General features: G+C 41.8%; 3 protein-coding genes and 2 long non-coding RNA genes across 12 annotated transcripts; 1 reads left to right on the forward strand and 4 right to left on the reverse strand.

The window, feature by feature from the left end:
* Positions 1–6,365: 6,365 nt before the first annotated feature.
* LOC140727738 (T-cell surface antigen CD2-like) lies at positions 6,366–35,189 on the reverse strand. The gene is made up of 5 exons (XM_073045442.1): positions 34,981–35,189; positions 33,873–34,190; positions 24,249–24,494; positions 15,073–15,198; positions 6,366–9,379 (listed from the first exon to the last, which is right to left on the reverse strand). Exons 1-5 carry the CDS (start codon positions 35,039–35,041, stop codon positions 9,024–9,026), a joined length of 1,107 nt encoding a protein of 368 aa, XP_072901543.1. The 5' UTR covers positions 35,042–35,189; the 3' UTR covers positions 6,366–9,023.
* A 26,001-nt stretch (positions 35,190–61,190) lies between these two features.
* LOC140727740 (T-cell surface antigen CD2-like) lies at positions 61,191–92,414 on the reverse strand. 5 transcript variants are annotated; one of them, XM_073045450.1, is made up of 8 exons: positions 92,260–92,414; positions 90,515–90,631; positions 87,707–87,858; positions 85,592–85,697; positions 85,168–85,485; positions 81,907–82,170; positions 71,802–71,926; positions 61,191–64,421 (listed from the first exon to the last, which is right to left on the reverse strand). In XM_073045450.1, the coding sequence occupies exons 4-8, from the start codon at positions 85,647–85,649 to the stop codon at positions 64,410–64,412; spliced, it is 777 nt and encodes a 258-aa protein (XP_072901551.1). In that variant the 5' UTR covers positions 85,650–85,697; positions 87,707–87,858; positions 90,515–90,631; positions 92,260–92,414; the 3' UTR covers positions 61,191–64,409. The 5 variants fall into 5 exon arrangements, with proteins under 5 accessions (XP_072901551.1, XP_072901550.1, XP_072901549.1 ...); XM_073045449.1 differs by having other exon boundaries at positions 87,707–88,027; positions 90,515–92,414; XM_073045448.1 differs by having other exon boundaries at positions 87,707–88,031; positions 90,515–92,414.
* A 239-nt stretch (positions 92,415–92,653) lies between these two features.
* Positions 92,654–128,491, forward strand: LOC140727739 (cell adhesion molecule CEACAM20-like). Of its 4 annotated transcripts, none has more exons than XM_073045445.1 (7): positions 92,654–92,790; positions 106,998–107,303; positions 109,788–110,060; positions 114,093–114,191; positions 120,798–120,860; positions 124,118–124,154; positions 126,321–128,491. In XM_073045445.1, exons 1-7 carry the CDS (start codon positions 92,751–92,753, stop codon positions 126,322–126,324), a joined length of 822 nt encoding a protein of 273 aa, XP_072901546.1. In that variant the 5' UTR covers positions 92,654–92,750; the 3' UTR covers positions 126,325–128,491. The 4 variants fall into 4 exon arrangements, with proteins under 4 accessions (XP_072901546.1, XP_072901545.1, XP_072901548.1 ...); XM_073045444.1 differs by having other exon boundaries at positions 124,118–124,150; XM_073045447.1 differs by lacking the exon at positions 114,093–114,191.
* Positions 128,492–133,208: 4,717 nt separating this feature from the next.
* Positions 133,209–183,926, reverse strand: LOC140727743 (uncharacterized). The gene is made up of 2 exons (XR_012098908.1): positions 179,763–183,926; positions 133,209–134,100 (listed from the first exon to the last, which is right to left on the reverse strand). It is a non-coding gene; the product is annotated as an uncharacterized lncRNA (long non-coding RNA).
* Positions 183,927–205,919: 21,993 nt separating this feature from the next.
* LOC140727742 (uncharacterized) lies at positions 205,920–208,438 on the reverse strand. Its single transcript, XR_012098907.1, has 3 exons — positions 208,190–208,438; positions 206,802–207,162; positions 205,920–206,627 (listed from the first exon to the last, which is right to left on the reverse strand). It is a non-coding gene; the product is annotated as an uncharacterized lncRNA (long non-coding RNA).
* Positions 208,439–246,502: the final 38,064 nt, after the last annotated feature.

Raw genomic sequence — 246,502 nt, forward strand, 5'->3', positions numbered from 1 at the left:
CCTTCTTCAGGACCTCATCTCTACTCCTATCTACGTCATTGGTCTCCATGTGGACCACGACATCTGGCTGCTCACCCTCTCTCCTGAGAACTCGATCTGAGATATCGCGGACCCTGGCACCAGGGAGGCAACAGACCATCCAGGATTCTCGATCTCTCCCACAGGACCTCTTATCTGTCCTCCTAACTATCGAATCCCCTTTCACTACTGCTCTCCTCTTTTCTCTCCTTCCCTTCTGAGCTGAGGGTCTAGTCTCGGTGCCAGAGACACGACCACTACAACTTGTCCCTGGTAGGTTGTTCCCACCAACGGTATGCAAAACGGTATACTTATTGTTGATGGGAACGGCTACGGGGTGCTCTGCTCTTTCTGTCTATTCCCCTTCCCTCTCCTGACAGTCACTCAGTTACCTATCTCCTGACTTTTAGGGATGACTGTCTCCCTGAAACTCCGATCTATTACTGCCTCTGCCTCCTGAATGATCCGATGTTCATCCAGCTCCAGCTCCAGTTCCCTAACTCAGTTTGTCAGAAGCTGCAGCTGGATGCACCTTTTGCAGGTGTAGTCATCAGAGACAATTGTGCCGTCCCTGACTTCCCACATCCTACAATCGGAGCACTGGACTGTCCTATCTACTGCCTCCATTACTGACTCCTAAGTTAAATAAATTAATTAAAGAAACTTACCCGGCCTTACCCCACTGGGAGCAAGCTCATCCTCTGCCTCTTCTCACCGAAGCCTCTCGAGCCAAAGCCTCAATACTCCACTCCTTCATTGGCTCACTACAACCCTAAGAGTAATTTTCAATATATCTATAGAATAATAACCATTACAGAATCAATGTAAAACTGCCCAACTTGGGCATTCAACCAGAGTGCTGAGAACAACAAACTATAAAAAGTAAGAAATAACAAGAATAAATAAATAAACAATAATTATCGAGAACATGAGTTGAAGAGTCCATGAAAGTGAGTCGTTTGGTTGTGAGAACATTTCAATGATGGGGCAAGTGAAGTTGAGTGAGGTTAAATCACAAACAAGAGAGAATCTGCAGATACTGGAAATCCAAGCAACATACACAAAATGCTGGAGGAACTCAGCAGGCCAGGCAGCATCCATGGAGAAGAGTATAGTTGACATTTCCAGCAGAGACCCTCATCAGGACTGGAGAAAAAAGATGTCAGAGTAAGAAAGTGGGGGGAGGAGAGGATGAACAACAAGGTGATAGGTGAAACCAGGAGGGGCAGAGGGGGGAGGAGCAAAGTAAAGAGCTGCAAAGTTGATTGGTGAAAGAGATGCAGGGCTGGAAAAGGGGCAATCTGATAGGAGAGGACAGAAGGCCATGGAAGAAAGAAAAGGAGGAAGAGCACCAGAGGGAGGGAGGTGATAGACTGGTAAGGAGATATGGTGAGAGGGAAATGGGTATGGAGAATGGGGAAGGGGGTGGGGGGCATTACCGGAAGTTCAAGAAATCGATGTTCATGCCACCAGGTTGGAGGCTACCCATACAGAATACAAGGTGTTGCTCCTCCAACCTGAGTGTGGCCTCATCGTGACAGTAGAGGAGGCCATGGACTGACATGTCGGAATGTGAATGGGAAGTAAAATAGGAGTTGGTGACTGCTGGGAGATCCCGATTTTTCTGGCGGACAGAGCGTAGGTGCTCGTCGAAGCAGTCTCCCAGATGCCATCGGGTCTCACCGATATACAAGAGGCCATACCAGGAGCACAGAGTAGATGACCCCAACAGACTCACAAGTGGAATGTCACCTCACCTGGAAGGACTGTTTAGGGTCCTGAATGGTAAGTGAGGGAGGAGGTGTTAGGGGCAGGTGTAGCACTTGTCCCAGCTATACTTGCCTGTTTATCAGCTATGTGGAACAGTTTATGCTCCAAGTCTACACTGGTATCACTCCCCAACTTTTCCAATGCTACATCAACAGTTGCATTGCTGCTGATTCCTGCACCCATGCAGAGCTCGTTGACTTCACCAACTTGCCTCCAACTTCCACCCTGCCCCCAAATTTACCTGGTCCATTTCTGACGCATCCCTCCTCTTTCTCGATCTCTCTGTCTCTACCTCTAGACACAGCTTATCTACTAATGTCTATTCTAAATCTACTGACTCTCACTACTACCCAGACTACACCTCTTCCTACCCTATTACTTCTAAAAACGCCATCACCTTCTCTCAATTTCTCCAACTCCGCTGCATCTGCTCTCAGGATGAGGCTTTTCATTCCAGAATGAAGGATATATCCTACTTTTTCAAAGAAAGGGGCTTCCCTTCCTCCGCCATCAAAGCTGCCCTCAACCGCATCTCTTCCATTTTGTGCTAATCTGCCCTCACCCCATCCACCCGCCACTCCCCCAGGAGCAGGGTTCTTCTTGTTCTCATTTACCACTCCACCAGCATCTACTTCCAGCACATAACTCTCCATAACTTCCGCCACCTCCAGTGAGATCCCGCTACCAAGCACATCTTCCCCTCCCCCTCCCCCACTTCCTGCTTTCCACAGGGATTGCTTCCTATGCAACTTCCTTGTCCATTCATCCCTCCCCATTGATCTCCCTCCTGGCACTTACTCTTGCAATTGGAAAGGTGCTCCAAAATATCCGAGGAATTTAAATTTGATGACCCTCTCCACTTCTGATCCTCCAATCAGGACTATGGCTTCCTTCTCCTGTAGTCAATAATCAGCTCCTTGGTCTGGCTGACATTGAGTGAGAGGTTGTTACTGTGGCACCACTCAGCCAGACTTTCAATCTCACTCCTATATGCAGATTCATCACCACCTTTGATTTGGCCTATGACAGCAAACGAATATGGCTTTGGAGCTCTGCTTAACCACACAGTCAAAACTGTAAAGCTTGTAGAACAGCACACAGCCTTGTGATGCACCTGTGCTGATGGAAATCGTGGAGGAGATGTTGCTACCAATCCGAACTGACTATGGTCTGTAAGTGAGGAAATCGGGGATATTGCACAAGGAGATACTGAGGCCAAGGTCTTGAGGCTTACTGATTAATTTTGAGGGGACGATGGTACTGAATGCTGAGCTGTAATCGATAAAGAGCATCCTGATGTATGTATCTTTGCTGTCCAGATGTTCCAGGGTTGAATGAACAGCCAATGAGATGGCATCTGCTATTTAAAGTGAGAGGAGAAAAATTGAAAGGAGGTGCAAAAGATAAGAATTTTTACATAGACAGTTCAGGGTGTCTGAAACTTCCTGCCACGTGAAATGATAGAAGCAGGGAACAGAAATGTTTAAATAGCATTTGGACTCACACATATTATTTCTGCAGCAGTTTGAACAGGGCATGTCTGCACAAGCACGTGGAGGTCGGCCAGTGAGAACAGCAGGGAGAGTTCAAAAGGAGACGGCTTTACAGAGCGGGTGTAAGAGTAGGAAGGCTTTGGCTCAATGGGGCTTCGGTGATAACAGGTCGAGGCGAGGTAAGTTAACTGTTTAGAATACAGACAGAAAGAATGTGTGTGAGGCCAGTTTTCTGTGCTCAGCGTCAGATGTGGGAGGTCCCGGAGACACCCAGCCTCCCGGACGGCTGCATCTACAACAGGTGTGTCGAGCTGCAGCTCCTTAGGGACCAAGTTAGGGAAGTGGAGATGCAACTCGATGGCCTTTGTCTGGTCAGGGAAAGTGAGGAGGTGATAGAGAGGAGCTATAGGCAGGTAGTCACACCGGGGCCTTGGGAGACATAAGTGGGTAACAGTCAGGAGAGGGAAAGGCAAGAAGCAGATGCTACAGAGTACCCCTGTGGCTGTCCCCCTTAACAATAAGTACTCCTGTTTGAGTACTGTTGGGGGAGATGGCCTACCTGGGGCAAGCAATGGTGGTTACGCCTCTGGCACAGAGTCTGGCCCTGTGGCTCAGAAGGGTAGGGAAAGGAAGAGGATGGCAGTAGTGATCGGGGACTCTATAGTTAGGGGGTCAGACAGGTGATTCTGTGGATGCAGGAAAGAAACACAGATGGTAGTTTGCCTCCCAGGTGCCAGGGTCCGGGATGTTTCTAATCGTGTCCCCAATACCCTGAAGTGGGAAGGAGAACAACTAGAGGTCGTGCTACATATTGGTACCAATGACATAGGTAGGAAAAGGGAGGAGCTCCTGAAAGCAGACTACAGGGAGTTAGGAAGGAAGTTGAGAAGCAGGGCCTCGAAGGTAGTAATCTCAGGATTACTGCCTGTGCCATGTGACAGTGAGTAAAGGAATAGATTGAGGTGGAGGATAAATGCGAGACTGAGGGATTGGAGCAGGGGGCAGGGATTTAGATTTCTGGATCATTGGGACCTCTTTTGGGGTAAGTGTGACCTGTACAAAAAGGATGGGTTGCATTTGAATCTGAGGGGGGCCAATATCCTGGTGGGGAGATTTGCTAAGGCTATTGGGGAGAGTTTAAACTAGAAATGCTGGGGGTGGGAACAGAACTGAAGTGATGGAGGAGAGGGAGGTTGGCTCACAAATAGAGAAAGCTTGGAGACAGTGTGAAAGGGAGGATAGGCAGGTGATAGAGAAGGGACACAGTCAGACTGATGGTTTGAGATGTGTCTATTTTAATGCGAGGAGTATTATGAATAAAGCTGATGAGCTTAGAGCGTGGATCAGCTCTCGGAGCTATGATGCTGTGGCCATTACAGAGACTTGGGTGGTGCAGAAACAGGAATGGCTACTTCAAGTGCCGGTTCAGAAAGGACAGGGAGGGAGGCAGAAGAGGTGGGGGCGTGGCACTGTTGATCAGGGATAGTGTCACGGCTGCAGAAAAGGAGGAAGTCATGGAGAGATTGTCTACGGAGTCCCTGTGGGTGGAGGTTAGGAATAGGAAGGGGTCAATAACTCTACTGGGTATTTTTATAGACCATTCAGTAGTAACAGGGACATTGAGGAGCAGATAGGGAGAGAGATTCTGGAAAGGAGTAATAATAACAGGGTTGTTGTGGTGGGAGATTTTAATTTCCCAAATATTGACTGGCATCTCCCTAGTGTGAGGGGTTTAGATGGGGTGGAGTTCGTTAGGTAGGTTCAGGAAGGTTTCTTGACACAATATTTAGATAAGCCGACAAGAGGAGAGGCTGCACTTGATCTGGTATTGGGAAATGAACCTGGTCAGGTGTCAGGTCTCTCAGTGGGAGAGCATTTTGGAGATAGTGATCACAATTTTATCTCCTTTACCATAGCATTAGAGAGGGATAGGAACAGACAAACTAGGGAAACGTTTAATAGGAGTAAGGGGAAATATGAGGCTATCAGGCAGGAACTTGGAAACATAAACTGGAAACAGATGTTTTCAGGGAAACGTACAGAAGAAGTGTGTAATGTTCAGGGGATATTTGCGTGAGGTTCTGTGTAGATACGTTACAAAGAGTCAGGGAAAGGATGGTAGGGTACAGGAACCGTGGTGTACAAAGGCTGTTGTAAATCTATTCAATAAGAAAAGAAGAGCTTATGAAAGGTTCAAAGAACTAGGTAATGATAGAGATCTAGAAGATTATAAGGCTAGCAGGAATGAGCTCAAGAATGAAATTAGGAGAGCCAGAAGGGGCCATGAGAAGGCCTTGGCAGACAGGATTAAAGAAAACCCCAAGGCATTCCACAAGTACGTGAAGATCAAGAGGATAAGACATGAAAGAATAGGACCAATCGAGTGTGACAGTGGAAAAGTGTGTATGGAACCGAAGGAGATGGCAGAGGTATTTAATGAATACTTTGCTTCAATGTTCACCATGAAAAAGGATCTTGGCGATTGTAGGGATGACTTGCAGTGGACTGAAAAGCTTGAGCATGTAGATATTAAGAAAGAGGATGTGCTGGAGCTTTTGGAAAGCATCAAGTTGGATAAGTCACCGGGACCAGACAGGATGTACCCCAGGCTACTGTGGGAAACGAGGGAGAAGGTTGCTGAGCCTCTGGCAATGATCTTTGCATCATTAATGAGGATGGGGAGGTTCTGGAGGATTGGAGGGTTGCGAATGTTGTTCTCTTATTCAAGAAAGGGAGTAGGGATATCCCAGGAAATTACAAATTACAGGGTGTCTCAAAAGTGCTTTATAAATCCTTTTGATGCTTTATCATTGTATAGAAATATGATCACTAGTTTGTTAACAGCAAGGTCCCTCAAAATGAAAGGAAATAGATGATAACTTCTTTCCTTCATTAAAGTGATTATAGCAGTCAATTCTAACCAAAACAATTGCTGCTCTGACAACCCCCATGGATTTGTTATACTTGTATGACGTGCCCTCCAATCACTCTAATGATGATTGTTCCAAAGTCGAAGATATGTATTTGATCCTTTATTAGCAATTAACAAACATATAATCTTAAAGCAATAAAATTTAACCATAGTTGAGTTTAAATAAGTATAACTAAGCATAAACTAAGCTGTAACTAAGCATTCAACAAAAAAAAATGGCATCCATCAGCCCTCAGCTCCAAACTGTCTCAAACAAACGACAAATATGTAACTTAATCACTTTGCTTTAATTATGCCCCCACTCATGTGACTAATTACCAGAAATAAACACGCAACACTGAATACAATGCAGATGGAGAACAGATGCATGGCTCCAACAGTGGTAATTATTTGTCAGAATATTTTTGTGCTATTTAGCACCAGTAGAATTAAAAATCACTATTAATGTTCAAGAGCTGAATTAGTATGGCTCATAATACAACAATATTAAAAGCTGAAGATCTAGAATTTTAACGTATCTTTCTTAATATGGAGAAAGTGGTGCCTGTTGTCACATTGCATGAAGCAACACCCCCACCCCACCACCCACCCCTGTTGCTAAATTCTGTTGGCAAAAACCTGAAGGCACTATGCACTATGGGGAAGGTCTTGCAGGTCTATATCTGCACAAGACTTTCCTCTCCTAAGTATACAACTACTTGGCAAGTGCAAGAAGTTGCATTGATCCAGGATAACTGGAGCAGTGAGATGGTGGACGTGGGGTGTGCATTGTGTAGTGCAAAGGATCAGGTCTTCATTGTGGTTGGAGGCATCAGGACATTGAGGGGTATCAGGGTGGGGAGTGGAGGTGGCAATGGGTGGTGGGGGGGGAGTATTAATGAAGGAAAAGAAGATTTAGGATTACAACTTCTACTCTCATCTCTGGTTCACTCCTGACACTTCCCTTTTCCGTCGTGATATAATTATTCATGTCTTAGGTTGTAGGGTTAATAACCAATATCCACAACAAGCTGCAGAAACCCGCATCCATCTCAACTAAATTTCTTCCCTGTTTATGAAAGTCTTCCATTTCACTCTTCCAGTTTCTCCATCACTGTCCTCCCTGTTCTGATTATAACACAACAGTGGTTCTGGGATACCTTTCTCCTTGACTGGTTTTTCTCTCAGGACTCTCAACTCCCCTGATCAATTACTTACACTTTTTGTTTAATCTCCTAACCTCCCTTACTGAGCAAGGATAGTGTCCTCCTTCTCCTTCCAACTCAGCAGCCTCCACATTCAACAGATCACCCTCCATAATTTCCAAATACTTAGCCAGTGATTCATCCTCTCCTCCACTCTCAGCATACCAAATGCACTGTCCCCATAGTTACTCCATGGTTCACTCTTCACCTTCTTTATCAACAGCAGAAAATAGGAAAACCAGCTTTTTACCTCTTCTTACCATCCAGCGACCAGCATTTCTTCCAGGTTAAGCAGAGGTTTACTTGAATTTATGGTATTGCACAATGTAATCTTCTCATTGGAAAATCCAGACACAGATTGAATGACGTTTTGTCAAAACACCTCAAGCATTTTCTGAGTTTATTGAAAATATTTTAATCTGTTTTTAGTTACTAATAAAAAATACAGTGGATTCTGGTTAATTGGGACTCAATGGGACCAGTATGTTTTGACCCAATTAAGTGGCTGGCTAATTAGCTGAAGTTTCATGGAAATAGTTAAAAATGTATCAAAAAGACAAACTGCCATTTAACTGAGTAATAAATTATGTATTTAAATAAAATACAGAACAATTCAGAACACTAACAATACTACTACAGTACTAGAAAACTGTAGCTTATAATAGTTATTGATGGAGGAATTCATCCATTGTGTACGCTGCCATGTTCTTCTTATTCACTGTAAATGAACAAAATCAGTACGGACACCTCGTGGAGATAATGGACTGCCTTCATACAATGTTTTCAAAATTTGCATCCTACAAATCTTCACTTTCATTATAACATTCAAGATGATTGTCGATATCTTCTAATTTTTCATAGTTCCTAATTTGTTGAAGTTGTAAAATCATTTCATTTTCACTCCTGGCTGTTTCTGGCATCTCCAAGCCTGAATGTTTGAAACCTCAGTGAGCAGAACAGTTCTGAATTGTCTTGCTGCTTATCTCTCACCAACTATCGGTGACAAAAACCACTGCCTTTTGACATAAACACAAGCAACTGATGCTATTTAAAAACTGTTCACTCTAAGCATGGTGTAGTGTTTAATGGTCACACAAGTGCAATGTGGCTGGCAATAGTTAAAAACTTCAGCAGCAGTCTTCCGTCCCAATTAATTGACATAATGATCCAAATAAACAAAGGGAATCCTGGCTATTTCTCGATTTGATTTTATAATTTAAGTGTTGGCCAATATAAGTGGCTGTCCCCATTGACCAATAGCACAATTAACCAGAATCTATATAAAATATAAAAATGTATAAAAGTATAAATGTATACAAAATGAACTTAATAACAAATTTCCAAATTATAACAATTATTACAACAAAATCTCAGCAAGAACAAACCCCTTATCATTTATATTTCTGTAAACTGAGTAAAAAATGTCTTAAAGTTTGAAAGCCAGATATAAAATTACTATTGAAAATTTAGATCTTTCACATTTGTAATCTACATAAATTTTCAATCATTGTAGAAGTAAACCCAAAGACCATGTGTTGAATTTTAAGAGACAATAATTTTACTTGTGTAAATGTTCAATAGAAAAAAATATTTTTGAAGCAACTATTTTTAGCCAAAATTGATGGCTCATTCAGGTGGTATAGGCAGTGGCCCTCTCCTTCCTCTTCGTTCAAGAGTTTCGTTTATAGGTGCTCTTCCTCCTCTCTGTGCTGTCTCTCCCTGATATGCCTTTTCTCTTGGTGCTATCCCTGCCCTTGGGCTCCTATCTTCTCTCAGGACCCTCCTGCCTCCATCTGTTCTTTCTGCTTTACGTGCTCTCTGTTTTTCACCCATTCTTTGTCCAAATTCCTGGGTTGGTCGGGTTTTTGTTTGTGGGTATGGTCTGCTAAATTCTCTTGCAGCTGTTGCTGGCGGCATTGATTGAGTCACAAAATTTAAATCAGTAATTTCTTTCTGTTCTCCTTGGGATGGACGTGGCTTTGCTAGATGGGGAAAATAGGTCATTAATTCACATTTATATGTAAAAATATATTTTAAAAAATGAATCTAGGTTAGTCACCAGCTCATGTATTAAGTTATACAGTACAGGAACAGGCCCTTCAGCCCAAAATACCCATGCCAAACTTCTTGAGCTAGTCCCATTTCCTTCCATTTGGCACATGTCCCTCAAAACCTTATGTCCATGTACCAGTCTCATTGTCTTTCAGATGTTACAACTGTACCTGCCTCTACCACGTCCTGTGGCAGCTCATTCCATATACACACCACCCTTTGTGAGAAAGATTGCTCATCATGTCCTCTTTAAATCTTTCCTCTCCTACCTTAAATCCAAGCACTCTAGTTTTAGACTCAACTACCCTGGGGAAAAAGACTAAGTATTCACTTTATCTATGCACTTCATGATTTTATAAACCGCTGTAGGGTTACCTCCTGTACACTAGGGAAAAAATGTCCCAACCTATGCACTTTCACTTTGTCACTCAAACCCGCCAGTGCAGTAACATCACAAGAGTATTGAACAGTACAGCATGGAAACAGGCTCTTCAGTCTATACAGTCTGTCCCAAGCATGATACCAAGTGAAACAAACCCATCGCCTGCACAGGATCCATAACCCCCCATGCCCATCTATTTACCCAAATGCCTCTTAAAGATGCAACTTATCACATCTGCTTCCAGCACCACACTTACCAATTTCTTAGTAACAACTTTCCCCTTCTCACTTTAAAGCTATTCACCCCAGTATCTGACATCTCTACCCTGAGAAAGATGCGCCATCTTCCCTATATATGTAATTCACAATCTCATTCACATTCATAATTCATTATCAGATGTCCCCTCAGAGCTGAAACTCCTGAGAAAACCTCTCCTTACAGCTAATGCTCTCAATCCAGGTAGCATCCTGGTGAGCATACTTGGCAGTCTCTATGAAGCCTCCGTAGCCTTCATGTAATGGGTAGACCAGACCTAAACACAACGCTCCAAATGTGGCCTAAACGATGTTTTATACGCTGCAATGTGATTTCCTGACTCTTGTGTTCAATGCCTCAACCAAGCGCTTTTTACCACTCTGCATACCTGTGTTGCTATTTTTTATGGAGCAATGGACTTGGATCCCAAAATCCCTCTGTACATCAGTGCTGCTAAGGTCCTGCCATTTACTGTTTAAAGTTCCCCTTACATTTGACATCCCAAATTGCAACATTTCACCTGTATTCACCGCTTACACAATGCCTCCAGCATTGTCAAAGACCCCTCTCATCCTTCCCACAGTCTTTTTGATCTCCTGCCATCATGCAGAAGGTACCACAGCATTTGAACCAGAACCGTCAGACCAACAGCTTCTTCCTCCAGACTGTTAGACTAACACCCTGCAGCCACCCTACACACATGTACACCCTGTTTGAATGCGCTAACACCCTTTCTCCCCCCCCCACTCCACAACTTGCAGACACACTCTCACCCTGCATTTGTCACTTTTCATCTTTTATTGCTGCTACTTCTTGTATTTATTGGGTGGTGGGGTGGACATACGCCTCTACCAAAGGAGATGCAAGGCGCTCCTTCCCTCTGCTAGCCTGCAGGTCACCTTTGGGCAAAGTGTAGCACCTGCTTATCCCCAAATCAGGGTCACATAAAGCCATGTGAGTAGGTGGTGGGTAATTGTATGTGCAGCTGTTTATTTGACCACTGACACCAGGCATGCAGTCTCTGAAGAATATTGATCACGGCTAGGGTCACCCGTCCCGCAAAGACACTGTCCAGGAAAAGGCAATGGCAATCCACTTCTATAGAAACATTTGTCAAGAACAATCATGGTCAGCGACCATGACCACCCACATCATGAGACACAGCTCATGATGATGATGATTCATATATTTATAGTACTGCTTGTTTTGTTATAGTAATGCTGGTAACTTTACACTGTCTTACTGAAATATGCACCTTGCACTTCACCTCAACCTGTCAATCTTTAGGCCATGCCAATCAGGACATGTGTTAATATTATCTTGTGACAGTATATGCTGGATTGTAACTATATGTGCTGTGAATGACTACATGTACTATGTTTTGCAACTTGGCCCAGGAGGAATGATATTTCGTTTAGCTGTAAACACGTGTATGGTTGAAAGACAATGAACTTGAATTTGGTTGGATTAAGCCACTTGCCACTTCTCCACCTATATCTGCTAAAGATCTATATTCTGCTACATCCTTTAACAACCTTCACTATCCACAAATTTTGTCTCATTGGAAAAATTACTAATCAGCCCACCTACATCTTTTGTCCATGTCACTTACATATAACATAAATGGGGGTCCCACTACTTATATCTGTGGAGCATCACTGATTACAGACCTCCAATCAGAATAACAACTTTCCATCACTACATTCTGTCTTCTAGCCAGTTTTGAATCCAATCAACTGAGTCACTGTGGATCCCACGCACTCTTTATTCTCTTAGATCACCCTATCATGAGGGTCCTTATCAAAATGTCTTACTAAAATCCAGGTACACAATATGCTCTGCCCTACCTCATCAATCATCTTCGTCATCTCTTCAAACATTCCTTCACATTTGTGAAATATGATTGTCCATATACAAAGCCACACTGGTTTTCCCCAATCAGTCTCCGCCTTTCCAAAAGCTGGTAGATGCTCACCCTCAGAGTCCCCACCTGTAATGTTCTCACTACCATTAGGCTCACCAGCTTGTAGTTCCCTAGTTGGTCCTTTCAGTCTTTCTTGAATAAAGGCACAAGGTTAGCTTTCCTTCCATCTTACGGTGCCTCACCCATGGCTAAGGAATATGCAAGCATCTCTACTAGGGCCGCTGCAATTTCTTCCCTAATTTCCTACAAGGTCTGAAGATATACTTGGACAGGACCTGGAGCCTTGTCCACCTCAATATGTTTTAAGACCCTCAGTACTTCCCCTTTTGTTATGCTGATATGTTTCAATACATGACCATTCATATCTGTCAATTCCTTAACATGCATGACCTTCCTCATAATAAGTATGGAAGGGTTAATTTAAGATCCCACACATTGCATTGATTTCATTCTCTTTCTAGCTACTCTTTTGCTCATAATACCTTTCTAAAATCATTTAGGACGTCCCTCTACTTTATCTGCCAGACCTGTCACATGTACTGTACTTACAAGAATGATGGTGATATTTTAAGAGGTTATATTTACTGGAAGAACCTCCAAAAAACATCATTATCATTTTCTATCAGCCGCCTCCATTTCTCACAAAGTTATTGGTATGCTGAAGGATGAAAGTGTGTTTCAGCTTTTTATTCCGCAAAAAAAAAACAGCCACTTGAGAACCCACAGAAGTGAAGCGGGATCAGGTCCTCCTCACCTCTGAAATAAGCAGAGCTTTTGTTAGTGGGGTGAACCGAATCATCTGAAGCAGGAATTGCCCACTGCCTTCACACCAATGGTACGAGAGTTTCTCCATTCTATTAGTTTGCCTCTACTATATATTCCATTGCCTCCTATTTCTATTTCTAGCCAGTAATAACTATCTTTAGGTTTTGTCAAAGCCTCTGTGACTTTGATCATAGAACTACTGTTAATGTGTGAGCTTAAAGAACGAATATTCTTAAACTACCTGGTCACACAGCCAGGCATAATTTGTTCACATAATCACAAAATGACACCAGATAAACTGGCATAACTGCATCAACAGTAAATATGTGGTGTCTCACTCCCTCACCCCTACTCACAACTCTGCAATTTACTTAGCCAGCTCCACTTTGAAGTTACATTTCAATCTGTCTCAACTACAAACTCTGGGAGTGCAATACATGCTGCAAAGAAGCTCTGTGTTCAACCCTTTTCCTTCACTTTAAATTCTTCTGCTACTTACCTTCATTCCATGCACCACAGATTCTCACACCATCCAACAATAGCAGTTCTTCTCTGCTTTGTTCAATCCCTTCATGATCTTAAAGTCTCCATCAAATCTCCTTGCAACCTCCTCTGCGCCAACCAGATTCTCAAAACTATTTTGACAAGATAAATTCCTCATCCCTGAAATAATTTTGGGTCCTTAAAACACCCTCACCAAAGTCTTGACATCTTTATTTAAATGTGGCGTGCACAAATGGATGCAATACTCTAGTCATGGCCAAGCCAAACTTTGCCAAAGTTTCAACACAAAACATACTGGAGGAACTCAACAGGTCAGGCAGAATCTATGGAGAGAAACTGAATTTCTCTAGCACTGTGTGTGTTGCTCCTGATTCCAGCGCCTTTAGTCTCTCTCGTCTTCATTTTATAAAAGTGGACTTCAAATTTCTTCTTCTGATACTATATGCCTCCATTGCTAACCACATTCTCAAACTATTCTTCCACATTCAATGAACTACACACTCAGCTCTCTGCTGCACTACTTTCAGAATGTGTCTCTAGTTTGCATTGTCTCTTTCTCATTCTTTCAACTTGTATATAACACCTCATATTTCTTAACAGTAGATTTAATCTGTCACCCCTCTACCAGCCTGCCCACGTTTTCAAGCTTATTACTGTCCTCCTCACTGTTCCTCCTAAGTTTATATTTACCTAGAGTCACCAGAACACACAATCGGTGATAATCAGAAACAGAAACACTAGTTAATTTTCCAGGTGGAAACCCAGAAATGCTAATTGTTAAACTCAGCAGATTGTATAACTAATCAAGTATCTTTCTCAGATTTTATAATAACTTTGGTTAATTACCAGTGCCATGTTGGACCTTTATAAAAGAAATTCATGTAGTATTACAGTAAATCTAAGTAACAAGTTCATCAAAAGCTTTTGTGAATTAAGAAGGTCATTAAAGCTCACAGATTGATATTCATTGTTTTATTCAATAATCAATTTTTTAATGTTTTAGTACTGAGCTAGTGGTCACTCTAAGTACACCAGCAACAAACGTTCCCAAAACCTGTTTCAGGCTCAAAAAGCCATTCAGTTTCAGCACTGAATTTGCAGAATTATATATTAACACAAACGTTATGGATAGATTAATCAGCATTACATTAAAGTTTGTGAGACATTCTGAGGCTGTGAAGTATGTTATTTAAGTATTTCTTTATTAAAACTAAAATATACAGTTATTGATGTCAATTAGAAACAGTAGTAATTCTTTCATTGAATTCTAATATAACACTACAACTCAGTTTTCTCAAGTTAACCGAGAGAACTGATCAGCCAGGATCTTCCATACTGTCTCCAGGTAATACAATCCATTTTACATGGAACTGAAATAGGTCTAATTTTTGCCTTTAGGACTGCATTTATTCTGCTTGGGTAGAATTAAGTTGTGTAACTTCTCATATGTTATAGACTAACCAACCGTTACATAAATCGTACACGACAAAACAGAAAGCAGTTGGGAGTGTTGGAAGTCAATCGTTACAGACCTTCGGTGTTGGTGTAAAGTTTGTCAGGGCAGAGGCTGCAAGTTGTGAGCTGTGTGCTCTTAGGAGTTCTCCATAGAATACTTAGTCAAGAAGGCAACTGAATAACTAATAGTTTATTAATGCATAGACTCAAATCTCACAACTCATACACTACATTTATATTGCCAATTTTGATCAGTTGCACCATTTTAATTACTGATGTTGCTAGTTTCCTAGATATTATGTATATGCTTGGTATCTACCAGAAGCTAGATTACTTACCTTTTCGTCTTTGTCTTCGACAAATTTTCCGAATTAAACAAAGCAGGATAAATGATATGATCATTGCCCCTGCTATTATTCCTGCTATTAACAGAATTTTAATATAACTATTTGGTGTTTCATTATCTGTAAAACAGAAATAAATGAAAATATGAATAAAACCAACAAAACAGCACAGTATGAATTTGCCAGTGTGTATTCAAATAGAAAATATTAAGATCTGAAATAATTTGCATGTCAGACCATAAGACATAGGAGCAGAATTAGGCCATTTGCCCCACTGAGTCTGCTCCAGCATTCAGTCAGGGCTGATCCTTTTTTCTATCTCATCCTCAACCCCACTCCCTGGCTTTCTCCCTGTAACCTTTGATGCCATGTCAGATCAAGAACCTATCAATCTCTTCCTTAAATACACCCAATGACCTGGCCTCCACAGCGGCTACAAATTCACCGCCCTTTGGTTAAAGAAATTTCTCCACATATCTATTTTGAAAGGTCACGCTTCTTTCCTGAGGCTGTGCCCTCTTGTCCTAGACTCTCCCACCATGGGAAACATCCTTACCACATCTACTCTGTCTAGGCCTTTCAACATTCAAAAGGTTTCAATTAGATCCCCCCTCATCCTTCTAAATTCCAATGAGTAGATAACCGTTTCATTCCTAGACAATAGTGTATCATCACAATTTATGTTCCTATTAAATCATTTATCTGTTCTGTTCATTACAAATGGGACTAAGCAGCATCCATCAGGGACCCCCACCACCCAGGGCATGATCTTTTCTTGCTACTGCGATCAGGAAGAAGATAAAGGAGCCTCCAGACTCACACCACCAAGCTCAGAAGTAGTTATTACCCCTCAACCATTATTGGAGAATAAAGTTGCATCGTTTGCTGTGTGGCCAGAACTATGTGGTCAGCCTTGTGTTTGCTATTTGCTATGTATCCAACCTATTGGCCAGAATGTAATCTGTGTATTGTCTCTGTACTATTGAATGCATCAGTGCCTTAAGAATGTAGCTAACAGTGAAAGTAAGCATGTAGAGATAACGGTGGTAGTCAGGATCGTGGAGTGGTGTGATGGTATGAAAACCAGTCAAGGCCGGGAAGGGGGACACGTGTTCCAAGGAGTAGACTAGAACAAGTATAAGCTACTGAACAAAAATACTGGTGGCGAATCGAGAAGTTAATGTGATGGTAATTAGAGGATATGCTAATGTACTGAGATAAGAAAGTACTATAAAGAATACTGTGTACTAGGCTCAGCGTTCATTAATTGAGACACGTTCATTAATTGTCTCAGCTTTTGTTTGCAAATAAAGGCTTAAACTTCTCGAAGAATCTTCTGCGCCTCCTGGTTATTTCAAGAAACCACGACAAAATTGATGACCGCAGCAGGACCGGAAAGAGACCCGCAGAAAGGAAACGGCAGATTGGGGATGCTTCGCGGTCCTCTAGGGACCCCCACAGGGCTAACAGAATTAAGGGTGCACCCAAACAAAAGGTAAGCGCTTTTTGCAACAATTTGGACTAAGAATTCTGTTGGTTTTGTGGAGGTCTTGGAGACTCAGAAGTGTGGAACCACTGCCAAAGGGTCTCCCTGGTCCAAAGAATCTGGCAGAATTGGGGGTTAACAGGAGGCTCAGAGGATTGATTGAGAACACTGCAGTGGGGGTAAGTACAAATAAGCTAATAAGTTAAGTGAAGAAAAATTCCACGTGGTTTTGGTAAATCCCTGTGGATACTGCTTTGTACGAAACGAAGGTCTGAACGGGTAGGGAAAGAAAAAATAGAAAAATCCTCATGGATACCGCCTTAAGAGATAAGGATCTGAATAGACGAGGTGCAAAGAGAAAGTTCTGCGGATATCGCTCTAGGTAGAGGTCTGTACGGGCAGAACGGAATAGGAAACAAGGACAGTCCGATATATAGTTTAAAGCGCTGGTAGATAGATGATAGACTAGGCATAGAATTAGAGTAAATAGTATTATCCAGTAAACGAACTGTGAATCTCTGAAATACCTTAAAAAGAGAGAACAACATGACAGGTAAAGGAACGGCAGTAGAGATTCTGAGCAAAAAATTCCCGGTAAGTAAAAGTGAGATCACAAAAACTTCAGAAAAATGGGAAAAAAGAACCAAGAACCTGGTCACAAAATGGCCAAGAGAAGGAATGTTTGATGTAAGCTTGTGCGAAGAAATGGAGGCACTAATTAAAAATTACAAACCAAAAGATAAAACTAAGAAAAGAGAGCAAAGAAGGGAACGAGAAATGGAAGTGCTAAAACTCTTCAGAACAGAGGGAGAGAGGCTGAGGAGGACAGGTAGAATATTGATTACAAGTGAGGAAGACACTAAGGAGAAGGAGAAAACAGCCTGTTAGAGAGAGGGGAAGGTACAGTGAGAAGCTGGCTTCAGCTCCAAACCCGGATGTGAAAGAAGCAGAAAGACCCCCTCCCTATTATGAGGAAGGAACCCCTAAGCAGTGCCCCATGCTGACGGGTACAGTAAACATGCAGGGAGAAGTACAAGTTTGGGATAATGAGGAAAAAAGACAATACAAGAAGGAAAAAGCGGTGATATGGAAGGAGATACAGGCAGAAAGGATAAAGGTGGAACAGGCAAAGAGAGAAATGAGAGAAGAGATTAAACGGATGAAATACTTGAGAGAGGAAAAGGAGTATGAGGAGTACCGGTTATACCGTAGAAATGAACAGACTGGAAAGGAAAGTGGCTCATCGGGGCAGGAAGAGATGAGGGATTCAAGAGGAAGTGGAAAGAGGTAGGAGGCAGAAGCCTAGAAGAGCAGAAGGAGGCGGTAGGGAAGCAACTAGCAGAAGTAGATAGAGAGCTAGAGAAGTTACTGAGAGGGAATTGTTAGAGGAGATGTGAAAAATACTCCAGGAGCTGACTAAGTATTGAATCAGGAAAAAAAGGAAGGACTCCACAGGGAGACCGATGGAAGAGGAGGACCCCAGAGAAATTTGTGTGGGAGGCAGTAAAGACATACCCTGAGACAGATGGGGAGTCAGGCGAGGAGGAGAGCCAGGGCAGGTGGGAAGAAGGAGGAAGAATGATGCCGTTGTTAGTTAAAGGATCAGGACAAGTGCAGTATATCCCTTGGGGATCCCAGCTCCTAGAAGGACTGAAAAACACTCTGCCCAATCTACATGAAGGAGCAGGGAAATGGATTAGAGCCTTTGAAGAAGAAACGGCGGGACGATTATTGGCTATGGGAGATTTGAAGGCACTATTGGTAAGGTTGATGAGAACCTCCAAATTTAACGAACTAATGGAAATGGGTGGCATAATAAACCCGAACGATCCGAGAACTGATGGAGACGGGTTTGACAGAGTGAGGCAGAGGGTATGGCAGGCTCTCAGGAAGCTTTATCCACCCAAAGTGGACCCCAAAGTCTTAAAGGGGGATCCACTGGGAGACACTGAAAACCCAGCAGCCTATGTAGAAAACCAGTTGAAAAGGTGGAGACTGGAGACTGAGCAAGAGGTGGAAAATAGCTTATTTATGACCTCACTGTTCCGACATAGCATTTTGGATGCAATGCCTCCGCAAGTAAAATCCAAACTGGAGGAAGTGGTTGGGCTGACGTCAATGACCCCACAAGAATTTAGAGACCACGTAGCCCATGCGGTTGAGAAATACCGGAAAGACAAACGAAGGTTGGCTGAGCAGCAGGAAAAGGTGCAAAGAAAGTTAATACAAATGCAGCTCGAAGAACTCAAAAAGGAAAAAAGAGAAAAGCAAACAGATGCTGCCAGCAACCACCGGTCCGAGTACAGCCATCAAACTGGATGAAGCACCGCTATATGGAGGAACCGATCATACTGTAAGACAAGGGCCGGAAAACCTCATGCCAATAATCAACGTCTTTGGAGGAGTATTCCCACAAATGCCCTATCAGGAACAGACCAAATTCAAACAGCCCAGACAGGACTGGAAGTCCCAAGGAGGGGGACAGAGGAGCTATGGGCAGAGGGGACCAGTGAGGAAACAGGGGGAAAGAGAGGTAGAGAGATTGTGCTGGGGATGTAATCAGCCAGATCACATGAGAAGAGATTGTCCATTTACACCATGGCCTGTCACACACCAGCAGGAACCAATAAGAAGGGAACTAAAGTTTAGTCAAGGACCAGCCCCCACAGGCCCAAGCGGACCTGTGAACCCCTATGCGATGTATTAGGGATGCCCCGAGAACTCGAGTGGGAAGGGACATTACCCAATGATAACAAGGGAGGCAGAAGAGGAACCCATTGTTCAGGTTATGTTAGAAGGACAACTGACACCAATGATGATAGATACTGGAGCCACGTACACTTGTGTACAGCCACAGTATACCCTTCACCTTCCCATGTCAGGAAAGTTTATTAAGACGGTAGGGTTCTCGGGGAAAACACAGTTGACACAGTGCACGGTTCCAGTGCAGTTGAGAATGGGAAATAAAGGAATTGTTTTGCCAGTGCTAGTATCTAAAGGAACTCCGATTAATTTGTTAGGCAGATATGCCTTATTGAAACTGGAATTAAAATTAGAATGCACCAGAAATGGGCTGAGCGTGGAAAGAGCAGGGGCTCAATTGATAGTGCAAGAAGACAAGAAGGCTAATGTCTTTTGGATAGGAGACATAGCAGATCAGATTCAGGAAACCTGGGAAAATGGAAAAAGGGCGTGCAGGCTATATTACCCAGGGCTGTAATGCCCAAATCTGAGCTACATTGTACAGTGATTTTTGACGAGACTCAGAACAGGGAGTTAGAGGAGAGATGGCGCCTGGAGGTATGTACCCAACAGCACCTGGAAGGGGAGGCTGTGATAATCGGAAAGCAAGGGGCAGCTTTACAAGTTAAATGGAACACCTTTTTAGAAAAATGGTACAGGATACTGGAGGCTGCGCCCCACATATCGTTGTTGGTAAACAAGGGATATCAGTCTAAAGACTTAGGACCTTTAGTTAAGAGTGCTGAAACCGTAACAGTGTGGAGGAATATCACGCCAGAGGTGTGGATATCAGAAGACAACAATTGCATTAAAATAATAGTAAGTGTAGATATGGTAGGAACGATGAAAGAGGTTGAAATAACTCCCCAACCACATGCCATTGCTGGAAAGAGGGAAATTTGCGCTGACACCAGCCAGGATAGCAGTGTATCAGATGCTATTGACATTTCCAGACATAATCATACAGAGATGCACTACCAGTAATATAGCCGATTTTGTCCCTTTGGGCTATGAAGGAGAACCCCACGATTGTGTAGGGAAGACGATGGCATTTGCCAAATTGAGAGCAGATTTACAGTCGGAACCACTAGAGGATGCAGATAAAAAGGTTCTGTTCGTAGATGGCTCTTGTTATAGGGATTATGATGGATATCATGCAGGGTTCTCAGTAGTGATGCAGTATCAGTTGAGCTATGAATGTTTTACGCGGACAGGTGCTCGTCCAGTGGGTCATTTCAGAGGTAGCTGCACTCAGATGTGGGATGTAACCCCAGGCGAAAGACACATAGTAGGTTCCCCTCCACCCGAAGGTACATTGGACGCCCAGACCATCCCCTTAGCAGACACCTGGTGGCTGTGTGGTGAGGAAGGGGGTCTGAGATCCACACTTCCCCTCAATTGGGCAGGTACGTGTACACGTGTTATGCTACTTCAAGAAGTTATAGTATCCCCTGAAGTACACTTCAACACTGATATCTCTGAACAGCAGACACTATTGCGGAAAAGGAGAAAATATGAACCCGACTCGATGATTTGGATAGATAGTATAGGGCAGCCGAGAGGTATACCTAACGAATTTAATGCGAGGAATGAAATTGCTGCAGGCTTCGAAGCATTTCTACCCTTGATGGGAACTATTAAGAATGTTGAATGGATAAATTATATATATTACAATCAGCAAAGATTCATCAACTACACCGATGATGCATTGGAGGCCTTGGGACAACAGTTAGATGCAACTAGCAAAATGACATGGCAGAATAGACAAGCATTGGACTGGCTGTTGGCAGAAAAAGGAGGAGTTTGTGTGATGTTTGGAGAGCAGTGCTGTACTTTTATACCAAATAACACTAGTCCAGAAGGATTGTTTACTAAGGCAATGTATAAGTTGAAAAGTCTCAGAAAGGAAGTTAAACAGAATGCAGGGTTCGGTCATCAGTTATTTGACTGGTTAGAAAGTAGACTCGGAGGATGGGGAGCATGGCTGACTAAGATGGCAATAACTGTCGGTATTGTATTGCTGAGCTCTGCGCTTGTTCTGTGCTGTTTTCTTCCTTGTCTCAAGTCTCTTGTAGTGCGTGCTGCAACCAAACAATTTCCGATGCTCGTGGCGATTACTGAACCAAGCTTAGTGGCGAAAGAAGCACCGAAGAAGTATTGTTACAGCCCACAACGCCTGCAGGATGAACAAGAGCAAAACAACAGTGTGGGAGTAGATTGTAAGGATGTCTGAGTTTTTTTCCCTGTCTCAGATACAAAGGGACAGGTTTTTGACTCAGCCGCCTAGGGTAACAGGGAGAGAATACTTTGAGGTCTTGACGCAGAGAATTATAGTTTAACCCGAGATTTGGGAATAAGTGCTGGACTTTATTGGGGCTTTTGTGTGCGGACTCTTAGTCTTTCTCTGTGTGAGACCCTATGGGTCTCAAAGTGGGGGATTATATTGGAGAATAAAGTTGCATTGTTTGCTGTGTGGCCAGAACTATGTGGTCAGCCTTGTGTTTGCTATTTGCTATGTATCCAATTTATTGGCCAGAATGTAATCTGTGTATTGCCTCTGTACTATTGAATGCATCAGTGCCTTAAGAATGTAGCTAACAGTGAAAGTAAGCATGTAGAGATAACGGTGGTAGACGGGATCGTGGAGTGGTGTGATGGTATGAAAACCAGTCAAGGCCGGGAAGGGGGACACGTGTTCCAAGGAGTAGACTAGAACAAGTATAAGCTACTGAACAAAAATACTGGTGGTGAATCGAGAAGTTAATGTGATGGTAATAAGAGGATATGCTAATGTACTGAGATAAGAAAGTACTATAAAGAATACTGTGTACTAGGCTCAGCGGGCAATTAGTGACATGTTCATTAATTGTCTCAGCTTTTGTTTGCAAACAAAGGCTTAAACTTCTTGAAGAAGCTTCTGCGTCTCCTGGTTATTTCAAGAAACCACGACACCATCAGGCTCTTAAATCAAAGGAGATAACTTCACTCACCCCATCATTGAAATATTCCCACAACCCACGGCATTTCTTTCAAGGACTTTATTACATATTCTGAATATTTATGGCTGATCTAGTCATTATTATTTCTTTCGTTTTGTATATGCACAGTTTGTTGACACTACCCTGAACTGATTCTATGACTTACAGACTGACTTTCAAGGCTCAAACACAAGAGATTTTGCAGATGTTGGAAACCCAGAGTAAGACATACAAAATGCTGGAGGAACTCAGCGGGTCAGGCTGCATCTATACAGAGGAATGAACAGGCAAAATTTCAGGCCAAGGCCCTGATGCTTTGAACATTGAGTCAATAATTCAACTTCCATTGAAGCAGAAACTAATGCTAGTCTGGCTACTGTACCTAAAAGCTCAGCCTTCTATCACTATCAACGGAGCTGTACTCTGAATATTCAAAGGAGATACCAGAGTATCCTCCATTAGTTGCTCCAGATTGCGGAGGAATCTCCTAAAGAGAGCAGCAGTATTTCCATGGAGCATAAAACAGCTCTCTTCTCTTTACCCTTCATGGTCCACTGATCAGGATGTACCCTGTTTCTGGTCTGCCAGACATCTCACACTGACATAGGCCACACTAAAATGGCCAGTCCAAACCTTAAACTTCCAGGCTCAAAGCTGGCCAAGGCTAACCCACAAGCATCGTAGATAAGTCAGCTGGACCAGATGGACTACAAACCAGGGTCTGAAAGAGGAGGCTGAAGAGGATGTATTAGTAATGATCTTTCAAGAATCACTAGATTCTGGAATGGTTCCAGAGGACTGGAAAATTGCAAATGTCACTTCACTCTTCAAGAAGGGGAGGGGGCAGAAAGAATAGAAATTATAGGCCAGTTAGCCTGACTTCAGTGACTGTGAACAAGTAGGAGTTGATTGTTAAGGATGTGGCTTCTGGGTACTTGGAGACACACGATAAAATAAGCCAAAGTCAGCATAGCTTCCTTAAGGGAAACTTCCTTTTATGTTATATGTCAATGATTCACATGGTGAAAATGATGACTCGGGGCCAAGTTTGCGGGCGATACAAAGATAGGTGGAGAGAATTATAGTGTTGAGGAAGCAGGGAAACTGCAGAAAGAGAGGTTAGGAGGATGGGCAAATAAGTGCCAGGTGGAATACAGTGTCAGGAAGTTTATGGTCATGCACTTTGGGATAAGGATTAAAAGTATAGTCTACTTTCTAAAAGAGGAGAAAATTCAAAAATCCAAGGTACAAAGGGAATTGGGAGTCCTCCTGTAGGATTCTCTAAGGTTAACTTGCAGGTTGAGTCAGTGGTGAGGTAGGCAAATGTAATGTTCACATTAATTTCAAGAGGACTAGAACATAAAGGCAAGATTATAAAGTTGAGTCTTTATAACATACTGCTGGGGCCTCACTGGAGTACTGTGAGCAGTCTTTGAGCCACTTATCTAAGAAAGGATGTACTGGCATTGGAGTGAGTTCAGAGGAGTTTCACAAAAATAATTCCCAGAATGACAATGTTATCGTACGAGGAGTGTTTGATCGCTCTGAGCCTTTACTCGCTGCAATTTAGAAGAATGAGAGGGGGTATCATTGAAACCTACCAAATGTTAAAAGGCCTTGATAGAACGGATGTGGAGAGATGTTTCCTATAGTCTGGGAGTCTAGGACCAGATGGCACAGGTTCAGAATAGGAGGAGGAATTTCCTTAGCCACAGGGTGGTGAATCTGTGGAATTTGTTGCTACAATTGGCTTTGGAGGCTAAGTCATTGGGTGTATTTAAGGCAGAGGTTAAGAGCTCTTAATTAGTCAGGACATGAAAGGTTACGGGGAAAAGGCAGGAGAATGGGATTAAGAGGGAAATGGATCAGCATGATGAAATGGCATAACATTCTCAATAGGCTGAATGACCTAATTCTGCTCCTGTGTCTTATGCTCTTAGTATATCAGCAAACACATCACTTACCTGCACAATGATTCAATTTTACAGTCGCAGCTTCACTAATTTTATTTTTAGCTGTGCAGATATAGGTCTTGTTTCCTGTCTTTTTAAAGGAAAATGTCTTCTTTAAATGATGGCTTTGAGTTTTTTCAGTCAGTGAGTCACCTTGTAATATTATATTGATGTTTGTTCCGTTCTCCACACTGCAGGTTATATTGATTTCTTCTGGAGAACTACAGTCAATGTTCAAGACAGGTTTTGAGACTTTCACTGAAAAAAAAGAATTACATTTTATGAATGCTTTTGACAATGGGAACAGCATTCATTTTCATTTGAAATTTATGCATATGATGACACATATGTACTTTGATAATACATTCACTTTGAACACTATTTTTCTTTCCATTTATTTTCAACAGTAGATGATGAGAATATTCAGAAGACCATTTGACATCATTGGAAGCTGAAACACACCAACGTTTCTCGTTAATGCCCTTTCATCAGAGCAAATCTGAGTTTGAGAGCAGAACCTCACTGTCCTGTAGAGAGTTCAAAGGATTCAAGGCCTTTTAAGGGAGAAAACAAACTGCCTGGTTTATTTGAAATGAGTGACTTTATAATTTTAAACAGTAGCTCTTGTTCTGAATTCTCCCAAAAGAGGAAATTTCTTCTCTATATCCACCCTGTCAAAATTCCTCAGGAGTGCATATCTTGCATTAAAGTCCCTTTTACAGTTCTAAACTCCTACAGAGGCAGGAAATTATTGGAGAAATTCTGAGAGAGAGGATAAAGATCACTTAGAAAGGTGGGGACTGATCAGAAATGGCCAACACAGCTTTATCAAGAACAGACCTTATCCGATTAAATATTCTGGGGAGGGAACAAAGTTTATTGGTGAGGATAGTGCAGTGGTTACATTCACGTGGACTTCAGAAATGCCTTTGACAAAGAACGAATGGTCCAAAAGATTAGGGTCTATAGTATTTAAGACAAGTTGGAAAATTGGATCCAAAGTTGGCTGGGCAGTAGGAGACAGAAGCTGATATCAGAGGTTTTTTTTTAAGAATTGCCTGTGACCTGTGGTGCTCCCCAGGAATCATCCCTTGTTGTCTCTACATTTGGACGTGGATGGAGGAGGCATGAGCAGTCAATTTGCTGATGGTATGAAGACTGGCTTAGTTGCTGACAGTGTGAAGGGAAGGTAATATGCTAATATTGATTATGTTATCGTCATGGCAGGTAGAATTTAATCCTGATAAATACAAGACATGAAGCCAGAAAGTATGTCATGAATGGTAAGGCCCCAGGGAGTACTGAGTAATAGTAATTGTACAAATCCAACATATCCTTGAAAATGGCAGCACAGGTGGACATCATGGCTTAGAAGGCATACGGAATACTGGCCTTCATTATTTGGGACTTTAAATACAAAAGCTGGAAGATTATGTTCCAACTTCATTAAACATTGGTCAAACCTCAGCTGGAATGCTGTTCTACAGGAAGGATATTGGCAAGAGATTCATCCGGATATCCGCTGTAGTGGAACATTTCAATTAGAAGATGAGAATAGAGAGGTGAGGATAATACTCTCCTTTGAGCACAGATTGAGAGGGGTCATGGCTGAAGTACATAAAATAGTGAGAGATATAGATAGATCATGTTTTCCCTTATCAGAGGTGAATAAAACCAGAGGACATAGATAATAAGTAAGGGATAAGTGATTTCAAAGAAATGTGAAGGGAATCTTTATCACCAAAACAGTAGCCTGCACTTGGAATGCACCATTTGAGAAAGAGGCAGAGGCTGACAAAATGTCAGTGTCTAGATAAGCACTTAAACATAGAAAGTTGGAGACCTAGTGCTGAAAGGTAGGATTAATACAGATGGCTGGTTACTGGTTGGTGTGAACACGATGGCAAATAGTCTATTTTCATTGCATACAGCTCTATAAGGAGATGCACGTGCACTATTAAACTCGCCAAGCGTCTCCAGCTCTAGCATCTGCAGTCTCTTCGGTTTCAATTCTAGGAGCAAGGTATTGTACTGCTTGCTGTTGTGCTAGTCTTGGTGAGACCACATCTTGCCTGCTTACCCAAGAAAGCCTGTGTTTGCCATGGAGAGAAAGAAAGCAGCAAGGATTCACCAGGAGTCATTTCATGCCTGCTGTATTTGACATGAGATGAGATTGAACAGATTGGAACTGTAATCTCCAAAGTTTAACTGAAAGAATGAAGATCTAATTGAAACATAGTAGATTCTGAGAGGGTTTAACATGTTTCCCTACCTGAGACATCTAGGACCAGGAGACATAGATTCAGAGTAGGGGATAAGGTGTTTAAAACTTAGATAGGGAGACATCTCTTCACTAAGATAGTTGTGGGACTTCAATCATTGTGTTATCATGGACTCCTGGATAACAAGGCAATCAGGTTATGTGGGGATAGTACTGAGACAGGAGTTCAGCCATGATCTTAATGAATGGCACAGGAGTTTCAAAAGGTTTTGATGACCTGCTGCTGTTCTTGTCTGCTAATGAAAACTCAAATAAAAAATGAAAATAAAAGTGATTTTTTAAAAAACTTCCTCTTTTATTATTTACTCTGCTGGTATAACAATTCTTTCCCCTCCTTGTATTTCTCTATCTATACCTGATAACAAATAAAATATATACTTTCAGCTCAATCCTCAAGCTGAATTTTATAATCATTTAATGTATATGGTTATATATCTGTGTGGTTATGTGGCATCCGATGAACAGCTATCTGGCAGTCCAGGTACACCACATTCCCTCAAGCTTCCCTCAATGCATATTTTCCATAATTTGGGGTGTAGAATATGCTTTAGTTAAATTCACAAAAGCAAAAACAGAACTAACAGACTCATAAGACTCACTTACTAATTAGTGTAAGTATGCAAGAATTAACAAAACAAGTCTGTTAAACATAGTAATCATTGTGTTGATTCCATTGTTTTTACCACAATGGAAAGAGTTATTGAATCTTGCACTCAAGTCTTTGTCAAACACCTTACACCAGATGTTTTTTAAAAATGCTTGTTATTCAGGGTGATGAAAACATGTCTAAGTTTCATTGTACTTCATAATCAGCAGCTTTGCACAGTTCAAAATGGAGTTACAGATATGGTGTAATATAGCAAAGATGAACTTCATTCACCCCATTGTGTCGAACTTGGGGAAGTAGAAATTCAGGTCAGAGATCAGAGGAAGAGTTTTTTAAGCAGAATCCTCTGAAAATGCACAGATACTGATGGAAGGAAAAATAATGTTATAATTTAAGAAAATGTTAAGTAGGTGGTGTAAAGGAAAAGTGAGAGAAAGAAACTGCTGCTCATTTGAAGGATAAGTTTCAGTATAGGATTGGTTGTATTGAATGTTATGTTTTCAATGGCATGTAACTCTAAATATTGTCCCTTTCTTCTACAGAATATTATTAATTGTTTAGTATGTAGATTAGTTTTATGAGTTAGCTTATTTTGCAACTAATGCTTATCACTAGAAGTTTATACCTGCAATAGTAATCTGTATAATAAGTCTTTCCAGAAACTTTTAATTGAATGAGCTGGCAATGGAAAAGATTTAGCTCATTTATTTACATCCTACTAAGCTGATTTGGATAACTAACCCAACTGCAATTAAAATAAAATAGATTAACAAATTAATATATCTTCCAATATCCGACTGGTAATGCATATGATTCAACATAAAATTAAGCTGCTAAAATGTAATGCCATCTGAAAAGCTCCACAATAAAAGGTGTCACAAAATGAAAACTTTACAAAATGGAAAGACACCATCAGATGCAGTTAGAATGAAGTTAAAGGAATCATACACTTTACACCATATCAAAATCACCACTAATACAATTCCAAATCTTTTAATTCTTAAATATGTTAAAGAGAGATAGCTTTTAGCATTTATCATAACAGTTAGAAGGCAAGGGAACAAGGATTCAATAAAGGGAAATCATGTTTAACCAGTTTGATAGAATATTTTTTTTATGAGCTAACAGACAGAACTGATGAGAGCAATGTGGTGTACCTGGACTGCCAGATAGCTGTTCATCGGATGCCACATAACCACACAGTTAAGGTGCATGGCATAAATAGAACATTGACACAAAGATGTTGAAACAATAAAAAAGTGTTATGGTGAATGATTGTCCACCAGTTTTGAGAAGGGTGAATAGTGGAATTCACCAAGGTCAATGTTTGCTTTGGCCACTTTTAATGATCTACACTTGTTGTGCTAGTCACAATTTCTACATTTCTGGGTGACTCAAACTTGACCAGTATTGTGAATTGTGAGGAGGATAGTGATAAATCACAGCAGGATATAAGCAGGCTGACAGAATGAGCAGACATGTTGTTTAATGCTGAGATACGTGAGAAGGTACATTCTTTTAGGAAAAATTAGTAGAGGCAACACATACAAAATCCTAGATGAACTCAGCAGATCAGACAGCCTCTATGGAAATCAATAAACAATTAACACTTTGGGCCGAGACCCTTCTTCAGGGCCGGAAAGGAAGGGTGAAGATGCCAGAATAAAAATATGGGGGGAGGGGAAGAAAGACTAGCTAAAAGATGATAGGTGAAGCCAAGTAGGTAGGAAAGGTAAAGAGCTGGAGAAGAAGGAAGGAGAATGGACCATGGGAGAAAGGGAAGAAGGAGGGCCCTGAGAGGGAGGTGATAGGCAGGAGAGAACAGGTAAGAGGCCAGAGTGGGAAATAAGGGAAGGGGAGGAAAGGAAGTAATCAATGTTCATGCTATCAGGTAGCAGGCTACCCAGACAGAATATGTGTTGTTGCTCCTCTATCCTGAGAATGGCCTCATTGGGATAGAAGAGGAGACCATAGTCCAATTATGTTGGGATGGGGATAGGAGACAGGGTATAGGATTTTAAATGGGGATATGAATTTAAATGGTTGGTCATTGGAAAATACTGCTCTTGGCAGATGGAGCAGATGTGCGCAGTGAAAGCAGTCCCCCAATATACATTAGGTTTCACCAACGCACAAGAGTCTATGTCAGTAGCACCAGATACAGCGGACAACCCCAAAAAGATTTGCAGATGAAGTGTTGCCTCACCTGAAAGGGCTGTTTGAGGCTGAGTGGAGGTAATGGAGGAGGTTACCGGGCAGGTGTAACACTTCAGCCACTTGCAGGGGTATGTGCCACGAGGGAGATTAGTGGAGAGGGACAAGTAGACAAGGGAATCACACAGGGAGCAATCCAAATGGAAAGCATATAGTGGATGGGAAGTAAAGATGTTTTGATGGTAGGATCCCATTGAAGATGGCAGCAGTTGCGGAGAATGATGTGTTCAATACGAAGGCTCATTGGGGTGGTAGGTGAGGACGAGAGGAATTGAGGAATTCTACCCCTGTTGAGGCAGCGGGAAGATGGGGAGAGACTTTTTTTTTTACCAACTTCCACCTGGCCCTTAAATTCACTTGGTCTATTTCCAAGACCACCCTCCACTTGTTCAATCCCTCTGTCTCCATCTTTGGAAACAATCTGTCTAGTGACATCTTATATAAACCTACTGATTCCCATGGCTATCTTGTCTACACCTCTTCTTACCCTGTCTCCTGTAAAAATACTATTGACTTTACTTGAGTCCTTCGTCTCCTCTGCATCTGATCCCAGGTTGAGACTCTCCTTTCCAGGGCACCAGAGATGTCCTTTTCCTTCAAAGAAATGGGATCCCTTCCTCTGCCATTGATGCTGCCCTCACCCGCATTGCCTCCATTTCCCAGACATCCGTGCTCACTGCCTGCAAGATGGCTTTTTAGAATAGCTTGTGGTTGAGCCCAATAGAGAAAAGGCAATTCTGGAACCCAGTATAACCTAGATATAATTGTTTCATGCATTTCAGACTTCATTTTAGCATTTTGTAATTTTGTTTCCATCACAACATCTTTGCAGTTGTGCTAGGCTCACCCACACAATTGACATCAGGAGTCTGTACTGTATGCACCTGTGAACCACTTATGACCTAGATGCGCCATTTGAGACTGGGTCATGGAAAATTACTCTAAAATTACTCATCATCGCTGCCAAATCTGCACTATGAAATCAAATGCCATTATTTGCCCAAGAGAAGCTGGTACCAGTTCACAGAATAAATGAAAGAGGACAGAAGAACTCCATCAAGATGAATTTAGATTTAATAGAGCCAAAAATATGAATCCTATGGAAATATTACAAATATATGTTTTCTTGGCTGTTCTTCATTTTTTTTGTAGGTTAGCTGAGACAATTGATTAAGGCAATGTTACAAACATGTTTACTTAAAAATTGTACTGTTCAGACACAAAATTTACCGAAACAAAATATTTGGTACAATACACTAGTTTATTCCAGTAAGAAATAGAACGATATTCCCTAATGAATTAATACCGATGGGGTACTGTTATCAGTTATAGATGAGTATTGATCTGGGAGATAATGCTTCAGCTTTCATTGTAAATGATGGGTCAGAGCAGCTTGGTATTGGCTCTTGCTGTTGTTGACGGTGCAGCTCAAACACCATCTATAAATTTGCCCATGACATCACTATCATTCGCAGAAACTCCAATTATAACAAGGAGTCATACAGTGGTGAGATAGACCAGCCGGTTGAGTGGTGTTGCAACAACAATCTTGCAGTCAATGTCAGCAAGACCAGGCCATTTACTGTGGACTTCAGGAAGGATCAGTCAGGAGAATACACAGCAGTGCTGGAAAGAGTGAGCAGCTTCAATTGCTGGGCCTGACACATTGATGGAATCAAGAAGGAGGCATGCTAGTGGCAATATTTTATTAAGAGTTCGATGAAATTTGATACGTCATCGAAGACTAGCAAATTTCTACAGATGTACGATGGATAGCATCCTGAGTGGTTGCATCACTGCCTGTATGGGAAGTTCCAATGCACAGAATCACAAAATGCTGCAGAGGGTGTAGACTTAGTGAACTCCATCAGGGGCACATTCTACCCACCATTGAAGACATCTTCAAGGGTGATGCCTCAAGAAGGAGCTTCCATCATTAAGAATCCTCACCATTCAGAACATGCCCTCTTCTCATTACTACCATCACGGAGGAGGTATAGGAACCTGAAGACCCACAGCTTCCTCCCCTCTGCAATCAGATTTCTGAATGGTCCATAAACACAATCTCACTATTCCTCTTTTACACTACATCAATGTTTCCTCTTATTTATTATTTTTTTTTTACAGCTGCACAGACCAACCATTGCTCTGAGAAGGAAACTTTTACATGGCCTGAAGACTGTGTGGCATATTACATGAAAGAAAATTTCAGCTACACAGCAACAAAGGCTATGTGAACAGGAGCATTTTAGCTACTGTGTGGCCAAGCATGCATGCACTTTGGAAGGAACAGTGGCCTATATATTAATTTGTAACTTATTAGTGTTATGCCGTTGGCCCCCTCCTTTGTGAAAATCGCAAGAACTCTAGTTAAGGGGGGTCAACTGACCCAAGCTACTGTGGCCAAGCATGCATGCACTTTGGAAGGAACAGTGGCCTATATATTAATTTGTAACTTATTAGTCTTGCACCGTACTGCTGCAAAAGAACAAATACTTGACATACTGCATGTCAGTGATAATAAATTGGGCTCTGATTCTGATTTTGATTCTGATTAACACTGCCTAAATTGCTAGCTATTCACTGGGTATGATTCATCACTAAATTTTTGTTCTTGTTTGCCTCGAAACCTGTTAATGTCAGCAGATTTTGGGTCTGATATCCTATAACTTGCAGCATAGGATACAATGAATAGTGCACTAGTGTGCACTTTAGTTTTTAAGGTACACTAAAATGGGTAGTGTGGTAGTGTAATGGTTAGCATTATACTGTCACAGCATCAGTGGCCTGGGTTCAGTTCTGCCACTACCCGTACAGAGTTTGTACATTCTCGCTGTGTCTGTATGGATTTCTTCCGGCTGCTCCAGTTTCCTCCCACATTCCAAAGACAAGGTTAGAGGGTTAATTGGTCAGATTGTAACTGGGCGGCATGGATTCAGGATTGGAAGGGCCTGTTACTGTACTGTCTCTCTAAGTAAATAGCAGTGTTAATTAATTTAAAACCACTTGTTACAAATGCTCAAGCATTCATACAGCATCACACAAATATATAAGCACCAGACAATAACTGATCTATGCCAGGACACTGAGAATTCCAACCAATCATAATGCAAACAATAACAATGCTGAAAATACTCAACAGGTCGGGCAACATCTGTGGCAGGAAAACCAGAATTAACATTTCTGGTTGAAGATCCTTCATTCGAACATGAGTTTTTGACCTTTATTGTTAATCTTATTCACTGAGGGGCAATGAATATAAATAAATCCACTCACTGTGGTATTATGAAAGATAAATCATGCTTTATAAACTTGTCTGAATTCTCTAATCATGAGTCAGTGAGAACCGATCAAGGGAAACCTGTAGATATATTTAGATTCCGAGGAAGGCATTTGATAAGGTGCCACATAAGAGGTTGGTGCATAAATTAAGGTTCTAAGATATTGGAGGATGTGTGTGAGTATGGATTCAAAGTTTGTCATCACATAGAATACAACAAATTGGAATAAATGGATCATTTTCAGGAAGGGCAATACCAGTGGGGCTTTGTTATAGCTGTACAAGTAATGAGTGACACCATGGTTGAACAACTGTGCACAGTTCAATCACCTTACTTGAAAAAGGATATAGTAACATTGGAACCAGTCCAAATGAGATTCACCAGGTTAACTCCCCCATCAAGAGATTAGATAGATTGGGTCGGTATTCCTTGGAATTTAGAAAAATGACGGATGATCTTAATTCATACACATAAGAAGCTCCTGTATAGGTACATGGAGCTTGGAAAAATAGAGGGCTATGGGTAACCCAAGGTAATTTCTGAAGTAAGTACATGTTCAGCACAACATTATGGGCTGAAGGGCCTGTATTGTGTTGTAGGTTTTCTATGCTTCTGAGATCCTCAGTGGGTTTGACAAGGCAGATGCTGAGATGTTTCCACCAGTAGGAAAGGTATGAACAAGGGCATGGAGCTACAGAGTAAAGGGTCAATCATTTAAAACTAAACTGCTATTCCCTTAGTCCTATGTTATTGTGTGTTTGTGATCTACATTTTCCAGCATTTTCTGTTTTTGTTTCAGATTACCAGTATCCATAGTGTTGGTTTTTAACCAATAAAATTAACCTGCAGTGGTACTCCTGTGAATTTTGGATGATTTTAGAGCAGGGCCAATATCAAATGTTTATAGCAGTGCAGCAACAGACTTTTGCAATGCTAGATCAGTATTACATTAACACCAAAATCTGCATCGGTGTCATAGCCAGAGTGTTGTACAGATTTAAGCAAATCAGTTCGTCTACTAATTTGGCTTAGATAGACCCAGGTCATTATACACTCCCTTCAAGTCTTGAGACACCAAACATGTCCCCCTTAGGTATGAGCATAGAGTCGTTAATGAAAAAAATAGCTTAATATGCTAATGTTACAAATCATGTAGTTACAACATAGTGTTACAACTATGCTACAAATAATGCTTTGGGACTCCAAGAAACTCTGATCATGTCTTAAAAGAAATTGTAAGACTATAAACTTACCAAGCAAAAACAATTTCAATGTGTGCTCATACTGTTTGACTCCCGACTGATCAAACATTTCGTATCTGTATGTTGCTTCATCACTTTCTGTTGTGGTGTTAAGTTTCAGGGTGCCGTTTGGGAAGACTTCTACCTTTCCCTGAAAACTTGTATACACCTTGGGGTCGCCTTTGTACCGTGCAACATTTATGTTTCCTTTCTCCCATCGGATCTCAGTTGCTTTGAGGGAAGTTAGATCTCGAGATTTTAAAAATGCTGATTTCCCAAGTTCACTGTAAACAGTCTCCACATTTTCGTTACTTGCTGTAGGAAATCCTCCTGCGGGTTTTGTTTTTAAAAAAAAAAAGAGTAAATGTTTTGAGTGTATTTGATAAACCAGATCTCTGAAATATACATAAGTAAGTTTTTGATGAACTGTTATATAAAGAGCAGTTCCACTCTGCGGGATGAATTGCCGATCCGCTGTGATAATGTGGCTAATATTCAAGCCTGGCACAACCTATCACACTGCTTCTAAATTTTCGGCATTATTTGAGAAAGGTTTACTTTACTTCCCTCAGAGAATGTATCATAATTCATAACGAAAAATATAATGACATTTTTTTCAAACTAGAAATGAGAGGTCTGCAAGACCAAAGAGTATTATAAATAGACATTTTCTAATTATTCACGCTGACAAGCACAAATTGCAATCACAAGGAATCGCCTGTTCGGAGTAGTTTTTTGTAGAGCTTATTCATACGCGCAAGTGTTCAAACTCGGTATTTTATGTAAATAGTGTACAGCGTTTGATACCGTAAACGGTTAAATCCTAACTATCAACGATACAACCGATGTGTTTCAGTACATTCAATTACAAGTGTACAGTCAGAAAACCGCGTTGAATTATCCTTCTTTCCCAAGTGTTTTTACAATGATTATCTGGCTAAATTTTTATATTTGGTATTAAACAGTCAACATCGGAACAGCAGCCACCCATAAGGGAAGGAAAGCAAAGGATTGCAACTTTACGGGCTGTACAGATTTCACTCGTTTTATATCATTGTAAAAATTAAATTTACTCCGTACAATTAAAGTACAACAATTAACCGCAATTGTCTACCCTTACCTGACGCAACTAGTAGAAAAAACAGGTTCAGCTGTCTTGAATACTTTTGATACCAAATCATATTGACTGATCTGTGATTACTTATTCAGAATTGAGAGCAAATGTATTAGAGGTTGTAGCAGCCTAACGAAAACATCTCGGTTCTGGGCGAAATAGAAAGAGGAAGGGTTTGAAATGGAGCTGTCACGAAGGGAGTGTTGGCAGGACAAACTCTGAGCAACAAGAGGAAACTGCGATAATGATCGGTGAGGTGAGTGACAGCTTTCAACGGAAGATGAAGAATTTCTCCAGGAGGCAGTCCAGAGTGGGAGGAAAGAGTTACGAAGTACTAAGAGATGGAATTTAAACAGAAATGCTGGAACTGCTCAACAGGTCTGAAATCCTCCATCAGAGCGATTCTGAGGAAGGGTTCCCGCGCTCGAAACGTTTCTGCTTTCCACATATATTGCCTGACCCGCTGGTTGCTCCAGCGAGTTCGTTTTCTTTATTTCAGATTCATAGCATCTACATTTGTTTGATTATTTAAAAGATACTATTTGCTGGGGAGTTGAAGGGAACAGAAGAACTGAACGAGGTTTCCCTCCAGCTTCAGTGGGAATAGGGGTATCTCCAGTCATGGGTCAAAGGCAGACTCTGTGCTCTTGCTCTGCTGAGTGTAGAAAGAGAAGAAACTGAAAAAATTGACTTTGATCACATCATCGACCAATTTGCTTCAGTGAAAGCAAGGAAGGTGCAATTATAATTTCCATGTAGTGGCATATTCTGTTAATTAAAAGATTAACTTGTATTTTTGAGCTGATATTATGGTAAAGTTATCTAAAAAGATGGGTGTCAGATGTTTGGACAGGGGCACAATTTCAGTGCTTGCCGTAGATACAATGCATGATGTAGATACGCCCCTGATCTCCACACACCCACCTTCCCCTAAATCCTTTCACATTAGGCCACGCCGAAACTGAACTGTGAAATGATAAGAAGGAAATGTCAGTATTTTGAGTTTCAAAAAAGCCTCTACCTTGGGGTGGACTGGGTGGGGAAGCGCCACGACCTCGGGTTGTCGGTAGAATATTCCTGCGGGCTGAGTTTTTTGCTGTTGTTTTTTTCTCTCTGTCTACATTTTAGTAATTATAATTATCTGTATTGTTGCACTTCAGGTGGTTTTTTGTGTGTTACTGTTTGGTCTTTTCTCGTTTACATTTGACTGCGAATGATCCCCTATCCGGAAGGGAAGGGGCTCTGAAGCGTGATGTACTTTCCCTGGCTCAAGTGGTCCACCACCAAGAGCGGAAGCTATCAAGGGATGATCTAACCTTGAGATTGGGTCTCCCCTCTGTCGCGCCATCTCCAGATTTTAAAAAATTACTCGCGGAGCCGGAGTCTATAAATGACCGAAGGCCCGGTTCCTTGTCTCCCCCGACCAATAAAGAGGGCACATGTACCCCAGAGGTCGTAGAATTAGGAGATAACTTCGGGACCGTCACAGACTCTCCCTTTGCTGGACGGTTCTTGGACTTGCCCGCCCTATCTGAACAAGTATGTTCATAGTGTCCCCCGTCTCTCCCCCTCCACCCTGGCCCCCGTCCAGTTAAGCAGGGTGAAGAACGGATAGGAAGAACGGACTTTAGATTCGCTCCAGAACAGCAAGGTGCCACAGTTGGTGGACATGAAGGAACGTTCCATGAGCTGGCCGCGTCGGTCAAAACCCTCTGGAGATCCACGGAGCCGGGCAATCAACAACATCCACGACTGGGCCAGAAGGTGTCGAAAGGTCGCCTAACCTGCCCAATCCCCGAGGGCTTCGATGGGGATCCCAAGTCTTGCCGTGGGTTCCTAACACAGTACTCTCTGCTCTTCGAGTTGCTACCTTTCAAAGTTTCCCACTGAGGCTGGCAGATTTGTCCCTGTGTCGAAGAGCGTGACCCACTCCATCAAGTTCCCGACACAGTCATTCAGTTTTTGAAGATGCTGTAGACTGGGTTACAACTGTGCCATATTCTTTCCGCTTCTTGATAACCGACTTGGCTTACTCCAAGTAATATTCAATGACTTGGAAATTTTCTTGTATCCATCTCCTGACTGGTGTATCTCAATAACCTTTTCTGGATTACTTGGGACTGTTTTTTTTTCTTCATGGCGTAGCTTTTGCCAAGATGTTGACTCATCAGCAGTTGAACCTTCCAGTTATGGGTGTATTTTTACTACAATCAATTGAAACACTTTGATCTCCATTTAACTAATTATATGACTTCTAAAACCAATTAGCTGTGCCAGTGCTGATTTGCTGTGTCATACTAAAGGGGGTGAAGACTTATGCAATCAATTATTTTGTGTTTGTATGTGTAATTAATTTAATTAACTTTGTAGAGATCTGCTTTCACTTTGACATGAAAGTATTTTTCTGTTGATCAGTGCCAAAAGAGCCAAATTAGATTCAATGTGATTCAATGTTATAAACATGAAAACTTCCAAGGGGGTGAATACTTTTTATAGGCACTGTAAATAAAATTCCTAATACTGATCCCTACGGCATACCACTAGTCACTAGGCTCCATATGAGAGGGAACTGATTCAATAAGACAGCATCCACTGCCTGCACTCATCCGTCTTTTAGGATGCCTCTTCAAACAACTCTAAATGGTTCTTTGAGTATGACTTCTCATGCACAAAACCATATGGACTCCTCCTAATCAAAGTCTGTCTATCCAAATGTTGGTCGAGTCTGGCCCTCAGAATTCTGCCTCCCCCCCCCCCACCACCCTCAGTAACTTCACCATTAAGCTGACTGGCCTGGTGTTTCCTAGCTTTGTCCTTGCTATCACTTTTTTTGTAATTTATTTTTTTATAGAAGTTCATCATCAAACATTTCCATAAGATGTATTTCAGACATTGTACATATATATCATATATATCACAAATTTCCACAAAGTATTTATCTGAGGAATAAACTTATAGAAAAGAGTGGAAAGAAAAAAACAAGCAAAAGGAAATTGTTTTTTTTTACAACATATTCATTGATTTGTGAGAATAAAATCAGGCCTATGAGGCATTATGTAGTTAAACCATTTTTCCCAGTATGAATCAAATTGTTCCAGCTTATGATTAACAGATGCTGTTATCTTCTCCATTTTGTAAATGTCCATTGTAATTTCCATTCATGTATTTAAAGTTGGGCTCTCCTGTGATAACCATTTCCCAGTAAGAGTCTTTTTACCAGCCACCAACAGTATATTCATTAAATATTGATCTCTTTTCAACCATTCTTGAGGTATATATCCAAAATATATGGTCTTACTCTCTAAGGGTATTTCATATTTGAAGATGTCTTGTAGGGCATTGTGTATCCCCCTCTAATAGTTTTTGATAACAGGACAGTCCCAAAAATATGATAATGATTTGCATTTTGACTTCCACAATTTCTCCAGCAAACAGTGAGGTTACTATCATAAAAGGATTCATTTTTAAAGAACAGAACAACATTGGTCACCTTCCACTCTTTCACCAGGGGCTAAGGATGAAGCAAATATCTCCACAAGACCCTCTTCAATTTTCTTTCTAGCAACCTACAAAGTCAAAGAATGTTCCTGGGTATTTCCCTCTTAAATGTATTCTTTATCTTATGGTCATCAAGAGATTCACTCCTCCCTGACCTCCAAACCCAATGTGTGTTTCCTACTTTATATCAACTGAAATATGCGTTATCTGCCAAAGTTCCCTAAATGCACCAGGTTTACCCTTCACACTTCCTGCTGTACATTTGTTATCACACACTTAAAAGCATCCCACTTTCCATTCACGCTTTTCCTTTCAAATAAGCTCACCTGATTCAATTCTTTGAGTTAGTGGAAGAACTTAAGGGAATGGTAATCGGTGCCCATGAACTTAAGCCTGTAGACTTTGGAGGAAAGCTGGAAGATCATTTCAAAACCATGATGAACATCTAAATGGATTTTTATAGGCTTGTTCTGAATAAGGATGCAATGAAAGTTCATGAGTAAAAGTTATTTATTTGGACTTATTGCTGTGGATCAAAGGACGATGCTGATGCAGCCAGAGTTAACCCATACATACTGTTCGGGTCAAATTTGACCCGTTTTGATATTTGACAGCAGGAAAAAGCACTCTAAATGCCATTTTTTTTAGCCAAAATTTGATGACTATTCCTAAAGTGACCCAAAATGCGCAAAAATGAAAACATTTAAAAAATTTGTATTTTTGTACAGGTGCTACAAATTTTTGTACATTGAGTCTGTTCTGGGTCAAATTTGACCCGTATCTATTGATGCCCGCAGCTGCGAAACAGATGCCGGGACTGCCATTTTTTTTAGCCGAAATTTGATGACTTTTCCTAAGGTAATAATATTTTTGTACAGGTGCTACAAATGTTCGTGCATTGAGGCCGTTCAGGGTCAAATGGTCTCTCATGACAGAGGTCATAGGTGCCTTGACACTGTCGCGAGATCTGCACCTGCCAGCACAAGCGCCCAGCTAACCAACAGATCAAAAGAGGGGTTGTGATGTGGTGGGGGGGGGGGGGTCATAAGACTATACAGGGACCTGAGCTGCCATTTCAGTGACTGAGGTTATGACAGAAGGACTTAGTGTCCACCAGGTCATTGATCTCGTCTTCCAAGATGAGCAAGCAGACAGTGATTTGGAGGAAGAAGTGTCAGAACTGGAGGACAACACGGAGGAAAACTCTGATTACAGCCCCTCAGATGACGATGACTCTCAGAGAGAGGGCCAGGCAGCAAGGGAGACATTTATGTCCGAGGATAACACAATCAGTTGGTCCTCACTTCCATATCAGGTTACAGGCAGGATGGCAGCGGGAAATGTCACTCGAATGACTCCAGGACCCACAAGACCGGCTACTTCCCATGCACCCGACATTTTATCAACTTCCCAGCTCTTCCTCCCTCCAGCCATTGAAAAAATTGTCATTGAAATGACAAACATGGAGGGGATTAAACGGTACGGTCAAAAATGGATGTGACGGACCTACGTGCCTACATGGGGCTTCTAATACTGGCTGGTGTGTATAGGTCCCGAGGGGAGGCTGCTTCTAGTCTTTGGAATGCTGAGATGGAAAAACCAACTTTTTGTGCCACCATGTACCTGGAAATGTTCCATAACATCGGCGGTGCTCAGATTGACAACCGTGAGACAGGACCTGAGTGGCGTGTCACTGACAAACTGGCAGCAATCAGGGATGTCTGGGACAAGTAGATGGAACGGCCGCCTCTCGTGTACAGCCCTGGTCCTGAGGTCACAGTGGATGAAAGACTAGTTCCATTCAGAGGTAATAAATGCCTGCCCTTTTATTGTTGGACTAGTTAATCACTGCTTCAATATACACATGCTATTGGTTGTGATATCAAATGATTTTTGCTGGTCGCTGTCCTTTCCGCCAGTACATGCCTAACAAGCCAGGAAAATATGGAATAAAGTTATGGGCAGCCTGTGATGCACGTTTCAGTTCTGCTTGGAATATGCAAGTATATACTGGGAAGCCAGCTGGGGAGCCCCGGAGAGAAAACAAGGCATGCGCATTGTGTTAGAGATGACAGAAGGGCTACGAGGACACAATGTGACCTGTGACAACTTCTTCACATCTCATATCTTGGTCAGGTGCTCCTGAAGAAGAAAATCACAATGGTGGGCACCATGAGGCGGAACAAGCCTGAGCTGCCACCTGCTCTGACTGCAGCAAGGGGGAGAGACGTTTTGTCTTCTGTTTGCTTTCACCTGTGACACCACAGTTGTCTCGTAAATGCAAAATAAGAACAAGAATCTCATCCTTATGAGCACATTACATAAGGTTGCAGAGGTCACTGTTCAGGAGGAGAGAAAACCAGCCATCATCCTTGACTACAGTACCAACAGAGGAGGAGTGGACAACCTTGACAAAGTAACGAGCACATACAGCTGCAAGAGGAGAACAGACCGCTGTCCTCTCACCATATTCCATAACATCATTGACATAACGACCTAAAATGCCTTTGTCAAATGGGGTGAGCTGAACCCTACCTGGAGGGCGAGCAAGAGGAACTGCAGGAGGTTCTTTTTGGAGGAACTTGGAAAGACCCTTTTATGCGAAGGCGACTCCACCTTCCCCGCACAGCAGCCTCAGCAGCTCTGGTAAGGGCAGTGCAGCGATCTGATCAACAAGTCCCACGAGAAGCCAACACGAGGGGACAGAAGAGAAGGAGATGCAACTTGTGCTCTGCAAAAAAGGGCTGCAAAACAGGGACAACTTTTTGCAGATGTGGGAAACACATATACAAGGGCCACGCACGCAAGGTTTCCGACCACTGCTCTGAATGCGAAGACTAGTTTGCAAATAGCAACTTTTTTTGTTTTGTTTGTTGGTTAAATGTTAATTAATGTTGAATTAATAGTTATAATTAGAAAGTAGTTATGAGGATTTTTTTAATGATATAGCACTGAGGACAGTGTTGGATGGTTGTAATGGTTATAAATGGTTATTTAATAAACCCCACAGTTCCAGAATGTTCTTGCCATTTTCAGTTTCAGTAAAATATATTTAAATCATTATGACTGTTATGTTTTCATGTCTTAGGTAAAATAGGACACGATATTGTGTGATAGTAGATGTTTTTTCTTCATAAACGAGTGGTGTAAAACCTAAAAAATACTCTCCCTGCTCTCTGAAACATTAATTAAGGATTAATCACCCATTTATTAATGTCAGATAGGCTATTTATACATTCTAAATAGATCTGTGGTTCAAAATTTGGTATAGACACTTGTTATGAGGGGATTCTTGGGCTGGGTCAGAACTGACCCGGACCATACTGTGAAGGTACAGAATATGATCGGTATGTAAGGGTTAACACAGGTTTGGAGATGCCAACATTTACAAATGTGACAGGGATCTAATGTTTGTTAGGAGTTGCTCATGGCTGGAGTAAATCATTCCCTCATCCATCAGAAATGGTGAAGACATTCAAGGACAGGCACAGAATTTCTTGGAAAATCCCAAGAAGGAGCACTGAAAAAGGCTTAACATCACATCCCAAACATTATAATCCTAAGAGATCATTTTTCAATGCAATGCATCCAGAATGGCACGGGGCTTTATGGAAAACCAGCTGACTTTATATCAAGAGCATTCACAGAAGTAGATATGAAAAGAGCATCAATGAAAAAAGAATGATTAGCATGTTGCCTATGATAAGCTTGAAATACGTACCTATGGAAACAATTGTTCTCAGGCAATGAAACAATCCACTCGTGATACTTAAGGGAATGATACCTCGATTGTAATTTTATTATGTGCAAATAATCTAAGGAGAAAGGAAAAAGATAGTATTGAAAAATACACTGAGCAGATTACCTGTTAGAAACCTCTTACAGGTATTTTTCACGAGCTGAACAAACTGATCATTTGTATATGGACATTAGGAACAAATTCTTGTGGCGGCAGTTATGCAAGTCTAGATAAACTGTGAGCTAATATTCAGCAAACTGGGGCCAGAAGTGAAATTGAAAGTGAGCTGTTGTAATTTCTTCATTTAACAAATTAGTACTTCAACATAACATTGTATTAATGCATTGGAAAAGCATTGCTGCTGATCTAAAATACAAGGCCAGATTCTACTTGTGCGTGATTCTTTTTTTTCTGTTATTTTATAGGCTCCAATTACTTCAGCTGCCGCTTCAGTGTTTTGGAATACCAGCTACCCTATTTAATTGATAATACTACATAATAATAAAGAATAAGACTTGGAGTTTTTCACAAATGACATTGTCAGTTTTATATACACAATCAAAAAGTTCATCTGAGCCTACTGTCAAACCTGGTTACTTCCCTTCGGTGGCAAAGTGGACATGGTTCTCACCGCGAAACTGAAGAAAACTATCTGGAGGGAGGACCTTCAACCAAGCTGCATTTGATTTCAGCTGTTCTTGTCCTAACCAGGAATATTTGATTTCCTCTGGAGCAGCATGCAAAGAGTTGCCACTTTCTGCTGCTGTCTTGGAGGAATTACCAATAGTACTAATCAACAAGCTCCAAGACAGGGGCCTCTGTACCTCCCTCTGCAAATGGATCCTTGACTCGCTCATCGGGAGACCACAGCCAGTGCGGATGGAAGCAACATCTCTGTCGCTGACTATCAACACTAGCACACATTAAGAATGTGTGCTTAGCTGACTGCTCTACACTCGTGATTGTGTAGCTCAAACCGCAGCTCAAATGCCATCTATTTTCCAATGACAACTATTGTTGGCAGAATTACAGATGGTGACGAAGCATAGAGGAATGAGATACAGCGGCATACAGAAGTTTGGGCACCCCTGGTCAAAATTTCTGTTACTGTGAATAGCTAAACGAGTAAAAGATGACCTGATTTCCAAAAGGCATAAAGTTAAAGATGACACATTTCTTTAAAATTTTAGTCAAGATTACTTTTTTACTTCCATCTTTTACAGTTTCAAAATAACAAAAAAGGAAAAGGGCCGAAAGCAAAAGTTTGGGCACCCTGCATGGTCAGTACTTAGTAACATCCCCTTTGGCAAGTATCACAGCTTGTAAACGCTTTCTGAAGCTAGCGAAGAGTCTTTCAATTCTTGTTTGGAAGATTTTCACCCATTCTTCCTTGCAAAAGGCTCCTAGTTCTGAGAGATTCTTGGGCCATCTTGCATGCACTGCTCTTTTGAGGTCTACCACAGATTTTCGATGATGTTTAGGTTGGGGGACTGTGAGGGCCATGGCCAAACCTTCAGTTGCGCCTCTTGAGGTAGTCCATTGTAGATTTTGAGGTGTGTTGAGGATCATTATCCTGTTGTAGAAGCCATCCTCTTTTCATCTTCAGCTTTTTTTTTAAACAGATGGTGCGATGTTTGCTTCCAGAATTTGCTGGTATTTAATTGAATTCATTCTTCCCTCTACCAGTGAAATGTTCCCCGTGCCACTGGCTGCAACACAAGCCCAAAGCATGATCAATCCACCCCTGTGCTTAACAGTTGGAGAGGTGTTCTTCCCATGAAATTCTGCACCCTTTTTTCTCCAAACTTACCTTTGCTCGATGCGACCGAAAAGTTCTATTTTAACTTCATCTGTCCACAGGACTTGTTTCCAAAAGGCATCAGGCTTGTTTAGATGTTCCTTTACAAACTTCTGATGCTGAATTTTGTGGTGAGGACGCAGGAAAGGTTTTCTTCTGATGACTCTTCCATGAAGGTCATACTTGTGCAGGTGTTGCTACACAGTAGAACAGTGCACCCCCACTCCAGAGTCTGCTAAACCTTCCTGAAGGTGTTTTACAGTCAAACGGGGGTTTTGATTTGCCTTTCTAGCAATCCTACAAGCAGTTCTCTCGGAAAGTTTTCTTGGTCTTCCAGACCTCAACTTGACCTCCACCGTTCCTGTTAACTGCCATTTCTTACTTACATTATCAGCTGTGGAAACAGCTACCTGAAAACGCTTTGCTATCTTTTTATAGCCTTCTCCTGCTTTGTGGGCACCATTTATTTTAATTTTCGGAGCGCTAGGCAGTTGCTTAGAGGAGCCCATGGCTGCTGATTGTTGGGACAAGGTTTGAGGAATCAGCTTACAAAGCTTTGAAATTTGCATCACCTGGCCTTTCCTGACGATGACTGTGATCAACCATAGCCCTGAGACCTTGGCAAAAGTTATCTGAGAGCTCAAATCTCTTGGGGTGCCCAAAGTTTTACATGGTGCTCCTTTCCTTTTTTCCCCCTATAAAATTGTACAAAACAAAAATAATACACTAATCTTGCTTAAAATGTTGAAAAGAATCTTTCATCTTTAACTTTATGACTTTTGGAGATCAGTTCATCTTCTACTCACTTAACTATTCACGGTAACAGAAGTTTTGACCAGGGGTGCCCAAACTTTTGCATGCCATTGTAGATCAGAAAGTTGAGTGGTGACACAACAACAACCTTGCACTCAGTGAGTGATTGTGTACTTCAGGAAGGGCAAGTCATGGGAACAGCAATGGAAAGGGTGAGTAGTTTCAAATTCCTAGGTATCAACATGAAGATTATACTGGGCCCAACATATTGATGCAATTATAAGGAAAATAGTGGTTATACTTTTTTTAGTAGTTTATTCCCCCCCCCCATTCTCTACATTTGCCTCTTGCCTCTCCTGCTCACCTACCTATCACTTTCCCTGGTGCCCCTCCTTTTTCCCATCTTCCATGGTCTGCTCTCCTCTCCTGTCAGATTCCTTTTCCAGCCCTTTACCGTTCCCACTCACCTAACTTCACCTATCACCTTCTAGCTTTCTTTCCTTACTGCCCCCCCCCCAGCTTTTTATTCTGGCATCTCCTCCCCTTCCTTTCAAGTCCTGAAGAAGCGTCATGGCCTGAAAATTTGACTGTTTATTCATTTCAGTAGATGTTGCCTGACCTGCATTTTGTGCTCATGAGCTTTTACATGATCTGTTTCTTGAATTTTTTGACCTAAGTTTACGAAGCCACTCTTCCCCTTACTAATCTCGCAGACTTTTTTTTAAGCACAGTAGAATATTGGTCAATATTTGACATTCAGGAGTTAAACTGAAAGTACTGCTTAAAACTGCATTCATTAATCACAGTGCATTGGCCTTCAGCGACCGTGGGATTGAGTTTAGGAGCTGAGAGGTAATGTTGCAGCTATATAGGACCCTGGTCAGACCCCACTTAGAGTACTGTGCTCAGTTCTGGTCGCCTCACTACAGGAAGGATGTGAAAACCATAGAAAGGGTGCAGAGGAGATTTACAAGGATGTTGCCTGGATTGGGAAGCATGCCTTATGAGAACAGGTTGAGTGAACACAGCCTTTTCTCCTTGGAGCGACAGAGGATGAGAGGTGACCTGATAGAGTTGTATAAGGTAATGAGAGGCATTGATCATGTGAATAGTCAGAGGCTTTTTCCCAAGGCTGAAAAGGCTAGCACGAGAAGGCACGGTTTTAAGGTGCTTGGAAGTAGGTACAGAGGAGATGTTAGGGCTGTGTTTTTATGCGGAGAGTGGTGAGTGCGTGGGATGGGCTGCTGGTGGCGGTGGTGGAGGTGGAAATGATAAGGTCTTTTAAGAGACTCCTGGATAGGTACATGAGGCTTAGAAAAATAGAGGGCTATGGGTAAGCCTATGTAGTTCTAAGGTAAGGTCATGTTCAGCACAGCTTTGTGGGCCGAAAGGCCTATATTGTGCTATAAGAACACAAAATGCTGGCAGAACTCAGCAGGCCAGACAGCATCTATGGGAGGAAGTAGTGATGACGTTTCGGGCCGAAACCCTTCATCAGGAGTGAAGTAACATGGGATTGTCGAGGGGGGATAAGAAGTGGGGGGAGAGATGAAGTAGAGAGCTGGGAAGTGATAGGCTGGAGGGAAATGGACTAGGAGGAAGGTGGAGAATTATGGGAAATAAAGGAGAAAGAAAGGTAGGGCTGGGGGGAGATTATAGTGAGGGGGAAAAGAGAGAGATAGAGAACCAGACTAAAATTATAGGTAGGGATGGGGTAAGGGTGGGGGGCAGGGGTATCAACGGAGGTCTGTGAGTTGAATGTTCATGCCGGCAGGTAGGAGGCTACCTAGGCGGGAGATAAGGTATTGCTCCATTGACCTGCGTGTGGCCTCATCTTGACGGTAGAGGAGGCCGTGGACAGACATGTCGGAGTGGGAGTGGTCTGTGGATCCAGTTTACCACATTATCTTTCAGTTGCAATCCGGATGAAAATGCACTAAACTGTATCATCGTCTCAGTGAATGTGGCAATAATAAACCAATTACAATGATGGAGCTACCTTAGACCAATGGGCCACATGGCTTCCTTCCACATCACTTCTGATTTAAATAATAAAAGTAATCCTTATTAAATCAAATGTTTTTCTCTGCAGCTAATCTCTTCATCTGCTTCTCTGTATGGCGATTCACAAAGCCTGAGGCAAGACCAGATGGGCCCTGATATGGTGACATTTCTTCTCTGATTTCCAAGCTACAGGAACATGAATGATGGTCATACACATGACACAGCTAACCAATTTGACATCCAGCCAGTGTGTAAAACGACATTTAAAAAATGTGTTCAGCTTAACCCATATGGGTCTAATCAAGCCATTGTTATTAAATAGATTTGACGTTCTTCAAAGTAAAGCAGCAACAATCAAACAACAACTTTTTCATTTGCTGATTATTGCAAATTCAGGCCTGAGTTTGAAGTTTTCTCTCGGTCAGGGTAGAAGCAAAGACATGCCCTTGTATATGGCCCTGCTTCAAGGGCTTTGGTGTTTCCATATCAGGCTGTGATGCAGCCGGTCAGCATCGTGTATCTATAAAAGTTTGTCAAAGTTTTAGATGACATGCTGAATCTTTGCAACCGTCAAAGAAAGTTGAAGCGCTGCCTAACTTTATAATGGCACATCAGTGCTGGACCTAGAGCAGTTCCCTTGAACTGATAATGCCAAAGAATCTTAAGTTGCTGACCCTCTCCACTTATAATTGCCTGACGAGGGCTGGCTCATGGTCCTCGAGTTTCCTCCTTCTGTAGTCAATAATCAGCTCTTTGGTTTTGCTGACATTGAGTGAGCGATTGTTGTTGTGGCACAAGACCGTCTCTCTCCTACATGCTGATCAGTCACTACCGCTCATTGGGTGAATGATAGTGGTGTCGTCTGCAAATTGAAATATGACATTGGAGCTGTACTTAGCCTCACAGTCATAAGTTTAAAACAAGTAGAGCAGGGGGCTAAGCACATGGCCTTGTGGTGCACCTATGCTGATGGTAATTATGGAGGGGATGTTGCATATCCGAACTGACTGGGTCTGCGAGAGAGGAAATTGATGCTCCAGTTCCACATGGTGGTATTGAAGCCTAGTTCTCGGAGCTTATTGGTTAATTTTGAGGGGGTGATAGTGTTGAATGCTGAGCTTTAGTCAATGAAGAGTATCCTGATGTATACATCTTCACTGTCCTGATGTTCCAGGGCTGAGTGAAGAGCCAATGAAATGGCATCTGCTGTTGACCTGTTGTGACGGTAGGCAAAATGGAGTGGATCGAAGTCGCTCCACAGGCTGGAGTTGATATATTTCATGAGCAACCTTTCAAAGCACTTCATCTCAGAGGATGTAAGCACTACTAATGATAGTTAATGAGGCAGGTTACCACGTTCTGCCTGGGCACCAGTATGACTGAAGCCTGTTTGAAGCAGATGAGTAATTCAGACTGCTGAAGGAAGAGGTTAAAGATGTCAACAAAAACCACAGTCTGTTCTTAGCACAGGTTTTCAGTATTCGGCCAGACACAACATAGGGACAGATGCTTTCTGTGGGTTCACCCTCCTGAAGGATGCTCTCACGTTGGCCTCAGAGATAACCCCTAATTCCCCTACTCTGCAAAAACCTATACAACCTTGTCTTAAAATATCTACTGAGGTAGCCTCCACTGCTTCATTGGGCAGAGAATTCCACAGATAAACCACTCTGGGAAAAGCAGTTCCTCCTCATCTCCATCCTAAATCTATTCCCCCGAAACCTGAGGCTATGAAACCACAGGGTTGTCAGACCTGTGGGAGTTTTTGAAAGTGCCTCCATAAAAGGCATTTAGCTCATCTGGGAGTGAAAACTTGGGTCACATATCTGACTTTGCTTTTCTTTGAAGGAGGTGATAGCATTCAAGCCCTGCCACAACTGTCAGACATCCTTCTGTGATTCAGTAATTCAGGTTTGGTCTGGAATTGCCACTTTGCATGTGAGATAGCTTTCCAGAGATTGCACCTGGACCTCTTGTACTTTCCTTGGCCAGCAGACCTGAACGCCACTGACCTAGACCACAGTAAATTGTGGCTTGTCCAGGTTAACGAAGACTATGATTTATGTGGGTACATACTCATCCACAAGGGTCTTCATAAAGTCTCTGATAACTGAAGTGTATTCCTTCAGATCCTCTAAGTTCCTGAACATGACTCAGTCCACTGACTCAATCCCGTAGCCACTTCTCTATGTCCTACAATCACCTCTTTGTCCTTACCTTTGGTACCTTACACTTTGGCCTCTGGCTGTAGGCTGGAAGTAGGAAGACAGCTTGAAATTCAGAATAAAGGAATAAAGTGGATGAGCTTGAAGCTCAGTTGGAAGTTGGTAAGTATGATGTTGTAGGAATAACAGAGACATGGCTGCAAGAGGACCAGGGGTGGAAAATGAATATTCAAGAATATACATCCTATCGAAAGGACAGATAGGTGGTCAGAGGGGGTGGCTCTGCTGGTGAGGAATGAAATTCAGTCCCTTGCGAGGGGTGACTTAGAATCAGGAGATGCAGAGTCAGTATGGATAGAACTGAGAAATTGTAAGGGCAAAAAGACCCTAATGGGAGTTATCTACAGGCCCCCAAATAGTAGCCTGGATATAGGGTGCAAGTTGAATCAAGAGCTAGAGTTAGCATGTCGCAAAGGTAATACTATGGTTGTAATGGGGGATTTCAACATGCAGGTAGACTTGGAAAATCAGTTTGGTACTGGACCCCAAGAAAGGGAGTTTGTGGAGTGCCTCCGAGATGGATTCTTAGAGCAGCTTGTACTGGAACCTACCAGGAAGAAGGCAATTCTGGATCTAGTGTTGTGTAATGAACCGGATTTGATAAGGGTAAAGGAGCCATTAGGAGGTAGTGACCATAATATGATAAGTTTTAATCTACAATTTGAGAGGGAGAAGGGAAAATCTGAAATGTCAGTATTACAGTTGAACAAAGGGGATTACGGAGCCATGAGGGAGGAGCAGGCTAGAGTTGACTGGAAGGATACCCTCGCAGGGATGACAGCAGAACAACAATGGCAGGTATTTCTGGGAATAATACAGAAGGTGCAGGATCAGTTCATTCCAAAGAGGAAGAAAGATTCTAAAGGGAGTAGGGGGCGACTGTGGCTGACAAGGGAAGTCAAGGACAGTATAAAAATAAAAGAGAAGAAGTATAACATAGCAAAGATGAGCGGGAAGCCAGAGGATTGGGAAAAATTTAAAGAGCAACAGAAGATTACTAAAAAGGCAAGACGGGGAGAAAAGATGAGGTACGAAGGTAAGCTAGCCAAGAATATAAAGGAGGATAGTATAAGTTTCTTTAGGTATGTGAAGAGGAAAAATTTAGTTAAGACCAAAGTTGGGCCCTTAAAGGCAGAAATGGGTGAATTTATTGTGGGGAACAAGGAAATGGCAGACGAGTTGAACAGGTACTTTGGATCTGTCTTCACTAAGGAGGACACAGACAATCTCCCAGATGTAACAGTGGCCAGAGGACCTAGGGTAATGGAGGAACTGAAGGAAATTCACATCAGGCAGAAAATGGTGTTAGGTAGACTGATGGGACTAAAGGCCGATAAATCCCCAGGTCCTGATAGTCTGCATCCCAGGGTACTTAAGGAGGTGGCTCTAGAAATCGTGGAAGCATTGGTAATCATTTTTCAATGTTCTATAGATTCAGGATCAGTTCCTGAGGATTGGAGGGTAGCTAATGTTATCCCACTCTTTAAGAAAGGAGGGAGAGAGAAAACAGGGAATTATAGACCAGTTAGCCTGACATCGGTGGTGGGGAAGATGCTGGAGTCAATTATAAAAGATGAAATAACGGCACATTTGGATAGTAGTAACAGGATCTGTCCGAGTCAGCATGGATTTATGAAGAGGAAATCATGCTTGACTAATCTTCTGGAATTGTTTGAGGATGTAACTATGAAAATGGACAAGGGAGAGCCAGTGGATGTAGTGTACCTGGACTTTCAGAAAGCCTTTGATAAGGTCCCACATAGGAGATTAGTGGGCAAAATTAAAGCACATGGTATTGGGGGTAGGGTACTCACATGGATAGAAAATTGGTTGGCTGACAGGAAACAAAGAGTAGGGATTAACGGGTCCTTTTCAGAATGGCAGGCAGTGACTAGTGGGGTACCGCAAGGCTCGGTGCTGGGACCGCAGCTATTTACAATATACATTAATGATTTAGATAAAGGGATTAAAAGTAACATTAGCAAATTTGCAGATGACACAAAGCTGGGTAGTAGTGTGAAATATGAGGAGGATGTTAGGAGAATGCAGGGTGATTTGGACAGGTTGGGTGAATGGGCAGATGCATGGCAGATGCAGTTTAATGTGGATAAATGTGAGGTTATCCACCTTGGTGGCAAGAACAGGAAGGCAGATTACTATCTGAATGGTGTCAAGTTAGGAAAAGGGGAAGTACAACGAGATCTAGATGTCCTTGTTCATCAGTCACTGAAAGTAAGCATGCAGGTACAGCAATCAGTGAAGAAAGCTAATGGCATGTTGGCCTTCATAACAAGGGGAGTTGAGTATAGGAGCAAGGAGGTCCTTCTGCAGTTGTACAGGGCCCTGGTGAGACCACACCTGGAGTATTGTGTTCAGTTTTGGTCTCCAAATTCGAGGAAGGACATTCTTGCTATTGAGGGAGTGCAGCGTAGGTTCACGAGGTTAATTCCCGGGATGGCATGCCTGTCATATGTTGAAAGATTGGAGCGACTGGGCTATATAGAGTTGTGTGCCAGATATGTTTATTGGTGATCTCTGCAAAGTAATTTATCGAAATCCCAAACAGCTTTGGAAGGACTGGACATTAGCCATGTGTATTTGGTACACAGCTAGTCATTGGCAGTGTGTAGGGAGCGATATTTCAATTTCAGTTATGTAAGAAAATCAGTGTGGATTTTAGTATCTTTAGGCACCAAACTCCCAAACCTCCAAATCCTGGAGATCCGTACCTCCCTCTGCAACTGGATCCTTAACTTCCTCCCTGGAAGACCACAGTCTGCACAGATCGGAAATAACATCTCCTCCTCGCTGATAATGAAGCCCACTGCTCTAATGTCTTTACACCCATGACCGTGTGGCTAGGCACTGCTCAAATGCTCTCAATAAATTTGCTGACGACACAAGTATCATTGGCAGAATTTCATAAAGTGACGAGAGGTTCTAAAGTTGTAGTGAAGGGGGAGATAATTGTGATACTAGATACATTAATTATAACAATATAGTTATCCATTAAATGTTGTACCTACTTGGAATCCAGCCAACTTTTCGACTACCTTTTGGGCTATTAGAAAAATTGGCGGAACTCCAAGTATGTACTTCACTTGCCATGGTGTACACTGGTAATGATGAAACCCAAGTGCAGAGGAAAGATGGATTCCATGTAGAGACGGCAAACAGAGTTTATACATTGGAATTCCAACAGAATGTTGGTGGCTCAACTGAGCGACACTGCGATATGAAACATACTCCAAAACTAGGACCCTGTGATAAGCAAAAGGATCATCCGCTTAAATAGTACAGGTGACCCGGAAGCCCAGAGTCTATCAAAATAATTTCACAAGGTTAAACAATTAAAATACAAGTTAAGCAACAATTAGCTCATTAAATAATCTTAAAAACAGTCTTTGGCTCCCCCCACAGGCCTGGAGAGCTCATTGCATTACCAGGCCCAGACAAGATTCAACTGAGGTAAGTGTAAGAAGAAATTGCCCATATGCTGGCATCCTTATTCTGGCTCTTTTCCCCTGTGCCCTCCCCTCCCAACTTCCCCACCCTTCCTTTCTAGTCCTAACGTAAGGTCTTGACCCAAAACATCGACTGTTTATTCCTCTCCATAGATGCTGCCTGACCTGCTGAGTTCCTCTAACATTTTGTGGTTGTTGCTGTGGCAAACTGTTGTCTTCAACTGGAGAAAGCTGAATTAGTGGGATTCCCCAGGGATTGGTGGTATTTTTTTAAATCTACATGAATGAGCTTTAGACTTGTGGACGCAAACCACAATTTCTGAATGTAAAGATGACTCAAGTTTTGGTGGTGTTTTGGCGAACTAAACAGATATGATGATGGATTGTAAATGCAAATCATGGCTGATGAAATTTAATGTAGACAAATGTGCATTGATGCATTTTGGGAGGACAGATAAAGAGAGATAACAGAACAGCTGTTCTAAAAGGCATGCAGTATTGAGATCTGTGTGTATTTGTGTACACAAATCAATGAAAGTGATGGGCCTACTTGACAGTAGTTGATAAGACATTCTTAATTCTGAGTTTTATCAACAAATGCACAGAATGTAAAAATGGGTAGGTTATTCTGAATCTTGATGAAACACTGGTACAAATTTCTCCAGGTTTCCTTTGGGTGCTCCAGTTTCCTCCTACAATTCAAAGAGGTGCCGGTTGGTAAGTTAATCGGCCATCAGAAATTGTTATGTGATTAGGCTAGGGTTAAATCGGGGGGTGCTGGGCAGCACAGCTTGAAGGGCCAGCAGGGCTTATTCCACACGGAATGTCAATTTTAAAAAATTCAAATAGAATATTGTGTTCAATTCAGATTGCCAGATTATAGAGACAATGAAAAGGCACTAGAGAAGTTCAGGAAAACATTCCTGTGATAAAGGACTATCATTACCAGGACAGATAAGAGAAAGCATAACAATGCTGAGAAGTGTGAGGTTCTACATTTTGGCAGGAATAATCCAAATAGAACATACAGGGTAAATGGTAGGGCATTGAGGAATGCAGTGGAACAGAGAGATCTAGGAATAACAGTGCATAGTTCCCTGAAGGTGGAGTCTCATGTAGATAGGGTGGTGAAGAAGGCTTTTGGAACGCTGGCCTTTATAAATCAGAGCATTGAGTACAGAAGTTGGGATGTAATGTTAAAATTGTACAAGGCATTGGTAAGGCCAAATTTGGAATATTGTGTACAGTTCTGGTCACCGAATTATAGGAAAGATATCAATAAATTAGAGAGAGTGCAGAGACGATTTACTAGGATGTTACCTGGGTTTCAGCACTTAAGTTACAGAGAAAGGTTGAACAAGTTAGGTCTCTATTCATTGGAGCGTAGAAGGTTGAGGGGGGAATTTGATCGAGGTATTTAAAATGTTGAGAGGGATAGATAGAGTTGACGTGAATAGGCTGTTTCCATTGAGAGTAGGGGAGATTCAAACGAGAGGACATGATTTGAGAGTTAGGGGGCAAAAGTTTAAGGGAAACACGAGGGGGTATTTCTTTACTCATAGAGTGATAGCTGTGTGGAATGAGCTTCCTGTAGAAGTAGTAGAGGCCAGTTCAGTTGAGTCATTTAAGGTAAAATTGGATAGGTATATGGACAGGAAAGGAGTGGAGGGTTATGGGCTGAGTGCGGGTAGGTGGGACTAGGTGAGATTAAGAGTTCGGCACGGACTAGGAGGGCTGGAATGGCCTGTTTCCGTGCTGTGATTGTTATATGGTTAATGTTTTATTTTAAGAAATTAAAGCTGAGGGAACACTTGATAGGAGGAAATGAAATGATGAGGGGTGCAGCGGTCTGTTTCCTTTTGCTGGAGGGATCAAGGATGTGGTCAGGCAACATCTATGGAAATTAATAAACAGTTGATGATTCAGGCCAAGAACCTTCTTCAGGACTGAGAAGATGGAGTATAATAATGTAAGGGCCATATTGCTTTGCAGGGTCTGTAGCATCAGAAGCTCAGAAATATCACTAGAGGAAAGCATTGGCAGATGTAAGGATATTTTTAATAGTGATCCTCATCTGTTAGCAAAGGCATGTGACATTTCGACCTCATTGTTCTGTGGAATTTTTCATTTCCCTTCACTGAACAACTCGTATGTACGTACTGTACATCTGGACCAGCCAGAAAAATGGGGTGTAAATAGTAGATGGAATTTTATACAGACAAATGTGGGGTATTTCTCTTTGGGAGGACAAACCAGGGCAAGATTGACACAGAGAACAGTGTCTAATTTAGACCGTAAGGCACTGAGGAGTGTGATAGAACAGAGAGATCTGGAAATGCAGAACCATAATTCTTTGAAAGAGGTGTTACATGTAGATTGGGTTGTAAAGAAAGCTTTTGGCATATTGGCCTTCATAAATCGAAGATTGAATACAGGAGTTAGGGTGTTATGTTGAAGCTGTACAAGATATTGGTGAGACCTAATTTGGAGTATTACGTGCAGTTCTGGTCACCTAACAACAGGAAAGATGTAAATAAGATTGAAAGAGTGCAGAGAAAATTGATAAGGATGTTGCCAGGACTTGAGGACCTGAGTTATAGGGAAAGGTTCAATAGGTTAGGACTTCATTCTCTAGAGCACAGAAGAATGAGGGGAGATTTGATGAAGGTTAAGCCAGCTTTTTCCACTGAGCAACACAAACAAAGTGCTGGAGAAGCTCAGCAGACCAGGCACCATTTATGGAAACAAATAAGCAGTTGGCATGTTGGAGACCCTTTATCAGGACTAGATGACCCGAGGGCCTCTTTCTGTGCTGTAGTGTTCTACGACTCTATATGTACCATGCATTGAAGCTGTACCCACACACACAAACTCCTTCAATACATTTCACTGATAACTTATATGTGCCTGCAATCTGACGTTGCTTATTAAAAGTATTCCCGCCCCCGGAAGTTTATGTTTTGTTGTTTTACAACACTGAATCACAGTGGATGTAATTTGGCTTTTTTGATATCGTTCAACAGAGAGACTCTTTCATATCAAAGTGAAAACAGAACTCTACAAAGTGATCTAAATTAATTCCAATTATAAAATACAAATTAATTCACCCCGATGACACACCAAATCATCACTGGTGCAGCCAATTGGTTTTAGAAATCATATAATTAGTTAAATAGAGATCGAGTTCACACAATGCTGGTGATAATAAACCTGATTCTGATTCTGACCTGTGTGCAGTTAAAGTGTTTCAATTGATTGTAGTAAAAATACACTTGCATCTGGAAGGTCCAACTGTTGGTGAGTCAGTACCCTGGCAAAAAGTACACCATAAAGACAAAAGAACTCTCCAAGTAACTCCACAAAAAGGTTATTGTAAAGGCACAAGTCAGGAGATGGATCCAAGAAAATTTCTGAATCACTGTATATCCCTTGGAGTACAGTTAAGTTAATCAAGAAATGGAAAGAATGTGGCACAGCTATAAATCTGCCTAGAGGAGCCCAACCTCAAAAACTGAGTGACCGTGCAATAAGGGGACTAGTGGTGGAGGCCACCAAAAGACCTATGACAACTGGAGGAGCTACAATCCTCAGTAGCTGAGATGGGAGAGACTGTGCATTCAACAACTGTTGCCAGGGTGCTTCGCCAGTTGCAACTTTATGGGAGAGTGGCAAAGAGAAAGCCACTGTTGAATAAAAACTCACATGAAATCTTGGCTAGAGTTTGCCAGAAGGCATGTGGGAGGCTCTGAAGTTAGCTGGAAGAAGGTGCTATGGTCAGATGAAACCAAAATTGAGCTTTTTGGCCATCAAGCTAAACACTGCACATCATCAAAAACACACCATCTCTATCATGAAGCACGATGACGGGGTTGCTTCACTGCAGCAGGCCGAGGAAGGCTTGTGAAGGTAGAGGGTGAAATGAATGCAGCAAATTACAGGGAAATCCTGGAGGAAAACCTGATGCAGTCTGCAAGAGAACTGCAACTTGGGAGATCTGTTTTCCAGCAAGACAATGACCCCAAGCATAAAGTCAAAGCTACTCAGGAATGGCTTAAAATCAACAAAGTAAAACCAACTCTAGTCAGAGTCCAGACCACAATCCAACTGATAATTTGTGGCTGGATTTGAAAAGGGCTGTTCACTCATGATCCCATGGAATCTGACAGAGCTTGAGCAGTTTTATAAAAAAGAATGGGGAAAAGTTGCAGAGTCCGGATGTATAAAGCTGTTAACAGTCTTGTCCACACAGACTCAAGGTTGTAATTGCTGCCAAAGGTATGTCTACTAAATACTGATTTGAAGGGGCTGAGTAATTACGTAATCAGTTATTTTGTTTAATAATTGTAATAGATTTATACCAACTAGTAGAAATTTGTTTTCACTTTGACACGTCTTTTCTGTTGATCAGTGTCAAAAAAGCCAGATTAAATCTACTGTGATTCAATGTTGTAAAACAATAAAACATGAAAGAGGGTGAATACTTTTTATAGACACTGTAAATGTGCTTTCTGCTGTTGGTATTGTATTTTGCACCTTGGTCCCAAAGTGTTTCATTTGGTTGTCATTCATGACAATTAAACTTCAGCCTAAACACACACAGGCAAATGATATTGTGCTGACATCATTCAAGTCAAATCTCCCTAATGTTCTGAGTGTATGACGTATTGGTTTTTCATTCTGTGCCACCTGCTACTACCAGATCTAATTACCAAACATCTCTGAGTCAGAGGTTGCTGCTAAATTGGTAACACCACACACAGTGTAGGCATAAGTTACATAAATAAACTTACTAAGAAAACTAACTTCCTTTACAGTAACATGAACAATTAAAGAGAAGTTGTTTCCGAGACAACAAGTACATGAAAGTGTGGGCAGGGGCTGCAGGTGAAAGGGGAATGTGGTATGCTGTGATCTGTGTCTTTATACCTCAGCTTGGATTCCTTCCCTAGAGGCACAGTGGACATGATTTTAACTGTGCAACAACTGCAAGAGCAATGGAAAGAGCAGCACCAATCCTGCACACAGCCTTTATCAACCTCACCCATGCCTCAGATTCCATCAATCAAGAATGACTATGGAATACCCTCCTCAAGTTAAGCTGCCTACCGAAATACATCTTCATGCCCCCACACCTCCTTCCTCACTCCCATTCAGGGCCCCAAACAGTCCTTCCAGGTGAGGCGACACTTCGCCTGTGAGTCTGTATCCAGTATATCGGTGAAGACTGACATAGATGGGGAGACCACTTTGCCAAGCACCTATGTCAGAAAATGTGGGATTTCCTGGTAGCCACCCACTTCATTTCTGCTTCCCATTCTGACATGTATGACCATGGCCTTCCGCTACAGCCGCGATGAGGCCACACTCAGGTTGGAGGAGCAATACCTTGTATTCTGTTTGGGGAGCCTCCAACCTGTTGGCATGAACATTGATCTCTCGAACTTCTGGTAATTGCCCCCCCCCCCCCCTTCACCATTCCCATTTCCCTCTCTTACTTCATCTCCTTACCTGCCCTTCACCTCCCTTTGGTGCTCTTCCCCCTTCCCATTCTTTCAAGGCATTCTACCCTCTCCTTTCTCCAGCCCTTTATTTCTTTTACAAGCTTCTCAGCTCTTTTACATCACCCCTCCCCCTCCCACTTTCACCTATCTCCTTCCTCCCCTCCACCCACCTTTCTACACGGACATCATCTTTTCTCCCCCCAGTCCTGATGAAAGGTCTCAGCCCGAAACGTCAACTGTTTACTCTTTTCCATAGATTCTGCATGGCCTGCCGAGTTCCTCCTGCATCTTGTGTGTGTTTCTTCTACATTTTATGTTTGTTTCTTGATGGACTGCAAATGAGTGAGCCAGTATCAGTGAAGACAAATATCAGACAATGCCTGGACGCTTTCTTGAATCCTTCTTCCCATGAAGTTGTAAGTTTCTTCCAAAGTACCTTTCATGGGAATGGAACAAATCTTCAGAGCTGAGAGAAATCGTTCCATCCACCGCAGAAATTCTCAGTCAGTCAAGCCTCGGTAGCTGAGCATGTTTAACGGCTGAGCTTGAAGCAATTGTTCACTCATACACTGAAGCATACAAGAGAATGGCCCTAACATTCAATATATGCAAGAGAAAGATTGTCTGCCAACTCATACTGGTTAACACCCTTCCTGTCAAATCTCCCGTGGCCTGAGTAATATGGTTTTGTGTCATCAGGTGTCATTAGATACGAAAGGTTCACTGTGAGTTGCTGTCCTTGCATGGTAACTGAAAATTCAAGATCCACGACTAATGTAACAAATGCTGAGAAGACCAGACTTAATGGTGGCAAGATATTTTAGAACTTGAGTAGCTCAAAGACAAAGTTAATGAGTTAGATGGCAGACAACAAAATTCTGTATGTGCAGTCAAACAGAAACACAAAAGGAAAGAGTTAACAGCAGTGTAATGTATGCAAATGTTACATGGAATGGTATGCATGACAGAAGCAACAGCCCATTTTGTGGTAAAGGATGTCATAAATGCAAAATGATAAATGATTTTTCATCTTAGTGCAGTGGCAAAAAATTAGTAAGAAGCAGAGGGATACTAACACAGGGACAAGACAGTTCACGATGTCAGACCAGCTAATTACACTTTCTGGGAGACAATTGACACAGAATACAATTCAAAATACATTTATTATCAAAGAACGTATAATTTATACAACCTTGATATTTGTTGGCTTACAAAGCAAGAAATCTGAAAAAACCCAATTTAAAAATAAGACCAACCCCCAGTGCGCAGAGAAAGAGGGAGAAAAAACAAATCATGCAAACAATAGAAGCAAGCAACATTCTGAACCAAAATGTGTTCTCCTTAGATCTGAACCACACAGCAACTCAGAGTAAGCTCTATGGTAGGGATATGTTCAGCACAACTTTGTTGGCCAAAGGGCCTGTATTGTGCTGTAGGTTTTCTATGTTTTAAAAGTAAATGTTGGGACATTGAGCACAGAAGAGCATAGGAGGCCAAAGATTCAAAGCAGGTCCCTTTTATTACACAAGTAGAAGGAAGTGGGGACATTTGTACAACCTGTAATTGGCAAGAAATTTGCTAGGGATATTGGAGGCACAAAACAAGGGCCAAAAATACGCTACCACTGAGCTATAGTACCACTTGTCAGAAACAAGCTGCCATTCCTTGGTGGTCTTTTGGTCCAGCAAATGGAACTAATGTTGTAGACATAATACAAGTGCAGGCTTCTGTGGTTGCAAGTTCTGAGTCAGTAAGTAACCACTGTTGGGTTAATTTGCAGATGTGTTTAAGGAAAATGGAAAGTGAGATGGGAAAATACCTTCTGGTACTGGATAATCAGAAGCTGCTGTAAGTTCATGCTTCAAGATTTGCCCCAACAATAGCTCTCAAAGGCAAATTGAATGCTGAGTTTTGATGAAGTCAGAGGTGATCACATGGCTAGACACTCCTACTGTGGTTATCAAGCCTGATGTGTGTAAAAACCAGACCAGTAGAAAACCTGTTTGATACCACAGAGTATGTTTTGGAAAAGTGACTAAATGGAATGATTACCCAATAAAGAAAACCAAACACCAGACTACAGCAAAAACCATCATTGTATCGACTGCCATGTAGAGTTTAACAATGAGTTGGTTTCAAAATAACTTCAATTACCACCCTCCCCCACCCCCCAGGTGACTGGTGCCCCGGTTGCTGAGATTGTCTTTGCTGATTGGTGATGCACCAAAAGAGTTTCATTGAAGGCAGGAATAGGGGCTCGGGGGGGTTGAAGGTTTTTTTGGTGCAAAGATCAGAATGAAATTTATTTAACCAGCACACACAAAATGCTGGGGGAACTCAACAGGCCAGGCAGCATCTATGGAAGAGAAAGCAGTCGACGTTTCGGGCCAAGACCCCTCAGTCCATCTGAAGAGTATCGGCCCAAAACATTGGCTGTACTCTTTTCCTGAGAGCTGCCTGGCCTGCTGAGCTCCTCCGACATTTTGTGTGTGTTGCTTGGATTCCCAACATCTGCAGAACTGCTCATTTGAGAATTAATTAATTCTTGTCTTTAGAAGATGGAGAGTGAGAATGAGAGAATGAGAGAGAGTGTGAGAGTGTGAGAGTGTGAGAGAGTGAGAGAGTGAGTGAGTGAGAGAGAGAGAGAGAGAGAGAGAGAGAGAGAGAGAATGAATAACCAAACAGATACAGAGAGAAATTGCAGAAACTAAAATTCCAGCTGAAGGTGTCCTTCATGGTTCATTACATCATCAAAGATCAGTTCAAATCAGTCGCAGCAAAAGTCAAGGCTATGATGCAAATGCCAAGCACAGCCATTGTCACTGGAATCTAACACTTTCAATTTGTTTGCTAACACGAACAAATTGCTACTCTTTCTGAATGAAGCACGTCAAGCACTGGGTCAACTGACAAGGAAATATGGAGAATAATACTGTCTTCAAAAAGACGTTCACCTATGGGTGTGATGGTTTTAGTACTCCCCCTAAATAACTCCGCTTCCTACAGGTACTGATGCATTTCTATCTGGAGTAGAGGAATTACTCATCTCTTCCCCCAACCCGTTCAACGTAATGTGAGATAGCAATGTAGCAGATAGTAAGATGTCTAGAATAAGGAAAATCTCAGTGGTGGATTAGTCTGAGAAAAGAGAATGAGTAGATTTTGAAAGAGGTGCAAACAAGAGAAAAATTCCAGATGCTGGAAATCCAAGCAACACTCACAAACCCCCCCCCCCCCACCCAACTTTCCTCCTTCACCATTCCCCATCTCCTTTTCCCTCTCTCACCTTATCTCCTTGCCTGCCCATTGCCTCCAACTGGTGCTCCTCCACCCTCTGCTGCTCTTTCTTCCATGGTCTTCTATCCTCTCCTGTTACATTCTCCCTACTCCAGCCCTGTTCCACCAATCAACTTCATCCCTCCCACTCCTGGTTTCACCTTTCACCTTGTGTTTCTCTCAATCCTTACCCCACCTTTTAAATCCACTCCTGATCTTTTTTTTCTCCAGTCCTGCCGAACGGTCTTGGCCCAAAATGTCAACTGTACGCTTTTCCTTAGAATCTGCCTGGCCTGCTGAGTTCCTCCAGCATTTTGTGAGTGTCAGTGGATTTAAGTGACACATTGCATTTATAACTGAGAGCAGGAAATGGGGTAGAGATAATAACAAATGGAGGTTTAAATCAAAGATAGGAACTTTCTGAATGAAGAGGGAGTGCAATGGAAAAAGGAAGTATACTTCAGTGTAATTCAGGTTGATGTACTGTATCTTGGAGGTCTCTACAGGGAAAAGGGAGAAAGTGGAACCAGGCAAGTTGTTCTCAGTATAGAAAAGTGGAAGTATAGTTTGCGGACACCACTACAGCAGTAACTCATGGTAGATGTACTCAGGATGCTGTCAAATCTGTGGTGAATGGAAAATGTCACAATCCACAACCCAAGTTTTCATAAGAATTATTACAGCAGTGAAATCATCCTCCTGGCCATGGATGGCAAGTACCTGCTGATAAGTGATCAAGTAATCCATATGTAAATCTAGAGACAGCGGGTAAATCTACATTCAGAATCCTAGCGGGATTTCTTGGTGGCGGTTGATGAGTGCAGAGAAAATATGAGGGTGCTATTTGTAAGTTTGCCGTGAAAAACGTAACAATCAGGTTTTAGGAGAATGCTAATAAGAACAGAGAAGGTAGAGCTGAGTTTAGCATAGCAGGATCGGAAACTGAGCAATAGCAGGGAAAGTAGCAAAGTGCTGATGGCTGGGATAGCAGCTGGAAGGAGCAAAGCTGACAATCAAGAGAAATGATAAGAGAGACAATTGGGTATTTGGAAGGGGGCAAAGAAGATCTGATAATGATCAAGAGAAGGGGAAAAGGAGAAGGAAACTTTTGACTTGAGACTGGAGCAGCAACAAAATGGGTACGAGGGAAAATCAGGCCGTAGAAATTAGTGAAGTCATCACAAAGAAATATAATGACATGCCCTCATAGAAAGTTTTCAGTAGCTTCAACAATTTCCGCATTAATGAAATCACGATGATGTATGCAAAGATTTTCACTTGTCTCTTAAATCACTTAACAGAATATCTCCCAAAATAGAAACATACAAAAGTTTGCAAAAAAGCATGCAAAAGTTTGGGCACCCCTGGTCAAAATTTCTGTTACTGTGAATAGTTAAGTGAGTAGAAGGTGAAAAGTCTCGAAAAGTCAAAGTAAAAGATGAAACATTCTTTCAAACATTTTAAGCAAGATTAGTGTGTTTTTGGTTTGTACAATTTTAGCATGAAAAAAAGGAAAGGAGCACCATGCAAAAGTTTGGGCACCCCAAGAGATTTCAGCTCTCAGATAGCTTTTACCAAGGTCTCAGACCTTAATTAGCTTGTTAGGGCTTGTTCACAGTCATCGTTAGGAAAGGCCAGGTGATGAAAATTTAAAAGCTTCATAAATACCCTGACTCCTCAAACCTTGTCCCAACAATCAGCAGCCATGGGCTCCTCTAAGCAGCTGCCTAGCACTCTGAAAATTAAAGTAAATGATGCCCACAAAGCAGGAGATGGCTATAAGAAGATAGTAAAGTGTTTTCAGGTTACCATTTCCTCAGTTTGTAATGTAAGTAAGAAATGGCAGTTAACAGGAACGGTGGAGGTCAAGTTGAGGTCTGGAAGACCAAGAAAACTTACTAAGAGAACTGCTCGTAGGATTGCTAGAAAGGCAAATCAAAACCCTCGTTTGACTGTAAAAGACCTTCAGGAAGATTTAGCAGACTCTGGAGTGGGGGTGCACTGTTCTACTGTGTAGCAACACCTGCACAAATATGACCTTCATGGAAGAGTCATCAGAAGAAAACCTTTCCTCCGTCCTCACCACAAAATTCAGCGTCAGAAGTTTGCAAAGGAATAGCTAAACAAGTCTGATGCATTTGGAAACAAGTCCTGTGGACTGATGAAGTTAAAATAGAACTTTTTGGCTGCAATGAGCAAAGGTATGTTTGGAGAAAAAAGGGTGCAGAATTTCATGAAAAGAACACCTCTCCAACTGTTAAGCATAGGGGTGGATCGATCATGCTTTGGGCTTGTGTTGTGACCATCAGTGGCAGAGGGAAGAATGAATTAAATTAAATACCAGCAAATTCTGGAAGCAAACATCACACTGTCTGTAAAAAAGCAGAGGATGGCTTCTACAACAGGATAATGATCCTAAACCCACCTCAAAATCCACAATGAACTACCTCAAGAGTTGCAAGCTGAAGGTTTGGCCATGGACCTCACAGTCCCCCGACCTAAACGTCATCAAAAATCTGTGGAGAGACCTCAAAAGAGCAGTGCATGCAAGACGGCCCAAGAATCTCACAGAACTAGAAGCCTTTTGCAAGGAAGAATGGGTGAAAATCTTCCAAACAAGAATTGAAAGACTCTTAGCTAGCTTCAGAAAGCGTTTACAAGCTGTGATACTTGCCAAAGGGGGTATTACTAAGTGCTCACCATGCAGGGTGCCCAAACTTTTGCTTCGGGCCCCTTTACTTTTTTGTTATTTTGAAACTGTAAAAGATGGAAATAAAGAAGTAATCTTGCTTAAAATGTTAAAGAAATGTGTCATCTTTAACTTCATGCCTTTTGGAAATAAGGTCATTTTTTACTCACTTAGCTATTCACAGTAACAGAAATTTTGACCGGGGTGCCCAAACTTTTGCATGCACCTGTAATTAAAAAAACAGGATAATACCAATTTGCAAACTGGAGAAAAGCTCCATGACTCAAGTTGATGCAGGGGACAGGTTACTGTTCATTTGTGAAGAACATACTTTCAAATATTGTCTGTGACTAATTTTGCAAAGGAAAGGTGGCAGCCAGCCAAGTACTTCAAAACCTTGTTGGTTGTTTCACATTCAAGTGATTCATTGCTTTGCTATTCTCCTTGTTCCAATTTTATTTTCATTGTTACTTCTAATGATAGTCTTCTCAGATTCTCAGCTGTAAAAAAAGCAAGCAAAATAAAAGTTTTGTTACAAGATTAAGATTCATGATTAAAGATCCAAGTTTATTTGTCATTTGTCCATGAAAACATAAGAGTAAGATGCTTCATTTGTGTTTATAACCAACACACCCGAGGGCAGCCCACAAGGGTTGTCAACATTCTGCTGCCAATGTAGCATGCCTCCAAAGCTTGACATTACAACACTGGACACAAGTAACAAAAATCCAGCTTCATTCCTCCCTCCCACCCAAGTCCATTAATCCCAGAACAGGCCTCCAGTGTACACGGACTTGGACCTGCACACACTGGGTTTCAACTTCCCCAGCGGGCTCGCAGGGATCTGTAGACTTGGAAGGATGATAGGATGATTACACGGCTGGGACAATCACATCTTCTAAAAATGCCACAATTGAGTTTGGCTTTGGCTTTGCCTGTCCCATACTGAGATAAAAATGATCAATCCAGGGAATAAGAGTATTATTATCACTATGTATTCTCTTGTGGAAATAATGCATGTGTGACACAGTGACTGTGTGTGTGTGTGTGTGTGTGTGTGTGTGTGTGTGTGTGTGTGTGTGTGTGTGTGTGTGTGTGTGTGTGTGTGTGTGTGTGTGTGTGTGTGTGTGTGTGTGTGTGTGTGTGTGTTTTAAATCACAAAAAAGTGGTTAAATCATAAACTCCATGAGTTCCAATGGCAGTAGTTTTACTGGAATTGCTGCACCAAGAAAAGACTGTCGGCCCTTAAAGCAACTATCACCATTGGGAACTGGGCACCTGTGAGGGAGCAGGTCTTCACAACGATGCATTTCTGTGTCTCCTCCTGCTGTTTGCTGTCCAATTTAGCCAGCTGTACAATAAACACTGAACCAAACATTACATCATTTTCTTAATATTTCCATTATAGTTTTGAGTATGGACTTAAACTTTGCAATGTGTATGAGCAGATCCCAGGAGTTTTATAACTACTTTATCAAGTACGTACAGTACTTGTCAGTTGAATGGCATCTACTGTTTATGAAGAATATATCCTGTTGTGCACTTTATGTTTTTAACTGACCTATAATTATTGTTTTCTGGTCCTGAGTGACCTATTTAATCTTGCATGGTGTTGAAATGCACAAGGTAAGGCTATTGATGTCATTGGTACCCAGTACTGTGAGGCAATAATCATATTAACCGATCACTGAAGCCACAAGAGACTGCAGATGCTGGAAGTCTGAAGCAAAAATGAAGAAAACCTATTTCCCTCCACAGATGCAGCCTGACCCACTGAATTTCTCTAGTGCATTTGTGTGTGTCGATCACCAAAGTGATTTGTAGTGCTTAAATTCAGTCTTCAGTCAGGTCGTCCAAAAAAATAAAGCCTTAATTAAATTTATAGCCATTCAGACTGTGAAGGAACTTCACCCCTAATATGATAATCCGGAGCTAGTGTATCAGACAGGAGCTTGTAATTAAGGGTTTTATTAATAAGGGTGTCGGTGCTGTGCAATTGCTCCCCAAAAGGAGGTGTAAGGCGCTCCTTCCGCCCGATAGCCTACAGGTTACCCTTGGGCAAGGTGTAGTACCTGTTCAGCCTCCCAGTCAGGGTCACGTGAAGCCATGGTTTGCAGGTGGTGGATGGTTTTTTACAAGCAGATTCTACAAATTGGAATTTATGGTTGCAAAACTAAAAACGCTGGGCAGATGAACCTGCTGATCAGTGGCCAGGGTTACCCGTCCAGTATGGACACTGCAACTGAAGAAGGCAATAGGAAACCACGTCAGTATTCCTCCCTTGTATAATCATGAACTCAAATCAACTACGGTCTCAGCTCAAAGATGTGAATGGAGCCTTCACCGAAGGAGCCTTATCCGGTAGAGGATCTCATGCGCCATAGGTGAACCTCGACCGTGCTCCAGCGACTGTTGGCAGATTAAAAGCTAAGGAGATCAGACTAGCAACCTGGAATGTAAGAATTCTTAACCAACCTGGTAAGCTAGACAACATCAAACAGGAAATGGAAAGATTAAAAATAAACATCTCGGGACTGTGAGAGATGAGATGGAAAGGAGCTGGTAAAACAAGCTCAGAGGGATATACCATCATTTACTCAGGAGGAGAAAGACATGAAAAAGGTGTTGGAATTATGTTAGATGAAGAAAATGCAAAATCAATAAAAGGCTAATGGACAATATCAGATCGAATGTTACTTGTGAAACTACATGCAAAACTTTTAACATTAACATTGTTCAAGTTTATGCCCCGACAGCATACAGCAGTGAAGAAAACATCGAACAATTCTATGACAAATTAGAAACAGAATTAAAAGCTCAGAAAATACCATTAGTCAAGGTGACTTCAACGCAAAATTAGGCAAGACCAGGGACGAGGACAATATTGGGCATTACGACATAGGTGAGAGAAATGAGAAAGGTGAACGACTAGCTTCATGGGTCACAGAAAATGATTATATAATTGGTAATACTGTCTCCAAGCAACACCCGAGAAAACTATGGACATGGAAGAGCCCAGGGGATAACACCAGAAACCAGATTAATTACATACTTATAAGAAGGTATAGAAATGCTCTGAAATCATGCAAAACATACCCGGGTGCAGACTGCTACAGTGATCACGTACCAATAATCAGCGTGATGTACCTGAGACTCAGAAAGCTTAAAAGGCCAAGAGTAGAGCCAAAGCTGAATTTGGGACTTTTGTGAAAAAACAGTGACATTAAAAATGAATTCCAAAGAACAGTGAAGAACAAATTCGAGGCTCTATAAAACATCACTATTATAGAACAGCAATGGGAAAACCTCAGAGACAGCATAACACAAGCAGCACAAGAGGTTTTACCTCCTCCCCAAGTTCCACAAGCCTGACTGTCCCAGTAGACCCATAGTTTTGGCCTGCTCCTGCCCCACCGAACTTGTATCTGCCTACCTGGACTCCATTTTGTCACCCATAGTTCAGTCCCTCCCCACCTACATCTGGGATACATCCCATGCCCTCCACTTCTTCAATAACTTCCAGTTCCCCAGTCCTGACCGCTTCATTTTCACTAGTGATGTCCAATCCTTATACACTTCCAATCCCCATCAAGAAGGCCTCAAATCCCTCCACTACTTACTTGACAATAGACCTCACCAGTTCCCCAACACCACCACACTCCTCTGGTTGGTGGAACTGGTACTCACACTTAGTAACTTCTCTTTTGGCTCTTCCCACTTTCTTCAGCCCAAAGCTGTAGCTATGGGCACTCGCATGGGCCCCAGCTAAGCCTGCCTCTTCGTTGGTTATGTGGAACAGTCCATGCTCCAAACCTATACTGGTACTGCTACCCAACTTTTCCTTCGCTACATTGACAACTACATTGGTGCTGTTTCCTGCACCCATGCTGAGCTCTTCAATTTCATCGACTTTGCCTCTAACTTCCACCCAGCTCTCAAATTCACTTGGTCCATCTCAGACACTTCTCTCCCCTTTCTCAATCTCTCGGTCTCCATCTCTGGAGACAGACTGTCCACTGACATCTTCTATAAACCCACTGACTCTCATAACTACCTCGACTATACCTCTTCCCACCCTACCAATTGCAAAAATACTATTCCCTATTCTCAGTTCCTCCAACTCCGCCGCATCTGCTCTCAGGATGAGGCTTTCAGTTCAAGGACATCTCAAATGTCCTCTTTCTTTAAGGATCATGGTTTCCCTTCTGCCATCATCAATGATGCCCTCATCTGCATCTCCTCCATTTCCCCCAATTCAGCCCTCAACCCATCCTCCCATCACCACAACAGGGACCGAGTTCCCCGTGTCCTCACTTACCACCCCACCAGCCTCCAGATCCAGCATATTATCCTCCGCAACTTCCGCCACTTCAACAGGACCCCACCACTAAGCACATCTTTCCCTCTCTACCCCTCTCCGCTTTACACAGGGATCGTTCCCTCTGCGACTGCCTGGTCCACACGTCCCTCCCCACAGATCTCCCACCTGGCACTTATCCCTGCAAGCGTAAGTGCTACACCTGTCCCTACACCTCCTCTCTTACCACCATTCCGGGCCCCAAACAGTCCTTCCAAGTGAGGCAACACTTCACCTGTGAGTCTGTTGGGGTCATCTATTGCATACGGTGCTCCTGGTGCAACCTCCTCTACATCAGCGAGAGCTGACGCAGATTGGCACCTCCGCTCTGTCTGCCACAATAGACAGGATCTCCCAGTTGCCACCCACTTCAACTCTGCTTCACATTCCCATTCAGATATGTCTATATGGCCTCCTCTACTGCCATGATGAAGCCAAACTCAGGGTGGAGGAGCAACACCTCCTGTACTGTCTGGGTAGTCTCCAGCCCCTTGGTATGAACATTGAATTCTCCAACTTCTGGTACAGTAATTCCCTCCCTCTCCCTTCCCCCATCCCAGTTTCACTCTGCCTCCTCCTCCAGCTGTATATCACCTCTCTCATGATTCTTCCTTCTTCTATTACCCATAGTGCTTTCCCCTTACATTCCTTCTTCACCTTTCCTGCCTATCCCCTCCCTGCTTCCCCCCCCCACCCTTTGATCTTTCCTCTTATTTGTTTTTCACCTGGCACCTACCAGCCTTCTCCTTCCCTCCCTCCCCCCCCCACCTTCTTTATAGGGCCCCTGCCCCCTCCCTCTTCAGTCCTGACAAAGGATCTCGGCCCGAAACGTTGACGGACCAGCTGAATTCCTCCAGCTTGTTGTATGTGTTGCTTTGACCACAGCACCTGCAGTCTACTTTGTGGTTACAGCACAAGAGGTGATTCCCAAACAACAGAAAAAAGCTAAAGAAATGGATGACAGAAGAAATTCTGAATCTTATGGAACAAAGAAGAAAATGTAAGGAAAACGAAGAAGCCTACATATTCTTACATGCACAGATAACAACCAAGTGTAAGGAAGCAAAAGAAAAGTAGCTTGAGGACAAATCTGAGCTAATTGAACAATTGCAGAAGACCAACAGCAGCAAACGTATGCACGACGAGGTCAAAGAGGTCACAAATCAGAAGGAAAACGGGGCAACAACAGGATGTATAAAAGCAAAAGACGGCTCTACAATTATGGAAAAAGGAAAAATAATGCAAAGATAGTCAGAATACATCAAAGACCTATACGATGACAAAGACCGAGAGGACAACTTTGATATTGGCAATAATAACAAGGGCCCAGCAATACTGAAAGAAGAAGTGCTATGAAGAAAATGCAAAAGGGGAAATCATCAGGACCAGATAACTCTCCAGTTGACCTGTATGAAGCGCTAGAAGATTTTGGTGTAGAGAACTTAACAATCTTATTGAATGGAATATACAACAGTGGCAAAGTACCAGAAGATCTTTTAAAGGCAGTATTCATTGCACTGCCAAAGAAACCAGGTGCAGCAGAGTGTGGACAACACAGAACAATTAGTTTAATGAGCCACCTCACAATAATTCTACTTAGACTCATCACGCTCAGAATAAGAAACAAAACTAAACCAGAGATTAGTGAAGAACAGTGCGGCTTTGTCGAAGGCAAAGGAACATCAAACGCCACTTACATTTTCAGGAATATTATCGAAAGATCAATAGAAGTACAACTTATCAATCCCCCTTCTATACTTCTATTTCACTGACCACACAAAAGCCTTTGACACAGTGAAACACCAAGTCATCATGAAAATGCTTAAAGATATTAATATCGACGGAAAAGATCCAAGGATAATCAGGAATCTCCACTGGCAATGAAGTGCAGTCATACAGGTAGACAACGAGACTGGTGATATCAGCCAATAAAGCGAGGAGTCAGACAGGGTTGTGTTCTATCACCAGACCTGTTCTCCCTGTACAGTGAAAACATCATGAGAACCATACAAGGCCCACCTGGAATAAGTATAGGAGGATACAATACCAACAACCTCCACTATGCGGATGATGCAGTACTGACAGCAAACAGTGAAGTAAATTTACAGAAACTAGTATCTACCATCAACACAGAGAGCGAAAGACCTGGCCTAACCTTAAACAAAAAGAAAACTGAAGTAATGGTAATATCAAAGAAACCTGATATCCCAAACTGTAGGATCGTATTGGGAAATGAAATCCTGAAACAAGTTCACAACTTCAATTACCTTGGATCATGGGTAACATCTGATGGCAAATGCGAAACAGACATAAAAGCAAGAATAGTAACGGCAAGAACAGCATTTACAGAAATGAGAAACATCCTAACGAACAAGAAAATAGCAATTGACATCCGCCTTAGAACTCTCAGCTGCTATATTCCTCCTATATTGATGTATGGCTGCGAGTCATGGACCATCACAAATGCAATGGAAAAAAGAATCAATACAGCAGAGATGTGGTTCCTCAGAAGAATGCTATGCATATCATATACGGACAGGATAACCAATGAAGAAGTTCTACAGAGAACGAAAACAAAATGTACATTACTTAAAAAAATCAGAAAACAGCAATCAAAATTCCTTGAACAGATCATGCAAAGAGAGACATTAGAACATTTAGTTACAACTGGAAGGAAAAAGAAGCAGAGGCAGAGAGTGAATGAAAATGATAGATGGATTAACATCATGGTTAGAAACAGGGCAGGCAACAACTACAATTCGGAGGGCCAGGGACCATGATGGATGAAGAGACATGATCGCCCACGCCGAACGGCAAGGAACCTGAACACACATTGTACGTAAATGATTAAAGAAGTGCAACATTTTCACTGCCTCCTGGGAGCCTCTGATCCATGACAGTTCAAAGTGTAGAAGGAGCATTCAGGATACTATTGAGAACGCTAAGGCCATTCACAGCCCTCAGAACTAAGTGACAGAAAGAACACACATGGAACCCACACATGTATGGAAGAATCCATAGTTCTCACATTGGCCTTATTAGAACCCACGGAACCAGAGTGGAAGCAAGTCATCTTCAATCTGGAAAGACACCTAAGAAAGTGTAAAAAGAGGACCAAAGGCAAGATATATGAGAAATCCCATTCTGAATGGCTGGCTAAGAGAACAATGGAATAGTGTAAAGATCACCAACAGTATCAGCTGAGGCAGGGACAGAGGTCAGCCATGTCCCAGAGCTGCAAATAGATGATCATACTAATCAATGTTCAAATAAAAGTCAAAACAGCATATCCGTATTCTACAAAATTTACTGAGAAAAATTTATCATTGACCCAAGTCATATATTAAAAACAACCCACTGTCAATACATTGAGTGACAATTTATTAACATCTTGTCTTTTGAGGCTCATCCCCACCAAGATATCAATTGTAACTGTCCAAATTAGTTTTATGTTTGAAATGTCCATGCATTAAATTACGCTTGATTTCGACTCCATGGTTTTAAAACTTAATTATAAACTCACCTTCTTTAAATTGCAGTTGTTTGTTTTACTGATGCAACAATAAAGCAATCTCAAAATAATAACCAGTGCAATCACTCCCAATGCGATGAAGATAATGTAGAGATAAGTTGCCATTGAAGCTACACCTAAAGAAGTAAAGAGACTTCAGAACGATGAGACAGATGAATTCAAATACATACTGGGTAAAACCATAAATGACTTATCATTGAAACATCTCCCTTCCTAGCCATACAAACAATTGCATAGAATATTATGTACAGATGTGATTATCACAGAAAGGGCAAGGTAACAACAGGAAGAGAGCAGAAGGGGCTCACTAGGATGTTGCCTGGAAAATAGAGCTGGAATATAAAGTGAAATTGGATAGGTTGGGTTTATTCTTACTGGAACTTAGGAGACTTAGAGATCTAGAAAAGATGAACACCAGTGACAGGATTGATAGACTATTTTCCTTGTGTCAGATGAATCTAGAAGACACATGTTTAAGGTACAGTAGGAGGAAGAATTTAAAGAAGATCTGAGAGGTAAGTTGTTTTTTTTTACACACAGAAGGTGGTGGTTATCTGGAAAAGGCTGCTAGACAAGGTGGTAGAGGCAGGTACAATTCCGACGTTTAAAAGACATTTTAGGTACTTGAATAGGAGAGAAGTAGAGGAGTACAGCATAATGTGGACAAATGGGATTAGTGTCGATATACATCACAGTCAACGAGGTTGAGGTGGATCAAGAGTCCATTTCTGTTCCATACACTTCTATATTTCTGCAGGATGAAGCTCTCAAAAATCCGGCAGTGCAAATAACAAAGAACTCAAATTTGATTTAAAAAATACCTTAATTTTCACTTTAAATGTATCAACCATCATCCCATTCCGTTCAGATAAAGGCTTGTTGTTAAATTGTGCAATAGGTATGCAAAAATCGTTTTAAGGAAATTCTTGGCTATTGAATTTGAAAAGTAACTTATTTATTAATCCATACACTTTTATTCAATAAATCACTTTGTGTTAATAATCCATTGAAAGGTGGCCGTTTAGTGAAACTGTGTCATGGTAACAGAGTGGCACAACTGTAGGGGCTACAGTTCAAAGATCCAATGACCTGTCTTCAATCCTCACTTCCAATACCATCTTTGCATGTTCTCCCTGTGAATAAATGAGTTTCTTTTGGGGTTCTCCACGTGTTTAAAGAAAATGGAAAGTGAGATGGGAAAATACCCTCCAGTAATAGATAATCAGAAACCACTGAAAGCACACAAAAGAGCTAGTGGATTAATTGGGCATTGTAAGTTGTCTCATCTGCAGGGGAGTGGGGGAGATTGAAGGGAATGTGGGCAGAATTAAATGAAACGAGTGTAATTAAGCATTTGATGATTGATGCAGACTCAGTGGACCGAATAAAATGTTTCTGTGCTGTCTGTTTCTGTGAATCTATGACTCAAAATGTAATGGCTTGGAATATCCACATTAAACAAGTTCAGGGAAGGGCTTCCCTTTGTTACTGCAGAACTCTTACTTCAATGTCAGGATTAATACTTATTGGACAGGAAAAAGCTAAGACTTGCCTATAAGATGGTTCTAAAAATTGGAAGCCAGAACCAAGAAGAGAAGGTAAAAAACTACTAACCTGTCAGGCATACTCAATGATATAGTTGAATCAACTCCTCTAAGTAGGCTGTCATTTTCGCCAATCTTACAACTTTCCTATATAATAACATTTAAAATTAACAGTACCTATTTTTTCTTCTAAAATTATGGTGGAGATTAAACAGGCATTGCCTAAAACCTTCATGTAATGGTGATGTATACATACCTTCCAAACGATTTCAAAGCTATGAGTCAACATCCTTTGTTACTCCCAAGGGAGTCTATCTAGCCCTATAACTGCTGATCATCAGATCTACAAGGCAATAAGGTATTCTAAACAATTTCTTCTTCAATTATACATTAGTGTTATCTTTGTTTATCTGATAACACATGCCAAACCGTTTTGGAAAATCTATAATTTATGGAGATTAGCAAAGGAGTTTATAACTGCATTCCGCTCCAGTATTTCTCACAAAATTCACTTTTGTTTTCAGGTTTCATTGTGAGTATGTGCTTATTCATTTGTAGCTAGAACGTTTTTCAGTTCATTTGTTCCTGCACCTTCACATTGCACCCATTTGGCCGTTAATGTAAAAAGCACCTGATCAAGAGAAGGGGATTTTCTGAAAAGCTATCTCTGGTAAACATCAACAGCAGGGGAATCCACAGAATATATCTGCACTTTTATGTTATTTTTACAGATTATCACAAAAATGCCCAGGTTCAGTTTATGCGGATTTTAGAAGGCGTTAACAGCTTTTAGAAGAGTCAGGGATAGCCAAGTGCAAAATACTTCCATATCAGCATTAGAATTCTGACAATATGACAGCAGTCATTGACGTGTGTAAATAGCTCTGCTGGTATTTTCTATTTCTATCTCATTAAAGATATACAATACCTTTCTTCAGTAAAATAAGTACAAAGAAGGTATATACTGAATTAAATAAATTGTCGCTAGTAACATTTGGGATGATTTCTAAATATTTAAACTATCTATTTAGTTTGCCAATCCTTTGAGCCTAAAATGAGTATTTCTGGAGTCTCATAATATAACCAAAGAGGAAAATCCTGATTTTTGTGGGTATTGCTGGTTGATTTTTCTATATCTTCCTTTTTCAATCTACATCAACTGCAGTTTCCCTAGGATACTGTGCCATGCATTATCAGATTCACCAAAGCCATAAAAGCATAATTGAAGAAGATATTGCTTAGGTTATCCTATTGCTTTCTGGCCCTTATGATCAGTTTTTATTAGACCAGCCAGCTTCTCTTGGATTTCTATTATGGAGAAGGATAGGACTGGACCCAGGGTTGAGATTTTTGATTGGAGAAAGGCTAACTTTGAGGAGATGTGAAAGGATTTAGAAGGAGTGGATTGGGACAATTTGTCTTATGGGAAGGATGTAATAGAGAAATGGAGGTCAGTTAAAGGTGAAGTTTTGAGGGTACAGAATCTTTATGTTCCTGTTAGGTTGAAAGGAAAGGTTAAAAGTTTCGGAGAGCCATGGTTTTCAAGGGATGTTGGAAACTTGGTTCGGTAAAAGAGAGATATCTATAATAAGTATAGGCAGCATGGAGTAAATGAGGTGCTCGAGGAATATAAAGAATGTAAAAAGAATCTTAAGAAAGAAATTAGAAAATCTAAAAGAAGATACGAGGTTGCTTTGGCAAGTAAGGTGAAAATAAATCCAAAGGGTTTCTGCAGTTAATTAATAGCAAAAGGATAGTGAGGGATAAAATTGGTTCCTTAGAGAATCAGAGTGGACAGCTATGTGTTCAGCCAAAAGAGATGGGGGAGATATTGAGAAGGATATTGAATTGTGGAAGGTAAGGGAAACAAGTAGGGAAGTTATGGAAACTATGATGATTAAAGAGGAGTAAGTACTGGTGCTTGTAAGGAATATAAAAGTGGATAAACCTCCGGATCCTGACAGGATATTCCCTAGGATCTTGAGGGAAGTTAGTGTAGAAATAGCAAGGGCTCTGACAGAAATATTTCAAATGTCATGAGAAGCGGGGATGGTGCTGGAGGATTGGCATATTGCTCATGTCATTTCATTGTTTAAACAGGGTTCTAAGAGTAAACCTAGCAATTATAGGCCTGTAGGTTTGACATCAGTGGTGGGTAAATTAATGAAAAGTATTCTTAGAGATGGTATATATAATAATCTGGATGGACAGGGTCTGATTAGGAACAGTCAACGTGGATTTGTGAGTGGAAGGTCATGTTTGACAAATCTTATTGAATTTTTTGAAGAGGTTACTAGGAAAGCTGACGAGGGTAAAGCAGTGGATGTTGTCTATATGGACTTCAGTAAGGCCTTTGACAAGGTTCCACATGGAAGGTTAGTTAGGAAGGTTCAATCGTTAGGTTTTAATATTGAAGTAGTAAAATGGATTCAACAGTGGCTGGATGGGAGATGCCAGAGAGTAGAGGTGGATAACTGTTGGTCAGGTTGGAGGCCGGTGACTAGTGGTGTGCCTCAGGGATCTGTACTGGGTCCAATGTTGTTTGTCATATACATTAATGATCTGGATGATGGGGTGGTAAATTGGATTAGGAAGTATGCAGATGATACTAGGATAAGTGGTGTTGTGGATAATGAAGTAGGTTTTCAAAGTTTGCAGAGAGATTTAGACCAGTTAGAAGAGTGGGCTGAAAGATGGCAGATGGAGTTTAATGCTGATAAGTGTAAGGTGATACATTTTGGTAGGACTAATCAAAATAGGACATACATGGTAAATGGTAGGGCTTTGAAGAATGCAGTAGAACAGAGTGATCTAGGAATAATGGTGCATAGTTCCCTGAAGGTGGAATCTCATGTGGATAGGGTGGTGAAGAAAGCTTTTGGCATGCTGGCCTTTATAAATCAGTGCATTGAGTATAGGAGTTGGGATGTAATGTTAAAATTGTACAAGGCATTGGTAAGGCCGAATTTGAAGTATTGTGTACAGGTCTGGTCACCAAATTGTAGGAAAGATGTCAACAAAATAGAGAGAGTACAGAGGAGATTTAATAGAATGTTACCTGGGTTTCAGCACCTAAGTTACAGAGAAAGGTTGAACAAGTTAGATCTTTATTCTTTGGAGCGTAGAAGGTTGAGGGGGGATTTGATAGAGGTATTTAAAATTATGAGGGGGATAGATAGATAGAGTTGACGTGGATAGGCTTTTTCCATTGAGATTAGGGGAGATTCAAACAAGAGGACATGAGTTGAGAGTTAGGGGGCAAAAGTTTAGGGGTAACACGAGGGGGAACTTCTTTACTCAGAGAGTGGTAGCTGTGTGGAACGAGCTTCCAGTAGAAGTGGTAGAGGCAGGTTTGATATTGTTATTTAAAGTAAAATTGGATAGGTATATGGACAGGAAAGGAATGGTGGGTTATGAGCTGAGTGCAGGTTGGTGGGACTAGCTGAGAGTAAGCGTTTGGAATGGATTAGAATGGCCGAGATGGCCTGTTTCCATGCTGTAATTGTTATATGGTTATGTTACAATGGATATCTCATTCCTTTGAATTCACTTGAAAGGTGAAGTCATGCCACACATATCACTGTACTCAGGTCTGATGACAACAATCAACTGAGCTACTCGCAACTATCCATAGAAATTCTGATCAGGTAAGAGACTTGTTTTTAAAGTTATCCATATGGGAGAGATAACAGGAAGGACATAAAATATTTCCCAAATAGCAAGAATTCCAAGAGAAAATGGCATTGCTGTACAAGTAACCTGCTTCTGCCCAGACTTAAGTACTAGAAAGGACAACTTTCCCAGCAATCAACTTTTGCAAAGTCACCCCACCCCCCTTATTTGTCATCAAATAGGGAGAAAGAGAGACTTGGGACCCTTTACACTGGATCTGTGACTTCCTGACCAACAGCAAGGATAGGCAGCGATACCTCTGTCATTCTGATCCTCAACACTGGTGTCATATAAGGCAGAGTCCTCAGCCCTCTACTTCACTTTCTATACTCTGATGACTATGTGGCCAGATTTTGCTCTAACTTCATTTACAAGTTTGCAGATGATACCATTGTAGTGAGGTGTGTCTCAAATAACGATGGATCGGAGTACCGGGAGGAGATAGATATCCTGATAGCATGATATCATGGCAGCAAAAGAAACAAGCTGGTCATTGACTCTAGGAAGTGGGAGGGCCACCTGCTCCTGTCTACATCAATGGTGCTGAGGTTGAGGGCTTTAAGTTTCTATGAGTGAAGAGCACCAATTGCTTGTCATAGTCCAACTACTTAAGAGGCCGTGCCCTCTGCTTCCTGTACAAAAAGGACGGGTTACACTTAAATCCGAGGGGGACCAATATCCTGGCAGGGAGGTTTGCTAAGGCTGTTGGGAGAGTTTAAATTAGAATTGCTGGGGGTTGGAACCGAACTGAAGGGATGGATGTCTGTAGTAGTGTAGGCCTCCGTTAGTCTCGATGGACCATGGATTTGCACCTTGGAAAGTTTCTAGAGCACAATTTTTTTTAATGGAAGACCGGCAGTTGCCCAAGTTGCAAGTCTCCCCTCTCCACGCCACCAATGGGAAGGCCATTAGGACCCATACAGCTTGGCACCAGTGTCGTCGCAGAGCAATGTGTGGTTAAGTGCCTTGCTCAAGGACACACACGCAGCCTCAGCCAAGGCTCAAACTAGCGACCTTCAGATAACTAGACGAACGCCTTAACCACTTGTCTACGCGTCAACACTATGATAGATGAAGGGGTGGTTGGCTCACAAGTAGAGAAAGCTTCTATGCAGTGTGAGAAGGAGGACAGGCAGGTGATTGAGAAGGGATGCACTCAGACAGATGGTTTGACGTGTGTCTATTTCAGTGCAAGGAGTATCATGAACAAAGCGGATGAACTTAGAGCGTGGATCAGTACTTGGAGCTATGATATTGTGGCCATTAAAGAGACTTGGATGGCTCAGGGGCAGGAATGGTTACTTAGAGTGCCAGACTTTAGATGTTTCAGAAAGGACAGAGAGGAAGGCAAAAGAGGTGAGGGATGGCACTGCTGATCAGTGATAGAGTCACGGCTGCAAAAAAGGAGGAAGTCATGGACGGATTGTCTACTGAGTCTCTGTGTGTGGAAGTCAGAAACAGGAAGAGGTCAATAACTGCACTGGGTGTTTTTTTTTAGACCACCTAATAGTAACAGGGGTATCGAGGAGCAGATAGGGAGATAGATTCTGGAACGGTGCAGTAATAACAGGGTTGTTCTGATGGGAGATTTTAATTTCCCCAGTATTGACTGGCATCTCCCTAGAGCAAGGGGTTTAGATGGGGTGGAGTTTGTTAGGTGTGTTCAGGAAGGTTTCCTGACACTACATGTAGATAAGCCCACAAAGCTGTAATTGATCTGTTATTGGGAAATGAACCTGGTCAGGTGTCAGATCTCTCAGTGGGAAAGCATTTTGGAGATAGTGATCACTATCACTATTCTATCTCCTTTACCATAGCATTGGAGAGGGATAGGAACAGACAAGTTAGGAAAGCGTTTAATTGGAGTAAGGGGAAATATGAAGCTATCAGGCAGGAACTTGGAAGCATAGATTGGGAGCAGATGTTCTCAGGGAAATGTACTGTAGAAATGTGGCAAATGTTCAGGGGATATTTGCGTGACGTTCTTCATAGGTATGTTCCAATGTGACGGAAAGGATGGTAGGGTACAGGAACCATGGTGTACAAAGGCTGTTGAAAATCTAGTGAAGAAAAAAAAAGAAAACTTTACTAAAGGTTCAAACATCCAGGTAATGATACAGATCTAGAAAATTATAAGACTATCAGGAAGGAGTTTAAGATTGAAATTAGGAGAGCCAGAAGGGGCCATGAGCAGGCCTTGTGGTGAGCAGGATTAAGGAAAACCCCAAGGCATGCTACAAGTATGTGAAGAGCAAGAGCACAAGGCATGAGAGAATAGGATCAACCAAGTGTGAAGGAGGCAGCGGAGGTACTTAATGAATACTTTGCTACAGTGTTTTCTATGGAAAAGGATCTTGGTGATTGTAGGGGTGACTTACAGTGGACTGAAAAGCTTGAGCATATAGACATTAACAAAGAGGATATGCTGGAGCTTTTGGAAAGCATCAAGTTGGATAAGTCACCGGGACCAAGGTGACTGTGGGAAGCAAGGGAGGAATTTGCTGAGCCTCTGGCAATGATCTTTGCATCATCAATGAGGACAGGAGAGGTTCCAGAGGATTGGAGGGTTGCAGATGTTGGTCCCTTATTCAAGAAAGGGAGTAGAGATAGCCCAGGAAATTATGAACCAGTGAGTCTTACTTCAGTGGTTGGTAAGTTGATGGAGAAGATCCTGAGAGGCAGGATTTATGAACATCTGGAGACGTATAATATGATTAGGAATAGTCAGCATGGCTTTGTCAAATGCAGGGCATGCCTTATGAGCCTGATTGAACTTTTCTGAGGATGTGACTAAATACATTGATGAAGGTAGAGTACATTGATGGATGTAGTGTATATGGATTTCAGCAAGGCTTATTGCGAAAGTAAAGAGGCATGGGATCCAAGGGGACATTGCTTTGTGGATCCAGAAATGGCTTGCCGACAGAAGGCAAAGAATGGTTGTAGATGAGTCATATTCTACATGGAGGTTGGTGACCAGTGGAGTGCCTCAGGGATCTGTTCTGGGACCCCTTCTCTTCGTGATGTTTATAACTGACCTGGTTGAGGAAGTGGAGGAATGGGTCAGTAAATTTGCTGATGACACAAAGGTTGGGGGTGTTGTGGATAGTGTGGAGGGCTGTCAGAGGTTACAGCGGGACATTGCTAGGATGCAAAATTGGGCTGAGAAGTGGCAGATGGAGTTCAACCCAGATAAGTGTGAGGTAGTTCATTTTGGTAGGTCAAATATGATGGCAGAATATAGTATTAATGGTAAGACTCTTGAGAGTGTGGAGGATCAGAGGGATCTTGGGGTCCGAGTCCATAGGATGCTCAAAGCTGCTGCACTGATTAACTGTGTGGTTAAGAAGACATATGGTGTATCAGCCTTTATCAACCGTGGGATTGAGTTCAAGAGCCAAGAGGTAATGTTGCAGCTATATAGGACTCTAGTCATACCCCACTTGGAGTACTGTGCTCAGTTCTGGTCACCTCACTACAGGACGGATGTGCAAACTACAGAAAGGGTACAGAGGAGATTTACAAGGGTGTTGCCTGGATTGGAGAGCATGCCTTATGAAAATAGGTTGAGTGAACTTGGCCTTTTCTCCTTGGAGCGATGGAGGACGAGAGGCGACCTGATAGAGGTGTATAAGATGATGAGCGGCATTGATCGTGTGGATAGTCAGAGGCTTTTTCCCAGGACTAAAATGGCTAACATGAGATGACGCAGTTTTAAGGTGCTTGGAAGTAGGTACAGAGGAGTTGTCAGGGGAAAGTTGTTTCTTTTTTTACGCAGAAAGTAGTGAGTGCGTGGAATGGACTGCCGGTGACGGTGGTGGAGGCGGATACAATAGGGTCTTTTAGGAGACTCCTGGATAGGTACATGGAGCTTAGAAAAATAGAGGGCTATTGGTAATCCAAGGTAATTTCTAAAGTAAGTACATGGTTGGCACAGCATTGTGGGCCGAAGGGCTTGTATTGGGCTGTAGGTTTTCTATGATTCTATGTTTCCTCAGGAGGCTAAAGAAATTTGGCATGTTCCCTTTGAACCTCACTATTTTTTTTAAAAATCGATGGCACAGTAGAAAACACTGTCCAGATGCATCTTGGCTTGGTACGGCAACTATTCAGCCTGCATCTGTGAGAAACTGTAGTGAGTTGTGGACACAGATCAGCTCATCACAGAAACCAGCCTCCCCTTTCTGGACTCTGTCTGTACTACTTACAGTGCACATTCGGCTGTTACTGTGTTGCTAACTAGACAATACCAGCAACATTGAGAACTTTGGCATAACAATTTCTGCATGAAAGTTCTAGATTGAATGTAACTTAACAAATGAAAAATGTTTCGCAGTTCAATAATTCCTGCATAACTTCCAATACACCTGTTCTGCCAACCTGTTCCTTGCACAGAGCCAATATCTTGAGATTATTTTTAACGATCAGCTTTATTTGACACATGTACATCACATCTAAGCTTACAGAGAAATGTGTTGTTTGCATCAAATCAGTGGGGACTGCTGGGCTGTCGTCACACTTCCAACGCCAACATAGCATGTCCACAGCTCACTCTCCCGAACCATGTCTTTGGATTGTGGCAGGAAACTGGAGCGTCCAGAGGAACCCACGTGGCCACAGGGAGAATGTACAAGCTACTTACAGGCAGCAGAGGGAATTGAACCAGAGACCCTGATCACTGACACTGTAAAGCAATTGTGCTAACCACTATGCTACTGTAGTTTTCAGATGTGAGTTGGGTTCATTGCTAGCCTTTAATTTCAAAGAAAGTACTTATTCTCATTGCCGCTGATGACCCTAAATTCTTGTTACTGATTTAAATAGGCTTATTTGCTTTAAGTTTTCCGCAGGTACATTACTCAACGTTGTTTTGCACTTGCCTGCACAGTAGGGTTGGCTTGGAGTTGATTGCCCTTCACTGATTGGGTTTTCAACCTTACAGAAGAATGTTTTATTGTTGTAAGATGAGGTGAAGTTCTTCAGTGTAGCTTTTCTCCCACCATTTGAAAATGAAGTGTTATGCTTAGTCAGTGGTTGTTCGTTCAAGTAGAAGGAAACTGGAGTTCCTTTATGAACTTCGCATGATATATACATATCTTGCTCATTTACACAATCCATTTTCATTACTGGTATTGAAAGTTTCTCTAAAAGGAAATAAAAGTTAGAAAATATTATCCAACTTCATTTTTGTGCAATTATAGAATAAGACTTGGTTTTAAATTTTTACAATAATCAGTATGCCATTACTGAGAATGACATCAGACTGGGAAATCCATCTATACCTTTACATTATGGGAATATAGATTTCTCAACAATTCATGAACACATAAACACTATCTCATTATTCCTTTTTATGTAATACTTAGTTATAACTTATAATAACTATGTCTTTGCACTGTATTACAAAGGCAAAATGACAAATTTCATGACAGTGATAATAAATCTGATTCTGACTCTGCATACACTTGCTAGTTAGGAGCTACCTTTCTAATTTTATGTTTTATCACACTGCATGCATGCCTTTCACAGTTTAAAAAAGCCCACATTATTTCTACAATTGGTTTTCCTATGTAAACCATATAATTTAACAAACTAAATGGACTTGATCAACAAAGTATTCATTATCGTTCCTGACAAAAAAGTTCCAACAAGCAATATTTGATTCAGTACTTTTTTAGTTTAATGTCTGTTTTAAGTTTATATATAACATTTAACTCCATCCCAATAACAACTATGAATTTAATTGACATAGTCTTTTTTTTATTTCCTTCACTGAGCTTTTTATCTTTCAAAAATCTAATTTTATGTTTTATCACACTTCATGCATGCCTTTCACAGTGTATAAAAGACCACATTATTTCTACAACTGGTTTTCCATATAATTTAACAATCTAACTGGACTTCAAAGTCAACAAAGTTGACAAGATCAAAGTATTCAGTAACGTTCCTGACAAAAAAGTTCCAACAAGCAATATTTGATTTAGTACTTTTTTAGTTTAATGTCTGTTTTAAGTTTATATATAACATTTAACTCCATCCCAATAACAACTATGAATTTAATGGACATACTCTTTTTTTTAAATTTCCTTCACTGAGCTTTTTATCTTTCAAAAATCTAGAGATTGGACATAAATTCTTTCATGGCCTTGCTTTTCCATATTTCAAGTTCAACATCAAGTTTATTGTCATTCAACCATACACTTGTACAGTGCGAAACAGAACATTTTCCTCTGGGGCCAAGGTGCAAAACACAGTACACAGAGTTACACACAGCACATATAGTTATTCTATCATACAGCACAGCTACGATAAGCACAATACAGTCACAAAATAATTTAAGCACAAGTCCCTGATTGGCATGGCAAATAATTCTGTAAGGATTTCCCCATAAGTTTTCCAATCCAGCACTTTGTCATTTTTTCTTAATAACTTTTTTTCCGAACACAACAACTGGCTTTGGAATATCTGTCTGTGATTGTTTATTGTTCAGTCTTCCTCTTCCTTAAACATATTTCTTTAATTGAGCTTTTGGTTAACTCTCCTGAAATAGCAAACACGAGGAAATCTGCAGATGTTGGAAATTCAAACAACACACACAAAATGCTGGTGGAACACAGCAGGCCAGGCAGCATCTATAAAGAGAAGCACTGTCGACGTTTCGGGCCGAAACTTGACGAAGGGTCTTGGCCCAAAACGTCGACAGTGCTTCACCACAAGCTTTAAATCTGTGGCCCTGCATTTTCTGGCCTCTGGAAAAAAAATGATAGGAGATTTAGGACTGCCCTCTGATTATAACTGTTAAATGTGAATCTTGTACTTTGCCATTTGGCTGCCCCACACCAAAAAAAGAGGATCTTCTTCTACCTTCCTGGCACTCCCTCTCCAGTCTTTACCTACTGGTGCAGACTCCTGTTTGTACTAATGATCATCTTTTGCCTACTCTATGACAAACCATCCACAGCCGTTTTGCTCCATCATCTGCACTGTGCGCAGTGACATGAAGGAAAGCACTCTCTCTGTATTTGTGTAAGTCAGGGCTATTCCAACCTGCATGATGCCTTCAGAATTGTGCACAGCAGAATATCACAGGCTGAGGTCTGCCTGTCAAGTTGGCATAGGCCGACCACGAAGCATGGCTTTAACAATTACAGGCATATCAAAAAATCTAGCCTGTAGTCTCCTTATTTTGCATGATATATCACCAATTAATCTGTTATCATTTATACTGACATCATAATGTCCACGTCCCATTAATAATTCCTTATGCGGCTTGGCCCTTTGTCTAAATTCCACTAAATTTCTCACATTGATGGGTCTGGGATACAAAATTGGGTTTCTGTTCCTGTCCACTTTTAGGTAAATAAAAGTTCCTTCATGACAAGAGCCCTTGGAATTAAATTAATAGTAGCAGAAAAAAAATCAAGTAGGAATAAAATAGATGGCTTTCCAATACCACCCAAGACTGAGAGATTTCCAATTGTATGGTTCTTTTCTGTTATCTTGGTGGAGTGTTTTAATGCCTACCACCTCACTCAGCTCCATCATTAATATTTAAGGATTAATACAATGTCAGTGAGAAAAATAATCCTGTCAACCTGTATAATGTGAGAAATACCTACAGATAGTGTGGAATTCCTTTTTGTTTAAAGCCTTAGAAACAAGCATAACAATACTCCTCTGGATTAATGCTGAACATCAACTCCACCTTATCCTTCGTTGTGGAGGCCAAAGCATTGGGTATATTTGAATCGGAGGGTGGTAGGTTTTTGGTTAGTAAGGGCACCAAAGGTTACAGAGAGAAGGCAGGAGAATGGGGTTGAGAGGGATCATAAATAAACCATGATGAAATTCATAGACCAGACTCAAGGGCCTGATTCTGCTGTGATGTGTTATGGCCTTTTCCAATATTCCGAAGGGCAAAATGTAGCAACAGACAAATATCATGATTTATGTTCCCATTCTTAAGGCACTTCCTGAATTTCAGAACTTGGTTTTATCACAGGAGCACCAAATTATAAAACCTTAACTTAATTTCCATATCATAATTTGCGCACATAATGAAGCAATTCTTTTACCTAAGGGAACTATTCAGAATTTTAGAATGGGTTCAATTAGGCAAAGTTGAAAAGACATAGACTTACCAAATAAACATAATGTAAAGTTTTGATTTAATGTCCGTATTCCATTTTTGTCAAATACTTCCACTGTGTATTTTCCTTCATCAGATTTTGATGTGGAGATAATGCTCAGAGAACCATTTTGAAAAATGTTTACTTTACTGCAAAATGTATCATACACCTTAGGAGCATTTTTGTATCGTGCGACTTTGTTCTTTCCTTTAAACCAATTAACTTCATTATAGGTACTGGAGTTTAGATTCAGAATGTCTAACAGAACTGAATCCCCAAGTTCTCTGTCAACATTCACCTCACAGTCATTGCTTTCTGTAAGATACCATTCTGCAAAAGAAAAGAAAATGTAAGCCACTGATTTTAAAATAATTATGAAACATATATGAAACATTCTTTTTTATTTATAAAGAACTTTCAGGTCCATTTATCTTACCAGATACAGCCATCAACAGAAAGAAGCTAAATTGTGAAAATATGACGTTGGAAACCATCCTGACAGATTTTAGCTGTCTGGTCAGCACCCAGTCTTGGTTAGCGATCTTAAGAGAAAAAGTATAACAAATATGAGAACACTGGGAAGTTTCCCAGGAATTTGACAGGAAGGAAGGGTGGATAACAAACAAGGGTCAATTTGTATTCTGATACCAGAATTGCTCTAATTAGAGGTTAACATAGAATATTTTGAAGGAAAAGCATTCTTAATCTCAAGATCACCACATAAATATTGCCTAAAATAGTTTCAGCTGGAAAGAATATCCACCGAACAGCCACTGTGTCTCTGCGATGATTCAAGATGTGATCTTTCTAAACTTGAAATTATTTTTCCAGATAATCTGAATGCAGCGATGTTCCTTACAAAATCAAAGCAGAATATGCCAGTCAAAGGTCAAACAGCATTCACAAATATCTGGCATCAGAGATGTTGGTTAATGAACCTATAAAAAGTTTGCTCTAGGCTCGGATCAGAAGACTGAATGCCTGATGTCACAATTGAGATAGTACATGGATATATGCAGAGAGGCAGTGAGTTATTTGATTCAGTTCATCTGCCCAAACTTCTGGATTTCCAGGGAAGTAATTTTTCCAAAGAATGAAAAGAGTTCACACAATACATCTAGCTAATAGTGACAGATAACCCTTAGCGGATTATTAAAATTAATCATTTGTAACAAATGGGAAATAATTGTACCATACCATAAGTTCTTGAATGAGATATTAGAGAATATATTAAATGTATTTCAAGCTCAGAGCATCCTATGTAAGAAAAGCAACAGGGACCTGAAATGTTGCTTTACATGCAATCTTGAGCAGAAAGGATCTTCCAGTATTTTCTTAAAGTTGCAGAGAGTATTAGTAGATATAGTAACTACAGTTTTACAGATTTACAGGATTCTGTCATCAAAGATTAGATTAAATGTGGAATTTGAGAGCCCAGCCTGGGACTATGGCTTAAGGTACAGGCAACTCTGGGAGAGTGCCACAGACATGTAAGTCGGCTTAGCTATCCAGAACCAAACTTGAAATCTTCATTTGCTAATGGCAGTAAAGTGAGAGGCAAAGACATGTCAAGGAATGTACATGGTTCAAGCATTTAAGTACAAGTACAGAGACCTCTGGCTCTAATTCTATAGGATCCCAGCAGTCCCATTTCTGGAATACTATTTAAGATCTTGTCTCCCTGGCCAAGGACTGATGTACATTCCTAGGGAGAAAGGAGTAAAAATTCACTACATTTGTAGGATGCTGGGTTTATTGCATAAAGAGAGATTAGGCTAACCAGCTCTCAATTAAAATGAAATGTGGTCTTATTGAAATGTATAAACTCCTTAAGGGACTTGACATAGTGGATGTAGAGCTGATGTTCACCCAGACTGAAAGAAGGGTGTCACAATCTCAAAAATGGATCAGTCATGCAAAAAAAAAGATGAAAGGAAATTAAATGTTTTCACTCAAGAAGCTAGAAAATGTTCAGAATTTACTGTCTAAGAAGCTAAAAGAGGATTATTCGCTCAGTGTATAAACAAAGGGTCTAATGCAGGAAAATGACATTGAGGGAGATGACCAGCTGGGATCTTATTAAATTGCATGTAGGCATGAAAGGCTGACCAGCCTACTCCAATTTTTAGTCCTTATAACTTTATGTTCATACATTGCTACAATGCCACAACTATGTTAAATGGTAATTTCAGTAAATGAAAAAGAAATGTCTTCAGTCTAGAAAAAGACAGGGAAATTCATTTTGATGAACTGTATATGAGAAAGAGGTCATTGGTAGCCCACAGGATGACTGGAATGAGCAATATAGAATAGAAATGGCCAGATTCAGAGCAACAGGTGAAAACAAGGTGCAAAATGCAATAATTTCTATAGCAGTTGCTCTCAGGTCCCTGGTGTATCTCCCCATTTCACCTTAAACCTAATATTGATTCCCTAACCCTGGGAAAAAGGCTGTGCAATCACCCAATCTGCTCAACCTTTCTCCCTAACTCAAGATTCAAGAGTGTAGAGGAGAATTAAATAAATGTTACACTGGATCCAAAAAACACACCTTTCTGCATACGTGTCCTTGATGGCAGGTAGGCTGGATCAGTGATGTATTGGACAGTTGTGACTACTTGTTGTAGATCCTTCCTGTCTGCCACAGCGCTGTTTCCATACGATGTAGTGATGCAGCATGTTTGGATTCTCTTTACTGCGCGTCTGTGGAAGTAAGTTAAGTACAGATATGCACAGTCCAGCTCTCTTCAGCCTCATCAGTAAACAGAGGCATTAATTAGTGAGCTTTCCTGATTGGTAGAATGAGTTCTGGGACCATGGCAGGTTATGCGAGATGCGCACTTCAAAAAGGTTAAGATGAGGGAACACAAACCTGTCTTCATAGAGGGATCAGAAGTGAAAAGAGTGATCAATTTCATGTTCCTGAGTGTCGGTATCTCTGAGGGTCCAACCTGGACCCAACATAGCGATGCAGCGAAAAAGGCATGGCAGCAGCTATACTTCGTTTGGGGTTTGTGGAGATCTCATATGTCACCAAAAAGACTTGCAAATTTCTACAGGTGTACCATGGGGAGCATTCTAACTGGATGCATCATGGGAGAGGGATACTGTACAGGACTGAAACCAGCTGCACAGAATTGTAAACTTAGTCAGTTCCATCATGGGCACCAGTCTCCATAATATCTTCAAGGAGCGATGCCTCAAAAAGGGGGCGTCCATCATTAAGGACCAGCACACAGGTCATGCCTTGTTCTCGTTGCTACCATCAGGAAGGAAGTAAAGAAGCAGGAAGGCACACACTCAACAATTCAGGAACAGCTTCTTCCCCTCTGCCATCCAATTTCTGAATGGACATTGAACCCATGAACACTACCTCACTACTTTTTTTTATTTCTATTTTTGCACTACTTATTTAATTTAGCTATTTAATATATTTTGTAGCCTGGGGAAAATACTTTTTCGGGTCTTAAATTCCTTTATCTGTTTCAGATGTTTTATTGCACAAAAAGAGTATCAAAATAAAAACAACAAAACAAATTTTTAAAAACACAGTTCCCGCTATTACACTCTCAGCTCAACTTCCGACCATGCTCTTGTTACACACACAGTATGGAAAAAAATAAAACAACATATACAAAACCATACCATAGTGGCAATTCAAAAAATCAATACAAATAAGGTAAGAATCCCACCAACCCGGTACACATAATTGAAAATATGGATAGACAGATATATTTCATCTTAACTAAGAGATATATTCACATTTGGCACACACGTGCTTAACTTCCAAACACCTTGAAATGAGTTCTCAGTGCAATTAAGAATATGGGATAAAGATAAAAAAACTTCTCTCCAAAATTTCTCTAGACAATACAAGCCCAGTACATATGGATAAGAGAAGCCTCGCCACCTTTACACTTGTCACAACCAGGACTAATGTCAGGATAAAACCACGACAATTTAGTTTTAGACATGTGAGCCCTATGTACAACCTTAAACGGTAAAAGACAGTGGCGAGCACATAACGAGGTTGAATTAACTGACTTAAGTATTGAATCCCAAACCACATCAGATAAAGAAATACTTAAATCGTGCTCCCAAGCAGTTCTAATTTTATCAAAGGGGACACCCCTCAAGGTCACTAATTTATCACAAATAAAAGATATTAAACCTTTGCCCAATGGATTAATACAAACAAACAGGTCCACAACATTTTTCTCGGGCATCTCAGGAAAATTAGGTAATAAAGGGTTAATGAAATGTCTAATTTGAAGGTATCTAAAGAAATGGGTATTTGGTAGATTAAACTTTGCGGATGCAGAGTTGTTGGAAAATTGCAAAACGATTATCAATGAAAAGATCTTCAAAGTGCCTAATGCCCATTCCATACCAATCATGAAATGTTGAGTCTTGCATAGAAGGTAGGAAAAGATGATTATGCAAGATAGGACTAGAGAGAGAGAGAGAGATAGAAACCATGAAGGCCATGAAGTTTTTAAAAATCTTTATCCCATGTTCTTAATTGCCACTTAGAATCTAATCCTCTGAGGCAGATATGCATTTGAGTCCGACTGAACATAGAACATTATCTTTTGTATCTCTTTTGGCTAGACGGTTAGTTCTTAGGTGGAGAAATGTTGCCCCACCCACTCATGCCCAATGGTTTAATGATATTATGTCCCGTTTGGACCTTGAAAAAAATCATTACTCACTTCTGAATTCGAACATAAAGTTTCAAAAAGTGTGGGGACCTATTCTTGAATACTTTAGTAACTCCTCTTTAGATTAAGTTTATTCTTTTTAATCCCTTACTTTCAGCTTTTTTTCTCTGTAAGTTTTATGGTTTCTTTTTGATGGAAATCACATTATAGTTTTGGTGGTAGGTATTATTATTCTTTGTTTTTATTTATATTTACAGTTTTGGGGGTCAAATGCTCCGATTTTTTTTTTACATATTGTAATGGTTGGCCTTGAGTTCTTCAGTGGGAGGGAGGGAAGGAGACTAACTTTATATGACTTTATTCTGGGTGCTCTTTCCTTATTGTTATGAATTATACATTTGATATGTTTATTTTGCACTGTATTAACCTTCACTTTGCTGTTGGGGTTTTTGTTTGTAGTTGGTTTGAAGAAATGCATAAAAAATCAATTAAAAAAAAGAAATGAGTTCTCCTCGCTCACACTACGTGAACACACTCACATTACTCTATTACGTACACATTCGGTCATGAAACAATAAAGAGAAACAAATAAACTTTTACAATATTGCCATGTAGTTGAATTACTAGAAATACTATGCTAATAGGTCGATTAAGGACTTCACAATCACGCTATTACGAACAAGTATAAACCAACTTACGTGGCTATATCAAATATTATCAACCTTTCTTCACCAAACTTAGGAAAAACATAATAATGTCGTCCATGCTAGAACTCTTCATTCTACTCCACTTGAAAAATTGCGTCACTGTTTTCTCTGAAAGGCACGGGCAGTTATTTTAGCATACTGAGGTGAATACACAAGTCAGCATCAAGTTTATTATCACCGGCATGTGACGTGAAATTTGTTAACTTAGCAGCAGCATTTCAAAGCAATACATAATATAGAAGAGTAAAAATAATAAGTATATCAATCAATCACAGTATACTTTTTTTTTACAGCATTGACTCTACCTACTAATGTTATTGGTAATATCATCCATTTATCAAGATCTTCTTGAATTTTTTTCAATAATGGCAAATAATTTAATTTATATAGATTCTTTATATAATTGTTAACTCTTATACCTAAATACTTTATACCATTTATCGGCCATCTAAATTGAGTTACTAATCGACATTGACTATAGTCTCCTCTAGTAAGGGGTAAAATTTCACTTTTATCCCAATTTATTTTATAACCTGATATTTTCCCATATTCTTCCAATCTAGAAGATAATTTACACAATGGGTTTGTTAGATAAATCAGAACATCATCAGCAAATAGGTTAATCTTATATTCCTCCTGATTAACTCTGAAACCCATAATATCTGAGTCAGTTCTAATTAATTCAGCTAATGGTTCTATCACCAATACAAATAAAGCAGGTGATAATGGACAACCTTGTCTAGTTGACCTTGTTAACTGAAACGATGTTGAAATTTGGCCATTTGTCACTACTTTAGCTTTGGGATTAGTATTTAAGGTTTTAATCCAATTTATAAAAGATACTCCTAATCCATATTTTTCCAATACCTTAAATAAAAAATCCCATTCCAATCTGTCAAATGTTTTTTCTGCATCCAAAGCAACTGCCAGGCTCATTTCCTCCCTCTTTTGTACCAGATGAATTTCATAAAAATTGCATTGGCAGTAGCCAAAAAGGCTATTGCAGTTAGTTGGAAATCGGATTCATACTTAAGTATGGATCGTTGGAAGAATGAAACTTTTAGTTGTATTCCGCTTGAAAAAATTACTTATAATTTAAGAAATAGATATGACATATTTCTGAAAATTTGGTGCCCTTATTTACAAAAGATAGGATTTAAATATATAGGTGCTCCGAAGATAAATTTATTGGTCATCTGGGGAAAGAAATAAATATATATATATTAAAGCTATTTTGAATTCCATGGAGCATGTGGGGATCTTCTGATATCCAGGCAGTCTTTCTTTCTTTCTTCTTTTTTTTCCTCTTTTTTTCCCCCTCTTTTTTTATCCATAGGGATATGTTAGGGGGGAGGGGGAAGGGTTGATATTCCATTCTACTCTTGTAACCTTTTGAAAATTCAATTTTAAAACATTTTTAAAAATCACAGTATACTTATATTGAATAGATTAAAAATCGTGCAAAAACAAATATGTATTTTTAAAGTGTGATAGTGTTCAAGAGTTCAATGTCCATTTAGAAATCAGATGGCAGAGGGGAAGAAGCTGTTCCTGAATCACTGAGTGTGTGCCTTCAGGCTTCTGTATCTCCTCCCTGATGGTAACAGTGAGAAAAGGGCATGCCCTGGGTGCTGGGGGTCCTTGATAATGGACTCTGCCTTTCTGAGATTTTGCGTGCACTTGAACAATAAGAAATTATATTCAACTGTCACCTGGTTACATATCTTTATACTTACTGTAATTCATATTTTCTATTATTATGCTGCAAAGTATTACTGTATTAGTATTACTGCTGCAAAGGCAACAAATTTCATAATATTAAAACTGATGATGAGAACTTGACAAGTTTCTATCATAATAGGTGGTAACATATTTGAAAAAGAGGAAGTTGAAATTCTAGGTGCAAAATAAATAAGTGACTACAGTATTATGATTAAAGATTAGCTGGATATTAAAATAATGCAGCAGTTGACAGGACTGAGGGCTGGTTGAGGGGAGGAGACTGGAAAGAGAAATGCTCGTATTCTCTCTTCGGACACCGGGAAGGGCGAGGTCCTTCCTGCAAGCCTACATCGGCAGGAAATAATCCTGCACCAGCCCACAGTGGCAGCTCGAGGTCCTTTCCAGACGCGTCCAGCGAAAGCTTCCGCAGGGCGCCGGTTCCTGGTAAGAGCGCGGCCTTCGCCCAGCGCCGCGGCCTCGGGCTTTCGGCCTCAGCGGTCAGACAATGTCGAAGGTTGTGATCGCCATCCTCCTTCTCTGCGAGGGTAAGTCAGGAACGCTCAAGGCGGGGGAACAGCTGAAGTTCAGGGTCGGTGGCGCACTAGCGCCGGGCCAGCCAGCCATACACGAGGAGCGCGGGTCGCAATGCTGGGAGGCAGGCGGAGAGCAGCGGCTGTAAAAGGCCAGGCGGGAGAGGGTAGGCGGCAGTGGCACAGGGCAGTAGCTGGGAGTGAACGGGTAGAAGGGGCGGTGGTCGGATGGAGGACAGGCAGCTTGTGGTTGGGAGAGGCTGGGAGTGGGACGGGGGGAAGGGAGTAGTGCAGCGGGAGGTAACGGCCGGGTGCGGGAGGTAGCGGCCGGGTGCGGGAGGTAGCGGCCGGGAGCGGGCACGGGGCCGGTGGTAGCGGCCGGGAGTAGGACAGCAGGGTGAGAGAGGACTGTGGCGAGGAATGGGCAGCCAGTGACAAAGTGCAGTGATCAGTAGTGGGCAGGTGGGAGAGTGTGGTGGTGAGAAGGGCTGGGCAGATGGGCAGATTGGCAGATGAGAGGAGTGGGACAGATAGGAAGACATGAGAGTGACGAGACAGGGAGAAGATACAACAGGGTTTTTGAAGAGATCTTTAGACAGGTACATGGAGCTTAGAAAAATAGAGGGCTACGTGCTAGTTTCCAGATTAGGTTATATGGTTGGCACAACATTGTGGGCTGAAGGGCCTGTAATGTAATAAGCAGCAGGGTTAGTGGGGAAGAGGGTGTCTTTATGGAGCTGACGGTCCAAACGCCTGCCTGTCTGTGTCATCATCTTTAAGAATGGCAGGTGATGTTGGTGAAGAGGGCACATGTTTGCTATGGTGTGGAATTGTTGCAAAGTGGGCAGGAAAAGAGAAATGAAATTCGCAAGTGGGATGAAATGTTCCTTCCAAATAAAATCAGCAATTTACTTCTTCCTGTTAATGTACTGCATTGTCTTCATGATGCATTTTATTCTGTATTGGGAAAACCAAAGGGAGATTGGGTGACTACTTCACAGAACACCTTTGTTCAGTCCACAAGGCGATTCTGAGCTCCCACTCTTTTCAAAGTAAATTTATTCTCAAAGTATATTTATGTCACCATATACAACCCTGAGATTCATTTTCGTGTCGACAATCACAGTAAATACAAGAAACACAATAGAAGACTGCTGCCAACAGGACAGACAACAAACTGTACAAATACAAAAAAGAAAAGGAAAAAATAAAGTGCTAATTGTCAATGGCATGAGATGAAGAATCCTTGAAAGTGAGTAGGTTGTGGGAACAATTTATCTGATGAGTTGAGTGAAGTTATCCCCTCTGGTTCAAGAGCCTGATGGTTGAGAGGTATTAATTGTTCCTGAGCCTGGTAGGGAGGGTCCAGAGGGTCCTGTATCTCCCTCCTGATGGCAGCAGTGGGAAGAGAGCATGGCCTGAATGGTGGGGTCCTTGATGGATGCTGTTTTCTTGAGATAGTGCTCCATATATATGTGCTCAATGGTCGGATGGTATTACACCTGGTAAAATGGCCCACTACTTTTTGTAGGCTTTTCCACATTGGTGTTTCAGTATCAGGCCATGATGCAACCAGTCAATATCCACCACACATCTATAGAAGTCTGTCAAAGTTCTAGATACCATGCCAAATCTTCATAAACTTCCAAGAGAGCAGAGGTGCTGCTGTGCTTTCTTCGTAATGGCACTTCATGTACTTGATCCAGGATAGATCCTCTGAAATGATAACACCAAGGAATTTAAAGTTGCACTCCCTCTCCACCTTTGATTCTCCCAATGATGACTGGCTCATGGACCTCCAGTTTCCTCATCCTGAAGTCAATAATCATCTTGGTCTTGCTGGCATTGAGTGGGATGTTGTTGTGGCACTACTCAGCCAGATGTTCAATCTCCCTCCTATATTGCTGATTCATCACCACCTTTTGATTCGACTGGTGACCGTGATGTCATCAGCAAGCTTAAATATGACATTGGAGCTGTGCTTTGCCTCAGTCATAAGTGTAAAGTAGGGGGCTAAGCACACAGCCTTGTGGTGCACCTGTGCAGAGGGAGATTGTGGAGGAAATGTTGTGAGGAAATTGAGGATCCAGTTGCGCAAGGTGGTATTGAGATCCAGGACTAGAAGCTTATTGATTAGTTTTTTAGGGGATGATAGATTTTAATGCTGAAGTGCAGGCAATGAAGAACATCCTGATGTATGAAAACACAAAAATACAACTGCAGATGCTGTGGATCAAAGAATACGTACACAATGCTGGAAGAACTCAACAGGTCAGACAGCATCCGTGAGAAAAGAGTAGCCAACGTTTCGGGCCGAGACCCTTCATCAGGAATGGGGCCCATGCCTCTTCACTGTCCACGTGTTCCAGAGTCCAGTGAAGAGCCAATGAAATGGCATCTGCTTTTGACCTGTTGTGACTGGACAGTGGATCCAAGTCATTTCTCAGGCAAAGGCACTTACTGTTGTTATTTCTCAATCCCACCCCAACCTTTCTGAATTCAGCCTCCAACATTGCTCCAAAGCTGGAGGAACAGCATGAAGTAATGGTTACATTACACCCCTTGGACTTGATATTTTTAAACTGAGTATTTCAAATTATCACTTAAATTTGATCCTTGTCTCGTCTGCTAATATGGCTGTACCGCGACCTGAAATACACACTTTATTTCACATCCCACTTTCCTCTAAACTTGACTATTCCAGTGAGTCATTGTCTACTTCCTTTTCTGATTCAGGGCACTCAGACCTCTTGCCTGCGTCATAATTTACAATGCTGTTTACCCTGTTTACCAATATTTACAATATTGTTCCTTTGGTTGTTTACCCTGTTCAGGAATATCTGGATTTTAAAGTCATTTAGTGGCCATGCATCTTGCTATCTACAGCCTACCCAATAAACCTGCAAGGTACCATTCTGGTCTTGTATTTATTGCTCAATTTAATTGCTCTGTCACAATTGAATTGACTGTATTTCTTACATCCTTCACATATGAGGTGTAAAAATCTTTATGTTACGTCTCTGTCTGAATGTGCAATCATAGTAATTTATAATAAATAGAATAGTCAACGTAACATAGAAATACACTCAAATCAGCATGAGTTAACCAGTCTGGTGGTCTAGTGGAAGAAGCTGTCCCGGAGCCTGTTTGTCCTGGCTTTTGTGCTGTGGTACCGTTTCCCAGATTGTGATTGGGGTGACTCGGGTCCCCAATGATCCTTCGGGCCCCTTTTACACACCTGTCTTTGTAAATGTCGAATCGTGGGAAGTTCGCAAGTACAGCTGCACTGGGCTGTCTGCACCACTCTCTGCAGAATCCTGCGATTAAGGCAGACATCCCACCCTACAAAAATTCATTTCAGGGAGGTAGCACCCCTGCCCTCTGCAACCCCATATCCCCACACCCCAACCCGTCGACCTCCAAGGCTGTATGTAAAATATGTACTTATATTATCATGGAGTCTTTTTTATTCTATTTCAACTTCAAGCAAGTCTACAAGGAGTTTGGCCTCATCACGTAGGACATCAATAGAGTAGCTCCTTCGTAGCTCGCCAGCTAGTTTAAATAACGTTAGCTATGCTAATGAATGAATGACACCTGTTAAACTCACCTCAACATGTCTTTTACAGTCATTTAACCCACCATGGGCAATAGAAAAGTCACTTTTGCAAACAGTGCAGCAAGAACACTGTCATTATTTTTGAGGTCGACTAAAGCCCGCCCACAGAGAAAACTGATTGGTCTCTCTTCATGCTAAGTAGACCTATCAGGATGCTCCCTCTCACCTTCTCACCCTCTTACCCTCTTAAGTCTATTTCTGGGATATTGTATATAATTTGCAGTCGTCAGGGAGCCACTATCAATATGTGGGAGACTCCCAGAACTTCCCAGAGAGGTGGGATGTCTGTTAAGGGAGGTACAGTTCCAATACCAGGCAGTGATGCAGCCAGTCAGGATGCTCTCAATTGTGCCCCTGTGCCAAATCCAATTCTTAGGATTTGGCGGCCTATATTAAACTTCCTCAACCGTTTGAAGTAAAAGAGGCCCTGTTGTGCCTTTTTCACCATATAGCTGGTGTGTACAGACTACGTGAGGTCCTTGGTGATGTGGATGCCGAGGAACTTAAAGTTGTTTACTCTCTCAACCCCAGGTCAATTGATATCAATAGGGGTTACCCTGTCTCCATTCCTCTGTAATCCACAACAAGCTCCTTTGTTTTTGTGACATTGAAGGAGAGGTTGTTTTCTTGTCACCACTGTGTCAGAGAGATGACTTCTTCCCTTAGGCCCCCTCATTATTGTTTGATATTAGGCCAATCAACGTAGTGTTGTTGGCAAATTTAATTAGCAAATTGGAGCTGTGGTTGGCAACAAAGTCATGGGTTATACAGGGAGTAAAGGAAGGGACTTAGTACACAGCTCTGATGGGCTCCTGTGTTGAGAGTCAGAGGGGCAGAGGTGAGGAAACACACTCTTACCACCTGCCTGCAATCTGACAGGAAGTCCGGGATCCAGATGCACAAGGCAGGGTCAAGGCCGAGGTCTCTGAGCTTCTTGTGGATTTATGATTTTGAATGCTGAACTGTAGTCCATTCTCACATAAGCATCCTTCTTCTCCAGATGTGTAAGGACGGTAGGTAGAGCAGTGGCTATTGTGTCGTCTGTCAGTCAGTTGTGTCGGGAAGTGGATTGTAGGGGTTCCAGTTTGGGTGGTGGCAAGCTGTAGATGTAATCCTTAACTAGCCTCTCAAAACATTTCCTTATTATTGAGGTGAGTGCAACAGGACGCCAGTCGTTCAGGCATATTACCTTGGTCTTTTTTGGTACAGGGACAATGGTGGATGTTGTGAAGCGGGAGGGAGAGGGAGAGATTAAAAATGTCAGCAAACACCTGCCAGTTGTGCTGTGCACATCCCGAGTACTCGCCCTGGGATGCGTTGCGGTCCTGTAGCCTTACGACTGTCCACTTGTTGGATATATCCGCGTTCCTAACCAGGTTGCAGGTTGTAGCGGTGGCTTTCCTCGGAAGCGTAAAGTGATTGAGCTCATCTGGGAGAGAGGCCACGATCTTGGTGACACCGTTATGTTTGGCTGTGAAATCTGCAACAATATGCAACCCTCGCCACAAGTCACGTGTGCTACTCGTTGTGAATTTTGGCTCCATCTTGTCCCTGTATGTTGTTTCACAGCCGTGATAGCTTTGTGCAGATCGTAGCTGCTTTTTCTGAGCTCCTGCTGATTGCCGACTGCATAAGCTCTGTGTCGCGTGGTCAATGCTGCTCGCACAGAACTATTGTTTCTGGTTCAGGAAGACCCTGACCGACTTCTGGGGGGCAACGTCGTCGATGCACTTCCAGGTGAAGCACGTGACTCCATCAGTGAACTCGGAGACATCCTCATCATGGAAGACATTCCAGTCGACATCATCGAAGCAGTCCCGCAGCATGGAGGCCGATTGATTGGACCAACAGTGGACGGTTTGATCTATGGCTGCCTTTTGTTTCAGCTTCTGCCTGTACGTCAGCAAAAGCAGGATCGAAGAGTGATCTGATTTTCCAAAAGCTGGGCGAAGGGGATCTTTGTAAGTGTTGCGGAAGGGAGTGTAACAGTGGTCGAGTGTCTTATCTCCACGAGTGCTCACCTGGATGTGCTGACAAAACTTCGGAGAGACTTTCGTCAGCGACGCTCGATTAAAGTCACCGGCGACGATGAAGGCAGCCTCCGGGTGTGCAGTCTCCAGCGTGGTGATGGTTCCTTGAGAGCCAGGTCAGTATCAGCCTACGGCGGAACGTGTGATGATAACAGCCGTGAACTCCCGGGGCTGCCCGTAGGGTCCGCACAGCAGCACCAGGAATTCCAGGCCTGGGGAACAAAAGGATTTGAGGGCATGCTCATTCTGGGAGTTGCACTAAGCATTGCTGTCCATGAAGCATACCCCTCCTCCTTTGCTCTTCCCAGAGAGGTGTTTTATGATAGTGTTTTATGGAAAGAGAAATAGAGTTAATATTTCAAATAAAAGGCCATTTGTCAGAATCAGTGAGTGGAAAAGCAAATTGGTATTATGTTATTGAGGGGGTAAAAAGTGAACAAAACAAAAGAATATCTCTGGGATGGGGCTGGAGTTTACAGAACAGGCTGGTTAATTGTTAGTGAGGGCCGTTGGAAGTGAGAAAGCAAACAGGAGTTAACCTGTGAATTGCAGGTCCGAGTTGTTGCTAAACCTGAAACCAAAAAGAAATACCCAGCAGATGAGATAGTATCTCTGGGGAGAGGAAAATAGGCTTCAGTGATATCACAAATAATGGTAGAGCAGAATTAGACAGCTTTCATACAGACATGCAAAACACATTACCTGAGAGAGTTGAAAGAAGAACCTCCATTTCCGTCTGGCAATACACACAAAATGCTGGTGGAACGCAGCAGGCCAGGCAGCATCTATAGGGAGAAGCACTGTCGATGTTTCGGGCCGAGACCTTTCATCAGGACCACTTCTGCCTGGTCATATCTGTCCCTCCTTCACCCTCTCACCAACCTAAAACTAACTTCTCTTCTTGTGTTTCTAGATCTGAGGAAGGGTGTTTTATCTGAAACAATGACAATATTTTTCCCTTTCACTGATGTACCCTGACATAATGTTTTCAGCAATTTCTAGTTTTTTTTCAAATTTCAAGCCAACTTAGTTCTGCTTTGATTTTCGATTGATTGCCTTGCCTTGTGTCAAGAGCTTCCTTTTTAGCCTTTTCTGCCTCAGATTGAACTGCCGGCTCAGAACTTGGCTGAAGTTTTTATTTGTTTTCTGTGATAATATGTGTGATGTTTGGGATAGTTTTGCTGTGTAAAAATAGAATGTAAATAGGTGAACAACACACACAAAATGCTGGTGGAACACAGCAGGCAAGGCAGCATCTATAAGGAGAAACGCTGTTGACGTTTCAGGCCGAGACCCTTCGTCAGGATATGTAAATAGGTGATGTTGCCATTGCTTTATTTTACATCTTACTATGCTGCACATCATCTTACATAGCTCATCTATTGCTGGTATTGTAATATCACATAACAATAGACTATGAATAGTCACAGAGCTACATGAAACCAGCACCTTCAGCCCTACTCATCCATGCCAATCAAGTTGTCTTCCTCACCTGGTCACATTTGCCTTTGTTTGGCCCATATCCTTTGAACCATTTTTATCCATGTACCTGTCTAAATATCTTTTAAATATTGTATTTTTACCTGTTGCTAAAGCTTTCTCTAGCAGCTTGGACCATATACTCATTATGCTCTGTGTAGGGAAAAAGTTAATCCTCAAAAGTCCTTTAAAAAATCTTCCACCAGTCACCTTAAACCTGTGTCTGCTCATTTTCAACTGGACAAATGACTGACCATTCTCCTCATCTTTGCCCCTTGTGATCTTGTGTAAGGTCACCTCCCATGTCCCATGGTAAAAGGTTCCATACTGTCAATATAACCCAATCCTTCCAATTCTGGTAACAGCCCCCCGAATCTTTCCTGCCCCCGTTCCAGCTTAATGCCGGGTGACCATGCTCACGTTCTGTCCCGGCTCCTGTAGACAGTGCCCTGACTGATGACGTCATCACCCTGTTTACCTGTGTCTCCACTTTCTGTACAAAACTGAAATATAGTAGAAGTAGAATTTTCATCGTAACTGTAGAATTCTGTCTTACATGGAACTTCTGTTTATTCTCTTGATCCTATGTTGGTTTCTATCATAGACACAGCTTTGTTAGTCTTTTTTTTCCTGTATATTCCAGCTATCCTGTGATATTTTTACATTATACTAATGTAGCCAGTGAAGGGAATGTTTAACTTATCAATCAACGGTGAACACTGACAAACAATCCTCTTTTGCAACTTGCGAGAAGTTTTATTATAGATTGGATTGAGTTTAAGAGCCCAGAGGTAATGTTGCAGGTATATAGGACCCGGGTCAGACCCCACTTGGAGTACTGTGCTCAGTTCTGGTCGCCTCACTATAGGAAGGACGTGGAAACCATAGAAAGAATGCAGAGGAGATATAAAAGGATGTTACCTGGATTGGGGAGCATGCCTTATGAGAATAGGTTGAGTGAACTCGGCCTTTTCTCCTTGGAGTGACGGAGGATGCGAGGTGACCTGATAGAGGTGTACAAGATAATGAGAGGCATTGATCGTGTGGATGGTCAGAGGCTTTTCCCCACGGCTGAAATGACCAGCATGAGAGGGCATAGTTTTAAGGGGCTTGGAAGAAGGTACAGAGATGTTAGGGGTATGTTTTTCATGCAGAGAGTGTTGAGTGCGTGGAATGGGCTGCCGGCAGCGGTAGTGGGAATGGAAACGATAGGGTCTTTAAAGAGACTCCTGGATGGGTACATGGAGCTTAGAAAAATAGAGGGCTATGGGTAAAGCCTAGGTAGTTCTAAGGTAGGGACATGTTCGGCACAGCTTAGTGGGCCAAAGGGCCTGTATTGTGCTGTAGGTTTTCTGTGTTTCTATGTATTAAACTACAAGTAACAATAGTATGTGACTCATGCTTTAATTTAGGTCAGAAAACTTAAATGGTAACTGTGGTGATATCACGTGTCACGTGTAAGGACTTGATTGGACAGAGTTCAGAGCTTGTGCAGAAATGATCGGAACTTCGAGAAGCATGGCACTGTAGGACACGTGTAGTTGTTGCTGTTGTAAATAAAAGTTCTGGTTCTATTCTTCCAGAATATGCTTTGTTATTAGAAACCCACGGTACATATAAGGAACACAACAGTAACTTCTTTCTCTAAGCACTAAATATTTCTGTCTCCATCATTTCAGGAGTTGTGACATTCTGAGTAAACTTTTCAATGCTGTTCTCAAGCAAGTAAAAGTCCACTTGTTCTGTTATCCTTTTCCTTTACTCATAACTGCACAATTTTGTTTTCAGATGTTAATCCATTTCTATTTTGAGATTATGCATTTCAGTGAGACCTTTTGGCCCATTTGAGTCATGCCTGCTTTCAGCATAACTATCCGAGTCCCATTCTCCATCTTTTTTTGCATAACTCTTAACATTTCTTTTCTCAACTCCATTGCCTTTTTAAAGATACTGATTCTGTTTCTTCCTCTGATGCAGAAAATTCTAGATCTTAACTATACTTTTCTCCATTTTGTTCCTCCTCTCTGTTCCTGTGTAACATTTAGAACTATATCATTCAGTCCATATCCTCTTTTATTTTTTTTGGTGAGCCTTAGTTTTACCCTTTCACCTTAAACCAATGCCCACTGGTTTTAGACTCCCCTATATTTGGGGGGGTGGGGGGGGGAGACTAGATCACATTATTGCTTTCCTTCCAGTGTCAAATTACTTCTTGATCCAGTTATTCTTGATAAGAAATTGCCAGCCATTTCCCGGTGACATTCTTTTTTCTGAAAGCCATTGGGTCCTGCAAGTCTTATTTCCAACAACTTTTAAAGTGTTCTTTCAGCTTCCTGACCGAGACTAACTGAATGTGTTCCTGCAGCCCCTCCAGTTCTTTCCTTGTCTGTGATTGACTCTGCGCTACCACACAGCTTCCATCTCATTTTCTGCATTCTCTTAATCTGAATTCCTTCTCAGTGTAACTCATCATCAGACTACGAGACCTGAATGCTGAGTTTTACTTCATGGGGTGGATGCAATTCAGTGTTGTCGTCAGCCACTTGTAATCTAAGCCTTCCATCAATGCTGTCCTCACCTGCATCTCCTGCTAATCTGCCCTCAACCCAAGCCCCAACTACCATAACAGGGATAGAAATTCCCCTTGATCTTGCGTACTACCTCCCACCGAGCCTCTGTATCCAGCACTTCATTCTCCTATCTACTGCCATCCACAATGTGATCCTACCACTAAACACATCTTTTCCTCTTCCCCCACCCCACTCTCTACTTTCTGCAGGAACAACTCTCTATGTGATTCCGTTGTCCACTCATCCCTTCCCTCCAATCTCCCTCCTGGCACTTATCCCTACAAGCCTGACAAATGCTACACCTAGCCCTACACCTCCTCCCTCACCACCAATCAGGGTCCCAAACAGTCTTTCCAGGTGAGGCAACACTTCATCTATGAATCTGTAAGGTCATCTATTATATCCTTTGCTCCAGTGTGGCCTCCTCTACACTGGTGAGACCCAACGTTGACTAGGTGACTGCTTCATTGAGCACCTTCACTCCGTCTGCCACCATCTCCAGTTAGCCTCACATTTTAGATCGACTTCTCATTCCCATTGTGACATGCCTATCAATAACCTCCTTTACTGCCACAGTGAGGCCATACTCCTTTCGGAGGAGCAATGCCTCATTCTATCTGGGTAACTTACAATCTGGTAGCATAAACATTGATTTCTCTAACTTCTCCCCCTGCCCCTTCTCTCCTTTTCCATTTCTCATTCTGGTTCTCACTCTCACCACCTCACCTCACCTGCTCACCTCCTCCCTCTGGAGCCACTCCTCCTCACCATTCTTCCATGGTCCGCTGTTGTCCTCCTTCAGCTCCTTATGTCTTCCACCGATCACGTCCCAGCTTCATACTTCGTACCCCCTCACTTGTTCATCCAATTTCCCCCTCACCTTGTTTCACCTTTCACCTGGCAGCTTGTATTCTTCCGCCTCCCCCACCACCTTCTTCCCCTTTTCAGTTGTGATGAAGGGTCTCAGCCTGACGCATCAACTGTTCATTCCCCTCCATAGATGCTGCCTGACTTGCTGAGTTTCTCCAGCATTGTGTGTGTGTGTGTGTGTGTGTGTGTGTGTGTGTGTGTGTGTGTGTGTGTGTGTGTGTGTGTGTGTGTGTGTGTGTGTGTGTGTGTGTGTGTGTGTTGTTCAATGTTTCTAATATTTGCAGAATCTCGTGTTTATAATCTGATACATTTTATCTAAAAGATCACCGACATTAATCTTTCATAGGAAGCCCACCCAGTCATCTCATCTTTCATTGATTTCTTCTCCAAGATTCTTGAACATATTCTATCCCAGATATCCTATTCATCAATACCCGGTGTAACTGGTTTTACTATGTGTTAACCTTCTTTGATCTGCTCAACTTCATGTGAATATAATCGATTATTCTGACCTCTCCCCTGCCTGTCCTCTGGTTTACTATGTTGGGCCTAGATGAAGAGAATTTTCCTCCAATTAAACATTAGGAAGACTTTGAAAAGTCTGATGTTATTAAGTGGAAGAGTAGGAACCAGAATCGGGCTTAATATCACCGGCATATCTCGTGAAATTTGTTAACTTTGCAGCAGCAGTACAATGCAATACATGATAAATACAGAAAAAAATCTGAATTGCAGTAATTATATATCTATGTATATTAATTCAATAGTTAAAATAGTGCAAAAACAGGTTTGTGTCAGTGAGTGGTGGTGAGGGAATCTTTGAAGAGTTAACTATGATCTTAAAGAAAGGACTAAAATTGGGGCTTGCAGCAAGCCCTGAACGTGTTTGTACCGCTAAATCATCGTGAGCTTTTAGGAATGTACTTGGCATAAACAAAGTAATTAGCAGTGTAGAGGTTTGAGGGTTATTATTCATATGTCATTTAAATCTGTTGGCATGGGAAAGCAAAGCTTTCTTTAAGTGTGTCATTTCTTTATTATTTTAGAGATACAGCACGGTAACAGGTCCTTTGGCTCAAAAAGCCCACGCTGCCCAATTACACCCATGTGACTAATTATCTTTGTAACCTGTCTGTATGTCTTTGGAATGCGGGGGGAAACCGGGGCACTCTGAGGAGGCCTACGTGGTCACAGGAAGAACGTACTTCCCTTTAGGTAGTGCTGGGAATTGAATCTGGCTCTCTGGTTCTGTAATACCGTTGTGCTCACCACTGTTGGAGACTTGGTGCAGATTGCGATTTTCTGATGCTGCATATACGGCAAGATGGGAACAAAATAAAGGATTTAACAATATTTTGATGCCTTTTTTCAATGCACTGTACTTTAATATTAGTTGTACTGATTTGCATAAAATTTGAATTTGGTGAGACTTTATAAGTAAGAAATCAATTGTATGTCGACCAATAAGAATTTCTGTTCCAGACCCATTCTTTCTGAGATAAACGAGACAAATAAAATTGACATATTTCAAAACATTCAGTACTATTACTCCTTTTCAATCATTGTAAATAGATTTGGGTTCATAAAAATGCTTTAACCAACTCTTGTATTCTGAAAAGTGTTTGCTGTGTACTTTTGGGTTTTGTAATTCATAATGCCTCTGTTCTGCACACATCCATTTTTGTTGATCTAATATCCTCAAAAAATTGTATAGATGGTATTTAAGAACAGTTCGATTTGGTAAAAGAAAAGAATGTAATTATTTTTGAATTAAAAATTGAGTTACTTGTAATATGGACTTAGTCATGCACCACAAACAGAAACCCATCTCGCACTCCTGATTGCAACTTACCTTGAAGTAAAACTAATCAATTGTAGCAGTCGGGGATACTGTTTCCCATGCTTGTTGTCCTGATACATTTGCTGTTTTAATCACTGATATGTTTTTGAATGCTGCACATTTCTCCCTTTGCTTGGTTCTGTTCTCCAGCAACTCCTCATTCCAGCTATATTGAATATTGATGAAATGTAGGAGGTAATCTACAAACAACATTTCTTGGAATTCACAGAATCTATCATAACAAAACCTAACTGCAAATCTCTCAGGCCTGCCAACTGCCCAGTTATAATGTAAAAGTGTCCATGAAGTACAGAAAATAAACAGTTTTCAGCAAGCAAGCAGGAATATGAATCATTTGGAAACCATCCTGTGACTGTATAGGAAATTAGTGCAACTGCATTGCTGTACTGTATGTGTTGTTGTCTCTGTATCTAAGGAAATGTGTTACTACGGAAGGTTCACAAGATTGATTCTTTGGGTGAATATGTTGCCCTCTGATAAGTGTGTGAGTAAAATTAGCCTATACTCACTGGAGTTTTTTAGAATTGGAAAATATCTTATTATGATATACAAGGTTCAGAAAGAGTAATTGGAATGTATGTTATAAATGTTGCATACTGTTTTGTTCTGAATGGACTCAACTTGAAAATATGGCCACTAATATTTAACCTTTTCACCCTGGAGGAAAAAGGCTCTGACTTTTTCCTTCTCTATGCTTCTTATAATTGTATATACTTCCATGGCTTCTGGTTAAGATGGTTCTACTAACTGAACGAGTGCGACAGCTTCTGGGAGAAGAAATCCGATTTTAAAGCATAATTAAAAGTACCTTTTCTGTGGTAAATTACGTTAAATTATAGCCACAAACAGTGAAGGGGTGAGCAATTGCGAGGTGAGTTCGGAGGATGAGCCAAGATGGTTTGCTGCAGAATCATTGCAGTTGGAGTTCAGCTGACCTGGGAGCGAGGTTAGATTGTTCTGGGTTCTAAAAGAAGTTGTTGAGGCCCGGGCAGAGAGGTTCCGATGCACAATCAACTGGCCCAGGAGCAAGGTTGGATTACTCTGGGCACCAAGCTGATTTGAAGGGCTTGAGAGTGGCTTCGGGCTGGGAAGCAGAATCTGTGCCCAGAGTGAGTCACTGGGCCGCGTGGGCTAGGCCCGATGCCCGTGTCCTAGTGCGAGGTATAATCCACTGTTTAGACAATATAAACACTGGCCCGGATCGGAGACGAGCAGTTGTCACCCTCTCTCTATGATGTCTATTGCACTCCAGGTCTTTTGCTGTACTGTTGTTGGGTCAATTTGAATGAATTGAGAGAGACTGAATTGAGAGAACCAGAGAGACTGAAAAGACAGGATGTCAGTCGGGATGAGAGCTGATTTTTGCTTGTTCTGCACAAGGCCATCTCCAAGGCGCTGAGGCTATGAAGACTGCCCCAGCTGTGCTCTGTGCCCGCTAATGTGATCAACTGATAAGCGAGGCTGTGGGCCTACTCCAGCCTGCTCTGGGGTTCAGATCAGAGTAGTCAATTTTGGTCCGGAATGCTGTTGTTCGCTTTAATTGTTTGCATAATTTGCATTTTTTTCTTTCTCTTGTGCATCGAGTGTTGGTTTTTTATTTAATTTTTTTTTAAATTTTTCTTTTAATTGGGTCCTTTCAGGTGTCTGCCTTGTGGCTATCAGTGGGCAAGCAAATCTCAAGGACATCCAGGGCCAAGCTGCAAAAATATCTTTAGTTTTCAGGGAATTGTTGCTTTAGTGCTTATTCTGCAGATTTATCATATTTAGTAAGTCTTCTCTTTTTTATTCTCCAGTTTCCGTGTGCAAGTCTTCAGACGATGCAGCATTTTATGGATTGGAGGGAAGTAATATATCTATTCCTATCACAAGACCTTCAGGTATAGAGGAACTTATGTGCACGCTTAAAGGCAACAAGATTCTTGAATGGGAAAACAGTGTAGGCGTATCTTATTTTGGAAGATTTATTGGAAGAACTAACCTAACGACGGATACCATGGAGATCCAGAATTTACGACAGGCTGATTCAGGGACTTACAAATGTTCTTTCATATATCCAAATGGTTTAAGTAATCAAACAAGTTTCTCACTCATTGTAACTGGTGAGTAATGTGTGTTGTTTCAGTATATTATTGCATTCTAATTAAATTTATTTAAGATGAGATGTTCTCACAATAATGTCATTCATCCATGCAATGTGGACAAGCTGATTGCCTTTGAGAGTGAGTCTTTATGATGAAGATGATCCTGCAGTGCTGTCGAGTACAGAGTTCTAAGACTTTGATCTTCCAATGATGAAGGAAGAATGATATATTTCCTCGTTAGAATGATGTGTCATTTGAAGAACTTGGAACTTTGTCTTCTCATGCCCCTACTGCTTTTATCATTCTAGCTGCTGGAGATAACAGCTACGTATGACAGGTCCTAGGCACATCATAGGCAGTGAAAATTGTTGGTCGAGTGGATGAGAGCCTGTCACAGCAAACACAGTATCATGTAGATGAGAGACCTGATGCTGAATTCTGGACCAAAAAGCAAACTGCTGGAGAAACTCAAAGGGTTAGACAGCATCTTTGGAGGAAAATGGACATTCGACATTTCGGATCAAGACCTTCAATCACGACCGAAAGAGTACGGGGAGTTAATGAGTATCGAGAGGCAAGGCAATTGGGCAGAAATTTGGCAAGCAATAGGTGGATTCAGGTGAGGGGTGATGGACAGATGGAGGAGGGAAGAGTTGAAATCACGACAGAGGCTAGGAAGTGGTAGGTGGAAGCAAGAGAAAGCTAGATGATGGAATCTGATAGGAGAGGGAGGTGGAGCAAAAACCTGTGGGGGAAACCCTCAAGTTTCTATGGAGTTTAATGTGTGGAAGTGTGAGGCCATGCACTCTGGTAAGAAAAATCAAATGGTGTATTATTATCAACATAGAGAGACAATGCAAATGAGTGAGGTTCAGAGATACCTAGGTATGAACCACAAAGTTAGCAGATATATTCAACAAGTAGTCAAGAGGACAAATGGCATTTTGGTCTTTTATTGCAAAGAGGATAAAATTTAAGAAGAGTTAACACTTGTATTTCTACAGGGTGATTGAATCTTCATCTGAATTACTATGCAGAGTTTTGCTCCCCTTAGTTTAAGGAAGCAGATACAGTGGCACTGGAGCCAGTCCAGTGGAGATTCACTCGGCTAATTCTTGGCATGAAGGGGTTGATCTATCAAGAGAGACTAGATGGTTTAGATTTGTATTCATTGGTCTTTGGAAGAATGAAGTGTGACCTAATGCAAACATACAACACCTTAAGTGGGTTTGGCAGGGCAGATCTTGAGATATTTCCACAAGAGGGAAAGTCACAAACAAGGGAGCTTTAGTTACAAAATAAAGACCTAAATCATTTAAAACTAAGTTAATCTCTGAAACTCTCTGACCTCAAGGGTGATGAAGGTTATTACCCACATCTAAGATGGATGTAGATAAATACTTGAAACATCGAGGAATTGAGGGTTATGGTGAACTAGCACAGGAGAGTTGAGGCTAGTGTGTATCAGCCAGGGCAGGCTTGGAGGGCCATGTGGCCTACTCCTGCTCCTAATTTCTTCCCATTTAATGACTTTTAAACAAAGCTAGCTTTCCTTATTGACTGATTGGGAGGGCTTAAAGATGCATTCCCCACTGCACATTTGATTGGTACTTCCGCCAGCTTCATGACAAAAAAAGAAAATAGATGAGATAAGTTTGCCCTTGTATGGCATCAGTAGGGATGTAGTTTTATATTTCTGTAGTCACTTTTTATTTTATTCAAGGGATGTTGGCATTGCAGACTCAGACAACATTTAATTGCAATTCCTAATTGCCACAATGAGGCCACACTCAGACTGGAGGAGCAACAACTTGTATTCTGTCTGGGTAGTCTCCAACCTGACGATCGATTTCTCGAACTTCTGGTATTTGCTTCCACCACCCCTTCCCCATTCCCATTTCCCTCATCATAACTCCTTAGCTGCCCATCACCTCCTTTTGCTGCTCCTCCTCCTCTCTCCTCCAGCTCTCTATCTCTTTCATCAATCGACTCCCCAACTCTTTAGGTTACCCTTCCCTCTTTTTCCAGTCCTGACGAAAGGACTCGGCCCAAAAAGTCGACTGTTTATACTTTTCAGCAGATGCTGCCTGCCCTGCTGTTACTCCAGCATTTTATGTGTTTGTTACTTGGATTTCCAGCATCTTCAGATTTTCTCTTGTTGAACTTTCATTTGCATTTTGCCAAGTTGGTGTTTATATAAAGAGTTTTACACTATTGCTGTTTAAAGCATCCCCTATTTTTGTGTTATTCACCAAGTTTAAGATTTATTATGCCTAAATCATCTATCTGCAAACGATTGTTAAGGATACCAATATAACTTTTTTATTCTTTTGACAATATACTAAGATAATGTATTAACTTGGTAGTGATAAGTCTTTGTGGGTATTGTCATAAATAACTCATTCCAGATGTGTAATCTTTGAGAATTATTGTTACCAATAGTTTAGAAGAGACTTAGTGTGGTGATTCAACATTTTTTCAAATATTTTCTTTCAATTGTAGCACCACTTTCGCAACCAACAATTAATTGCACTGCAAATGGCACGAATATTCACCTAGAATGCAATTTTGAAGACCGTCTATCAGTTACAATTCAATGGATGCATCAAGACAGCATTGTAGTGCAAAATGATAATTTTGATTTATCTCTTGAGAACAAATGCTTAATAATATATAACCCTGAAGAATCTTCTGGTGAATATGCCTGCATTGTGGAACAACATGGATATCAGGCTCGGAGTGACCCTATTAACATAGAGAAATGCTATAGTAGAGGTAAGAGTATTCTGAGAAAATATTTGTAGAACTTAAAAATGGATGAGTTCATATATACTTTTGTTACTTGTGCATTTTCTTTAACATGGAAGCAGTGTGACATCCACAGAAACTTTCAGTAGTGCTACATGGTTATATTGTAATCAACACAACCATTTTATTCAGCAGGATTGGCGAAAAAAAAGCCAAGGATTAGATTGAAAAGGTAGGGGGAAGGGAGAGTGAAACACCAGATGATTAGATGAAACCTGGGGGGGGGGGGGGGGGAGGATGAAGTAAAGAACTTGGTTGTTTGATGAAAGAGACAGAAGGGAGGGGCATTACCAGAAGTTTGAGAAATCAATGTTCTTGGCTTCAGGCTGGAGGCTACCCAGATGGAATATAAGGTGTTGCTCCTCCAACCTGAGTGTGGCCTCATCGCGGCAGTGGAGGATGCCATGGATGGACATATTGAAATGGGAAGTGGAATTAAAATTGGTGGCTACTGGGAGATCCCACTTTTTCTGGTAGACAAAGCATAGGTGCTCAGCAAAGCAGTCTCCCTATCTATGTCGGGTCTCACTACTATACAGGAGGCCACAGCGGGAGCACCAGACACCGTTTATGACCTCAACAGTCTCACAGGAGAAGTGTCACCTCACCTGGAAGGACTGTTTAAGGCCCTAAATGGTACTGAGAGAGGAGGTGTAGGAGCAAGTGTAGCACTTATCCTGCTTGTAAGTTAAGTGCTAGGAGGGAGATTAGTGAGGAGGGACAAATGGATGAGGGAGTGGACACGGGGAGTGATCCCTGCAGAAAGTGGGGGTGGGGGGAGGGAAAAAATGCTTGGTGGTGGGATCCTGTTTGAGATGGCAGAAGTTACAGAGAATTATGTGTTGGACACAGTGGCTGGTGTAGTGGTGGGTGAGGACGAGGAACCCTACCCCTGGTAGGGTGGCGGGTGGGTGGGAAAAGAGCAGACATACGTGAAATGGAAGAGGTGCGGTTGAGGGCCGCATTGATAGCGGAGGAAGGGAAGCCCCTTTCTTTGAAAAAATAAGACATCTCCTTCATTCTAGAATTAAAAGCCTCATCCTGATCGCAGAATTCTTCCACCAATCAACTTCCCAGCTCTTTACTTCATCCTTCCCACTACAGATTTCATCTATCACCTTGTGTTTTTCTCTCCTCTTCCCCCTCACTTTTTAAATCTACTCCTTGGCTTTTTCTCTCCAGTCCTGTCGAAGGGTTTTGGCCCGAAACATCGACTATACTCTTTCCATAGATGCTGTCTGGCCTGCTGATTTCCTCCAGCATTGTGTGTTTTGCTCAGATTTCCAGCACCTGCAGGTCTTCTCTTGTTTGTGATTGGACACCAGCAAGTAACCCAAATAACAAAAAAAGTATCCCATGGAATAGTATTGAGATAGTTTAGATGGGAGTATTATCATATCGAGGTATTGATACTTTAAGTGAATGAAGGAGAAAAAAGTAAATGGATTTTAACATGGACAATACCCACATAGGAAGTAAGGGCTGAACAGAGTTTTTTTTCCTCAGTGATGCAAGGAGGACCACTGAAATGTGGACTTCCATGGACACAAAGTTTTGAACAGATGTGGTAAAAACAAGCAAGTCAGTGGTTAATGGAGTTCTGGTCTATCCTGAAGAGCAGAAAGATACATAAATAGATATATAAAGTTTTGTGGGACCCACATTTGGAAGTCATTAATTCTGGTCAGCTTGTTTTTAAATATATAGGTCTTTAGAGGAGTGTAGGATAGGCTTAGTGGGATGATATTTAATTTCTTTGATTAAATTATTACAAGGTGATATTAGGCAAACTTGAATTGTTTTCTGAAATGTAAGGTGTAGTAATTTGTATATAATTAAGAAGAACACTTAAGATAGAATTTTTCTCTTCTGGTCAGGAATCTGGAGGAAATCTCAAATTCAGAGCCAGGCCTTTAAATACTGAAGTTGGGGCACATTTCTGAGTGTTGCACGATGGAAGATTTGAGCTCCCTCTGACATGTATAAATGGAAACCTCATTAAGTAGAATGGTTACACAATCAGATTTCTCAGTCTCAGGACAGTGGATGGAAATAGGGAAGGTGGATTGTCAGTCTTTCTCCCAGGGCAGGGAAGTCAAAAGCTAAGAGGTTATGGGTTTAAGCTGAGAAGGGAGAGGTTTAAAGGGGACCCAAGGGGCAATGTTTTCAATTCAGAGGGTTGTAGGTATGTGGAATGATCTGCCAGAAGTTGTACAAGCTGGTACAATAATAGTGTTTAAAAGGCATTGAAGCTTTCTTATCCATGGATAATGGGAAAAACACAAACAAATGGTACTGACTCAGGTAGAGAACTTGGTTGGCATGGATAAGTTGAGCCATAGGGCCTGGTTCACTACTGTATAACTCATCAAGCAATTGATTCTTAGACTTGTTATTTTTGTGTCACCATGTCTATTATCTGATCAGAGTTCTAGCCTGATAAACATGCTATTGAAGGCAGACATTGAAATTGATTCCACCTGGTTGAGATCAACCTAGTTCACACAGATGATAAATCGCATCGTCTAAGTATCATCTTGTTATCATTCCTAATCTGCATCTAATTCAGTGCACCATTACATCTTGCCAAATCATTAAAAGTTCAGATAAAATAATGGTGGATTCTGGCTAATTGGGACACATCAGGACCAGTACATTTTGGCCCAATTTAGCAGTTGCCCCAATCAGCTGAAGCTTCTTGGAAATAGTTAAAAAGGTATAAAAAGGACAAACTACCATTTAGCTAAGTAACAAATTGTGTATTTAAAGGGAATACAGAACAAATTAGAACACTAACAATATAGTACTATAAAACTGTATGTTAATTTGTAATTGTTATCGATGGAGGAATTCATCCAGCGAACACAACACATTTATGGCATGTCCGGGGAGGGGAGGAGTGGGGGATCCTCTGGTGAACGGGCTTGATGCGTCCATTTTGGGGCGGCTCACTCACCTTTGGGGTCCCACCAGACACTCAGGTCTCACCTGCGGCTCCAAGTAGCCGTTTGCATGTGACATTTACCACATCCTGGTACACCGCTTCAACAGACAGGTTAAGCCAGGTGAGGGTAGCTCGCGGGCCTCCTATCCTGGTCACAAGGGCCATCTCTGTCTGAGCATGTGAAGTCGGCTCTGGTGGACTGGGCAGATGAGATAAACAGAGATCCAACGGTGAAGAAGGTGGTTCTGCAATACTTAATGGAAAGACACAAAGAAGTCCTGGCCATCCACTGCAACCAAGGAAAACCCTAGTTTGTGATGATTACTTGTACCACTAGACCTGAGCTTCCAAAGTGGAGGGAGTGAAACCATCCCAGAGCAACAGCTTTTCTGCACAGGTTTCACTGTCTTTGTTGCGTACAATGGACAGCTAACAGCCTGCTGTATTCTCTTAATTGACTGTAAAAGAACAAAATCAGTGCAGATAATGGATGGCCTTCATATAATGCTTTTGATGAGTGTATCCTCCAAATCTCTGTTTTGTCGATTGTTGATACCTTCAAATACTTTGTAGTTCCTAATTTGTTGAAATAGTGAAATCATTCCATTTCAGTCCCGCCACTTCTGGCATCGCCAAGCCTGAGAGCATGAAACTGCAAAGAACAAAACACTTCTAAATTGATTACTGCTTATTTCTTGCCAATATCAGAGACAAAAATCATTGCTTTTTGAACATAAACACACATAATTGATGATATTTAAAAGCTCTTCACTCTAAGTATAATGTACTTTTTAATAGCCAGACAAATTCATTCATGTGGCTGACACTAGTTAGAAACAGTTTTGCAGTAGTCTCCCATCGCATTTAAGTGCCATAGTGTCCCAAATCAGCAAAGGGAATCCCATCTATTTTCTCAATTAGTCTTTGTTCTTTAAGAATTGTCCAAAATAAGCAGCTGCCCTGATTAATTGATGGACCAGTTAACTGGAATGCACTGTAATTCTGATTAAGTTCATCCAATTGTGAAAAATGGTTCAAATATTTTTGTTTTTTAGGAAATAGTCGAGGGCACGTTGTTCTGATTGCAGTTGTGTTGGTTCTATTAGTCTGCTCCATCGTTATTTCCGTTTTCAGTTGGTATCAGAAAAAAAATAGTAGGTATCCACCTTCACTACTCTTTTGCCTAAATTAATGTTTATTGTGATAGAACTAATAGTCTTTAATGCTATACCAGTGGAATGTATTTGCAACACTTTATATGCTGTCCTTCTCCTCAACAACTTTTAATTCCCTGGCCTTGACATCCTCATTTTCACCGTGGATGGCCAGTCCCTTTGCATTTTGGGAAGGACTTAAAGCTCTCCACTTCTTTCTCAACAAAACACCCAAACAGTTCCCCTCAATCACCACCCTCCTCTGTCTGGCAGAATCGGTTCTCACCGTCAACAGTGTTTCCTTTGGCTCCTCCTACTTTCTCCAGACTCGAGGGTTAGCCATGGGCACCCGCATGGGCCCCAGCTATGCCTACCTTTTTATTGGCTATATAGACAAGTCCATGTTCCAAGCCTTCACTGGTAAAGCTGCCCAACTCTTCCTGTGCTACATTGATGACTGCATTGTGCATGAATGGAGCTGCTGGAGAAAAGTACTGGTGGATACAAAGCAGCTTCTTTATTCAACAAAACATTGCTCAGAGCTGCACTCCAAATTAAATCCATATTCAGATGTGAAGACTGGGAGCCAAAATGATTTGCTAAATGTAAATGTGCTAAACCCAAAAATTGTTCTAACAATGCTCCCCAACTCTTCCTGCATTGATGACTGCATTGGTGCTGCTTCCTGCACCAATGCTGAGCTCATCAATTTAATCAACTTTGCCTCTAACTTCCATCCTACCACCTGGTCCATTTCTGATGCCTCTCTCCCCTTTCTCGATCTCATTGTCTCCATCTCTGGAGGAAAACTGTCTACCAACATCTTTTATAAATCTACTGATTCCCACAGTTATCTTGACTATACCTCTTCAACCATCTCTCCTTTAAAGATGCTATTCCTTTCATCAGTTCCTTCGCCTCTGCCACATCTGTTCCCAGAATGAGGCTTTCCCTTCCAGGTCATCAGCGATGTCTTCCGTCACGGGCGGCCGTGGCTGACGAGGGAAGTAAAGGGCAGTATAAAAATAAAAGAGAAGAAGTATAACATAGCAAAGGTGAGCGGGAAACCAGAGGACTGGGAAGCTTTTAAAGAGCAACAGAAGATTAAAAAAAAGGCAATACACCAAGAAAAAATGAGGTATGAAGGTAAACTAGCCAAGAATATAAAGGAGGATAGTAAAAGCTTCTTTAGGTATGTGAATAGCAAAAAAATAGTTAAGACCAAAATTGGGCCATTGAAGACAGAAGCAGGTGAATTTATTATGGGGAACAAGGAAATGGCAGATGAGTTGAACAGGTACTTTGGATGTGTCTTCACTAGGGAAGACACAGACAATCTCCCAGATGTAATAGTGACCAAAGGAACTAGGGTAAAGGATGAACTGAAGGAAATTTATATTAGGCAAGAAACGGTGTTGGATAGACTGTCGAGTCTGAAGGCTGATAAGTCCCCGGGACCTGATGGTCTGCATCCCAGGGTACTTAAAGAGGTGGCTCTAGAAATCATGGACGCATTGGTAATCATTTTCCAATGTTCTGTACATTCAGGAACAGTTCCTGCTGATTGGAGGGTGGCTAATGTTGTCCCACTTTTCAAGAAAGGAGGGAGAGAGAAAACGGAATTATAGACCGGTTGGCCTAACGTCAGTGGTGGGAAAGATGCTGGAGTCAATTATAAAAGAGGAAATTACGACACATTTGGATAGCAGTAGAAGGATCAGTCAGAGTCAGCATGGATTTATGAAGGGAAAATCATGCTTGACTAATCTTCTGGAGTTTTTTGAGGATGTAACTATGAAAATGGACAAGGGAGAGCCAGTGGATGTAGTGTACCTGGACTTCCAGGAAGCTTTTGATAAAGTCCCACATAGGATATTAGTGGGCAAAATTAGGGCACATGGTATTGGGAGCAGAGTACTGACATGGATTGAAAATTGGCTGGCTGACAGGAAACAAAGAGTAGTGATTAACGGGTCCCTTTCGGAATGGCAGGCTGTGACCAGTGGGGTACCGCAAGGTTCGGTGCTGGGACCGCAGCTGTTTACAATATACATTAATGATTTAGATGAAGGGATTAAAAGTAACATTAGCAAATTTGCTGATGACACAAAGCTGGGTAGCAGTGTGAGATGTCAGGAGGATGTTATGAGAATGCAGGGTGACTTGGAAAGGTTGGGTGAGTGGGCAAATGTATGGCAGGTGCAGTTTAATGTGGATAAATGTGAGGTTATCCATTTTGGTGGCAAGAACAGGAAGGCAGATTACTTTCTAAATGGAGTCAAGTTAGGAAAAGGGGAAGTACAATGAGATCTAGGTGTTCTTGTACTTCAGTCAATGAAAGCAAGCATGCAGGTACAGCAGGCAGTGAAGAAAGCTAATGGCATGCTGGCTTTTATAACAAGAGGAATTGAGTATAGGTGTAAAGAGGTCCTTCTGCAGCTGTACAGGGCCCTGGTGAGACCCCACCTGGAGTATTGTGTGCAGTTTTGGTCTCCAAATTTGAGGAAGGACATTCTTGCTATTGAGGGAGTGCAGTGTAGGTTCACAAGGTTAATTCCCGGAATGGCAGGACTGTCATATGTTGAAAGATTGGAGCGACTGGGTTTGTATACACTGGAATTTAGAAGGATGAGAGGGGATCTGATTGAAACATATAATATTATTAAGGGATTGGACACACTGGAGGCAGGAAGCATGTTCCCGCTGATGGGTGAGCCCAGAACTAGAGGCCACAGTTTAAGAATAAGGGGTAGGCCATTTAGAACAGAGATGCGGCAAAACTTTTTCACCCAGAGAGTGGTGGATATGTGGAATGCTCTGCCCCAGAAGGCAGTGGAGGCCAAGTCTCTGGATGCATTCAAGAGAGAGTTGGTTAGAGCTCTTATAGATAGCGGGGTCAAGGGATATGGGGAGAGGGCAGGAACGGGGTACTGATTGTGTATGATCACAGTGAATGGCGGTGCTGGCTAGAAGGGCCGAATGGCCTACTCCTGCACCTACTGTCTATTGTCAAAGAACAGGGCTTCCCTTCCTCCACCATTGTTGCTGCCCTCACTCACATCTCCTTCATTTCCTGGACATCCAGGCTCTTCCTGCCAACTTAACAGGGATAGAATTCCTCTTGTCTTCACCTACCACTCATGAGTCTCTGCATCCAACACCTCATTTTCTGCAACTTCCACCATCTTCAACAGGATCCCCCCACCAAACACATCTTTACCTTCCTGCACCCCCACTCCCTGTTTTCCACAGGGATCTCTCACTCTGTGATTCTCTTGTCCATTCATCTCTCCCCACTAATCTCCCTCCTGGTACATATCCCTGCAGGTGACAGATATGCTTATTTACCTCCTCCCATGCCTCCATTCAGGGGCCAAACAGTCCTTCCAGGTGAGGCAACATTTCACCTGCGAATCTGTTGGGGTTGTTACTGTATCCAGTGCTCCCGATGTGACCTCCTCTACATTGGTAAGACCTGATGTAAATTGGGGACCACTTTGAGTGCCTCAGCTCTATCTGCCAAAAGCAGAATTCCCAGTGGCCAACCATTTTAATTCCTACCCCATTCCTTTTCCAACATGTCGGTCCACAGCCTCCTCTTTTGCCACGATGAGTCCTCTCTCAGGGTGGAAGAAGAAGACCTCATATTCCATCTAGGTAGCCTCCAGCCTGATGGTATGAATCAATTTCTCCTGGGAATTTTTCCCACTCCTTTCTGTCTTCTATTCTGCACTCTGGCCTCTTACCTCTTCTTCTTACCTGTATCACCTCCCCCGGTACCTTGCCTTCTTTTACTCCGATGGTCCACTCCTCTCCTATCAAATTCTTCTCCAGCCGTCTGCCTTTCTCACCTCCTGGATTCACCTACCACCTTCTAGCTGGTCCAACATCCCCTCTCCCCACCTTTTTATTCTGGTGTCTTCCCCCTTTTCAGCCCCGGAAGAAGTTTCTCAGTCCAAAATGTCAACTGTTTATTGATTTCCATAGATGCTCCCTGACCTGCGGAGTTCCTCCAGCATTTTGTGTGCATTACAAAGCATGTTTGTTATGAAAATTCATTTAAAAACAGAATCTGAATTTTGCTGGATGATTGGCCTAGAAATTCAGTGGCACTTTGTTGGATATACAGAAATAACAATTTACTTTACTTTGAGATGCATTTTTAAATAACTTTTATTTTGATAGAAAACTCAAGGGGCCACTTCAGTGTTAAATCAATGAATGTTTGCTAATTGCTGTCACTTTTTAAAAAAAATTTCTGAAAAATTCTAGAACAGATATTCTGAGTTACTAAGGGCAGAGTTGGGGATCTGAGAAAGGCACCTGTAAATATTTCTGAAATTAAGGTGGTCTTTTTCAAATATGTTGTAGATTCATTTGAAATTTAGGATGTATCACTTAGTATCACATATAGTCATCTCTTTTATATAAGGAAATATAACTTTCAAATTACAAATAATAGGTCCCAAGCAATAGTTTCTTTAAAAAAAAAAGTACTGGCTAGTTGGCTTCAATTGTAAAACTTAAGGGGAAAATGATAACTCAGGTACAGGGAAAAATTTACTCCACTATTTTAATTAAGATCAGGGAATCTTTTAGCAGTGACTTGTCCAAAAGCCAAAGCATTGATCAATCCCCAATACAACGGGGTAATGTGTGTTTGATCTTTCTGCTGCAGAATAATTCATGATAGCACCCCCCTTCCACTTATCAAATTCAGTTAGCATGTGGTTCACTTAAAACTATTCTTCTGTGTGTGTGTTTTTAACAGAAATACACTGTAGACCACTTTGAAAGTTAATTAAAAGTTTCAGAGCACTGTTCACTTGCAACCAAAAGTGTTATTTGCGATCATAATATTGATCTTAAGCACACCACACCTGACCTTTATAGCTTCCCATCTTTTAATTTCTGGTAGCAACATTTTCCCCTTTTTATTCCTCTTCTGAGCTCTCGTCTATTCACAGCACAAAAATGGGTCCTTCAGCCCAACACATCAATGCCAACCAAGATGGCTTTGTAAAGTTAAGCTCCATCTGCCTGTGTTTAACCCATATCTCTTGAACCATTCCAATCCATGTATCTATCTGAATACCTTTTGAACACTGTCATTTCGCCGACTGCATGTGGAATCTGCTGCTCATTCCACATACCTGAAAGCTTCTGTTCGGAAAAACTGGCCCCCCCCCCCACCCCCCGGGGTCATGTTTAAATCTTTCCTGTTAACCATACATTTATGCCTCTAGTTTTAGATTCCCCAGACTCCAGCATAAAGACTCTAACCATTCACCCTGTCCATAACCTTCATGATCTTTATATGGCACTATAAAAGGTCACTCTCCTATATTCCAGGGAAAATTGCATCAGCCTATCCCAGTGGGCCCCAACCACCGGGCCGTGGCCCAGTACCAGGCTGCGGCCCAGTGGTTGGGGACCACTGGCCTATCTAATCTCCTTGAAATACAAGCCTTCCAGTCCTGGTAACAGGCTTATGAATCTATTCTGTATCTTTTTTAATAGCATTCTTCCTATTAACTCCAAAACCAAACTGAGCTCAATACTCCTTGGGATCTTGTAGAGTTGCAACATGACATCTTAACTCCTGTACCTAGTGCCTTGATCAATGAAGTCCAGCCTGCCAAATAATTTCTTCAAAACTTTTTTGTCACTTTCAGGGATATTATATTTGTACCCTCGGTGTCTCTGTTCAATAGCCCTCCTCAGACCTTATTGTTTACTCTGAGCTTGGAATATCTTCCAAGCAGCATCACTTCACATTTGTTGAAGTCCTACAGCTCAAAAACAGGCCCTTTTTGCCCAACGTTCATGACCACAAAGTTGTTAAATTCTGATGTCAGAGTTAAATTCCACCTGCCTTACCTTGGTCTAGTTTCCCAGTTGCCCAGAATCATGATTATATTCTTAGACAAACTTTTTCACTGTTCATTATACCCTCAATTTTGGTGTCGTCTATTAATTGTGCCACCTACTTTTTCATTCAAATCAATAATACATATGATAAACAAGGGGATCATGCACCACATCAGTGGTCAGAGGTCTCCAATCTCACTCCAGCTGCCTGAGCTGCTGAGCTTTGTTTGTAGAGAACTAGTTTAAGATGACCACATACACATTAATATCATGTAGACAACATGACCATCCATTCATTAAGCTTTTACTGTGATGCAAAATTTGAATTAAATGTAATTGTCTTGCCAATAACATTAAAGTTCATGTTTGACAACCCCATTGGGAAAGGTGAAGACAATGTTAAAAAATTGTAAAACACAAAAATCACAAAGGAAACAGATTTCAGAGGAGTGGTTAAGAGATATAACCCTGCCAAAATCACAATTCCTTCCAGTGAAGAAAATGACACATATAACCTCATTTGTTCAAGATTACTTTTCTTAGTAGTTTACCAGTTAATATTGCTCTGCCATTCATGGTGAAATGCTTCACCATCTGCTAAGTAGTGAACTGTTAGAATCCAAGATGAGTGAGTGTCACTGTTGCATATCATATTAGCCAACATCAGTAGGCAACTCCATCTGAAATATTACAATAGATCTGTTGCAAACCTATCTCCTATTTTTTTTCTCTCAGAGAATGAACAAGTTGGATACAAAACAACAAACACAGAAGATCCAAAGAATGTATCACCAGAAGGTAACACGCCATGATAGAATTTCAGTAGAAACAGAGAAGTGGGAGAGGGTGTAGGCCATTCAGCCTTTCAAAACGTCTCTGCCATTCAGTGTGATTGTGGCTAATCATCTCTTTCAATGCCATAGTCCTTTTCTGCTCCGTCTACCTTGAACTATTCTGTGTCCAAAAAACTTTCTCCTGAAAATTTGTTTTTTTTTTTGGGGGGGGTGGCGATAATTCCACAGATTCACCATCTTCTGAGAGAGGAACCCCCTCTCTTAAAAACTTGCATAAAAACTCTCCTCCTTCATCCTCCCCACCCCTTTTTTTTCTAAACACTAGTAAATATAGACTGACTCAACACAATCTCTCCTCAAATGGTGAGCCATTGTGGCACTCACTGTACATCAAATTATCCCTTCTTGGCAAAGAGACCAAAGTGCACACAATACTCCAGATGTAGTCTTACCAAGGCCTAATATAATTGTAGGAAGTTATCCTTGCTCCTTTACTCAGAACCACTTTTAATAAAAGCCAGGGCATCTTAGCTGCTTACTGTAAATGAATGTTTGCTTTTGGTGATTGCTGTAGAAGGATTACGTGTTTTTTTTTTCTCAGAGTTAGTTTTATTATCACTGACATCCATTCTGAAATCTGTTGTTTTGCAAAGCCAGTACATTGCAATAGAGTGCCACGGCAGCATAGCGATGAGCACAAAGCTATTACAGCTTATAGCGTCGGAATTCACATTTCAATTCTGATGCCGTCGGGAAGGAATTAGTATGTTCTCCCCATGTCTGCGTGGGTTTCCTCCAGGTGCTCCATTTTCCTCCCACAGTCCAAAGACATATTGGTTAGTAGGTTAATTGGTAAATTACAAATTGTCCTATGATTAGGCTTGGGTTAAACAGATAGGTTGCTGGGCAGCACAGCTTGCTGGACTGGAATTTTGCTAAATATATAAATTGAAATTATTAAAGATTACAATAAGAAATATATAAAAATTAATAGGTAATACAAAGAGACAGTAAAATTGTCCATGGACCATTCAGATATCTGATGCTCGAGGGGAAGAAGCTGTTCCTAAAACATTCAGTGTGCATTCTCAGGCTCCTGTACCTCCTCCCCGATGGTAGTAATGAGAAGAGGATATTGTAGATTCTGAGGGTCTTTAACGATGATTGCTGCGTTCCTGAGGTACTATTTGAAGATGTGCTTGGTAGGGAGCTGGCTGAGTCTCCAAACCACTGCATGTTTTCAATCCTGTGCACTGGAGCTTCTGTAGCAAATTAAAACCCAAGTTTTGAAGGGGAAGTCCTGCACCTTTCCTTCCCCTTTTCCCTTTCACCTCATCTCCTTGCCCTCCCATCACCGCCCTCTGGTGCTCCTGCCCCCTTTTCTTTCAACCATGACCTTCTGTCTCTTTCACCAATCAACTTCCCAGCTCTTTACTTCAACCTCCCCCCTCCAGGTTTCATCTATCATCTTCTGTTTCTCCTCCCTCCCCCCCCCCCCCCCACCTTTTTATCTACTCCTCGTCATTTTATCTCTAGTCCTGCTGTAGGGTTTTGGCCCAAAACGTTGCCTGCACACTTTTCCATAGATGCTGCCCAGCTTCCTAAGTTTCTTAAGCATTTTGTGTGGTGCTCAGATTTCCAGCATCTGCCGATTTTCTCTTGTTTGTTTCTTAAATCCCATTAGCATTTATCCTCGTAACTCATAGTCCCAGCTGGTTTCATATCATTAGTAAACTTGTGCTTTACTGATAACATGGAGTCAGTTTATCACTAAACTGAATTGCAGGAGGCGAAGAGTGGGAATAAATTTTTAAAAAAGTTTTCTAATTGGCTGGCAGTTAGTAGTGGCGTTCCGCAGAGGTCCGTGTTAGTACCTCTTTTCGCATTATATGTCAGTGATTTGGATGATGAAATTGATTGCTTTGTGGCCAAGTTTACGGATGATGCGAAGATAAGTGGAGGGGCAGGAGGTGCTGAAGAAGCAGGGAGTCTGCAGAAGGAATTACATTAAGAGAATGGACAAAACTGGAAGATGGAGTATAGTGTAGGGAAGTGAATCATCGTGCACTTTGAGAGAAATAAAAAAGGTGTAGACTATTTTCTAGATGGACTTGGGAGACTTCACGCAGGATTCTGTAAAGGTTATCTTGCAGGTTGAGTGGGTGGTAAGGAAGGCAAATGCAACGTTTGCATTCAGGATGAGAATATTAAAAATCAGGGATATAATACTGAAGTTTTATAAGGCGTTGATCAGACTTTACTGGGAGTGCTGTGAATAGTTAATGATCCTTATCTAAGAAAAGATGTGTTGGCATTGGTAGGGCTCCAAAGGAGATTCACGAGAATGTTTCCAGGAATGAAAGGGTTAATGTATCAACAGCATTTGATGGTTTTGGGCATACATTCACTGAAAGTTTAGAAGTGAGGGAGATTTCATTGAAGCCTATTGAATATTGAAAAGCCTAGACAGGGTGGATGGGGATAGGAGGTTTCCTGTATTGGGTGAGTCTAGGACCAGGGGGCACAACCTCAGAATAGAGGAATATCCACTTAGATAAAGAGGAAGTTCTTTAGCCAGAGGGTGGCGAATCTATGGAATTCGTTGCCGTAGGCTGCTGTGGATATGAAGTAATTGGGTACATTTAAAGTGGAGATTGAAAGGTTCTTAATTAGTCATGGTGTCAAAGCTTACAGGAAGAAGGCAGGAGAATTAGGGGTTCAGAAGGATAATAAATCAGCTGTGATGGAATGACAGCTGGCTCAATAGTCCAAATGGCCCATTTCTGCTCCTATCTCTTATGGTCTTATTGCATTGAATTCATTCCTCTAAATCTGTGATGTACATGCTGAATAGCTGGTGTACAAGCACTTGTTTCTGCATATCCAAGCACTGATTCTTGCCATCCTGATAAATCTATTTGCTCCTATTTTGCTTGCTGTCCATCAATAGATTTTCAAATCATAAAGTAAATTAACCCCAGTCTTATGATCCTGCATCTTATTGTCTACCTGAATTTCCTCTATAGCTGTTACACTTTATTCTGTATTGTTACTTTTTTATCTTTGTCGTACCTCAATGCTCTGTACAATGAATTGATCTGTATGAACGCTATGCAAGTTTTTCACTTGGTGCAGTTTCTCCACTGTACATAGGTACACGTGGCAATAATAAAGCAATTTTAGCCAAGGTTGGAATCATCATTTGTTTTTGCATTTTCATTCTTTTGTGTTAATGCATTTTTACCAATTTTACTTGTGCAGGAGATGGAATAGACCCAGAGCCTTCACCATCAAGTGAGTAAGTTACAATTTTTAGTAGCTGCAGCTAGAATTGTGAAAATTCTACTTCTTGACATTCCTTTTTATGATATGATTCTTTTATAATTTTACGCATTTAGAAGGTAGAGAAGAAGCGAAGTGTAATCCATCAGGAGAGTGTGTTATGGCCATTAATTAGACTCGGATTTATACAGTACAGGCTCTTTGACCCAGTTTATCCAAGTTAACCAAGTTGTTTATTTGAGGTAGTCCCATTGAAGTGTCTTTCAAATTTTGTAACTGTGTCGGTTTCTACTATTTCCTCTGGCAACTCATTCTATATACCAATAGCCTTGATCAGATGAAGTTCCTCCGGTCCCTTTTAAATCTTTCCCCTCTCACCTTGCCTGTATCCTCTAGTTTTGAACTGCCATGTCCTGGGAAAATGACTGATCAATCTACCCTATCAATACTCATGATTTGAGAAAATTCTATGAAGTCACTTCTCAACTTCCTACACTCCATAGGGTAAAGTCTTAATCTATGCAGTCTCTCCTTATAACTCAAAACCTTCAGTCCATGAACAACATTAGGAAACTTTACTATACCCTTTCCAGCTTAATTGCGTCCTGCTTGTAACTAGGCAACCAGAACTCCAAGTGCAGTCTCACCAATATCTTGTACAGTTGTCACATAGTATCTCAACTCTTGGCTCATTACCCTGCCAAATGAAGGCAAGCATTTCTTCACACCCTACAGTAACTGCAGATTCCAATTGTTTTAATGATTGGCTTCCAAAAGAGTATACCGAACCAGCAAGGATAGAAATTTATGTATATGAATATTTGATGGATGTGGTGGTATGGACTTTATGATATCTGGTGTTCTATATCCACCAAAGCATCTTACAACACAAATTGGGATTAGGTCTCAATTTGTGCTGATCTCGAATGGTGTTGTTTTTTCTGATATTCTGCAAAGTTATCCTCCTTTCTAATATGTGTCAGTTTGCCTCATAAGTTCCAGTGGAATCTATTTGACACTTTAAAGTTGTCAATGCTAGATCTTGCCAATTAATTTGGGCTGGAATAGGGTATGGTGATCTGCTTTTCTCACTATATCATCTTTAGTCCCTTTTTTTAAAAACTAAGCCTGTTGGTTAGTGGCCCACTTTCCAAAGGAAACAGTTTCACTGTGTTCTAAGTTGTTTTTTCCAATATAATTCTCCACACCCAACTCCCCAGCAACCACATTCCCTTCGTTTGTTTTTCTCTTATCTAATGGGACTCAGATTTCATGAATGTACAGTATCAACCTTCTCACCACTCATTCCTATTAAAACCTAGGATTCTTTTAAAACAAGGGTGATGTTCTCAGCATCTGGAGACTTGTCAGACTTCAGCCTCAACAACTTCCTTAGTACTACTTCCCTGGTATTCTGTTTCTCTTTTCTCCCAATGTCTAACCTACACCCACGCTATTGGAAAAGTTTTTTTGTATCATCTGCATTCAAAACCATTGCAAAATACTTGTTTAATTCATCTATCACTCGTCGCTATTAATTCTGCAGGCTCTTTCCATTTGTTGAATCTGTTTTTGCATTTCCACCTAGCTTTCTCTGACTTTTTTTCCTCCTTAGTAATCCATTAGTTATTCTCTGCTGGCTTTTGTATTGTTTCTCATCTCTTGACCTATTAACCATCTTTGTGCAACTATGCACTTTAAAATTTAGTGCCATCTTTAACAATTTCAGTTAAACATAGATGACGGATGTTAGTATCTCACCCTTAGTATCTCTGTCATGCTGGAATGCATCTGTTGTGGCTATCCAAGAGATCCCCTTTAAATCACAAATGACATATACAAATTCCCTTTAGCTAGATCTGTTTCCTTGATTTCAGAATTACTTTTGATCCCAATGATTAATGTTAGTTTTGCTAATTTTTGTTCGCTTACTCCTGCAACTAATTGACAGCTAGATTATTATGTTATTCATATTTAAATACATGGGAAAATTGTTACTCAGATGGTGTAGCTACAAATCTTTTTCAAAACATAGGAGAAAACTTTGTCAAGTCCTCCGTCCTGGAGTTAATTTCCATCTTCTCATCTATCATTGGTTTATTTTGTCTTGAATATTTAATAAAGTCATGTTTTATTTTACTGTATTTAATATAGATTATTGCTCATTTGTGTCTTTATACAGGTGAGCCTTGAGTCAGAGAAGATATTTGACATTCCAAAGGTTAAAGAGAGAGGATCATAATCTTGAGCAGCACAAAGAGAATGTCTAATTGGGAGAAAGGCTCCCTTGAAGGTTTAACATTGAAAAGAATTTAACCAACAGTTCTGCAAATGGATATTTGGCCTGAAATGTTCATCTTTTTGTATTGCACAGAGGCTGCTTGAACTTGAACTTCTGGAATATTATATTTTTATTCTAGTAGCAGTCGTGTGATGCCATTGTTACAGTGGTACTCTTAATTACACTTGCTGTACGTTTCTAACTGTTGTAACAAGGGCTAAAGACATGCAGACTTGAACGCTAGTGATGGATTATTGAAAGGAAGAATATTTATTTTTAGTCTTCATTTTGCTTGTAAATAAGCAAGTTAGTTCCCGTTCATGAAGTAACATCAATTTCAGGTGCTTCTAAATTATTTAAGTTTAAAAGTCATAAATTTAACACTCAAAATGTTTTGCTCAATTGTCTAGAGTTGTGGTGCCAATTTTAGATGTCTCAATTTCTAACCCTGCAGTAATCAAGATAAACTGCATTTTACATGAAGTTTATTTTAAAGGCATCTTGTATGAATATGTAGCTTGACTTTTTTTTTTATTGTTTTCAATACCCGCTGAATAGAATAGCTTCACTCACCTTAGGACTTAAGACGCTTTTAAAACAAAAAGCTGAAAATGCACAAGGGATTTATAGAATTCAGAGCATCTGGCACAGCTTGTAGAGCTTCTGCTACATTGCTCTAGCAACCTGGCATCAGGTTTGACCTCCAGTGCCATCTCTGGAGAGTTTGCATATTCCGTGGGTTCCCTTCCATGTACCACAAGTGAGAGTTCCGAGGCAATCGAATATTGTAAATTGCCTTTGGTGTGTTGGTGACAGACCCTCTGAAGAGAACATGGGAAGAAAATGTTACAGGAAATTGAGGTTGTACTGTGAGCTGGCGTAGATTTCATTGGCCTTGCATTGATTTATTTTAAAGAGAAAAGTAGACAGACAATTTACAATGATTGTTTAAAATATTTTAAAAATTACAATCAAAAATTATACAAACATCAAATAGGGATTGGAGCTCAAACAGTAATGAATGACTTTGTTTTCTTATGCGGATGATAAAGTAATCCAAAGGAAGTGATTAAAGCAAATTGAGTAATTATAGAAAATTGCCAGTCAGCCTTGTGCACTTTCATATACTCCTGCCTCACACTGCCAGGAATTTTTATTATTTTCTAAAATTTAAACTCCCAACGTTCAGGGTGGAATTTGGATGACAACAGATTGTGTAAAAGGGAAGATCGGAAATCTGAAGAACTTGACGGTGTTGAAGAAACTGGAAAGGTTGACACATACTTTTATGGCAATGAGAAAAATCTTAACTCCTTTGCAATCATTGTCAACACGACCCAATGACATGAAATAAAACTATGAAAAAATAGCCGCTGATAATGAGTTGCTATGGGAGTTTTTAAAATGCTGATGAACAGAAAGGCCTAGAAGTCTAAATCGATTGTTTTCTGAAAGGGTCTACATATTAAAAGGATGATGAAGAAGGCATAGGTTTCAGGGTTTTGGCATAGAACGTAAGGACTGGAACATTATGTTGCCACTCAACAATTCAGTGGTTGGGCAGTATTTGGAGTATTGCAATAAATCAAATGGGCTGGACTTGCACGTTTAGCTAGTCATTACTTGGCCTGCTGGACTGGGTTGAGGGAATACAGAGGTACAAGATAAAAGGCAAAAATAGGGTAGATGGCAGGGATATCAAAAACAAGAAGGCTGAGGTTCAACGTAAGAGGAAGGAGATTTAAAGAGGATTTGAGAAATTTTTCTAAACCAATAATTGATGTCTTCAACTCACTGCCAGTAGTGGAAACAGTTAGGCCCACTGTGTTGAAGAGTCATTTAGAAATACACCTAAATAGGCAAGTTATTGGATATAGTCCCAATGCAGGCAAATGGAATAGGTCTAAATGTGTAAAAAGATCATCATGTACATGGTAAGAAAAGAACACCTTGTTGCTGTATTGTATGACTAGAGCTCGAAATACTTGTTTTACCTTGTAGCCTTGTTTATGTTTCTGAAAGCAATAGCCACCACTTGGGATAATATTAAATAAATACCTTGTGCTTCCCGATCTTTGTTTTTGTTTTATTACAAATTATTAATTACTGACCCCTTCTACCCACCTATCAAATCTATAAAGGCAGACAATGGTTTATGTGATTGGTTAAATGATTCCGAATTCAGCACAAGATGGCTGGTTGTGGAATATTCAAGAAAAACTTAGATGGTTATGCACACTAAAAGAAATACATAAGAAAATGTATGTAAAATGTTTGAATGTAAGCTGCTGTATAAATATAAGCAATGAATGGAAAAATACAATATCATCAAACTAGTTCTGAGCATGCTGAATTATAGCACCATGGGACCAAAAGAGCAGCTGCAAGTATATACTACCTCAGAACAGGGGTAATTAGCTGAATTTAACCAAGAATCTTAATAGTGAAAATTATTGTGGACCTAGGACATGAGCACATTCGGACTTCTTGTTGTTTGTATTGTCACAGCCAGAGCTACTTGCGTATTACTGAAAAGGCTTTGGAACTTCTGCACTGAGAAAACCTTAAGTGTGCCCACACACGTGGTTTTATTTTCAATTGTTTTAAATTTAATGGCATTTAGTTTCCGTACTTTTAATCATGTTGGCAACTTGTATGCTACATTAGCTTGCAAACACCAGCTGGGGATTTTAAAATTCTGTTACCATTGCAGGCATAACCCCGATTAAAGGTAATTGAAACCACCTCTTCTACCCCCCTCCCCATTTCCAGTGTGATTTTTATTTAAATGTGCAAAGCTGCTTTACCTGGAATTGTCTAATAAGCAGCATCATCTGTGAAAAGATTCTGTGTTTTAATAATGTGTATAATGGTCAAGTATATTTTACATTTTCTCCTTCATTCTCGGCTCTGCAAAGTGGAATTCCTAACACTGTAGAGATGTGTTCCATAAGGGACAGCTGACACCAATATGGCGTACCTATATAAAATTTAGGATCAGGTTATAAAGAGTTGGTCAATGTGCCCTCTGATGTTGGGATAGTTTGAGCTATCCATATACTGTACTTGTTTTTGGTGGACCATTTTGTCAAGCACCTCCGCTCCATCAGCCAGAAGAATCTCCTGGTGGCCAACCATTTTACTTCCTACCCTCATTCCCATTCCAGCATGTCAGTGCATGATGAGGCCATTCTCAGGATGGAGGAGCAACCCCAAATTCCATCTGGGTGGCCTTCAAACTGATAAAATGAACATTGATTTCTCCTGGTATTTTTTTCTTTTCCTTTCTCCTTCTTGCTTCTATTCCTCACTCTGGCCTCTTACCTCTTCTCCTCACCTGCATTATCTTCCCCTGTTCCCCTCCTTTTTCCCTTTCTTCCATGGTCCACTCTCCTTCTCCTCCAGCCCTTTACCTTTTCCATCCACCTACCCATCTATCACCTAGTAAACACAAAGTACACTGCAGATGCTGTGGTCAAATCAACACATACAAACAAGCTGGATGAACTCAGCAGGTTGGGCAGCATCTGTTGAAATGAGCAGTAGTCAACGTTTCGGGCGGAGACCCTTCATCAGGACTGAAGAAGGAGGGAGTCTCCAGCCCCTTGGTATGAACATTGAATTCTCCAACTTCCAGTAATTCCCTCCCTCTCCCTTCTCCCATCCCACTTTCACTCTGCCTCCTCCTCCAGCTGCCTATCACCTCTTTCATGATTCTGCCTTCTTCTACTACCCATAGTGCTTTCCCCTTACATTCCTTCTTCACCTCTCCTGCCTATCCCCTCCCTCACCCCTTGATCTTTCCTCTGATTGGTTTTCCACCCACCTTCTTTATGGGGCCCCTGCCCCCTCCTCCTTCAGTCCTGATGAAGGGTCTCAGCCCGAAACGTTGACTACTGTTCATTTCAACAGATGCTGCCCAACCTGCTGAGTTCATCCATCTTGTTTGTACGTGTTGATATCACCTTCTAGCTTGTCCTCTTTCCCCTTCGTTTACCCTTTTTATTTTGGCATCTTCCCTTTTTCTGTTTCAGCCCTGATGAAGGGGCTTGGCTCAAAATGTCAACTGTGTAGCTTTTTGTGTCTGTTCTGGGTTTCCAGCATTTGCAGAATCTGTTGTGTTCAGATCATTTAAGGTGGTTGGGTAGGGTTAAGAGAGGAAGCGGAATAAACAATGGTAACAAGATAAACAGGGTTGTAATCTCAGAATTCCTTCTCTTGCCAAAATGCTAGTAAGGGCAAAGAATGATAGGATGGGGAAATGAATGGATTGCAGAAGAGCCAGTGCAGGCTGGAGAGATTTACATTTCCTGGTCCATTGGTGTTGCTTCTGGGGCATAGGTGACATGTAAAAGTGGAACAAGGGTCTACCTAACTGAATAAGGGCCAATGTCATGGTGGGGGGGGGGGGGGATTTGCTAGGGCTGCTCAAGAAGGTTGTAACTAGTCTGGCAGGGGCCTGGAACTCCAGTAGTGTCATAGATGAGGAAATTGAAGCAAATGCTGAGGTTAAAACAAGCAAGTCCAATAGGCAGTGGCTGGGTAGTCTGAGAGGCAACCTTACCTAAAAGGCAAAGAAGATGACTTGGGGCACATGGAATTGTGATATCGATTGAGGCATGACCAGGACTGGGGAGCATGCCTTATGAGAATAGGTTGAGTAAACTCGGCCTTTTCTCCTTTGAGTGATGGAGGATGAGAGGTATTGATCGTGTGGATAGTCAGAGGCTCTTTACCAGGGCTGAAATTTTAAGGTGCTTGGAAGTAGGTATAGAGAAGTTATTGGGGGTAAGTTTTTTTACGCAGAGAGTTGTGAGTGGAATGGGCTGCCAGCGATGGTGGTGGAAGTGGATACATTAGGGTCATTTAAGAGACTGCTGGATAGGTACATGGAGCTTAGAAAAATAGAGGGTTATGTGTAACCCTAGGTAATTTCTCAGGTAAGGACATGTTTGGCACTGCTTTGTGGGCCGAAGGGCCTGTATTGTGCTGTAGGTTTTCTATGTTTCTACAGTTTACATAAAATAAATAAATTTAATGTTCAGTAATGAAGTGCAGTTTTTACTTGTGAAATCCAATTCCCTTAGCCAAGACTAGTACTATCACACCAAAGTACTCCCTCCCATGCCCACCATCTTTTTCTCTGTAGTATTGTACTTCACTTCTAATAAGATTCACGTTGAATAGAATGAGACCAGAGGATTGCATTCATAACTTTGAGTCACATGTATGAGGTTTGAAACATTAGTCACCACAAATGACAGTCAAGCTTTCTTGCAAGAGGTAGCACTATAAAAAATAAAGTGCCATTTTAACCGAGGCCGCGTCGATTTTTAAGATGTACAGTGCACATTAACTGTATGATGGAACATTCTCCCCGGCCTAGATGAGTGAAATGCAAACAACTCTCAAGAAGATTGACATCATCCATGCTTTTTGAAAAAAGTGTTCATGTGGTGTTTATGTTGAAGCAGAACGGTTATAAATATCAGTTTATCTGTTGAGTTGACATTTGGGTGTGGTCCCTCTGTTGACAACTCTATGGTTAGAAAACTAGTTTATTTTCTTCAGAGATATTGAATGTGCTCTGGAATGTTTGCAGCCTTCATTGTTTTAATTTAAAATTTCCAGATTTTTTTTTGCTTAAAATGAGCTCATACAAAGTTTATTTAAAAAGCAATTTTAAAAAGCACAAATTGTGAGCCCTTTGGAATAATGCAAAGAAAATTCTGAAATGCCTGACATGCACGTGGTGAGAGAAACAGAATTTAACCTTTTGTTTGTATTATTCTACTATTTGTATTATTTTGTCCTCTGAAGCCCAAAGAGAACAAAGGTTATGAACAGGACAATGGACGATGGCTTGGCTTCACATCATGCATTTTGTTGTGGGGAATTTCTGTTCATTCATTGGTGGATCTGAGATGGCAAAGCAGACAGTATTGCAAGCTCGATGCCTCAGTATTGTTACCTCACTGACTCAATACTGAGTCCTCAAGAGGTGTCTTGGTCTGAAACATCGACTGCTTATTTATTTCCATAGCTGGTTCCAGACCTGCTGTGTTCCTCCACTATTTTGTGTTCATTGCTCGATGACTTGTATTTGATCCTGATACCCAGTGCAGTCTGTTTGGAATTCACATAGTCTCTTTCTCATCTTATGGATTTTCCCAGGTGTTCAACTTTCCTCCCACGTTCCCAATAAATGCAGGTTTGTCAGTTAACTGACTATGCGAGTGATAGGAGAATCAGGGTGAAGTAGACAGGTATGTGTGAGAGAAAAGGTTACAGTGAAATAAGTAGGGATATCAAATTAATGGAACTGTAGTGAGAGCTGGTAGAGACATTGTGGCTAAACTGGCCTCCTAAATCATAAAATATATGGGAAGAAAGTTTAAAAAAAAGTTTAGGGACAGAGAAGAGATCAAGAAAGATGATGGCAAAGTAGAATGGGCTGTTGTCAGTGTGCATGTAGAACAGAGCATCTTTGTATGTTGTTATTTAGGGTAGCAGCCAAATGAACAAACTGGGATGAGATTTTCAGTAATTGGTTCTTGAGAATACCAGAGGTAAATAAACTGACCTGGACCTAATTAGCTAGACCTAATATCCTCCAGCACTATTGAAACAGGAGATTCACCAGCAGATCAGTATTCTTAGTTCACCCACTTATGGCAAAAGAGGACCTCGAGAGGTTGAATCCAAGGTTTTTTTAAAAACTATTTCATTAGGTTACAGCTCAAGTTCTCAGATGTGTGTCAGCATGGTGAGAAGATACAAAGAAGGACATCAAGTCAAGTCACTTTTTATTGTCATTTCGACCATAACTGCTGGTACAGTTCATAGTAAAAATGAGACCTTTTTCAGGACCATGGTGTTACATGAAACTGTGCATAAAACTAGACTGAACAATGTAAAAAAAACAACACAGAGAAAGAAACTATACTAGACTACAGACTTACCCAGGACTGCATAAAGTGCACAAAACAGTGCAGGCATTACAATAAATAATAAGACAATAGGGCAGTAAGCTGGTGTCACTCCAGGCTCTGGGTATTGAGGAGTCTGATGGCTTGGGGGAAGAAACTGTTACATAGTCTGGTTGTGAGAGCCCGAATGCTCCAGTGCCTTTTCCCAGATGGCAGGATGGAGAAGAGTTTGTATGAGGGGTGTGTGGGGTCCTTCATAATGCTGTTTGCTTTGCGGATGCAGCATGTAGTGTAAGTGTCCATGATGGCGGGAAGAGAGACCCCGATGATCTTCTCAGCTGACCTCACCATCCGCTGCAGGGTCTTGCGATCCGAGATGGTGCAATTTCCAAACCAGGCAGTGATGCAGCTGCTCAGGATGCTCTCAATACAACCCCTGTAGAATGTGATGAGGATGGGGGTAGGAGATGGACTTTCCTCAGCCTTCTCAGAAAGTAGAGATGCTTCTGGGCTTTCTTTGCTATGGAGCTGGTGTTGAGGGACCAGGTCAGATTCTCCGTCAGATGAACACCAAGACATTTGGTGCTCTTGACGATCTCTACTGAGGAGCCGTCGATGTTCAGTGGGGAGTGATCGCTCTGTGCCCTCCTGAAGTCAACAACCATCTCTTTTGTTTTGTTCACATTCAGGGACAGGTTGTTGGCTCTGCACCTCCTCTCTGTAAGCTCACTCATCATTCTGGCTGATGAGACCTAGGGATAGATGAGGGAGGGAGAAGGAAATAAAAACAAATTTATAAAAGTTATCTTCTCTAATGCTACCCATGATCCATTCTTTCACTTCAGAATCCTGTGCTGGCAATCCTGCTTATCTCATTCCAGCAACTGTCTCCTATCTTCACACTCCCCTCCCCCTACTTGCTTCATCTGTTGCACCCTGCTGTGGTTCTCTCCCTGCTCCGGATGTTTTCCTCTTTAACTGCCAACAAGACAACAACTGGCTCAACTTCAGCACTCCTCTCTCCTCCTTGAACCTTACCCCTTCTGAACACACTATCCTCCACTCTCTCCACACCAATCCTAATCTTACCATCAAACCTGCAGACGAAGGGGGTACTGTTGCATGGTGGACTGACCATTACCTTGCTGAGGCCAGGCTGCAACACTCGGACAGCTCCTCATTCCTACCCCTTGAAGAGGACCCCGCTGGATCTGACACCATCACTGACATCATCAAATCTTCCACCAATCTCATAGTTCCCTAACCATATACTACTCATTTCTACCTCCTACCAAGAGCCACAAACTGGACTATCCAGGTAGGCCTACTGTCTCTGCTTGCTCCTGCCGCACTGAACTCATATCCTCACACCACATCTCCATTCTTACTCCCTTCGTTCAGTCCCTTCCCACCTACAACCACGACACATCACACACTCTCTATCTCCTCACTAACTTTAAGTTCCCTGGCCCTGACCGCTTCATTTTCACCATGGATGTTCAGTCCCAGTGCACTTGTATCCCCCATCAAGAAGGCCTTAAAGCTCTTCGCTTCTTTCTCAATAAAAGTGCCAACCAGTTCCCCTCTGCCATCACCCTCCTCAGTCTGGCAGAACTGTTCTGAACCCTCAGCAATTTTTCCTTCAGCTCCTCCCGTTTTTCCCAATCTTGAAGGGCAGCCATGGGCACCCGTATGGGCCCCAGCTATGCCTGCCTTTTCGTTGGCTATGTAGAACGGTTCATGTTCCAAGGCTTCTCTGGTTTTATTCCCCAACTCTTCCTCCACTACACTGACAAATGCATTGGAGCTGCTTCATGAACCCATGCTGAGCTTGCCAATTTCAGCAGCTTTGCCCCCAATAACCAGTTCCACGGTTATTTTGACTATACTGGCGTGGATTGAACCCTGGCTAAATGGCAAGAGGCAAAGAGTGGGAATGAAGGGAGCCTTTTCTGGTTGGCTGCTGGTGACTAGTGATGTTCCACAAGGGTCCTTGTTGGGACCGATTCTTCTTACATTATATGTCAATGACTTGGATGATGGAATTGACGGCTTTGCTGTGAAGTTTGATGATGATATGGAGATAGGGAGAGGCAGATAGTTTTGAAGAAGCAGAGAGGTTGCAGGTGGTCTTAGACAGATTAGGAGAATGGACAAAGAAATGGGCAGATGGACCAGTGTCAGGAAATGTATGGTCATTGGTAGAAGAAATGAAAGGGTTAACTAATTTCTAAATGCAGAGAAAATACAAAAAAAAACTGATGTGCTTGTGCAGGATTCCCTAAAGTTTAATTTGCAGGTTGAATCAGTGGTGAGGAAGGCTAATGCGATGTTAGAATTCATTTCAAGAGAACTAGGATATAAAAGCAAGGATGTAACGTTGAGGCTTTATAAAGCACTGGTGAGGCCTCACTTGGAGTATTGTGAGCAGTTTTGGGATGTGCTGACACCAGAGAGGGTTCAAAGGAGGTTCACGAAAATGATTCCAGGATTGAAGAGCTTGTCATGTGAAGAGTGTTTGATGTCTCTGGGCCTGTTTTTACTGGAATTCAGAAGAATGAGGTGTGACCTAATTGAAACCTATCAAATGTTGAAAGAGCTCAATAGAGTGGATGTGGAGAGGATGTTTCCTATGGTGGGAGAGGCTGTGACCAAAGCACTCAGTCAAAGAATAGAGGGTCGTCCTTTTAGAACAGAGATGAGGAGGAATTTCTTTAGGCAGACAGTGGTGAATTCATTGCCACAGGCAGCTGTGGAAGCCAAACCTTTACTCATATTTAAGGCTGAATTTGATAGATTCTTGATTGATCAGGGATGAAGGGATATGGGGAGAAGACAGGAGATTGGGGCTCTGAGGGCCATGGGCTAAATGAACTAATTCTGCTCCTGTGTCTTATGGTCTTATAGCCTATACCTCTTCTGACCCTTCATTCCAAAAAAATTCTATTCACCTTTCTCAATTCCTTCATCTGCACAGGATCTGTTCCCAGGATGAGGCTTTTCTTCCCGTACCATCAGAGATGTCCTCCTTCTTCAAAGAATGGCATTTCCCTTCCCACACCATTGATTGTCCTCACCTGCATCTCTCCATTGCCCAAACATCCATGCTCATAATATTTTCCCACTGTCTTAATAGTGGTAGAATTCCTCTTGTCCTTACCTACCTCCCCATGAGCCTCCACATCCAAAACATCATTCTCTGCAACTTCCACCATCTCCAAAGGGATCCTACCACTAAACATATCTTCATCTTCCCCCTCCACTTTCCACAGGGATTTCTCCCTCCATGATTCCCTGGTCTATTCGTCCTTCCTACTAATCTCCTTCCCGGCACTTAACCCTGAAAACAGCCAAAGTTCTACACCTGCCCTTTCACCTCCTCCCGCACCTCAATTCAGAACCTCAAACAGTCCTTCCTGATGAGGCAACACTTCACCTGTGAAATTGCTGAGGTTGTCAATTGTGTCTGGTACTCTCAATATGGCTTCCTCTACGTCGTAAGTTGGGGGATTGCTTCATCGAGAACCTCTGCTCCATCTGCCAAGAGCTGTCCTTCCCAGTGGCCAAACATTTTAATTCCAATTCCTATTCCCGTTCCAACGTGTCGGTCCATGGTCTCATCTTGTGCCACAATGAGGCCACCCTCAGGGTAAAGAGCAACACCTTATATTCCATCTGGGTAGCCTCCAATCTGATGGCATGAATATCAATTTCTCCTTCCAGTAAAAAAAATTTCCCTAGCCCCTTTTTCTATTCCTCACTCTGGATTCCCACCTCTTCTTACCTGCCTGTCACCTCCTCCTCATTCCCTTTCTCCTATGGTCTACTCTCCTCTCCTATCAGATTCCTTCCTCTCCAAACCTTTACCCCTCCCACCCACCTGGCTTCACCTATCACCTTCTTGCTTTCATCCTTCATGTCCTCCCACCATTTTATTCTGGCATCTTCCCCCTTCTTTTCAGGTCCTGAAGCACGAAATGTCAACTGTTTATTCTTTTCCATAGATGCTGCCTGACCTGCTGAGTTCCTCCAGCACTTTGTGTCTGTGTGTGTGTTTTTTTTTAAATCAGTTGTTGTTTTGTTTTTCTTTTTCTTCTTTCTCTCATTGTCTGCCTCCATCGATCATTTACCTGCCAGAGTCTTTTATTTCCACCTCAGCACCTAACACCCCGCTTCAGTCCACCAACTGCTTTGAGTCCCGTCTATGCTGGCCGCCTTGCCTCTCCACTCAAGCAACACACGAATGCAGGAGGAACTCATCAGCCCTGATGAAGGGATTAGCACGAGATGTCGACTGCTTACTTCCCTCCATAGTTGCTGCCTGACTTGCTGAGTTCCTCCAACATTTTGTGTGTATGTTGCTCAAGATTTCAGAATCAGAATATGGTTTAATATCACTGGCATATGTCATGAAATGTGTTATTTTGCAGTAAAAAAATAACTTACAGTAAGAAATGCATATGTATAAATAAGTTCAATAAGTACTGCAAAGAGAGACAAAAATATAGCGAGGTAGCGTAGTGTTTCAGCATCTGCAGAATCTCTTCTGTTTATGATTTAACTCTACATTTTTAGTCCTAATGCAGAGGTCCAGCCCAAAATCAATTTTTGCTTCCCTGCAGTGCTGCTCGACCCCCTAAGTTCCTCCAGCAAGATCATGTGTTGCTCCACTATCCTGTTGTTATGCAGTCTAAACTTTTGAAGTTTAAGTTAACATTGCAACAAGTTATTTTCAGTTCCGTGAGGAATAATATCATCAAGGGATTGGGTGGAACCATCAGTGAGTAGTATTCCTTCGTTTCTTGAATCTGGTGTATGAGATGAAAATCTTCTGGGCAGCTTCCTGAAGCAAAGCCCAACGGAACAGAATGCAATCATAGATTGTAAACAATTTTGTATTAATTGGCATGAAGGAGAAAAAATACCTCTGTGCCTATGTAAGTGCAGCATACTCCAGACAGAGTTTTTGCATCAGCAGATTTTTTTCTGATAAGGAAATTTTAGAAATTCAAATTGGATCCCTAGATATGTAGGTCTTTAAGTTGGCACAACTGGGTTAATGTTGTACCTTGCTAATACTCCCACTAAAGACATATTGGATATCACTTGTGCAAAAGAAACTGGCATCTGTTACGTATCCTTCTGGAAAATGTTCATTATTCAGCTTTTTCTTCCCCAACTTTATTCGGCATTGTTTTGTCTTGGCAATTTGTTTTTGTACTAAAAGTTAGCAACTGGAGCAATTTTGGCCCCAATCTCCAGCTGACATTATCAGTGCAGGTGAAAGGTCAGGCTTAGAGAAGGATCTGACTGGGAACCTGCCCACAATTCTGCTGGTTGCCCAAATCTTCCTCTATCATTTAAAAAAAACTTGTATGCTCAGTGCATACAACTGTAGAATTTTTTTAATCTTAAAGGCTGAAGAAATTTAAAGCAAAGCAACGTCAGTTTATGAGCAGCAACTGCACTTATGCAGATACCTCCGGTAGTGATAACTCTGAGCAGATGTCTCAGAGGAACAGAAAATAGGAATCCAAGATGTTCAGATCTACTGGTGGAGATGATATCAAGTCCCTTGATGAAAGTGATTTGGCCTGTTTGGAAGGATGTGCCACAGTCAGTCAATGCAACCTCCATTAGCCCAAGAATTCTAGCAGGTTTGGTGGGGGCTGATTGAATGGACAAGCTGGTCTGATTCTGTCCTGTTACCCATGTAATATATACAAACTCAAGTAGAAGAGGAATGTCAATACCAAACAAATCTGTGACCACACAACTGCTTGTCAGGCAGCAGTTATGGAGGTGTTTCGGGCCAGCATTTTGTGTGCGTGTGCTCAAGAGTTTCAGCATCTGCAGAATCTCGTGTTTATGAATAATTGGAATTTGTGCACAGACATTCAGGCAAGGGAAAACTGAAGACTGAAGCAAACTGACAGCAGAAGGTTAGTATAAGGTGGGAAATTATATTTGGAGGCAGCTTGGAGACCTTGGCTACAGTATGCTTTGACTATTAAAATGTCTGCCTCTTAAATGTAATGATCGTATCAGATTCCACCACCTCCTCTGGCAGCAAGTTCCAACTATTTCCCAGTCTGTTAAAATAAAGCCTTTCCCTCAACTCCTACCTCTCAACACAAAAGGTATCTTTACAAAGGGGGAGGAAAGGTTAAATATCCTCCCTATGTCTGCCTCTCATAATCTGAGATACTTTAGGTCAACCTTTTGTTTCTCTTCATCACTCCCCCCCCCCCCCCACCCCACCAGCCCCGGCAACCCAGCCTTAAATTGTTGGCTGAGAAAATTGCTTCCCGTGTCCTCTCAGTGTGATTCTAGGGGATGTCCCCCAGGGAATCCCCAAGGGGATTCTAGGGGATGTGATTCACAAAGCTGATTAAAATTTTCTTTCTCATGGGACAGGAGTAGACTGTCAGCTCCCATCCAGACACTTCCAGAAACTCAACGCCTACCACATCTTACTGTGGCAATCCTTGTCTCATCTGGTCTGAATATCAGCTGTTACGTTTTACTTTAACCAACTGTATTTAATCACATTCATTCTGCAAAAGCACACCTTGCAAGCTGCCATTATTGGACTTTACTGTATATTGAAAATGTCATGTTTTCATATGATTCCCAGCAATCCCATTCTCTGCATAACCTGCACATTCTCATATGCCCATTTACTTCTCCTGTTCTTCAACCACTCCTGTTTACCAGGGACAATTTACAACAGCCAATTCGTCAGCACAATTGGCATGTAGGGGAAATCAGGAGTATCTGATCGAAACTATGTGGTCACAGACAGATCGTGCAAACTCCTAACCAATAGTACCTGAATGTCAAAATCAAAACTAAAACCTTTCTCTCAACTCCTTCCTCCCACCATAAAATTATGCTCTTACTTTAGATATCTCTACAAAGGGGAAAAATTAAATAACCTCTCATACCTCTCAATCTGATATGCAACCTAATTCAACTCCTGGACCACTGTTGTGTCTTAATGGTGGAGAATTGTCAATATGAACATAACTGATATTACTTATTCAGACCACAAACAATTGCAAGAAAGTGAAAGATCTTCCTTCTCAAATTGCATGTAGTTAATTTATTTTTGGAAAACAAAAAGAATAATGTGGCTTGCGCCTTATCTTCCAAAACATGTCTGACAACAGCACAGCTCCTACAACTGGCGTGCTAATTGTGCTCCATTCATTGTATCGCTGTGAACTGATGAAGAAGTCAATAACCCAGCATTGCAATGAAAGTAACAAAAGCCTTAAAACTGCGTGAGCCAGCCTTTCATGACAAACGTAACTTGTCCTACTTCAAGTTCTTTCAGTGAATTACTCCTGGGCAAGAACCAAAAATAATATTCAATTGCTCCTAGAAAGGGAACAAGTTCTGAAGTAGTCTCCTAACAATTTTAGCTTGCTTTTGACAGGTTTCAGTTTTTTGTATCTACCTTCCCATTTGGAGTCACCACCTTAGGCTGCTTGAAAGTCCATTTAGACTGTTTCAGTTTTAGTTGTGGTAGCAAATTTGCGTCAGTACTTCCTCCAAGACATAAAGATTATCTTTATACTAGCTGGGGCAATGAAGATCTTGGTTTACATTGACCGTATCAAGTTTGTTCATGGCAATTGTTGGTGAGGATTCGACTACTCCGAAAATTGTTGTAAGAGTGAAAACAATTACATGCATTGAATGAAATATTTCTGATCATCTTTCAACATATCCAGCTGCATATAACGAATCAAATTTCATTTAAAAAGAACAAATAACTGTGCACACAGTGTTAGGGCATTTTTGGGTTTAGGACATAAAGCTTCAGTGACCAACCTTCAGATATGAATGTGCATTGAAGATTAAGTCTAAAATGCAACTCTGAACAATAGGCTCCGAAGAACCTTGAAACAAGTTAATTTGAAGACACGACAGTTAAGTGGAAGACCAGACAACACAGATTGAAATTTATTGTTTGTGTGCATTTGGATGTCTGTAATATTAGTTTGAAGGAGAGAGGTGTGAAAGTGATGTGTGCAAAGGAAGCATTGCAAATAGGGATTTGTTTGGATGGTCCTGAATTTTTCTCTGATCTTTACCACATAAAATGTTGTGTAAGGTTGGGATAAGCAGACCTTTTCCAGAAAGGGTCTTAAAATGAGGCTTGCTGTATCTTGTTTTGTTGAATAAAGAGGTTGCTTCGTATCTACGAGTACTTTCCTGCAGTGACTTCATTCATGCAACATTTGGTGTCAAGAGTGGGACACCTTGTGATCCATCTCGTGGCCAGCAGTCTTAGCATTTGTAAGCAGGTGAGTATTGCTAAAATTAGCACTCACACTTGGACCTGTTCAGGTCAGTGGTACACGGGAGCACGAGGTATCACGAACTGGTAGATATAAAAGCAGTGTGTACGCGTGCGTGTGCGTTTCCGTTAGGGACGAAACCTTGTGTGTTAATTTGGTGAGACAGAGCTACCTGTTGTGAAGGGTTGTTACTGAAGGTTCAGGATACCAGTGGGGACTCGTAAATTCATTCCGGGAGCTGCATTTCAGCATATGTGCTTTGCGAGTGTGATGCAAAGGAATATGTCAAGCAACAGGAGTTTAGCTGCACATAAGTGGCAGATTACAAAGTACATGCTCTGCGGTTTAGTGTGTACTGTTCACCTTGTATCCGTTATGTATGTTTTGCGTTATGTGGGAATTAGCGTGGAGATAGTTCAGGGACAGGTTTTACTCAGATATATCTGTCGGGATGGCACCTATTGATGTTAGGCAATGTCAGGTCGAGAACCCTGATGATCCGAGCCAGCCCTTGACCCTGATTACGACCATTCCTAAGCCCTTCACCCCCGGGGAGAAACAGAGCATTTTGTCTGAGTTGCCCTCGCATAAAGTCACATGTGGGAATTTGGAATTCTGGCACAAGCACAAGGAAATGCTTGAAATTCACCAAATGCACCTTAAAGATATTGGTAAAAGCAAGTGTCCAAGGAATACATGGGACAGGACGGCCCGGGGGGTGCGGGATGGTACATGGGACAGGACGGCCCGGGGGGTGCGGGATGGTACGTGGGACAGGACGGCCCGGGGGGTGAGGGATGGTACGTGGGACAGGACGGCCCGGGGGGTGCGGGATGGTACGTGGGACAGGACGGCCCGGGGGGTGAGGGATGGTACGTGGGACAGGACGGCCCGGGGGGTGAGGGATGGTACGTGGGACAGGACGGCCCGGGGGGTGCGGGATGGTACGTGGGCAACTACCAGCAACACCAGCAATGAAGAAAGATTTCACCCTCTCAAAGGGGAAGTGAGGCAGCGACTGGGGGGAGGTGAGAGTAACTGGGGAATGATAATGGCAGTGATTCAAAGAGCTGATGAGACAGCCGTGGATTATGCAGAGTGTAGAAACTGTGCGCATGAGGAGTAATCAGGGTTGGATAATACAGGGAGGGACGACCCAGTTTTCCTGAAAATGCTGAGGGAAGGCCTGAGCTCAGCCAACGAGGAAGTTGTCACTCCACTCTTTAAGAAGGGCGGAAGCAAAAAGAAGGAAATTATAGGCAAATTAGCCAAACCTCAGTATTTGGGAAAGTGTTGGAGTCTATTATTAAGAGTGAGGTTTCGAGATACTTGGAGACTAATGGTAAAATAAGTTAAAGTCAGCATTGTTTCTGTGAAGGGAAATCTTGCCTGACAAATCTGTTAGAGTTAGAAACATAGAAAACCTACAGCACAATACAGGCCCTTTGGCCCACAAAGTTGTGCTGACAAGTCCACCTTAGAAATTACTAGGCTTACCTACAGCTCCATGTACCTATCCAAAAGTCTCTTAAAAGACCCTATTGTATCTGCCTCCACCACCGTTCCCGGCAGCCCATTCCATGCACTCACCACTCTCTGAGTAAAGAAACTTACCCCTGACATCTCCTCTGTAACTACTCCCCAGCACCTTAAATCTGTGTCCTCTTGTGGCAACCATTTCTACCCTGGGAAAAAGCCTCTGACTATTCACAAGTTATCTTTGAGGAAGTAACAAGCAGGGTGGACAAAGGAGAGGCAGTGGATGTATTTTACTTGGATTTTCAGAAGGCATTTGATAAGGGGCCACACATGAGGCTGCTTAACAAGATAAAATCCTATGGCATTTCAGGAAAGGTACTGGCATGGATAGCAGAGTGGCTGACAGGCAGGAGGTGATGAGTGGGAATAAAAGGGGCCTTTCTGGTTGGCTCCTAGTGACCAGTGATGTCCTTTGGGTCAGTATAGGGACCGCTGCCTTTCACATTGTTTGTCAGTGATTTAAATAACAGAATTGATGGCTTTGTGGCAAAGTTTGTGAATGATATGAAGATAGGTGGAGGGGTAGGTAGTGCTGAGGAAGCAATGCGAATGCAGCAGGACTTGGACAAATTGAAGAATGGGCAAAAAAAATGGCAAATGAAATACAGTGTTGGGAAATGTATGGTAATGCATTTTGGTAAAAGGAACAATAGTGCAGACTATTATCTAAATGGGGAGAAGGTTCAAACATCAGAGGTGCAGAGGGACTTAGGAGTCCTCGTGCAAGACTCCCAGAAAGATAATTTACAGGTTGAGTCTGTGGTAAAGAAGGCAAATGAAAATTTGGCATTTATTTCAAGGGGAATAGAATATAAAAGCAAGGAGATAATGCTGAACCTTTATAAGACACTAGACAGGCCGCACTTGGAGTATTGTCAACAGTTTTGGAACTGAGAGGATGTGTTGCCATTGGAGAGAGTCCAGAGGAGGTTCATGGGGATGATTTTGAGAATGAAGAGGTTAACATATGAGTAGAGTTTGGCAGTTTTGGGTCTGTACTTACTGGAATATAGAAGAATGCGGGGGGATCTCATTGAAACCTTCCGAATGTTGAAAGGACTAGATAGAGTGGATGTGGAGAGGATATTCACATCCTCTAAAGGACACAGCACAAAACTGAGGGGCGACCTTTTAGAAAAGAGGTAAGGAGGAATTTTTTTATCCAGAGAGTAGTGAATCTGTGGAATATTCTGCCACAGACTGAGGTGGAGGCCAAGTCTGTGCGTATATTTAAGGCAGAAGTGGATCGTTTCTTGATCAGTCAGGACTTCAAAAGATATGGCGAGAAGGCTCGTGTATGGGATTGAGTGGGATCCAGGATCAGCCATAATGGAATGGTGGAGCAGGCCCGATGGGCTGAATGGCCTAATTCTGCTCCTGGTCTGAGGGTCCGAGTTTTAGATTTAGGGATAGTGGTGGGGTCAACCCACTCTGCGGTAGTTTCATGGACCAGTGAGACAGACCAAAGAAAGTAAAGTAGCCAAAGTGGATGCAGCTGCTGTGACGCCACAGAGGGTTTGCTTTGTGTGCCAGCGATCAGGACACCGAGCAAAGGACTGCCGGACCAGACATAAAACACTGGAGGCATTGTGGCCGATTGGGACATAGTTGGAAGCAGGGTCCAAAAAAGAGGAAAGAAAAACATGTGAAAGTCACAGCAGACACGCAATCTCTCGCTCTGTCAGTACCCACTCTGACCAAACTGACTGCTGATCAGATCACAGAACTGGTGAAGACGGCTTCTACGTTAGAAGATAAAGTGATGGTGGCTCGCACTGCCGGTGCTGGTGACCCGCGGATGTACACAATAGCATTGTCGGGTGGGGGGGTGACGGCAATGCGATATGTTAGTTGATGCAGGGACACCGGTGTCAACTGACCTACCCTTGCCAACAACTGGACAGACTATTTGTATTACGGGCGTAGGAGGAAAGGCATTGAAGAACAAAAGGGAGTTGTAGGTACTCAAACTCGGTGGCGTGCAATGTCCAGTTTCCAGCTCAGTCTAAGTAGGATCCTATCCTTGGAATAGACATCCTAAGGGAAGCAGGGACCATTATAGATTCAGGAAAGGGAGAAATAACATGGGAAACCAGGAGCAGCGAACACCTACAACCAATAGAGTACGCAACGTAGCCAGCATAGCCACAGCCATCCCCATCATCAGAGAGTGGAGCCAGGTCAGTGTATCAGTTACCTTGTCAGCAGTTCCCAGCAGTGTGGATGAGACACGAGCAAGGTTGTGGTCGAGTAACAATAAACCCAGTTAAATAGAGTGGAGCCCACATAAACCCCATAAGCAGTACCCTACAAAAACTGACGCATGGACAGCTGTTCACAAGACAGTAATGATAGTTAGGGACACTGGATAGTTAGGAACCCGTGAACACCACTCTAACCGGGGGGGGGGGGAGACACACGAGTGCCAAGTGGAAATAGAGCAGGAAGATGTTAACGGTGTGAAGGAGACACCCCTGGAAGGGGAAGCAGGGGTGATTTTTATACAGGTGGCAGTCTAGTAAATATATATACAGACAGCCTGTTGACTTCGGGGTGGGGCGTGATTACCTGATTATCTGATGGCATGGGCACGATGAGGATTTGTAACCCCAACGGGGGCAGGTATTCAGCATGGGCACCTAATACGACAGCCGCCGGAAGCAATGAATCTGCCAGCAAAGGTGGCAATGATTAAAAGAAAAGTTCACCAGAAAGGGGAGAGCAAGGAGCAGAAAGGAAATGAGTGGGCAGACATCAAGAGGAACAAGAGGCAACTGAGATTGCAAGTGTGCAGGAAGAAACGACTGAAGCTAGTTCAGTAAAACTATATGAAGGGGTGGAGACAGAAGAGAAGGAGAAAGGGAGCAAAGGAGGGACCAGTTGGGAGCTAGACCCAGGATGGAGTTGCCGTGGCCCTATTATGAATTAGGCAGATACGACTGGAGTTGTATCATGGTGTGATGTATCAAGAGAGCAGAGTATGATCGCGACCCTCCAGCAGGACAGGTGCTGGCCACAGATGGGCGGGGATGTTGATAAATTACGTTGCCATTGTGTTATTGGCAAGGGCATAAAGCCACAGCTGGCAAACCATGCACAGCCTAGGGGACCCTGGGAAAACAGGGGGAGAAGCCATTAGCTAGTAAATATGGATCACTTCAACCAGTGGGTCAAGACTACACCACCAGCATTGCAGGACAGATTCGAGTTTAGGAAATCCTCCCAAGGTGGGGAACCCCAGTCTAGGTAGACTTGGATCAGGGAACACATTGCACAAGGAAAATAATGAAAGAAATATGTCCACTGTTAAGGATTCGCCAATAGTTCCACATACACTACCACCCTTAGAGTTCAGGAATGGTAGAAAGGATGAACCAAACAATCAAGAACATCTTTGCTAAAGCTATAACTGAGACAGGAAAGACATGGGTTGATGTATTACCAGAAATCCCAAATGGCATGCTGGGTCCCTACAAGTTATTGACAGGGCATCAAAGCGACTCCCTTATGAGGAATACAGGTTACGGAGAGTCTGGTTCTTACAGCAATAGAATGACACAGCATACGAAAGACCTTTTGTAACTAACTTAAAGTGTTGAAGCACCAAGCAGAACAACAGCAGCACATTGGTGATCGGAGAGAGCCGGAGGAAAAGGAGATCATCCTCCCACAGCCGGGTGAGGGTGCAGGGCTGGCTCCCAGATGGATAGGTCCACAGATGGTAGTTTTAACAAAAGACACTTGTGTCTGTGTGCAGAATCAGCGAGACAGCCAGGGGAAACACTGGACTCTGATTAAACTATATGACTCACGTTCTTGTTGCCCCCACAGACGGAGTGGGAGATCAAGTGTACCCAGTAGCCGTGTAATTAGGAGAACCTAAGAGATGAACAGCAGCCAGCCACACCAGGCCTGACCACAGCCGATGGAAGCAGACCCAGAGCAAACACGAAGGCAGAGGACACTGAGAGCATGACGGAACCCCGTGAGTAGCATGTTAAAGTGTAATGGTAACGGTACTCTGTAATGGAGGCTGGTTGCTGATGGTAAATGATTAGTCGAAGAGCATAGAATAGAAAAGATATTGAGGAAATTAGATGGGGAGGGATTTAAGTTAGAACAGAGACATCAGGTTCCACAACTTTGATGGCATGACAGACTGAGAAAGATGCACATGACTTCTGAAGGCAGTCACCCCCAGTCTGAATGGGGAGTGAACAGAACTGAGCCAGGCCCTTTCAGTGGTCAGGCCAGTGATTGACTGCACAGTTCAGAAGGGGTGCCACTGGAGAGAGGTCCTTGCAGTCACTCAAATAGAGAACACACGAACCCCTTCCTGTACGTCAATGAGAGGGCATGTGAGCCTGATACATTGACCTTGCTGGTATCCCTGGAAAGAGAAGTGTTTTAGCAACTAGAGAATGAAGGGATGAAGACAGTCAATGTGATTAAGCTGCAATCGGTCAGCAGGGAAAGCTCCAACAGCCATACAAATGAAACTACGTTTCTAAAGACCGTTGCTCAAATTTCTGGAACAATCTCTCTGCTTTGCATTTTGTAGGTAGCCATTAGGGTAGATGTATATGCACATAGGGTCATTGGGAGGGTTCCGAAGCAGGGCATTTCTGTGGCCCTATTTGAATAGATCCTCCTTAAGGTTGGCCTTTTCCTAGTACAAATTTATTTTGTCCAGGAGGGACAAGAGGAGGGACTATTAGGGTGTTTTCTTGCATTATAACATTAATTGAATATTGACTTCAGTAACCAACCTTCAGATCTGGATATAGAAACATAGAAAACGTACAGCACAATACAGGCCCTTTGGCCCACAAAGCTGTGCTGAACATGTCCTTACCTTAGAAATTACCTAGGGTTACCCACAGCTCTATTTTTCTGAGCTCCATGTACCTGTCCAGGAGGCTCTTAAAAAACCCTATCGTATCTGCCTCCAGCACCGTCACCGGCAGCCCGTTCCACGCACTCACCACTCTCTGCATAAAAAACTTACCCGACATCTCTTCTGTACCTGCTTCCAAGCACCTTAAAACTGTGCTCTCTCGTGTTAGCCATTTCAGCCCTGACTATCCACACGATCAATGCCTCTCATCATCTTATACATATCTATCAGGTCACCTCTCATCCTCCATCACTCCAAGGAGAAAAGGCCGAGTTCACTCAACCTATTCTCATAAAGCATGCTCCCCAATCCAGACAACATCCTTGTAAATCTCCTCTGCACCCTTTCTATAGATTCCACATCCTTTCTATAGTGAGGTGACCAGAATTGAGTACAGTACTCCAAGTGATGTCTGAACAGGGTCCTATATAGCTGTAACATTACCTCTCAGCTCTTGAACTCAATCCCATGGCTGATGAAGGCCAATGCACCGTATGCATTCTTAACCACAGAGTCAACTTGCGCAGCTGCTTTGACTGTCCTATAGACAGGCCCCAAGATCCCTCTGATCCTCCACACTGCCAAGAGTCTTAGCATTAATACTATATTCTGCTATCAAAATTTGACCTACCAAAATGAACCACCTCACACTTATCTGGGTTGAACTCCATCTGCCACTTCTCAGCCCAGTTTTGCATCCTATCAATGTCCCTCTGTAACCTCTGACAGCCCTCCACACCATCCACAACACCTCCAAGCTTTGTGTCATCAGCAAACTTACTAACCCATCCCTCCACTTCCTCATCCAGGTCATTTATAAACATCATGAAGAGAAGGGGTCCTAGAACAGAACCCTGAGGCACACCTCCACGCAGATTATGACCTGTCTACAACCACTCTTTGCTTTCTGTGGGCAAGCCAATTCTGGATCCACAAAGCAATGTCCCCTTGGATCCCATGCCTCCTTACTTTCTCAATAAGCCTTGTATGGGGTACCTTAACAAATGCCTTGCTGAAATCCATATCCATATCCGTTCAGAGTTGCATTTTAGTTTTAACCTTCAATATGCGAAGGAGGGAGTTGTGAAAGTGGTGTGTTTCAAAGGAAGCATTGTAAATATGGAATTGTGCTGACGGTTATTGTGGAGAAGATGTTAGAGTCACAGAGTCATAAAAGTACAGCACAGAAGCAGGCCCGGCTCACCTAGTCCATGCTGAATCATTTAACCTGCTTACTTCCATCGACCCAATCAGAATAAGTCACTCATATCCAATATTCACATATCTGGTCCCTTTGAATAGCTTTCAATAACTTTCCCACAACTGACGTCAGGTTCACTGGCCTATAATTTCCTGGTTTATTTATAGAGCCTTAAATAGCAGAACAGTCAGAATGAGGAACCGTGCCCCCATACCCCTACCGTCCATTTACCTACTCAAGCTCCTCTTAACCATTGAAATCAAGCTTGCATGTGCCACTGGTTGGTCCCACTGAAGTGCAACCCCTAGCACTTGCCTACAGTAAATTCCATCTGCCATTTCTCAGCCCACTTTTTACAGCTGGTCCAAATCCCACTGCAAGCTCTGATTGTTTTCCTCGCTGTCCACTACCAACCCCCCACCCCCTCCCCCAGTCTTGGTGTCATCTGCAAATTTGCAGATCCAGTTAACCACATTATCGTCCTGGTCGTCGATATAGATGACAGACAACAACAGACCCAGCAACGATCCCTGCAGCACTCCACTAGTCACAGGCCTCCGATAAGAAAGTCAACCCTCTACTACCGCTCTCTAGCTTCTCCCACAAAGCCAGTGTCTAATCCAATTTACTACCTCATCCTGAATGCCGAGTAACTGAACCTTCTTGACCAGCCTCCCATGCGGGACCTTTTCAAATGCCTTGCTGAAGTCCATGTAGACAACATTCACTGTCTTGTCTTCAACAACTTTCCTGGCAACTTACTTGAAAAACTCTGTAAGATTGGCTATACCTAATCTGTCCATGTCTATCCAAATACTCATTCATCTGGTCCCGTAGATTAGCTTCCAATAACTTTCCCACAACTGATGTCAGGCTCACCGGCCTATAATTTCCTGGGTTATTTTCAGAGCCTTTCTTTGTTGCGATGGAGAATGGGGCGAACCCAAACGCAGGACACATAGAGTAATCTGAAGTGTTTATCAATGGTTACAGGGAAGGCCGGGGAGCGAGGACTAAGCAGAGGAAAGCCGAGGGGCGAGGAAGGCTTGACTGGGGATCGAAACCCGGTCGTTACGGTGGGAACGTGGCGCTTAACCACCAAGCCAACAGAGAGTGTAGGTGGGCGGTGGAATGAGGTGGAGCAGGATTGCAGACCAGGGTGCGAGTGTGGCTTGAGGAGAACAGCAGGTGGAAGGATAAACGGGAAGACAGGTGGCATGCAATGCTCCTGTTAACATGGAGAGAGAGCTAACACCGAAAAACAGCACGGGAACAGGACTTAGAATACACAATTCTAAGTGGTGGAGAGACTGGGTTAGCACCGGAAAACAGCACGGGAACAGGACTTAGAATACACAATTCTAAGTGGTGGAGAGACTGGGTTAGCACCGGAAAACAGCACGGGAACAGGACTTAGAATACACAATTCTAAGTGGTGGAGAGACTGGGTTAGCACCGGAAAACAGCACGGGAACAGGACTTAGAATACACAATTCTAAGCAGCCAAGAGACAGAATTAACACAGGCAAACAGCATGGGAACAGAACTTAGAATACATAATTCTAAGTGGTCGAGAGACAGAGTTAACGCAGGCAAACAGCACTGGTGAACAGAGGAGCAGGAGGCAGGCAAAGCTTTTCTAGACACAGGGTGTTGCTGGAGCTGAACGGCTAACTGGAGACAAGCAGTGGGCAAAACTTATCTTGACATGGAGCAAGCGGCAGACAATACTTTTCTTAACACGGAGAGACAGAGTTACACAGGTAAATCTTGGTACTGAAATAAAACTTAGAATACTTATCTTGACACAGAGAGACAGAATTTCACAAGTAAACCTTGGTGCTAAGTATAACTTAGAATACACCATTCTGAGCAGCTGGGAACGTGAATTACTGCACTGGCTGAAGCAACAGTCTGGCCACGAGTAGATACAAAGCCAGGGTTTTTATGCAGCAGGTTTAGAAGAGAATCAGGTGCCACAATCAAGGAGCCCAGGATAACACGGGAAAAGGGAATTAGCATAATAAGAGGAATTAACGTGTGGTGAACTACATATACCAGAGTGGTTTGCTCCCAACAGACCCCTGCTGACTGCTCCTGTGGCTCCTCCCACAAACCCCTGTATAAAGGCGATTGAGGCCTGAGGCCGGCCCTCATTCTCCAGGATGTAGTGTTGTTCATTCTTCCAGTCAATAAAAGCCGATACCTCGCTTCTTACGTCTCAGAGTGAGTTATTGATGGTGCATCATAACGGTCGGGACTTGAACAGCAGAACGACATTAGCTATCTTCTTATCCTCTAGTACCTTACCTTTTGCTAAGAATGATTTAAATATCTTTTCTAGGGCCCCTGCAATTTCTGCACTTGCCTCTCACAAGGTCCAAGGGAACATCTTGTGAGGCCCTGGGGATTTATCCACCATAATTTGCCTCAAAGCAGCAAACACCTCCTCCCCTGAAATCTGTACAGTGAAGTCAATGCTGCTTTGCCTCACTTCTGTAGACTCTGTGTCCATCTCCTTAGTAAATACTGATGCAAAAATATTTATTTAAGACTCTCCCTCGCCTCCACTCATGGATTACCATTCTGATCTTCCAAAGAAACTATTTTGTCCCTTGCAATCCTATTGCTCTTAACATATCTGTAGAAACCCTCAGGATTATCTTTCACCTTATCTGTTAGGACAACCTCATGACTTTTTTAATCCCTCCCGCTCTTTCATGTTGAAAACAATGGAACCTCAGAATACTGAGTTGCCAGTCCTGCCTTTTCCACAACCAAATCTCACTAATGGCTACAATGTCATAATTCCATATGTTGATCCATGCCCTGAGCTCATCTGTCTTTCCTACGATACTTCTTGCATTGAAATACACATAGTTCAGGACACTGGCTGCACCTTTTGACTCCTGACTTTTTCTGAGGCCTTAGCAACATTTGTCTCCACAACCTCTCCATTATCTGTTCTGGCACGTTGGTTCCCATCACCCTGCAACTCCAGTTTAAACCACTCCGTGTAGCTCTAGCAAATCCTCCCACTATGATATTAATCCCCCTTCCGTTCAGGAGCACGCCATCTCTTCTGTACAGGTCCCACCTTTCCTGGAAGAGAGCCCAATGTTCCAAAAATCTGATTTACTCCCTCCTACATCAACTTGTTAGCTATGTGATAAGCTGTATAATCTTCCTATTTCTGGCCTCACCAGCTCATGGCATGGGTAGCAATCCTGAGATTACAACCCTGGACATCCTGCCTTTTAACTTCGTACCTATCTCCCTGAACTCACTTTGCAGGACCTCGTTACTCCTCCTACCTATGTGATTGTACCTACATGGACCATGACCTCTATCTGTTCACCCTCCCACTTAAGATTCCTGAAGACTTAATCCGAGATGTCTCAGACCTTGGCACTCGGGAGGCAACACACTATCCAAGAATCTCATTCTCATCGATAGAACCTCCTTTCTGTACCCCTAACTAATAAATCCCCTATCACCACAGCTTCCCTCTTCACTCTCCTTCCCTTCTAAATCACAGAGCCAGACTCAGTGCCAGAGACCTGACTGCCGTGACTTTCCTCTGTTTGGCCAGCAGTATCCAAAGTGGTATACCTGTTGTTGAGAGGGATGGCCACAGGGGTTCTCTGCACTGACTGTTTAACCCCTTTTCCTTTCCTGACTGTCACCCAGTCTCCTGTATCCTGCACCTTGGGTGTAACCTTCTCCCTATATGTCCTATCTATTACCCCCTCAGCCTCCTGAATGATCTGGAGTTCTTCCACTTCCTTAACACGGAGTGCTAGAAGCTGCAGCTGGATTCTCTTCTCGCAGGTGTAGTTGTCACGGACACTGGAGGTCATCCTGCCTTCCCACATCCTGCAAGAGGAGCATTCAACGATCCTTCTTGGAATCCCTACTGTTCTAACTGAGCAAATGTAAAGAAGGAAAAAACAATAAATAAACTGTGGGGGGTGGGGGTGGAATCTACCTACAGCTTTTCACCTTCTCTTCCTCAAGCATCTCCTTGTTGAAGTCTCGAAGAGCTAAAGCCTCAAAACCCCACTCTAACAAAGACCTCTCCAACAAAGGTCACTCTGCTTATGCTGCCTTATTTTAATTTGTTCTTGCCAATCAATCCCAATCCCTGACTGGCTGCTGCTCAAAACACCAAACGACCACGTGTCACTGCCTTATGTACTCAATCGGCGAACCTGAGTGAGCTACCCCTTCTCACTGCTGCTTAAATCCGAACTGACTGGGGTCTGCAAGTGAGGAGATTGTGGATCCAGTTGTAGGGGTCCTGAGGCCTAGGTCTTGAAGCATATTGGTTAGTTTTGAGGGGATGATAGTGTTTTAAATGCAGAGCTGTAGTCAGTGAAGAGCATCCTGATGTACATATCCTCACTGTTCAGATGTTCCAGGGTTGAGTGAAGAGCCAATGAAATGGCATTTTCTGTTGACCTTTCGTGATGGTAAGCAAATTGGAGTGGATCCAAGTCACTCCTCAGGCAAGAGTTGATATGCTTTATCACCAACTTCTCAAAGCACTTCATCCCAGTGCACATAAGTGTTACTGGATGATAATAACACAACCATAAGCTATCATAAGTTGCAGGAGCAGAACTGGACCATTCAGCCCATGACGTCTTTAGATCTAAGTTACTATCCACTTCCCTTCAGTCAGTAGCATGACCTTGAAGTCCCGTTGCCTCTCACAGAGGCTCCAGAGGCCTTCACTGCCATGCAGAATAAATTGTGGGCAAGTGCAGCAGCTCTGGTAATGTGCAAACTCGTTTTTAACATTTGCTGAGAAGTCTGCTCTTTCTTTATAGTTACACTAGAACATCAGAGCTCATCTATTGCCTTGTGCTTTGATTCGGACTGCCGTTGTGTGGTGTTCACTCATTTTGAATGAGCCGTACTCGAGTTCGAACATGAAGAAATGTGAAATGAACAATTGCTGGAATATCAATTCATGTCACTAGCAGTCACGTGATACTGGCAAAGTTCATTGCTCAGAGCTTTAGAATTCATCTTTTAACTGTAGGCTACTGTTACACATGTAACTGGCAAAGCATAAAATATGTTAGCATTCCTGGCAATCATTTTAATGAAAGAACATAAGAAATAGGAGCAGGAGTAGGCCATCTGGCCCGCCAATAAGATCACAGCTGATCTGGCCATGGACTCATCTCCACCTACCTGGCTTTTTCCATAACCTTTAATTCCCCTACTATGTAAAAATCTATCCAATTTTGTCTTAATTTTATTTACTGAGGTAGTCTGCAATGCTTCATTGGGCAGAGAATTCCACAGATTCACCACCCTCTGGGAAAAGCAGTTCCTCCTCATCTCCATCCTAAATCTACTCCCCCGAATCTTGAGGCTGTGTCTTCTAGTTCTAGTCTCACCTGTCAATGGAAACAACTTTCCTGTCTCTATCTTATCTCATAATTTTATGTGTTTCTATAAGATCTCTCATTCTCCTGAATTCCAGCAAGTACAGTCCCAGGCGACTCAATCATTCCACATAGTCTAACTGCCTCATCTCAGGAATCAACCTGGTGAACCTCCTCTGCATCACCTCCAAAGCCAGTATATCCTTCCTCAAGTAAGGAGACCAGATCTGCATGGAGTACTCCGAGTGCGGCCTAGCCAGTATCCTGTACAGTTGCAGCATAACCTCCCTCCTCTTAAATTCAATCTTTCTAGGAATGAAAGTCAATATCCCATTTGCCTTCTTGATCGCTTGATGCCCCTGCAATTCAACCTTTTGTGGTTCATGCACAAGCACCCCCAAGTCCCTCCGCACAGCAGCATGTTGCAATTTTTACCATTTAAATAATAACCTGCTCTTACATTTTTCCTTACAAAGTGGATGATCTCACATTTACCAACACTGTATTCCACCTGCCAGACCCTTGCCCACTCACTTAACCTATCTATATCTCTCTGAAGAATCTCCATATCTTCTGCACAATTTGCTTTTCCACTCAATTTAGTATCATCAGAAAACTTAGCTACACTACACCCAGTCCCCTCTTTCAGATCACTAATGTATATCGTGAACAGTTATGGGCTCAGCACCGACCCCTGCGGCACACCTCTCACCACTGATTGCCAATCAGACTCACCCCCATGTATCCCAACTCTCTGCTTTCTATTAGTTAACCAAACCTCTATCCATGCTAATATATCACCCCCAACTCTATGCATCCTTATCTTTTGGATAAGTCTCTTATGCAGCACCTTATCAAATGCCTTCTGGAAATCCAAGAGAATGAAAGCCATTATACAAGCTGTTGTGTATTTAACATTTCAGTGGTACTTGAGTAGTATTGTAAATATGTTTGATTAAGTATTCTTGTTCATTTAAATAATTCATTACAGGTTATATGTAAAAATACGTGAATAACATACGTCATCATGCCATCATGTCATATGGCGCACCTTGCTTAAATTAAAAATGAACGTCCATGAGATATCTCCCGGCCCCGTGTTTTTTTAAATTAGTTTTTATATTTTGGATTTACAAAACACAAAAGTAGCAACAAGGAATTGTTAAGTGAGCCCAAGTCATCTACCTACCTGTTGAAGTGCTGCAAGATGTTCGAGGTAAAAAAACACAGTAAGACGATCGAGTTAAAAAAAGCACCACAAGATATTAAGTTTCTTAAAAAAAACTAGTGTAGCACATGCTTGTACACAAGAGATAGACACTGAGTTAAAGGAATGGCTGGTGACGTCTGAGAGATAGATGCATGCAACTGCACAAGCAATAATTGGAACATGTTTACTGAGCAAATTGAGCAGTATTTTAAGGCCAATGGAATAGCCAATGAGAAACAAGTACCAGTTTTGCTGAGTGTCTCGGGTGCAAATATGCAGTTTGCTTTGAGGTTTGACTGCTCCAATCAAACCAGCTGAAATGAGCTTTGCTGCTATCATGAAAGTAATGCAGGACTATTTAGAACTGAACCGTTTCATAAATGGAATCGAAATGAAGGGGAGGCCATTTCAGTGTGTGTGGCGGAATTGAAGAGATTGTCTGAGAATTGCCAGTTCAGTAATATACTAAAAGATCGTTTCCTTTGTGGAATCTTACAAGAATGCATACTAAAACGGCGCCTAACTGAAGCACAACTTACATTTTAAAAAGCTGTTGAAATAGCTGTATCAATGAAAACAGCTGACAGATGCACAATTTAGTTGCAGTCAGGAATGAAAGTGAGCATAAACAAAATTGCAACATACAGTATAAACAGAAATTGGCCTGGCCGAACAAATCATAGTACTCTTGTGGCCGGGGCTCACATACACCAATGCAGACCAATTCACAGACCAAAGCAGATTTAAAGGAGAAACTTACAGAAAATGCCACAAAGTAGGACACATACAAAGAGCATTTTTGGCAGACAAAAATAAATGGACTGCATAGTGAAGAGATAACGATAAAAAGTCAAGTTGTAATTTCAAATAGAGCACTAATCTGCATGCTATACCACATTGGGCTTGTATCTGGTAAAAACAGAAGGACCAGCATAGTGGGGTCGTGAGTGGCTGAGACAAATACGACTTGACTGGAGATCCATCCACCATTTATTTGCCACAACTCCTGCAATAGAGTCCACTGAAAGTAAATTAAGAAAGATACTGGATGATGCCACAGCAATGTTCAAGGAAGGAATCGGAAAACTCAAAACTTAAGGGTAAAATAGCATTAAATGAAGATGCCACACCCCAAATTTTACAAAGCCATCCAGTCCTTTATACCATCCATGATAAAGTAGCTAGTGAGCTAGATCACTTGGAAGCCGAAGGGATTCTTTCCAAGGTTGAGTGAGCAACACAAGTGGTCCCAGTAGCCAAGATGAATGGTTTGTCAGAATCTGTAGTGACGTTAAGATCACCATCGACCCATCACAGAAAGTAGATCAATACCCTCTGCCTGGAATAGAGGATATCTTTGCAAACCTTTCTGGTGGGAAACACTTCAGCAAAGTCGACTTAGCTGAGGCCTACCGAGAGCTATAGGTGGAAGAAATGTCCAAAGGGTTTCTCACCATAAACACTCACGAAGGGCTTTATCACGACTATAGGCTTATTTTTGGAGTAGCATCTGCACCTGCGCTCTGGTAGAAAGCTACGGACCAGGAACTGCAAGACTGCCCGGGCACTCAGTGTTATCTGGATTACATCATTGTTACTGGTAAGGATGACAAATAACAGCCCCAAAATCTCAAGACAGTTTTCAAAAGATTAGAAGATTATTTGCTCAGAGTGTGACGCAACAAGAGGAAATTCTTTAAACCAAGCATCACTTATTTTGGTCACACCATTGACACACAAGATTTACACAAGCATGCTGAGAAAATTGAAGCCATAGTGGATGCCCCACCCCAGCTCAAAGGATGTGTCACCGTTGCAGTCTTCGTTAGGGTTTGTCAATTACTATAACAGTTTCTTGCCAAACCTGGCTCCCATGCTCCACCCCTTCAACACATTACCCCAGATCAGCAAGAAATGGCAATGGACAAAGCAGTGTGAGGTGGCTTTCCAAAATGTAAAGGAAGTGGTAACATCAGGCACTGTACTCACACATCGTAATCCATACCATCCAACGATGCTCGCCAAGCACTGTTTGGGATGCCAACACATTCAGAAGAAAGGTGACTAGAGCTGTCAGAACTACTTCCTGCAGTCTCAGAGTCAACTCCTACAACCACCTAGAGGAGACCTGAGACTCCTTCACAGCCATGTCTCACTTGCCAAGCAGAGTAATTCCCCCTTGTCAGAAAAGATGCTATCCCTCAATAGTAAGAGAGCCCCCGCAGCAATTAAATGTTTAGGCCTGAATGGGACAGTTTAAAATTTACTGTGGATGTCCATATAGAAGTTGTACTATTTAGCATACATATGTGTATATATACAGTATATATACTTTTATTCTCACCGCTTATGGGTGGAATGTATGTGTGTTTTTCCTTCACTTGGGTCTTTACCAGAGGCCTAGGAGCTTAAGGGTTTGGTACACTATCCTTGCTGTTCCAGTTGTACACTCTTCTGGAACGAGATCTCAGATGCTGTTCCTGGGACTTGTTGGAGCCACTCTCCCAGTCCAGGTGTCTCAGCCCCAAGTGCTCCTATCACCACTGGGATTACTCTGGCTTTAACCTTCCACATCCTTTCTATCTGCTCTTTCAAGCCCTGGTATTTCTCCAGCTTCTCATATTCTTTCTTCTTGATGTCATTCAGGTGTATCACTATTGCTTTCTTCTGTTCCTTGTCCAATATTATTATGTCTGGTTGGCTGGCCAGTACCCGTCATTCTCCACGACCTTCTCAGGTATTTGCCATTTGGACCTGGGAGTGTCCAATCCATACTCAGCACAGATGTTCCTGTACACAATTCCTGCAACTTGGTTGTGCCAGTACGCAAGCAAACCAGGCCAGTATGATCCAGAGAGCAAGCTGTTGCCCATGCAGCAGACTGTCCCTCTCCATGCAGCTGATGAATACAAAGGAACGGCCAAGACCACTACAGTTTGGCACCAACAGCATCACAGGAGTTGCTAGACAGCGTTGAGCTCAACATAGGACTGCCTTAGGGTCTACAGCTCCTGAATTTTCCTTCGGGTTTACTCCTGAAACTTCCCCATGAGTAGGTACAGCTGCAAGGCAGGGGAGGCTTGAGATCAGAGTTTTCCTTCTCCTAGATGAGCTGCCAACCACGGCTAATAAGCCCCATCTGCCCGAAGTAACTGCTTTTCAAGCGCCAGTAACTTGCCTTTGCCTTTTCTCCTGTCAGTAGAAATGGTTCCACTGGGCTTACTAGCTAAAGCACACATGCAGGCCAGGAGCTGGATTTGTTTGTCAGAGGCTATTTGAGGCACACACCATTGGGAGCACTTAATAGGTCCCCATTATCTCCCCCAGCATTTAACTGGTAGTGGGAGCTTGACCCATTATCTCCCCAGCATTACCCTTATAACCACATAGATTCCCCTGGAGTAGTATGACAAGCAAATTGTAGGATCATACCTTCAGAGGTAGTGTTTTTTCTTCTCAACAGATTTTGCTGCCTGTGCCATTTTGAGCTGCCACTGAAGCCATCAGTTGTAATGTATCCTGAGTGGACTTTCATTAAACTGGGGTAATAACTATAGGGCACAGTAGCTTCTAAACAAGATGTATTTTAGTCTTATAGCAATGGGGAGAACAATTTTATGCCAAATACATGCATTACTACATTTTATAAACATTGCAGAATATGTATTCCATAAGAAATATTTGAAACTTTCTCAATGGGATCATCATTTATCTGGAGTTTTAACTCCGTTTAAACATAATGATTCTGCCATACCTAGCATTATTCTAAACATCACATTTGAACTTTCTGCTGTGTAAGCCTCAGCAACATCCTAGAGAAGAGAATTCAAGGTTTCCATTACCCTCTGTGTGAAGAAGCACATTCTTACTCTCTGATGTAAAGCTGTGGCCTTTGGATACCCACACGAGAGAAAATAGTTTTTCTTTATCTATTCCTGTGCTAATTTCAAAAGCAAAACAAATTACCCCTCAATCTTTGATTGTTTAGGGAATACAGTTCTTATATACTAAATGTCTTTGATCCTTAGATGAACTGATACAGAAGTAGAAAGCTAACTGCCAAGGAAGTTTGTACAATTCCATAATTGTTAGAAATGGTATACTTCCGGTTAATGCTTGATGACAGGAAATTGCAAACAGGAAATTGCAAACATTTCAGTCAAACTAAATTAGTTTATCGCACTGAAGCATCAGCTTAATTCAGTGTGTGGAAATGAAACAGAGATAACTCAGACAGTAGTATTATGGAGACAAAGCACTTAAATTCTCAGGTGCAATAACATCAAAATAGTTAAGCGTGTGGAACAGAAGTGACCACAGAATTCATAACATAAACTCAGATTATGGGAACAGATCAGTTTCTAAAGCAGGAGGACAAATCTAATGTAAAAGATCTTAAACAATGACTGCTGATATTTTCCTATTTTTAGTTGCATTTCACTTCACCATTTTCTTGGTAGGATCATCTCCTTCCTCTCATGTGGGGCTGCTCCCAAGTTCTCAGAACTTCTGGTATTGAGTTATTATCAATACTAATTATCTCCTGCTTTCTGAGCAAATGTCAGGATCTTCTCGTGAAGTCAAGCCAACCCTCCTCCTCCTTGCCCCTGTCCCAAGCCTCTATCCAGCAGATGAAACCATAAGCATTTCTCTTCCCATCACTTTTCCTTCTTGCATGCCTTCCTGATCAGATTGGGCTCCGGAATGGTTTCTCCGGCCGCAACGTATCTCCCTTTTAAAAGGGGCAGGCTGCCTTTATATAATGGAGGCTCACTTTAGATGGGACTGCTGGTAACATAGTTAACCAATAAATGGCATGACTGGAGCTGCTGAAAAGTGTTATGTTTTGTAACTTCAAAGCATTAAACTAATTCAAGGAAGACACGAGAGTCCACAAATGTGAGTCTAACATCTCCACTATATACATATTATACTCTATAAAACAACTATTTTACTGACATACACAGCATAGTAAACTTTAAAATGTCCCATTTAGGACTAAAGGTTTAATTACTGTGAATGACTTCTTACTCTTGTGGGATAGCATCTTTCCTGACAAGGGGGATCACTCTGCTTTGCAGGTGAGACTTGTGACTGTGAAAGAATCTCAGGTTGTGGGGCCTCCTCCGTGCTGGTTGTAGGAGTTGACTCTGAGACTGCAGGAAGTGTTCTAATAGCGGTAGCCAACTCTATCAATTGACACTGCTCTCCTCAACTGAGTGATGTGTCATCTCCACGTGATATCAGACACAATCCCTACGGTGTAGGAGAGTGGTCCAGTTCTTTCATCTTTCCGAGTACCTACTTCTTGTCGCCTGTGTAGTCCCTAGCCCAGACTGCTTGTCCAGAAGTAAAACATCAAACTTCCTTGTTTGAGGAGCCTTCAATTTGTCTCAGCTGCTTGTCCTGCACCCTCCTTCTGAGACTGTGTTCGAGGGGATCCAAGCATGAACATGGTGTGGTAGTTAATGGGTTAATCCTATACCACTCAGTTAGCCAGTCCCATATGGGAGGAGATCACAAGTTGTACAAGAAGTGTTATCAATAAAGTTCAGTTGAGTACTCTGCATGCTGCTGTCCCAGTGTGCTCTGCACTCTCCCGCAGTAATGAACACAATATGGTGTCAGAAGTGGCTGATCATCAATGAATTAGTGCTACAGACCAGGTGAGAATCCCAACAAGAAATGATTTACAGCAAGACTGTTCTTGTTTGTATATATCAATGAAAAATATCCAAAGTCTTATCAACCTATACTGTCTATGCTAGTTTGCTAAGTGAACTGAGAATCTCACCAGGATTGTTAGGCAATACCTTCGAACTGCTCCTAAAAGTGGGTGCATTATAACGATATGTGGCTCACTAGCCTGGAGAAGTGCACAGTGACACAGACAGAGCAGAGAAGTCAGTCAAAGTCTCATGGAGAGAAAAGAAGATATTTGTAGTCCAAGTAATTAAAATAATCAATAAACAAATAGGAAAATGGAGCAAATACCTGCAGTACCTAATCTACTTACCTAATAAAGCCCCCTGAGATACTTGATCTTTCTAAACCAGGGGCTTTGGTTATAAGAGACTTTGAAAGGTGGCTCAGACACTTTGAGAGATTTAGGGTTGCAACCAATCTCAGGCTTCAGAAGAGCATGGAGTAAGCACACTGATATGCCTGCCTTGGGTGGATTAGGACTGACAGATGCTCAGTAAAAGGAGTACAAAGTGCAGGACAAATTCAAAGAATATTTAACAGGAATACAAAATGTGATGTATGAGAGGAAATAAGGTTCAGTCAGAAGGACTACAGAAAGTGAGGACAGAACAGCTCAACTCAAAGAAAACAAAGAGCAGGTGAAATCTCCAACTACAGGAGAAGTGGCAAGTCTCCATTTCACATTGAAGTGTTCCGTCCAGCACAAGAAGTGAAATGCCTCTAACGGAATAGAGTCGGCCATTATAAAAGCCAGTGTCACTCAAAAACAGTTCTTCAGGAAGTCAAGACCATGCTTCAGACAAAGAGAGCTTTCATTAGGGCTCTAGATTCATGGCTGGTGTACTATGGTTTAATTGCAAAATGAAGCAGTGATGTTCTAAATGGACAATGCAGCAGATGTCACAGCCATCCCAAAATGTCTGTTCACAGAACTGGTGAAGAAAACAGGCATTATGCTAAACCCAACAAAGAAAGTTCCCTTGAGGCCAAGGAAACATAAACTCAGTGTGAAAGGAATGTTTACTACTTTCATATGTAAAAATGAGAAGCAATTAAAATAGAATGTCTATGTTGTTCAGAATCTCTTCTCACCACTATTAGGCCAACATGGCATTGAGAAACTGATCCTTATTGCAAGGTTGAATTCAATAAACAATGTTCAATGGCAGGAGAAGTACCTACAGTTGTTCACAGGCCTCGGAGTACTGATAAAGACTATCTTATCCAACTTCGGCCAGGAGTAACACCCTACTCTCTGACCACAGTGAGGTGTGTACCAGTCCCGTTGATGAACAGAGTCAAAGCTGAGCTTGAGGGAATGGAGGCACTTTACATCAGAGTGAATGGACCTACTGACTTCCCAAGCCAGATGGCAGAGTGTGGATCTGTGTTGATTTAACAAAATTGAGTAAGGCAGTGAAGCAGAAGTTTATTTTGCTCTCTGTGGAGCTCACATTAGATATACTGGGTGGAGCAAAGTTCAGCAAACCAGATGCAAACTCGGGGTTCTAGCAGATCTGTTTAGCTCCTGAATCACAGAAGCTCGCAACCTTTATCACAGCATATGGACACTATGCCTTCAAGAGACTCCCTTTCGGCATCTCATCAGCCCCCGAACCATTTCAGATGAGGATGAGCCAAAGTTTGGAGGGAACGGAAGGAGTAGACTGCTACATGTACAATGTACTCATCTTTGGAGGCTCAAGTGAGGAACTTGTCAAAAGAGTGGAAGTTGCCTTGGAGAAGCTAAAACAGGCTGGAATCATCCTGAACAAAAAGAAGTACAAATTTGCAAAGTTGAAGTTGAAGTTCTCAGACCACCAACTGTTTTCAAAGAGAATGCAATCAGATTCAGATGAAGTGGCAGGAGTTCAGAACAAGAAACAACCTATAAATGTATCATAGGAGAGGTCATTCTCATCAGTTAAAGCAGAACTTATCTCTCTGCCAGTATTAGCATTCTTTAATCTGAACAAAGTAACCAAGATCTCAGCAGATGCCTCTTCCTTTGGCCTAGGGGGAATGCCCATGCAACACTGCAGTGGTGTATGCAAACCGGTGGCATGAGCATCAAGAGCACTGACTCCTACTGAACAGCGTTACGTCCAAATTGGAAAGGAGATGCTGGCTGTCATGTGGGCTTGTGAACATCTCAGCTGCCACTTGATAGGCACTAAATTCCTGCTTAAAACAACCACAAGCCACTTGGCAGCCTCCTCGGCTCGAAACACTTGGATGACTTACCTCCACATCTGCTAAGATTCAGAATGAGGCTTATGTCATACTGTTATGACATTGAACATGCTCACGGCAAATCTTTCACACCACTAGACACCCTGTCATGGATGCCGTGCAAAAGTGAGTGGACGGAAGCTGACTCCGCCCTCATGGAAGAGACCAACATCAACTTAGCTCAGGTATGCGAAAGCTTTCCTGCATCACAGAATAAACTGGGTGAAATTCACACTGAGTTGCAAAAGGACCAAGTCTGGGGCCATGTCATGCAGCGGTACTGTGAGCATGGGTGGCTAGCTGTTCCAAAAGGAACTCACAACCTCAGAGCTTACTGGTTTGAAAGAGACACACTCATAATTCTTGTGCTTTGCTGCTAAAGGGCTCTAGTCTCGTCATTCCCGTTTCTATGCACACCAGAGTCATCAGTCAAATCCACCAAGGACATTAAGGCATTGAGAAATGTCACCTAAGAGTGAGGCAATTCATGTGGTTACCTGGTCTGAGCACACAACTGGGAGATTATGTAGAGCAATGTGGAGCTTGCAGAAAAGTGTACAACAATCAAGCTGAACCTCTCTGTCCCACAGAAGTCCCAGACTCACCCCGGCAAAATGCAAGCACAGACATTTTGGAGCTGAAAAGAGAGAAAGGTCCTTTCACTTTGCTGGAGTGTTCGGGTAGTAAACCCTGACCTCTGTTAAATGAGTCGAAGGAGTGAACTAATCCGCTGAATTTCAGTGACTGTATTTCATGCAGCTCTATAGACAAGAAGTACATACCTAGATTTTTTTTCCCCAAGAAAAAGCACCTGAAGACCCTGTGATCTCCATCTCAAAGGCCAATGTTATTAGGCTGTCTTTAAAGAGAGTGGAAGGTGGAAGGTCCCAGTGGAGTACCTGGTAATGCTCAGAAAACCTGTGCCAACCAACTATTGGGAGTATCCAAGGACATTTTCAACATCTCACTGCTACGGGCGGATGTTCCCACTTGCTTCAAAAGGGCAACAATTATAGAAACATAGAAAATAGGTGCAGGAGTAGGCCATTTGGCCCTTCGAGCCTGTACCGCCATTCAGTATGATCATGGCTGATCATCCAACTCAGAACCCTGTACTTGCTTTCTCTCCATACCCCCTGATCCCTTTAGCCACAAGGGCCATATCTAACTTCCTCTTAAATATAGCCAATGAACCGGCCTCAACTGTTTCCTGTGGCAGAGAATTCCACAGATTCACCACTCTCCGTGTGAAGAAGTTTTTCCTCATCTCGGTCCTAAAAGGCTTCCCCTTTATCCTTAAACTGTGACCCCTCGTTCTGGACTTCCCCAACATCGGAAACAATCTTCCTGCATCTAACCTGTCCAATCCCTTTAGAATTTTATACGTTTCAATAAGATCTCCCCTCAATCTTCTAAATTCTAGTGTATATAAGCCTAGTCAATCCAGTCTTACTTCATATGAAAGTCCTGCCATCCCAGGAATCAATCTGGTGAACCTTCTCTGTACTCCCTCTATGGCAAAAATGTCCTTCCTCAGATTAGGGGACCAAAACTGCACACAATATTCTAGGTGCGGTCTCACCAAGGCCTTGTACAACTGCAGTAGAACCTCCCTGCTCCTGTACTCAAATCCTTTTGCTATGAATGCCAACATACCATTTGCCTTTTTCACCGCCTGCTGTACCTGCATGCCCACCTTCAATGACTGATTGTACAATGACACCCAGGTCTCGTTGCACCTCCCCTTTTCCTATTCGGCCTCCGTTCAGATAATAATCTGTTTTCCTGTTCTTGCAACCAAAGTGGATAACTTCACATTTATCCACATTAAATTGTATCTGCAATGAATTTGCCCACTCACCTAACCTATCCAAGTCACCCTGCATCTTCTTAGCATCCTCCTCACAGCTAACACCACTGCCCAGCTTCGTGTCATCCGCAAACTTGGAGATGCTGCATTTAATTCCCTCGTCTAAATCATTAATATATATTGTAAACAACTGGGGTCCCAGCATTGAGCCTTGCAGTACCCCACTAGTCACTGCCTGCCATTCTGAAAAGGTCCCGTTTACTCCCACTCTTTGCTTCCTGTCTACCAACCAATTCTCTATCCACATCAATACCATACCCCCAATACCCTGTGCTTTAAGTTTGCACATTAATCTCCTGTGTGGGACCTTGTCAAAAGCCTTTTGAAAATCTAAATATACCACATCCACTGGCTCTCCCCTATCCACTCTACTAGTTACATCTTCAAAAAATTCTATAAGATTCGTCAGACATGATTTTCCTTTCACAAATCCATGCTGACTTTGTCCGATGATTTCACCTCTTTCCAAATGTGCTGTTATCACATCTTTGATAACCGACTCTAGCATTTTCCCCACCATCGATGTCAGACTAACTGGTCTATAATTCCCCGGTTTCTCTCTCCCTCCTTTTTTAAAAAGTGGGGTTACATTAGCCACCCTCCAATCCTCAGGAACTAATCCAGAATCTAAAGATTTTTGAAAAATTATCACTAATGCATCCACTATTTCTTGGGCTACTTCCTTAAGCACTCTGGGATGCAGACCATCTGGCCCTGGGGATTTATCTGCCTTTAATCCCTTCAATTTACCTAACACCACTTCCCTACTAACATGTATTTCCCTCAGTTCATCCATCTCACTAGACCCTCGGTCACTTACTATTTCCGGAAGATTATTTATGTCCTCCTTAGTGAAGACAGAACCAAAGTAGTTATTCAATTGGTCTGCCATGTCTTTGTTCCCTATGATCAATTCACCTGTTTCTGACTGTAAAGGACCTACATTTGTCTTGACCAATCTTTTTCTTTTCATGTATCTATAAAAGCTTTTACAGTCAGTTTTTATGTTCCCTGCCAGCTTTCTCTCATAATCTTTTTTTCCTTTCCTAATTAAGCCCTTTGTCCTCCTCTGCTGGTCTCTGAATTTCTCCCAGTCCTCAGGAGTGCCACTTTTTTTTGCTAATTTATATGTTTCTTCTTTGGACTTGATACTATCCCTAATTTCCCTTGTCAGCCACGGGTGCACTGCCTTCTCTGGTTCTTTTGCCAAACTGGGATGAACAATTGTTATAGTTCATCCATGTGATCTTTAAATGCTTGCCATTGGATATCCACTGTCAACCCTTTAAGTATCATTTGCCAGTCTATCTTACCAGTCTATATATACCAGTGCCTAAGAAGAATAATGTGGGCTACCTTAATGACTATCACCTGGTAGCACTCACATCGACAGTGATGAAATGCTTTGAGAGGTTGGTCATGACTAGAATGAACTCCTGCCTAAGCAAGGACGTGGATCCACTGCAATCTGCCTGTCGCCACAACATGTCAATGGCAGATGAGGATTCGCCATTTTGCAGCATATGGAGTAGTCGCATTCTTAGCGGCTCCCTTTTTTTATATACTTTACATCCCACTGACAGATCCTTTTTAGCTTTGATGTTTTATTACTTCTACTGAAGGATTTATTACATTTACTGAAGGATTTACGATCTAATTACAATGGCTGACATAAGTCATTTTGGTATTGAACTGAGAAGCAGCAAGACTTTTCCTGAAACAGAACAAATGGAACAAACTAAGAAGGCGGAGGAACCTGTTACCTTAGCAGAAATATTTTCTTCAATACAAGACATGAAGTCGGAATTCGGGTCGCTTAATACCAAGATTGATAAGCTGACCGGCTCAAACAGGAAGCTTGAAAAAGCTATTTCTATGGTTCAAGATTCTCTGAAAAATCTGGACTGTCAACTTCAAACACTTCAGCAGACTACAACCCGAACTGAGAATGAGCATGATCAATTCAAGCAAACTATTAAAGATCAAGGAATGAAGATATCTTCAATGGAGAAGAAAATCAATGAAATTACCTCAGAACTATCTAAAACGAAGAAAAAAATAGTTGATTTAGATAGTAGAGGGCGTCGGAGGAATTTGCGTATTCTAGGACTGCCTGAAAATACTGAAGCAGGCGATCTGTTAAAAATTTTTCTCAGATATGTTGTACTCAATTTTTAGTGACCCTGGAAGCTAGCCCTTTAATTGACAGCGTCCATAGAATTCCATTTTCTTGGCGTTCACCTGAATTACATCCTCGACCAATTGTGCTTTCTCTGCATTGTTATACAACCAAGAAAGCCATACTTCGAGAAGCCAGAAAAAAATGAAAGTTAATCTTTGAATCAACAGAAATTTGTATAGTAGATTATCCTCCTGAAATCTTTGCCAAAAGAAGGAAATACTGAGAAGTCATGTATAAGTGAAATGTATAAATTAGATTTATACCTCTCCCTTCGCAACCCAGCAAGGCTGATAATCCATCCTGAAAAGTCTCAGTCATTGAGAATCTATTCTCCCCAAGAGGGATGGGAGTACATTAAAAATCTTAAAGTTAAGCCTACTGAATAAAATCTTAAAGTTAACCCGATTACTCAATAGGTAATTCTGAAGTATTTTGGTGTATGAGATGTTTATGGATCTTCTGAGTTAAGTCTATTCTATGCTTATTTTAGTCTCTGGTATGGGACGTGGCTGACTAAACTTTATTTTAGTTATTAATATTTAGTATATACATAACTGTTTTGTAGGGAACTTTTATAGTATTATACTCTAATGGTTCGTACAGGACCTGTCATGTATTATCTTTTTATTTCTTTTATTTGTTTTAATACTAACGTAGTTTTAGGTTTCTTATATATATATATACTCATTTATTCTTTTTTTTCGAGAGAAAGAACTCTGTCTGTAATATTATTTGCTCGGATTTATTCTTTTTTGAATATGTGATTAAGATACTTCAGTTGATTTTAAGATGGCCGTTGCTGATTATGTTTTTATTCCTGTTAGACATAACATGGTAGTAGTTGAACTTTGTTTGGGCTTTTTATTATGGCTTTTTTATGTGGGATTTTTGCTTTAATACATAGCTGCAAAATGGAGAATAGGGTCAAGGGTTATTAGTTTAGCATGTGGCCAGCCTATTGGTCGCTGGATTTCTTATCTTTCGGAAGGGGGGAGGGGAGTATTAGAGTAGGTTTTTTCTTGATTGGGCAGTTCTTTTGATGGATTTTTTTCTCGTAAATGTGTCACTCCTTCTGGTTGTCCCCACGCCTTTTGGTTTAATCTGTGCTTGTGTAACATTTCTTTTATATAATATTAAATTCAATTCTAAACATGGATGTCAATAAAATTAATATCATATCTTGGAACTGAAACTGTATTAATCACCCCATTAAGCGTTAAAAGATTTTTAAGAAATTAAAAATACAATGCAGATATTATTTTTGCGCAAGAAAATCATATACGGAAACAGGATGAGGACAGATTTTTCCAATTTTGGAAAGAACCTTTGTACCATTCGCAGTCGGATCGTAAGATAAGAGGTGTTTCTATACTTCTTAGCCCCAAAATCCCTTTTGTACACTTTAATACTATTACTGATTCGATTGGAAGATATTTAATTGTTACTGGTTTATTATGCGAGCAAAAGGTAGCTCTGGTGTGTGTATATGCACCTCATGTAGATATTTCTGATTTTTTAAAGAAACTTCTTTCTGAGCTACCGAATTTGAATGAATATAAGTTGATCATGGGTGGTGACTTCAATTATTGTTTAAATCCGGCGATTGACAGGTCATCAACCAATCTGTCGCTTCCTAATAAAGCGGCGGCCTGTATTAATTTTTTTAATTACAATATGGCCTGGTTGATATCTGGAGATATAAAAACCTCAATGATAAAGATTTCTCTTTTTTCTCACACGTTCATCATAAGTATTCTCAAATTGATTACTTTTTTTTAGATAGACGTTTGTTATATTCCGTTGTTGAGTGTGCGTATGATATCATTGCGCTCTCAGATCACGCGCCTTTAAAGTTAACCCTGAAGCTTTCGGATAGCTTTTTGAAAATGTCACAGTGGAGACTGAATCCCGTATTGTTACATGATCCAGCTTTTGTTAGTTTTATTAAGGATCAAATTTCTACATATTTTGAATTTAATACAACTGAAGGAATGTCAAACCTGGTTATATGGGACACGTTGAAATCTTTTCTTAGGGGACAGATAATCTCATATTCAGCAGCTTTGAGAACGAAAACTAAAGCGGAATTGTCAGTGCTTATTAACAAAATTAAAGAGATAGCTAAAGCGTATTCAGTTAAACCTACCAAGGACCTATATAAAGAAAGAGTTGAACTTCAATCACAGTATGATTTGCTTCTGACCTTTCCCATTGAACAGCAAATTTTTAAATCCAGAAGTTTATTTTATATATATTGGGAAAAATCTGCTAAGCTTTTGGCGGGTCAGTTATAGGCTGGGATGGTCAAAAGACAGATTTTAAAATTTCGTAGACCAGATAGAATTGAAACTTTAGATCCTTATGTAATTAATAAGATATTTATGGACTTCTATTCTAATCTTTATAAATCTGAATTCTCTGATAATACTATTACTATGAATAGATTTTTGCAAATGTTAAATATACCTAAAATTTTGACTCAAGATGTTGATATATTAGATGCACCTATTAAACAAGAGGAGATAGCCAAGGCTATTTCCTCTATGCAATTAGGGAAAGCTCCGGGACCTGATGGTTATACAGTAGAATTTTATAAGACTTTTCATGAAATGCTTATACCACATCTTCATCAAACATTTACTGATTCTATATCCTCTGGGAACCTCCCAAAAACTTTTTATGAGGCATTAATTTCATTGATTCTTAAAAAAGGAAAAGACCCACTGGAATGTGTATCCTATAGACCTATTTCTTTATTGAATGTAGATTTTAAAATTTTCTGCAAGATTCTAGCTAATAGACTTGAGAATATTTTGCCCAATGTTATCTCAAATGATCAAACAGGATTTATTAAAAATAGGTACTCACATTTTAATATTTGAAGATTGTTAAATATCATTTATTCTCCCTCAGTCAAAGAATCTGAATGTATTGTATCTCTGGATGCAGAGAAAGCCTTTGATAGGGTGGAGTGGCCTTATTTATTTCAGGTTTTGAAGAGGTTTAATTTTGGCCCGGGATTTATTTCCTGGATTAAATTGATTTACCATACCCCGGTGGCTGCGGTTATAACTAATAATCAAAAGTCTCCTTATTTTAGATTATATAGAGGAACCCGCCAGGGATGTCCTCTTAGTCCTTTATTATTTAATTTGGTTGTAGAACCACTTGCTATCGCCCTTAAGGATTCTAATTCTGTGCAGGGTATTAAGAGAGGGGATAAATTACATAAGGTTTCGTTGTATGCAGTTGATTTACTAGTTTACATTTCAAACCCTAGGAAATCTTTTCCTTTTACACTATCTATATTTACAGAATTTAGTATTTTCTCTGGATATAAACTTAATTTACATAAAAGTGAATTATTTCCTATTAATAATTATTCTGATTATTATGATCAAATACCTTTTAATATTGCTAAAAAACATTTCACTTACCTTGGTATCAAAATTACTAAAAATTTTAAGGACCTATATATGTATAATTTTTCCCCTGTAATTGAATATACTCAATAAGTGCTTTCTAAATGGTTGCCTATGTCGATGTCATTGATAGGTCGAATAAATGCTATAAAAATGGTTATTTTACTGAAATTTTTATATATATTTCAAGCAGTTCCCTCTTTTGTTCCAATAACATTTTTTTATAAAATAGATTCTATGTATTTGTCTTATGTTTGGAATAACAAAAGCTACAGAGTGAATAAACCTTTATTGCAAAAATCAAAAAAAGATGGAGGACTGGCCCTACCAAACTTTAGATTTTATTATTGGGCATTTAATATTCGTTATATTACTTTTTGGATTTATGATATAGATAACTAGGATCACCCTCCATGGTTACATTTGGAGGAAAATTTGGTAATGGGGTTTTCTTTAGCTTCTTTATTAGGAGCTCCCCTTCCTTTTTCATTCTCCAGAATAGGCAGATAAGCCCTCAACCCTATCGTTAAACATACTTGAAAAATCTGGTTTCAGTTTCATAAATTTTTTTGAATTTAATTATTTTTTACTCTCTGGTAATATTTATTCTAATTTTTTTTAAACCATCAACTCCGGATAAGGCTTTTTTAATATGGAAAACTAAGGGAATAAAAACTTTTTTAGATTTGTTCTTACAGGATTGTTTAATGTCTTTTTCGCAGTTAATGGATAAATATGATATCTGTAACACATTTTTTTAGATACTTACAGGTTAGGAATTTTTTACGAGATTTTTTACCGAATTATGCCGTTGCCTATTCTTCAAATTTGGCTTATGCTTTCAGCTTAAACCATTTCAAAAACGATTAATAGCTATAATTTATAAACAGTTAATGAATGTTTGCATGTCGCCTAATGATAAGGTTCAATGCACTTGGGAAATAGAACTTCAACATTCACTTTCAGATGATTAATGGAGTAAAATTTATTATCTAGTTAATAATTCATCTATCTGTGCATGCCATTCCTTAACTCAGTTTAAGATAATACATAGGGCCCATATGTCTAAAGATAAATTGACGCATATATTTCCTAATATAAGCCCTATTTGTGACAGATGTAATGTAGAGGTGGCTACTCTAACTCATATGTTTTGGTCCTGTGTAAGCTTAACTAATTTTTGGAGAGATGTATTTAGAAAAATATCTAAAGTTATAGATGTGGATGTACAACCCAATTCACTTACGGCAATTTTTGGGATTATTCCAGAGGAAGTAGTAGAGTATCTGCTTCTGCTCAACATGTGATAGCCTTTTCAACTTTACTGGCTAGGAGAGCTATCTTGTTATACTGGAAAGAATCTAATCCACTTACTGTTTTCCATTGGCTCTCCTCCATTATCTCATGTTTAAGCTTGGAGAAAATTAGAAGCCAGACGTTTGATACATCTTTTAATTTTGAGCAAGTCTGGTGACCCTTTATTCAATATTTTCATATGATTTGATTTATTATTTATTTATTTATTTTCCGTTATTCTCTTTGAGGAAAATCCTTATCCGTGAAGGTTCGGAGGTGACTGGAAGGATGTTTTTTCTTTTTCTTTTTTTTAATTTTATCCTCAAATGGACAGCCCAATCTTTCTTTTCTTCTCTTTTTTTTGTTCCTATTTAGTTTAGCGGGTTTTTTTCCTTTATATAAATAAAATTTTCCAATCTTTTTTTTAACGATTTGTTAAGAGGAGTTGTGTTTTCTTTATTATACTGTATATATAACAGCATAACATTAAACCTATCTGATTTTGACAATATATACTTTTCTTTATTCTTTATGTCTTTTATATTATCTGTTTGCTGAACTTCTCCTCTGATTTGTATATTGTTTTACAGGAAATTAATAAAAAGATTGAAAAATGAAATGTCAATGGCAGACGCAATCTCAATGGCTCTCTACACGGCTTTAGACCACCTGGACAACACAAACACCTATGTCAGGATGCTGTTCATCGACTATAGCTCAGCATTTAATACCATTGTTCCCACAATCCTGATTGAGAAGTTGCAGAACCTGGGCCTCTGTAACTGGATCCTCGACTTCCTAACCAGAAGACCACAGTCTGCGCAGATTGGTAATAACATATCCCCCTCGCTGATGATCAACACTGGTGCACCTCAGGGGTGTGTGCTTAGCCCACTGCTCTACTCTCTCTATACCCATGACTGTGTGGTTATGCATAGCTCAAATACCATCTATAAATTTGCTGATGATACAATCATTGTTGGTAGAATCTCAGGTAGTGACGAGAGGGCGTACAGGAGTGAGATAGGCCAACTAGTGGAGTCGAGTCGCAGCAACAACCTGGCACTCAACGTCAGTAAGACGAAAGAGCTGATTTTGGATTTCCGGAAGGGTAAGACGAAGGAACACATACCAATTCTCATAGAGGGATCAGAAGCGGAGAGAGTGAGCAGTTTCAAGTTCCTGGGTGTCAAGATATCTGAGGATCTAACCTAGTCCCAACATATCGATGTAGTTATAAAGAAGGCAAGACAGCAGCTATACTTTATTAGGAGTTTGAAGCGATTTGGCATGTCAACAAATACACTCAAAAACTTCTATAGATGTACCATGGAGAGCATTCTGACAGGCTGCATCACTGTCTGGTATGGACGGGCTACTGCACAGGACCAAAAGAAGCTGCAGAAGGTTGTAAATCTAGTCAGCTCCATCTTGGGTACTAGCCTAAAAAGTACCCAGGACATCTTCAGGGCACGGTGTCTCAGAAAGGCAACGTCCATTATTAATTACCTCCAGCACCCAGGGCATGCCCTTTTCTCACTGTAACCATCAGGTAGGAGGTACAGAAGCTTAAAGGCACACAATCAACGATTCAGGAACAGCTTCTTCCCCTCTGCCATAAAATTACTAAATGGAACATTAAATCTTTGGACACCACCTCACTTTTTTTTAATATACAGTATTTCTGTTTTTGCACATTTGTTTAATCTATTCAATATACATATACCATAATTGATTTACTTATTATTATTATTATTATTTTTAAAATGTAATTTATTATTATTATTTTTCACTGCTAGATTATGCATTGCATTGAACTGCTGCTGCTAAGTTAACAAATTTCATGTCACATACCGGTGATAATAAACCCAATTCTGATTCTGATTCTTCTGATGTTGTAATAGTTAATGGGTTAATCCTATGCCACTCTTTTAGCTGCTCCCACATGGGAGGAAATCACAAATTGTACAAGCAGTGTTATCAATAAAGTTCAGTTGAATATCCTCTGCGTGTGTCTCTGTACTCTTCCTCAAATTCAGGCAGAGCATAGCTGGTGAGTTGCTTGTGGAGTTGTTGCTTTGCAAAATGCAAAGAGGAATTTGATGAGCTTCTGGTTCAGTGTTAGTGAAGTACGTTCTGCTGATGTTGCTTGCTCTGGACAAACCTTTCTGTCATGGTATGGAGCAGATGTAATATGTCTTATTCCATTCATTTGTAGGAATGATTGAAACTGTTCTCTCACAAACTGTGGTCCATTGTCACTGACTAAGCACTCTGGAACACGAGTAATTGTGAAGAGATTCTCAATATACGAGAGGCTGTAGTGAAGGCTATTGGAAACTCTTCTGGCCACTTTTCAGCTCCATCCACTACTACCAAGAAATTTGTGCCCATAAATGGTCCGGCAAAATCCACACAAATTGCAGGCCAACGCAGGCCATTTCCACGGATGGAGAGATGCTGCTCTTGACATCTTCTTGACACATTGGCATCCTGTACAGTACATGGTAAGCTGCTCGATCTGTTGATCTATCCCACGCCACCAGACAAAGGTTAGAGCCAATGCTTTCATTTTAACCACACCTAGATGACAGGCATGTAGTTCATCCAATACTTCAGCTTTCTGCTTGGTTGGTACAGCACCTCTCAATCCCCACATAAGGCAACCTTAGTCAAGAGCAAGTTCATCTCAGCACTGGTAAAAATGGGGAAACTGGCATTTCTGTTGCATCTTCCAGCTACTTTTGGTGGCCATGTAGAGATGAGACATTGTGGGATCTTTTCTGGTTTCACTTTGAATTGTCTCTACCGTAATAGAGAGACTATTGCTTTGCATTAAGGAGAATAGATCAAGAGGAGTGTCTCTTTAGTAAATTTTTCCAGTACTTCCTTTTCTAAGGGTAAATTGAACAATCCATCAGTGGTTCCAAACTTAGTCATTCTCTTGAATTCAACCTTGTAAGAGAAACAGGACCCACCTCTGTATTCTTGCTGAAATGGACACTAGTGGTTGATGATCAGTAATGAGGGTAAACCCTCTCCCATACAAGTGCTGCTTAAAATGTTTTGCATACCAAACCAAATTCAAGTCTTCTCCATCAATCTGTGTGTAATTTTTCTCTATGGCGGTAAGGGAACTTGATGCAAAGGCTATGGGGCATCAGTTCCATCACTCATCACATGTGACATGACAGCACCTGTACCATAAGGTGAGATATCACAGCCAAGCTTCCCTGGACAATGTGGATCAAAATGTGTGAGTACTGTGTCTGATAGCACCATTTCCTTTACCTTTTGGCTAATCAGCTGTAATGAGTTCAAGGGGTGGAGCACAGTAGCCAGGTTTGACAGGAACCTGTTAGCAATTGACAAATCCTAAAAAGGATAGCAACCTTGACTCTTCCTTTGTCCTCAGAGCAATTACTTCTGCTTGAATTTTCTCAGCACAGTTGTGTAATCTTTGTGCATCATTCGTGAAACCACAGTAACTGATCTTTGGTTTAAAGAAGTTACACTTGTTGCATTGTGCTCTGAGCCCATAATCTTCTAATCTTCTTAACATTATCTAGAGATTTTGGAGATGTTCCTTGTCATCCTTACCAGTATCAATGATGTCATCCAGGTAACACTGAGTGCCTGGGCAGCCTTGCAGCACCTGGTCCATAGCTTTCTGCCAGAGTGCAGGTGCAGATGCAACTCCAAAAATAAGCCTAATATAGTGATAAAACCCTTAGTGAGTGGTTATGGTGAGAAGACCTTTGGGCTCTTCTTCCGTCTCCATATGAAAGTAGATCTCAGCTAAGTCCACTTTGCTGAAGTGTTTTCCTCCAGAAAGGTTTGCAAATATATCCTCTACCCTGGGCAGAGAGTATTGATCTACTTTCAGTACTGGGTTGATGGTGACCTTAAAATCACCACAAATCCTAACAGACCCATTCTATGTGGCCTCTGGAACCACTGGCATTGCCCATGGGCTCCATTCAACCTTGGAAAGAATTCCTTTTGCCTCCATGTGATCTAGCTCACTGGCTACTTTATCACTGATGGTATAAGGAACTGGTCAGACTTTGTGAAATTTGGGTGTGGCATTTTCATTTAACACTATTTTACCCTTGATATGTTTGAACACTGCTGTGGCTCATCCAGTATCCTCCTTAATACGCTTTCATATGCCTTGATTGCGGAGGATGTAGCATGCAAACTGTGGATGGATCTCCAGACAAGGTGTAGTTGTCTCAGCCAATCAGGCCCCCACAATACTGGTCCTTCTATTCCTTACTATATACAAACTCAGTGTTGCTTGTTGGTTGTTGTATTTCACAGTTAAAAATGTCATTCCCACAGCAGTTGTGTTTTCTTTAGTATTAGTTCTTTGTTGAATATCTGCAGACTTCAGTTCAGTATCTTTGAAATGCCCTTCAAACTCATTTTGTGGAATGACTGAAACAGCTGAATCAGTGTCTAATTCCATTTTAATTAATTGGCCATTCACTTCTGGCTATTGCTAATTTTCATACTGTAAATCTCAAGGCCGCACAATCCTAGTTACAATCATCATTATCAGAATTTTCATCAACAGCATGTAGATTAGTGTTCATGTTGAAATTGCAACTTGACTTTTTATCTTCCCTGTACAATCTATTTATCTTTGTTTGCCAGACACGCTCTTCGTATGTGTTTCATTTTCTTTGTTGCATTTTCTGCAATTTTCAACCTCAAACCTGTATTTGCCTGGTGTATGTGAGCCCCTGTCACAATGATTAAACTATTTGTTCATCCAGGATGGTTTCTGTTTTGATGCTGCAATTTTATTCACACACTGTTTCATTCCTGACTGCAACTCAATTGCATCAGTCTGCAGTTTCCATTGAAAGAATGATTTCAATTGCTCTTTTGAATGCAAGTTGTGCTTTATTTAGGAGCCATTTTTTTGAATGCTTTCTTTAAGATTCCACAAACTAAACGATCATTCAGTGCATCATTAAGACCATTGCCGAACTGACAGCGTTCAGATAGTCTCTTCCATTCTGCCACTTTCAGTGAAGTGGACTCCCCTTCTTTCTCATTCCACTTCTGAAAGTGTTCTGCGATCAACAATGGCATCGGTTCTAAATGTTCCTGCATTTCTTTGACAACATCAGCAAAGCTCATTTCAGATGGTTTGGTTGGATCAGTCAAACTTTGAAGCAAACTGTATACGATTAAATTCATGCACTTAGCAAAATCAGTACTTGTTTTTCATTGTCCATTTCATTTGCTTCAAAATATTGCTCAATCTGTTTGCTGTATAAAATCCAATTATCTGTTGTGCAATCAAATGTGTTAATCTTTCCGATGTAACCAGCCACTTCTGCTTGCTTTTTCCTGGTTATTATCACCCAGTACTTACTATTTATAAACCCTTGAACTCAGTTTACTGCCTTTTTTTAAAAACTTGATTGTGTCTTCCCTTCTTTGAATTTGAACTGTGCCATCTTGAGTTTGTTTTAAAAATACCTTGTCGCCAATTTTGTTTTGTAACTTCAAAACATTAAACTAATTCAAGGAAGACATGGGAGTCCAAAAGTGCAGGTCTGACTTCTATTTTACTTTAAGCAAGTCGTACACATTTTATGATGTCATGATTAGCTGGTAGTGTGATGACATATGCAATTCATGTATTTATACATATAACCTGTAATGAATTATTTAAAAACAAGAATGCTTAATCAAACTATATATATATATAAAAAATACACAACGTGCAACAATGATCAAAAACAGGTAACTTCAGTGCCTACTGTATAACAGCAAGTTTGATGATTAATTCATAAACTCAAAAGACTCTACAGTCACTGGAAATTTTGAGCAATGCACACAAATTGTTGGAAGAACTCAGCAAGTCAGGCAGCATCTACGGAGGGGAATAAACAGTCAATGTTTTGGGCCCAGACCCTTCTTCTGAACTGGAGAGGAATGGAACAGAAGTCAGAATAAAAAGGTGGTGGGATGAGAAGGAGGAGTACAAGCTGGCAGATGACAGGTAAGACAGGTAATGGGAAAGGCAGGTGGGTTGGAGTGGGGCTATTGAAGTTGGAAGCTGGGAGGTAATGGGTGGAAGAGGTAAAGGCTGATGAAGAAGGAATCTGATAGGAGAGGGCAGCAGAGCATGAAAGAAAGGGAAGGAGGAGAGAAACCAGAGAGAGGTGATGGGCAGGTCTGGAGAAGAGAAGGGGTAAGAGTGGATCCAAAATGAGGAATGGACAAAAAAGAAGGAGGGAAGGTGGCCAAACTCAGGTTAGAAGAGCAACATGCCGTATTCTGTCTGGGTAATTTCTCTCCCCTCCTTCCTTCTCTAGTTTCCTCCTACTTCTCAGCTGCTCATTGTTCAGAAGGTGGCAAAGGCAGTCCCCTTATGATGGCAAAGTTGAGCTGCACGCAGTGGGTCATTCCTACAAGTAAACAGGCACTCTCTGCCCATTAGCTCATAAGAGAGTATGATGTTTACCATCTTTGAATTGGGAGACAAAGTGACCTGCAGTAATCGTGCTGTGATGTGACTATCTTCAGACTTCAGGCCTGCAAAGTGGCTTTGTTTGTGCTCTGACAACAATTAACCACATATTCTTTGCCCTGTTTGGAATTCCCAGCAATGCGTGCAGATTTCAGTGAAATCGTGCTGACTGAATCCAGAACGCTTACATGTTGCCCCTCATTGTGGAGGTGCTCTGAATCCTCAGGGTGCAAGCGGCCTTCTGCTGAGAGGCCTTTTCTCTCAGCATACAAGCCTTTACCTTCCTCAGAGTACACTGCTGCAGTTACATCTATTACAAGAAGATGCCCACTAATACACCCATGTCCAAGGCCTTCAGCAGCTGCTACGATACTTTCTGTAGCTGTTTGTTTGACCCTCAGGTCCTCAGGTTTGGCCAGCCCGTGGTCTTCTAGGGGAAAACAGCCTCCGGCCCTGCCAAACTGAGAAATGCCGTTTGTGTGGATGCTGTGTGATGTGTTGCCCAGTTACAAATCCACACCGCAAAATATCAGACAGTACACAATATGCGATTAAGCGATTGAGCTTTATAATTCTTAATTTGACTATATGGTCAGTAAAGAAACAAGAAAAGGGCCCATTCTCATGAAACAATCTATTGTCCACCATTGGAACTCACTGTTCGTTCCCGTCGACCTCTGAGCGTGGCCGGCCCTCGGACCCTCGCTCCTCAGTCCAGTCCGTCTAGTGTTCTACTGATCCTCTCCATTCACGTCCTCTCTCTCCAAAGTTCCCCTACGGAAAAAACCATGAAATCCTGGCTCCCAGACACACAAGAAAGGACAACATCCCCTCATTGGCTAACATGCCCCTTTATTAGTCATAACCCAAACATTGCTGCTACAAAGAAACCATTACCTCAGCAGTGGAACATTACAGAGAAGCCATTACATTAGCAGTGAAACCTTACAGCGTGTTACATTTGTAATACCAAAAATCACCTATGCATAGTGATAGCCTGAGAGAGGTTAACCACCTACTAACCTGCTGTAAGGAGTTTGTACCTTGTCCCCATGACCTCATGGGTTTCCTTTGCATGGGATTTCCTCCCATATTTCAAAGATGAATGGTTAGGGGTTAGTGAGTTGCGGGCACGCTCTGCTTGCTTCAGAAGCTTGGTGACCTGTTTGGGCTGACCAGCACAATCCTCGCCGATTTGATATTGCAATGTATATGTGACAAATAAAGTTTTTTTTAAATTTTTTCAACTCATTGAGTTCATACAAGCTTTTTGGTCCTATTCCTGCACTTGCCCCCCACTAGAAGACACCAGACACTAGGAGACACTCGAATACTTCAGCACAGTACAGGCCCTTCGACCCCCGATGTTGTGCCGACCCATATATTCCTTAAAAAATGTACTAAACCCACACTACCCCCTTAACCCTCTATTTTTCTTTCATCCATGTACTTGTCCAAGAGGCTCTTAAACACCCCTAATATTTTAGCCTCCACCACCATTCCTGGTAAGTCATTCTAGGCACCCACAACCCTCTGTGTAAAAAACTTACCCCTGATGTCTCCCCTAAACTTCCCCCCCTTAACTTTGTACATATGCCCTCTGGTGTTTGCTATTGGTGCCCTGGGAAACAGGTACTGACTATCCACCCTATCTATGCCTCTCATAATCTTGTAGACCTCTATCAAGTCCCCTCTCATCCTTCTATGCTCCAAAGAGAAAAGTCCCAGCTCTGCTAACCTTGCCTCATAAGACTTGTTCTCCAAACCAGGCAACATCCTGGTAAATCTCCTCTGCACCCTCTCCATAGTTTCCACATCCTTCCTATAATGAGGTGACCAGAATTGAACACAATACTCTAAGTGCGGTCTCACCAGAGATTTGTAGAGTTGCAACATGACCTCTCTACTCTTGAACTCAATCCCCCTGTTAATGAAGCCTAGCCTCCCATAGACCTTCTTAACTATCGTATCAACCTGTGCAGTGACCTTGAGGGATGTATGGATTTTAACCCCAAGGTCCCTCTGTTCATCCACACTCTTAAATAACCGACTATTAACCCTGTATTCAGCCTTCTGGTTTGTCCTTCCAAAATGCATCACCTCACACTTATCCGGATTGAACTGCATCTGCCACTTTTCTGCCCAACTCTGCATCCTGTCTATATCCTCTTGTAACCTTCGACAACCTACAGCTCCATCCACAACTCCTCCAATCTTCGTGTCTTCCGCAAACTTACTCACTCATTCTTCTGCCTCTTCATCCAGGTCATTTATAAAAATCACAAATACCAGGGGTCCCAGGACAGATCCCTGCAGCACTCCACTAGTCACCAACCTCCAGGCAGAATACTTTCCTTCCAATACTACTCTCTGCTTTCTTCCTTTAAGCCAATTTTTTATCCAATCAGCCAAGGTTCCACTGATCCCATGCCTGATGACTTTCTGGATGAGTCTCTCGTGGGGGACCTTGTCAAATACCTTGCTAAAATCCATGTAGACCACATCTACCACCCTACCCTCATCAATTTCTTTTGTTACCTCTTCAAAACACTCAGTTAGGCTTGTGAGGCATGACCTTCCTTTCACAAAGCCATGTTGACTATCCTTGAGTAGACTGTACTTCTCCAAATGATCGTAGATCCTATCCTTAAGAATCCTTTCCAATAGTTTGCAGACCACCGACGTAAGACTCACTGGTCTATAGTTCCCAGGATTCTCCCTACTACCTTTTTTAAACAAGGGAACTACATTTGCCATTCTCCAATCCTCCGGCACCTCCCCTGCAGCCAAGAGGATTCAAAGATCCTAGGGGCTGCCCCGGTGATCTCTTCTCTCACTTCCTACAGCAAGCTGGGGTGTATCACGCCCGGCCCTGATGATTTATAAATCTTGATGTTTTTAAGAAGATCCAACACTTCTTCTTCCTTAATCTCCACATCGTCCAGCACACAGGCCTGTTCTATTTCGACCTCACCTTGATCAAGGTCCTTTTCACTTGTGAATACTGAAGCAAAGTATTCATTTAGGACCTCCCCAACCTCCTCTGCCTCCAGGCACATGTTGCCTCCTTTATCCTTTAGCGGCCCCACCTTCATTCTTGTCATCCTTCTGATCTTCACATACGCATAGAACGCCTTGGGGTTCTCCTTAATCCTACATGCCAAGGCCTTCTCATGCCCCCTTCGAGCTCTCCTGTCCTTTCTTAAGCTCCTTCCTGGCTACCCTATATTTCCCATGAGCCCCTCCTGCTTCCTGCTTCTTATATCTAACACATGCTTCCTTCTTCCTCTTGACGAGTTGCCTCACGTGTTTCATCAGCCATGGTTCCCTTTTCCTACCATTTTTTCCTTGTCTCAGTGGGACAAACCTATCCTGAACCCAGCACAAGTGGTCCCTAAACTTCCTCCACATTACTTCTGTGCTTTCACCCTTGAACATCTGTTTCCAATTTACTCTCACTAGTTCCTGCCTCATCCTTTCAAAGTTAGCCCTTCCCCAGTTAAACACTTCCCCATTTTGTCTGTTTTTATCCTTTTCCATAGCTATGCTGAAGCTAAGGGAGTTGTGGTCACTCTCATCAAAATGCTCCCCCACCAAGAGGTCTGCCACCTGACCAGGTTCATTACCCAGAACTAGATCCAGTATGTCCTCTCTTTTTGTCAGCCAGTCCACGTACTGTGTCAGGAATCCTTCTTGAACACACCTGACAAATTCTGCCCCATCTATCCCCCTTGCAGTCAGGAGGTTCCAGTCAATATGAGGGAAGTTGAAATCACTCATAACTAACCATTTTAAAATCTGCCTGCTTATCTGCTCCTCAGTGTCCCGAGGGCTATTTGGGGGCCTATAGACTACTCCCAGCACAGTGATTGATCCCTTCCTATTTCTGACTTCCACCCACACCGACTCAGTAGACACTCCCTCTGCAGCGTCCTCCCTTTCTATAGCCGTGATACTATCTCTGACCAGTACCTCCCATCCTATTCCTTTTAAAACACCTAAACCCCCGGTACCTGCATCAGCCAATCCTGACCTTCCTCCAGCCAAGTTTCAGTAACGGCCACAACATCATAGTTCCACGTACTGATCCATGCTCTAAGTTCATCCCCTTTATTCCTAATACTCCTAGCATTGAAATAGACACATTTCAACCCCTCTGACTACATTTATGTTTTGTTCCCTGCCTGTCCTTCCTCACCAACTCAGAACACATAGCATCTTGCCCTTAACCTTCTACCCTAATCTCTGCACTCACATTCTGATTCCCAACCCCCCTGCCAAACTAGTTTAAACCCTCCCCAACAGCTCTATCAAACCTGCCCGCCAGGATATTGGTCCCTTTCCAGTTCAGGTGCAGCCCGTCCTTTTTATACAGATCAGACCTTCCCCAGGAGAGATCGCAATGATCCAGAAATCTGAACCCCTGCCCCCTGCACCAACTCTTCAGCCACACATTCATCTGCCATGACTTCCTGTTCCTACCCTCTCTGTCTCGTGGCACAGGCAGCAACCCTGAGATTACCACCCTTGAGGTCCTGCTTTTTAACTTCTGTCCTAACTCCCTATATTCCTTTTTCAGGACCTCATCCCTACTCCTATCTACGTCATTGGTCCCCACGTGGACCACGACATCTGGCTGCTCACCCTCTCTCCTGAGAACTCGATCTGAGATATCGCGGACCCAGGCACCAGGGAGGCAACAGACCATCCAGGATTCTCGATCTCTCCCACAGGACCTCTTATCTGTCCTCCTAACTATCGAATCCCCTTTCACTACTGCTCTCCTCTTTTCCCTCCTTCCCTTCTGAGCTGAGGGTCTAGTCTCGGTGCCAGAGACACGACCACTACAACTTGTCCCTGGTAGGTCGTCCCCACCAACAGTATCCAAAACAGTATACTTATTGTTGATGGGAACAGCCACAGGGGTGCTTTGCTCTTTCTATTCCCCTTCCCCCTCCTGACAGTCACCCAGTTACCTGTCTCCTGACTCCCTGAAACTCCGATCTATTTCTGCCTCTGCCTCCCGAATGATCGGAAGTTCATCCAGCTCCAGCTCCAGTTACCTAACTTGGTTTGACAGGAGCTGCAGCTGGATGCACCTTTTGCAGGTGTAGTCATCAGTGACAATTGTGCCGTCCCTGACTTCCCACATACTGCAAACGGAGCACTGGACTGTCCTATCTACTGCCTCCATTACCAACTCCTAAATTAATTAAATTAATTTTAAAAACTTACCCGGCCTTACCTCACTGGGAGCAAGCTCGTCCTCCGCCTCTTCTCGCCGGAGCCTCTCGAGCCAAAGCCTCAAAGCTCCCCTCCTTCTCTGGCCGCTCTGCTTGAGCTACCCCTCTTTTCATGTGTTTGAGCTTTTCAATTTCCGATTGCCCAATCAAACTGCTTGGTCACCTGACCTCGATTGCCCAATCAGCTGATCTGCTGAGTCTGAGCTATTCAAATCTCGATTGCCCAATCAACTGCTTTCTGACTGCTTTCTGCTGCGTCTGAGCTATTCAAATCTTGATTGACTTGATTGCGCAAACCAACTGCCAAAGCTGCCAAAACCTCTCGAGCCAAAGCCTGAAAGCGCCACTCCTTCACTGGCCTGCTCACTCACTGGCCGCTCTCCACATATTCTCTCACCTGCCCACTGACATCTCTGATTTTCCAAACAAGGAAAAGCTTACAGCAGTCAATCAACTCAACAACCAGTTATGCCTTTAGGATATGAGAGGAAACAAGAGCACCTGATAAAACCTACAAATCACAGGAAGAACATGCAAACTCCATACAAACAGCACCAGAAATCAGAATCAAGTTTATGTCACTGGAGCCAGCTACTCCCCCACCAACCACCACCTCTGCATGTTAGTGCCACTGAGTGTATGTTTCAATATACTAAATTGACATTAATTCCAGTAATTCACACAAAAATAAAGAAATCCAATAGGACTTAAGAAAGGCTATACATAAAGACTGACAGTCATTGTGCAAAAGAAGAAAAATTGTGTAAATAAAAAAACACTGAGAATATAACCATATAACAATTACAGCATGGAAACAGGTCATCTCGGCCCTCCTAGTCCATGCTGAACGCTTACTCTCACCTAGTCCCACTGACCCGCACTCAGCCCATAACCCTCCATTCCTTTCCTGTCCATATACCTATCCAATTTTACTTTAAATACCAATACCAAACCTGCCTCTACCACTTCTACTGGAAACTCATTCCACACAGCTACCACTCTCTGAGTAAAGAAATTTCCCCTCATGTTACCCTTAAACTTTTGACCCCTAACTCTCAAATCATGTCCTCTTGTTTGAATCTCCCCTACTGTCAATGAATATGAACTGTAAATTCCTGGAAAGTGAGTCTGTAGATTGTAGAATCAGCTCAAAGCTCATAAATAAATCTCATAAGTACAGCTTGTAGCTTGTGTGTTGCTCAGGATTTCCAGCATCTGCAGATTCTCCTGTGTTTTTGACACTGCTCCACTGCCAAGTTTCCTTAAGGTAAGTTACCCTGAAAAAGTTTAAATCTTCTCTTCGACACGAATTCAGTGAGAATCTCTCTCACTGCTCGCTGTCTGGGATCTCTGGTGCCCCCTGACTCTGCATCACTTATCATTTTTTGGCTTGTTCTCCTTCCCTCTTTTCTCACCCCCCACAACATTCTTATCGTGGCATCTTCTGCTTCCTTTCCAGTCCTGATGAAGACCCTTGGTCTGAAATATTGACTATCTATTCACCTCCATAGATGCTGCTTGTTCGTCTGAGTTGTGTGCATGCTGCCCTCGATTTCCAGCATCTGTAGAATCGCTTGTGTTTATTGTTGTACCTTAAAATTGGGTACTGCTCATTAAACTGTGGTACTCGCCTTAAAATCAATAAAAAGATTTGAAAAGAAAGAAACTGTGGTACTCGGATTGATTTCAAGCACATTATTATTCATAAGCTGAATGTCTGATTCTCCACATTCAACATTGTTTCATAAACTAGGTATGACTTAGTCATCTTGACAAGGACAATTGTTTTCATCCCCAGATGGTGTTCGACCAGCATCACAAGTTCAGATGCAGGCACTGGATGGGATGAAATTTTATTGAATATATAACCATATAACAATTACAGGACAGAAGCAGGCCATCTCGGCCCTTCTAGTCCTTGCCGAATGCTTATTCTCACCTAGTCCCACTGACCCGCACTCAGCCCATAACCCTCCATTCTTTTCCTGTCCATATACCTATCCAATTTTACTTTAAATGACGGTTGCAAACCTGCCTCTACCACTTCTATTGGAAGCTCGTTCCACACAGCTACCACTCTCTGAGTAAAGAAGTTCCCCCTAAACTTATGCCCCTTAACTCTCAACTCATGTCCTCTTATTTGAATCTCCCCTCCTCTCAATGGAAAAAGCCTATCCATGTCAACTCTATCTATCCCCCTTATAATTTTAAATGCCTCTATCAAGTCTCCCCTCAACCTTCTATGCTCCAAAGAATAAAGACCTAACTTGTTCAACTTTTCCCTGTAACTTAGGTGCTGAAACCCAGGTAACATTCTCGTAAATCTCCTCTGTACTCTCTCTATTTTGTTGACATCTTTCCTATAATTCGGTGACCAGAACTGTACACAATACTCCAAATTTGGCCTCACCAATGCCTTGAACAATTTTAGCATTACATTCCAACTCCTATACTCAATGCTCTGATTTATAAAGGCCAGCATACCAAAAGCTTTCTTCACCCCCCCCCCCCCCCCCACCACCCACATGAGATTCCACCTTCAGGGAACTATGCACCCTTATTCCTAGATCACTCTGTTCTGCATTCGTCAATGCCCTATCATTTACCATGTATGTCCTATTTTGATTATTCCTACCAAAATGTAGCACCTCACACTTATCAGCATTAAACTCCATCTGCCATCTTTCAGCCCACTCTTCTAACTGGTCTAAATCTCTCTACAAGCTTTGAAAACCTACTTTATTATCCACAATGTCACCTATCTTAGTATTATCTGCATACTTACTAATCCAATTTACCACCCCATCATCCAGATCATTAATGTATATGACAAACAACATTGGACCCAGTACAGATCCCTAAAGCACACCACTAGTCACCGGCCTCCAACCTGACAAACAGTTATCCACCTCTACTCTCTGGCATCTCCCATCCAGTCACTGTTGAATCCATTTTACTACTTCAATATTAATACCTAACGGTTGAACCTTCCTAACTAACCTTCCATGTGGAACCTTGTCAAAGGCCTTACTGAAGTCTATATAGACACCATCCACTGCTTTACCCTTGTCAATTTTCCTAGTAACCTCTTCAAAAAATTCAATAAGATTTGTAAAACTTGACTTTCCATGCACAAATCCATGTTGACCGTTCCTAATTAGACCGTGTCCATCCAGATAATTATATATACCATCTCTAAGAATACTTTCTGTTAATTTGTCATATACAACAAGCAAAGGGAAGGTCATTAATCCTACCAAACAAAACAGCATTTAGTCTTTTTCTTCTTAGATTGTGCTCAGATGACTTTTTAAACTCTGAATCTGAGGTTTTTGAGGAGGCCAACATCAGATGCAGAGGCGTTTCTGGAGATGAGACAGGAGGTGCACTCTGGCACTATTGATCCAGGGCATGGGCACTAGGTTCCAAATGCTCCCTTTCTACTGGAGCTGTCATGAGCCAGAAATTTCCAACAGTCGGGGAAATGTTGCATTTCTTCAAATAGATCCCTCATTATTTTTTTCCCTGTCTGCCCGCTAATTGTTTCCCATGATAGGGCTTGCTGGTGAGAGCCTGCCTGGGGAGCTGCTGGCAGGCAGGCAGGCAGGCAAACAGTGTGATCCAGCCAGAGCTGAGTGGATGTAATCGGGGTCAGTACTGAGATGTTGGCCTGGAACAGGATGTTGATTTTACCTATCCTTCCAGAAAAGTGGAGGATTGTGTGGAGATTTGTTGCTGGTATTTTTCCAGTGTCTTGAGATGCCAGTTGCAAATTTCAAAAAAAAAGAGAGAGACCAGAAGTCACTACTGCTCAAGTAGATCTTGGGTCTTCACCTTAAAATATGCTTTTCCTCAATTGATCAAAGATTATGCTGGTGCATTGAAAACAGTGGTGAATTGTCATCAACGCTCGTCTTTCCCAAATGGTGGCTCCCAAGATACCAGTAGAGCTCCATATTTTATAGGATTACACTGCGTACCTTTATAGTGGAGCAGAGTTGATTGTTGGAAACCTTCATCTTGTAGATGATTGTCAAGCCCCTCTAATGTGAACAAATTGGTGATGCCTTGGAGCTCAATCTCAGAGTATGCCAAAGAGTAGGATCGTATGCATGGTACAGTTCGAGTACTGAAGTTCTGGGGATCTGGTTTCTTAATGTACATATTTACACATTCTCATTAATTCTGGGCATCAGTTCCACTCCTGTAGGAAATCTGAGGGGAGAAGCAGAGTTTCAGCTAGGGGTGTTGAGAATACTAGGGACAATGATGTAGCCTCACTTGACACCAGCCTTCACTAAGATTGACTTCATTTTAAACCTCTTAGTTTGTATCATACAGCTAGAGGGATATTGTTCCCATTTGATAGACAATGAAAGGGAACAGAATTAAAATGGAGGAACTAAAGATGTATCTGACAGGTCAATAACGTCTCTTTTCATGCAAAGAGTTGAAGTAATCTAGAACTTATTGTCTGTAAGGGTAATGCCAACAGAATTGATCAGTGCCACCAAAAGGAAATTGGATGGGGGCTTGAGAGGGAATACCTTGCAGAGCTTTGTAGAAAGAATGGTTGTAATGGACATTGGCATGGTGTCAGCGGGTGGATGTAGTCTAGCCTATCACAGGCAAAACCCTCCCCACCATTGAGTATACTTACATAGTGCACCCCATCATCCATATTCTAATGGACATTGGCATGGTGTCAGAATCAGAATCAGGTTATGTGAACCCTGTACACATCAGACTTCCAATATAACTCGGAGTCCTGCCATGTGCAGAAGTTCGCTGACGACACAGCCATAGTGGGGTGTGTCAGGAATGGACAGGAGGAGGAGTATAGGAAACTGATACAGGACTTTGTGATATGGTGCAACTCAAACTACCTGCGTCTCAATATCACCAAGACCAAGGAGATGGTGGTGGACTTTAGGAGATCTAGGCCTCATATGGAGCCAGTGATCATTAATGGAGAATGTGTGGAGCAGGTTAAGACCTACAAGTATCTGGGAGTACAGTTAGACGAGAAGCTAGACTGGACTGCCAACACAGATGCCTTGTGCTGGAAGGCACAGAGTCGACTGTACTTCCTTAGAAGGTTGGCGTCATTCAATGTCTGCAGTGAGATGCTGAAGATGTTCTATAGGTCAGTTGTGGAGAGCGCCCTCTTCTTTGTGGTGGCGTGTTGGGGAGGCAGCACTAAGAAGAGGGACGCCTCATGTCTTAATAAGCTGGTAAGGAAGGCGGGCTCTGTCGTGGGCAAAGTACTGGAGAGTATAACATCGGTAGCTGAGCGAAGGGCGCTGAGTAGGCTACGGTCAATTATGGAAAACCCTGAACATCCTCTACATAGCACCATCCAGAGACAGAGAAGCAGTGTCAGCAACAGGCTGCTATCGATGCAATGCTCCTCAGACAGGATGAAGAGGTCAATACTCCCCAATGCCATTAGGCTTTACAATTCAACTGCCAGGAGTAAGATATGTTAAAGTGCCGGGGTTGATTGTATTTAATGTATTTAAGTAAACTACTTAAGAACTTTTTAAAAGCTATTATTAATGCTTTTGGAAAGAGTGACTTAGATGTATATCATATTTTTACTGAGTTAAGTATTGTATGTAATTAGTTTTGCTACAACAAGTGTATGGGACATTGGAAAAAATGTTGAATTTCCCCATGGTGATGAATAAAGTATCTATCTATCTATCTATCTATCTATCTATCTATCTATCTATCTATCTATCTATTATCACCGGCATGTGACGTGAAATTTGTTAACTCAGCAACAGCAGTTCAATGCAATACATAATTTAGCAGAGAGAGAAAAAATAATAAATAAAATAAAACATAATAATAAATAAACAAGTAAATTATGTATATTGAATAGATTATTAAAAATGTGCAAAAACAGAAATACTGTATATTAAAAAAGTGAGGCAGTGTCCAAAGCTTCAATGTCCATTCAGGAATCGGATGGCAGGGGCAAAGAAGCTGTACCTGAATCGCTGAGGGTGTCCCTTCAGGCTTCTGTACCTCCTACCTGATGGTAACAGTGAGAAAAGGGCATGCCCTGGGTGTTGGAGGTCCTTAATAATGGACGCTGCTTTTCTGAGACACCGGTCCCTGAAGATGTCCTGGGTACTTTGTAGACTTGTGCCCAAGACGGAGCTGACTAGATTTACAACCTTCTGCAGCTTCCTTTGGTCCTGTGCAGTAGCCCCTCCATACCAGACAGTGATGCAGCCTGTCAGAATGCTCTCCATAGTATAACTATAAAAGTTTTTGAGTGTATTTGTTGACATGCCAAATCGCTTCAAACTCCTAATAAGGTATAGCCACTGTTTTGTCTTTGTTATGACTACATCAATGTGTTGGGACTAGGTTAAATCGTCAGAGATCTTGACACCCAGGAACTTGAAGCTGCTCACTCTCTCCACTTCTCATCCCTCTATGAGGATCGGTATGTGTTCCTTCGTCTTACCCTTCCTGAAGTCCACAATCAGCTCTTTTGTCTTACTGACGTTGAGTGCCAGGTTGTTGCTGCAGCACCATTCTGTTAGTTAGCATATCTCACTCCTGTGTGCACTCTCTTCACACCTGAGATTCTACCAACAATTCTACCAGCAGCAAATTTATAGATGGTATTTGAGCTATGCCTAACCACACAGTCACGTGTATACAGAGAGTAGAGCAGTGGGCTAAGCACACAGCCTGAGCAGTCAGCGGGTGGATGTAGTCTAGTCTATCACTAGCAAAGCCCTCCCCACCATTGAGTATATTTACATAGTGCACCCCATCATCCAGGGCACACACTCTTCTCACTCTACCATCAGGCAGGAGGTAGATAAGCCTTAGCTCCAACAGCACCAGATTCATGAACAGCTATTACCCTACAACCATCAGGCTCCTGAAATGGTGCGGATAACTTCAATCACTACTACTCCGAACTGATACTGCGACTCACTTTCAAGGATTCTTTACAGCTTGGGTTCCCAGTATTGGTTTTATTTGCAATTTGTCTTTTGTACATTGATGTTTCTCAGTCTTTGTCTGTTCTTGTGTAGTTTACCTGTAAAATTATATTGTATGTATTTCTTTTTCCTGTAAATACCTACAGGAAAATGAATCTCAAGGTGTGATGGTAGTGCTCTTTGTCCGCAAAGCCCTAGACTCAAAAGAAAATTTAAAGTCCTATCCAATATATGTAGGTATCTATCTATACGTACCCTCACTATTGGAGGTTATACTATATAAACCTACTCTTCAAAGACTGTCTTACTTTCCTGTCTAGTCGAGTCTCTGCAGCAAAGCCTAACTGTCAATACCCACTATTTGAGTGGTGAGTCACCCTCCCTACCAAGAAGAAAGTACTTCCAGTACTTTAAATAAAGTTTATTTTATTTTTAATGATACATGTTTAAATTTGGACAAATAGCTCTTAACACACATTTAAAACTCGCATAGGCTTTCTGATTTATGAAAGATTTCTGAATTACGAAAGATTTCCAAACACAAGTACAATTCTTACAAAACTAAATAACATGCCAACGAGTTGGAGGCAAACGAGATGTCTGTAACAGAAAGTTCTGGTACCCCATCTTTCTGTCATTGCTAACAATCTCCAGTGAGTTCTATTATTCATTCTGCTTTGCTACCAGTTGACATTATCTGCATGTGATCTTCCAAATGCCTTTGCTGGGACAAAGCAATTCACACAGATGGCCTAAAATCTTCTGGGGACAGAGATTCCAGGCACCCAAAATTGATGCTGTGAGAGCTGACTCTCTGAAAACACAAATATCCAAACTATCGATTGATCAACCATACCTGTAACCACGTCTGATGTGCTAAGTGACAAAATCAATCTGGTCTGCAAGCTTCCTTGAACTCTGTCACAGTGGTGTAAATAACTTAGCCAGTGCTGTATGTTTTGTTGCTGTATGATTAAACATGGGCCTACAAAACCTCACTGTTTACAACAAGAAGGTAAGCAAGAAATGTTGGTTAGGCGTTTAACTTTGTCAAAAGCAACTCTGACCCTTTGGAAAGTTCATGCTGTTGTGCTAGAAAGCTGAGATCAGCAATAAGCCTCCTGGGCCCTAGAAAGTGAATAACCATCACAAAGGTAGTATAGGATAACATATACATAGTTTGATAATAAATTTATTTTGAACCTTGAAAGGCCTCCCTCTGTACTGTAACAATTCTCAGTCTATGTCCCCATGGTGGTGATTGTCATTGAGTATTAGTATACAAGACTATTCCATAGCTACTTGGTCGCTTTCAGTGTTCTATCCTGTCCCATGGAAACACTCTCTTGCTACCCTCCCCCACCCATTCCAGACGACGTTGGCTCACTCTGTCTCACTGCAGCTCCCTCAGGTTGGTCAATCCGTGTTACATCTGTTGTGAACATAAAGTACATTCACCACTTCTGCCACACGGCCCATCTCCGCCCCCACTTTACTTCCTCCGCTCAGTTCACTTGTATCACCTCCAGACTTGGCGATATCAATGTTCAACATAACTGTTTCCTTTCTTCACCCATAGTAAGCTCATTTCTTTTGTGTGGGTGACTCTGTGATGCATGTAACAGAGATCTTGAAATTCTTGACAGTTGTGTGCAAAGGGGCACCAAAATGGAAAAGCCTTCTCTTCCCAGAAAGGCTGTGAAATAAAGCAGAGGACATAATTTGGCCTCAGTTTTAGAATTCTGTTTCCTGGATTGAGAATCCCGAGGAAATTCAGCAGGACCTGGATCTGAGGACTTCAGTTATGGAGAGAGAATGAATAAGCTGGGCTTTTCCCTGGAGTGAGGGACAAAATGATAGAGGTGTATATAATTATAAGCAGAGATGGAGTAGATAGAATCTTTTTCCTTTGCAGAAGTATCAAAAAAGGCATAGATTTGAGGAAGGAGTTCTGTTGAGGATCTGATAGCAAAGCTTCTTTTATATAGATACTTTATTGCAGTGTCACAGTAGTATTACAAGTGCACAGGTATACAAATATTAGAAGATAATTAAGAAATAATTTTTTAAAAAGTTACTTCAAACAGTCTAACAGGAGGAGAAATCACTTTCCTGGCTCTAGCTTGACTCATTATAGAGCCCTAATGGCTGAGGGTAAGAATAGCCTCATATAGGGTTCTTTGGAGCAGCACAGTTGTCTTAGTCTGTTACTAAAAGTGTTCTTTTGTTCAGCCAAGGTAGTATGCAGAGGGTGAGAAATATTGTCCAGAATTGCCAGGATTTTCCATAGCCTCTACTACAGCCTCCAGTGTGTCCAGTTTGACTCCTATAACAGAGTCAGCCTTTCTAATCAGTTTATTGAGCCTGTTGGACTCACCCACATTGCCCCAGCACACCACCGTGCAGAAGATTGTACTGGCAACAACAGACCGGTAGAACATGAGAAGGAGAGGCCTGCTTTCTCAAACGGCCTCAATCTCCTTAGGAGTAGAGGTGACTCTGGCCCTTCTTGTACACAGCCTCTGTGTTGGTGCTCCACTCAAGTCTGTCATCCAGGTACCTGTAGGTCCTCACCACATCCACATCTTCACCATCAATAGTAACAGGGAGCAGTGCAGGCTTAGTTTTCCTAAAGTCCATCACCATCTCCTTTGTCTTACTGACGTTGAGCTGCAGATGATTCAGCTTGTGCCATTTGACAAAGTCCTCCACCAGGGCCCTGTATTCATCCTCCTGTCCTCCCTTTATATACCCAGCTGTTGCTGAGTCTGAAAATTTCTGCAGATGACATGACTTAGTGTTATATCTAAAGTCCAAGGTATACAGGGTAAACAGGAAGGGAGCCAATACAGTCCCCTGTGGAGCCCCAGTGCTGCTAATAGCCATGTCTGACATGCAGCTCTGCAGACGCACAAACTGTGGTCTCCCATTATCCAGGATACAATGGAAATGCCAGCCAGCGTTGAGGGGAGCTTTTCCCCCAGCATGCCCTCACAGTGCTGCCCTGCTTATCCAAATGGGAGGAGGCTCTGTTCAGCGGGTAGATGACAGCATTGTCAACTCCAATGTGCTCCTGGTAGACAAACACCAGGGGATCGAGGGCTGATCTGACCAGGGGTCGGAGGTGAGATAGGACCAGCTTCTCTAGGGTCTTCATGACGTGTGAGGTCAGGGCCACTGGACAGTAGTCATTCAAGACTTTCATTTGGTCCTTCTTGGGTACTGGGACCATACATGATGTTCTCCATATAGTTGGGACCATTTCCAGGCTGGTACTCAGATTAAAAATGCACTGGAGAATCCACACAGCTGCCTAGCACACTCCTTCAGGACCTTGTGGTTCAGTCCATCTGGTCCCAATTCTTTGCCGTGTCTGAGTTTCTCCAGGGCCCTTCTCACCTGCTCAGTAGCAAAGATGACTGGGGGAGCTGGTGAGAGGTGGGGGGCTAGGGGAGGTAAAGATCAGGGCAATGGCTGGTATGTGGAGGTTTGAATGGTAGGTGCAGGGGGAGGAGGGGATGAAGTCAGCGGTAGCCTGTGTTGTAGAACTAGGGCAGGGGAGAGGCATTGGGTGCTGAGGGGATGTGAACAGGAAGGTAATTGTCAAACCTACTGAACAATTCATTTAACTCACTAGCCCATTCATGGCAGCATTTCGAGGTTTTACAGCTAGGCTGATATCAGAAATACACTGACAGAGGAGATGGTCAGATCAAATACCATTGATATGTTTAGCAGATATTTACATAGGCATTTGAATAAGTAAGGTGTAGATATGCACAAACTTCCTGTGGAAGTGTGGGATTTGTGCAGATGGGCAAAATAGTCAGCATGGATATTATAAGTTCCAGGCTTATTTCTGACGTATTGACACCCTCGCTAAATATCTGCCCCTCTCTTTTAAGATTCTTCTTAAACCTTTGACTAAACATTTGACCATATTTTCATGCACCTCTTTGTAACTCAGCAGCAGTTTTGTGTGTTGATGGTTTCTGAAAGCGTATCAAGATGATTTACTTTCTCAAATGAGCTTTAAGTGACAGGCGTCGTTCCTGTGGTTGCACCCTCCAGCCAAACTATTCCAGAACACTTACCATACTAGTATGTATCTGACAATATGGAAACTTGGGTTGCTTTTACAAACAAAAGGACAAATTTAACCCTGCTAACTACCACTCAGTCATCAGCAAGGTGGTGGAAGGTTGACATTAGTAGTATCAAGTAGCACCTACCAATAGAAACCCATTCAATGGTACTCAGTTGGATTTGGCCAGGACCAGATCTTATCTTGATCCATAATTGGACCCAAGAGATTCTAGAAGTGTGCTGAGAATAATTGCCATTGACAGTCAAATGACAAGCAACAGCAATTCTGATACAGAATCTTGACCCAAGATATGGACCATCTCTTTACCTGAATGGTTGCTACTTAACCTGACAAATTCCTCAAGCAGTTTATTCTTTTGCCTTTGAGATGCATTACGCAAAGGAAGGTGGTTGTGGTTATTGGAGATCAACCAGCCTATCCCCACGGTATCGCTGCAGAAGATGCACAGGCAGTACCTTGGGCTCAACATCTTCAGTTATTTCATGAATAGCCTTGCCCCATTGGATCAGAAGTGGGAATGCTCATTTCCTCCCATAACACCTCAGCTAATGAAGCAGCCCATGTCTGCACATAGCAAAACCTGGGCTACACTCAGATGTAGACTGACAAGTGCATCCACACCACAGAAGTGCCAAACAGTAAACATCTCCAGTAGCAAACACAGAACAATTCTCACTTCTCTCCCCACCCCAGCAAATGGTGACCAACTGTTGACCTCTTCCTGCTCTGACAATAGTGATCATTCCCAACCATAAGTATCCTGGAACATCACCATTGCCCAGAAGCTCAACCAGGCCACAGATGCCATAACTACATAAGCAGTTAGAGAGCAGTTGTCCTCCAGTGAATCCTACCACTGGATTTGGGATACAGTCACAGAATTCCCTTCAGAAGTAGTTTCTCTTGTTTGAGCAATACTTGTAACTGTCAACAGATGGCAGTGCTGTACCACTCTGAGCTCAGAGTTCAAAATTGTGGAAATCAGAAAGGAACACAATATTCAAACCATAGAAAGATAGGATGAAAACACAAAATACTGGCAGAACTCAGCAGGCCAGACAGCATCTATGGGAGGAGGTAGGGACGACGTTTCGGGCCGAAACCCTTCATCAGGAGTCAAAGATAGGATGAGTTTATTTTTAAATACATAAACCTTATCACTTTTTGTTGAGATTTTACAGTTGAAACAATAATTAGATGTTACAGCCTGCAGATTTTCTCTTGTTTGCTTCTTGCAGACTGACTGCTTTCAATAAGAGAAAGAAGAATTTGGTTGTTTCTGAGCCTTGTGTGACCATAAGACATAGGAGCATAATTAGCCATTCGGCCCCTCGAGTCTGTTCTGCCTTTCCAACTTGGGTGATTTATTACCCCCCCTCAACCTCATTCTCCTGCCTTCTCCCCATAACCTTTGAGGCCTTGACTAATATAACATTAGATGGAACATCTAATGATTAAGTGCCGTCTGTTCTACTTACCGAGCAAGTTCTTCTCTGTGATCCTGACCACAGGTTACATACTGCCAAACACCAATATATTGAGTGCTGCAACCATCAGACAAGAACTGTTACCCCAACACCTTTCAAATGATGGCTGGGTAGTTCTATCAAACCTGTTTGAAGAAATCTCTGCCCAAATATCATCAAGATATCAGCTGCAGCACCAGGGTCCCAACACCCTTGATTACTGCTATACTGCCAAAAGGAATGCCTACCGTTCCATCCCTAGACCGCATTTCAGGAAATTTGATTGCCTGGCTGCCCCCCTCCTACCTGCATACAGGCAGAGGTTAAAGAGCAAGGCTCTGGAGATAAGGACAATGAAGAGGTGGCTGCAGGTGGCAAAGGAGCAGTTACAGGACTGCTTTGAGTCAGTGAACTGGACCACGTCCAAGGACTTGTCAGAAGATCTGAACGGATGCGCCACATTTGACGCTGCCTTTATAAAAGCAGTCATGGACAAGTGTGTCCCCACATCATCATTTAGGGTCATCCCCAACCAGAAGCCCTGGATGAACCAAGAGATCCGCAATCTGCTAAAAACCAGATCATTGGTGTTCAGGTCTGGTGACAAAGTAAAATGCAAAAGGTCCAGGTACGATTTCCAGAAAGCAAACTCATGTGTAAAGTGGCAATTTCAGACCAAACCTGAATCACTGAAGGATGTTTGACAGCTGTGGCAGGCCTTGATTGCTATTACCTCACACAAAGTGAAACCAAGTGACATGTGACATTCTTCAGAAAGGTGAACTTACGAAAAGCATCTGGCCCCCACCGGGTATCTCGTCAAGTACTGAAGACCTGTGCTGATCAACTGACTAGAACGTTCACTGAGATCTTTAACCTCTTGCTTCAACAGTCTTGGGTACCCAGCTGATTCAAGCAGGCTTCAGTTATCCCAGTGCCCAAGAAGAATGTAATAACCTGCCTCAATGACTGTTGTTAGTAGCACTTGCATCTGCAGTGATGAAGTGCTTTGAGAGGCTGGGGATGAAACACATCAACTCCTGCCTGAGAAATGATTTGGATCCACACCAATTTGCCTACGCTCGGTCCGCCAGAGAAAGCAGGATCTCCCAATGGCCACACATTTTAATTCCACGTCCCATTCCCATTCTGATATGTCTATCCATGGCCTCCTCTACTGTCAAGATGAATCCACACTCAGGTTGGAGGAACAACACCTTATATACCGGCTGGGTAACCTCCAACCTGATGGCATGAACATTGACTTCTCCAACTTCCATTAATGCCCCTCCTCCCCTTCTTACCCCATCCCTGACTTATTTAGTTGTTTGTTTTTTTTCTCTCTCTCTGCCCATCACCCTGCCTGTTCTCCATCTCCCTCTGGTGCTCCCCCCTCCCCCTTTCTTTCTCCCGAGGCCTCCCGTCCCATGATCCTTTCCCTTCCCCAGCTCTGTATCACTTTCGCCAATCAGCTTTCCAGCTCTTAGCTTCATCCCACCCCCTCCGGTCTTCTCCTATCATTTCGCATTTTCCCCTCCCCCCACTACTTTCAAATCTCTTAGTATCTCTCCTTTCAGTTAGTCCTGACGAGGGTCTCGGCCCGAAACGTCGACAGTGCTTCTCCCTATAGATGCTGCCTGGCCTGCTGTGTTCCACCAGCATTTTGTGTGTGTTGCTTACTGGAGTAACAGGTCTACAGTAGACACCATTTCATTGGCTCTTCACTCAAACCTGGAACTTCTTGGCAGTGAAGATGCATACATCAGGATGTTCTTCACTGACTACAGTTCAGCATTCAGTAGCATCATCCCTTTAAAACTAATCATTAAGCTCCAAGATCTAGGCCTCAGTACTTTCTTGTGCAAATGGATCCTTAATTTCCTCACTTGAAGACCTCAATCAGTTGAGATTGGCAACATCTCCACAATCACCATCAGCACAAGTGCACCCTGTTCTACTCGCTTTGAGGCTAAGGGCGGCTGCTGTGCTACATCAACAAGCTTAAGTACAACAAACACTGTTGTCAGTATCAAAGGTGGTGAGGAATCGGCATACTGGAGGGAGATTGAAAACCTGGCTCAGTGGTGTCACAACGACAACCTCTCAGTCAATGTCGGAAAGCCGAAGGAGCTGATTATTAACTACAGGAGGAGGGAACCGGAGACCCATGAGCCAGTCCTCATCGGGGGATCAGAAGTGGAGAGGGTCAGCAACTTTACCTTCCTCAGGTTTAACATTTCAGAGGACGTGTCCTGGGTCCAGCTCAGAAGTGCCATTACAAAGGGAATATGGCAGTGCCTCTAATTCCCTAGAAATTTGTGAAGATTTGGCATCTCATCTGAAACTTTGCCAATCTATAGATGAGTGGGGGAGAGTATAGTAGTTGGTTGCATCAGGGCCTGGTAGGGAAACACCAATGCCGTTGAATGGAACAGAATACAAAAAGTAGTGGATACAACCCAGTCTAATCATGATAAAGCCCCTCCTCCCACCCTCCATTAAGCACATCTATAAGAAAGCAGTGTTGCAGGAAAGCAGAATCCATCAAGGACCCCCACCATCTAAGACATACTCTCTTCTCACTGCTGCCATCAGGAAGGAGGTGCAGGAGCCTCAGGACCCACACCACCAGGCTCAGGTACAGTTATTACCCCTCAACCAAAAGACTCTTGAACTAGAGGGGGTAACTTCACTCAATTTCACTCACACCAATACTGAACTGTTCCCACAACCAATGGACTCACTTTCAAGGATGTTCTCAATATCTATTGCTTATTTTTTATTATTCTTTCTTTTCCTATTTGCAGAGTTTGTTGTTTTTTGCACATCTTTCTGTGTGGCTTTTCATTAATTCTGTGGGGTTTCTTTGTATTTACTGTGAATCTCAGGGTTGTATATGGAGAGATTTATGTACTGAGATAATAAATTTACTTTGAACTTTAATTAAGAACCTTTCAACCTCCGCTTTAAATATACCCATTAACTTAGCCTCCACAGCCATCTGTGGCAATGAATTCAATAGATTTACCACCTTCCGGCTAAAGAAAATCCTCCCCATCTCTGTTATGAAAAGACATCTTTGTATTTCAGGGCTGTACCCTCTGTTTGTAAACTCCCCCACTATAGGAAACATTTTCTCTACATTCACTCTGTCTAGGCCTTTCAATATTCAATAGCTTTTAATGAGATCCCCTTCACTTTTCTAAACTCCAGCAAGTACAGGCCCAGAGCCATACTCCATTCCTCATATGTTAACCCTTTAATTCTGGGTATCATTCTTGTGAACTTCCTCTAGAGACCCTCTCCAATACCAGCTCATCCTTTCTTAAAACTGCTCATAGTAATCCAAGTGCAGTCTGACTAATACTTTATAAAGCCCCAGTTCATTGTGAAAATTACTAAAACTTGTTCCTTAAGAAGCAATGCTTTCATACTCTGACAGCAATAAATTTAATTTGTGATGGTTTACTGAAGTACCATTTCTACTTTCTGTTTTATCCATGGTGTGGTGTGGGGTATCAGGAGTAGGGTCAATCTTCCTCTGTCAGAGTCCGAGTGAGTGAGCCACTACCACCGCTACTGGCCGCTCAGTGCAGATGCTCGGGATCTACTGTTCATTCCCCCCCAACCTCAAACTTTGTTCTGAATAACTTATGGAAGTTGAATCTCCAGCAATTTTCACAAGTTTAGCATCTTATTGCCACTTCTTGGGAAGGAAATGAAAACAAATTTATGTGCAGCAAACTGTCACAAATAGCAATATGGTAATGACCGAATAATCTAATACTGGACTATTTGCATTTTGGAATAAAGGAACATATTGGGTTCTGTTTGAGTACTTGGATAACATGAAAATCACACCCATTCTTACAGACAATGAGATGGAAGGATAAAACACATTTACCACAGAAGCAGGATATCAAAAGGTGGAGAGACATTTGTAAAGTGAAACCTCATGTTACATTGACTGGCATCTAGGAAATAATAATTTAAAATAGGATGAACTTTACAGCCTAATTCCTGATACACCGCAGGTGGACACCCGGGGTCGGAATTAGAGTCCGATTATCACTGACATACTGTCGAGAATGTTGTTGCTTTGCGGCACAGTAGAGTGCAATACATTATTAAAAAAACTACTCTCAAACGAGAAAATCTGCAGGTGCTGGAAATCCAAGCAGCACACACAAAATGCTGGAGGGACTCGGCAGGCCAGGCAGCATCCACGGAAAAGAGTACAGTCAATGTTTCGGCCTGAGACTCTTCGGTCCGAAGGGCTACTCATTGCAATAAGAAATATAAAACAGACAAGAAGAGCAAAACGTGAGGAAGTGTTCACTGGTTCATAGACCATTCAGAAATCTGGCGGAGGTGGTGAAGAAACTGTTCCTGAAATGTTTAGTTCATGTCTTCAAGCTCCTGTACCTTGTCCACAATGGTAGAAATGAGAAGACAGCATGCCCTGGACAGTGGAGATCATGGTTTTCATAACTCGGGGCATTGGATACAGGAGTTGGAGATGCTATGTTGAAGTTGTACAAGTATTGACGTGGCTGAATTTAGAGTATCGTGTGTAGATCTGGTCACCTACCTAAGGAAAGTTATCAATAAGCTGGAAAGAGTGCAGAGAAAACTTGCCAGGATGTTGCCAGGAAATGAGGTCCTGAGTTACAGGGAAAGGGTGGATGGATTAAAACAAAAAGGCTCTGCAGAGGATGCCCATCTTGCACCAGTTGGTAAAATACGATCTTCCCCAGAGTGGAGCAATTCTACAATGCCTTCATGGAGAGCATCCTCACATCAGCCATAACTGTCTGGTTTGGTGCGGCGTCCTCTCAGAATATGTGAAAACTACAGTGAACTGTCAGGTCAACAGAAAAAGTCATTGACTACAGTCTATCATCACTGCAGGACTTGTCTGTGACAAAGAAGCAGTTAGGAAAAATCATTACAGATACTACACACTCTGCAAACTTGCCTTTTACAAAAGCTCCTGTTGGGAAAGCCCTATAGGGCTATTAAAACAAAAAAACTTCAAATATTCAAAGTACTTTTATTATCAGAGTATGTATGCAGTACACAACCCTGAAATTCGTCTTCCCCACAGACAGTCACAAAACAAAGAAGAACCATGGAACCAACCTGTTCGTAGAGAAACATCAAGCATCGAACCCCTCTCCCCAAAGCAAGCAAACGGCAGCAGAGTGAAACACGAGAGGGCACAGATTTAAGGTGTTTGGAAGCAGGTACGGAGGATTTGACAGGGGCAAGTTTTTTATGCAGAGAGTGGTGAGTGTGTGGAGTGGGCTGCCAGCAACAGTGGTGTTGGCAGATACAGAAGGGTCTTTTAAGAGACTCCTGGATAGGTACATGGAGCTTAGAAAAATAGAGGGCTATGGGCAACCCTAGGCAATTTCTGAAGTATGTACATGTTTGGCACAGCATCGTGGGCTGAAGGGCCTGTATTGTGTTGTAGGTTTTCTATGTTTCTAGGTAACACAGAATATGGAAAACAAAATCAAAAGGCATCAGCTCAGCTCAGTGTTCATTTCAAGTAGTAACAAAAATGGAGTGACCAGAACGAGAACGAGAGACTAGAGCACATCATCATAAACCTGAATTAGAGTCCAAATCTACAATCTGCATTGATTAAACGTGATGTAAGCTGTAAAAAAAAGTGAAAGGAATTGCTTTGTGAACTGTCGTGAGGATGTTGCCTTTTGTAGCGTTTGCTGGTGCCATCTTAAACGCTTCTTTTCCCAGGCAGTTAATCTGATCAACCATTCTAGTTAGACCCCTCCCTACCCCCCTCTATCTATTACCCCGTCACTGCATTGCAAGCACTTCAAATCACTTTTTATAAAGCCTTTTGTATTGTAAATACATGCTAGTATTTATGTGCTTTATTCCATATCTGTATTTTGACCTTAACTTTATATTTTATATAATCCCTTATTCTATACAATTGTTGCTTTTGTTGCATGTCACACCAACACACCTTGGCCAATTCATAATATATGTAAATGTATATAGCAAATAAAGTTAATCCTTGATTATTAGTTCCCTGGAGTGCAGGAGAATGAGGGAAGTTCTTACAGACGTATACAAAATTATGAATGGGGTGAATTCCTGCAGTGTCCCCCTCCACCCCCACTTCGGTGGGTGAAACTAGAACTACAGGTCGTAGATTTAGGGGGAAAGGTTTCATACTTAAGGGGAATCTGAAGGCAAGCTTCTTCAGTCAGAGGATGGTGCGACTGTAGAATGAACTGCCAGCAGATGTGGTAAATACAGGTTGATTTGTAACAATCAAGGGAAGTTTGAGTAGGTAGATTGATGGGAAGGGTTGGGAGGGATGTGATGCAGGTACCTGGTAGATGGAACTAGATGAAAGAAAACCAGCATGGTCTGAAGGGCCTGTTTCAATGGTTTATAACGTTGGCCTCAGCAAAAAGTCACCCCTATAATGCCACCACCAGCTTAGTAATTGATAACCAGCTCCAAGCCTTCCTTGGCCCACCACCCGCACCATTTCTTAAAGACACCGGTGGTTCTGGGTGACTATCTGGACACCTGCAAGGTAAACAGGTGAAGAAATCGCATTCGTTACTGGCATGATTGGACCCGATTTTTGCATGTTATACTCCAAGAGGCAGTGGCTGCCAGTCTGAGAAGCAGCTGGCCACTTGCCAAGCATCAACACTGCTCCAACAAAATCATTCTGACAGGCCTGATTATGCAAGTTAAATGTTTAATTTCATATCAGTCTGTCAAAATCTACACCTCCGCTGTCAATGGGTCTCTGAGTTTATCAAAGGTGTAAAATAAAAATGATTAGCTACTTGATGAGTGCTGAAGCCTGAGCAGCTGACAGCTGTACTGCGAGACACAAGACTGGGTAATATTCCAATCCCATTAGATCAGTTGTTTCAGCTCCCGTCTTATCGTTTTACAAATTCATTTCGCAGCAGTATCTATGATGAACATCGCTCTGTGTTAATATTTGATTACTTACAATATAGAATGAAGGAAACCCATAGCCAAAGGCTGTATGAGCTGCAGCTATCTGCTGTAATCTCATTTTCTTCCCCTTCGCCACTATACTTGTCTTTGCATTGGTGCGGAATAATAAATTTTAAAAAGGGCCATTGAGGTCACCATAGCTCATCCTCTATTCAATATTGCAGCATTCAGCTGCATCTGGGTGAAAATTAATGCCTATGGCTTCAGAACCTTGGTCATTTCCTTAAGCTTGTGCTACAAACAGTTGATGTTGATTATTGCATTTTTATTTGTACTTGTTATTGTTCTACATGCTTCTACCTCAATCACTGTGTAATGATTTGATCTGTGTGAACGGTATGAAAGGCGAGGGTTTCACTCTGTCTCGGTATATGAAACGGTAATAAACCAATTCCAGTCGATGATTTTCGCCCAAAAGGGAGAGTTGTGATTCAACAGACAACCAGTCACAACATGAAGTGTCGCTCACAGGAGCTGAGCCAAGGAAGCCTGTTTGTACAATGGGTTCTGACAGGATAGGAGATTATGGGTATATCCTTAACACTCCCTGCTGGCACAGTGCTGGATTGTTGAGTCAGCAGCCTGATATTAGCAAATTTCTATATCTGCATTCAATTTTTTCAAAAGCCACATTTTGGTTTGAAGTTCAATGTTCAAACACTGACAGCTTTTTCTGGCTTAGTATCCATCTCAGCATCATGCACCTAGATACTATATTTCTAGACATCCAAAGTATAAATCGAAAGCCTCTCCCTGTTTTGTTTTCCTCCAGGTTTGAAGAGCTGATCTTCCCAGAGGCAGGAGTTGGCCATTTACAAGTGTGCAGCAGTGCAGTACTGGGGTTAAGCCACAGCTGGGCTTTGGCTTTCCAATTTACTGCTGAGAATTATAGGAACTAAATCAAGCAAAGAAGCCACTGGTGTACAATAGCAAAACTATTCCAGGGCTCGATAAGCCTTGAAAGCATCTATGCAGAGTCCGTATGAAGCATCCGTGTAAACTGTGCAGTACACCCTAAAGGTTAGCTTGCAGATGGAGTCAGAGGTGCGGAAGATAAATGTAATGTTAACATTCAAGAAGTCTAGAATATTAGAACAGGGATGTGATGCTGAGGCTTTATAAGACACTGGAGAGGCCTCATCTTGCGTATTGTGAACAATTTTGGGTTCCTCATCCAAGAAAAGATGTGCTGGCATTGGAGAGGGTCTAGAGGAGGTTCACAAGGATGATTCCAGGAATGACAGGGTTATTATACGAGGAACGTTTGATGGCTCTGGGTCTGTACTCACTGGAATTTAGAAGGATGAGGGGGAATCAAACTGAAATCTTTTGAATGTTGAAAGTCCTAGACAGAGTAGATGCGGAAAGGACATTTCCCTTGGTGGGAGAGTCTAGGATAAGAGGGCACAGGCTCAGGATAGAGAGGCATCGATTTAAAAGAGTGATGCAGAGAAATTTCTTTATATAGAAGGTGGTGAATTTGTGGAAGTTATTAACACAGGCAGCTGTGAAGGCAAGGTCATTGGGTGTATTTAAAGCAGAAATTGATAGGTTCTCAATTGGACACAGCATCAAAGGTTATGTGGAGAAGGCCAGGGAATGGCGTTGAGGAGAGGAAAGAAGGATCAGCCATGATTGAAAGGCGGAGCAGACTCGATGGGCCAAATGGCCTAATTCTGCTCCTATGTCATATGGTCTTAAGTGGTGAACGATGCAAATTTCCATTCCTTCTTTTGCCAGTGGATCATGCCTGTACTGTGCAAGCTCAGTGGGGGGGTTCCATCAAATACACTTCCTGCCAGAGAGTGTACAGAGTGAACTCGGTGTTGTGGGCACGCTGTGCTGGTGCAGGAAGTGTGGCATCACTTGCGGGCTGCCCCCAGCACAGCCCAGGCACAAGCGAAGCATTTTACTGTATGTTTCAATGTATACGTGACAAAGAAAGCTAATAGTTCATCTTTGAGAAGCAGCTAGCACATCCACCTTTATTCTAAAGTGCACAGAGTTTAAAAATACAGAACGTTAACAAAGCCGCACCTGGAATACAGAATCTGGTTTTGGTCCCCTTGATTAAGAACAGATATACTGACACTTGAGGCATTGCAGTGGGCAAATTCCTTTAATGAGGGCGTTCTTACAGGAAAAGCTAAAAAGTTAGATCAGCATTTTTGGGAGTTTAGAAGATTAAGGAGTGATATTATACAAAGTGCTGATAAGATAGATGTTGAGTATTTCCTTCAGTGGAGGAATCTCAAATGAGGTTGATATGGTTACTAGATAAGGGAGTGGTCATTCATGTCTGGACTGTGTAGGAATTACTTCTCAGAGTAGGGAGTCTCTGGAATTCTTTTCCCTGAAGGGTTGTGGAGAATAGATTAGTGGAGATAGTTGAAATACATTGTTGAAAGGCAGAGGGAAACTGGCACAGAAGAGGAATTGAAGCCAGAGGCAAATGAACAATGATCGTATCAAATCGTAATGTAACTAAAGTTTCAACTCACCTGCAAGGACTTCTTTCCTTTTTGCATTTTATATTATATCTAGACTACCAGAAAAGAAGTCAATTGTAGAAATATCCAAACCACACATCACTTTGACTTGAATGTATGTCACCAATCCTTCTTCATCGTCAGCTCAGTTTTCCCAGAACGCTCCAAACCAGTAGATGGTCAAGTGTGGGCTTCACAAACAATGCCATAGCACCATCACCTGCTAACAACAAGTAGGAGAAATGAAAACAGGTGATTCCACATGCCAGAACAAAGGATAAGAAATGCTTTAAGCTCACCAGGCCAGTGGCTTTGAGGATTCACATTTGGCAATAGAGGGACAAATGTGGGAGAGACTGCCCGAGGGAATCTTTACACAAAGATTAGAGTGTCCTACCTGGGAGACTGGCCGAGCTGAAAGTACTCCAAGTGGCATGCTAGCTTAGCGGTTAGTGCGTTGCTTCACAGCGCCAGCGATCACCGATCCGAATTCAACTCCCGCCACTGCCTGTGAGGAGTTTGACTGCTTGGGTTTCCTCCAGATGCTTCAGTTTCCTCCCACAGTCCAAAGACCTACAACTGGGGTTAGTAAGTTGTGGGCCTGCTACGGGAGCATGGTAACACTTGCAGGCTGCCCATCACAACCCTCGCTGATTTGATTTGACACAAACGATGCGTTTCGCTGTATGATTCAATGTTTCAATGTACATGTGATGGAAAAAGCTAAATCTTTAAAGTATTTAAGAAAGATCGTGATACTGTAACAGAAAGAGAAGACAATAGTCTCAGCAATCTAATGGGCTGCAGGCCCTATTTAAATGAAACGTGTAATCAACTGTTTCAATGCACTAAAATCAGCAGAAACAGACATCATAGATCAAGCTTGCTCTTCTCTGGTGTGTAAAGAAGCCTTCCTTCAGTCCTAACACTAAGATATGTTGATTCAGGATAGAACAATACTAAATGACCTCTCCACATACATTCCCACTGAGATGTGGTTTCCGAAGCCTTCTGCTGAGTTGGTTAGCTCCTTTCAAAAACAAGGAGCCCGAAGAGGGCAAGGGAAGAACGAGGGAATGAGTGAGCACGAGTCAGAAGCAAAAATTGTACAGACAGCTAATTCAGTACCTCACTCTGGCCAGTAGAGGGTAGCCTGGAACCGAAATTCTTTTCTTCGTGACAGAATCACTGTTGCCAAGGCTGGTAGGTGGGAGAGATTTGGGTCTTCGAGTGGGAGCTGAGAAAGATAACTCAGTGGAAAGAGGAGAGGTTTGCAACTGGACAGTTTCCCAAGAAACTTATAATCATTTCATGAATTAAAGGTTCAAATGCAACTTTTATTGGGTAGGGGTAGGGAACAAGGGGTGGAGTGGAATAAAGTAAAGGAGGCAAATTTAAAAATGAGAGAGTTCAGAAGCCAGGAGACATTCACCATGAACTGGATGGGAGTGAGAATTAACCCTGCTGTGCTGCCATAACGATAAAGCAACTTGTAGAGCAATATAGCATAGAAATAGGCCCTTCAGCCCATCTCACCCTTGCTGACCATGGTCTCAATGAACTAACTCCCATTTGCCAGAATAGGGCGTAGTCTATTTCCCACCAAACCCCTCCTATCTATCTCCACGTACTTTCAAATGCCTTTCAAGACTCAGTGCCAAAGGGTCAGATTACTTGACTGTTGTCCAAACTCGGAGAAAGACCAGCTGCAGTATACCTGCAAACGGCAGAGAGTTAAAGGAAAAATCTGAAAGGAAAATAAATTGGTGAAAGAGAAATGATTACCTGGGTGGCAGTGACAGAATTTTTCCTTTAGCACGGTAATTGGCAATTTTCTTTTTAAATTATTTCATGTCGGCGTGCTTCAGTGAAAGTAAGTGCTGCTGACATTCTGGAGGTTGTGTGCAATTGTTTGGAGCCACTGCACTGGGAGGAACCCAACCTGTCACATTACTCTCCGTCAACCCTTGTACTGAGCTTGGGAAACATGGACAGTCACAGTAGCCGGAGAAATTCTCACTCAGGCGAATCACTGCACAAATACACATCACATTCAAGTGCCAACTATACAGCTTGATCATTCGCTTCTCCTAGAATAAATTATTCCAGGTTTTATCCCCTCTTCACTGATGAGAACAGTGTCTGTGGCTAAAAGGCTTGCTGTGACCTCACTGCTATTTAATCAGGCCCATTCTACTTAACCTTCAAGGGCAACAGCTGAAATTTGAAAGTCAGGGTGTGATTCAGAACCCAAATGTACAGTACATTGAGAAAGTATTCTGCCCCCACAACTACTTTCACATTTTATTCTCTCATTTTCGAAATGTAAAATATATTGAAGTAGGATTTTGAGCCAATCTACAAAACATTGACCAAATTTAAAAATCCAAAACCGGTTAACAATTTACTAAAAATTAAAAACCAGAATTGTGAGGTTGAGAAAGTATTCATCCACTTTGTAATTACTTCCCCCGGGTGCAGTACTGTATATAACCTCAACAACTCACCCGATTTGTTAATGTACAAAACTGGAGGATCACCTAACTTCAATGAATTCTTAATAAGAATCAGAATCAGTATCAGGTTTAATATCACCGACATAGGTCGTGAAATTTGCTATCCATGATAAATATAGAAAAAATAAATAAATTACAGTAAGTACATATGTATATTAAGTAGTTAACTTAAAAATAAGAGTGAAAAACCAGAAATAATTTTAAAATGAGCTAGTATTCAAGGGTTCAATGTCTATTTAGGAATCAGTACTCATGGGTTCAATGTCCATTCAGATGACAGAGGGGAGGAAGCAGGTCCTGAATCAGTGAGTGTGGGCCTTCAGGCTTCTGTACCTGTAAAAATGAGAAGACATGTCCTCCCATTCTCTCCATAAGGTCCACCAGTACAGTAAATTTTTAACAGAAGAGCAAACCAAAATGAAGACAGAAGGAATGTTAATAGAGAAGCATAAATCTGGGGAAGGGTGCAAGACCATCTCAAAGGCACTGAATAACTTGAACCTAGTGCAGTCAATCTTGAAAATGTGGGGAAAAAAATGAAACCACAGCCGCACTGCCTAGGTCAGGCTGCCCCTCTAAACTTAGTCACCGGAGAAGAATGGCATTTGTAAGAGAGGGTATGTATTGCCAACAGTTACTCTGAGTGAGCTGCAGGTCAGTGGCTGCAACTGGAGATGAAGTTCATGGCTCCACAATCTCTAAACCTTTGCACAAAAACGGTATTTATGGAGGAGTGGCAAGGAAGAAGTCCTGGCTAAAAGCAAAAGCATATCCCTGCTTGTGAAGACTTTGAAAAGCGTAACTTAGGAGACACTGTAAAGATAGAACCATAAGATATAGGAGCAGAATTAGGTCATTTGGCCCATCGAGTCTGCTCCACCATTTCATCACAGCTGATCCATATTCCCTCTCCTGCTTTCTGCCCGTATCACTTCACGTACTGACTAATCAATAATCTATCAACCTACGCCTTAAGTATACCCAATGACTTGGTTTTCACAGCCACCTGTGGCAACAAATTCCACAGATTCTCCTTGGTGACCTTTCAACATTCGATAGGTTTCTATGAGGTCACCCTTCATTCTTCTAAATTCCAGTGAGTAGAGGCCCAGAGCCATCAAACTCTGGGTTTGATGTGGAAGAAAGTCTTGTGTCTGGGTGAAACTAAAGTGGAACTTTTTGACCTCAGTACTAAGCGGTACATGTGGCGTAAACCTAATACAGTACTACATAGCAGCCAGATAACATCATCCCTACTGTGATGTATGCTGGAGGTAGCATCATGCTATCTTTCCATCACCAGGGACTGGAAATCTGGTCAGTGTTGACAGGCAGATGAACGCTGCTAAATACAGAGAGATCCTGGACAAAAACCTACCAACCTCTGCCAGAAAGCTTATGCTTGGGAGGTAGTTCATCTTTCAGCAGGACAGCAACCCAAAGCATACTGCCAGAACAATCGTGCAGAGGCTTCATATGAAGAAAACTGATGTCCTTGAGTGGTCCAGGCAGATTCCTGATCTTAAACTGAATGAACATCTCTGCCAAGAATTCAAGATTGCTGTCCACCGCCACTCCCCAACTAACCTGGCACAGCTTGAGCAATTTTGCAAGGAGGAATGGACAAATCTTGATCCATCATGCTGTGCAAAATTAATAGAGACTTATCCAAAAAGACAACTGTCTGTAATAGCTGAGAGAGAGAGAGAGAGAGAGAGAGAGAGAGAGAGAGAGACTAATCAAAGTGGAATGAGTACTTCCTGATACTTCAGTATTTGAATTTTTAGTTTTCATGATTTACAGCTGTTTTTTCGGCTCTACTGTGGGGGGGAAAGGGGACATTGTGATTCATAAATAAAAATTCTCAGTTAAATTGATCAAAATCCTGGTTGTAATACTCATTTATGTGAACAAAGGGTTGTGGGCCAAATACTTTTACAAGACACGGCATTTTGTCATTCAACTGCACAGCAGCTTGAAAAGCCAATAGACCTCAAAGAAAGCCAAGAAACCAGGTGCAGCTGCTCCTCCCAGCTCAGGTAAAAACAGACTGCATCATTTGGACTCTTTTGTCATGATGTTATCCATTCCTGACTGGAATATGCTGCTCAACCAAGCAGCAAATATCTCCTGGCTCTGATCTAAGTAATTAAATCCACTGGAAGCTCTCATCAGTCAAGACTTATGAGAACACAACAAGATTAAAGGGCCACCACATTGGTGGTGTGGAAATGTCCTGGGATGGGGTGGGGGTGAAATGAGTGTGCATGGTGAACCTGGACAGCTTAACGTCTGGCTGCTAATGGTGGAATGGAGAATGTCATGGCCTAGCAGGAAAACAAGCCTGGCAAAAAATAAACTGTTAGTGGATACCTCAGAGCTGCGTGGCTAAAGGAGATTAGAGACAAGATGAAACACTACTGAAAATATAACATGAACTGGTCAGACCGGAAGACCTTGTAAAGCGAGAAGTCCAGGGGTCATTAACAAACAGGATTGATCCAAGTTAGGATACAAGCCTAATTTTGGAGAGTTCAGATTTGAGGAAGATGCACATTTACAGAAAAAAAAACCCCAGCATATTTAAATAATCTTTTGTTTTTCCTTTCTGAATCTAACGTCAGTAGATGCTGTCTGAGCTGCATGAGCATCACTTGCAGGAGACACCTCCTTTAGAAAGAAGACGTTTGCTAAGTATACCCGCAGAAGAGGAATCTCGGGGTTGCATGTGGTGACATGCACTCTGATAATAAACTTTACTTTGAACTTTGAACTTACTTTGAGGGGCTCCTAGTGAGGTGTTGGAGGGTCACAGAATACATTCACTGAGTTTGCGTCCACTCTACTAGATGTAAAGATTGGGAGGTGGAAGGTACCGTTAACAGTTAAAGGACCAAAAGAGCAAATGCCATCTTTTTCCATTTCTCCTTTTGACTCCTAGGGCTGCAGGAATCACAGCACTTGGCTCTTCAAGCCCAAATTTCGCTGGGCTCTGAACATGAAATTACTGTTTCTGTTAATTTGTGTTTCCCTTTGATCTAGATTAATGCTTTGGTTCAATTGTAAGGTGTGGGATTTAAAAGCATTATTGCTGCTGACTGCAATGTTTTGCAGAACTTATCAAGATAAAAATCTTCCCAAATATCTTTAACTTATACTGTATATTGGCATTATGAGTGATGTGGGAGGATGTAGACGGAGCAACATTCCATTCTTTTAAAGAATTAAATCTCTTCTGACTCCAGTTTTCCACAAGCTGAGTGGAATTGAAACAAGCTTTTTAATGGAGATCACTGTAATTACCCAGCTGCTGTAGTTCGTATTTACGGTAGAGAGAGGAGTTAACAGTAACTACCGGTATATATTAGAGATGAAAATGATACTGGGATCGCAACTGCATTTTTTGACAATGATGACGTAAATGCTTGTAGGAACAGCGTTGACTGGTTCAATCAAGATCTTCCAAAGATTTAGGGTGAGCATATCAGCTGCTACAGACCAACAGAAACTCACTATTCTGGCTTCTTCCAGTCCCGATGAAGGGTCCGGCCTGAATCGTCGGCTCTTTATTCCTCTCCATTGACACTGCCTGACCTGCTGGGTTTCTCCAGCATTCTGTGTGTGTCGCTACAGAAACTCAAGACAGACGTCCAGCCACTCGCGCCAGTGCTCGCTCTGTGAATGAGCAGTCCCATTTATTCCTCACACCCATGCTTTTCATACTGTCACTCTGGACACAGGGTGAAATGAAACCCTCTATTCCTATTGTCAAAGCCATTCTAAACAATTCAGACAAAAAAGGATGAAGAAATATTTTATTCGTCTCCTCTAATCTTGGATGGAACTGGTTATACGGCATATCAGTCTCATGAGCCGCATGCTTCTTTGTCAGTGCTTACCTCTGTGTTAGGAATGTAACTGATGATTGACGTCAATAAAACAGCAGTTCTAGGGGCTGGAAACATTGGTTCCTGACCTGAAGTTGTACTTTTCTGGCTGAACCTGATTTGTCAAGTAGTACAAAGCAGGAGGTTTTTACCCTTCATTTAACCTGTGCTATACTTGAGCAGGCAAAGCACCTCATGCTGACTCAGCATAGCACTGCCAGAGAGGCTCAGCCTCCCTCCCAGGTCTGTGCTCCTCGGCTGCAGTAGTGCCAGAAGCAGAAAGAAAGTAGCCGGCTGCTGCTTGCTGATTGCGTGTGGAAAATTAAAGCTGCAGACCTTTCATTTGCAAAATCAAAGCCGCTGAGGAAACAGGTTATTTTCAAAAAGTAAAAGTCCACACAAGAAAAAACACTGATATAAAACCAGAGAGACTCTGAGACAGTTGGCGTTTCTCAGATCCGCATGACTCTAAATGAGCCGCCAGGTTTATCCCCTGTACCCCAGTTTTCATTCCATCCGTCTAGACACAAGATTGAACGTAACACTTGACTTCTGTAGTCTATAGAATCCACCATCGTGTGTCAATAAAAGCAGCAACATCAGATCTCTTCCAGAGTTAACCCTCCCAAAACGACCTCATTTTCTTTCCTCCTGGCCTTTTAAAAATCTGAAGTTCATCTACAGTATTGTCAACTTGATGCTGAAAATATATAGTGTTGAAATACAGCTCCTTTCTGGCTGCTTTTTGGCTCCATTTTGAGTTAGAGGCTTATGTTCCAACCCTTTCATATTCCAAAGGAAGTTGATGAGAGTTTCTTCACATTTTCCTTCCCCACATTGTATGGAGCTGTTCCTGCAGTAACTAGGCTCCCATTAAATGGGCCGCAACAGTTCGACTTCAAGCTGTGATTTGGCCTCAACAAGACCGTAAATAACCTCTCAGGTTCCTCATTATGCTGGAGGCTGGGCAAGCAGATAATCCACAAGCTCCTATTAGGATGGAGTGTTCACTTATGAAGTTGGATTCATAATCTTAAATGCAATGACTTATAGGGGGTTAGTTGGTGAAAGATTTCTAAAATAAAAGACACTAATTGGGAGGTGTGTTAACAAGGCTCAGCTGTTGAAATCTCTGTTTTAGGCAACAATTCTGAATCAAAATGCTGTTGGTGTGATTTGAACTTGTTTGCGTGCTAAATTAGAGAGCTCAAGCACAGGTTAGGTATAATTTATTGTAGAGTCAGAGTCATGCAATGCATCAGCAGGCCCTTTTGCCCAACTCATCCATTCCAACCATGACAGCCATCTAAACCCGCCTTATTTGCCCACATTTGGTCCACATGCGTCTACATCTTTCCTATACATGTACCTGTCTAGGTGTCTATAAATTTTATTATTGTATCTGTCACAGCCACTTCATCTGGTGGCTGCTTCCATTTTCAGCCTATTTTGGTCAAATTAGAGGCAATTTAGAACTCATTGCTCCCACTCCTTGAATTACACCGTTCTCCTTGCACTGCCTCAAGATTTGGCCTTCTCTGCTGGTTCAACACCCATGTCTGGCTAATCCTTGAGTGGCCACCTGTTATTTCACACCTTCGAGCTGGAATAAATTCATGGTGAAGCAATGATATCAGTGATATTTCCACCTGGGAGGCATCCAGTCCTCATTGAATCTGCCCAGATTTCTATTCCTGTCTTTTTTTGAAAAAACATGTTTTATCATTGTATCACGACTCTGGAATTTTAGCAAGTATTTTAGTAAAACCAGAGCACAAAACATTCCTTCATTCAAAGATTAGCTTCATTTGTCACATGCACATTGAAATATCTAAACCTATGGTGAAACGTGCCAGTTGCATCAAAGACCAGCACAGTCTGAGGATGAGCTGGGCTAGCCACAAGTGTCGCATGCTTCTGGAACCAACATAGCATGCCCATAACTTGCTAACCCTAAGCTGTACATCTTTTTGAAATGGGGGAAGAAATCAGAAGAAACCCATGCAGTCATGGGGAAAACATACAAACTGCTTACAGCCAGCATCGTGAATTAAACTCTAACCTTACAGCTGACACTGTAAGGCATTACAGTAACTGCTATTCATTTCTATTATACTGTGTCTTATTCTAGTCAGCAAGGTAAATGCAATGGGTGTATCATTGAACCAAATGCTCCATATGTCTCAGGTTTTGCAGGAAACCATAAGGCGGAGCTTTCAGGTCAGATAGTGCATGTCGACAGATCATGCTATGTCCAAAGCAGAGCAAAACACACAGGTGATAGACTTGATCTTTGCTGCTAGGTGGATTTCCTCTCTATATTAGAAAGTATCTACACTTGAGCCAGAAGAGAATGGAGTGGGTGACCTGCTTATCCCAAGAAGTGTGAATGGAAAGGAGCTTAATATTATGTAAATAACTTGACAGGACCATGAGGAGCAGCAGGAGTGATTGCGTTCAGTTTCTGATGGAGGCAGCAACACAATTTTTATGAAATATACCAGGTTTATGCATTTATTTGCATTGAATTTCAACTTCAATCAGATTCAGATTCAGGTTTACGTATTACATGCGCATTAAATCTCACAACTAAATGCGTCCATTGCATTAACAACCAACGCACCCGGATGTCGTCACACGCTCTGGCTCCAACAGAGCATGCCCACATAGTTCAGCAGAATACCACAGGCATCAACAACAACAACAACAACAAAATCAAACAAGGCAACAACATCAAAACAAGCAACATTTCCCACCCGCTCACTCACACACAGACATGAATCCCATCCCAGGATAGGCTGTCTCCAGGCTTCCTGTCTATGCCCTGGACTCTGAGACTCACAAACATCAGGCCTCCGACCTCCACTCCCTGGCATGGACTCACAAATTGGCAAACATTAGGCATCTGACCTCCTGACACGCCAACTTTGGCCTTTGACCTTTGGACTCACCACGCTCTAAACTTTGTTATTCAGCTTTGCCCTCTGGACTTTGTTGACCACTGGGTATTGACCCCCAATCTCCAATGCGGGGTCACCAGACATTGTAATGCCCTTGTGTTCCAGTGACCTGGGACTTGCCAACCTGGGCATTGCTGGCCTCTGTCCTCAGCGCCTGCCAATCCGACTTCCAGGATCACAGGACTTTGACCTTCGTGCCTCGACCCCGTTTTTGACCTTCAGACCTCGATCCCAGGACTTGGCCATCACAGGTTTGAATTTCGGGACTTGACTTCTGGATTTGCATGACCTCTGACCTGGGAACTCACTAACCTCAGGGAGGGGGTGTTTGACGGCCCTATGACTACCACCGGTAAGGACCTCCAACTGGGGACTCGCTGACCTGGGGACCATTGGTCTCCTCAGTGCCTGCCAACCTGACCACTGGGATCGCTGAACTTTGACCACGAAGTGCTCTGACCTGGACTCCGAACACTGGTTCTGTCCCTGATCTCTTTACTCTCCCTCAACCCTGCACCTAACCCCAAACCTGACATCTAACTCCCCACGTTGTCCCCCAAACCATCCTTATGAACCTAAAAATAACTCCTGTAAGTCTGAGCCACAATATTGACAGACACTACATCTCAGTGCCATCTTGACCGGAAATTCCAGCTATCAAGGACTCTGTATATTCAGATCTCCTGATGTGATCATTAGACTTTTGCACAATAAAAGCAATTCCAACAGGGGAACAGAGTTTCAGGGAGCTGTGTGGAATCCTTTTGCAAACTAACTCAGTGAGGTAGACTTCTTGTGCAGATTGAAGTTTATAAAATTAATGTTTTAAGAGTAGAAAAGGCCAACAAGGAATTTAATGATTTGGACACGAGGAGCTCAGTATTCCCGCTTGTATCATCACTCTGAAGTGATAAAAGTACCTGAAAGCGCCTCATGACCTTGAACTCAAATATTCTGACATCTTCAAGCAATTTAAAACATTGCTGTCAATGCTGAGGTATGCCTTCATAAGCAGAGCATTGAATGTAAATATGGGTGAAGGGAATTGTGGTGGCACTGGGATGAGGGTGGGCTCCAGGTGTTGTTATTTGACTCAATTGTCATTCTCCAAACCTGCAGCTGTCGCTGTGTCAGTAACCCAGTCACTCATCATCATGTGCCAGTATCAAATGTCAGCTCTGAGTTCCGGGCCTAACTTTAACAATCATCTTTAAGTCATGGAGCGGATTCAGATTTTCAGTGCGTCCGTGGCAAACACAGTCAGCACTAATCTACCAACACAATTCAGGGTCCGAGTCCGAAAAGCAACTTCTCTTTTCACACCATCAGGAAACTTCCTTTCTGCTTTGCACCACCTCTCCTGCGGCTACAGACTGGTACTGAGCTGCAGTTGCACGGGCCTTGTTACTTTGGCTCCGTGGCTATCTGGAATGCCATTGCCTAGCAGCCAGTGCCAGCAGATAACTTGGCAGGTAGGGAGGAGACGAGGCAGGATGAGAGCAGAGGAACTCAAAACGCTTGTGCCCTGTCATTTGCACTTTCCCTCATGCTAGCAGGAATCAAACCAACGTCGTCTTCTACAAGAAAGACCGTGTTTAAAATAAACTCTCCCCAAGTAAATTTAACTTGGACTGGTCATTGATTCTGCAACCAGCTGTCTGTGTGGTTCACTTTTATATTGGCTTTGTCAGATAAGTCAGTGGACTGTTTGTGTAGCTTTGATTTCTACTTAAATTTGATGTTTGGTAAACGGGGAGTAGCAAAATACTTCACCAGTCCATTTCCATTAATTAAATTCTGCCAATAACTTGTATTTTTATAGTAGCCTCGAGGGTTGTTGCAATCTGGGACACTGCCCAAGTGAGTGTGGAAGTAAGTACTCACAAAGTTTGAAAAATTACTTAAAGGAGTACCTGATACTCAGTAGGGGCAAATACTAGAAAATGGGGTATTATAGATAGTCAGCAAGGACAGTGTAGGCCAAAAGGCCTATTCTCCTGAGTCATGACTCCATAGTTTTACTGCAGTTAAACATCCTGTGGCACCTCACGAAGGTTCCACCAAACACAGTTTAATACAGGACATGCTCACAGCTGAACAAAATAAAAGAGGAAGACTTAAGGAAGAAAGCAAGTTGGACTGGCAGAGATGGTTAGGGGGAAAATTGCTGAATCTTAGGATGTTAGCTGTCAAAGGCACAAGCATCAATAGTAAAAGTAACTTTCGGAATGAATGGGTGGCCACAACTGGGAGTATGGAGAGAGCTGAGGAAACTACAGTAAAAATCTGATATTTCGGTACCACTGCATCTCAGGTAGTGGCAGACTAGCATAGTTTCCATACTATTGGATGTTAATACCTGAATGTGTTGTTTTTTCAAAAAACACACATTACATAGTTGTTCAATTAATTTTCCGATGTAGACTTTCTGAATTTAAAGAGACCAGGGCATATACAAGTACCATAAGACCTCAGCTGGTCTGGCCCAAGCAGAACTTCAGTTCCTCAGCTCTAGACATACTCTTGTTCACACTTTGGACCATGGACCATACTCCAGATGAACAAGAGGGCCAGATGCTGGGCCATCAGGATTTCTGAAAGCTGTACGCAGGAAAATCGGAGCTGAACTTGGTAGCGATAAGGGATGGCAAGTCCATGAAGGAAACTGAGAATTTTAAAGTTAGTGTTGTTTATCTGGAAGCCAATTTACGTAAGTGACTACAACAGTAAATAATAGTTTGTGCAAGTTAGGACATGGACATCAGGATCTTGAATGATGGACTAATGGATGGCAAAATGCCTGGAGACAGTCAGTTCTAAAGATTCAGTAGCTTCACTTAGGTGGGCCAGGAATGGTCCAGCATTTAGAAGTTTCAAAAGGGACAGGGATGGGAGAGTGGCATTGCTAATCAGGGATAGTATCACAGCTGCAGAAAGGGAGAATGTCATGGAGGGATGCTGTACTGAGTCAGTCAGAAGCATGAGGAGAGCAATCACTCCAGTGGGAGTATTCGAAAGGCCCCTCCCCCTCCCTCTTCCCTATGCACTGGGGATCATATTGAGAAGTATATTTTGGAAAGGTGCAAAAATAGCAGGGTTGTTGTCATGGGTGGTGTTGGGCCATGTGACGAAGGTGGAAACACATGATCCGAGTTATGGAACGGATAATGAAGCTAGTCTTGAGATCAGGAATGAAACCAATGCTGTGAATGCCCTGGTTCAGTGTCAAACATCTGACGAGCATATGCACACATGCAGAGAGACGTGAGCCTCTTCTGCCCCTTACATATAAAATAGCAAAGTGATATAGGACGATTCCTCCCCACACTGATTCACCATGCTATTGGTTAACAATACTGTACTCCAATAACATTACCTGCAGGCTGGAAATTCCAGGCACACATTCACAGTCTACAAAGTCGCTCTTGTGTGTTGAACTACCATACACACAATGAAGCAACAGACTTAATTTTAATCTAAGCTGCCCTCTGATAAATTGATGTGATCTGGCACAATGCTATTTTTGCACCTTGTCCAATTCTTGTTCTTTATTGACATCAGTGACAAATAACATTGGGTGGAACATAAAACAGGGATTCTGCCAAATTCCTAACTTACATCAAATTACTATATTATCCCTTAATGTAGTTCTACATTTGTTAATTAAAACATTTAGTTTTGTGAAAATTACTTATTAAAGACACTTTATTCATTAATTGTTCCTTGTTATTTATTTACTCATGCTCCAAGCTCTAATCCAGTTCCACAATCGTACACATGTGTGAGCTATATTGTGCTGTACCTTTAACTCCCAGGTGCCAAGCTCTGGGATCCTATTCCTAAACATTCCTACTTCTCAACCATTTTTATGTCATTCCCTAAGATTTACTTATTTACCCTGAGCTTTTGAATACCTGTCCCAATGCCCTGTGTGACTTGTTGCCAATCTCTGGCTGAATAACGTGCATTGAAGCATCTTTGGATGTTTTACCATGTTAAAGAGTCGTATATAATTTTAAAAATTAAACTTAAATACAAAGTGAAGTCTGATATTACACTATCCTAAATGTAATTCAGAATCCATATTCGTAGAGGAGATTAATTTGCTTGTATTTCAGACTATTGAAGACTGGTATTCATGGATATCAGATAATGTGGCAAGCATTCATCCATCTGTGCTTAAGGCATATTGGCAAGTTTTGTTTCTCAGTCTTACTAATTAGAGGAAATGACAACTACGAATAGAATGGAGGGCATTTTAAGGGAGGAGTATCGCATGTATCCCTTTTGCAGTTCCTGGCAGCCCACTAAATGAGGGCATAGTATCCGACAGGGAAAAAAATTACCTGGCAAATATCTCTGGCAATCGTATTACACACCATGTGGAGTGAAAAAACCAACTGGAAACAGAAAGGAAGTAAAACACTTCAGGTTGTATTGCTCAATCGAGACTTCATTGTTAGCCTGATAAATGTTCATGAATATTGAGGATGCCAACATTGTTTTTATCTGCTTGAGCACACCCTAATCTCTTCCTTTAGACCAAATTCAAATCTATTTATTGTATTGATGTAATTCACCAAATGGAACTTTATCCATTGTCTTTTGCTTTGATTTGTTTAGATTCTGATTAGTTGACAAAACTAGATTACCTTTTCACTAAGTGCAATAGGAAAGGTTTCCATTATTGAGGTATGCTGCTTATACCAGTCTGTATTGCTGTCTTGCTTCCAAATAGAACCCATTCAAAACTATTTTCTTAGAATATAAAATCAACTCCTCTGCGCTTGGTCTGCCTTTGACATTCAGTAGGTACAAAGCTGTGAGAATCAAAAACTGGCATTTTATTGGAAGTGTGGCAGTGAACTTCCTGGGACTTTATTGCAAACAATAATTTTCATTATCAGGAGGGGGGACATTTCCATTTATGGCACTAATGGCGGGCAGCACAGTTAGACAGTTAATCTACATACATCGTGCTCAAAGGGCTCTGCATATTGGTGAAATAGATAATGAAGTGGTGCCTGGCTCCTTTTGCAAACAAAGAACCTGAACAACAAAGAACGGATCAAGCCAGTTTCTTCAGCACGCTGGTTCCAGATGATGTAACAGACTGTGTGGTATCAACCTGTTCCAGTACCAGTGCTCAAAATGGGGAAAATGCTCCACATCACTGATCTTCATCAATACATCATGACTGGTCCCATACTATTACGTATAAAATCCCTCAGCTCTGGAATTTACTTTCTAAACTTCTGTGCCTCTTTTATTAAAGTATATTTAATATAGCCTTCCTCTTTGATTGACTATCCATAAAACTCATTATACTTCATTGCCAAGATCAAGGCAATTATATCAAGGCAATTAAGATCAACTCATTATACTTCATTGCCAAGGCCAGGCTTCAGCTTTGTTTGCAGACTGTACTGTATATTTTGATCCTTATTTATTCATTGTCATGTGTAGTTTTTTCGCAGACAGGTCTTTTTAAGAGAAGTACTATTCCCCCAACAATAACCTTTCAAAAGGTTAACCTATGCATGCATAGAAAATCAGATTGAAACTGCCACAAACCAAACTACAAGAAAAATTATAGTTCTTCCAGATGAAATCTAAATGCTCTGCAAGTTAGTGGCAACAGACAGATCAAATTCACTGAAATATGTTTTCTTCATGCATTCTTGAAATAGTTATTCAAAAAAATTGTCCTTTAGAAATCAGATATTCAGTGTTTTTGAAGTTTTAATTTCAAACTAAATTTACTATCAAAGTACATATATGTATATCACCATATATAGCCCTGAGATTTGTTTTTGTGCCAGCATACTCAGTAAATCCAAAAAATATGAGTATTTATGAAAGACTGTTCCTAACAGGATGGACAAACAACCAAAGCCAACAAACTGTGCAAACACAAAAAATAAATAAATAAACAATAAATGTTGAAGACATGAGATGAAGAGCCGTTGAAAGTAAGTCCATTGGTTGTGGGAACAGTTCAGTGATGGGGCAAGCGACGTTGAGTGAAGTTATCCCCACTGGTTCAAAAGTTCGATGGTTGAGGAGTAATGATTGTTCCTGAACTGGTGGTGAGGGTCCTGAAGCTCCTGTACTTTGCATCTGTGGCAAAATTTGTAAGAACCAGAGAGGCTTGAAAATCCACTGGTCAAGGTAAAGAGCAACAGAGAGCACAACAATGCGCAGATTCCCAACCTGGTGAGACAGAGGAGGAGCAGGGTCAGGAAGCACCCAGAGCCTCCGCCTGGTGCAAGCTGAGCTTCCCAACATCACATCTCAGACTGTGTGGATCAGGTGGCCCAAAGCCTGCCAGGCAGCAGAGTGGCAAAGATTTGATGAGGACGTAGATCTAGTGTTGGAAACAGTGGCCAAAGGTGGTGTGGAGAGGAGAATGCAGATAATGACAACAGTGAAGCCTTGAAGTCCCCCATTTTGACAAATTACAAGGGAAAGAGTGACGAGAACTGGTCCAGAATGAAGGAAGACTGGCCGGATGAGATCCAATGGCAGGGAAGGTTGTACTGCAATGCTCTGGGGAGAATGAAGGTCACAACAAGGCACAGAAGACGTTATGGCCATCCACTGAAAGAAACCAAGGAAGATACCAGTTTGTGACACTTGTTCACACCACTGAACCAGGACTTCTGAGAGTGGAACTGCCCTAGTGCATCAACTTCTCCACTTTAAAAACTCCCCCGCACAGGTTTCCTCTCATTGTCAGACACAATGAACAACTGCTATAACAATTGCTGAAGAGGGCACGTCCTGGGCAATGGGCATCCTTAATGATGGATGGGTGCCACCTTTTGCAGCATCAGCTTTGAAAATGCTGGAGAGGCTGGTGCCCATGATGGACCTGGATGTTTGCAACTTCCTGCAGCTTTTTCCAATCCTGTCCTGATACCCCTCCATACCAGATGGTGATGCAACCAGTTAGAATGCTCTCCAAGTTACATTTGTAGAAATTTGCTAGCGTCTTTGGTAAAATACTAAATCTGCTTAAATTCCTAATGAAATACAGCCATTGCTGTGTCTTTCTTTGTAATTTCATCAATATGTTGAGCCCAGGATAGATCTTCAGAGATATTGCCACTTCAGAATGTAGACCTAAGAGCTGAATTCCAAAGGTGAGATATGAGTAACTGTCCTTGGGCTTGAGGCGTATTTGATCAAATGCAGCATTAGTGTAAACAAATTGAGTGTGAATCAAAGAAAAGCTTCCATTTGCATTCCACACAAAAGGAGATGGCTGACCTTGTTGGAGTCAGGAGTCACGCAGTTTTATGATGGAAAAATATTAATATTTGTGCAAAATAAGAAGTTGCCTTTTAAAGTAACAGAACTTCAATAATACAGTCAAACCGCAGATAGGGCAGGTAGCTCCAGGCACGCTGATACTGATCTCTGATATTTGTCTGTATGGATTTTGCTCATTTTTCTTCCGACCACACAGGCTTTTCTGTGTTGCACTGGTTCTTTCCACATCCCACATGTATGCTGATTGCTATGTTAATTGACTGTAAATTGCCTCTAATGGCAATGGGTGACAGAGCAATCAGTGTACAACACGTGCCTTTTGTTGAAACGTACTTGTTATAGGTTTCCCTTCAGTGACCAAAATTTGGCTTCATCTGCATTAAAATGTATGCATTGTTAATTTGCAGACCAACGCGACAAAGCAGCTCAAAAAATCACTGTTCTCCCAACCATTTCATGAAGGATGCCTGAATTGTGGGACTCAGTAGAGAGCTGAGTAGCATTACCTCAATTATAAGCTTACATATAGGCTTAAACCTCCATTATAGGCTTCTTTTACATTTAGTCTACATTAAGTCCAATTTACCTCTGTTAATGCTGAGCTAAAATGCCTTCTGAAGGTCTCTGATATCCAGCAAAGTCTTTATGCCCATTAAATGATCTTATCAATTTAAATTTCACCAGCACAGTTTTTTTTTTCTTTTCACAATCTTATGAAAACAGCTTGAGTGAACTCAGTCTTTTCTCCTTGGAGCGACGGAGGATGAGAGGCATTAATCATGTGGATAGTCAGAGGCTTTTTTCCCAGGGCTGAAATGGCTACCACAACAGGGCACAGGTTTAAGGTGCTGGGGAGTAGGTACAGAGGAGATGTCAGGGATAAGTTTTTTACTCAGAGAGTGGTGAATGTATGGAATGGACTGCCAGCAACAGTGGTGGAGGCAGATACAATAGGGTCTTTTAAGAGACTTTTGGATAGGTACATGGAGTTTAGAAAAATAGAGGGCTATGGGTAAGCCTAATAATTTCTAAGGTAGGGACATGGTCAGCACAACTTTGTGGGCTGAAGGGCCTGGATTGTGCTGTAGGTTTTCTATGTTTTCTAAATAATAGACAATTGCTGTGTTCAATAACCTTATCCTAACCTGAAGCCATCTCAATAAGTCACCTCAGAAAATTGGAGGTAAACTATGATGTCAAGCCCATCAGTGGGATTTTGACTTTTAAGCTTCACCAATAGCAGGAAAGATGGATCTACTCATCCATAAATGAATGAGTATGCAAAAGCAATGCTTTTGACTTTGCCAGTGCAATCATTTTATTTTAAAAAGTAGTAAAATAACAAAATCTAAGGATCGTATTCTGCAAAATATTGTATATTCTGCAATTTGTTTTTTTTAGTTTTAGGAGCGAGATAATGTTCAGATCTGTGATTACATGTCTCATAGCCTTAGAGCAGTGGTTCCCAACTTTTTTTTGGCTATGCCCCACCTAATCACCTCTAAAATCCTGATGCCCCCTGTGGTGATATATAATTCTTATTATTCAAAAGGTGAACTCCTATTCACCTGGAGGAAGCCTAAAAGACCATTAACTTGGTTTAAACAAGCTTCCAAAGAACATGGCATTCATGAAAGAGAAAAATAAAAGAACCAAAGGACTGTTAAAGTTCTGAGGAAGAAATTACTAAGAAATTGTAAAAAAAAAGAACATTAAGTGATATTAAAATAATACTAATAAATAAAGAAAACAATGCCGATTCGTTTCTACAGCATACAAAGACAGATACACCGTTTAAAAGAGATGACGCAATGTACACACCTTCACACCACCAAGAACCGAAAGCTACTGCAAAAAGCAGCATTGGCGCGACCTCGTACGAGTTTCTTACGCGTTTGGACTTGTTCATTCGTTCCTTCCTACATCAGTCAATTCATTAATTTAATTATGAAAGCCATTTGATGGTTGTAATGATGGTGATACACTATATATACAGTACATACGCAATTACACATGTACATACACACAAGTATTTTTATGTATGCATACTGTATATACACATATGTATTAACTCGCACACACACTCATACTCACACAGACTTACTAGAAAAAATTCACTGTTAATAACTCATTCTCGAATTGCCCCCCTTAAAAATCAAATTACGCCCCACGTTGGGAACCACTGCCTTAGTGTAAATCAGTTCATTCAGCAAAGGTTATAAGAGGATTGGGACAAGGTAAAATCAGATCCAGTTGAAACTGCTGAAAAGATCTTTATCTGATGTGTAAGGTGATTAACACTTCATCACTCCTGACGAAGGGTCTCGGCTTGAAACATCGACAATTGATTCCTCTCCAGTGGTACTGCCTGGCTTGCTGAGTTCCTCTAGCATTTTGTATGTGTTACTCAAGACTCCCAGCATCTCCCAGCATCTGCAATGTTAGTTTCATTATTAACTTGTCGATATACGCATGCACCCTGTAATACATTACATCACAAGCTAATTCAAGATGCTTTATTACTTCAAGATTTGACCCAATTCTATCAATTTCCCATCTTTGGTCTTTTGGGAAACCTCTCCCACCTTGTAGCCTGAATTGCACAATGACCTGTTCATCACCACTTTGCTAAAATTGCAGGCTTGCTTCTGATTCATCAGCACATCATATTTAATGTTCTCAGCTGTCTGTTGAACCGCCTCCTTACGACTGTAATCTCCGCCAGCGCTCCGGAGTAATCCCATTCTATAAATATTCTTCCCATCATTTTGCTGCATTGACAAGTTTTTCTCCATTTCCCTAATAGCCCTCTACATGTAGTTTGGTGACATATACACTGGTGAGCTCTATTGTCTGGATTGTGTGGGCAGAGTGGCTGTGCAGCAGATTGTTGGGTGAGTGGCAAGAGAGAAAATGTACTGTTTGGAAATGGGAGAACAAATGGGAAGGATGGATGTTCTCTGAAGCCAGCATTGATGCCATGAGCTGAATGACCACTTCTGTTTTGAGGGGAGACAAGTATGAAATGAGATCAAGGCAAACAACTGTGCCTATTCAGGTGAACATATGACAAAGCAACACACACAGAGTGCTGGAGGAACTCAGTAGGTCAGGCAGTATCTATGGAAAAGAGTAAACAGTTGACGTTTCAGGCCCGGCTCCCTCATTAAAACTGAGAAGGATGGGGTAAGATGCCAAAATAAAAAGATGTGGGAAGGGGAAAGAGGATACCTGGAAGGTGATAGGTGAAGGCTGATGGGTGGGGAAGGTCAGGAGTTGGAGAAGAAAGAATCTGATAGGAAAAGAGACTGGACCTTGGGAGAAAGAGAAGGAGGAGAGGTCCCAGGGGGAAGTAACAGGCAGGTGAGAAGATGTAAAAGGTCAGAAAGGGCCACGAGGGGAGGCCATAGACCGACAAGTCAGAACAGGAATGGGAATTGGAATTAAAACATTTGGCCACTGGGAAGACCCACTTGAGGCAGATTGTGCAGAGGTGTTTGACGAAGCGGTCCCCCAGTTTACCATGGGTCTCACCAATGTGACAAAGGTAATGTGTTATCCCAGGATCTCTTGGGAGAGCTGGTGTCAAAGCAAAGAGAGCTCACCAATGCCTCCACTCCCTCAGGGGGCTAAAGGAAGGTGGTGCGTCCCCATCGATGCTTATTAATTGTTATTAAAGCACCACAGAAAAAGCATTCTATCTGGATGCATAACAGCTTGGTATGGCAACTGCTCTGCACACAACGGCAAGGAAATGCAGAGAGCTGTGGACACAGATCAGAACATTCTGGAAAGCAGCCTCCCCTCCATGGCTTCTGTCTATACTTCTCACTGCCTCAGTAAAGCAGTCAGCATAATCAAAGACCCCGCTCACTCCAGACATCCTCTTTTTATTTCTCTTCTTTAGGACTGATCAAACAAAAGCATGCAAGTACCTTACCCCCAGGCTCAAGGACAGCTTCCATTCCACTGTAATCAGACTCTTGAATGAACTTTTGTATAATAAGGTGGGCTGTTGACGTTACAATCTACCTCCTTATGATCTTGCACTTTATTGTTTACCTGAACTGCATTTTCTCTGTAGTTTCACATTTATTGTTATGGTTTTCTTTTATATATTCTACCTTAATGCATTGGGTAATGCACTGGATTGCATCTGTATGAACATTGTGGAAGATAAGCTTTGGTACATGTGACAATTATAAACAAAATCAATACCAGTATCATCCACGGTCATTGCTTCCCTGCCACCTGGATCCACACTTTCCAGCATCTAGCAGCAGCGATTCACCTCAGCAAGGCAGCTGGGTTCTGATCAACGAGGCTCAGCACTCCATCTAACCTAGTGCAGGCCGAGATGGCAGGTTTCCCAGCACAAAGTAAGTTGTCATTCCATTACCAGACCCCTGGATGAGATCAAAGGCCTGAATATCACTTAAGTAACAGCAGCCAGGACCTTTCAGAAAGTTCGAAGTTTGAGCTTGTGGCTAAACTAACAAACGATTTAGTTGTACTTTCCCACACAAAGTTTCTCCTGAGTCAGCAACTTGTTTTTCAAGTCTTATTTTAGAGCCTGGAGCTAAAAAAAAAACTGGCCTGATGCTCCAGTGAAGCTGTGAGAGTGAAACACTATCAGAATGGGTGTATATGACTGTAGGTACTGAATAAAAGGTTTGTCCACTAGTGGAGGTGGGGAACTAGCCCTAATCTCCTGGACAATGCCTACCGAGAGGCACAGTAATGTAGCAGTTGGCATAACGCTTTACAGTGCCAACGATCCCTGCCCGTATGTTCTCCTCTTGACCACTTGAGCTTCCTCCAGGAGCTCTGGTTTCTACCCATACTCTAAAGGTGTACGGGTTAGTATGTAGTTGTTATGCTATGTTGGCGCTGGAGGCATGGCGACATCTGTGGCCTGCCCCCAGCATATCCTCAGATTGATACAAGCGACACATTTCACTGTATGTTTCTATGTCCCCAGTCATTATCATTTTGCTATTCACGGGAGTTTGCCGTATGGAAAAATGAGCTACTCTGTATTAGGCATACACAGTAAATACACTCCAAAATACTTTGGCAATAAACCGCATTGGTACACTTCCCGGTTGTGAAAGACAGTATATGAATGCAAATATTTTATTTTCGCTATTAAAAGCCCAGATGCTTGGTAGGGTGCAATTTGAAAAACATCAGGAGGCATACAGGTATGTCGCATTCCAATAACGTTCATCGTTAGCATATTGTACTGGGAAGGATGGCAATAAGGGGCTGGCATCCTTTCTCCAGCTGTTTTCAAACACAAGTGTACATCCCAGATCAACGGATAAGAAACTAGAATGGAAACCTTGGGTGATTCAACACATTATTTTAATTATTGACCAACTCTGCAAAGATTGGTAATCAAACTGAGAGCTTCCTATCTTGTAGTGCTTGGTGCACTCAGCAGCTTGCTTAAATCATGAAGTTTCTGTAACGTCAGATCCAGCGCCGTCGTTCGCCTGAGGTGGAGAGGGCTAGCAAAGCAATGCAATTTTATAAATTCTTATGAACTGAAAGTTTTATTTATTTTTATTTCTATTTAGTTAGAGATACAGTGTGGAACAGGCCCTTCTGGCCCAAGGAGCCTCTCTGCCCAGCAACCCACAGATTTAACCCCGGCCTAGTCACAGGACAGTTTGCAATGACCAATTAACCTACTAACCCGTATGCTTTTGGCCTGCGGGAGGAAACCGGAGCACCCAGAGGAAACCCATGCATATGTGGGAAGGAAGGTACATACCTGCTTACAGAGGATCTCTGAAGTCCGAGGCCCCTAGAGGTAATAATGTCACTAATCGCTGTGCTCCTGTGGTGGCCTAAGATTAGCTTTATTTGTCACATGTACACTGAAACATCAAAGCATACAGTGAAAGGCAATTTTCTATGCACAGTACAATGTTTTTTTTATCCTATATGGACCAATTTAATCTGAAGTACTATTGTTAAGTGCGATTGGGCTATTGTGCGGAGGTTTCCAAAATCAATTCTCTGTCTTTCTACGTAAGGTCTACAAACTCAGAGGGTGCTGAACATGGGCAGTGACATCAAAGATGCATGTTCAAGCCTGTCAAGAACAAAATTAATTTCTGTATCGGAGATCTAAGAATGAAATGAGGGTTCCTTACAGGAGAGCATTGGTGCCTTCTAGCATATTCGTCAGACTGTGCTGGTCATTGATGCAAAACAGTGGATTATTTCACTGTATGTTTTGATGTTTCAATGTATATGAGGCCAATAAAGCTAATCTCAATTGATGAGCTTGCAGGAAGTGAAGATGAACTGGCCTGCCTTGTGAACTGTCTGGACAATACATCTACCAGGTATGGTATGAAGATCAGCACAGAGAAAACCAAGCTGATGAGAAACAGTGAGGAGTCGATCATGATCAAAATCACAGTCAGTGGACAAGAACTAGAGACTGTCAACCAGTTCAAGTATCTTGGCCCCATCATCAACCAAAAAGAATCAAAGCCTGAGGTCCTTGCAAGGACAGCCCCAACAACAGCAACGCTGGCTAAACTAAACTATCTGGAGAGAGAATAACATCGCTCTCAGATTCAAGTTGAAACTCCTGCATGCACTGGTGCTCTCCAGCTTCTTGTATGCATTGGATCATGGTCTTGGACAGCAGAACTGCAAAAGAAGGTCCAGCCAGAGTAAATGGGATGCTTCAGCAGGCTCATTGGCATCTCCTAGACAGACCATGTCTCAAACGACACAGTACGAAGAACCATCACCCAGCGCATGAGACACTATGACGTTCTACTGTTCACAGTAAAGAACAGGAAACCGAGATGGTATGGCAAATAACAAGATTAAGTGGAGTCTCAAAGACCATTCTTCAGGGAATAGTGCAGGGGGAAATATAAAGGGGTAGACAGAGGAAGAAATGGGCAGACAACATTGCAGAGTGGACCAGGGAGAGCTTTGCCACAACATAGGCACTCACCCACAATGGTGAGAGATGGAGGCAACAGGTGCAGTGCTCATCCATACCCACCCTACGACCCAGGTGGGTTGTGGGATCCGTAACCATAATCTTTATCAGTCTTAATTTGGACTGACATTGATAATGGCCAGAATTAACTTCTGGGCTTCACAATACTATTGACATCATCTAGCTGAATTAATTGCCAGAGAGAAATGGCATTTTGGAACATGTACTATCTTTCACCATTCTTATAATTGTGCCAATGTGCACAAAAACATACATAAAGTTTGTAAATGTAATTTTCCTTTTGATTTGTGTAATATCACTACTTGGACATTGGACTAGTAAATTTCTAAGCTTTTGTACTCTGTACAGGGTATGTTTTAATAGATGATTTCCAAGATAATTTAAATCCTACCTAAGAAAGTGGCTTATTTTCTATTGTTCCCCTTGTGTTTCTTTTTCTCTGTGACCATTGAAAAGTTACATTGTGTAACTTTGGGAATGAATAACAAACATTATTTGTGGTTCATGGAAAGACTTCAGAGCAGAAAGCAGTCTACTATGAAAGAAAAACAAATTTCAAACCACTCTTCCAAATAACGTCACACAAAGTTTTCAATGTAAATAATGGGTTGCTGAAGGGTTTTAACGTAAATAGAACATGACATGCCAGCACAACTTCCCCAGTCAGAATCAGAGCATTCATTCTTGGGAACATAATCTTTGAGTCTTATGGTGTCAGATAAATATAATCATTACTGCAGTTGTCTCATTATAGTATTAATGGCTTTGTTTTTCCCACTGAGGGCTAATGTTACTGTTTTGTCTTTCATGGTTTGATTGGGCATCTGCCAGATCAAGTCATCTGGTTTGAGTCTAACCTACCTACTCCCAAAAAAAATGGAATAGGCAGTTTTTGTTGAAAGTAAGGCAATGAAACTATTCAACACATGCTTACACATGCTTGTGAATGTGCCTGTACACACACAAGTTTAAATCTCTGCGAGAAATTATTTACTAAAGTAGCAGGAAGTGTTTATGCAGTTTTTCTTACCCCATAGATGTCTTAATCTTCTTATCAGTCGATTTAAGTATTTGGCCAATTTGTACAGTGCAAAGTCCAACAGAGAAACAATGTGCTAATGACAGGTTAATTTGTTGCAAGAGTTCTTTATAAGAGAGAACTGCTTTGTTCCTCTTTAGTAATTCCTTTTGCTTCATCTGAGAAAGTAGACATCCTTTGTTTAATATTTTATTCAAAACACATCCAACAGCACAACATTCATTCCCTTGGAGCCATACAAGAGTTTGACAGCTACGAATCTTGTATACCTACCAACAGAGCAGAGGGTCTCAACTTTTTTAATGCCATGAACCAATACCATTAAGTGATGGTATTACTTAATGGTATTGTGGACCCCAGGTTGAGAAGCACTGCAATAGAGTAAAAATGGGGTATTAACTGACAATTTTCCAGTGTGTGCAAGAATATTACTGATTGAGCTACAGTGGCACACCTAAATATTCTTATTTCTTGTTATTTTTATCATGTCTTCTTTCTCCCAGTCCTTTGCTCTATAGAGCCTTTAATGTGTAAAATAATAAAATCCTCTCTGCGTTGGTTGCACAATGGCTCAGCAGGGAGTGAGTGAGCCGTCAATCACACCAGTGCTGTCTGTGTTGAGTTTCCACATCCCCCTTGTACTCGCATGAGTTTCCCTGGGTGCTCCGGTTCCCTCCCTTATCCCAAAGGAATGTTGGTTGCTAGGGAAATTCGCTAATGCAAACAGTATTCTCTAGGTGATCATTTAAAAGTCATTGTGAGATTGAGTTACCTGTTAATTAATGGCACCGTATTATTAATTATAAAGCTAACCTGCTTTTAAGATAAGCATCTCAAACAGCCAGTGTGCTGCATTGGAGTATTAGCCAGATAACTTGTGCCTACGAGTTTAGTAACCATTCCAATGTAGCATACTATGCTGTTTGAGATACTACCTTTTGGATGAGATATTTAAACTGAAGTTGAGCCTGCATGATACCACGTTAAAGAAAAGCAGCAAGCCACCGTGCAAGTGATTATGTGCATCAGAGAGCATTTCAGGAATCAGGAAATTCAACTGAATCTTGTTGGGATCCATGGGCCTTACATCTTCTTGGCATAACTCAAACCAGCATAGTACAGTAGGCAAAATATATCTAAGTGAAGTTTTCAACCTCACTGGTCTAAGAAATAACAGTTCTTACTTATGTTTCCAACCTTATTTTTATCGGAAATTATATTATTTAATGGGCCAATGCTTGAGTCAGCATCGGAATCAAGTTTATTATCATTGATTTATGTGAAATGTGTTTTATTTATTTCTTTGTTTGATTGATTTAGAGATAGAGCACGGAACAGGCCCTTCCGGCCCAACGAGCCTCACCGCCCAGCAAACCCTCCAGTTTAACCCTAGCCTAATCACAGGACAATTTACAATAACCAATTAGCCTACTAACTGGTATGTCTTTGGAATGTGGGAAGAAACTGGAGTACTCGAAGGAAGCTCACGTGTTCACAGAGGACGTATAAATTTGTTACCAATAGCGCCAGAACAGAACTCTTAGACGCCGCAAGCTGCAGTGGTGTTGTGCTAGTCGCTATGCTACTGTGCCTTTCTGGCACCCGTACAGTGCAACGCATTACAGCGGGTGTGAGTGCTACTGGGCAATTGTCATTGCGGCAGCTCACTCTCCTTTTCTTGGGCACCCGTATGATCGATGCTCTTCTGAAGTGGGTGGGAACCTCCGACTGCAATTTATCCCGACAGCATTCTTTATCCTATCTGGAATCCGTGACCTTCCTGTGATCTCAAATACAGTTATGCCTGGAATACGTTGAAGGTCAGGATCCTAGCCTCAGGATCAGCTGCTGCTAATCTCTGCTACTTTTCTGTTTGCTGCTCTCCGGTGCAATACACAGGTCACCCAAATCCCATAATCGGAGGGGAGATTCCAGTTATTTGTTCTTCAACTCAACAGGCAAAGTGGGAACATAAGCAGCAGGAGCTGGAGTAGGACATTCAGTCCCTTATTATTGTTTTTTTAAAAATAAAATCAATGCTAATCTTTTACTTTCAGGATACTTCCATGAATTACATTGATTCCAGGTTCTAATAAACATTTCTCCTACTGAGATCTAACTGGCTTCTTAATGACAAATAAGAATTGAACAGAATTATCCAGAAAGAACTGCTATTGACGTTTTAATAATATTTCTCATCAAAGCAGAGAGAGCAGCCCAGGATTCTACGTGCCCAATACGTCTACCATCACAACAATATTTCTGCCCTCGATTGATTCAAACATCTGCATGTGCAGAGCCGCCTTCACTTGTACAGTATCTGTGACAAGTCCCTACAAACAGAAACTACCTATTTGGATTTATCTCATCACCTGACTTAGCCTTCCAACTCTGCCACTTTCCTCCTGGCTGCTTACCACAAAGATTACATTTCTTGTATAGACAGATCTTCCAACAGCTAACTCCCCTGAGATTTTCCTGCCTCTTTATTTCATAACATCTTCTCTATATTTACAGTAGATCATTATTTAATGGTACTTACTCATGACTTATGTTTATTCTTGCAAGTCTTCCCTTGTATTCCAGTTGATAAGCAGTTTTCTGATGCAGAATAGCCCCTCTCTCTTTTCTGGTTGGCTGCCGGTGACTAGTGGTGTTCCCCAGGGGTCAATGTTGGGACCATTACTTTCTATGTTACATGTCAATTGATCAGAAGGCGAAGTTTATGGCATGTGGCCAAGTTTGTGGACGATAAAAAAAGATAGGTGGAGTGGCAGGTAAAGTTGAAGAAGCAGGGAGGCTGTAGAAGGATTTAGATACAGATGATGGGCAAAGAAGAGGCAGATGCAGGGATATGTACAGTCATGCTCTTTGGTAGAATAGCATATACTATTTTCTAAAGGGAAGAAAATTCAAAAATCTGAGGTGCAAAGGGACTTGGATTTCCTAAAGTTTAACTTGCAGGTTGAGCTGGTGGTGAGGAAGGCAAATGCAACGTTAGCATTTAGTTTGAGAGGACTAGAGTATAAAAGCAAGTATGTAATGCTGAGGCATCTTAAGGCACTGGTAAAGCCTCACGTGGAGTATTGTGAGTAGCTTCGGGCCCCGTGTCAAAGAAAGGATATGTTGACATTGAAGACGGTTGAGGGGCAGTTATGAAAATGATTACGGGAATGAAAGGGTTAGCGTATGAGGAGCATTTGACGGCTCTGGGCCTGTGCTCACTGGAATTTTGAAGAATGGAGTGGGGGTGGAGGGTTCTCATTGAAACCTATCGAATGTTGAATGGTCTAGACAGAGTATATGTGGAGAGGTTGTTTCCTATAGGGCGGGAGTTTAAGGGCAGAGGGCACAGCTTCAGAATAAAGCAGGGGTTCCCAATCTTTTTTTAATGCCATGGACCAATACCATTTAGCAAGGGGTCCATCAACCCCAGGTTGGGAATCCCTGGATTGAGAGTCGACTGTTTGGAACAGAGATAAGGAGGAATTTCTTCAGCCAAAGGTTGATGAATCTGTGGAATTCATTGCCACAGGCAGCTGTGGAGGCCAGGACATAGAATGTATTTAATGCAGAGGTTGGAAAGTTCTTGATCAATCAGGGAGTGAAAGATTACGGCGAGAAAGCAAAAGATTGGGGCTGAGAGAGAAAATGGATCAGTTATGATGAAATAGCAGAGCAGACTTGATGGGCTGAATGGCCTAATTCTGCCCCTGTGTCTTATGGTCTTAAGGTCTCTTTCTCTTCCTCTGTGTTTCCTAAGGAACTAACTGCTCTACTGTCTATTCAGCTATTTTAAAATTTGATAAAACACAAAATACATATGTGTACATACCATATACGAGGTACGTCCATCCATTTATTTAGAAATTTGTTTATTATTGTTGAGGTACAGTGAAAAACTTTGTTCTGCATGCCACCTGTACAGATCATTTCACCACAAGAGTTCATCAAGGTAGCAAAGGGGAAAAGCAACAACACTGCAGAATATGGTGTACCAGTTCCAGAGGAGGCTCTGTGTAAGCGAACATTAAGATGCAAGGCCATCACAAGGTAGATTGTGAGGTCGAGGATCCATTTTATCATACCAAAGGTCCTTTCAATAGTCTTATAAGAGTGGGATAAAAGCTCTTTTTGGGCCTGATTATATCTGCTTTCAGGCTTTTATATCTTCTGCCCAGTGGGAGAGTGGGGAAGAGAGACTGTTGGGGAGTGTGGTGGTAACAGGGTGGTAGGGGTCTTTGATTATGTTGGCTGCTTTACTGAGAGTGAAAAGTGTAGACAGAGTCCCTGGCGGAAAGGCTGAGTCTCTGTAATGTACTGAGATGGATCCATAGCTCTGTGCGGTTCCTGCAGTTTTGGGCAGAACAGTTGTAGCAAGCTGTGATGTATCCAGGTAGGATGGTTTCTGTGATGCATTTATAAAAATTGGTTAGGGTCAACAGGAATATGCCAAACTTCCTCAGCTTCTTGAGGAAGCAGAGGCACTAGCGTGCTTTCTTGGTCATGGCGTCTGTTTGTGGAGCAGAATAAGTTTACACCTAGGAACTTGAAGCTCTCAACCATCATCATCACAGCTGAGATGAAAGGCATGCCCAGCAGGTTATGAAATTTATCACCAAAAACAGAAAACTCAGCAAATTATCCATCAACTGTGGACTATGGAAAGAGAGAGAGGGAGGGAGGGGGAGAGGAAGGAAAAAAAGGTGAGGGAAAGGAAGGGCGAGAGGTAGAGTGGGAGCAGAGGAAGAGGGAGGGGAGGGGAAGAGAGAGAGAGAGAGAGAGAGAGAGAGAGAGAGAGAGAGAGAGAGAGAGAGAGAGAAAGAGGGTGTGTGTGTGTGTGTGTGTGTGTGTGTGTGTGTGTGTGTGAGATCAGATTCAGAACATTAACTGTTTCTCTTTACATAAATGCTGCCTGACTTGCAAAGCTTCTCTAACATTTTCTGATTTTGGTTCAGAAGATCTGCAATGTCCAGTCTTTCATTTACTTGTTACAATTACAACTTCAGTAGCTCATTTATACCATGAGAAAAATGAGGTGAACTTACCGATCGGAAGGTCATGATCCAACAGATTGGATTTTGTTTCTAATATCAAATTGTCAATTATTATACTGAATATGGTTTCAAATTATTTAAAGAGATAGAAAGAAATAATGAGATCAAGAGGAAAACATTTTTCAAGAACTAAACATCCAGCTTTAAATAAAATCAGAAAAAAAAAATTCAACAGAAAGTTTTCCGTTTAAAAAAGCTGATCTAATCATAGTTATTATCATGCTGTTAAAATTTGACATTGACTGAGTGGACAAGCCCTAAATTCCTGTCAAGTTTAGAGTATGTTTATCAGACAAGTACAATATCTTGACATTCCAGGAATTTCAGTGCTGAATTGCTTTGCTCCTATATTCTAAGCAAGCAATACCTAATAAACCATAAAGCCAGAAAGCATAGGAACCAAATCAGGCCATTCAGTCTGCTCCACGATTCAATCATAGCTGATTTATTGTCTCTCTTAGCCTCTCCTTCCTGCCTTCTCCCTACCACCTTTGATGGCCCCACTAATTAAGCACCTATCAACTTCAGCTTTAATTATAGCTGTCTGTGTCAATGAATTTCACAGATTCACCATGGTCTGGATAAAGAAATACCTCCTCAACTCTGTTCTGTAGAGACATCCCTCTATTCTGAAACTGTGCCCTCTGGCACTCGACTCCCTCACTATTGGAAACATCCTCTCCACTTTATCTAACCCTTTCATTATTCAATAGATTTCAATGAGATCCTGGTGGTTTGGATTTGTATTTCTTGGAGTTTAGCAGAATGAATGGTGACATAATTTAAACATAAGATCCTATTTGACTTAACAGAGTAGAGATGCTCCCACTAGAGTGAGAATTGCAAGCAAGAATCCCATACCTACAAAGAAAGGCACTGGTCTTTTAAAATTAAAGCATGTGGAAATATTTTAATTCAGACTATAGTGAATCTCCGGAACACACTGTCCCTGAAGATGATGGCAGTCAGATCATTAGATATATTTAAGATGAACTAGATCAAAGAGTTTGGGGTTATGGGGGACTGACTTAGAAAAAGAGTTGAGGCCGTGATCATATTGCATAGTTGGGAACGCTTGAGGAGCCAAGTGGCCTACCCTTATTTTCTTGTATTTTTGTTCTAATATGGAATATTGTTAGCTTTGTGTTACTTCTATAACAAAATCAAGCCCACTCTGATTTTTCTTCCTCACTGAAAAACATGAATGCAATGTTTGGACCAATAATATCTATTAAAAGGTGACGCGTAGGAATTATCATGGCTGGATCAGAATGCAGTCACAGTGTGTTCATATTCTGAATTCAGAATCAGAATCGGGTTTATTTTCACTAGCGTATGATATGAAATGTGTTGTTCTCTGGCAGCAGTACAGCGTAAAGACATACAATTTAATAAACTACAAAAATAAACTACGTAAAAAAAGAATAATGAGATATTGTTCATGGGCCATTCAGAATCTGACGGCGGAGGAGAAGAAGGTGTTCCCGAAACACTGTGTATGGGTGTTCAGGCTCCTGCACCTCCTCCCTGATTGTAGTAGTGGGAAGAGGGCATATCCTGGAGGGAGAGAGTTCATGATAACAGATGCCACCCACTGGTTCTTGAAGATGTCCTCAATGCAGCCATGGTTGCGCCCATGATGCAGATGAATGAGTCTATAACCCTCTATAGCCTCTGGCAACCATGTGCACTGGAGCAGTCATGTCAGGCTCTAATGCAACCAATCAGAATGCTCTCGACCATATATCTATAAAAAACCATAAGAGTCTTTGGTGACATATCAGATCTCCTCAAACACCAAATGAAGTGCCTTCTTTGTGATTGCTTTGGCATGTTCACCCCAGGATAGATCCTCTGAAATCCTTATGCCAAAGAACTTAAAGCTGCTCATTCTTTCCGCCTCTGATTCCTCAATGAAGATTAGTGAGTGTTCTCCTGACTTCCCCTTCCTAAAGTCCACAGTCAGTTTCTTGTTCTTGCAGACGTTGAGTGTGAGTTATTGGTATGAAGTTTCTCATCCTGCTGATCTATCCTACTCCTGGAAGCCTCCTCATCAACATCTGAGATTCTACCAATAACAATGGTGTCATCAACAAATTTATGCAGTAGGCTAAGCACACATCTTTGCCTGTGTTGAAATCAGCTAATTGTATATATTTTAGTTTACTATTGTTTACCAAATGTATTTGATTCTAAAAAAATTGTCAAATGTCATAACCTCCTTAAGCTTCAAACATTAAAAATGGTTTTATTCATAAATGGCATTGTAATATAATTAATTTTTAATAGTAGGAAGAGTACAATTCCCACAAGTTAGGCTGCAGAAAAATATTTATTCTGTTTACTCTGTCTGTCACATGTACAGTCTAAATATGTCTTCAAAGCTTGTCCCAGTACAAACTGCAGATTTAGATGCCAGAAATGTCGGGTTAGTAGATCACAACTCACCACTGAGATTGTGCCAATTATCTTGTCCTTACTGATTCACCTGCCAAAGTACATTTTTAGCAGCTCTAATTATTTCTAATGTGTTAAGGTATCAAATTTGGAGCAACTGAATCTCTAAAAAGGTACAGTGTAAATTAAACCAAGTTTGGCAACCAAATACAAGAGGTCCAGGTACAATCTCCGGAAAGCCATCTCTCTTGCAAAGCACCAATTCCAGACCAAACTCGAATCACTAAAGGATGCTTGAGATGCTTGAAAGTTGTGGCAGGGCTTGAATGCTAACACCTCCTACAAAGTAAAACCAAATGACATAGGTGACAACAAGGTTTCACTCCCAGTTGAACTCAATGCCCGCTTTGACCATCAAAATATGGAGACACCTTCACGAACTCCCAGAGTCCCCGATGACCCTGTAATTTCAGTCTCTGAGACCAACGTGAGAGCATCCTTCTAGAGGGCTAACCCACAGAAATTATCTGGCCCAGCCTGGATACCTAGCTGAGTACTAAAGACCTGTGCTGATATCTGCCTGGAGTATTCACTAATATCTTTAACCTCTCGCTTCAGCAGTCTTCAAGCAGCATTCAATTACATCGGTGCTTAAGAAGAACATGGTAACCTGCCTCGATGACTATCATCCAGTATCACCTATACCCACTGTGATGAAGTGCTTTGAGAGGTTGGTGATGAAACATGTCGACTCCTGCCTGTGAAGCGTCTTGAATCTACTTCAATTTGCCTATCGTTACAACAGATCAACAGCAAATGCACTCTCATCCCTTCAAAACCAATCGATAAGCTCCAAGACCTAGGCCTCAATACTTCCTTGTGCAAATGGATCCTCAATTCCCTCACTTGCAGACTCTAGACAATTCAGGTTAACAGCAAATCTCTTCCACAGTCACCTAAATTCAAAATTCAAAGTAAATTTATTATCAAAGTACATGCTGTATAACTCACCAGACATGTGCACCACAAGGCTGTGTGCTTAGCCCCCTGCTCTACTTACTTTATACTTGTGACATAGCACAAGTTGTGACTCACGACTGTGAGGCTAAGCACAGTTCCAATGCCATATTCAAATTTTTGATGACACCATGCCATTTCTAAAATTTGTCATTTTAGTACTTATTTTTCTTTGTAAATTTTCCAGATCAGTTTTGGACCAAGGTATTATGCCAAAATAAAAGTGTTTATTGCCTTATTTATATTTTTACTGTTGAGCTCTGTTTTGCAGATTTTCTTAAGCCTTGAAGTAAATTCTGTTGGAAGTTTTCCCTTTATAGAGAAAGTAAGGAGGCATGGGACCCAAGGGGACCTTGCTTTGTGGATCCAGAATTGGCTTGCCCACAGAAAGCAAAGAGTGGTTGTAGACGGGTCATAATCTGCGTGGAGGTCAGTGACCAGTGGTGTGCCTCTGATCTGTTCTGGGACCCTTACTCTGACCTGGATGAGGAAGTGGAGGGATGGGTTAGTAAGTTTGCTGATGACACAAAGGTTGGGGGTGTTGTGGATAGTGTGGAGGGCTGACAGAGGTTACAGCGGGACATTGATAGGATGCAAAACTGGGCTGAGAAGTGGCAGATGGAGTTCAACCCAGATAAGTGTGAGATAGTTCATTTTGATATATCAACTATGATGGCAGAATATAGTATTAATTGTTAGACTCTTGGCAGTGTAGAGGATCAGAGGGATCTTGGGGTCTGAGTCCATAGGACACTCAAAGCTGCTGCACAGGTTGACTGTGTGGTTAAGAATGCATACGGTGCATTGGCCTTCATCAACCGTGGGATTGAGTTCAAGAGCCGAGAGGTAATGTTACAGCTGTATACAGCTGTATACCTGGTCAGACCCCATTTGGAGTATTGTGCTCAGTTCTGGTCACCTCACTACAGAAAGGATGTGGAAACTATAGAAACGATGCAGAGGAGATTTACAAGGATGTTGCCTGGATTGGGGAGCATGCCTTATGAGAATAAGTTGAGTGAACTTGGCCTTTTCTCCTTGGAGCGATGGAGGATGAGAGGTGATCTGATAGAGGTGTATAAGATGATGAGAGGCATTGATCGTGTGGATAGTCAGAGGCTTTTTCCCAGGGCTGAGATGACGAACATGAGAGGGCACAGTTTTAAGGTGCTTGGAAGTAGATACAGAGGAGATGTCAGGGGTAAGTTTAGAGTAGTGAGTGCGTGGAATGGGCTGCTGGCAATGGTGGTGGAGGTGGGTATGATAGTGTCTTTTAAGAGACTCCTGGATAAATACATGGAGCTTAGTAAAATAGAGGGCTATGGATAATCTTAGGTAATTTCTAAAGTAAGTACATGTTCTTTACATCCTTTCATACCCTTATGACATCCTATCTGCTCTTCAGTCAGTATATTGTGTATCTAAGTGAGTGGTGATTAGTTGCGAGATGCATGATGTTACAATTTTATATATAGCTTGTAAACAGGTGATATGTTAAAGGATCTTTTGTGATTTCTCCTTTAGGTAAAAGATATGTTTTACCTTTTGCCAAAAATGTGGGCACTTTTATTGTCATTATTATTATTATGTAATTTTCTCTTGTATTTGCACAGTTTGTTCTCTTTTGCATATTGGTTGTTTGTCCATCTTGTTGGATGCAGTCTTTCACTGACTCCATTGTGTTTCTTGTATTTACTGTGTGTGCCTGCAAGATAATGTATCTTACGTTTGCATATAGTGGCATATACCATATGTACTTAGATAGTAAATTTACTTTGAACTTTAAAACTTTTATAGCTGAATTTTCAAAGTTTGGTTGCACTTTGATCCCAGTGTTTGGTGAAGAATCACTCAAAGTCCCCTGGTACACTTCCAGTCTCTGTGCTTAGTAACAGTACAGGAATGGAAGGGCATATTATTTAAAAAATCATCATATTTCCTTTGATTCTGTCTTTATGGCCATTTTTAATAAAGGTATTTTTGGATGGGAGTAAGATCAAGCAGTTATTGATAATTTTGTTTTATAAATGGCAGTATTATTTCAGACAGCTGTCAGAGAATTATCCACATTCTCAGCAGCAGAGATATCTTTAATTCCAGTCTCAGATCATTAATCCCTTTTGAAGAATCTAGCTGGAAAAATAAACACATCTGCTGGAATAAATAAACAACTTTCCAGATCCAGGGATTGCTTTATGTCTTGTTAAAGAAAACATTTTTTCCACAAATTGTCTCTCTATGAAGATGAACCATTTTTTTTCCCTCCTGAGGCAATCCCTTGAGATCAGAGACAACTCTTTTGCTCTTTCCCATTTCTGACAGTCTTTTGGATGTAACATTAACTTGGTTGTTCTATCAGTTGCTGAGTGTTTACAGTATCTTTTCCTTTTATTTCAATTTTTCTGAAACTAGAATTTAGATTTAGTTTTTCCTCTTGAGAACTATGCTGCTCTGATTAGTGTCATATTCTGTAGTTTCAGAGATGATTGATGAGGCCATTTTGGGAGCCACAGATTCCATAACAAATGAGAAAGATGACATATACATACTTTGATAATAAATTTACTTGGAACTTTTTGAACTTTGAACTGGTCTTCACTGAAATCACTCTGTTGTGGACCCTCTGGTTAGAATTATAGCTTGCATGGCATCCTGAAACTAATGTAAGATGGGGGCATATTTCTGTGGCCAACTCAATATGAGGATGTACAATCTGAGTGTAATTAGAATGTATTTTGTGGCTGTCACAATGGCACTCCTCCTCTGCCTTATCAGAGATATTCACTCTCTCCTATTCATCCCTCTCCCCCTTTGGTTATCTGTTCACTTTTCTCTCTTTCCCAGTTCTGACAAGCTGTCTTCAGCAGGAAACATTAACTTTGTTGTTCTTTCCACTGCCTTCTGTTTTTATTTCAGTTTTTCAACAGCCAAATTTTTTGATTATTTTTTTCCTTTGAGAACTCCTCTACTGTGATTTGTGTCGTATTTAATGAGCGATTAGTGACACTAGTCATATCTGATTTGTGAGAAAACTTTCATGAACTCTGCAACTCAGTTCTCAGTGCCTCTGCTTCCTTAGGAGTCTGCAGCGATTTGGCATGTCATCAAAAACCTTGACAAACTTCTATAGACGTGTGGTGGAAAGTGTTCTGACTGGCTGTATTATGGCCAGTATGAAAACTCCAATACACTTGAGCAGAAAATCCTACAAAAGGTAGTGGATTCAGCCCAGTACATCACAGGTAAAGCCCTCCCAACCATTGTGCACATCAACATGAAACATTGTAGGAGGAAAGCAGAATCTATAATCAACAATCTTCACCACCTGGGCCATGCTCATTTCTGGCTGCTGCCATCAGGTAGAAGGTACAAGAGCCTCAGAACTCACACCACCAGGTTCAAGAACATTTACTACCCCTCAACCATCAGTCTCTTGAACAAAAGGGGATAGCTACACTCATTTAAGGACTCTTGCTATTTCATGCACATTATTTATTTATATCTGCATTCGCACAGTTTGTTGTCCATTGATCCTGTTTACCGTAACCTTTCTATAGATTTGCTAAGAATGCCCACAGAAAAACAATCTCAGGGTTGTATGTGGTGACATGTACATACCCTGATAATAAACTTTACTTTTACTTTTGACTTTGACAGTATTTTTGTTATTATTTGCACCATTTGTCTTCCTTCGCACATTGATTGTCATTCTTTGTTTTCATACATTCTATTGTATTCCTTTATTAGACAATAAAACTATAAGGCATAGGAGCAGAATTAGGCCATTTGGCCCCTCGAGTCTGCTTCACCATTTCATCATGGCTGATCTGATTCCTACTCAACCTTATTCTTCTGCCTTCTACCCATTACTTTTCACACGCTGACTAATCAAGAACCTATCAAGCTCTGCCTTAAATACAACTGATGGCCTGGCCTCCACAGCTGCCTGTGGTAACAATATTCCACAGATTCACCACCCTCTGACAAAAGAAATTCCTTCTCATCTCCATTCTAAATGGATGTCCCTCTATTCTGAGGTTGTGCCCTCCAGTCCTAGACTCCCCCATATCCACCCTATCAATGCCTTTCAACATTTGATAAGTTTCAATGAGATCCTCCATCATTCTTCTAAATTCCAGTGAGTACAGCCCCAGACTCAAACTCTCCTCATATGGTAAGCCATTTATTCCCAAAATCATTTTCATGAACCTCCTTTGAACCCTCTCCAGTTTTAGCACATCCTTTTCCCAGTTAAGGAGCCCAAAACTGCTCACAATACTTCAAGGGAGGCCTCTCCAGTGCCTTATAAAGCCTAGGTTTTATATCCTAGTCCTCTCGAAATGAATACTAACATTGTATTTGCCCTCCTCACCACAGACTCAATCTGCAAGCTAATCTTTAGGGAATTCTGCATGAAGACTCCCAAGTCCCTTTGCACCTTGCATCTGCCAAATCATCCTATTTTTACCCTCACTGGCGCGTTGCACAGGCAGCTACCCAGAGATTACTGCCCTGGAGGTCCAGCTTTTCAGCTTTCTACCTGGCTCCTTAAATACTCTCTTCACGACCTCCTCCCTTTTCCTACCATGTCATTGGTGCCAATAAGCACCAAGGCTTCTGGCTGCTTGCCCTTTAGAGTGCCACTAACTGATTTGAGACATCCTTGACGCCAGCACCTGGGGGGCAGCAAACCATCCTGGTGTCTCTATCATGTCCACCCTATCAGTATGGCAGTCCTGTTCTCTCCCATTCCCTTCCAGCCATAGCTCCAGACTCAGTCACTGCGACTCCCTCTGGTAGGTTGTCCTCATCAACATTATCCAAAACGTTATCTTTTTTATCGAGGGGAATGGCCTGTAAGTACATGCAAGAGAGTGAATCTATGAATCTCGATAACATATACATACTTCGATAATAAATTTATTTGTTTTGGTTTTTACTTAAATTCATTTTGTTGGTTACTGTGACTTTAAGCTTGGCTTTAATATTCTACATCCTCTACTGGAGAGCGACAGGATGTTTCCAATTAGAGTTGTTCGGCACAGAAACAGGCCTATGCTGTCCAGAGTGGTATTGTTCTACTATTGTCACATGTAGCAAGATACAGTGAAAAGCTTGACTTGCATACTGTTCATACAGATAAAATCATTAAACAGTGCTTACCTCAATTAGACCCATTTAAATAAATATTAATTTATCTTATTCCATATACTGCATACACTCAAATACAACACCTTCAGTCCTGTATTCATCAGCCCATTTGATTTTTTCCACGTGTGATACTGAAACATACTGTGAAGTGTCTTGGAGGATTGCATGGGATGCATTTGGCCTATATCTCTAACACTTTCCTATTCATTTGCCTGTCTAAATGCCTTTTAAATGTACCCTCCCACCTCTCCTTATGAGAGCTCATTCCAGCTGTGTGGAGGAAAATCTCCCCCTCACCTTAAACCAATGCCTTCTTGGGGAGGGGACTATGATCATCCAGTTCAAGAACATGAGGATATTTACACGTGCCACTTGCAATTTTATAAGCCTCCCTGTCTCCTTTCAGTTATTGGTCGGCCTCTTTTGCTCTAGGCAAAGTGGCCACAAACTATCGAGTTTCTGCTTATATCTAAAGCCCCCGGTCACAGTAACGTCCCTGGTTCGGCTGCCTTTCTATTTCACAAGTGCTTATGACTGGCCAACAGCAAAGCACTGAAGTATAAACCAGTTTTCATGCTAATTTTCAGAACTCGTCTTGAATGTCCAACCTTTGACAAAACACAGTACTTCAGATGAGTTAAAAGTGGTATATTGAAGTTCTGTTTATTTTTAAATATGAGCTCATCTGGTTGCTGCAGTTGTTCCACTGCTTTCTGAAGCCTTTTCTCCTTCCTCAGGAGTCTGAGGAGATTTGGCATGTCATCAAAAACCTTGACAAACTTCTACAAGATGTGCAGTGGAAAGTGGCTGACTGGCTGTATCACGGCCTGGTACGGGAACACCAATGCCTTTGAGCGGAAAATCCCACAAAAGGTAGTGGATTCAGCCCTGTACATCACAGGTAAAGCCCTCCCAACCATTGAGCACATCAACATGAAACGTTGACATAGGAAAGCAGCATCCATCATCAAAGACCCTCACCACCCAGGCCATGCTCTTTTCTCACTGCTGCCATCAGGTAAAAGATACAGGTGTCACAGGACTCACACCACCAGGTTCAAGAACAGTTATCTCCTCTCAACCACCAGGCTCTTGAAAAAAAGTGGATAACTAACCTTTTGAGATGTTCCCACAACCAATTATCTCTCTTTGTTATTTCATACTGTTACTATTTATTGATATTTATTTATAACTGCATTTGCACAATTTGTTGTCTTCTATGTTCTTGGTTTCTCTTTCATCCTGTTTACAGTTATTATTCTATAGATTGGCTGAGTAAGCCCGCAGGAAAAAGAATCTCAGGGTTGTATGTGATGGCATGTAAGTACTCTGATAATAAATTTTACTTCGACCTTTTGAACTTTTATTTCGTAATTTTTTAAAATAATCATCAGATACTGCCCGATCTGCTGATACGGGTAATTTCTATCTCATTTCAGATTTCAAACTGTCCATTTTTTTTTTTTACAGATCACCTGTAACAATTAATGAATAACTTAAATGCGGTAAGTGTTGGTCGTACCGGACTGATAACACCACAATCATTGTTAAATGATTAGGAAATGCGAGAGCCAATGAGGCCTCTTTCCTGCAGAGGGCGAACAAGGACAATCATTTCCAGAAGAATTTATTCCCTAGGCTGGTTCGAATTTGCAGGACGATTACCAACGTATCAAGAGTTTGTCTTCGAAGCATTTTGTTTTCTCAATCCTAAAATACTTGTGTTTACATAGTATATCTACATGCACATGTATAATACATGTGTAGATATAATTGTTTCCACTCCGAATAAGTACCTACCG

Source organism: Hemitrygon akajei, chromosome 5, assembly GCF_048418815.1.
Source record: "Hemitrygon akajei chromosome 5, sHemAka1.3, whole genome shotgun sequence".
Lineage (NCBI taxonomy): Eukaryota > Metazoa > Chordata > Chondrichthyes > Myliobatiformes > Dasyatidae > Hemitrygon > Hemitrygon akajei.

Coding starts and splice junctions, on each gene's coding strand:
- LOC140727738 (XM_073045442.1), bottom strand. CDS start 35,041: ATGATTTGGTATCAAAAGTATTCAAGACAGCTGAACCTGTTTTTTCTA. Junction 34,191..34,980: donor TTTTCTACTAGTTGCGTCAG/GTAAGGGTAGAC, acceptor CAAAACCCGCAG/GAGGATTTCCTACAGCAAGT. Junction 15,199..24,248: donor AAAATTGAATCATTGTGCAG/GTAAGTGATGTG, acceptor TCTGTTTTACAG/ATAATGAAACACCAAATAGT.
- LOC140727740 (XM_073045450.1), bottom strand. CDS start 85,649: ATGGTTTCCAACGTCATATTTTCACAATTTAGCTTCTTTCTGTTGATG. Junction 85,486..85,591: donor TCTGTTGATGGCTGTATCTG/GTAAGATAAATG, acceptor TTTCTTTTGCAG/AATGGTATCTTACAGAAAGC. Junction 82,171..85,167: donor CTTTACATTATGTTTATTTG/GTAAGTCTATGT, acceptor ATTTCCTTTTAG/AGAAACTTTCAATACCAGTA.
- LOC140727739 (XM_073045444.1), top strand. CDS start 92,751: ATGTCGAAGGTTGTGATCGCCATCCTCCTTCTCTGCGAGG. Junction 92,791..106,997: donor CATCCTCCTTCTCTGCGAGG/GTAAGTCAGGAA, acceptor TTTATTCTCCAG/TTTCCGTGTGCAAGTCTTCA. Junction 120,861..124,117: donor AAAGAATGTATCACCAGAAG/GTAACACGCCAT, acceptor TTACTTGTGCAG/GAGATGGAATAGACCCAGAG.